Source organism: Pseudochaenichthys georgianus, chromosome 5, assembly GCF_902827115.2.
Source record: "Pseudochaenichthys georgianus chromosome 5, fPseGeo1.2, whole genome shotgun sequence".
Classification (NCBI taxonomy): domain Eukaryota; kingdom Metazoa; phylum Chordata; class Actinopteri; order Perciformes; family Channichthyidae; genus Pseudochaenichthys; species Pseudochaenichthys georgianus.
This window is the reverse complement of record NC_047507.1, coordinates 14,568,043-14,856,400: the sequence shown is the minus strand read 5'-3', so window position 1 is coordinate 14,856,400 and position 288,358 is coordinate 14,568,043. Positions and strand designations below refer to the sequence as shown.

Genomic DNA, 288,358 nt, shown 5'->3' with positions numbered 1-288,358 from the left:
GTGTTTGTTTCTCAGGTGGCGTGTTAGATTGGTCGTGTTGAACGTAGCTCTGTTCTTTCCACCACGCGGAACCTCCGCCTTGCAATCATTGCATCTGGCTGTTACACTGCCTTCGCTTTCAATTTTATAATACTTCCAAACTGCTAACATTTGCTCTGTCCCGACTCCCGAGTCACCAGCTGAACGTAGCCTCTCGTTAGCTTACTGCTACTATTAGACACTGCGCCCACTCTGTTGCCAGATTTCAGAGAAATAAGCAACCAGGTCTATGAAAACAAGCCCAAAAGAAGCAAGACATACATGATGTTGTGTAATTTTTAACCAAAACTAAGGCCTCAGGATGACTTTAAGATGTCAACATGGTCATTTTTGTTTTGTAACATGAAATAAAATAATAAAAATATTTTATAAAAAAAAAAAAATCCCGATCCCCGATTTTTCACGTGATCGGCTCCGATCCCCGATCACGTGATCAGATCGGGACATCTCTAACCGTCACGGTTCGGACGTCACGGTTCGGCACATGCAGTCACACGGCGAATACGCCTTTCTTTACGAGTGAGAAAAAAGTCTGTCACTCAGGGCAGTATTACACTATATATAATCCAGGGGGCGGTATTGCGCCTAAAAGCCAGCCGCCCGTAAATAACAAACGAATAACAAGAACAAAACACAACAAAACGAACACAATATATGAAGAAGAAAATTTAGTAGCCTAGCTATGGCGAGTTCACACAACACACAGGAGCTAGAAGACCCACATGCTTCTTTTAAGGACTGGCTTATCTATAGCTAGTTGAGTAGCACTTGAAATGTTTGGCTCTATGAAACCTGATGTTCTTATATGATTCTGTTTTCTTCAAGGTTGTGTCTTCCTGGTCGAATGTACTTATTGTAAGTCACTTTGGATAAAAGCGTCAGCTAAATGCAATGTAATGTAATGTAATGTTTTAAATCAGGTGTGTGGGAACATTTCGGGTTCCCTGTGGACTACAACAATGATGGGATCGGACGAGGACGGTGTGTCGGCGTTGTTCGACAGCGGTGCGGTATGCTAGTGGTAACACGTCAAACATGCTCAGTCACATCCGAGTCAGTCTCAGTCCCCAGCGAGAGGGTTTTCTCGACGGCAGGTGACATAGTTACCGCTAACAGATCTGCCCTCACTACTGACAACGTAGACAAACTCATCTTTTTGAAGAAAAACTTGAAAATAGAGTAAAGCTTGAGTACCTTTATTTAGGCATAATGGCCTCACACACTCACAAGTTAATTACACATGTTAGACATTGCTCCTAAAGGTACAGATTTTATTTTCTTATTATTTATTTTAATATGTTCAAGACATTCTTGTTAGTTGTACAGCTTATTTAACCATTTTGTTTGACATCAGCCAATATAAATAATTTGGCCATCTGAGTGTGTGTGTGTGTGTGTGTGTGTGTGTGTGTGTGTTTGTGTGTGTGTGTGTGTGTGTGTGTGTGTGTGTGTGTGTGTGTGTGTTACTGTTTGTTGTTTGTTTTTAACTGTGTAATACAGTTAATGATTCCAAATGTTAGAGTTCCTTATTTTCATACCAAAACTTGCACTACTGTTAAAAATAAATAACAGCAAAAAAAAAGTATGCATTTGGGACTTTATTTTGCTTTTCCTTGTTATACCGAACCGTGACCCCCAAACCGAGGTACGAACCGAATCGTGACTTCTGTGAACCGTTACACCCCTAGTGGCTGTGTTTGCATTTAAGTGTGTATTCTGTATGTGAAGTGTGTATGTCTAGTGAAGAGCAGTAAATAATTTACAGATGCTGTGAGCAGTCTTGGAGCGACAGAGAAGTCTCACAGCTGAATTCATTATTGAAGACAAAACTGGAAAGATGGAGAGGGACTGACATACATAACACAGAGAAAGGGAGAGAGGGAGGAAGGGTGTAAAAGGGAGCCGGCTGAGTGATAATAAAGGAAATCAGTTTAAACAAATGTACATCTGAAATAAATCTCCTCAGTCTAATTCAAGAAAGCAAATTAATAAAATATGAATGATTTTGAGTGTCTATTGCATTCTATCTTTCATCACCAACCCTTTATCCTTAAAACACACACATACACACTGCTATTAATGGTAGAAGAAGTACTCAGATATTTTAAAGGAATGATTAAAAGTGATACAACAGTGTAAAATACTCTACAAGTAAAAGTCCTTCACCCATGCTAAAATATTTGCCTGAAAACATACTTGAAGTACCAAAAGTAAATCAACTTATAAATCATAATTGGCTATTTCATAATACAGTAACATCAGCAGTACTAAGCTAAAGGCATACTTGTGTTTGGCGCGATTACATTACATTACATTACATGTTACATGTCACTTGTTAGACGCTTTTTTTATCCAAAGCGACTTACATACTCAATACTGTGGGCAATCCCCACAGGAGCAATTTGGGGTGAAGTGTCTTTCCCAGGGACCCAACATCATGCTGACTGCAGTGGGGTTTCAACCTGTGACCCCCTGATCCCAACACCAAGGATCTATCCACTGCGCCACACGCCTCCCAGCCTCCCACGCGATGACGTTGAGTAGTCTGATTTAGCCACTTGTTACCAATTGCGGTTTTTAAGACACAGAGTGGGGTGTTCACTGACGTATTATTGTTGAGGAACAGAGCGTCAAAATCTCTCAAAGAGGTCCTATTATTCTTTTTAGGATTTCCCCTTTCCTGTAATCAAAGCAGTTGACCAATTACAACAGAGCCGGCCAGCTCACCAATCAAAGCAAACTTGGCTCTGGTCTTTTTGGAAGAATGAGAAATATAAAGCACTTTTCCAACATTAAAGCATGTAAACCTGTCACAGTAGAAGCACAAAATACATATATGAAAGCTGAAAATGAGCATAATAGGTCCTCTTTAATCTTGTGTTAAACAGCGACCTGATTTCTATTATTTAACCAAAACGTCTGGAACAAATCCAAAAAAACACATTTGACTGGTTTTGTTTCCAGTTTGAGTGAGCATTTTATAAGACACTGAACCAACATGACAAAAGCAACATTCATTAAGCTAGGAGTAATATTCACCCTGCTCTACTGTATCTTATCAACATGCAGAGCAAACATACTGTACCTACGTAGGCAAGATTGTAAAAGCACTGAGGTGCATTAACTCAGCCCTCACACACACACACACACACACACACACACACACACACACACACACACACACACACACACACACACACACACACACACACACACACACACACACACACACACACACACACACACACACACACACACACACACACACACACACACACACACACACACACACACACACACACACACACACACACACACACACACACACACACACACACACACACACTTCAGCCTCACCCCATCATATTACTATGACAGATGAGAGGCAGGGCCATAAAGACAGATGGTCAAAGGTGCTCAGATACTGTATGACTCTAACAATATGTTCTGTCTCATGACATATATTACTCTCCTCCTCTCTGTTTCAGCAGGTTTCAGACCAGCACATGAACAGAACATCCAGCTGTTTTAAAGCAACCTCGTAACTAGTGGTGTTGGATACATTCATTAAAGATCTGCATGATCAAAATTAAGGTATTTAATACTTCTGTGGTTGTGACTTGATTTCAGAAAGTCCAGAACTAACGAGTTAGGTATGAAAGTGTATGATGTCAGATTTGATGTCCTTTTTTGTGCTAAAATGGTTAGTTAATAGCAGTGGCCTGTCGACATATTCGCTGTAGATTGCCAACTATTTTAATTGTTCAAGAAAAAAAAGTCTGATCAAATATGAGGAACTGTTTTTCTATTTTATATAAAACACATTCAAATCTAAAACTTTGACAATGACAATAATCATTCATTGCAGAGCTTGAATGGCTATGATAATGTGATAATGTAATCCTGACATACATCCTTCAACGGGTAGTATTTAAAGAAACAGAGCTGTAAGAGACACCGTGTGTTGCTTTTAGATAATCTTTCTCCGTGAGTTTGTGTCAGAGCAGTGGAGCTTCAGAGAGGCAGGTGATTTAAAGGTGAGTCTCTGAGAGGGGAGGGACGGGTGTTCTGAAAGTTATCGATAGGTTTGTTTTATGGGCTGGTTCGTTGTAAAATAGGTCATCAATTTTAAACACTCAGCACACATTTACACACCTTACGGCGTGTGTGAACTGGTTGAATTTGTGTTACATATGCAGCCAGCGTGGGTCAGAAGTGACTTAAAGGTCCCCTATTATACTGCTTTTCATCAATATATTATAGGTCTCAGATATATACAAACATGTCTCTGAAGTGTTTGGCTCGAAATACCAAACAGATCCGCATTGTAGCATCCCATAATCCCCTCTGTTTCAGCCCTGTTTCAAAAGTGCTGATTCCCTGTCTGTTACTTTAGATGAAAATAAGGAGCCTCTCCCCACGTCCCTCAGAGATATTTGGTTAAAAGAACACATTAGCCACGTTCACACCGGAGTACTTTTCCCCGTACTTTTCGCGTTTAGTTCCGTTAGTATACCCCTTATGTCGCGTTCACACCAAAAAGAGTACCGTGGAGCGCCGGGAACTTTTACCTCCATTTTTAGTGCCTGCTGAGAGATGGTACTTTCCTGGGGGAAAAAAGTGTCCCAGTTCTGATTGGCTGGGCGGATTGCAACCCACGCCCCGTACAACTCTGAAATGTTTTGTAGAGCCGCCATTTTATTATCCTCGCATTAGCATTATTAGCATTAGCATTCGCCCAGCGCACAAACGCAGATAACCTAACTTATGGCAACACAAAAGAAAACATGGGAGCGGTGGAGATGAGGAGGTGTCGGCGTTCTGGCAATTTACTCGTAGAAGCTGCTGGGAGTCCCAGCAGCTTCTACTGAAGCCAGTCCCCAACTCCGGGGACTTCCGGCCGAGGTCTTCGGGTCGCAGTATACACCGTGAAGTGGTTTGCGGCCTGCCAGTAAACCCAAAGCAGAAGAAGGCAAAGTGACGTCAGCGGCTCATTTGCGTAATCTTCCCTCAGGGAACTTATTCCGGTGTGAACGCGATCTGTACTAAGTGCCCTGGCGTAATAAGTGCCGGGGCACTAATGGCGCATTTCCACTGCAGCGGGTAGCCCCGTTTAAGCGTCCTTAACCGTCCTCAAGCGGCCAGGCCAGTTTTTGGTGACCTTTCCATATAGCCTAGCACCGGCTAGCGGGTACTTTTCCCTCTTTTTCCGGCCCCATAAAATCGTGGTTCTATCAGGCCAAGCCAGGGCTGAACTAGTGACGTCAACACTCTCGACTGCTGATTGGTCAGAGAGAATCGTCACAAGATCGCGCGCGAGATCATCCCTAGCGTCGCATATATATCTAGAAGCAAGCTTGCAGCATTTTTATAAACAGCATTTTGTAAACGGAGGAGCTACAAAAATGGCAACGTCGAAGAAAAGCACACCGTGGTCGACCGAGGAGGTGACGACGTTCCTTAATCTCATTGGGGATGATAAAATCCAGCGGGAGCTCGACGGAACAACGCGAAATGTCAAAGTGTTCCAGGATGTCTCTGCACAGATGTCCGAACGCGGATTTTCGAGGACTTTCCTGCAGTGTAGGGAAAAACTCAAAAAGATGAAGAGTGAATATCGCCAAGTAAAGGACAACAATAACACGAGTGGTGCGGGTAGGAAACAATGGAAGTGGTTCGACTTGTTGGACCAGATTTACGGCCATAGACCGGCCAACGTTGGGAGGGAGGGAGGCCTGGACTCTGCAACGGCTTTACTGGAGTCCCTGCAAGGTACGCTCACTTCTAACAAAGAAGTCTATTTTATCATTACATTAATGTTCGACAACCCATGCTTTTATGGAGCCCCGAAGAGCTACATAGCTAGCTAAGGCAGATAGCCTAGGCAGATAGCCTTAGCTAGAGCTATTGTTTGCTAACACCATATGTGCCATTGTTTACGTTCAGTTTTTCTTTTCTATAGTTGTTGTTGCTATTTAGTATTGTGCTGCAGTAGTTTGTGGAATTAACAAGTCATTTTGCTGTTCTAGATGATTACATTGGGACTCGTGAGGAGGAACATTCCCGAACAACGGTTGATGGCAGTGTTCCGTCCACATCGTCATTGAATCTAGAACGGACCCCAGCCGAAGAATCGACACCAAATCAACCACCAACACCGAGTGCCATCACGACACCACAGCGTGTGGTTCTAGGTAAGAAATAGAAATGGCAAAACGACTGGAATTGTGTTTTGTTTTTTTAAACCTTGGATCATCCATCGTCAGTAATTAAAATAAGCTATACCACTGTGTGGAAATGCTCTGTTATAAGTAAAGTCTTAGCTAGTAAGCAGCTAGTACAGTTGTGTGTGACATCCTATCGTATACATATATTTATATTCATTATCAACAGGCTGGACATAATGTAATTCACTTTCACAATCATTGTAAACATCTAGGGCCAGAACTTTCTTTAGTTCACCTTACTGTTGTTCTGTTTAAACATGTTATTCTTATATCCTTGTGTGACCTGTACCTTTCCAGTGTTTTTTCCTTATTGCTAATTATTATCTTATTGTCACCCAGGCAAGAGGAAACGAGGAGGAGAGGATCGGGCCCAGCAGGAACGGCACCATGACTGGGCAGCCGACGTGGCCCGTCTCCTCCGTGATACTTCAAATAATCTTAATAGTTTTGTACATATTATATATTTTTTATCTAGTTAATTTTTAAATGCAACATTTGTACTTTGTATTTATTTTCTTTAAAATGTTCATTTTATATTTATTTTTACAATTCCATGTATATTTATGCTGGCTGCAATACAGTTTTACATTTTTTATTTGTATTGTTTAATGGCATGCCTTTTTGATACAACATTCTTTTTGTATTTTTATACTGCCATCAATAAAGTACTTCTTTGACTTATCTTATCTCTTGTTGATAATGAATTGCACCCAACAGAAAAAAATCAGATTCACATAATCTTGATTTAGAGAAGATATAAACATACATGAATTTATAAATCAATAACAAACACCATTAGTTAGGAAAAAGCCCCTTAGTTTTAAGAGATTTAAAGCAAGAAATTGAGTTTGCTAGCTTGAGGTCCTCTTCTAAAACATTATTACATGTTTATTTTGTAATAGTATTAAGAATACATGATAAATACATAATACATGAAGAAATTGCTCAATTGTAATACCCTCGTTCTACTAGACTCAAACAACACATTCCTTATATATTTCAAAGACGAGAGAACAAAAGAAACCTATAACCCATTCAAGCAAGCTTTTAACATGTCTAGAAGAAAGATTGAGGTTATATTTTAATATATTATTTTATGTTGTGGATACTTTAGCCTCCATCCATGTTTACAATTGTCCACACTATTTTACACTTGCATTTATGAATATAGTTTTGCTGTGTTTTACACTTTAGTATTTATGTTTATAGTTAGCTTTGATATTCGCTTAATTTATTAGAAAGATTTTCTTTTCATGATCTGATATTTCCTCAAATGTTCTTATTATGGGGCAGTACTTACTGGTGCTGGAAATTCAAATATTTACTAAATATTCAATTCAGATAACATTTGTTTAAAACATTTGACAAACACATGTATATGAAAAAAAAAGGATTTATTTATGTTCAATACAATACAATACAATGCATATTTAGGTATTCTGGTAGCGCATCAAACCCTCTCTGATGTCAGTGCCCTCCTCCTCTGCACCTTGAGACACTGCTACCCCAGGCTCTGCTGCTGGTGCATTCCACCCATCATCATAGTCCTCTCCATGACTCTCGCAGACATTATGCAGAGCACAGCATGTCAGCACCATGGATTTCACAAGAAACAAGTAAACGATCGCTTCCACATCCTCCATTGTTGTGTGTGTTTTGTGAGTTGTGTCGCATTGAAGATGACGCCACTGCAGTTTTACCCAGCGTCGCTCCGCCCAAAAAGCCGGCCAAAAAGCCGATCGCCCCGCCTACACTGCGTTGCTACCCCAGGTCCTAAACTGTAATGGAAATGCGCCACGGCCTCGGACGGCCAGCGAGGCAACCCGAGGCCTGAGCGAGGACGCTTAGGGACGCTTAAACGGGGCTACCCCGCTGCAGTGGAAATGCGCCATAAGTGCCGGGGCACTAAGTCCCGGCACTAAGTACGACAAAGTACTTGGTGTGAACCATAGACTGGTGTGAACGCAGCTAATGGTGCTCTAGTGCGGCTTTCACACCAGCGCTTTTCAGTTTCTAGCTCCGAGCGGGAGCTTTTCTGGTTCAGCTCCGGTTTCCCTTTTCAGCTCCCGCTCTGTGCACACCGCCCACTGGCGCCCCAGAGCTGCCCTTGCTGCGTCATGACGTCACCGTTTACATCGCTGATTTGCCCCCCAACGGCAGCTCACAACAACAACAACAACAACTGCGTCGGGTCGATGATCGTGTTGCTTTTAATCACACGAAGCCAGAATAAATTGAATAACGACTTCTCCAACCTTATGCTTTGCTCCAGAGTGCCGTGGTTCATTGTTTATTAATGTGTTTCTGCAGCATTTACCGACCGCTGCAGTGCTGGCTGCTCTTCCACAGGAGTTTATTCTCCCGTTAGCTCCCGGTTAGCTCACACTGCAGCGGCCGCTCTAAAGTATTCACTGTCCGACTCACACAAGCAGCTGATGCATATCCCCAGTTCCCCTTAGCCTAAGTGAATGTGTGTCAGTCTGAATTGACACTGTTTGGTATCACAACGCTGTTATGAAAGTTTCTCTGGTATAAAACGGGTGATGTTAGCATAGCAACCGAAGCTAAACCGACTACTTGCATCCGATAGCTGCAATAATACAAAACAACACGTCTGCCTCTCTCCACAATGATCGATAACAGCGAACGGACGGTCAAAGTAAGGCACAAATAAACAGAATCACACGAAGCCTGGTTAGTGTTGCCTGACTTTATAAAGTGTGTTTATAGGCACTACTGCTTGTAGGCAGGCATGACAGTCGACCCATGTTCAGGGGAGGTGGGTTTAGTTTCCTGCACGCCTCGACGTAAGCGACGTCACCTCTTAGCTCCAAAGCTCTTGCCTCTGGACCGACAATTTTTTGGAGCTGGAAATGAAGCGGATTCCGGAGCTAAGAGCCGGCGCAGCTCCGGTGTGAACTGGAAAACCCAGCGCTTTTCAGGCTCTAGCTCCGAGCCGGAGCTGAAAAGGCGCTGGTGTGAAAGGGGCATAGGAGGAGATTCAGGTGATAAGGTGGGGGGTTAACTTGGTTGGTGATTGGCTAATGGTTACACAAGACAACACATCGTTATGACATCATAAAGTGGCAAAAATCTGATCAGCTCATTTTCAGACAGGTTTTTATATAAATGGATCAGGACAAAAAGTGAGCGAATATTTTTTTCCTGTAACTTCTCGAATCTCTTTACACAGAGGGGACACATGTTCATGTATAAAAGACATGAAAAAGTGGATTTTGCATAATAGAGGACCTTTAAGACTGACATTGGAGCATTGAAGGACTTTATACCAATTATACATTTAGTTAAAATATAGGGGTATACAGAATACATTTGTTTGCAGAGCAGCAGATGTGAAGTAAGTTATTTCTCCTAAAATTAATCCATCTGTTAATACTTGACAGCATGACAACTAAAGCTCCTTTTTCAGATTGCCGTAAAATGTGTCAACAAAACTTAAACCCTTGTTCTCTGTTGTTGCATCGTCCTACAAGAAACCCACTAACTCCATCCATTCAGTCCGATTGGAATCGAATGGAAAAGATGGTTTTGGAGCAAAAGCTCAAGCGTGGGTTGAAGGAGCGCAGCGCCAAACCTCAGCAGCGGCCGACCAGCACAGCTCAGTCTCAGAGGGGGAAGGAGTGGGAGAAAGGGGTGAGGCAGTAAATCAGGCAATGGGGAGTTTAGCCAAATCCAGTTTTGCTCAGAAAATATATTTTAAGTTCGAAGCTCAAAGGATTTTCTCCTCATTTAATCAGTTCTGAGATAACCCTTTACACACCTTGATGTACAGTGTGTCATTATTGTGACTTTAATTTGTTGCACTTTATTTCCTCTAACACACAATATACTATATTCCTGCCCCAAGGGTCTCACAATCCGATCAACACCAATTGACCGAGTTTGGTGGGTTTTTAAAGTAGCAATCTTGTAAGTATTCCTCCATTGTTCTCCATTATTAAGGTTTCACAGAGAGACAAATTATTCACAGGTTTTCTCGTCACGAAAACAAACAGACCCGGTGATTAAAAATGGGTACAGACAATGATCTTTTTCGCATTCAAATCAGAGCCGGCAGACAAAGGACGAATGGGCTGTAAGCTAACATTGGTTCAGCTTCATTCTCTGATTACTTAGGATCCAAATGAACAATGACTAAAATACTTTCTTTGGTTCAAAAGTACACTTCAAACATATAATATATTTACTGTTTGGACCCATGTGGCTTCATTTAAGCTCTATTTTTTTACAGACTAATGCAGGTCACTTTTGTAGCTCTTGGATGTTTTAATAATTGTGTCTACTCTGTGCATATGGCTCTGTCTGTATTTATGAATCTCTTTGGGCCTGTAAAAACGTATAGTGCACCTGCTTTTACTGTGACTCACTGGAAACTCTTGTACATCATAAGCAGAACGCAGACTTATTCTATGTTTTTCTACTGTGGTTCCTCAAAACTGTGTCCCTGCAGACCGCGTCTCATTTCTTTCCTAGAACTACGTCCAGTTCCCGCTGAGCTCATTGAGCGCTGACCACTATACAGTTACATGGACCATTTCAGTGATGGACACCAACATCTGATTATAACACAAGTTCTAATAACACGCTCTGGCAATAGATATTTTGGGATTTGTTTGACTTTGCAGTGATAGAGACACTATGTATGGCAGCGCAGCCTCCACCTGCAGCAACAGGGCAGAGCAGCAGCCAGTTGTGAGAGCATTCTCAAGCTCATAAATCTCATAAAGTTGGAATATGACACAATGTTTGAGGACAGAAAGAGCCAAGAGGAGCAGGAGAGCACAAAAACCTGCCACACTGAACTAGTAAAACTCTAAAACACACTCTCAGGCAAGCAGTGGCAGCAACCACAGCGCACCAGGAAAAACATATCCAGATGTTCTCCTCATAGAATCACCAACCCCCTCCTACACACACGGGCCACACATGGGCTACATATTACAGAGGCTTGAGCTCCAACTTCTTTTTTCTCCTCTTTCTTTTTCATGTATGCACACACACATCTGTACCGCTATACTTGTGAGGACATTAGGCCGTAACATTAACCATCAGAACTAAATTCATAAAGCAAACCTTAAGTAGGTTGCTTTGATGGAGAAGGGGCGTTGCTTTAGTTACCGGGTGAGACATGAAATACGATCCAGGAATTCCACTTCTAGTAACAGATCCATTAGTTTGAATGCTTATCAGATGTTTAAACAGTGTAGAGATTTAGATTTAGTCTCACCCTTAGATGGGACTTTGAATAGTTGTAGTCACATTTTTAGATATTTGTATTGTTTAAACTTTGAGTCCAGTTTAAATAGACAAAAAGGCATCACATTTGAGTCATTACTCAATGTTTTCTCTTCTGATATTTGTATTTAGTCATGGTCCTTTGCAGGTTTCCATGTAAACTGAACAAAAACTTAAAATTATTACAATTCATTGTCCAGTTATTTCCTCAATAAAGTTAATATATATAAATAAATACATTATCATTAAAGAATATCACTTCCCAATTATATAAAACAGAGATATGTAATACAATCTTACAGTATCGGTAAGAAGAGTTAGTGTTTTAAAATGAAAAATTACTTTTAAATATAGTTTGGGATTCACTTCTTGTGGATTGACTCATTCATTTATGGTTACAGCTATAACCCTAGACATGAAAAAACTCCCAAAATGTCCTCACTATCAAGATTTAAAACTGAACGTGGTCCCCACAAAGACACCCACCCACACCCACACACACACACACACACACACACACACACACACACACACACACACACACACACACACACACACACACACACACACACACACACACACACACACACACACACACACACACACACACACACACACACACACACACACACACACACACACACACACTTTCAGCCCCTCCTCTCTTCCACTAGAGCTCCTGGCAGGCCGTCTGGTTGAGGCCCATAGTAAAGGGAGCCGTTTTCTCTGGCTTGAGAGTGTGTGTGTGTGTGTGTGTGTGTGAGTGCGTGTGTATGTGCGCGTGTGTGTGTCCCCGGGCCCCAGACAGGAAGGAAGAGAGTGGGCCCGGCAGCACAGCTCCAGAATTCCGGTTTTGTTTTTCTTCTTTTTCCATCAGTGCGGAGCCTGAGTCGGGTCTTAAAGAAACAGTCATTAATATTTTCCTCTTAATGACGCCACACTGTTCTCTGAGAACTCCACAATAGGACTCTGAAAGAATCATTGCAATACTATGTAAACATATTACCAGTATGTAAAATAAAAATCTCAAATGAATGAAGAGGTCTTTTTTGGGTCAGATGAATCTGTATTTTGAGAAAACACAGTGTGCGTCCGAGCATGGGGTCAAGCTCATTTTCATAGAAGCGTCTAAAAATAAAAGTAGTGATCTAGCATCAGCGGTCAGGTTACCTAAATTACTCGGGGGGTGAAACATAAGGATTTGGGACTCAAGTAGGGCAGTCGTATTTAGCCGCTTCCCCCATGTTTTTGTAATAAATCATCGCTCAGAATCTGGCATAGAAAGGGTTGGGAAAAGGAGCGATGGATGACAGTTCACGGCTCATGATCTTAACATCTCTGCTGAGGACAATAAAGACTGAGAAGTCATGATTCATCGGGTAACAGCTCGGGCTCTGTGGGCCAATCAGAGCAGGAAACAGTCTCTTAAAAGTAACCGGGTGACATCATCGATTTGGCAACGATTATGAAAACAAACTCTCTTTCAGTCGTTACACAAACAGAGCTCAGGGTTGTGAAAGAGCAATCCTCTCATCAGCTAATTTCAAGTCAGAGGTACGGGTGCAAACATATTTATTAAGAAAGTAAACAATCAGTTACTTTCAGAGTATAAAAGTTTAAGACCCAGTGTATGTGGATGGAACAAGATGCTTATCTTTCACACTGAAGTGATAACAATTGGTTGCTATAAACTCTGAAATCTTTTAAACTACTGAAGTTATTTTATATTTAGTTTTATGATCAACAAATCAGAAAACCAAAGCCAACAATATGTTAGTACATCTCTCAATACTTTGCCACCCTCCTACCCTGTCTGAATCAATTCCTTGTTGCTTTTTAGTATTTTAACAGGACTTGTTGAAAATAAAATATAACATAAGAGACCATCTTTAATAACTGTACCAAACTTACCAATTTGGTAAGGTACTTTGTTGGCTCCGTGGTAAAGGTTAAGTTAGTTGATTTAAACCAGTGCTTCTACTAATGTCCAACAAACAGGTGAACAAACATGAAGCATCCATACACAGCACACTTTAAATAACTTTCAATTACTCTTTGTTCAATTTAAAAATGATTGTGCTGGTCTCAATACAACTCAAATACATATCATGCATTTTAGAGATGTTGGTTGAGGGAACTGAAGTATTTGTGTTTTCTACTGATGCCATTCTACATGAACTACACGCCACATACACAAATAGAGTTCAAGATGTCCACATGTGTAGTGCAAAGGCAAGTATGAAAGTCTCTTGCATGCATCTACACAGGACACAATTGTGTGCACACACATTGAAACACGCACACACACAGACGCTTGCACACTCACAAAGTGACTCGCAGCAGATCCTTTGTCAGCAGAAAGCGGACTGCTCTCTCAGCACTCTTGGAAAAGAACAACTTCTCTAATATTCAACTCCTTCACTTCAGATATCTCTTTGTAATATAACCAGGCGCAGCACATCAGCAGAGAGGCGCAGTGTGCATTGTTCAAGTGTACAAGATCGCACATTTTCACTGAGATGTAACAACTGGAGTGTTCGCTAGATGTCTTTCTGTGAGTAGTGTTTGTGTGACCCCCATTTCCCTCACACCACACTTCAACCTCTCTCTGGTGCCGCCATCTTTAGGCCTCCTCACGTCTCTGGAGATGTAGACCGATCTCCATCTGGTTCTCCAAACACTCCTTGAGCTTGTCCTCTGTCAGCGTCAGCCGCTGCTCCAAGATGGAAACCGTCTGGATGGAGTTACAAGACAAAGAAAGAAAATAAAGGGGGGAAGGAAGGAGACGGATGAGAGGGAAAGAGCATGTTAGAGAGGGCTGTATAGCATCAGCCTGACAGTAATAACTATATAATGGCGGTGTTTGTATGTGTGTGAAAGGCAGTTCTGTGTGTTTCTTTTTTTTCTTCTTTTTTTTTTTAATACTTTATTTTTAATTTGTAGACAATACAGAGGAAAAACAAACAAGTAACATACAACATACAGGTCACTGGGGTAATACATCATCAACATGTTCTCAGCAATTATTCTTGTGATATGGGAAGATCTCCCTCACAACGGGTTCACAACCAATCTGTGTGAAACATACAGTAGAAGCAGAGTTATGCACGAATTATAGACTATTGTACCAAAAGGAGTAAAGCAATATAAAATAAATATCTCAGGGTTATGTGACCCCCCTCTTCATGTGCAAAACCCATTTGGACCAGTAATTGTCACATGTTTCACTACAGAGTCTTAGAGAAAAAGTCAGCCTCTCCATGCGAAACAAGTCATTTACAATGTTTATCCATTCTCCCTTTGTTGGTGGATCTTTCACAAGCCATTTTTTGGTGATTGCCTTTTTGCTGGCTGTCAGTAATATTTTAAGAAGATACTTGTCCCGAACACTAAATTCCACTGGTATATTAGCTAAATAAATCCCCTCAAAACTGTTTGGAAACTCAAAGCCAAGAATTGAATTTATTTCCGTTATTATAGATAGCCAATAGGGTTTGATCACTGGACAGTTCCAGAATATGTGGAAATGATCAGCCATTATATTACTACACTGCCTCCAGCAGTGTCCGGATTCTGGTCTGTCATTCTGATGGTATTTTATTCTTGGAGTTAGAAAAAAATCGAATAATATTCTTCCATGAGAATTCTCTCCAAAGGTTCTGTGTGTTTCTGAGACAGATGTCGTGCGTGCAAGACAATCCAGCTGATTATCAGAGAGAGATCTGCTGCTTGAGCTGAAAACACCAGAGTTTCTGTGTCTGGCACGCACCCTCTCTTGTTCTAAGTCTCACACAGTTGCATAAACACACTTACGCACACAGAGAATACAAGAAGGTCGCTATCCGAATGAGGACGGGCATGTGTGGGTAGTGAGATCACAGTGCGACATACTTTCCCTCTCAGCATCCTCCAACAGTCACAGTGTTTGTTGTGTGTTTGTGTCGCCTGAGCCTGTTCATCAGACGAGCCTCCAGGTTTGATTTCATCATCTGAATGAACCGATTACTGAGGACACAGCTGGCTTTTCTATCCTTTATTGTATCTGAGATCCAGTAGCCACATTAAAGAAATAATGTAATCAGTCTTTCATTATCTAAAACAAATAGAAGGAATTAGAGGATTCCTGTCTGGACCCTGAGAGTATTCCTTAAAAGACAAGACCAGGACAACTGAGAATATACTACCATCTTATATGTGTGTTGGTCCCTTCATTAGTTAACCTAATTGCTTTAAAGCACAATATGTCATTTATTGCAAGCAGTGATTGTGTTTTGGGAGTGTTTCAGATCATGGGAGGGTGTCACCGCAGTCAGCTTCTCCCGGTTAAGATTCCTCTATTGTTCATCTCTCAAGAGGTTTAACCGGGCTTTTCCACAGAGGTTCCCCTCCAAAACATACAGACCGGGTGATTTAAACCAGTAAGCGTTAGAAATCACTGATGGTGTTCTCAGCTGGTTCCTCTCATCAATTGAGATCCTGATGTAAAACATGGGACGGGTGGCGCAGTGGTCTGTGCATCTGATCATCAGATCAAGGGGGGTGCTGGGGAACTCCAGTTCGAAACCCGCTCCTGCCGTCACTGCGTCAGGCCGTTGTGTCCTTGGGCAAGACACTTCACCCGGATTTGGTCCTGTGGGTATTGTCCACAGTACATGTATAATATCTTATAGTACTTGTAAAAGCGCCTCGATGACTTTGAGGCGTGAAGATGGACGGTGTGCAATGATCATCAGATCAAGGTGAAACCCGCTGCTGCGTCTGTAAAGCCGTTGTGTCCTTGGGCAAGACACTTCACCTGAACTTGCTCCTGTGGGTATTTTCCACAGTGACCATTGCATGTATAAAAAAAATATGTGTAATGTGTGTATCTGTAAAGCGCTTTGAGCACTGGAAAAGCGCTATAATCAATGTAAGGAATTATTATTATTATTAAAACAAATTAAAATACATTTCTCTAGGTTTGAAAAGGGTTAATATTTTGAATATTGTAATACAACCTCAATAATATAAGTCTAGCTGGTGTTTGACTTTTGAAATGTAACATATTACATCTTTAACAGGCTTGACTGTTGATAAGTAATGCAGGAATTAGATTTATGCAAATTCAAACACAAAAAGTGAAACAGATACAAAAGGGTGACAGTCATTTGAGTGAATCTTGTGGTCATAGTGGCCTCATTTTATCCGAATCTCTGACATATTGTTGCCTGGTGACAAACACAATACCAGCTAGTAAGCAGTTTTGGAAAGTAACGCTTGGCAACATAAATGTGGTTGTGGGGAGGAACAAAAATAAACCAGTCAACATGTTCACATGGACAGACTCTCTACATTTGGGCCAGCAAGTAAAATATATGTCAACATGTCTCAACCTGTCATTTAATGTCTCTTTGTGCCAGCGAGAGCAGTTTTTAAAATTGCTAGAAAGCAGCAACGAGATGAGTCATTTAATGAAAATATAACCAGCTGCAGGTTAGACATTGGAAAAAAAGATTTGGGTGACCTCAAAAGTGGTTTGCTTCCCGGTTTGTTTTATTGAGAAATAACCTGTTGCTGGGTTGATTCATCAGCAACTATACAGCGGTTACTCAAAGCTATCACTATATGAAACGCACCTTAAACCCAGGGCCAACATAACAGGTAGGATCTCTCTTTCATCACCATTTTATGCTCACTTTATACAATCAGGGTCATTCTCAATGACAGACAACATAGATGGTTGAAAAATAGTCACTGGATGTCTTAAAACTAGTTGATCATTTCTCGTTTTGTAATTTGCTGGGTGAACCGAAGTCATTAATACCAAGAACAACTAAACACAGTCCAATCATTTTAGTTTTATCTTATTGTGTGATGAAACTAAAAGAGTACATTAAAAACTGGTCTAGCATCGCCTCGGTGTGTCGAGCAGTTGTGTTTAACTCGCAAAGGTTTATGGGAAATGGTGTTTGTTAAAGACTGCTAAAACACAGAAATATAAAATAGACAGCAACAGTGCAATGGTAGCTGGAGCCACACATACTGTTGAGAAAATATATTTCTGAATTATTGGCATTATTACAAAAATCATCAGGGGTGGTAATAATTTGAATAACATTTTATATTTATGTAAGGGACACAGAAGTTCTTACCATTTAAAGACGAATAACTTATATTTTCATCTCAATATTGACCCTCCATTGTAAGTGTACTACAGTACATGTTGTTTTAGTAATCTTCCAACCCAAGACACCATGTGGAGCATGTTCCCTCTGGTTTTGGTAATTGGTTATTGAGGTCCTGCATTGACCCCACAGTGCCTGACACACACACACACACACACACACACACACACACACACACACACACACACACACACACACACACACACACCACACACACACACACACACACACACACACACACACACACACACACACCACACACACACACACACACACACACACACACACACACACACACACACACACACACACACACACACACACACACACACACACACACACACACACACACACACACACACACACACACACACACACACACAACTAAAGGCATACTGATGAAGTAATTTACATTGTTAAATCCCTCAGATAATCTCATACTCTGCACCCACCGATGGAAATAAATTCATCAATGTGTGGGTGCGTGGAGTTTCTTTTGGGTCATCAAAATAGATAACATCTCCTGCTATTTCATGCATCATGGGAGAGAGAAGGCTTGTATTTCCCCTTTCTCTCCCCCTCTCTGCCTGTCTCCGTTTTCTAGATCAATACCACCCTGTTTATCTTACCAACCTGATATGGCTACCCAGTCTCAGCCAACCAGCTATGGGTGTGTGTGTGATTCCGCATCGTGTCCCCAGGCAGCTGCAACATTATACGGGCATATAGTTTTCATCTGGAGTAGAAACCAAATCTTTATGCTCCTAAAAATAGAGCAAGCTGTTTTCTTTTCTCTCCAGAACACATTATACTCCCCATCGCCCTGAGCATTGCTGGCCTCTGTTACAAAGTCTCATAGCTTTGGTATGACCCACGCTGAAGTCTGATAGTCTGAAAGGCAAAGAAAGGCAAACTGGTGCTGGTGAAAGGTGGCAAAGTCAGGTCTTTTCTCTATATGTAGCTCACTGACGTGCTTAACATAATATACTACCACTAAAGTGAGTTATAGTCATAAAACAAGGAATTAAAAAGAATGGTTTAAGTGATATCATAAAAACACCATAACAAAACCTGGTAGCCAGAATTCGCCCACTGACCAACACTAATGATCTGAAGGTGTGTAAGCACAAGCACTGCTGCGGTGAAACAATAACCATATTTAAACACATTGTATTAGCAAAAAGCCAATACAAATCCATACAGTCATTAGTTAATAGCCTCGGCCTCTTGTTAACGAAGGCTCTTTATCTTAATGCTGCTATAGTATGCTAACATTGAATTATTGGAAAATGTATACTTAACCTCTCCTGAAAATGACCACTTGAAAGTGTAGTGCAGGCTTTTATGTTTTACAAGACATACTGTAAGAGCAGATTTTTTCTTCCTTTCATCATCGCACCACATTTCATAACATATGCGGTGTTGTCCCTGACTCTGGCTCAGCATGATGTGATGGAGTAGGTGGAAGTGAGTCTGAGCGGCTTTACTTTAGTGTTTTTGTTACCAAATAAGGATAGAAAATGAGCTTTTTCAACTACTGATTTTTAGACTTTAAGATGTAATAATGATTTATAAATAGTATCTATGATCAGAGTTCCTTGTTGGAATATTAAGTCACCATATTTCTCAGAATGATGGTGGCCTATCTTGGGAATTCTTTCTTTCTTACTTCTTAGTTCTCGTAAAACAGAACTATAAACATACAAACCAGAGACCGCCTCCAATCCTTAGTATTTCAAACACTGTGGTAAAAACGTTGTGGTTTCTAAAAGTCCACAACCTATAGTTAAACAGTTTTAATCTTTTCTGAGGAACAGGAACAAGTTGCTTTCACTTTATTCAAATTATTCATGCAGCTCCATTTATAGCTGGTGATACAGAAACACAGTCAATGGAGTGGTCCACATCTGTGTACATCTATTCTGACTCACACATAAGGTTAAGGTTGAGCAGAAACATGCAGAATGATGGAGAGCAGAGAGAAAGTACTGGACGTTTTAAAAGAGCAAGTGTTAATGAAAGACTTTCTGTTGCAGTTTTCCCCTTGAGCCATATCACAGAGGAAGTTCACCATATTCTCTCACCTACTGTCTAATGGTCTATGGAGGAAGAGAAGGCACCGCTGTGCTTTAATTGGTAAATAAAGTTGAGAGAGCAAATATTGATTCAATATTCTTCATAATTAAGAGGGAGAGTGTGAAAGAAGTGGATAGGTGTGGGTTATGCAGGCTCAGTGAGGGAGGACATGTAAGAGGAATGAATTATTATATATGGAGTGTGGACTGGTACTGGAGAGGGGCCAGTTCACCTCCTGGGCAACTGCCGAAGTGCCCTTGAGCAAGGCACCTAACCCCCAACTGCTCACTGGCGCTGGCTAGACTGGCTGCCTCCGCTCTGACCTCTCAACTGCATGTGCATGTGTGCATACAACTGTGTGTGTATTTGTATATGTATGTGCATGTTCTAAAAAGTGTGTACTGTATGACCTGTATAAAAGCGCATGTGTGTGTACGACAGAGTGGAAACTGAATTTCCCCCACGGGGGATTAATCCATCTTCTCTTATCAAACAGAGGAATAGGAATAAAGAGAGGGGTATTGGTGAGGGGGAGGGGGGCAGACAAGTGAAAAAACAGCTAACACAAGAAACTGTGGCTTTAGAAGCTTCAGCCTAACGTTGAATAATTCAACATGTTCCTTCACAGTCTCCTCTGTTATTAGAGTTAGAGCCGTAAAAGTGAAAAATAATGCTGGAGAAAATACTTAAAGAGGAACTGGAATATAACACACAAATAAATGATGTCCCTTTGTCAGCCTAATCTTCAGAGGAAGGCGGGGCAGTCATTTAAATCTCCATGTTGTCAAAGTTGAACAGATGATGTTGGACAAATATCTCTACTTTTCTTTCTACTCACGTATGAGGGCATTTTGGAGGTCAGCTGAAAGAAAGCTGGGTTGAGCTCGTGTGCATACTTTACATGACCTAATTATACATTACCTTACGTTTCTAGTGGTCTGTTTTTTTTTAACAACATGAAGTTAAAGGTCACATGTCATGGCCATTTCCACTGATCATAATTCCATTGTTGAGGTCTACTAGAATAGATTTATACTGTGCAATTTTCCAAACTCACATTGGTTTCGCATACAGCATCTCTGTAAAGTATGTGTATTCACTCTCTCCACTAAACGGCTCGTTGCAGCTCTTGCCCCCCCCCCCTCCCTGTGAGCCCAGTGTGCTCCGATTGGTCGGGACCAGTCGAGACGTTGTGAATCGCGCTAAGCTCCGTGGAGGTGTGATTTCCTTGTTTAGCGATTCACAGCGAAACACAGCCTAACTCATCCTGAGCACACACAAAGTCACAGCCGAAGTAAAAACAATAAGTGTGGCTTGATATTGAGTAAGAAAAAGGTTGATAAACGCTGTGAGAATGGGTCTGCAGAGAGAATTTCGCCGCGATCCCAACTGTCTGTTATCAGCCTGCAGCCAGGGAGGAGAAATCAGCAGAGCTGCATGCACTGAGTGTGTGAGGAAGTCCGTGGATTGGTCAATTTGGACCAATCAGCGGGGGCTTAACGTAATGGCTCCGCGGACGTAACGTAACGGCTCCACGGATTGGTCCATTTCGTTCCGGGGACGACATGACATCATGATGTCCCCGGAAGAATCAAATGGACAGTGACGTATCTCCAACGAGGCGTTTTGGGGAGGTATTTTCTGTTTTAGAGTTGTACTCCCTACATGGTGTACTTTGAGGGTTTTGACTCTGCACACCGTTTACATGCATAAAAACCTTCATAACACACAAGGGGACGGGCAATAACCGGAAAAGCATGACATGTCACCTTTAACATTACTGTGCTGTGTTTTGGAGAACTCCCTTTTTAAAAATCTCTTAACAAGCTGTGTATACAACAGCAGGTGAGGTGAAAGTCAGTGATCTGCCAATGTTACCATCTGTACGGTTAAAAAAGCGTGTCTGAACCTGCACCAGCTGTGACTTCTGCTGCATTTTAACCCAATTGTATGCAGGTTTTGATGTGATTCAGTTGAACATCCAATTCAGCTCCCAGGTAGAAAATTACATTTGCAAAATCTACCTTTTGATTAAATCTGACTCACCAAAACTGTATTTCAGTTCTGTTGAAACATTTGCAAAGACAATTGTTAAACATTTGAACCCATAATGCAGCATCACAATTGTGCAACTCAGGAAAACTCTACGGTTAACTAGTTGAGTTTAAAATGAAGGCTGAGTTTGAAAATAGGTGTGGTCTGAGTAAGGGCACCGGAAGTCTTTGCAGCCCCACAACTTTACTCTCCTGGCCTGATTTATTGCAGCTGTATTATTATGTTTCTTCCTGATTTTAGATTTTTCTTCCATATTGTTTTTGCCTCAATAGTTAAATTAGATTCAGTTCAACAGTACAATTAAAGGAAAACCATTAAAACACTAGTTAAAAACTGTATAAGGTCTGATAACAATGTCACGTTCAGGATTGACAAAAGCAAAGCCACAGGGGACGAGAAAAGCTTTTCAATGACAACCATAAGATCGTCAGATATGAGCATTTATATAATATATTAAGAGATCTTAATGATTTCCTACCATGTCCTAATGTAAAAAATAAGAATGAACCCAAACAATCAAAGAGCAGAAGGACAAAACCAGACACAGACGATCCATCTGGCATCTGGGTTTGGGTGAATAGGTCTTGAAAGGGAGAGGCTGCTGCCCACCCCCCCTGGGAGGGGTTAGCTAGCGGCTGGCTGCCCTGAGCCAAATCTAAATGCTCCAACATTCTGCACTGCAGATTGAAAGAAAGAAGAAAGAAAGACACACACAAGAAGCGTTCCTGCTTCTAAGCGTGGCCATTAACAATTTACACTCAGTCTCACACACACACACACACACACACACACACACACACACACACACACACACACACACACACACACACACACACACACACACACACACACACACACACACACACACACACACACACACACACACACACACACACACACACACACACACACACACACACACACACACACACACACACACACACACACACACACACACACACACACACACACACACACACACACACACACACACACACACACACACACACACAGCAAAGTATATGCAAAGTTAAATGAGTGAGGTGTTAAGACCACCTTGCAGTGAGGTGAGTTTGGTGCAGAGCAACCTCTGGCTGCAGCTTTAGGCTTAGCCAGGGAGCATAGTTGGTTAAATAGAAATCCAATAAAGGATGTATTGCTGTCCATTGCACTTAATGTTTTCAACACTGATTAATATAAGTTGCAAATTCAAAAGCTGCAGTCATTTCATTTCATATTCGACAGGTCAGCTAAAAGGAATGGGTTACAACAGGAGAGCCTACAACATGTTGCTGTACTGTTATTCTGCTTTCTCTGATATCCATATCTGATCTTTGGAGCTTCACAAATGCACAAAGCATAAACATAAATAAATTGACACGAAGCAGACCTTCAGATCTTAACTGGTTGCTGTTCTTTTCGTTTTTTGTTCAAGGATCTATTTTTTTGTTTTGCATGTTCTGTATTTTTCAGACAGTTTTTAGGATTAGTTATCTGGTTGACTAAAAATGGAACTTCACTTGATGTGCATACAGTTCAAATGAGATTATAAAAACAATAGTAATGTCGCTGCTGTCACAGATAGATTTGAGTAACTTCTGTACAGCAGTGTAGAGATAAAGTGCCAGTCTTACGCAGTAACAGCATGATAGATGGTGTTCTGTGTTTGTGTTCTGTAATCATATCTGGCCTGCAGGTTGATCAGGAGGAAGCTTTTGTTCTGAACAGAGTGAGGGGGCGGCACAGCCTCAGCACAGTGCTTGCTGCTTTTCATGAGAGATTAACAAATCTTCTGCTTACCTGAGTGAGAATATCTAGTTGACCGATGATGTGTTCCAGGGTGCTGGCCAGACCAGGAGGGACCCCCCCATCCGAGGCCTGGGACTGTGCTTGAACCTGGGGGGAATGCGGCGGTAAACCCGGGGTCTGTGTCTGGTGGGTGGAGGAAGAGCTGGAGCTGAGGGGTCCGAAGGTCTGTGAGCGAGTCGCTCTGCTCTGGCTGCGACTGCCGCTCTTTGTGTGGGAGTCCTGACCGTTTGCATGTTCTGAGGGGTCGCAGGCCTGGAAAATAAGAAGGGTAAAGGATTGTTGGAAACTCATAAGGTTTCTAATGTGCTTCACATAACATACTTAGGGGTGTCTCACTATATATAGGAATTTCAAGGTCACCTATTATGCAAAATCCACTTTTCATGTATTTTATACATAAACATGTGTGTAAAGAGATTCTGAAAGTTTCAGGAAAAAAGATTTGCTCACTTTTTGTCCTGATCCATTTCTATAAAAACCTGTCTGAAAATGAGCTGATGAGATTTTGGCCACTTCATGATGTCATAACGATTTTTTGGCTTGGGTAACCATTAGCCAATCACCAACCAAGGTAACCCCCCCCCCCCACTTATCACCTGAATCTCCTCCTAGAGCACTTTTGTGTTCATTTTAACCAAATATCTCGCAGAGGGGCGTGGGGAGTGGCTTCTTATTTTCATCTAAGTAACAGACACAGAATCAGCACTTTTGAAACAGGGCTGAAACTTCAGAGACATGTTTTGTATATATATCTGAGACTTATTATATATTGATGAAAAACAGTATAATACGGGACCTTTAAGATAACCTGAAATCAATCATGTCAATAAACTAGAGCCTTAACTGATTTCTGTTTCATTCACTTTGTCTCCCCTGTCCAAACGCCCCATACACAAATAACTGTAATTTATTTTCTACACAAAGAGACGCACAATCAACAAAAAAATGAATGAACCATTTTACTTCCTCATCTCTTTTGAGAATTGCACATGAGCAATACTCACAAGAGAATGGCTGTGTGTAGAGAAAAGATTATGAGTGTGTTTCAATTATCCTGAAAACAGGCGATGAGTTGGGTGGCGGTGTGGCACAAACAGATGTTTGCAATTGTATACTGTATATGAAATACACATATGAACTTGATAAAGATGCCTGGTTTTAAATAGATTTTGAACTAAAAGTTGATAAATGACAATTCATTTTCATCAAGTTTCAAAACCATTATATTTCACACTGAATGTAAAAGCAAAGTAAGAAATTAAAATGCATTCTGACAATGGAAAACAATCACGACTGACTTTGCTTGAAGAATTCTTTTCTGTAAATGAGCCTTTTACACAGACTCCAGAAGGTGTATGGACTCAACAGAGGAAAACTGTCGACTCTCTCTCACACACAGACGCACACTGCCAGTCTGTCTGTGTGGGTTGTGATTAATTCAATGAGACATAAACACATGAAGGTCAGTGATCACATCTCTCCATCACAATGTCTATGCTGCACACATCTATAAGATAATTCATATTTTGGTCTGTCTCCGCAGTCCTCTGTCTGGTGGTGTGTGTGTGTGTTTCTGTTTGAAAGAACGTCTCATCTCCATGAAAATGTTTTACTCATCATCCCCATGCAACATCGAGTCTATCCACACTCAGTTAAGCATGTTCAAAGCCGCAGAATCAAACTGTGCTGTTTCCTGAATGAAGCCATATATACTATGATCGGAGATGTCATTTGTCACCTGGATCTACACTTGTGTTACAGCCAGACTACGACCACGGATACATTAAAACGGACAGGGATTCTGTACAGTAATATTTATGGCCTGCCAGATATCACTTGATGGGATCTTTTTTATTGTTTGTATTAAAATGTGACTGCTTCAGCTCTAAAAAACAACACATTTCAATTATATATTTTAATAAATGTGATTTTCCTCGACTGATTACTAATTCAATCCCCTACATATCGCATAAAGATGACAAAGAACAAAACTAGAAGGTAGTATGGGAAAGACAGCTCTGCAAGAAATGTGAAAAGAGATCACATGGCCAGAATCAATAATAACTGCTGAGGGAGAAAATATCAGGAGAGGAACTCAATGACCTTCAGCATTTTGTTGGTTCAGTACCCAAAGTGATCTCAATACTTCACACTGTGAAGGCTACAGACGGGACTTTTATTGTGGCCAGCCTAAGGCACACCTGTGCAATAATCATGCTGTCTAATCAGCATCTTGATATGCCACACCTGTGAGGTGGGATGGATTATCTCGGCAAAGGAGAAGTGCTCACTCTCACAGATTTTTTCAGATTTGTGAACAATATTTGAGAGAAATGGTTATTTTGTGTATATAGAAAATGTTTTAGATCTTTGAGTTCATCTCATGAAAAATGGGAGCAAAAACAAAAGTGTTGCATTTATATTTTTGTTCAGTGTACTTCTCTTGTCTTTCAGTATGGTGGTGCTTTATTTCTCTGCTCTGATGTACTGTTGGTTGATGTACAGAGAGGGGGCCTTTCTCATTTCACTAATTTCCCCTCCTCGACTCCTATCCTCGTGTCTTAGTCCCGCCCACAGGAGATGCGAGCGGAGGAGCATATATATATATATATATATATATATATATGCAGTGGGGCAAAAAAGTATTTAGTCAGCCACCAAGTTCTCCCACTTAAAAAGATGAGGCCTGCAATTTTCATCCTAGGTATACCTCAACTATGAGAGACAAAATGAGAAAAAGAAAATCCAGAAAATCACATTGTCTGATTTTTAAATAATTTATTTGCAAATTATGGTGGAAAATAAATATTTGGTCAATAACAAAAGTTCATCTCAATACTTTGTTATATACCCTTTGTTGGCAATGACAGAGGTCAAAAGTTTTCTGTAAGTCTTCACAAGGTTTTCACACACTGTTGCTGGTATTTTGGCCCATTCCTCCATGCAGATCTCCTCTAGAGCAGTGATGTTTTGGGGCTGTCGCTGGGCAACATGGATTTTCAACTCCCTCCAAAGATTTTCTATGGGGTTGAGATCTGGAGACTGGCTAGGCCACTCCAGGCCCTTGAAATGCTTCTTACGAAGCCACTCCTTCGTTGCCCGGGCGGTGTGTTTGGGATCATTGTCATGCTGAAAGACCCAGCCATGTTTCATCTTCAATGCCCTTGCTGATGGAAGGAGGTTGTCACTCAAAATCTCACGATACATGGCCCAATTCATTCTTTCCTTTACACGGATCAGTCGTCCTGGTCCCTTTGCAGAAAAACAGCCCCAAAGCATGATGTTTCCACCCCCATGTTTCACAGTAGGTATGGTGTTCTTTGGATGCAACTCAGCATTCTTTCTCCTCCAAACACGTCTAGTTTTTGGTTTCATCTGACCATATGACATTCTCCCAATCCTCTTCTGGATCATCTAAATGCTCTCTAGCAAACTTCAGACGGGCCTGGACATGTACTGGCTTAAGCAGGGGGACACGTCTGGCACTGCAGGATTTGAGTCCCTGGCGGCGTAGTGTGTTACTGATGGTAGCCTTTGTTACTTTGGTCCCAGCTCTCTGCAGGTCATTGACTATAGGTCCCGCCGTGTGGTTCTGGGATTTTTGCTCACCGTTCTTGTGATCATTTTGACCCCACGGGGTGAGATCTTGCGTGGAGCCCCAGATCGAGGGAGATTATCAGTGGTCTTGTATGTCTTCCATTTTCTAATAATTGCTCCCACAGTTGATTTCTTCACACCAAGCTGCTTACCTATTGCAGATTCAGTCTTCCCAGCCTGGTGCAGGTCTACACTTTTGTTTCTGGTGTCCTTTGACAGCTCTTTGGTCTTGGCCATAGTGGAGTTTGGAGTGTGACTGTTTGAGGTTGTGGACAGGTGTCTTTTATACTGATAACGAGTTCAAAGAGGTGCCATTAATACAGCTAACGAGTGGAGGACAGAGGAGGCTCTTAAAGAAGAAGTTACAGGTCTGTGAGAGCCAGAAATCTTGTTTGTTTGTAGGTGACCAAATACTTATTTTACCGAGGAATTTACCAATTCATTCATTAAAAATCCTACAATGTGATTTCTTGGATTCTTTCCCCCCATTCTGTCTCTCATAGTTGAAGTGTACCAAGGATGAAAATTACAGGCCTCTCATCTTTTTAAGTGGGAGAACTTGCACAATTGGTGGCTGACTAAATACTTTTTTGCCCCACTGTATATACATACATACATACATAGGTATATATATACACACATTTATATAAATATATATACAATTTCAGAATCAAGCAAGTATGAGAGCACTCACAGCATGATAACGTAACACTATCAGAGACTGGATATGGAGGACCGTGGAGGACCCATCAGTGTATCCTCGATTATAGCTCCTCCAGAGAGCCTCCTCGACGCTCGATCCTCGGTCCTCGTTGTGCATTTAGAGAAATAAGATGTCCTTCAACATGGCGCGCCGAAAACCATTTCCGGGTCACTACCGGAGGACCGAGGATTCGAGGAGGGGAAATTAGTGAAATGATAAAGGCCCAGGGTGAGAGAGAGAGAGAGAGAGAGAGAGAGAGAGAGAGAGAGAGAGAGAGAGAGAGAGAGAGAGAGAGAGAGAGAGAAAGAGAGAAAGAGAGAAAGAGAGAAAGAGGCAGAGAAAGAGAGGGACAGGCAGACAATGGAGCAGTTCTGCTGAGCCTACAAGCTCCACCAAGACTGGATTAACTCTTGTTGAGAGTACGATTTATAGCTTTGTATTAAATCAGCTGCTTAAACACACACCAAGCGCTGGTCCCCAAATAAACACACACATGCTAGTACAGAAAATCAGAGGCAACAATTGGCGAAGACCTGTATACCATACAGATATAAACCTTTGGCCTCACACACGAACACAAACGCACGCACAGGATTTTTGTGAAAAAACCCACATTGGGTAAAAACATTGTTGGAAAATGGTGTTGATGAAAAAAGGTAAACATTTAATCCAAAACATTTTTCAAAAAACTAAATCTAGCACAACCCCACAACTATTACTGGTTTTTGCTATTTATTTCTGCATTCATACAAAGTGAATCACACAAATAACTTGTTAGCGAGTTATTTTCATTGCATTCAGGTCAGGATGATTATGCTTTTAGAATTAAATGTAAACTTGTCTATAAAGTCAACCCTTAATTAATCTTTGTACACACCGTCTACTGCAGTGTGACATGTGTACATAGTGAAGTTGATGCTTAAATAATATATTGTTCTGCAAACTCAACACGTCCTGTAGTGCTGTAGCCTTACGGGGGAAAACCCCGATACGCACAAGTGTACACACACGTGTGCTTGCATCGACAGCACACAGTAACACCCTCCTAATGAATCACCTGGAGTGGAAAAACCAACAGTGGAACAATTCCTGAGGACCAAATTAAATTGGAAGACTGACACAGCAAGCCATCAATACACCCTGCAAGCATTCTACTAAACCATTCATCACTCTACACGCTTGCATACACACATAAAATGTTACACGCCTTACATTTTTATGAGGATAGATCAGAACATTAAAGAGTGGTAATTAATTAAATAAGGGATGAATTTATATAACTGAATAATTGCACGTCAACAAATGAGTTCTTCAATATCTGGGCCGTGGCCACATAGGCTATCTGAGTTTAGTCATGTTAGCTTATAATAAAAGGCAGCCCTTGCAATTAAATGGGCTGTGTTGGTGTAAAGCATTTCTCAAACAATTAGTCAGCAAATCGATTATTGGATCAAAAGAAAAACAATCGCCAAATATTTTCTTAATCGCTTCATTGTCCTTTACATTCAAGAATGGTACAACAAGCTGTTTTCTAGCTCTTAACTAAATAACGTTAAGTTTTGGACCGGCACATTTTTTTTTAAGACAACGCCTTGGACTTTGAGGAATTGAGATTGACCTTTTTTTTTGTTGCATTTTTCTAACGATTTATATAGAAAATTATAAATTGGAAAAAGGTAGTTATTTACGGTCCAAATAGACCTTAATATATTGTTGTAGTTGGTTTGATATCCCAATTTCAAACCCAGGTGGTGAAAGGTAATAACAACAACAGATGGGTGTTAATGGTTTCCTTCCCACACCACAAGATGTACAAATTGTGTTTTTTGTAAATATGCTTTGAAATGGCTATTTCTGTTGGTAGATATTCTGCTCACTAGCCCGAGCTTTGTTTTGATTGAATGACTGGTCATGTACAAACTTCCTGCCTCACAGTCCATTACCATTGTTTGTTTGGTAATTATCTTGGTGTGTATGCGAGTGAGTTATATCATGCCATGTCAGTTTTTCTGTGTATTGTATATTTACATTTTGGAAAAACTATTTTGGAAAAATGAAGTAGGACTTTAGGTCCAAACAGAGTCAACACTTAATGCTGATGCGTCAAAATGTGTCAAAAACGGGCAGGGATTAAAAAATGGCATTTAAACTCTATAATGGCATCATTGGAGACATTTTAACGTGAGTAGCGGCAGAAAATACTGCAAGTAACAACAATTTGGACCCAGGAGTACAATGTGTGTTAACACCAGCTGTCCCCTTTGAACATGCATATGAGTTTAAATTGACTGTTTAAGGATAATGTCTGTGTCTACCTTAAATGTATGCCAATCATCCTTTCCTTTTAATTAATTCAAGCACAGCTGGCCATGATAGTCCTTGTTGTTCCACTATGTGAGAAGCTGATTTATTATACACCTATACTAATATATTAGTGCACCAACAGTGCATGCAGCCTGTTGCAGTTTCTCCTGCTAGATTATTGTTTTCAACTTTTACCTTTCTTATTTGATCTTACTTGTTATGTTTCCATTAGAAACTCGTGTTAGTAACTTAATCAGCTGTGCCCTCTCTGATTTTTCTTGTAGAGAGAGATTTTGTTTGTTTTTCAATACAATTCATCATGCTAGCCTCCCTAAGGCTTAATCACAAGTATACATTAAATAATAATAATAATATATAATATTTTTATAGCGCCTTTCAGGAAACCCAAGGTCGCTTTACAAGTCGGGTAGGGGGGGGGAAGTAGTGGAAAAATAAACCTATTAAACTAACTAGTGGGGAAAGCCTTAGTAAAAAGGTGCGTTTTGAGGGCTTTTTTGAAAATGTCCAGGGTTGGGGCGCTGCGGATTTCGGGGGGGAGAGAGTTCCAGAGGGTGGGGGATGCCACACTGAAGGCTCTGTCACCAAAAGTCCGCAACCTGGTGCGGGGGGTGGAGAGGAGATCCTGTCCAGATGATCTTAGCTTCCGGGATGGAGTGTGGTAGCGGAGAAGGTCAGACAGGTATTGGGGGGCGAGGGCATGGAGGGATTTGTAAGTCAGAAGAAGGAGTTTATAGGTGATACGGTGCTTGACTGGGAGCCAGTGGAGGTGGATCAGGGTGGGGGTAATGTGCTGCCAGGGCTTGGTGTGAGTGAGCACCCTGGCAGCCGAGTTCTGCACATACTGGAGCCTGTCCAGGGCTTTACTGGGAACCCCGAACAGGACTCCGTTGCAGTAATCCAACCGGGAGGAGACGAATGCATGAATGAGGGTTTCGGCCACGGAATCAGAGAGTGATGGTCGTAGACGGGAGATGTTCCTGAGGTGATAGACATTACAATTAAAAATGTCCCACTCTTTAAAACGTTACATTGAAGTGTACCATAATATAACCATAGGATGTAAACAATACAAGACGTTTCTCTCACTACTGAAATATAGATTCATTACAGTGGAACAAACATTTAATTTTAAACTGTGAGGGACAGTTTTGATGAATGATGCCTGTGATGTGACTAGGGTTGCAAAATTCCAGGAATTTTCAAAGATGGAAACTTTCCACGGGAATTAACGGGAATTTATGGGAATAAACTGGGAATTTTCAAAATTGAAGGTTGGCTCTTCATAGGGAACTTAAATATATTTGGGGAAAGTATATTTTAGCATAATCTTGACTAAAACAAACAGATGCCATTCAAGTACACTTGAATATCCATGCCATAGCACACTGCTTACTGCATGGCTATTGAGACCACACAAAGGTGAGAGTGGAAAAACTGGTTGGCATTCGGGCAAACCTAAGGCTCTTTGAGCCGGACACAGAGCCATCCTCAACAAGGCTGGACAGTGACACTGAAGAGGAAGACTCAGAGTGTGATATTGATGAGGCCCAGGAAGAGCCCGTTGACTGAAAGGGTTTAGCAAAAATGCAGAGGATTGCTTGAAGGAAGATTTGCATGTTTAATGGGACTTTTTGGAGGGAGAAGGGCTCTTTTCATTTAACATTTTGAATGGTACTTTGTGGGGATTTTTGGATGGGGGTGCATTTTTGTTCATTTTTTAATGAGTGGGGTTGGGGGGGATGAGTAAAATTTAACTCAACATTCCTGATTTCGTTCTTAAATGAAAAATAATAGTTCAATAAAATAATTAAAACTTGTTCTGTTCTACTTAAAAAAATGAAATGTTTTTTTGTTTAATTTTGCATCGAATATTTCCAAAATTCCCCAGCTTAACTTCACATGGAAACTTTCCGCCCCTTTGCAACCCTAGATGTGACTCAGCTTGGACCTATGCTTTACCTTGGCTAAAGCTAACAGAACAGACACGTTTTTCACCAATCCTTTTTTTATTAATGCTACTTTGTCAGCTTTTTACCCTCCACACATTTCTGTATGCTTCAAGTGAGTTTCTTATACAACCTCTGCTCTGCTTTCTCTCTGCTACGGTCTTGTTTGCCTCTTTCACCTTTCCCTCTCTGCTTGTCTTTAATGTAACAGGGATGAACAGGTGTCTGTTAATGGCCTTCGCATTTTCATTATTCCTGTGCGTACGCTTCACATCTTAGCCTTTTTTTCCCTCGATTGTGCTCATGCTGTCGGGCATGGTCAAATGCTCGCCCTGCTCTCCCGCTTCCTACCTTTCCCTCTCAATCTGGCTGATGTTCTCTCGCTCCACCAGACCATTAAGCTCTCTTTAACTCCACCAGCTATCTTGTCTTCAACACTCCCTTGTCACACCCCCTTCCTTTCCCTCTATCCCCTGCTGTCGAAATCTCCCAACTCCCACTGTCAAACAATACCACCTGTCTTTCTATACCAGCACCTAAAGATGACCACACAACCACACACTGTCTGAGAAAACTGCAGTTTTCATTGCAACTGTGTAAGGTTTTAAATAAATATCTGCATCCTCTATATTAGTCTTTAAGAAGAGTGCCAGTAAAGTTTGGTATGCTATGGCATATTTACAGCAGCCTATTGGCTACAGTAAATACAATAATGGTGAATGAGACAGAAGATCATACAGCTACTGCAGTCTGCACCCCCCCCCCCCCTGCTGAGCCGAGCTGTGTGTGTGTGCGTGCGTGTGTGTTTGTCACTGTTAAGGGGAGCCTACTGCGTGTGCAGCTCGTCTGTCTGCACACGTGAGTGGGAGAAAGACCTAGATGTGAAGCTAGAGACAGAAAAGGGGGTGGATGGGGGGATTAGGGCGGATGTGATCAGAGAGAGCTGATCTGCCTGTCAGCAATGGTTGACACACACACACACACACACACACACACACACACACACACACACACACACACACACACACACACACACACACACACACACACACACACACACACACACACACACACACACACACACACACACACACACACACACACACACACACACACACACACACACACACACACACACACACACACACACACACACACACACACACACACACACACACACACACACACACACACACACACACACACACCTATTCTCTCACACGAAACAGGGCAAATAACGATTTGCTCAGCTGTGTTGAGCACAGAGGCAGGCTGACTGTGAATGTTTAGGTAGAGAGATCTCGTTTTAAAGATGGCTTATTGTGTACTGGCATAGCACCCATCACTAGAAAATCTTCATGGCGTTTTTCATCCAAGTAAATTAAACGATCAGCATATCAAATTAGCTGTTTATGAAATCCTTGTGGATTTGATTCTGAGAGAATAGCAGCCATGGGTGGCCTTTGCTCCAGTATGAAGAAACACATTAGTCAATTTCTTCCGGGTGAAAAGAATAACAGCCTACGGCAGTTGTGGGTAATACTGGATGATAGGCATAGCAAGGAGGGATGGTTTTATTACATACGACCGAGACGATTTAAACACAGACCGGACTATTTTTCAGACTATTTTGAAAAGCTTAACTTGTGGTTTTATTGTAATATTATAAGCTTAATGGGTATCTCCATATTGAGTATAAGACTGATAATATTATTACCAGTTGTATTGTAACTGATACCAATAGGATTATGCAGGGACATCCAAACAAAAGAAAACATAATAAATAGCTTGCTTTGCAAACTTGCCGTAATGCTCACCTGTTTAATTAACTACATCACTTTCTAGCACAAGTCAACTTCATCTGGTTGTTTTTTTACATCTTACTTATAAGTCTGATGAAGTGTGGTTGTGCTCGCATCACAACATGAAAACAAATAGTTTCCTGAAGAATTAAGTGTGTAGCATTAATTATCTGAGAGGGAAGGGAGGAAGAGGTCCTATTAATCAAATATACTGTATATTCACACTAATAATTAATGAGTTACTTTTCCTTTATGAAAAGATAAGATAAGATGGTACTTTATTGATCCCAATTTGGGAAATTGTTTTTGTTGCAGCAGCATAAAAGACAAGGCATTTTACAATAAAACAAAACTACAAATAAACAAGAATAGAAAGAAAAGAAAATAGAAAATATACATGTTGAAATAGAAAATATACATGTAGATATTATATATACAAATACATTCAAAATTCAAAAATATGAATATGGAATACTCCTTAAGATGATACCATCTTAAGGAGTATTCTCTCAGTGCAGATGCTGTCAGCTGCTTATTCATGTTCTTACAAACACAGCGGACATATGTCTCTGTGATTATAGTCTCTGTGGTGTTGCTAGTGGCACAAAGCTGTGTCCTCCATCTTTCCTAAACACTGTTATTGTACCCGTAATAGCTATACATAAAAAACCCTCAGGTACTGACAAATACTTTATTGGGTAGGGTACAATATGAGTTTTATTGGTTTCTACTTCCATTAAAGCCTGCAATGCATGAGTGTTTAGTCTTAGGTAACCTATACTTAATCAATGTTTGACATAACTCATAAATAATGTTTGATACATTATGTAATATCATTCATTTTGGCAGGGTATACTTTCCATGGTCACTTTCTAATTATAGGATCTGCATTTAAAATTGTATTTTTTGTGTTTAAAGGCTGATAATATTCACATGTTGTGGTTCTCTTTAATTAGTTAGCAGTCTGGAGTTTGGATGTATGAACCGCAGTGGTGTTCCACAACCCCTTTCAAGGCTGCTTTAAAAAAAGAATATTCTGTTTACTATATCCTGCCTCTCTTAAAATAAGTCAATGCTCAACAGCACATTAGATGCACTTCTCTCATATAGAGTACCTCTCTCTGTTTTATACTCTTATTTTAAACTCCCTAAGCCTTTGAATACTCGTATTAACAGAGAAGGAAACAAACACATTAAGGCGAGCTGGGGACATGTTCCCTCTCTGCTTCCTCTCAGGCAACACGTGTCTGAGACTTGTGGCATTTTATGAGAAATGAAAGGGCCTGTATAAATAATAAATTACAAATGGATAAATTATACATGAAAAGGAGAATCTAGGAAGCTGGTACTTCCAGGTGCAGCTACTACTTTTACTTTAACCTTAACAACTGGCAGATGAAAAGATGATGAAGATGAAAGAAATGCCATTGCCAAGAACTAACTCCGGTTAAGATATTTTTTCTACACTGTGCATTCATATCTATGCGTCATTAATCTACTCAACCATTGAAATTATGTGAATGCACTTTGCGTCTCAAAGAAAGATCAACATGTACATTTTATTCTGTATGAAAAACCAAGGTGAACAATTTCTCTATGCTTCTATTCAATTTTACATTCACATATAAATGTCTTATGTTCTTCTTATTGTGTAGGAAGTTGTTTAGCTGACTAAAAAGGGCTTTTGAAGCTGTTACTTTTCAAAAGAATATCTTTCAATTCAGAGGTCACATTAAAGGTTATTTCATAAATGCGTATGAAATATATGATGATTTACTGTATAGTGTAATGAAATGCTGAATGAGTTTAAACATTTCCCAAATGTTTATATTGAAGATGTCTGGCACAAATGGGGAATAATTACAACAAAAACACAATAAACAACAATAAGAACAACACAATTACTGCATCTCTATTAGGCATAAATGATAACAAACTATATAGTTATTGCAAATGCAATTTGGCAAAAATTATGCCTCAATGAAATGATGTTAAGAATGTCTTATCAATTCATGTGTTTTAAGATGAATAGAGCCAAGATAAACAGGTGAAGCATTTTGCACCACCCTAAAAAGTGCTAAGGTTTAAAAGCTGTGCTTGAACTGTATTTGGTAAAAAAACAAACACATTTCCCAAATAAAGGGTTCAGTAGGATTTTACAAAAACAGTAAAAATGTATTTCAAGAATTGCATGCATCATCTCCCTCCCGATGATCCATCTACCCATTTTCTAGTCCTCCTGTGAGGCACGTCTGTAATAACAGCTGTCGAGTGGAAGAGCTATTAAAATCAATTTACAGTCCTGTATCACAGCAACGAGAGAGAACAGCACAATCAGACAGAGAGAGAAGATGAAAAAAGCCCCAAAGGGTCCATGGATGGCATAGAGAAGAGAGGTGTTTAAAGGACATTAAAAGCTATGCACTTACACTGCTCAAGTCAATGTTAAGGAGATGTTAGAAATAATCACGCTAATGGTACGTGTACTCGGGGGCATTGTTGTAAGCGAGGGGCCGCACTGCTTCACAGAGTTGTACATTTGATGGGCGAACGCTCTTAGTCATAGGCTGGTACTCTTAAGGCGTCACTGGCATGCAAAAATATTTTATCTATAATAATAAATAACACTTAACAACAATAATCTCGACACTCTTTGGCACAAGGTGCAGAGTTGCATCCCTTGTCTTTGTCACACTTGCCCCAGAAAGCCAATCAAATCAATCAGCAATGAAGAGTTACTAATGGGTCATACGTTTTAGTAGAACTGGTTAAATATCACAACAGGACTTTTTCTTCACCGGTTACATACATGCCTAATTATGAGTCTTATGCTATCCTAGATTTGTAAATATTAAAAGAATAAAAGCAAGGCAGCATCACAGTGGCTGAACCTAAACTTCGAGACAGCGAGAGAGACCGAGAGACCTTGGCTGTGTCCTTGTTGATGTAAGTAACACAGTAGCAGTCAAAGGGGTTGAAATCCAAACCTTACCCTGAGGTTGACTAGCCAGCCGGTGACACCCTGTCCCCTTTGTGTGTGTGTGTGTGTGTGTGTGTGTGTGTGTGTGTGTGTGTGTGTGTGTGTGTGTGTGTGTGTGTGTGTGTGTGTGTGTGTGTGTGTGTGACATCTGACAAGGTCTTTTAATATTTAAACATTGCTAATAGGGCGGCGTGTGGCGCAGTGGACTAGTGCGTTGGTGTTGCGATCAGTGGGTCACAGGTTCAAACCCCACTGTAGTCAGCATGTCGTTGTGTCCCTGGGCAAGACACTTCACCCCAAATTGCTCCTGTGGGGAGTGTCCACAGTATTGAGCATGTAAGTCGCTTTGGATAAAAGCGTCTAACAAGTAACATGTAATGTAAAAAAATGTAACGTAATAGCCAAACTCCTCTCACCTTTTGTTATTTCTAGGTCAAATGTTTTTGATTCAAACTTTATTTTGGGGTGTATGGACTATTCGGCTCATAATACACTTTTTCTGACTTTGTGCTGACCTTTTCTAGCAATAATGAAAATATTGGTTAGTTGCAGCCATGCTTTTAACCCATGTAGCGCACAGATTCAGGATTATTTCCTAATGGACCTGTGCATATTTCTTGTGTGTTGCTGCATCAACAACTATGCTCGGATGACACGTTCATAAAACCAAGCGCCTCTATTTTTTTAATGCAGATTGTATTAGTACCTCATACCATCTTAAAGATCAGAATGAAAACATAAATTAAATAAATAAGAATAATCTGTTTTTAGGTGATAAAACAGATGAGTATACCTTTATCAACACTGTCTCTTATATCTTTAGTGATTCACTGCATTCAACTTAATAGAGTTAATAGACTTAAATGGTTAGTTTTAGCAACAGCAGGACAGAAAGTGCAGGTTTATTTATCTGCTCGCACTGTTTGTGTTTATTAATAATACACCAGCTTTGTGTTCCGATAACTATCAACCACAATTTCTTTATGGACAGATTCACAAAGCAGTCAGAAAGGGTGTGGTCAGGTGGGATTAGAGACTCCTGCTGATGTTTTATTAAATTGGGAGGCTTCCGTCTGAACACTTTTAAAGTATAACCGACTTTGGCATTTATTGACTCATAATACTGTCCAAGTTTGTTGATTAAATTAAATAAAAACAGTATGAATCAGGCAGTGAATATATAAAATAAAAATGCTCAAATGAGATTGTATAGACTTAGAAAAACACATATAACCACAAGCCAAGTGAGGAGTAACATAGCATAACCTGCACTTTATGGAATTAGTCTCTTTGCAAACTTTCCTTTTAGTTTGTCGATGCCTCATTACAGCACTGACTTATTAACAGAAACTGCAGTATTCACAGTGTTTGAACACAGTTATACTTCCTTACTTCTTACTGCCGTTTTACAGGTTGATCATTTCTAATCGTCATTTCAAAACTCATCTGTAGTAATCAGATTAATCATCAGACTAATATTTCATTAATTCCAGCGGTCAGAAAAACAGAAAAAACGTCCTCAATATCAAAATGTAGATGTGGAAATAAGTGGGTATTTCTTGCCCTGCATGCGAGAGATGAATGTAGCTTCGGGCCACACTGCAGACTTCAAAGCAAAGATATGCAGCGAGGAAATAAGCCCGCCGCACTGGCAGCATAAAATATTGCGGGGGTATTTCTGCACGTGTTATGTTTATCTTTCAACCAGGCGCCACACATGCATGCAAATGTATGTGCAATAATTAGGATACCTTCACTTATGAGTGTATAAGATAAACTGAATGATTAAAGTTATTGTTTCCAGTCTACACCTTCATTATATGTATTATGATTGTTTTTTTTATAATTGTGTCGAACGAAATGTCTTTTAATGCCGAAAATGAGTCCATGTATACTGATCTCACCTGGCTGCGGTGCTCAGAGGGGGTGAGAGGGGGCTGAGCCGTGGAGCTGCCTACTGCCTGCAGGCTGGGAGCAGCTTTATGTTGCAGCCTGAAGTCATCGATGCCTTCAGCGCAGTCAAAGTTACTCTTCCACACCATTACCTGTAAGATGAATTCAAATCATTCAAAGTCACCAAACCAATAATCTAATTTACAAATAATGAAATGCACGACATACATACAGATTTGCTTTCTCTTTGTCAAAGTAAAAGGTAGAATTCAGACCTTTTGCAGTGAGGTTGAATGAGGTGCATAGTCAAAGTCAGTGTATTATCTACAGTAGTTGGCTAAGCTAACAGAATGTATGGCCAAGCAATGTACTGCTGTGGATCGGGGCAGCTGCAAAGCAAACAGTTTGAGTGTACACGAAATGTAGAATATTTTCACTGCAGTCGGACAGTAGTGTACAGACTTTGGTTAGTTCAGAATCATCAAAGTCATACAAAAACACTAACTAACCGATCGAGTAGACCAGGGGTGTCCAAACTTTTTTCCCAGAGGGCCACATACAGAAAAACATACAAAGGGCTGGGCCACTCACTAGAGGTGAGGTATACTGCCTCATAAGTTAAGTTATAAGTCAGCTAAATCAATCAAATGTAGGTAAATTATGCTTAATACTTGAATATGCTTTAAGAAAAACAACAGCCTACATCACAGCTCTCCATAGGGTTTACTTTATTTTGTTGGCAGCTCATTCCTTAAAACAGGAGCCTCAGATTGCTTATCATAAGAGGAAATAGGAAGGGTTTATTTCAAGCTTGTTATGAAAATAAGTTATTGGGCTTTTTTCTTATCAACTTAGATTTGATAGAAAATGTTTTCAACTTGAATTGACTGAATTAGTTTGAAGAGCGGGCTTCTTAACACATTCACACAGTGTAATATCTGTTTTCATATATATTTAAGAAGTACAATACAAGAAAAGCACAAGTTTCATTTTTGGGCCATACTCCATTATACTTTTTGAATTAGCTGAGGGCTGATTCAAAATGTCCTGCAGGCCGCTTTGGCCCCCGGGCCGTAGTTTGGACATCCCTGGAGTAGACCATCAATTCCTGTGCTCTGTATGATTACTTTTGGTCAATGTAATGGATGCTTTGAAGAGATCGTTAATAAGGGCTTCATTACCTCATCTTACAGCAACGTAAAGTAGAGAAAATATTCTAAAAAAGCCTTCACTTAAAGTAATATTGATCTTTTCTGTAGGTGGCTACATTTGGCTGCTGCCTCAGCACAGCAGTACGTTGCTTAGTGGCTTGCTTTCTGCTGTAGGTGATACACCGACTATGGATAGCACCTCATACAACAGCATTTTAAAACATCTGCAACCCCTAAACTCATTTTCATTCATTCTGTTTTCTAAATTGGCAATAAACCTTTTGGTAATTAATTGTATAAGGACAGCAAATAATAAGACCATTTATTAAACAAAAACTGGTTGATTTTGAAGGATCATCAAGAAAAGGTCATCACCTGCTCATCAGAACCTCCAGAGGAGAAATACTCTCCTGTCCTGGAGAAGGCCACACAGTTCACTGGACCCTGATGGAGGGGAAAGAGAAACAGACAAATATTATGATTTAAATAATACTGTCTGTGGGGTTTGTACTGTTGGTCCAGAAATACATTTAATAATGTTACCTTGGGCTTTGTAAAAACAATTTTTAATCACTTATAAATAAGAATACTTATAAACACTAGGCAGACACATTTAAATAAATCAATAATTAAAATAATAGTTCGTTGCAGCCTTTTAGAAATGAAACAATCCCTGTGAAAGTAGTGTAGTCTGTCTGTGTGATGCATTCGGACCATTCAATAAACTTCAAATCTTACATACATTACCTTTGAAGTTCGAACCTTATGATTGTATTTCTGCAGTTTACATATTGTCTGTCCAACATTTCATTAATATATCATTTTATCCTTTTAGATATTTGTGTAAAATTGTCTTAATTAGCGTATACATTTTTGAGAAATGGCCAAAAACATTCTTTGTGAGGTCAATGTGTCCTCTGACCTCCAAAATCTATTCAGTTCATCCTTGAGTAAAGTACAGATTGTGCCAAATTGGGAGTAATTCCTTTCAGGCATCCTGAGTTAGGGCTTTCACAGAAAGGGTACGGACAGACCAGACAACATGAACAACGTAATGCCACAAGCCAGATGGACACTTCGAAATACAGTTAGGTTAGAAGTTATTATAAAATGTACAATAAAGAGACGAGAACTGGAGAGGTGTTTTTGTGTATGTAGCTCATAGCATTTAGGAAACTTATGCCGACAACAAAAGCTGCTACTGCATGTGTGTGTGTGTGTGTGTGTGTGTGTGTGTGTGTGTGTGTGTGTGTGTGTGTGTGTGTGTGTGTGTGTGTGTGTGTGTGTGTGTGTGTGTGTGTGTGTGTGTGTGGGGCAGAGCAATCAATAACAGAAAGCTAAGACTCAGGTGAGGTGAGGTCACACCTGGTCAGAGCCAAAAAGGAACACCTGCAAGTGTCAGAACTGTTGCATGCTGTGTGTGTGTGTGTGTGTGTGTGTGTGTGTGTGTGTGTGTGTGTGTGTGTGTGTGTGTGTGTGTGTGTGTGTGTGTGTGTGTGTGTGTGTGTGTGTGTGTGTGTGTGTGTGTGTGTGTGTGTGTGTGTGTGTGTGTGTGTGTGTGTGTGAGTGAGTGAGTGTGCCTGTGTGCCTGGAGCGCAGACAGAATACAGCTTGAAAAACTCAAAGATCACACTCCTTTTTTCCATCCCACAATGCAGAACGGGGTTAACGATAAAAGTCTGAGCCCCCTGACTGTGATCAAAGAGAGAAAAAGGAGAGAACAAACTAGAGAAAGGAAAATAAACTGATGCTGGCCAGCAAAGAGGAGCTGTGTGTCCTGCGGCTGGCACCCAGACAGGCTGGTTTGGGTGAGGAATGGTTTCCCAGAAGCACCTGAGAGAAGCAGACAGTGTCACTATGGCAACACGACGGCCTGACAGACAGCATGTTCTGTCTCGACTCTGACTAACGCCTGCTGCCAGGCTGGCACTTGCCATGGCCAGACACGCACACACACACAGGCCGCGAACCTGACTGGCCTCCACATGCTGCTCTCCATAATTTCATGACTGACAAAAACAATGATAATCTTGCACTGGTTGACTTTTGTCGCTGTAATTTTTTTAAATATAAGTGTGAATCTGTTTCTCAGTCTGCGTCGTAATAAAACATGATGCGGTGGTCTTTTAAATGCTTTTAAATCATTAAACAGTCGACTTGAGTATGAATGTCTCCAGGTATGATTAAGTAAAGAGAAGGATAGGCATTCCATTGAAAAAGGACCAGAAGCATTAGTATCAGATTGAGTATTATCTAACACGCTAAAGTCACACATTAGGACATTGGAGAGAAAATAGGCTAAGTATATCACTATACATCTACAGGGGTGTATTGCAAGCTAGTTCTCAGGTTTTTTACCAAATAAGCCAGTCCTAAGAATTGGGGGGAAAAAAATGTCTTAAGATGTTTTTCAATTCAACCCGTATTATATAGAGAACTTACTTAAAGAATAACTCTCACTAAAGAGTGGGCCGTTTGTGTGCTTAACATTAGCTGTGAGTATAAAGTTAGCAGTAGCGTTATAGCTGTAAACGTGGCAGTGCAATGTGTGTGTACAGTTTATTTGTCAGACTAAACTGTAGACACACATTGCCTCAAGATAAGTTTCTCTGTCTTGCTTTCTACCTGCTGATATAAGTGTAAGGGGTTAGCCCTGAAGGTAGCAACTACTTTGGGTCAGGCTCACTCAGGGTTGGCTGGCCTTTAAAGTAGACCAGCTCTTCTTGTTTCAGTGTCCAGCTGCTCCTCCAAATATGCTCAGAACAGAAAGACAAATGAAGCTAAATCAGGCTGATTCTGTCCTGCCACAGGTAACCCCTGAGGCGAAGAAAACAACACATTTGTCAGATCCAAAAGGAAACATACTCCCTCAGTGCCTTCATGTGTTTCCATATACAGCACATGCACATAGCTGTACACACATACATCAACAAGCCGACACATAAACACACGTAAACCTACACACCCACACTCGAGCTAAGCGACTGGAGAGACAATTAACACCCTGAGCGCTCCCAGCACCAACAGATTGGCGACGTCACCACTGAGCCAAAAAAGAACAACAACAGAAACAAAGAAAGAGATTAGGAGAAGACAAATTTGGAGGTGTGAGGCGAGGAGGGGAAAGGGTGTTTTTTTATCTTGACGAAAGAGTCTTGGCAAGCAGTGGGTGACACAGACAAGACAAAGAAAGGAGAGGCATGCAAAGTCTACAGAGGGATGGGTAAACAGATGGACCACATGTGTCACTGGCAAGCCACCGATTCCCACAACTAGCCAGAAAGTCAGTCCATCAGCTGTTCAAACAAATAGATACAGTCAGTGAGCGACTGGTCCAGACTGTCGACATGGGAGTACAGAAGAGATGGGCGTTAATAGAGAAGTACAAGTAGTACTTGTACTTCATCGTTAGGATGATAACGATGGTGACGGTGCTTTCCAAATTAAAAGGTCTTGAAATCGACTAAATGTTATATATTCTCTTGAGTTGTCTAATTACATTGTCCTAAATGCTTCCAACTATTTTCACATGTAAAGTTACTTTTGATCAACGGTTGGTTTCATTTATTCAGCTTAAATGGCGTGGCATGCTTCAGTGTTGTGGAGTTAAGAAGCTTTCATAAATTGAACGTTTATTCATTTCAAGCCACACGTTTTGGTATACTTTTTAGATCTTGGACGTTTTTAACTGCATATTTGAACCAGATGAAGGAATATAGTCATAGGACTCATATTCTTCCGAGAAATAAGATGAGCAAACATTCTGGGCAGCAAAGACACGTCAAAGAAAGAAGAATTTTTAACCAGTGTTTTTTGTTTGGGTGCCTTTCTTTTGAAGAGGATGAGACCTCTGCTGATAATTAGGCTCTTAGTAAAACCCTCATGAACGATGAACAATGACTCGTCATAACCAGAAGAATTTGACTGCAATGGCGGCGAAGGTGGTGAAGACAACATCTCCCATGATTCCACGCAACTTCAAGACACCATCAAACTGTATTTTGTTATTGTTTTTGATAGATTGCTAGTGGCAGGATTTTACACATTGTTCGTTTAAGTCAGTTAAAAAGGAAAGGACCGAAACCAGATAGACAGAGGAAGAGAGGATGAGGAGGACAGGATCAAGCAGAACGGAGGCAGAAACACATTTCTGTTTCCTTCCAACAACCCTGAGATGAGTCATCATGAGTGGGCCGTCCGCTCGCCTGGCAAGTAATACAATATACCATGTACAAAAAAAGCCATAATACACTCACACGCATGTCATAATAAAAAATTGACAAAAGAGATGTCAAACACATACACATGCAGACGCCAACAGCAGACGGAAATGACCCATCATGATCCTGACTGGAAGGCCTGTAGGACATCTAAACGGTCTGTGTGTTTGTTTGTTTGTGTGTGTTTGTTTGTGTGTGTGTGTCTACCTGGTGTCCGTGCAGTGTGTACAGTAGCTTGCCCTCTACAAGGTCCAGTATCTTCATTGTGGAGTCACTGGATGCAGTGATGAGGAAATTACCAGCCGGATGGAAAGACAAGCTGTTCACCACACCGCTGTGAACTGGAAAACACATACAAACTCAATGACAGGACACCCATTTTGTTACTGTAATTCAAACTGAAGTGGAACCTTCTACAATTAAAGACAACAAATACCATCCCATTGTTGTTCATTTGGCTTTACTGTATTGTGTGGCTTTTAATGTTCAAATGTTCTGCCTGTAAAATAATGGAGTATTGAATGTATGATTAAATCATGATGACAGTAACAATGACTTGTCCATCCATACTATAACAAGGTATGTTTCTTTCCCTTTTCTCTCTAAAACTGCACCTCAGAGGAACATTGCTGTGATTTTAACACCTAAGGGGCATTGTTAGAGTTCAGTTTCTTGCTCAAGGACACTTCAGCTGGCCAGATGTTTGCTAACATTGTTGCCTGGATCCAATTTAAGTGCACTGGTGCTGTATATCACAACGCCTCAGTTGCTGTGTTACTTGAGAATGGCTTAACATCAGGTCTGCATTAGCATATTTGTCAGGTATAGAAGCCTGAAGCAACTGATCAAAACTTCCCCAGACCTGAAATCAATCCACCTTCTGGTAACTGGGTTCTTGAATGAGAAAAGACATTTGACTGGCAACGTGGTCCCTCTGCTGGCTACAAGATGCTATGACATAAGCTAAACTGACGCCTCTGGTCTCGCTGCAACAGGATGAAAAGCTGCACCAAACTATACTGAGAGCAGGAGGGTGATTTCTTTGGGTATGGCTAAGATTCATGAAGGGATAAAGAGCAAAGTATACACCAACATAAAATGAAAGCCATTAAAAAGCAAGGACAAACAATAGAAGGAGAAAGGAAAACTAAACATATTACCAATTACGAATAATTCCCATCGGTATAACAGTAACAACACCACATGTTAGCCACAATGTTATACTCTAGGCTGGTGTATTTGGTGATTTACTATAGCATGTAAAGTGAAGCACTGTGGAAAGGAGGAGGAATGAGAGGAGAGGGGAAGCTTTTATCTTCATGCCCCAGCTCCTCAGACACAGATGTGATTATCCATTATTAGATTTCACAACTCAAATCCATTTAAGAGAGCCGATGAGAACAATCACACTGAAAGGCAGACTGACAAAGAGGCATCAACATTCGGCTTATTGAATATGCAAGGTTCTTGATTACCACTTTAGTCGTGAGCTTTAAATCTTCATTTTTACTTGGTGTTATTTCAGTCGTTTGCTGTGTTTTTCACTGTGTTTAAAAGTGAGGCCTTACTTTTGCTGTATTGAGTCTGGGAGGGACTGGATGACAAGACGTTTACTGTTTGCCATATAAGACATATTTCTCTCAACACTGGGCTGTGAATTTACTGTGTTACTGATTCAAAATGTCGTCAAATCCTAAAAAAACGCCTGTGTTTAAATACGAAACAATTAGTACAATAGCTATCAAGCATCAACATATGCTTTACTGAGTGTCTTGACCCAAAAAATACATTAAATGCTTACATAAATGTGTGTCTTTGTTAGCTTGGCATTAAAGCTACAAATATGCAGTGATTGAAAGCAAATTATGGTTTACCGTAGCAATTTTAACGTGATCTGGTAATTACGTTATTATAAAATGTAACACTTCCTTCATATATATGTTGAGATGCCTTTACCTTGGTAGTGCTGGAGCATCTTATGGGATCTGATGTCCCAGACTTTGACAGAGTTGTCAGTACAGGCTGCAGCTATACACGTTCCACTGGGATGGAAGTCCACGTGATTTGCATAACTAGGGAGAAAGAAAAAACAGGACATTTAAGAAAATGATGTCTTTGGTCAAGAATTGACAGTACTTCAAATGTATTAATCCAACAGGTTAATTCAATTAATAAGGTTTTTGAAACACCCACCAGAGAAGATGTTCTGCTCTTTGTAAATGGTTAAACAATGTAAACGCACTATACAATAGAGGCTTTCAGCTGATGCTTTAAGAATTTTAAATGAATGAGTAGGTGTTCAGTGCCTTAGTGCAAAGAATTGAGAGAACAAATGGTAATGGGATGTGTCACATTTTTTGCTTAAAAATGTTAAATCAACCTAAACATTTCAAAATGTGACAATTATTTCTTCCGAACACATCAGAACATTTATTTCTCATATATCTTTTTTGGTCTCAATTGCTTACCCAGCATGTTCATAGAAAGAATGAATACACTCTCTACTGTTCTTGTCCCACAGCTTTATAGTCTTATCATCACTGGACGATACAATCAAACGATCGTCTGGAGAAAACCTGCAGAAATGTATTGAAAATGATCTTTTAGAAAGAAAGAAGTCAAACTGTGTGTGTATGTGTGTGTGTGTTCGTCGTACTTGGCACAGCGGACCCAGTTGATGTGCTGGTTGAGAGATAAGAGAAACTTTTGTCTGTGGACAGTCCACACTTTGATGGTCTTGTCGTCGGAGGCTGTGACCAGATTCTGCCCGTCAGCAGAAAAGTTTATACTGCGCACGGTGGCAGTGTGTGCCTTGAAAGCTGTTGACTCAGCCTTCCTGTGCACACACAAACACCAAGACAACTCTAAGTTAAAAAAGAAACTGTTAAAAACAAGTCAGTGTTGTAAAATGTGTGACTTCTTCTGTGTGTTGGCAGAATTAGGGGATTTAGTAAAACTGTGTCGTTTTGTTTTTCTTATGAATCAGCATCATTGTTCTTTGTGGTAGATCGCCAACGCTATACAAAATAATGAGATGATGGAAATGTACTTTAATAGAAAAGGTGGAATACTTCAAACTCACAGGCTGGGCACCCAAAGACGTACAGTCTTGTCTCTGGAGGCAGATGCCACCAGGTGGCCAGAGGGAGAAAACTGAACTGAAGTGACAGCATCTTTGTGTCCATCAAAACGATACGCTCTCATCTGGGGTTTCATGTTCCAGATCATCACACTTGAGTCCATAGAGCCTGTGGCTGGAAGAGGGAGAACAGGTGTGTAAACTGAACAACACATTTGGATGACGATGCAGGAAACATAGAGAAAGAGAAAGGAACCAGCAAACGGACAGCATATTCTCTGACCACAGACTGATAAACACACATGAACACATACAGTAATATTAAGTAGCAGTTACCAATTTGTTTCATGTTGCAGCTGAAGTCCACACTTGTAACATTGTCCCTGTGACCCTTGAAATGTCTCTCCAGAGTTGGGTCAGACTAAATGGGGAACAGAGAGACAGATTTAAGCAGCCACATATTAAAGATGCTGTGGACTTGTTTCAAAGTATTCTTAATAACATTAAACAGTAGTGGGGGGGAAAAAAATCACATAATCATAGATCAAGAGATAGGCGAACAGCTACGTCTACGCTTTTTTTATGGTTGGATAGAATCGGAGGGATGAAACCCTCTTTAATGATCACACATGCAGAGCACACAGCACACACTCAGAGCAGTGGGCAGCTATTGTACAGCGCCTGGGGAGCAATTGGAGTGGGGGGGAAGGGGGGTGTCCGGTGCCTTGCTCAAGGGCAACACGGCAGGGCCAAGGAGGTGAACTGGGACCTCTCCAAGTAGCAGTCCACACTCCATATTTAGGTCTGATCGGAGACTTGAACCGGCGACCCTACGGCTCACAGTCCAAGCCCTACTGACTGAGCCACTGACGGTTGTAATGATACTTCAAACTTTAGATAAAACCAACAAAATCAAGATACAGCTACATACATTATGTAGCAAAGGGCACATGACAGAGCAAAGTGTCTGTTCACACACACACAGGCATTTTCAACTTAAGACATCTTTAAAGGAGTAGCTGTTAGTATTACATTGAGTGATGGCTGAATACTATTAACTTCAGATTCAGGCTTCTGGTGTTGTGCATTCGGGCTTACTGTCACACTTACTGGGATACAGGATGGTATTAGTAACACCTGTTGTTTATACAGTAATATTAAATGTCAATGTATCTTATAAAATCAAATAATGATAATAAAAGCATTAATACATAATAATAGGCCTACATTAAGACACTATTTGTTTTTATTCTGGGAAATTGTGGTACAGCAGTTTAACTACAAAGTAGGAAAGAGTGCAAATGTAGAGAGGTTTACAGTTTTACAGTAATTAAAATGTCAAAACCTTATACAGTCTATGGTCAAAACACTTTTTTGAACTTTTTTTTTTAAACCAGTGCATTTTCTGCAATATTTACTACAATCGCTGGACGGTGCCGTTTAACTTTGTTGTAGTCTCTAAACCCAGTTTAATTCCAAAGAAACCAATAAATTAACACTCGTTTTGAGGCCTGGGCCCTGGACAGGCCCGGTTCTACGGGGGTGCATAAGGGTACATTGCACCCTCAGTTGAGTCGTTATGCACCCTCATTTGAAAAATGAAAAGTGAAAAAAAAGAAGTGAAAAATATTACATATATAATAATAATAATAATAATAGTAGTAATAATAAGAAGAAGAATTTAGTTGAAATAAAATAAATTGTAATTGTGGTTAAATAGCATTGTCTGCTGCATTTATTTGGTCAATTTAAACGGTAAGTAACGTTATTATGTCAGGTGTGCGTGACCTGTGCCACTGCGCGTTCGTCATCTGCAAGGTGCTTACACAGCAGTCAATGATGGACATCAGAAAATGGTTAAAACAACCAGCCCTTATCGCCAGCAGTAACACTGCATCTACTGCAGGTAGAACAGTTCAGATCATGGGACATTACGTTACCCGCCGCCACTGTCGTGGACAATAACGCCCGACTCGCCGGCTTTGCCCGCCTCGCCCACGGAGGCGGAGCAGCCGCAGCCGTCTTCGTTGCCCCAAACACCGCCACCCCTCAGCGGCCCGCAAGTGCCAGAGGACCTCGGGAAAACAGAGCCAGGTATATTTAAAAAAGTACCCAACTCGCCTGAAGGCTACTCATTTTGCAGCTCATGGATACAAAACAGAGATTGGCTGGAATATTCATGTAAGATGCCATCTTCTGCTATGCATGTAGACATTTCGGTTAAAGTAAGTCAGATACCTTTGTTAGGGAAATAATTGTCCTAGACTCCTAGATATGACGTGCATGACCAACCCTGACGTCTGTTATCTCCTTTAAGGAGATAGGCTGCTTTAGCCATAATGTTGTTGTTCCCATTCTATGACCGGGCAACCCGAGGTCACAGATGGTTTATTGTTGTGGGTCCACTGGGACACTTCATTCTCTGTGTTTGTGGAGTCCAAGGTGTGAAATCTTCGAGGCCACAAGTTTCAGACGCAAGTAACTCAGTGTTCCCAACTGTTTAGGCTATCTTCTCAAATATGTTGATTACTCTCTGCGAAACCAGTTAAATGGGCTAACGAGAGAGAGGCGCTCTAGAATTGACGTGGCAACTTTACCGTGAAGTCAGAACCTCTGGCTCTTGGACTTGTGATGTGAATTCTCCGGCCGAAGCTCCAAATAAACCATCAGTGTTTGACATCAAAGCTCCTGCTCTTGCTGTGTCTCCTTCATGAGTCGGTGACTCCCACTGCATTGCTACACAGAAGTTTCCTCTACAGCCTTCACCACAACAACTGGCGCCATGCTCTTATAGGCTACGTGATAAGGGAATGGGAAGGCATGAATCAAGCAAAGAGCACATAGATCCATAGATCTCTTTATTTTGCTCTCAAAGTGTACCAGATTGATGCTTTTAACTTCAATATGTAAAAAAAAAAAAAAAAAAATCTTCCCGGGGGTCCACTCGCCACTTATAAAAATAGCACTTTACCACTGCACCCTTTCTAATCTCAGATGCACCCTGAGTCATTTTGTTCTGGAACCGGGCCTGGCCCTGGAATAAAGTTGAATTTAGCCGTCAACGGGTTTTTTTCGCTGATTGTTTATGACGGATGAATATGAAACAATTTAGATGTATTGTTTCAATGCACAAATATTATCTTTTAATTTAAACGACAACAAAAAAGGAAACGCTTCAACGCGGCGTAAAGCCACATCTTGCTGCTCGCCGCGCAACCTGTCAGGCAGCAGTTTTCAAATGTGTACAATCGCAAACAATCTCCACCAATGATTTAAGCTATTTTCTGGTATTGTCTTTGAAAAACGCGCCCTACTTGAGCTATTCGTGGACTTTAGGTCTCTAAATGCGATTTAAAATACTGGACCTGTCTACAGTCTGACAAGAAGTGCTGCCTGAGAAACCTCACTATGGGTAAAATAAACCTCCCTTCCAGCAGGCTGAGTAACCAAGGAGACGGGGGCTGTGGTGCTAGTCGTTGCTATCCGGTAAGCTATCCGTTAAACTCAAGAGGAGGCTGTGGAGGATTCAGGGGGCCTCATGTTTTTGTGTACGGGGTCATTTGTAACATGGCAGAGCTGCACATCATAGGCCAAATCGTAGGAGCCAGTGGTTTCCCACAGAACAGCTTATTTTGTAAATGGGGAGTGCACACGGGAGGAGCATGGCGTCTTCTATCGGGGCTGAAGGAGGGTCAGACCCAAGTGGATATTCCCCAAACAGGAGACATGGCGTATTGGAGTCACCCTATCGATGTGCACTACGCGACTAAAGGACTCCAAGGCTGGCCGAAGCTTCACCTCCAGGTTTGGCACCAGGACTCTTTCGGACGCTGCCAGTTGTACGGTTACGGATACTGCCACGTCCCGTCCAGCCCCGGACATCACCGGATAAGCTGTGCGACCTGGAGGCCGCTCGGCTCCTGGCAAGAGCAGTTGTCCCAAATGTTCGTCGGCGGAGGACCGCAGCTCCGCAGCCCGGACCTGGTGTACAGCGGGGCGGACAGATACAGGCTGCACACCGAAGCCATGGGCAACGTGGAGCTGGAGCTCGGGATCATTATGAGACACTTTGACAAATATGGCGTCGAGAGTTAAACAAATGACTTTAAGAACTTGTGATGTTATATATTGCAAGCTGAGATCTTACACGTTTTTACTAACGTGTTGTACTTTTGTATCAATTGCATTTCTCGTTTAGCTGTTTAAGTAACCTTTTGTAAATAAAGATATACTATCGTATTAACGAAGGTCTTCTCTTGTTGTGATGTCCTTGTCAGACCCCTCTAGCCCAATGTCAACTGAGATTAGCAGGTGTAGTTATTGGATGGAGAATGAGAGTAAAGCAGCATTCAGTTATATCATGTTGATCTTCATCCTACAAATATTCACTAAACATTCCCTAAAAAGGTATTCAAAATGTTATATTGACATTTTCTGGACTAAAAGAGGAGAATACCCAGATCCCTCCACCCTACTAAACAATTGAATTCCCTTTTGTGATTATAATATGTGAATAGAATTTTCTAAATAAGGGTTACCTTGATGGACATTCTTAAGAAGACCTGCTCCACAAGTGGGTATTTTCTTTATCCCAATGCTACTCAACACATAAAGATTGATTTGTTAGGTTGTGGGCAAGCTATAAAGATACAAGCCAGGCATTAAACAGGGTGCCATTATAAGAACAACACTGCACTTTAGTCTTTCAAATTATCCATTTACTGACTTCCATATGTAATCTGATTTACTTTCAGACATATCAAATAAAGATCCCTACTCTAACTTAAAAACTCACAACTTTACTTGACATTTCCAGTCATAGGAAGTGACTAATTATGTTCTGTCAAGTCATATTTAAATACAAATGTAAAGTACTTGAGCTTCACTTGAATATTTCCATTTTCTGCTACTTTTGTATTCTTCTCTTGCTCAATTCAGAGGGAAATGCTTTACAATTATTGTTCTCTACTACAATCATGCAATATTGCACTAACAGTCCACTTGCATGCATCAGATGGATGACAATAAATGTTCGACACATTACATATGATTTGTTGGTTGGTATGGATAAGGATAAGCCTTCATTAGTCCACTTTTACCACTTGCAACAAGATATACACAGTAATGTAGTGCATCACTAATTATTCATTAATATAATTGTAATTCTTAAATTAGCTATTCTTTATCATGAGTACTTTTGTTATTCTTTAGGTGGATCCTACTTAGGCCTGATAAGTGGTGTAAAGTAACTGTGGATATACTCAAGTACTGTTCTTAAGTAACAGTACGTACACTGTTATTTAACAGTAACAATCTGTATAATGAGTACTTTTACTTTTGGTACTTAAGTATGTTTTGATGTCAATACTTTGTTTTACTTTTGTTGAGACTTTGAATGCAGGACTTTTACTTGTAACAGACTCTCTGATATGTCTACTTGTTCTGACATGATCTGAGTACGTCTTCCACCCCTGCACACAGGGCTATAGTAAATGATATTGAGAGTTCCCATATCATGTAGCAGTAAAGAAAGACAGTGAAACTACAAACAAGAAACCAACTTCAGCTAACGCAAACTTACCGGGGCAGAAGACATCTTTCCTGATATCGGAGACAAACAGCCGGTGAGAGCGACTGATATGACCGTAAACCGAGTTTGACTGAACGGTAATGATTGAATACGGTAAAATTAGACAAACGATGGTGTGTTTTTGGCCCACCGGTCGGCTAACGTTAGCTTAGCAACTTTATATTAGCCGGTAGTTCTTGACAACAACACAGTTCAGTTTACGCGCCGCGATTGGGCGCTGATTTCTTAAAGGGAAAGTTGTACCATTAATATTGTTTATGTGTACAACTTTAAAGTCGCAGCGATACAAAAAATTCAAGTATAACGGAATGAAGCGCTTCATAGTTGGTTGATCGAGTTTCAATTATTGATTTGAAATAAATCTAGTTAGATATTAGTGAAAACTTTCATTTTCAAGTGTAGTGACGCGTGGTTGTCGCCAGAGGTCAGCAGTGTAGCGTCAATGAGGAAACACAGACAGTTTTCAAACAAATTGATGCATTATATCTTTGAAAAACCTACAGTAATTATGTTGAATTTAAATAGAGGGAAGTTGTTCGTGAATAAGAACACAACATCAATGTATACAACACAAATACACACAAATAAATAAACGATATTGAGTCATTAACTTTTAAAGTAGTGACTAACCAAAGCAAGTTTGCTGACCAAAAAGATGTACACTCTTAAAACTACTGGGTTAAAAAATAACCCAATCATAACCCAGCTGCTGAGTCACTATAGGACAGAATACGCGCTGGGTTGTCTTAACCCAGGGGTCGGAAACCCGCGGCCCTTTAAGCCCTCTGCTCTGGCTCCCTTGAGCTTAGACAAAAATAAGAAGGAAATAAAATAAAAGTATTTGTAGGACTATTTATATTTTGTTGGATGGTTGAAAATGTTTCGTATGTTGTATTTTGAGGTGATACTGTGACACATAAATAAAAAACAAAACGGTTTTAATTAGGTCAACTAAAATATGCGTCACATCCTGCTCCGGTCCCGCGCGAGCGCCTTTTCTTGGAGGCGAATAACCTGACCCCCGGCTCGATGAGCGAACTATGGATAAATCAAAGAAAAGTACCGGAGGAACACAGGATTTAATTCTGCGTGGACAGAGTTGTGTGCTTTCACAGCAAACGATGCTGGTTTACCGGTATGTTTGATATGTAGAGAGAAGTTGTCAACGGTGGTGCAACCTTTATGAGGGAGAGGAAGACAGCTGACAGTCATAATTCAATCGGGTATGTAATTTATTTCAGAAAACACTTTTTGTTATATTCCATGGAATGCTCTTAACGTCCCGATAGCAATGTATATATTAAATGCTTTGATAATAAATACATACAAAAAGTAATCTCTGGAAGCCGTAGCGCTGTAAAAAGCACGACCAATCATCTGAGCCGGCCCGGCTAAAATAACTGGATGGCCTACCTGCCTGTCAGCCTTCCATCTGGGCACAAACTTATATCGTGCCCTCATTGGTCATGTGTGCGTTCGTGTGTGTTGGAGGAGGGACTCTGTAAGAAAGTCTGAAGGAAGAGGCATATTTTTTCCGGTTGTGTACTTTCAAATTCTAGCGCACTCGAGCTGGTTTCTCCATTCTTACTTTTAACTCTTTTTAGGGTGCAGATATATTTGTTTTATTTATTTCAAAGTGGGCCCATTTAATAATATTTGTTTCCCCTTCAAATGTGCAGAGGACTCCCCAAGTGCTGTGTTTAATTTATTTTAAAGTAGGCCTGTGTATTATTTGTAATTCTCCTTATAAAAGTTCTTTGTTTCTTATTAGAGGTTAACAGTTTTATATCATGTAATAAATAGCCTAATAAATGCAAAAAAAATGTAGTTTGTGTCTGATATAACAATACAAAACTATGAAATATGTTTTGCGGCTCCAGACAAAACATTTTTTGGAAAAAAGGAGCGAAATGGCTCTTTTGGTCAAAAAGGTTGCAGACCCCTGTCTTAACCCATGTGCTGGGCTGGATAATTTTACCCAAGCTAGTGATTGAAATGAACTATATCACTGGGTTAAATATAAACCATACATTGGGTTTTTCATTTGACCCAAGCTAGTGATTGAAATCAACTATATCACTGGGTTAAATATAAACCATACATTGGGTTGTTTATTTAACCCAAGCTAGTGATTGAAATTAACTATATTGTTGGGCTAAATAGAATATTATAATAATTTATAATAGTGTAATGAATTATCTCCAAACACACCGTATATAAATAAAAAATGCATTTATTGATAATTTGAAGAGCTTTGACAAATCGCCAACATTCCATTTCCACTATAAAAGAACAATGCATTTTAGCACAATACAAATTCAATATATTTAACTCTTAAATAAATAAATAAACACCTTAAAAACAGTGCTAGGGCCTTGAGAAATATCTGTGTGTATTTTAACCATCACTTATGAGTGAACACAATTTTCAGGAACAGTTCTGCGTATTAATTTAACACATGGACCATAAAGACCCAATACATATAAAAGTATAAAACAACATCTACGAACAGTCCTTCAACTTGAAGCTGAACAGTAACACATCTGTCAATGAACACAACAGAACACAGATAGATGTAAAGCAGCAGGGTGTAAACAGAGGAGAACTGTGTGTGTGTGTGTGTGTGTGTGTGTGTGTGTGTGTGTGTGTGTGTGTGTGTGTGTGTGTGTGTGTGTGTGTGTGTGTGTGTGTGTGTGTGTGTGTGTGTGTGTGTGTGTGTGTGTGTGTGTGTGTGTGTGTGTGTGTGTGTGTGTGTGTGTGTGTGTGTGTGTGTGTGTGTGTGTGTGTGTGTGTGTGTGTGTGTGTGTGTGTGTGTGTGTGTGTGTGTGTGTGTGTGTGTGTGTGTGTGTGTGTGTGTGTGTGTGTGTGTGTTTGTGTTTGGTAGGATTAAACTGCCAAAAGCTTTTTCAGGCTCAACACCCTGGGCTTCAAGTTCCCCTCATCCAGGCCCATCAACACTTTCTGGGTGAAGTTGAAAGTGTTGGCCAAGTCTTTTGGGTAGCTCAGATGCAGGGCAAAGGTCAGTGCAAAAAGCAGGATGAATGCGTCAGCCAGTGTGGGGAGTTTGATAACTCCGTTACCCTCAATGACAACAGCGATCCTCTCTGGGCAGAAGAGCGTGGTTGACCTGGCACTGATCATGAGAAGTCCGACTGTGATGTCCTCTGTGTCTGGATAATCAGACTGCTCCACCTGATGACAAGAACAGATAAACGTTACCCAAATTGCCTATCTCAGAAATGTGTTTTCTGAAAAATACATCAGTGACATATCACATCAAATAACCGTATGTTTGGTGCATAATGTGGGTTTAAGGAAACGCCTATTAGCATTGCACAACATAATGTTACAGCACCAGAAACGTCAGCCTCTAAAATCACCAATCAGTTGACATAAATGCTTTCAACAAAAAAACATTTATAACCTTCATAAGGGTAGGATTTATTTTATCACTGTATTAGACTGTTACTATTAGCTAGTTGTACCTAATAAACTGGCAACTGAATATATATTTACAGTATAATCTCTCCCTACTACACATACAAAACAATATGGGGAACACTAGAGATTATTTTGTATTGAACACTGATGCTGCAGTCTGCAGGAAAGAAAGCCCTCTCTTGATTGTGTATTTTATTAAATCACGTGAGCCCATTTTTTACACTGAAACCTAGAGCTTAAATTCAAATACATCCTTAAGTAGAAATCATATTCAACACTTCTGAAGTGTTGAAGTAAAGGGAGATTATATTCAACATGTCCATTGTGTACCTTACAATAATTACAATTCTTATGGCAATATTGGAACTAGAACCTGAATGGGATGTGAGCAACACAAGCTATAATGTTTGATTAACAACACCTGAGTGACAGAATCAAGCTTTGATGACACCAGGACAGTTCATAATTTTTCAAACTAAATCTATCATTTATTATAATTGTTTCACTATAAAAATTCAAATAATTGTCTTCCTGCGATAGAGCTCCTGAAACAATGTAACAAGATAAACTATATTTTTTGATGATCTGTCACATACATTCAAAACAGTTATTATGCTGATTTACATGCCACAGCCTCAGAAACGTGGAGTCATCTTCATGCAGATATGCAGGCAGAGCACGAAGGCTATGGACGTCACATTGATCCTTGAGTGCGAAAACATATCTTTGTTTTACTTTTGATGCTAAACAGCATAGCCACACAACAATTTATATCACAAGGGCTCTTCCATGACTGAGATTACCATTTTGAAGCAATTGAGGCGTTTGCGATCCCACCTGTATCTCATTAGCACAACAACAAGGTGCAATATTAACACTGCTGTTCCCTCCCCAAACACAAGTATCTTAATAATAAATCTAAATCTATCAGGCTGATCCCCCGTCCCCCAACACACACACACAGAAAATCCACTCTAGTATGATAATAAAACACCAAGAGGCGAGAGACAGCAAGCGCATTTCGTGGCATCTGCAGGCAGTGGCAAGTACTTCCGGCATATGCCACAGAGGCCGCTACTCTGTGGTAGCTGTGGCAAGTCCTTCCGGCATATGCCACAGATGCCACAACTTGCCGAGGCATCTGCCGTTGCTCAATGGGAGTTGCCACAAGATGCCAGAGTAAGAGAAGGTTTACTGTAGCTGCCACTCGCCTTCCGTGGCAAACGCTGCTATTTAAACCCGTATTTATCGTGTAAAATGTCGCTGTTTAGGCATGACTTTATCGAACTGATCTATACACAGGACTGATGTGCGATCTGTTTTTCAAAAAGATTATACATTATCATTTCTATTCAATTGTACTTGGAGCATGGTTTGCTAAAATAAACAAACGTGCTATATTTATGATGAAATATTGGCAAGTGAGGGTTGCAACGCCCTTGGCAATTGTCGCTTCTTGAGGTGAGTTTCCACTGCGTAGCCTATGACTAGTAAAGACAAATAAATATCTGTATTGACACAGCAACGTGTACACTGGTGTTATTAGACTTGTCTACAGACTTAGGGCGGCTGTAACTGATTGCAGTTACCACTGCTAGTGAGATACTAAGGTTTACTTTATAAATTAGGCAAAGGACTTATATTTGCCCCATGCCTTCAGCAGCAGCAGGTCATTCACTTTGATTTTATCCCGTTATGAAATGTCATCATTTCGACAATAAAGAAATGCTATAAACGTTATCTTGCACGTTTTATCGAACCATCTCCGTTTCTAACTTTCAATATATTTAAAAAGATATCTCTCTCTCATCTGCGTGCGGGGGGGGGGCCTCACAGACATGCTGCTGCGCTGTGCACACTTATTATACATCCATGTGGGCACACAGTTCTGCCGGTAATGAATATTAGGATACATTTTGTGAGGAAACTTTTCCACCAATAATTCCAATAAGTATTCAAAAATGTATTCACTTCAGGTTTACGAAAGTAACTGTATTCGGATTAGTTGTTTATCAAATGTAACGCGAGCTGAATACAGTTAGACTACTTGGTTTTTGTATTCTGATTACGTAACGCCGTTACATGTATTCCGTTACAACCCAACCCTGTGTACAGATCAGTAGTGTTACCAATGCCATATCAATCTCATTAGTATGCAGAAAAAGTGACAGGTCGCCCCGCCCCTTTTTGGCCGGAAGTCCCGCCTTATTTGACCGGAAGTCCCGCCTTTTTATTTTTATTTTGAAAACCGGAAGTCCCGCCTCGTTCGACCGGATGTCCCGCCCCCGCTTCCGGCGGATGTCCCGCTTCCGGTTTACAAAATTAAATTAAATTAAAATTAAAAAAATGAGAAAAATAAAATGCCGTTGTTTTCAATCAATTAATATGCCTAGGATATATGTCCCGCCTCCTAACCACTTCCTGTGTGGTTAATCCTGTATACAGTATCGAATGTAACTTACAAATACTTGCAAATAACATGAAATTAATCAAAAGTAAAAGCATCTAAAAACATATATTTAAACCTCTCTGTTTTTGCAAACAGGACATGAGAGGACATGAGGGGAGAAAACATATGGTGAAGGAGGGGGAACACACACACACACACACACACACACACACTTTCCCCGCCCCTCACCCCTCTCGCTTTAGGGCTGTCTAAATAAAAAGCCAGCGTCACTCTTAAATATTTTTCAAGTCGAGAGAAAATGGCCAAGAGACGTCTTGATATGAATTTAATCAGCGAGACACCGGTGACAACTTACAGCCATCCGTTGGGTGCTCCAAATCAAAGTAAAGCATATAAAAAAACAGATATTTTAAAAAGTCAGCCTTTTTGCTAAAGGATAAGGGAGGGGAAAACCCCAAACCCCCTATGGAGAAGCCATAAACCCCCTATGGAGACAAACATGTTGTAAACAGAGGGAGGTAGGTAATATACTTAAATATATAGAAAGTCAGAGAATATTTATCAGAGGATAACGCATATACATTTGTACAAGTCGACACGGGTGGATTTTGTAAGAAAACAGAGTTTTCGTACTCAGACCGCTGCAACAATTTCAAGCAGATCTCTGCGATATGCAGTCGCTGTCCGAATATAATGATGGCTTTAATTATTTGTTAACAGTCATAAATGTATTTAGAAAAACCTGTGCTCAAACATTAAAAAGCCAGCGTCACTCTTAAATATTTTTCAAGTCGAGAGAAAATGGCCAAAAGACGTCTTGATATGAGTTTAATCAGCGAGACACCGGTGACAACTTACAGACATCCGTTGGGTGCTCCAATCAAGAAACGAATACAGTTTGTATGCCAGGTTCAGACGCCTACAGATGAAGATATGCTTCAGTCTCCTCTGTCTTGAAGGCATTCTTAAGCACATAAATGTAACATTAGGCTATGCATAAAATAACCAAACGATTATTTCATTAACTAATTTGAACAGTAATTCACATCATCATATCATAACAAAATATGCCATATCAATCTCATTAGTATGCAGAAAAAGTGACAGGTCGCCCCGCCCCTTTTTGACCGGAAGTCCCGCCTTATTTGACCGGAAGTCCCGCCTTTTTTTATTTTGAAAACCGGAAGTCCCGCCTCGTTCGACCGGAAGTCCCGCCTCGTTCGACCGGATGTCCCGCCCCCGCTTCCGGTTTTCAAAATAAAATTAAAATTAAAAAAAAATGATAAAAATAAAATGCCGTTGTTTTCAATCAATTAATATGTCTAGGATATATATATCCCGCCTCCTAACCACTTCCTGTGTGGTTAATCCTGTATATAGTATCGAATGTAACTTACAAATACTTGCAAAATAACATGAAATTAATCAAAAGTAAAGCATCTAAAAAAACATATATTTAAACCTCTCTGTTTTTGCGAACAGGACATGACAGGACATGAGGGGAGAGAACATATGGTGGAGGAGGGGGGGGGAACACACACACACACACACACACACACACACACACACACACACACACACTTTCCCCGCCCCTCACTCTCTCCCTCTGTCTAAATAAAAAGCCAGCGTCACTCATTTTTCAAGTCGAGAGAAAATGGCCAAGAGACGTCTTGATATGAATTTAATCAGCGAGACACCGGTGACAACTTACAGCCATCCGTTGGGTGCTCCAAATCAAAGTAAAGCATATAAAAAAAAAACAGATATTTTTAAAAAGTCAACCTTTTTGCTAAAGGATAAGGGAGGGGAAAACCCCAAACCCCCTATGGAGAAGCCATAAACCCCCTATGGAGACAAACATGTTGTAAACAGAGGGAGGTAGGTAATATACTTAAATATATATAGAAAGTCAGAGAATATTTATCAGAGGATAACGCATATACATTTGTACAAGTCGACACGGGTGGATTTTGGTAAGAAAACAGAGTTTTCGTACTCAGACCGCTGCAACAATTTCAAGCAGATCTCTGCGATATGCAGTCGCTGTCCGAATATATTGATGGCTTTAATTATTTGTTAACAGTCATAAATGTATTTAGAAAAACCTGGCGTCACTCTTAAATATTTTTCAAGTCGAGAGAAAATGGCCAAGAGACGTCTTGATATGAGTTTAATCAGCGAGACACCGGTGACAACTTACAGACATCCGTTGGGTGCTCCAATCAAGAAACGAATACAGTTTGTATGCCGGGTTCAGACGCCTACAGCCGAAGATATGCTTCAGTCTCCTCTGTCTTGAAGGCATTCTTAAGCACATAAATGTAACATTAGGCAATGCATAAAATAACCAAACGATTATTTCATTAACTAATTTGAACAGTAATCCACATCATCATATCATAACAAAATAAGCTAAGGCAACTACTTGCATTCAGTGACTTGATTTTTTAAATGAAAACCAGGGATATCTTTTGTTTTGCGGTCCATATCTCATTAAAAATATCTAATGTTAGTAACTATTAAAGAAAGAATGGGGACAATTCTGTGTTAATGTAGTTTGACCATTGTAACTGCTGTGCAGACATACTGATAAAATAGGGCTTCTAACTAATTACCTTAAATAAAATCACTAATTAATTAAACCAGTTCAATACGCATTATTCTTATTCTTATCATTCTTTATGAGCGCAGTAACGGTAAGGTATCTAATTACTTATTTATCTAGTATTCCATCACATAATAACAGAGATGGTCAAACTGAAGTAGAGACATGGCAGAAATCCTACAATGAAGCAGGACAGTGAAGGGGAAGTCTCTTTTGAAGAGGGTTTTAATAGTTTAAAGATCTTAATGCCCCCTTGATCATATCTTTTTTTTTAAAAGACTGTTTCTCTAAAAGGCAGGTTTTGTGATTTTTAAGACTTTTTACAGACACTCGGCAGATTTGTGTGTAATTCTCTCACAAAGGAACAGTAAGTCTCTTACTTTTTTGATAGCGTTTTTTATGTATGACAACTTTACAACTGGTAGAAAGTTAAGTACTTTTTCTGAGCAGATTTTCTTTAAGACTGTGACTCTTAACACACCAACCCTCCGAGAGACAGACATACTCATCCCCTTTTCAACGTATTTTGTTTTTGTCTTTCTCGCTTTTTTTCCATTATATTTTTGGAAAAAACTACATAGTGATTGCTAGCAAAAATACAACATGCAACTAATACATTATACAATATTACGACTTTTGGCGATATTTTCAACACAATATACTTGTACCCTTTTTTTTTTTTTTTGTAGGACTTCAAGATATGTTGCATGTCATGCATAAACACGGTGTCATCTTTCTTGAAACTGACGTGCTGTCCGTTTTACAAACAAGTTATGTTTATGCTTCTTCATCCTCTGAATGTTCCTCCCCCGTCCCTCTTCACAATAACAATCAAGGTGGATCTGTGAAATGAAACACCTCTTCCCAAAGCGTGACTACCCTATTGAGGGCATGCGTCTAGGGCAGTAGGGTCTAAATCGATGGGCCAGATATACTAACATGCAGAACGTACGATATGTTTGAAAAAGACTAACCATTTATCCAGTTCAAGCTGTCTTTAAGATGTGACATCGCTCTCTGACTATTTCCCATAAAATCGTGACAAACTTTTACTTTTTAAAAAAAAAATCAAACCACAAATGTTTTAAGATTGTTACAAAATGTAAAAAATAAAAAAGGTCTGGAGACAAAATTAATTCAGGTGACTCTGGCTTTATTAGGACAACAAACATATAATACAAATAGGTTAGGGGTTAAATATAACCATCGTGGACTTAATAGTCTAACAAAATACTTTTATCTGAATACATTTGTTCTTTTTAAGAGCACTTTTTGAAATTATTTATTTATTATTTCAGTGGAACAATCCAGTGTTTGTTAACATTAACGCTTTCTTCTCTTTTTCTTGTGTTACTAAGATACTTTTAAACACACTTTGGTGTATGCAACACTTGTTCAGATAAACAAGGTTTTTTCTTTTCTGATAAACTTACATATTTTAGTTATTTTATGTTACCAAGATACTTTGAGATACACCCTGATGTACGCAACACTTAACAAAGGGTATAATATGAAGTAGCTGGTAAGGAAGGGGTTTTTCTTTAAGGGTGCAAAACTTTAGAACAGGGTAAAATATTCATTAATTTGTATTGAATTGAGTTTTCTTTTTTTGATTTTCAACATACTATATGACTTTTACATATTTCTGACGTACTATACTTTTTTGACTTTTTTCTGTAGAATCTTGACAAAACTATTACTTGTTCTTAAATGATGACCTATTGCTGGAGATGAGATGAGATGAAAAAGCTACAACGCTTAAAGAACTTTTTTCTAAAAACTCTCAATTCTACACTGACTCCCCCCACTCAACGCAATAAGTCCCACCCCACTCAGCAAATCATCTAAAACGAAGGACCCCACCAAGACGACCGTTGAAAACTAGCCATGGATCTGAGAAAAACCAAGTCTGATGTAGCCTACCCTTATTATCACCAGGATAATGGATATGGGCTTAATGACTGGATGGTACAAAGTAGGGGAGAGGATGTTCCCGAAGAAGAACTCTCCTCTATATGTAATAGTATTGTAAACGAAACATTTAAAGTGGTCCTGGAATCTTCATTTTTCAGAAACATTCTGTAACATTACCGAAGAAATTACACTTACTCTTTTTCTTGTGTTACCAAGATACTTTTAGATACAGTTTGGTGTCTGAAAACTGAAACTGGTTGAATATGAAGTACTTTATAAGGAATTCGGATTCTTTTAAAGGCAGATTTTGGCTTTTTTTCTCTTGCCAAGATACTTTTAGACACACTTTGAGGGATGCAAAACCTTAAAACTAGAAAATGAAGTACAGTCTGATTAGATTTTTTCTTAAAGACTGTTTCTCTAAAAGGTAAGTTTGTGATTTTAACAATTTTCCCCGACACTTGGCAGATTTGTGTGTAATTCTCTCACAAAGGAACTGTAAGATACACTTTTTATGTATGCAAAACCTTAAACTTTTTTTTTGAAAATAAAATACTTTGTCTGAATACATTTTCTTTAAAGGCACTTTTTTTTATTTGAACTCTATTTCAGTGGAAAAATACAGTTTTGTTGACATCAAGGCTTTTTTCTCTTTTCTTGTGTTACTAAGATACTTTTAGACACACTTCAAGGAGAGACTTGAAAATATCCTTACCGAGTTGTATGGAGAAGAAGAAGACTAATCCGGGGGATTTTTTATTTTTCGATACTTTGACTTTTCTTTAAAGTAAAATAAAAATGGGAAACTACTATGCAAAACGCTCTGTATATATTGATCATAATGTAGTCAATACCCTTTTAATAAGTGTGGTGATGGGGACGATTGAAAACAGAACGAGTAGTGACCAGAATGGCTGAAGTTTGTAAACTAGAAGACATTTTGGATATCGTTCGTTCTGGCAGTACTATTCCGGGTCATTGGGAAACCATTGTAAACGAAACATTTAAAGTGGTCCTGGAATCTTCATTTTCCGAAACATTCTGTAACATTATCTCAGAAATGAAACAAACATCAAAAGTGTATCATGTGCTCTCATTGTATGCTCTGTTTGTAGATGTAATGCATCTGTGTGTTGAAAACAGCATACACGTGAATATTTTGAAAGAAAGAATGAGAAAGAAAAAACCTTGTTTATCTGAACAAGTGTTGCATACACCAAAGTGTGTTTAAAAGTATCTTAGTAACACAAGAAAAAGAGAAGAAAGCGTTAATGTTAACAAACACTGGATTGTTCCACTGAAATAATAAATAAATAATTTCAAAAAGTGCTCTTAAAAAGAACAAATGTATTCAGATAAAAGTATTTTGTTAGACTATTAAGTCCACGATGGTTATATTTAACCCCTAACCCATTTGTGTTATATGTTTGTTGTCCTAATAAAGCCAGAGTCACCTGAATTAATTTTGTCTCCAGACCTTTTTTATTTTTTACATTTTGTAACAATCTTAAAACATTTGTGGTTTGACTCTTTTTAAAAAAGTTCTTTTTCATCTATCATTTTCAACCAAGCAGCAAGAGGTCAAATGTAAGAACAAGTAATAGTTTGTCACGATTTTATGGGAAATAGTCAGAGAGCGATGTCACATCTTAAAGACAGCTTGAACTGGATAAATGGTTAGTCTTTTTCAAACATATCGTACGTTCTGCATGTTAGTATATCTGGCCCATCGATTTAGACCCTACTGCCCTAGACGCATGCCCTCAATAGGGTAGTCACGCTTTGGGAAGAGGTGTTTCATTTCACAGATCCACCTTGATTGTTATTGTGAAGAGGGACAGGGGAGGAACATTCAGAGGATGAAGAAGCATAAACATAACTTGTTTGTAAAACGGACAGCACGTCAGTTTCAAGAAAGATGACACCGTGTTTATGCATGATATGCAACATATCTTGAAGTCCTACAAAAAAAAAGGGTACAAGTATATTGTGTTGAAAATATCGCCAAAAGTCGTAATATTGTATAATGTATTAGTTGCATGTTGTATTTTTGCTAGCAATCACTATGTAGTTTTTTCCAAAAATATAATGGAAAAAAAGCGAGAAAGACAAAAACAAAATACGTTGAAAAGGGGATGAGTATGTCTGTCTCTCGGGGGGTTGGTGTGTTAAGAGTCACAGTCTTAAAGAAAATCTGCTCAGAAAAAGTACTTAACTTTCTACCAGTTGTAAAGTTGTCATACATAAAAAACGCTATCAAAAAAGTAAGAGACTTACTGTTCCTTTGTGAGAGAATTACACACAAATCTGCCGAGTGTCTGTAAAAAGTCTTAAAAATCACAAAACCTGCCTTTTAGAGAAACAGTCTTTTAAAAAAAAGATATGATCAAGGGGGCATTAAGATCTTTAAACTATTAAAACCCTCTTCAAAAGAGACTTCCCCTTCACTGTCCTGCTTCATTGTAGGATTTCTGCCATGTCTCTACTTCAGTTTGACCATCTCTGTTATTATGTGATGGAATACTAGATAAATAAGTAATTAGATACCTTACCGTTACTGCGCTCATAAAGAATGATAAGAATAAGAATAATGCGTATTGAACTGGTTTCATTAATTAGTGATTTTATTTAAGGTAATTAGTTAGAAGCCCTATTTTATCAGTATGTCTGCACAGCAGTTACAATGGTCAAACTACATTAACACAGAATTGTCCCCATTCTTTCTTTAATAGTTACTAACATTAGATATTTTTAATGAGATATGGACCGCAAAACAAAAGATATCCCTGGTTTTCATTTAAAAAATCAAGTCACTGAATGCAAGTAGTTGCCTTAGCTTATTTTGTTATGATATGATGATGTGAATTACTGTTCAAATTAGTTAATGAAATAATCGTTTGGTTATTTTATGCATTGCCTAATGTTACATTTATGTGCTTAAGAATGCCTTCAAGACAGAGGAGACTGAAGCATATCTTCGGCTGTAGGCGTCTGAACCCGGCATACAAACTGTATTCGTTTCTTGATTGGAGCACCCAACGGATGTCTGTAAGTTGTCACCGGTGTCTCGCTGATTAAACTCATATCAAGACGTCTCTTGGCCATTTTCTCTCGACTTGAAAAATATTTAAGAGTGACGCCAGGTTTTTCTAAATACATTTATGACTGTTAACAAATAATTAAAGCCATCAATATATTCGGACAGCGACTGCATATCGCAGAGATCTGCTTGAAATTGTTGCAGCGGTCTGAGTACGAAAACTCTGTTTTCTTACCAAAATCCACCCGTGTCGACTTGTACAAATGTATATGCGTTATCCTCTGATAAATATTCTCTGACTTTCTATATATATTTAAGTATATTACCTACCTCCCTCTGTTTACAACATGTTTGTCTCCATAGGGGGTTTATGGCTTCTCCATAGGGGGTTTGGGGTTTTCCCCTCCCTTATCCTTTAGCAAAAAGGTTGACTTTTTAAAATATCTGTTTTTTATATGCTTTACTTTGATTTGGAGCACCCAACAGATGGCTGTAAGTTGTCACCGGTGTCTCGCTGATTAAATTCATATCAAGACATCTCTTGGCCATTTTCTCTCGACTTGAAAAATGAGTGACGCTGGCTTTTTATTTAGACAGAGGGAGAGGGTGAGGGGCGGGGAAAGTGTGTGTGTGTGTGTTCCCCCCCCTCCTCCACCATATGTTCTCTCCCCTCATGTCCTGTCATGTCCTGTTCGCAAAAACAGAGAGGTTTAAATATATGTTTTTTTAGATGCTTTACTTTTGATTAATTTCATGTTATTTTGCAAGTATTTGTAAGTTACATTCGATACTATATACAGGATTAACCACACAGGAAGTGGTTAGGAGGCGGGATATATATATCCTAGACATATTAATTGATTGAAAACAACGGCATTTTATTTTTATCATTTTTTTTAATTTTAATTTAATTTTAATTTTGAAAACCGGAAGCGGGGGCGGGACATCCGCCGGAAGCGGGGGCGGGACATCCGGTCGAACGAGGCGGGACTTCCGGTTTTCAAAAATAAAAAGGCGGGACTTCCGGTCAAATAAGGCGGGACTTCCGGCCAAAAAGGGGCGGGGCGACCTGTCACTTTTTCTGCATACTAATGAGATTGATATGGCATATTTTGTTATGATATGATGATGTGAATTACTGTTCAAATTAGTTAATGAAATAATCGTTTGGTTATTTTATGCATAGCCTAATGTTACATTTATGTGCTTAAGAATGCCTTCAAGACAGAGGAGACTGAAGCATATCTTCATCTGTAGGCGTCTGAACCTGGCATACAAACTGTATTCGTTTCTTGATTGGAGCACCCAACGGATGTCTGTAAGTTGTCACCGGTGTCTCGCTGATTAAACTCATATCAAGACGTCTCTTGGCCATTTTCTCTCGACTTGAAAAATATTTAAGAGTGACGCTGGCTTTTTAATGTTTGAGCACAGGTTTTTCTAAATACATTTATGACTGTTAACAAATAATTAAAGCCATCATTATATTCGGACAGCGACTGCATATCGCAGAGATCTGCTTGAAATTGTTGCAGCGGTCTGAGTACGAAAACTCTGTTTTCTTACAAAATCCACCCGTGTCGACTTGTACAAATGTATATGCGTTATCCTCTGATAAATATTCTCTGACTTTCTATATATTTAAGTATATTACCTACCTCCCTCTGTTTACAACATGTTTGTCTCCATAGGGGGTTTATGGCTTCTCCATAGGGGGTTTGGGGTTTTCCCCCTCCCTTATCCTTTAGCAAAAAGGCTGACTTTTTAAAATATCTGTTTTTTATATGCTTTACTTTGATTTGGAGCACCCAACGGATGGCTGTAAGTTGTCACCGGTGTCTCGCTGATTAAATTCATATCAAGACGTCTCTTGGCCATTTTCTCTCGACTTGAAAAATATTTAAGAGTGACGCTGGCTTTTTATTTAGACAGCCCTAAAGCGAGAGGGGTGAGGGGCGGGGAAAGTGTGTGTGTGTGTGTGTGTGTGTGTGTGTGTGTGTGTGTGTGTGTGTGTGTGTGTGTGTGTGTGTGTGTGTGTGTGTGTGTGTGTGTGTGTGTGTGTGTGTGTGTGTGTGTGTGTGTGTGTGTGTGTGTGTGTGTGTGTGTGTGTGTGTGTGTGTGTGTGTGTGTGTGTGTGTGTGTGTGTGTGTGTGTGTGTTCCCCCTCCTTCACCATATGTTTTCTCCCCTCATGTCCTGTTTGCAAAAACAGAGAGGTTTAAATATATGTTTTTAGATGCTTTTACTTTTGATTAATTTCATGTTATTTGCAAGTATTTGTAAGTTACATTCGATACTGTATACAGGATTAACCACACAGGAAGTGGTTAGGAGGCGGGACATATATCCTAGGCATATTAATTGATTGAAAACAACAGCATTTTATTTTTCTCATTTTTTTAATTTTAATTTAATTTAATTTTGTAAACCGGAAGCGGGGGCGGGACATCCGCCGGAAGCGGGGGCGGGACATCCGGTCGAACGAGGCGGGACTTCCGGTCGAACGAGGCGGGACTTCCGGTTTTCAAAAATAAAAAGGCGGGACTTCCGGTCAAATAAGGCGGGACTTCCGGTTTTCAAAAATAAAAAGGCGGGACTTCCGGTCAAATAAGGCGGGACTTCCGGCCAAAAAGGGGCGGGGCGACCTGTCACTTTTTCTGCATACTAATGAGATTGATATGGCATTGGTAACACTACTCAGATCATCAGTCCTGTGTACAGATAAGTTAGATAAAGTCATGCCAAAACAGCGACATTTTACACGATAAATACGGGTTTAAATAGCAGCATTTGCCACGGAAGGCGAGTGGCAGCTACCGTAAACGTTCTCTCTGGCATCTTGTGGCAACTCCCGTTGAGCAGCGGCAGATGCCTCGGCAAGTTGTGGCATCTGTGGCATATGCCGGAAGTACTTGCCACAGCTACCACAGAGTAGCGGCCTCTGTGGCATATGCCGGAAGGACTTGCCACTGCCTGCAGATGCCACGAAATGAGCCAGGCCCTACTGCAAGAGGCATTACCGACTCACCTGGAGGTCATAGGAGCCGAATAGCTGATCCAGAACTTCAAACACTTTGCCTTTGCGTGCCGCCTTCTTCCTGAACAAGCTCAACAGACCGGGTGGCATGCCGATCCAACTCCGCGTAAAAGTGGTTCTTCAGGTTGAGGTTTGTTATCCTGTGAAACTCTTTATAAATCTGCCAAAATATAAAATGACTATTTAATTCAGAGTACAATGTATGTGGACTGAAGGCAGCAGAGATAAACAGAAACATAACGTGCTAAATCTGAGTAAACATGTCAAAGTTATCAGTGACAAAGGCACACAAAATAATTATATAGTTGTAATAAATAAAATATGTTCACCTGTGACTCCATTTTCAAGGCAAGCCAGCGTTCCAGGATCTCTCCAACGGGTAGCTCATCATTGAAGATCTCATTGCGCCGCAGGGCAAAGGTAGTCTGCATTAACTTTTAAATCAAGGGAATAATAATGTTATAATGTTCAAGTAACTCTGCCCTTTTATCAAATAATAATAATAATAATAATTTCAATTTATATAGCGCCTTTCACGAAACCCAAGGACGCTTTACAATGGGAAGTAACAAAACAAAAGGTAATAATAATCATACAGAGCAATAGCAGGAAATAAGTGACTGTATATTAGTTGAGGCCAAAGGCCTGAGTGAACAGATGGTGTTTGAGGTGTTTTTTGAAGGTGTCCAGAGTGTCTGCATTCCTGATGTCAGAGGGCAGAGAATTCCAGAGGGTGGGGGCTGCGACACTGAAGGCTCTGTTGCCAAATGTTTTCAGCTTGGAGCGCTGGATGGAGAGCAGCCCTTTGTCAGAGGACCGCAGGTGACGAGAGGGGGTGTAGGGCTGAAGGAGGTCAGAGATGTATGGAGGGGCTAGGGAGTGGAGAGATTTGTAGGTTAGCAGGAGGAGTTTGTACTGGATGCGTGACTTGACCGGGAGCCAGTGAAGGTGGATGAGGGTAGGGGTGATGTGTTGCCAGGGCTTAGTGTGGGTGAGGAGCCTGGCTGCAGAGTTCTGGACGTACTGGAGCCTGTCAAAGACAGCAGCACAAAGTTTGCATATCCAAGCCATTGGAAAACGTAACAATATTCACAGGCACCAACACAAAGCTAACATAATTTCAGTGTTGCACACTATTATACAATATTACTATACAATATTCATTTAAATCAATTTACTGCCTTATCTATTTTTATTTTTTTTTAAATCCACCAATGTATATACTTATGTATGTGAATACAGAACTTTTAATCGTAGTAAAGTATTTTTTTAAGTGCTTAGTTACGTAACAAAATAATCTCAAACATCAGTATAGGTCCCTTGTTCTAAGTTTAGAGCCGGGGTGTCAAACTCAATTTCATCGCGGTCCACATTAACGGTTGCATTCAAAGGGCCGGTTGTAATTTAAGACTATATAAAAATACATTTATAAATATTTAATATATATAAAATAAAGTATTATAGTACATTATTGCCTCTGCATTGGATTATTTTCGGATAGGATAATAACTTCATAATTAACTACGTCTGAAAGAAGAAGTATAGGGAAAATAATTGCAAGGCTTTTCAGTGAGAATGTCTCAAAATGATTTAAAAAGAAAAGCCAAATTCTGGAAAAAAGAGGAAGTGACATTTTGAAATTCTGAGAGAAAGTAAAATTCAAAGAAAAAAAGGCATATTTTGAAGGAAAAAAAAGTAAAATTCTGAGAAAAAAGTCAAATTTGAGGTGCATTGTGGGACATGTATGGGCAATGTGCTTCTGTAAATCATCATGTAACCGTATAATAAACATATTATATTCTTTGCAAGCTCTTGTGGGGCCGCAGAAAATGAAGTCACAGGCCGGATTTGGCCCCGGGCCTTGAGTTTGACACCCCTGGTTTAGAGCTTTTGGGTTTCCATGACCTTGTCTGCTTTTCCTGTTTAGTAATCAAGCCTTTTGTATCAACTGTGCAATAGCATGCTGACACCATAGTTTACCTAACTGAAAAAAGGTCGAACCAGGCAATTTGACATAATAAATATGTATGTAATCTTGTTTGTTTTATAAGAAAAGCCTGGCAACAACAGAAGTCTAAACATGTCATAACCCCACTGTACGCAAACAAATACTAATTTGTAAATGTGGTATTAAAGGATAATTCACTCAATAAATAACCAACTCTGTTCAAATATTAAATGACAACACAAACCCTTTGTTTAATCAAATCCCCTGTGGGCTGTGTCAGCTCGACAATCTTTAATACCACAAACCGTTTCATAAATTCCCTTCCTGACCTCATATCACCAGCTGTAATTATGTTGTTTTCATAGTATTTGAACACTGTTGTGTCATGTTTCTGTTTTAAGATGAATTTACAAGAACATGCAAACAAGAAAACAGCTGTTTATCTACAAAGTTAGTAAAATTCTCAAAGCCATGCAACATTTGCTTATACATCAAAGATATTAAGCAAATGCTGATATTCAAACAAATATACAAAACCTGCTGAACTTGTTCGGATAAGGATGTTAATAGCATAATCCTATCCTTTCATAGAGATAATAACTTCCTTTTTACTAATTTTACAAACCATATCACATATTAGTAAAGCGTCACATTTCCTGTTTGTTGCAACCTCAAGATGGTAATTTGGTTCAAGCCAAAAGAAGAGTCAGGAATTCGACCAACATACTTATGTAATAAAAGCAGGGAGTAGTTTTGACAAATGTAAAAGCCTTTCTGGAAGAATTGCTTTAATCATTTCCCCTCCCTCTGCCATCCTCACATTGATTCTAAATACAGTAAAAACACCATCAACTCCTTCTAGTTTGTATGAGGCTGTTACGTTCCCTGGTAGATCTAGGGGTACCAAGGGAAGTAGCGACACAAAAGATAGCTGGACGAGAGAAAAAGGAGAGGAAACTGAATGCTGAAGGAGTTTAAGTGAGGTTTTAATAAGAACATAAGTGAGGCGGCTCACCAGCCAAATTACAACACAAGACTACAATAAACATCACACAACCAAGCTGGATCTCACACAGAGACAGGCTGCACACATGCAGCCAGACGAGAAGGAGAGAAAGAAGGGGCCTCACTGCCGTCCTCCTCCGGTCCGAAATGGAAGCCCTGATTGTCCATTAGGATCACCTGGGGAGAGGCTGCACCTGGGGACAGTCAGAGAGAGAGAGAGGAAAACACACACACATGACCACACACACTACGGCACGTAACAGAGGCACACCCAAGGGTTTATATTCTCTTAAATGGTATTAATAAATAAACTAAACACTGCACCCTTTGCACTGCCATGTAAATCAAGACACTGCAATGCAACCAATCAGGAATTTGATTATTTGATGGCACCACTTCATACTTAAAAAGATATGCAGAGATTACACCTCAGGAAACTCCCAGGTGAGCAAGAGCATTCTTAAAGTGGTGTACAATAATTTGGTGGAGAGCAACCTTTTATTTAATTTTTTTATTTAAAAGTTGAAAGTTTTTTACTTGAAACTTGAACATTTTGGCTTTAAACTTAAAAGTGTGTAGAAATGGAGCTGCAAATAAACTGTATTCGATTGTGTGGAGGAGACTTCTGAAGCAATTGGAAACAGGACTCAGAGAGACACGAGGAGAGCTGGATATTTGATGGCAAGCACTGATGGTTTATTTGGAGTTACGGCCGGAAAATTGACAAGACAGGTGATGTGTCACGAGTTTCTGTAGCTCGAGGTTTTAACTAGTTCGGAGTGTAATAATCAACATTCTTCATCAGTGAGACTAAACAATTATGGACCCTGAATCTAACTAGAGCTCTCGTCCATAGAAAATAATGTGCGCCAGGGAACCTACGTCCCTGAACAGTAAACTACCTCATGGCGGCATGTGCTCTGTCATAGACTGGCAACAACAATGCGCCCAAGCTGCCTCTCCTTAAGAGAAATAGCAGCAATACCCAAGGCCCTAAACCTATGCCATGGGAAAGGAGACAGTGAGAAGAGAAAATGACGAACTGTGTCAAAGGTTGAATACCTAAGCAAATGATTCCCTAACAGATTGTACTTGAGAAATGTAACTAGCCTTCTTGAAACTTTATTCCAGTAATGAGAGGAGGAGGAAGGAGGAAGAAAAACAGACACATTAACTGGAATACATTTTTCAAAATCACATACAGCTAATTGTGATTAGACTAACACACCTAGGTGTTTCCCACTCACACACACGCACACACACATAGGGAATCTCTCCTATGCTAAGAAGATGTTTCAGGAACACTTCAAGGTCATAAGGCTTTAAAACAAACTTTCAGGCCTTCTCGTAAATCGGAAACCTGTGTAAACGCGTCCTAAGTTCCTGTGCCCAGAGGTAATTGTTGCTGGGAACTAGTGCATACTTGCCTGCAAATAACAATGGGCTTGGTCAACAGACTCACCATTTCCTTTACAGAAAATGTTTATGGTGTTTTGTTCTTCTTGTATCTGTTGATGTCTTCAGGTCATTTAGGACGACTATATTAAAGCTCCAAAGGGCTATAATCTTATCTCTCTTACCCTCAACTTTCACCAGGAGCCATCTAGGACTGCCATAGTAAAGTCATTTTGTTTGTCAAAGTGCATAAAGAATACCTCAACATTTTTGAAGATACGCATGTGTAAATGATCAAATAATCAATATAATATTTACACATAAGTTTGTTTTGGAGACCATAGTGTGTGTCAATAATGTGACATGTAAGGGAAACCAAGTTTACAAATTACTGAAATGCACCGTGCTGTTATCATTTTTAAAATAAAGGCTGGTCTTTTTGTTAGAAGTGACCCTCTCACTACAAATACATATGTCAAAGTTAAAAGATCTTGATATATTGGGATGTAAAAAGTATGAATTCTCTCCTTTATTTGTGTTCCTCTCTGTTGCTGGATTTTGAAAGGTGACATCAACCCCAAAGGTAACCATTATTATAGATCTGTAAGGCTGAGGTTCCTGGTAATAGAAAGTGACTTCACAAAAACGTGTGAAACCATGTGTGTCATGTGATGACAGCATGTTCGTGTTGAGTATGTGACACTCTTTGACTCAAGTTTACTTATCAATACTAAACCAAAATTAAATTATACCTCCTTTGAAAGTCTCGTTTTTAGTCTTACGCATCCGACCTGGAAAACTTTGCAGCCAATCTTATTTGTTACAGTGTACCGTGCTGCATTTGATACTATCGACCATGATATCTTATTGCAAAGACTAGAGCACTTAGTTGGCAAACAGGGAACTGCTTTAGGCTGGTTTAGGTCCTATCTTTCTGAACGCTCTCAGTTTGTACGTGTCAACGATGAATCTTCCACGCAAACCAAAGTTAGCCATGGAGTGCCACAGGGCTCAGTGCTCGGACCTATTTTGTTCACATTATATATGCTTCCGTTAGGCAATATTATAAGGAATCATTCTGTACATTTTCATTGTTATGCGGATGGTACTCAACTATATTTATCAATCAAGCCTGATGAAATTAATCATCTAAATAAAATTCAAGACTGCCTCAAGGACTTAAAAACGTGGATGACCTTACACTTTTTTATGTTAAACACGACCAAAACTGAAGTTATTGTACTTGGCCCGAAGAATCTACGAAACTAATTATCTAAAGATATACTAATTATGGATGGCATTAATTTGGCCTCCAGTGAGACTGTAAGGAATCTTGGTGTTATATTTGATCAGGATTTATCCTTTAACGCCCACATAAAATCAATTTCAAGGACCGCCTACTTACATCTACGTAACATTGCAAAAATCAGGCATATCTTGCCTCAAAACGATGCAGAGAAACTAGTCCATACATTTGTTACTTCAAGGCTGGATTATTGTAACTCTTTATTATCAGGGTGTACCAAGAAGTCAGTCAAGTCAGCTGATTCAAAATGCTGCAGCTTGTGTACTAACCAGAGTTAGGAAAAGGGACCACATTACTCCTGTTCTGGCTGCCTTACACTGGCTCCCTATAGAACACAGGATAGAATTTAAAATTCTTCTTCTCGCCTACAAAGCCCTTAATGGGCAGGCGCCATCTTACTCATTATACCCTACTGTCCTACTAGGGCATTGCGTTCCAAGAATGCAGGGTTGTTGGTTGTTCCTAGAGTCTCTAAAAGTACAATGGGAGCCAGAGCCTTTTCTTATCAAGCTCCACATTTGTGGAATCAGCTTCCAGTTTGTGTTCGGGCGGCAGACACCCTATCCGTTTTTAAGAGTGCACTTAAGACCTTCCTTTTTGATAAAGCTTATAGTTAGGGCTGATTAGATTCAGCCCCTAGTTTTGCTGATATAGGCTTATTTTGTCGGGGGACATCTTACTTCTTCCTTCTCTCTGTCTATACCTGTGTACTCTCATGTTCCGTTTAACCCAGCTTCCCCAAATGTCTTTGTTTTTGGTGTCTATATACTGTACGCCGGGATCCGGAGTCTTGGATGATCCTGTTGCTGCGGTCCTGTGTCCTGGATCGAGAGCCCTGGATCTTGAGTCGTGGCTGTGGTCCTGGATCATAAGTCCTGGATGGATATCCTCGTGGATTCATCTTCCTATTATACACACATGCATTTCCAAACATTTGGACTACCTATGTATTATCTTTTCAATTTACACACGGCATCTATTGCATGTCTGTCCATCCTGGGAGAGGGATCCCTCCTCTGTTGCTCTCCCTGAGGTTTCTCCCATTTTTCCCTTTAAACTGTGGGTTTTCTCCGGAAGTTTTTCCTTGTACGGTGTGAGGGTCAAAGGACAGAGGGTGTCGTATTGTCATACTGATATTACATTACATTGCATTTAGCTGACGCTTTTATCCAAAGCAACTTACAATAAGTACATTCGACCAGGAAGATACTGTCACGATTCGTAGTTTTGTCTGTGTTGGTGTTTTTCTTGTCTTTGGGTTTCCTGTTTTATTGTGTAAAGTGTTCACCCCCGTTTCCTGCCTGTCTGCTTTCTGTCTGTTTCCCTCCCTGATTACCCGATTGTGTTCACCTGTTGTCCTTGTCTTTCTCCTCCCCTGCCCAGCTGTGTCTTGTTCTGTGATTACCCTTCTGTGTATTTAGTCTAGTCTTCCCCTGTGTTCCATGTCGGTTCATTGTTTCCCCTCCATGTTATTCCACGGTCTGTGTTCCCTGTGCTGCTTTGGATATTTTGGATTCTGCCTTGTTTTTGCCACAGCTTTATTATTTAATAAAGCTCGCTTTTCGTTATTCTGCATTTGAGTCCTACCTGCTTCACCCATTCGTAACAGAATGAACCGACCACATTTGGACTCAGCAGATTTTAATGTTTTGGCCCCACAGGCGGAATGTCTTGGGTACTCTCTGGAGTAATTTTTTTACACCTGGAAGAACGCCTCATCTAGACGGGGTAAAGAGGCTGCTTTGAAGGAGGCACGCCGGGAGGTTGCTCGCAAGCCCTGGCTCAGGAGCTTGTTGCCTGAGTGGCTACAAACCTTTTCAAGTAGCCCTGAGGAATTGGCACAAGCTTCTAACCCTTTCCTGGGATCCAACTACTGTCCTGTTGAAGGTCCACAGAGTCTCCAAAAAGCCTCTAGGAGACGCAGGGCCAGGATTCCAGCCCGTGCTCCAACAGCCATGATCCTGGCTTCAGTTCCGGTTTCCACAGCCATGGATCCATGCACCAGTACCGGCCCGCAGAGCTATGTTTCCTTGCTCGATTACCTGGCCCACACAGCCATGGTCCAGGCCTCTGTTCCGGTTCCAGCGGCTCCAGTTCCAACCTCAGACCTTTTCTCAGGAACCCGTCTGGCGTTTGGAGGTCCAAGGAGCCTCCAAAAGGTCTCTGGAAGATGCAAGGCCAGGATTCCAGCCCGTACTCCAGCGGCTCCGGCTCCAGTGCCGGTCCCAGCAGCCATGGTTCCGGCCCCAGTTCTGGCCCCAGCGGCCATGGTTCCGGCCCTGGTTCCGGCCTCAGCAACCATGGTTACAGCCCCAGTTCTGGCCCCAGCAGCCATGGTTCCGGCCCCAGTCCTGGTCCCAGCTGCCATAGTCCCTTCTCAAGTCCCTTCCCAAGTCCCTTTCCGAGTCCCTTCCCAAGTCCCTTCTCTAGTCCCTTCTCTAGTCCCTTCTCTAGTCCCTTCTCTAGTCCCATCTCCAGTTCCCTCTCTAGTCCCATCTCCAGTTCCCTCTCGAGTCCCCTCTCCAGTCCCCTCTCGAGTCACCTCTCGAGTTCCATCTCTAGTCCCTACTCAAGTCCCGCCTCTAGTCAATTCCCTAGTCCCATCTCTAGTCCCTCCTCTAGTCACTTCTCGAGTCCCCTCTCCAGTCCCCTCTCGAGTTCCCTCTCGAGGTCCCTCCTCTAGTCCCTCCTTTAGTCCCTGCTCTAGTCCCTCCTTTAGTCCCTCCTCGAGTCCCCTCTCTAGTTCCCCTCTCTAGTCCCTCCTCGAGTCCCCTCTCTAGTTCCCCTCTCAAGTCCCCTCTCGAGTTCCCTCCTCTAGTTCCTCCTCTAGTCCCTCCTCTTGTTCCTCCTCTAGTCTCTCCTCTAGTCTCCTCTGGAGTTCCGTCTCTAGTTCCCCTCTCGAGTCACGTCTCATGTCCCTACCCAATGTCCTGGTCTGTTGGAGGTTCCACTGGAGGTCCTGCCAACTCCATGTCCTGTCCCGTTGGAGGCCCCGTCGACTACTCCTCTGCCGGAGGTCCTACCAATCGTATGTCTGTCCCGTTGGAGGTCCCGCCGTCGACTCTCCTGCCGGGGGTCCTGCCAGCTTCTTGTCCTGTCTCGTTGGAGGTCCCGCCGTCTACTCTCCTGCTGGGGGTCCTGCCAATCCTATGTCCCGTGCCGTTGGAGGCCCCGCCGACTACTCTCCTGCCGGGGGTCCTGCCAACCCTTTGTCCCGTCCCGTTGGAGGTCCCGCCATCTGCTCTCCTGCCGGGGGTCCTGCCAGCTCCTTGTCCCATCTCGTTGGAGGTCCCACCGACTGCTCTCCTGCCGGGGGTCCTGCCAACCCTTTGTCCTGTGCCGTTGGAGGCCCCGCCGACTGCTCTTCTGCCGGGGGTCCTGCCAGCTCCTTGTCCTGTCCCGTTGGAGGTCCCGCCGACTACTCTCCTACCGGGGGTCCTGCCAACTACTCTTCTGCCGGGGGTCCTGCCAACCCTATGTCCTGTGCCGTTGGAGGTCCCGCCGACTGCTCTCCTGCCGGGGGTCCTGCCAATCCTATGTCCTGTTCCTCTGGGGGTCCCGCCGACAACTCTTCTGCCGGGGGTCCTGCCAACCCCTTGTCCTGTTCCGTTGGAGGCTCCACCATCACCTGTCTCACCGGGGGTCCTGCCAACTACTGGTCCTCTTCCGTGGGGGATCCTGCCGAAGCCTGTCCCACTGGCTCCGGTTCCTGTTCGGCCGACACCGGGTCCTGCCCGGCCTCCGGAGCTGTCTGGTCTTCGCCCTCGAGCCCGGCCCCCTGAGAGCCGCGGTCTTCTCCCTCGAGCCCGGCCCCCTGAGAGCCGCGGTCTTCTCCCTCGAGCCCGGCCCCCTGAGTGCCGCGGTCTTCGTCCTCGGGCCTGGCCCCCTGACTCTTCCTGCCGCTGCTTTTGCCCTCATGCACGGCCCCCTGAGTTTGCCCGCTGTGGCCTTCGCCCCTTTTTGAACTTTGCCTTGCCCCCAGGCCGTCCACCCGAGACCCCCTCCTTGGTCTCTGCCTTGCCCCCGGGCCTTCCGCCCGAGACCCCGTCCTTGGTCTCTGCCTTGCTCCCGGGCCTTCCGCCCGAGACCCCCTCCTTGGTCTCTGCCTTTCCCCCGGGCCGTCCGCCCGAGACCCGTCCTCCAGACCCCCTCCACCCACCCTTTCTTGGCCCTAGTTATGTGTCCTCCCTCCGGTCCCCCTCCACCCACCCTGCTGGACCTTTTTTTGGGACGTCTGGGATCCGTCCCTTGAGGGGGGGGTTCTGTCACGATTCTCATGTTATGTCACGTTTGTAGTTTTGTCTGTGTTGGTGTTTTTCTTGTCTTTGGGTTTCCTGTTTTATTGTGTAAAGTGTTCACCCCCGTTTCCTGCCTGTCTGCTTTCTGTCTGTTTCCCTCCCTGATTACCCGATTGTGTTCACCTGTTGTCCTTGTCTTTCTCCTCCCCTGCCCAGCTGTGTCTTGTTCTGTGATTACCCTTCTGTGTATTTAGTCTAGTCTTCCCCTGTGTTCCATGTCGGTTCATTGTTTCCCCTCCATGTTATTCCACGGTCTGTGTTCCCTGTGCTGCTTTGGATATTTTGGATTCTGCCTTGTTTTTGCCACAGCTTTATTATTTAATAAAGCTCGCTTTTCGTTATTCTGCATTTGAGTCCTACCTGCTTCACCCATTCGTAACAGATACAACCTTGAAGAAAACAGAATCATATAAGTACATCATGTTTCATAGAGCCAAACATTTCAAGTGCTACTCAACTGGCTATAGATAAGCCAGTCCTTTATTAGTATATAAGTGCTTTGTTAGCAGTTCTTTGTTAGTAATTCTATCGCTCGAAGTGGAGTCGAAAGAGATGAGTTTTCAGTCTGCGCCGGAAGATGTGCAAGCTATCTGCTGTCCTGATTTCAATGGGGAGCTCATTCCACCATTTTGGAGACAGGATAGCAAACCCACGTGTTTTTGCTGATGGGAACTTGGGTCCCCCTCGCAGTGCAGATGCAGCGAGCCGTTTGGCTGATGCAGAGTGAAGTGCACGCGCTGGGGTGTACATATACATACATATGTGTGATATTCTGTACAAACTGTGAAGTCCACTGAGTCAAATGTAACATTTGTGATGTTGGGCTATATAAACATTGATTGATTGATAAGTCTGACAAGATTTGCGTCCCATTCAAAGAGTTTTTACTGTTCCAGAATATGTATAATGTATAAATAAAAACCAGATATTCTTCATGATTGAAAGCTGTAATTGTTCACAAAATAGTTTCATAAGCATTTTGTGAACAGCATTCTGTAATGTTCATCTTTCTCTGTAAGTAACCTTTGCTCTTTCAATTCATTTCCAGCCTCAAAGAGGGATTTTTTTGTTCCATTGTGCCACAGCTCCAAGGCGTGAGTGTCAGGCATGGCTGCAATGAAACAAACCAAACTAGCGTTGGTTTATTTTTAAAGACAAAACTGAAAGAACTATTTAGCTCATGAATGAGGAAATGGGAAGTATCCAAAAAGGTGAAGATTGCGTACAAGGGTCGTTACATTGTCTTCAGTTACAACATTGTTTGCCTCAGTGGTTGTCAAACACAAAAGAAAAGGAACCTTTTAGTATAGAATATAAAGGTCCATGTTTCCTAATGACACACAGTAGACGACAGAAAGTGTTATGTAATATTTGCTCAGTATCTCGACCTTTGTAGATCTCTTTTTCTTGTTAATCCCTCATTAAAACATACTTTTATCATAAGCCTTTCCAGATTTTACTTGAGTTTTAATTTCCTTTTAACAGTTTTTTTTCTTTAAAAAGGGTATTCATCTCGTATTCATTAACCTTTCTGTACTACACGTAAAGATAACCATGACACATTTGAATTTCTTCATAGATGTTTTTTAACTGGACAACCAAGGTTAAAACACTTGTTTGAATTAATGTAACCGCTTCACACAGTCTCTGACATGTACTAATAAGGCTAATTTACAGTACGCAATAAAATAAAATGAGTTATATGTACAAATATGTGTGCGTTATCAAGAAGAAATAATTGTAAATATGACAGCCCATAGTGCTGACTCACCGTGTGTCAGGACGTTAATCAGGAACTTGCTGTTCTATTCAAGATGCTACAGACAACAACACCATTGATCTTTTCTCAGCTAAAGTATGAAAATGAAAAATTCTTGATTCTGACTTCTACTTTTTTCATTCGAAACCATTGATTGGGTGTTCATTTAGATGTAATTGTTGACTTTGATAGTACACTTAACTTATTTCTGGTCTGTGTTATTAAAGCTATTTGAGTAGTATCAAGTAGTATCCTTTATTTTCTGATTAATCTAGTTTTTTTTTAAAAATCCATTTGAAAAATATGAGTTTTGCCTCCAGCGGGGTCTCATTCCTGGAACTGAAGCTCATCAATGGAAGAAATATAAATGGCATAATTGCTGTGTCAATTATTAAGTTAGTTAAAAGGCTTAACCGTGGTCTTCCTGCTGCAGCGAGGAAGAATGTAGTCTTTGTGATGACTTCCATTGTATAAAGGAATGGAGGAAAACATTTGACATTGCACTGTGTATTGCACAACACTAATGACCTCTAAATCAAACAAATAAGGAAATGCAGTCCGTAATTACCACTTAGATAAATAGAATCACGTTAATAGGCAACAAAAACAAGCCTCTAACTGTTGAAACCTATAACCTTGTTTTTGAAGGTGAAGGTTCAGTGTCTTTGGATGATACCTGTTACTCTTTCACCTGCATGGCACGGAAACTAGTTGGCAGCATTGAGGAGAACTTGTGATGCCTTCTCACCCATAACGTTATCAAAGAGAGTTCTGTTTATCATAAATGACCATACTTTGCACTTCACAACATTTCTTTAAAGAAACAGGTTTTATTTAGTTATGAAATCCAAAGAATGATCGCATGACAATGCTCTCATGGGCCACTATAAGGTGTTTGTGTTGCGTGACAGATTTGTTTACTGAAGCTACTCTTTTATTATCCGGCTTTCTTTCTATATAAAAAAGAAGAATGGTGTTTTGCTTGGCCTGCATGGAGGAAAAGGAGCAGCTGACATCATCCAAATCTCTGTGGATATTATTCCTTTATCAGATTCTGGTCTCACACACAAGCTGCAACAACAGCCTCTCTCTCACTGAAAGCTATCAAACACACAGCACAGTGCTTTAGTACTTTATTACTGAAATAGCCACTTGCTCTTGGTTTACTAATTGTTTTGATCAATGGAATCTAACTGTCCCAACGATTACAATATAACTCCTTTTTGAAAAAGGTTAGTTTAGATTTAAGAGTGTCATAAAAGTGATAATGTGAATTTCATTTACTTTTTGGGGGATTTTCGAATATTACGTTATTTTTTCCACTTAACTCTTTTGTTCACCAAAAATAAATGAGGCAGGAAAGAGACATTGAACTTTGCCTAGGTGTAAATACTAGGAAGTTACCGATGATCTGACGCCACCACCTCTTGTGAAGATAGGAGTCACATTACTGTTACCTTTACACATCCTTGTTCCTTGTGTGGCTGCAGGCAGTGGGCATGGGCAAAGTCTGACTCCACTTTTACTAGAGTGAAGGTTGGTACAGGCAGCACATGTTTAAATAAATATGGAAGATAATAAAGACATCACTGCTACCATAGATACAATAACTGCGGAGGAAAATCCACTTTAAAAACAGAAACAACCTGGTTGGCAAGAAATTATCAAATAATAGAAGTTTAAAGCAAAGTTGTGTTATTTAATAAAGTCAATACAAGTCAAAAAGCATTTAACAGAGTTAATCTATTTCAGCTGAAAGGACAGAGTCTTGCACCAAGAAGTTCGGACAAGATCTGCCAACATACAACAGAAAATACAAACACTTTATACACTACAGAAGGAGGGAAGGGGAAGGTCCTCAGTAAGCAAATTTACATTACAAGAAGTGTTGACTGGACGGTTGAAACTTACATACATGTTCATTACAAACCAATGGTTGTAGAGACAGACTTTTGTCTGTTATTCAGAAGTGAAATTAGAGGCTAGATGTGAATTCAAACCATGGGAAATAAACAAAGAATGAAGTTACAGTAATACTTATGATTAAATTATACATTAATGATACATTTCTACAACAATAACAAGGACTCAACTTTGACCAACTTACCCAAGGTCACATTTCAAAGAAAGTCAGGAGAAACGTGACATAATGATCCCTATGATACTTTCAATAGGTAAAATAATAAATATATGGTCATTTTGAGAATAAGAGATGAGATTCAGTTCAAATACAGAGACAAACTAACTAGCTTTCCCTTTCAGTGTTGACCCTGATCTGTAATATGACCTTGTTGGTGTTTCTAACCAGGGACGGGGGGGAAGGCCATGAAGGGAAAGGAATGTCCAGCATGGTGATCCTGGACATCGGCCAGTCGGCCCTGTTTGTCCGTCAGCGTTCAGCAAGGCCAATGTGATACAATACTTCAAACACCTCATCATGCACTGCCTTCAATATTCAGTTACACCGGGTCACAGCCGGACCTGCAGAATAGTTGCTTTTGTTTATGGTGTCATTATTCCTTAATAAATATCAACAAGTATCCAGTAATGAACTATTCCTTTTGAAACTAATAATAGGACTCTTAAGTTAGTGCACAGCAGCTCGGCTGAAAATATTTGTAATTGTTTATTTGCCAACATAAAAGCATAAAATTGTAAATACACAAAGGTTTAATTAACAAATGCAAAAGGAATGGATATTTACTTTGGTTTGAATTAAGCTTTTTTAAATCAATGCATAAGTAATGTCACTATAACTAGCACAAACAGAGTTCTTTCCAGGGCGTTGAACAATGTAATTGTTGACCTGTTGTATAAAGTGTTACGAAATATTTTTTATTTAAAGTGAATGATTAAAAGAAAGCAGTATTTTTTTTATCCTGCTTCTGCAGATGGCTCCTAAAACAGAGTAATCATTATAACTTCCATATTGTTTGCAGCCTTTGAGCTCTGAAAAAGTATTGCACACATAATGCTGTCATCTAACAATCTGAGGAGTGAGAATGTGTGTGTGAGACAGATAATTGCTCCTCATTCATCCAACAAGGAAGTTAGGGTGGAGAAAGTGTGGCGGCCTATCAGCTGCCAGAGTTTTTTGCATGTCTGATTTCATGCTCAGCCAAATAGGAAATGTCTACAGTCATACAAAGAGTGACTGTAAATAAACAAAGCTTGTTAATGACGTTGCCTGTGTGTTGTACTCACGAGAGATGGCAGGTAGTTAGTAATTATTCCTTAAAAATGGTAAATCATACAAAGTATTTTTTAAATAAGATAAGAATGGATAGATTTGTTTGCGATTTTTTACTTGACTTGACTATACTAAACTACTTAATCAATAAATGAACCATATAAAGGCATGATTTCTTAAAAACAGAATAGCTGTAGCTGTCTAGATACTTTAAGTACATTGAGTAACACTGAAATAAAGCTATACATCTGGACAAGATAGGCACATGGAAATAACATTTCTATAAATAATCACGAAGAAACATGAAGGCTTCACTACGGTTCACTGGAGGATTGTATTTGCTGTGATGGTGCAATAACAGACATGTCTCTTGTGATCTTTCTTACTGAACAGAAGTAATTGTGCATGACCAGAGCAATAACTGCTTGTCCTTGATGATTAATGTCAATAAAATCACTCAGGGATCACTTCAACTTGAAACAGTGAATCAATCACATGGTCACATTCTTGGAGGCTCCAAGGACCTGCTTTCTTCTAAACACTGATGGCAGCTGCAAGATAATGGCGGTCTGGGCCAAAAGATAATTGTTTAAAAAAAAAAATTCATAAATAAGTCATGACCCTTTGGCTAGATTAATACTAAGTCAAGTGTCAAGGCAAAAATTAATCATGTATTTTTTATTTGTGATGACATTGTTTGTGACATGTACATTCTGATTGTTGAATACACTTATCCAAGTAAAGAAACATGTCTATCTTCTCTCTTTGAAAGCCAGTAGAACACAGAGGGATGATCATGTCTTGTTTCAAATAAAAATATTGTTGAAGGATGGAAATGCAATCCTAATAAGGAATGTATTGTTTTCAAAACCCAGCTGCAGGGGCGCTCCCTGAAAGCAAAGAGGAATGTTTAATACCTTGAAATGTAGTTATGTTTCAGCCACTCAGACACACCATGACAAAGTTACAGACAGACATTAATGAGAACAACACATTGCGTTGTGTCTTCATGTATGAGTGTTTGTGTGTGTGTGTGTTTGCTTCCTGTAGCTTCTGGTTGTTTAACCAGTGTTACCTTTTTATCTTTACACATTTCTCTGCTCTGTGTGTAATGAGGAAGTGACCTTTGGGAAAAAGCAATGCTGTCTGGTCGGTTTTTCAGTAGCCACACACAGGCCTGATCTCCTTTACTTCCTGTAAAAAATAGCAGTGATAGACACAGACTGCTTTTTAAAATGCCATTTGAATCTATTGCACTACCACTACATTATAAGCTTTACTTGATTTATTTTAGGTGAATTCTATTTTATTTTTTATTTTATTCTAGTTTTCCATACAGGATGGACTGTCACTTGAAGCAGCCACAATTTTAACCTGTGCCCACATTGTGGTCAATATCATCCAAGGTATTATGACTAAATCAAGTCTACCAATACGAGAAATGTTCACCTGTTGTTAAAACCCACTCTTAGAAAATCTCCTATTTACCACCCGTTTTGTCACATTTGGTAAAAATATTTGTTTGCTGAAAACAATACAATATAATGATATAATATGAAATAAAAGCTCTAAATGCCAAGCCTTTTAATTATTCCAGTTAGGTATGGAGATAAAACGCTTGACTGGAGAAAAGAGCTGATCATTGATCTCTTCCTGACCCCAGATAAACTCTAGATTTCGTGTAACAAATTATTTATGGAACCTAAGTACATTTCGAGATGTTCTTGAGTAGACAGTGAAGAAATACACCGACATGTAGCGTCTCTTTAGATCAGGGGTGTCAAACTCAAGGCCCGGGGGCCAAATCCGGCCCGTGACTTCATTTGATGTGGCCCACAAGAGCAAGCAAAGAATATAATATGTTTATTATACAGTTACATGATGATTTACAGAAGCACGTTGCCCATAAACTACATGTCCCACAATGCATCTCAAATGTGACTTTTTTCTCAGAATGACTTTTTTTCTTCAAAATATGCTTTTTTCCTTAGAATTTGCCTTTTTTTTCAAAATGTAATTTTTTTTTCCAAAATGTCACTTATTTTTTTTTATTTGGGCTTTTTTCCCAGAATATGGCTTTTGTTTTTAAATAATTTTGTGACATTCTCACTGAAGAGACTTGCAATTATTGGCCCTAGACTTCTGCTTTCAGACGTAGTTAATTATGAAGTTATTACCCTATCCGATAATCCTGCAATGCAGAGGCAATAATGTAATATAATACATTATTTTATATATATTAAATACTATGAAATTGAGTTTGACACCCCTGCTTTAGATAGTGTATGCTGTTAAAAGAAACATCTTGGATGGCATGTTGCTGCTGAAATTAAGGATTGTGTATTTGAATCAAAATAATCAAAAAGACTAATATTCCACATTTCAACACTTATGATACACATTTGGTTGCAGACAACACGTGTTTTGCATTTAACCGCTTTATTTGTTAAGCCCTTTTGATTTTAAAATGAACTACAAAACACTGTTTTCAAATCAAATACTAATTATTAATCTAACCCAATGTTTTATTAAAACAAAAATGCTCTTTCATACAAATTTCAGAGAGAAATAATAGATAATAATCATGTTTGTGCTTCTGAAGTGAGGACAAAGCGGACTAACATTGAGTTTATTGAGGAGTCAACTCAAATTAGGAAGTGTCTTTAATTACACAAAGCGGTGGTTACATAGATTCTTTGCAACCGCTCACTTCCATTTTAAAAAGTAGTCCAACCTTTTATAAAGCAACAGCAGCTTTCAACACCTGCACCCTTAGAAAAACAGTGAAATCCAAAATGAACTGTCTGCAGATTGTGATTAGAGCCATGTTTGCTCTATTTTATCAATCAGTTTTAAATTAAAGTTCAATCAGAGCTGATGATAAATGACCGAGCAGAATCATGCTGCGAACATGATCCCTCCATTGGGCTCTGGGGCTTATGTGGATCTGGGTCACCTGAAGTTTCACAGCATTATGTACTGTATGTCATGTCCAACTGTATTCACAGGGAGAATGGTCTAACAGTTTCACTTTGAGAGAAAGTACACATATTCACCTGATAAAATGTGCAATCTGTTGCACTTTAACAAAGATGCCTTTTTTACGAAAACAAAACCATACATTCAAAAACATTTTTGCAAAAAGGAAACACTTCCAAACTATGCAATTCCTTGTGCTCTGTCCTTTTAGTGCTAGTAAAACAAATTCATTTTATGTTCCTAAATAAAACATACAAAATGTATTCAATTTCAAATAAGGGCCTCTTGCATTCAAACCTAAGTCTGAAGCAGCCATACAAACATTCAAGTACCTTTTGAACAAACTAAGATTGTAAACCAGTTGAGTAACATGCAAACAATTTTTATGATTTGTTCCAGGTTTTATTGGCACCTCCTAGGACTACTTTGTCACATGCACAAGCAGGCTATCAGATATACATTGCATCGCTTCACACAAAGGCTTTCATGTTCTGAGCCGAACAAGCCATCGTGACCCCGATTTTCATAGCTTTATGGGAGCATTTTGTTCTACCTCTTAGCTTCAGAAGCATGGGATTAAAATGTCGGTTCACGTAATGAATATAATTTGCTCAGGTTGAACTAAACCAAAGGACAAACGAATAATAGAATACGTTTTCATAAGGTTTCTTAGTATTAGTACTGTTGCACCAAACAAAGAATGCAGAAGAAAAGTCTCAACTTTTTTTAGTGTATGTAAATGCATCCTTTTTTCTTTTTCACAATTCTCTATCAATTCAGCTGTATCAATGTAACGAAGAAAACCACACAAAACACAAGTTTTTTTTTCATCTCATATTTTATTTTGAGCATATAGAACATCTGACGTAGAATATTTTAAATAATATGTGTAGGAGGACTTATCAAAGATAATTAATACAATCTATGACAGTGATAGAGGAATGGGTGTTGAGTGTGTATGTGCCGTCTATAGCCAGTCGCTGTGAGTAGTGTTATGCGCAGGCTGAGATGGGATGGCTGAGGCCGCTGAAGTAAGACTTTTCACGATCGCTCATCACCTCGAAGTGCAGCGGCTGCTGGCAGAACGTGCACTCTGCTGAGGAGTGGGGCTTCAGACTCAGGCCCACATCCTTCCATGTGTGCACCAGCTTCTCTGTGGGGGGGAAACAGGAAATAGTGGGAGGTCAAGTTTTTGCTACTCAAAGAGAACTGCAGTGAGTCACAAGGTGTATACTGAAAACTAAAAAATATTAACAACTTGAGCTTCTTTAAACACATTATACATTTAAGATGATCTGGGAATAAGCACATCTCCGATTCAAAAGTTGTATGTCTAACAGGATGAATTTACATTTGAGATGTTCTTACCAACAAAGTATTTCATCATCTCAGGGGTGTGGTGAGGAGTCGGGGCGATACGCAGGAGCTCTTCTCCCCTGGCAACAGTGGGATAGTTGATGGCCTGCACGTAGATGTTGTGGCGACTCATCATGAGGTCACACACCTCTGAGTTCTTCTCTGCATCTGACACCTAAAAGTAAGAAAACACATGTATGATTAATGGAGCTTTCGGGAAGGTGCAACGAGGACATCCTTTATTTAATGAAGGGTGTCAACTTTCACGTCATTGGACAACAAATTCAATAATAAATTACCCGGACGGGGAGGATGTGACTGGGGCAGTGCACCATCGGCAGCCCCGAGTCCATCAGCATCCGCCGGAGCAGCTTGACGTTGCGCTGGTGTTTGCGTCTCAGCACGCGACCCTCTTCCCCTTTCAGGACCTGGATGGAGGTCCTGGCTCCGTGCAACAGCATCGGCGGCAGAGAGGTGGTGAAGATGAAACCAGCAGCGTAGGAACGCACGTGTCCACCAGAGCAGCTGTGCTCGCGATGTAGCCGCCCACGCACCCGAATGCCTTTCCTACAAGAGGCCATGACACATAGAGGGTTATTCTTCCATCATCCTTTGAACACATTCACATTATGCTCAGTGGTTTGTGCCACACAAACTAGATCCCTTTGAAATGGTCCCTGCTGGAGAAGGGGACTGGAGAGCTCTCAGTTAGAAATAATTGTCCCCTTAGGTTGACAGGAACACACAGAAAGAGATAATTCAATAAGAGTGCAACAAGAGCCCACACAGTCTCCTAGCAACAGCAGGGCTGCTCTGGCTTCTTTAAGCCCTCTGGCATATTAGTTGACACGGATGGGGCTTGATCCTGACAACAAAACACAGATTTCCACAAGCTAGGTGCAGCTGTTTTGATTCATAAACATATATAAGTGTAGCCTGATATATAAAAGGAAAATATAATGATACAACTATATATTCTTGTGAAGTGTGATTACAGGTTCATTTAAAAAGGCTTAGGAACATCTCAGCCTGGCCTCAAAGTCAGAAAGTTTGGCAGAACATCATTATCATTTTGTTTGAGTAGAGATAACATGCTGACCTAGTGTCCCTGAGATGATATCCATCTTGTGCATGACGCCATCCCGGTCTCCGATGCCGCCCCCCCTGGAGCCGTACAGGCCCACAGCGTGCACCTCGTCCACGAAGGTGATGGCTCCAAACTCATGGGACGCATCGCACATCTCCTCCAGCGAACACACAGCACCTGTGTTACAGAAAGAGGAGTTAAAAAAGGTAACGTTTAGCCAAAGAACAGGCAGAAAGTTTAGCTGTTATTGATTGCCTAACATTTTCATGACAATTAATAACAATTATAAAGCAAGGTTATAAAATTCTGTACAAATAGGTTAAATGGGAGCATCCTAAACTAACCATCCATGGAATGGACGGTCTCAAAGGCAACGATCTTCGGTTTAGTGGGGTCTCCCTTCTGTAGAAGCTCTCGAAGATGGGCGACGTCATTGTGGCGGAAAATGAACTTCTTAGCACCGCTGTTCTTGATACCCTGGATCATTGAGGCGTGGTTGCCCGCATCGGAGTAGATCTCACAACCTAAAATAGTTTTGAAGAAGGGGAAGTGAGAAGGAGAGTTATAGAGACTTATAGCATGCATATCACACAACTATTAATAATCAATTCAAAACGAAAATGAAAGGTAGATTTCTTTTAAACATTTGCATACCAGGTAGCATCTTGGCGAGGGTAAAGAGGGTGGAGTCATTGGCGACAAAGCAGGAGGTGAAGAGCAGCGCAGCGTCCTTATTGTGAAGGTCAGCCAGTTCACTTTCCAGTTCCACGTGGAATTTACTGGTCCCAGAGATGTTCCTGGTGCCTCCTGCCCCTGAACCATGCTTTCGTAAAGTATCCCTAAAAAAAGAGACGGATATTTAGGTCGGTTTTTAGAAGCTGGACAGCAAAAATTCCACACATTTGTGTTCCAGATAGAGGCTAAAGAGCGGTAAGACATCATTACATGGAACATTCTGAATAATTAAGCAAGGGAGCTTGAGGTAAGGTGTAACCGATTCACAGGTAAGAGAGCTGGGCGAGCTCAGACAGGCTGAAAGGAGAAGAAGAAAAACATCCTACCTCTGGGGCTCATGTGTGAACTATGAACAACTAACACTCTATACCCACACAAACAATGGACTGGACCACCTGTAGGTGTTAGGTTGTATTTAATTATTATGTGAGGTGTCTCGTCTGTTTTTTTCCCTTTACAAACTCTCTAAAAGCGCCAACAGGAGACGTGGACAGCCAAGAAAAATATTATTCTCATTACATGTAAACACAGGCAGACCCAAGGGACTGAGTTTTTCCGACACGCACAAACAAACATGTCCTCCAAAACTCACGTAATTGATTGCACAACCCGTGGGTGTCGACTCATGCCCAGGTAGTCGTTGCTGCACCAAACGGAAACCTCCTTCTTGTCGTCTAAAGAGTCAGTGAAGTTCTCAGCCATGGGGAACTCGTTGGCCAGACGATTCACGGTCTTGAACACACGGTATGTGTGGTCACTCTTCTTCTCTTCTATCTTCTTCTCGAAAAATTCATCATACTGGTAGCGGGACACTGCGACAGAACAAGAAGGCAAAGCTTGCTTAATGTGCCATGTTGCATTGTGACAGATGCCCAACGGATAAAAGTCTGAACACTCAAAACATAGTGAATTCAAAATCATTTATAAAACTACATTACGAGAGTGAAATTGTTGCAAGTACGATCCGTCTTTAGACTTACTACTGCCTGCCAAGTTCTCCTGCAGCAAGTGAGAGACACCTTTAGGTCTCTGTTTCAGGAGGGTCTTCATTAGATCTCCACTTCCCTTAATGGTACTGGTCAGGGATGGCTTCTTCAACTGGGCGGCGGACACTTCTGCAAAAGGTCAAATAAAGGAAATGGTATCAAATAACGAACAAAAGGATGGGCCCAATCAGTAAAATGTAATCAATTTCTACACAACTCTTACCTATCTGGACCGTGCGGACTTCCTGAACGTCCTCCTGGTACTCTATGCCGACATGGCGGACCACATTGCTGTTCTTCTGGCCCATCTCAGCCGCAAGGAAGGGGCACTTGGAGGCCGCCTGACCTGATGCTGGCATGGGGTGGCCACTTGGCAGCTTGGGCTCCTGTACCTGTTTGGGGCCTGCGAGCAGACAAAATAAGCTTTAGATTTATAACAACCTTTAAACAATATCACACACAGTATGTCAAAGTAAGTCATTATTTTAGCTGGTATTTCTCACAAAATATATATTTGTTAATGAATCTACTTTTTTTGGCACCCTCACCTTCAGTGGCAGACATGGCGTCCTCAGTCCTCTGGTGGGAGGAGGAGGAGGGGCAGAGGGCCCGTGCCATTGATGGAGCCATAGGTTTAGCGGCCAGCTCCATCATGATGGGGCATTTCTGGGCATACGACACCATAGACTTTTTGGGCTGCTGGAAGAAGGCCTGGGGCACACGAGCCAGGAAGGGGCAGCGACGCACGATCACATCCATGGTCAGCAGTGGTGATGATTGTCCAGAGATCTGTGGGAGACAGTTGAAACGTATCAGTGGCTAACAACAAAGGGCGTGGCTTTGACAAAGGCCAATTGAAACGGCTGTGGGCAGTTCAGATCCTTTTTTCTGTGTGCTGCTTAAGGCAGTGGTTTCCAACCCTTGGGTTTGCTTCTTCATTCTAAGGGTCAAATACTGCATCTTCTTTTTTTTTACAGTTGACCTATTTGTTGATTTCTAGGAAGTAAATTAAATAAAGACATTTTGGAAGTTTGAACATAGTATTTGCTGCATTGGAAAATATGCAGTTAAAGGGCTTATATGACAATTGCCATGTGTCCGCTATAACTATTAAATTATTGAGGGCAATTGAAAATTGTTGGAAGATGTTTGCGTACTTTGATAAACCGATAAAAGGTAAGCTGTCAAAGTCTTAAGAAACATCCAAGTCTGTGGACCTATTGGTTAAAGTGGTTATGTAATGTTTCAAGGTGAGTTATAAACCTTCAAGCTAAAAGTATAGGCTCTCATTACATGAATACCCAACATCTATTTCCACTGAAACCTAAAAATCCTATTCGTTTTTCTATCACTTTACAATAATATGTATTGACTGGATGAACTGATGAAGTCACTGCAACAGGTGACTGATCAAATTGGGGGGAAAACATGGAGGAAAAAATGGAAGTCTCATTGCGTAAAAGGTTAAAATTCCAGCTGTATTACGTCTATCCCTGTGTCATAAGCCTTCCCCCGGGTAAAGTGAGGTCTAAACATTCCTCAACAGAGTTATCGCTCCAACTTCTTTCCCACTTGAAGTTCAGGAAAAGGAAACGAGCCCTTATAAAACGTACACGTGAAGATCGAACTAATTTCACCAAAAAACAAGACTTTAAGCTATTAAGATATCGTCTCCGTGATACATTTTTGGGGGAAAAAAAACTCGACTTTCTCCAAAAGCTGTCCGCCAGGTTGCGTAACATGAAACCCGGATTCCTAGTGGTACTGTACCTGTATTCACAATCTTTTTTAAAACAGTGGCATTGACACAAGCATTTAGTTTACTTTATGTTATTAAAGAAAAATCACAATGTACGACTTAAGGACACATTTTTACTCAATTAATAATTCGCCCTTTAACGTGGTGTTTCCGTATTGACTCGCATAACATGTCATGGTTGTAACACATTAGGAGAGAAAGAGTCACGACCTGTCTGTCTCCAACGTTGAATAACGCTTTACTTACAAAAATGGTTATGGTTAAGGGTTATTTTCGGAAACAAAGCTATTGTAAAATAGACTAAGGCTAAATGCTTAACGGATTGCTTGTGATCTTTGCCGGTTGACCGGACTTAGCAATGTAGCTAACATTAGCCAAGAAGCTACAACCAGGAGATGAAGATGACCAAAATAAGAGACTTACCTCCTCAAAACTTCACGTTTAATTGCGTAGTCCTCTTCAAATGTCGTTAAATAAACAGGGTAACAGCAGCGGAGCCAATGTTGTGTTACACTCTAACAAAAATGACTTGTTTTGCAGAGAAGGTGAAGGAGGTGACTGCTTCGTTATCCTGCACTGAGGACGAACGATAGGACGAGGACGTGCAAGTTCTTATAAACAGCTTACGCCATGCCTCATATCGCGTGGAAGTCTCGCGAGATCTCATTCATTTACGTCAAAGGGCCATTCCAGTTTTCTGTTACTCAAGCATAAGGCAGGGCATTTTCTCTGTGGATGTTTGAAGGTTGTCTACAAATATACTTGATTTGTATTGGGTTTTGTTCCAAACATTGCATATAAATCAATGTTTACCCTGTATGGACATTAGTTACATATTCTAAGGACTGCAAATTCGCAAAGACATTCATGCATATGCTTACTTTATTATAATCAGTATCACCATTTATTGTCCAAGTAGCCTATTTATGATTATACTATACACATACACATACATAGAATTTACCTCCATTTGTTTTCTCTCTCTCAGTGTACACCGAAATAAACATATAAGGACAAAGGAATAGACAAGACTATTATGAAAATGTCTTTACACAGACAAGTGTATGTAAATACTGTATGTGAATGTATGTAGGCTGTATACATGTTTAGGAGTAGCAAACTGGGCTGCAAACAATTAAACTAGTAGTTTCAGTATTTTTCGCAGTAGCCTGCTGGTATTTTAAAACCATTCATATTTGTGTGTAATTCAACTAAATGATTTGCCTACATCTTTTATTGTAGCATAAATTATCTGCAACCATAGCAACAGATGTTTCCGTTATTGACCTTGAATTATTCCACTCAATGATTCTGGCTTCATTAAGTATTGTTTGCCGAACTTTAACACACTGTAGTGTTTTTGAATTGATGTGACATGATTTCTGACGTGGTTGGGTAGAGGGATTTTCTGTGCACAAGTGACCTCTGGTGTTGAAACCGAGTTATTGAACCTGAGCTTATTCTAAAATGTTGTTTTGCATGTATTGTGTTGTACTTTAAGTTGGGTTGATGAGACACTTGTAAACATATGTTTGCTCGTGTGATTTTGGCCGACAATTAAGGAATTCATATTAATTTCAAGCTTATTTTGTACTAAATATAACAACAATAGAAAACAAACAGATTTTTAAACTCTATACACCCGGTTACAAGCGTTGGGAAAGCTATATAAGTGAACAGCCTTGCAATCATTCCTTGCTTTATAAATGCTCAGTTTTTGTATTATTTTTTCATTCATATCATGATGACCAGAGGCATTTACATTACATTACATTACATGTCACTTGTTAGGACGCTTTTATCCAAATCGACTTAATAACATACTCAATACTCTGGAAAATCCCCAGAGGAGACATTTGGGGTGAAGTGTCTTGCCAAGGGACACAGCCTGTGCCCTCCTGTTCCGAAGACCAGCGCACACATGACTGAGCCACAACCTCCATTTATATATTGAATTGTTCATCCATTAATTTTCATCTGAATCTGTGAATGAAGTCTTTGGTCTGACAGACAGGGTGTGATCTCATGCAGATCTATTTAGGCTCTCTCTGGCACCATGGTAGCTAGAAAGTTGGACCTGCTTTATTTGATTTTCAGTAGGCCTAAAATATACCAGAACAGCTGATTTGGACTGAAACTGATGTGTTACATTAATGGATGGTATAGGCTTCAGAACACTGCTTATGTATGTGTTTTAATTCAGAGATATGAATGTTTACTGTTTTTCCCATTATCCTGTTGTCAGAAGTTAATATAGGCCTGAAGACACACATTTTGGTTACCGGTATATATTTGCAACATAAGCCTATCTTGGATCAATAGTTGAGTTTCTATGTGATCAAAAAGTCATATTCATGATCCACTATCCAGGATTATACAAGTAAAATAAAGTGGAGTATTTTTCCAAGCTTTTCCAAGGGATGGCACAGTCTCATTATTGTCAAAATCAAATCCCTGCTTACATATACAATTTCTCCTTATCATACTTAATATAGCCTTTGATCAGAGGTGGAAAATATACTCAATTCCTTTACTTAAACAAAGAAAAAATAATATGGTCTCAAAATACTCCAATAAAAGTACATCTAAGATAGGCCTATACAGAAGGGTGTCAGCTAAAGTATCAGAAGAAAAATAACATGAAGAATGTTTTTTTCACAGTAATCCATTGAATATATTATTGTCCTGTTTACATTACAAAGGAATACATGTGAGAGCAATTCAAATGTTTGTAATGGAACCAATTCAGGATAATTTCTAATAATATAGCATACTGTATTATCTAACACTACTGAATCATTTTATAAAAGCAAACCATGTGTTTTTGTATGTAAAGGAGTAACAGTAGCCTAACTTGATTGTTGCATTCATGTAGTGAAGTTAAAATAGAAAATGTACCTCTCAAATATATGGAGAAATAGTATAAAGTAGCACAAAGTGAAAATAGTAATGTCAAGTGACTTCAGTATGGTAATTGAATAAATGTAACCACAACACAGCCCTTGGAAAACCGCTCCCAGCACACCTAAGTTATGACGTAGTTTGTTACATCCCACCACCGTACTATACTTACAGTACCGTAAAGAGAAAATGCTCAATAAAAAAATGTCAAGTGTGTTAAAAGTGCAATCCTGACATATTTCATCCAGTCCAAAGTGGACTATGGGGAAAAAAAGCACAAAAGCTTCAAAACTGTACTGATAAAACAACTGAGAACATATTGTAAATCAAGGCAAATATTATTTGAACAAGCTCATGGTTTGAAATGGCAAACATTGAAAGGCAAAAGTATTATTAAAACCATGTACATCATCACCTTGGTCCCATCATATACTCTGGGAAGAGATTACTGTACACCATTTGTTTGATATTGTATAATATTTTTCGCTCCCTTCTCTTTTTTGAATAGAGGGTGCATAACATTCAACTGAGGGTGCAATGCAAGGAGGAGATTCAGGTGATAAGGTTGGGGGGGGGGGGGGGGGGTTACCTTGGTTGGTTATTGGCCAATGGTTACATGACCCCAACAATTGTTATGACATCATAAAGTGGCCAAAATCTGATCAGCTCATTTTCAGACAGGTTTTTATATAAATGGATCAGGGCAAAAAGTGAGTGAATATTTGTTCCTGAAACTTTCAGAATGCCTTTACACAGACAGAGGGGACACATGTTTCTGTATAAAAGACATGACAAAGTGGATTTTGCATAATAGGTGTCTGTTCAGTACAGAGTGGAATTAGTACTTTTAATCAAGTTAAAGAATCTGAATACTTTTTCCACAACTGGTAAAGTGTATAGAGCATGGATGTATAATAAGAACTGGATACAGCGTGGGAGGCGGGGCCTCATTCATTCCTATGAGAGTTGCTCATTAGCGCATGATGATAAAATGGCCCAACTTTTGAGAGAGTGAAACGTCACAGATTACCCGGCATGCCTGAGAAGTACCCATATGTGCGCTCATAGCGCATGCGCAACTTTAACCAACATGTTCGTTCACATCAAGTACGTCAATTTGCGTACACGTAACAGCACCGTGCGCTCATGACAGCATGGTAATGGCTTGTTATTATGCAGTTAGCAGCTAGCGGCTAGCTAGTAATTATGCTAATGTAAACATCAATCGTTATGTACTTCTATTATGCTGTAACAGGATCTAGTGATATCCAACAGAGCTTCATTTAGCATGAAAGACTTATTGCACTGTATATATATATATATATATAAGAAGCTACAGGAACGTTAATCTACGTCGGTAATATTAACTTTATTTAATACAACATTTACGGTACAATCAATCAATCAATCAATCAATCAATCAATGTTTATTTATATAGCCCAATATCACAAATGTTACATTTGTCTCAGTGGTCTTCACAGTGTGTACAGAATATCAGTACAGCTTTATTATTTAATAAAGCTCGCTTTTCGTTATTCTGCATTTGAGTCCTACCTGCTTCACCCATTCGTAACAGATACAACCTTGAAGAAAACAGAATCATATAAGTACATCATGTTTCATAGAGCCAAACATTTCAAGTGCTACTCAACTGGCTATAGATAAGCCAGTCCTTTAGTATATAAGTGCTTTGTTAGCAGTTCTTTGTTAGTAATTCTATCGCTCGAAGTGGAGTCGAAAGAGATGAGTTTTCAGTCTGCGCCGGAAGATGTGCAAGCTATCTGCTGTCCTGATTTCAATGGGGAGCTCATTCCACCATTTTGGAGACAGGATAGCAAACCCACGTGTTTTGCTGATGGGAACTTGGGTCCCCCTCGCAGTGCAGATGCAGCGAGCCGTTTGGCTGATGCAGAGTGAAGTGCACGCGCTGGGTGGGGTGTACATATACATACATATGTGTGATATTCTGTACAAACTGTGAAGTCCACTGAGTCAAATGTAACATTTGTGATGTTGGGCTATATAAACATTGATTGATTGATAAGTCTGACAAGATTTGCGTCCCATTCAAAGAGTTTTTACTGTTCCAGAATATGTATAATGTATAAATAAAAACCAGATATTCTTCATGATTGAAAGCTGTAATTGTTCACAAAATAGTTTCATAAGCATTTTGTGAACAGCATTCTGTAATGTTCATCTTTCTCTGTAAGTAACCTTTGCTCTTTCAATTCATTTCCAGCCTCAAAGAGGGATTTTTTTGTTCCATTGTGCCACAGCTCCAAGGCGTGAGTGTCAGGCATGGCTGCAATGAAACAAACCAAACTAGCGTTGGTTTATTTTTAAAGACAAAACTGAAAGAACTATTTAGCTCATGAATGAGGAAATGGGAAGTATCCAAAAAGGTGAAGATTGCGTACAAGGGTCGTTACATTGTCTTCAGTTACAACATTGTTTGCCTCAGTGGTTGTCAAACACAAAAGAAAAGGAACCTTTTAGTATAGAATATAAAGGTCCATGTTTCCTAATGACACACAGTAGACGACAGAAAGTGTTATGTAATATTTGCTCAGTATCTCGACCTTTGTAGATCTCTTTTTCTTGTTAATCCCTCATTAAAACATACTTTTATCATAAGCCTTTCCAGATTTTACTTGAGTTTTAATTTCCTTTTAACAGTTTTTTTTCTTTAAAAAGGGTATTCATCTCGTATTCATTAACCTTTCTGTACTACACGTAAAGATAACCATGACACATTTGAATTTCTTCATAGATGTTTTTTAACTGGACAACCAAGGTTAAAACACTTGTTTGAATTAATGTAACCGCTTCACACAGTCTCTGACATGTACTAATAAGGCTAATTTACAGTACGCAATAAAATAAAATGAGTTATATGTACAAATATGTGTGCGTTATCAAGAAGAAATAATTGTAAATATGACAGCCCATAGTGCTGACTCACCGTGTGTCAGGACGTTAATCAGGAACTTGCTGTTCTATTCAAGATGCTACAGACAACAACACCATTGATCTTTTCTCAGCTAAAGTATGAAAATGAAAAATTCTTGATTCTGACTTCTACTTTTTTCATTCGAAACCATTGATTGGGTGTTCATTTAGATGTAATTGTTGACTTTGATAGTACACTTAACTTATTTCTGGTCTGTGTTATTAAAGCTATTTGAGTAGTATCAAGTAGTATCCTTTATTTTCTGATTAATCTAGTTTTTTTTTAAAAATCCATTTGAAAAATATGAGTTTTGCCTCCAGCGGGGTCTCATTCCTGGAACTGAAGCTCATCAATGGAAGAAATATAAATGGCATAATTGCTGTGTCAATTATTAAGTTAGTTAAAAGGCTTAACCGTGGTCTTCCTGCTGCAGCGAGGAAGAATGTAGTCTTTGTGATGACTTCCATTGTATAAAGGAATGGAGGAAAACATTTGACATTGCACTGTGTATTGCACAACACTAATGACCTCTAAATCAAACAAATAAGGAAATGCAGTCCGTAATTACCACTTAGATAAATAGAATCACGTTAATAGGCAACAAAAACAAGCCTCTAACTGTTGAAACCTATAACCTTGTTTTTGAAGGTGAAGGTTCAGTGTTTGGATGATACCTGTTACTCTTTCACCTGCATGGCACGGAAACTAGTTGGCAGCATTGAGGAGAACTTGTGATGCCTTCTCACCCATAACGTTATCAAAGAGAGTTCTGTTTATCATAAATGACCATACTTTGCACTTCACAACATTTCTTTAAAGAAACAGGTTTTATTTAGTTATGAAATCCAAAGAATGATCGCATGACAATGCTCTCATGGGCCACTATAAGGTGTTTGTGTTGCGTGACAGATTTGTTTACTGAAGCTACTCTTTTATTATCCGGCTTTCTTTCTATATAAAAAAGAAGAATGGTGTTTTGCTTGGCCTGCATGGAGGAAAAGGAGCAGCTGACATCATCCAAATCTCTGTGGATATTATTCCTTTATCAGATTCTGGTCTCACACACAAGCTGCAACAACAGCCTCTCTCTCACTGAAAGCTATCAAACACACAGCACAGTGCTTTAGTACTTTATTACTGAAATAGCCACTTGCTCTTGGTTTACTAATTGTTTTGATCAATGGAATCTAACTGTCCCAACGATTACAATATAACTCCTTTTTGAAAAAGGTTAGTTTAGATTTAAGAGTGTCATAAAAGTGATAATGTGAATTTCATTTACTTTTTGGGGGATTTTCGAATATTACGTTATTTTTTCCACTTAACTCTTTTGTTCACCAAAAATAAATGAGGCAGGAAAGAGACATTGAACTTTGCCTAGGTGTAAATACTAGGAAGTTACCGATGATCTGACGCCACCACCTCTTGTGAAGATAGGAGTCACATTACTGTTACCTTTACACATCCTTGTTCCTTGTGTGGCTGCAGGCAGTGGGCATGGGCAAAGTCTGACTCCACTTTTACTAGAGTGAAGGTTGGTACAGGCAGCACATGTTTAAATAAATATGGAAGATAATAAAGACATCACTGCTACCATAGATACAATAACTGCGGAGGAAAATCCACTTTAAAAACAGAAACAACCTGGTTGGCAAGAAATTATCAAATAATAGAAGTTTAAAGCAAAGTTGTGTTATTTAATAAAGTCAATACAAGTCAAAAAGCATTTAACAGAGTTAATCTATTTCAGCTGAAAGGACAGAGTCTTGCACCAAGAAGTTCGGACAAGATCTGCCAACATACAACAGAAAATACAAACCACTTTATACACTACAGAAGGAGGGAAGGGGAAGGTCCTCAGTAAGCAAATTTACATTACAAGAAGTGTTGACTGGACGGTTGAAACTTACATACATGTTCATTACAAACCAATGGTTGTAGAGACAGACTTTTGTCTGTTATTCAGAAGTGAAATTAGAGGCTAGATGTGAATTCAAACCATGGGAAATAAACAAAGAATGAAGTTACAGTAATACTTATGATTAAATTATACATTAATGATACATTTCTACAACAATAACAAGGACTCAACTTTGACCAACTTACCCAAGGTCACATTTCAAAGAAAGTCAGGAGAAACGTGACATAATGATCCCTATGATACTTTCAATAGGTAAAATAATAAATATATGGTCATTTTGAGAATAAGAGATGAGATTCAGTTCAAATACAGAGACAAACTAACTAGCTTTCCCTTTCAGTGTTGACCCTGATCTGTAATATGACCTTGTTGGTGTTTCTAACCAGGGACGGGGGGGAAGGCCATGAAGGGAAAGGAATGTCCAGCATGGTGATCCTGGACATCGGCCAGTCGGCCCTGTTTGTCCGTCAGCGTTCAGCAAGGCCAATGTGATACAATACTTCAAACACCTCATCATGCACTGCCTTCAATATTCAGTTACACCGGGTCACAGCCGGACCTGCAGAATAGTTGCTTTTGTTATGGTGTCATTATTCCTTAATAAATATCAACAAGTATCCAGTAATGAACTATTCCTTTTGAAACTAATAATAGGACTCTTAAGTTAGTGCACAGCAGCTCGGCTGAAAATATTTGTAATTGTTTATTTGCCAACATAAAAGCATAAAATTGTAAATACACAAAGGTTTAATTAACAAATGCAAAGGAATGGATATTTACTTTGGTTTGAATTAAGCTTTTTTAAATCAATGCATAAGTAATGTCACTATAACTAGCACAAACAGAGTTCTTTCCAGGGCGTTGAACAATGTAATTGTTGACCTGTTGTATAAAGTGTTACGAAATATTTTTTATTTAAAGTGAATGATTAAAAGAAAGCAGTATTTTTTTTATCCTGCTTCTGCAGATGGCTCCTAAAACAGAGTAATCATTATAACTTCCATATTGTTTGCAGCCTTTGAGCTCTGAAAAAGTATTGCACACATAATGCTGTCATCTAACAATCTGAGGAGTGAGAATGTGTGTGTGAGACAGATAATTGCTCCTCATTCATCCAACAAGGAAGTTAGGGTGGAGAAAGTGTGGCGCCTATCAGCTGCCAGAGTTTTTTGCATGTCTGATTTCATGCTAGCCAAATAGGAAATGTCTACAGTCATACAAAGAGTGACTGTAAATAAACAAAGCTTGTTAATGACGTTGCCTGTGTGTGTACTCACGAGAGATGGCAGGTAGTTAGTAATTATTCCTTAAAAATGGTAAATCATACAAAGTATTTTTTTAAATAAGATAAGAATGGATAGATTTTGTTTGCGATTTTTTACTTGACTTGACTATACTAAACTACTTAATCAATAAATGAACCATATAAAGGCATGATTCTTAAAAACAGAATAGCTGTAGCTGTCTAGATACTTTAAGTACATGAGTAACACTGAAATAAAGCTATACATCTGGACAAGATAGGCACATGGAAATAACATTTCTATAAATAATCACGAAGAAACATGAAGGCTTCACTACGGTTCACTGGAGGATTGTATTTGCTGTGATGGTGCAATAACAGACATGTCTCTTGTGATCTTTCTTACTGAACAGAAGTAATTGTGCATGACCAGAGCAATAACTGCTTGTCCTTGATGATTAATGTCAATAAAATCACTCAGGGATCACTTCAACTTGAAACAGTGAATCAATCACATGGTCACATTCTTGGAGGCTCCAAGGACCTGCTTTCTTCTAACACTGATGGCAGCTGCAAGATAATGGCGGTCTGGGCCAAAAGATAATTGTTTATAAAAAAAAAATTCATAAATAAGTCATGACCCTTTGGCTAGATTAATACTAAGTCAAGTGTCAAGGCAAAAATTAATCATGTATTTTTTATTTGTGATGACATTGTTTGTGACATGTACATTCTGATTGTTGAATACACTTATCCAAGTAAAGAAACATGTCTATCTTCTCTCTTTGAAAGCCAGTAGAACACAGAGGGATGATCATGTCTTGTTTCAAATAAAAATATTGTTTGAAGGATGGAAATGCAATCCTAATAAGGAATGTATTGTTTTCAAAACCCAGCTGCAGGGGCGCTCCCTGAAAGCAAAGAGGAATGTTTAATACCTTGAAATGTAGTTATGTTTCAGCCACTCAGACACACCATGACAAAGTTACAGACAGACATTAATGAGAACAACACATTGCGTTGTGTCTTCATGTATGAGTGTTTGTGTGTGTGTGTGTTTGCTTCCTGTAGCTTCTGGTTGTTTAACCAGTGTTACCTTTTTATCTTTACACATTTCTCTGCTCTGTGTGTAATGAGGAAGTGACCTTTGGGAAAAAGCAATGCTGTCTGGTCGGTTTTTCAGTAGCCACACACAGGCCTGATCTCCTTTACTTCCTGTAAAAAATAGCAGTGATAGACACAGACTGCTTTTTAAAATGCCATTTGAATCTATTGCACTACCACTACATTATAAGCTTTACTTGATTTATTTTAGGTGAATTCTATTTTTATTTTTTATTTTATTCTAGTTTTCCATACAGGATGGACTGTCACTTGAAGCAGCCACAATTTTAACCTGTGCCCACATTGTGGTCAATATCATCCAAGGTATTATGACTAAATCAAGTCTACCAATACGAGAAATGTTCACCTGTTGTTAAAACCCACTCTTAGAAAATCTCCTATTTACCACCCGTTTTGTCACATTTGGTAAAAATATTTGTTTGCTGAAAACAATACAATATAATGATATAAATATGAAATAAAAGCTCTAAATGCCAAGCCTTTTAATTATTCCAGTTAGGTATGGAGATAAAACGCTTGACTGGAGAAAAGAGCTGATCATTGATCTCTTCCTGACCCCAGATAAACTCTAGATTTCGTGTAACAAATTATTTATGGAACCTAAGTACATTTCGAGATGTTCTTGAGTAGACAGTGAAGAATACACCGACATGTAGCGTCTCTTTAGATCAGGGGTGTCAAACTCAAGGCCCGGGGGCCAAATCCGGCCCGTGACTTCATTTGATGTGGCCCACAAGAGCAAGCAAAAGAATATAATATGTTTATTATACAGTTACATGATGATTTACAGAAGCACGTTGCCATAACTACATGTCCCACAATGCATCTCAAATGTGACTTTTTTCTCAGAATGACTTTTTTTCTTCAAATATGCTTTTTTCCTTAGAATTTGCCTTTTTTTTCAAAATGTAATTTTTTTTTCCAAAATGTCACTTATTTTTTTTTATTTGGGCTTTTTCCCAGAATATGGCTTTTGTTTTTAAATAATTTTGTGACATTCTCACTGAAGAGACTTGCAATTATTGGCCCTAGACTTCTGCTTTCAGACGTAGTTAATTATGAAGTTATTACCCTATCCGATAATCCTGCAATGCAGAGGCAATAATGTAATATAATACATTATTTTATATATATTAAATACTATGAAATTGAGTTTGACACCCCTGCTTTAGATAGTGTATGCTGTTAAAAGAAACATCTTGGATGGCATGTTGCTGCTGAAATTAAGGATTGTGTATTTGAATCAAAATAATCAAAAAGACTAATATTCCACATTTCAACACTTATGATACACATTTGGTTGCAGACAACACGTGTTTTGCATTTAACCGCTTTATTTGTTAAGCCCTTTTTGATTTTAAAATGAACTACAAAACACTGTTTTCAAATCAAATACTAATTATTAATCTAACCCAATGTTTTATTAAAACAAAAATGCTCTTTCATACAAATTTCAGAGAGAAATAATAGATAATAATCATGTTTGTGCTTCTGAAGTGAGGACAAAGCGGACTAACATTGAGTTTATTGAGGAGTCAACTCAAATTAGGAAGTGTCTTTAATTACACAAAGCGGTGGTTACATAGATTCTTTGCAACCGCTCACTTCCATTTTAAAAAGTAGTCCAACCTTTTATAAAGCAACAGCAGCTTTCAACACCTGCACCCTTAGAAAAACAGTGAAATCCAAAATGAACTGTCTGCAGATTGTGATTAGAGCCATGTTTGCTCTATTTTATCAATCAGTTTTAAATTAAAGTTCAATCAGAGCTGATGATAAATGACCGAGCAGAATCATGCTGCGAACATGATCCCTCCATTGGGCTCTGGGGCTTATGTGGATCTGGGTCACCTGAAGTTTCACAGCATTATGTACTGTATGTCATGTCCAACTGTATTCACAGGGAGAATGGTCTAACAGTTTCACTTTGAGAGAAAGTACACATATTCACCTGATAAAATGTGCAATCTGTTGCACTTTAACAAAGATGCCTTTTTTACGAAAACAAAACCATACATTCAAAAACATTTTTGCAAAAAGGAAACACTTCCAAACTATGCAATTCCTTGTGCTCTGTCCTTTTAGTGCTAGTAAAACAAATTCATTTTATGTTCCTAAATAAAACATACAAATGTATTCAATTTCAAATAAGGGCCTCTTGCATTCAAACCTAAGTCTGAAGCAGCCATACAAACATTCAAGTACCTTTTGAACAAACTAAGATTGTAAACCAGTTGAGTAACATGCAAACAATTTTTATGATTTGTTCCAGGTTTTATTGGCACCTCCTAGGACTACTTTTGTCACATGCACAAGCAGGCTATCAGATATACATTGCATCGCTTCACACAAAGGCTTTCATGTTCTGAGCCGAACAAGCCATCGTGACCCCGATTTTCATAGCTTTATGGGAGCATTTTGTTCTACCTCTTAGCTTCAGAAGCATGGGATTAAAATGTCGGTTCACGTAATGAATATAATTTGCTCAGGTTGAACTAAACCAAAGGACAAACGAATAATAGAATACGTTTTCATAAGGTTTCTTAGTATTAGTACTGTTGCACCAAACAAAGAATGCAGAAGAAAAGTCTCAACTTTTTTTAGTGTATGTAAATGCATCCTTTTTTCTTTTTCACAATTCTCTATCAATTCAGCTGTATCAATGTAACGAAGAAAAACCACACAAAACACAAGTTTTTTTTTCATCTCATATTTTATTTTGAGCATATAGAACATCTGACGTAGAATATTTTAAATAATATGTGTAGGAGGACTTATCAAAGATAATTAATACAATCTATGACAGTGATAGAGGAATGGGTGTTGAGTGTGTATGTGCCGTCTATAGCCAGTCGCTGTGAGTAGTGTTATGCGCAGGCTGAGATGGGATGGCTGAGGCCGCTGAAGTAAGACTTTTCACGATCGCTCATCACCTCGAAGTGCAGCGGCTGCTGGCAGAACGTGCACTCTGCTGAGGAGTGGGGCTTCAGACTCAGGCCCACATCCTTCCATGTGTGCACCAGCTTCTCTGTGGGGGGGGAAACAGGAAATAGTGGAGGTCAAGTTTTTGCTACTCAAAGAGAACTGCAGTGAGTCACAAGGTGTATACTGAAAACTAAAAAATATTAACAACTTGAGCTTCTTTAAACACATTATACATTTAAGATGATCTGGGAATAAGCACATCTCCGATTCAAAAGTTGTATGTCTAACAGGATGAATTTACATTTGAGATGTTCTTACCAACAAAGTATTTCATCATCTCAGGGGTGTGGTGAGGAGTCGGGGCGATACGCAGGAGCTCTTCTCCCCTGGCAACAGTGGGATAGTTGATGGCCTGCACGTAGATGTTGTGGCGACTCATCATGAGGTCACACACCTCTGAGTTCTTCTCTGCATCTGACACCTAAAAGTAAGAAAACACATGTATGATTAATGGAGCTTTCGGGAAGGTGCAACGAGGACATCCTTTATTTAATGAAGGGTGTCAACTTTCACGTCATTGGACAACAAATTCAATAATAAATTACCCGGACGGGGAGGATGTGACTGGGGCAGTGCACCATCGGCAGCCCCGAGTCCATCAGCATCCGCCGGAGCAGCTTGACGTTGCGCTGGTGTTTGCGTCTCAGCACGCGACCCTCTTCCCCTTTCAGGACCTGGATGGAGGTCCTGGCTCCGTGCAACAGCATCGGCGGCAGAGAGGTGGTGAAGATGAAACCAGCAGCGTAGGAACGCACCGTGTCCACCAGAGCAGCTGTGCTCGCGATGTAGCCGCCCACGCACCCGAATGCCTTTCCTACAAGAGGCCATGACACATAGAGGGTTATTCTTCCATCATCCTTTGAACACATTCACATTATGCTCAGTGGTTTGTGCCACACAAACTAGATCCCTTTGAAATGGTCCCTGCTGGAGAAGGGGACTGGAGAGCTCTCAGTTAGAAATAATTGTCCCCCTTAGGTTGACAGGAACACACAGAAAGAGATAATTCAATAAGAGTGCAACAAGAGCCCACACAGTCTCCTAGCAACAGCAGGGCTGCTCTGGCTTCTTTAAGCCCTCTGGCATATTAGTTGACACGGATGGGGCTTGATCCTGACAACAAAACACAGATTTCCACAAGCTAGGTGCAGCTGTTTTGATTCATAAACATATATAAGTGTAGCCTGATATATAAAAGGAAAATATAATGATACAACTATATATTCTTGTGAAGTGTGATTACAGGTTCATTTAAAAAGGCTTAGGAACATCTCAGCCTGGCCTCAAAGTCAGAAAGTTTGGCAGAACATCATTATCATTTTGTTTGAGTAGAGATAACATGCTGACCTAGTGTCCCTGAGATGATATCCATCTTGTGCATGACGCCATCCCGGTCTCCGATGCCGCCCCCCCTGGAGCCGTACAGGCCCACAGCGTGCACCTCGTCCACGAAGGTGATGGCTCCAAACTCATGGGACGCATCGCACATCTCCTCCAGCGAACACACAGCACCTGTGTTACAGAAAGAGGAGTTAAAAAAAGGTAACGTTTAGCCAAAGAACAGGCAGAAAGTTTAGCTGTTATTGATTGCCTAACATTTTCATGACAATTAATAACAATTATAAAGCAAGGTTATAAAATTCTGTACAAATAGGTTAAATGGGAGCATCCTAAACTAACCATCCATGGAATGGACGGTCTCAAAGGCAACGATCTTCGGTTTAGTGGGGTCTCCCTTCTGTAGAAGCTCTCGAAGATGGGCGACGTCATTGTGGCGGAAAATGAACTTCTTAGCACCGCTGTTCTTGATACCCTGGATCATTGAGGCGTGGTTGCCCGCATCGGAGTAGATCTCACAACCTAAAATAGTTTTGAAGAAGGGGAAGTGAGAAGGAGAGTTATAGAGACTTATAGCATGCATATCACACAACTATTAATAATCAATTCAAAACGAAAATGAAAGGTAGATTTCTTTTAAACATTTGCATACCAGGTAGCATCTTGGCGAGGGTAAAGAGGGTGGAGTCATTGGCGACAAAGCAGGAGGTGAAGAGCAGCGCAGCGTCCTTATTGTGAAGGTCAGCCAGTTCACTTTCCAGTTCCACGTGGAATTTACTGGTCCCAGAGATGTTCCTGGTGCCTCCTGCCCCTGAACCATGCTTTCGTAAAGTATCCCTAAAAAAAGAGACGGATATTTAGGTCGGTTTTTAGAAGCTGGACAGCAAAAATTCCACACATTTGTGTTCCAGATAGAGGCTAAAGAGCGGTAAGACATCATTACATGGAACATTCTGAATAATTAAGCAAGGGAGCTTGAGGTAAGGTGTAACCGATTCACAGGTAAGAGAGCTGGGCGAGCTCAGACAGGCTGAAAGGAGAAGAAGAAAAACATCCTACCTCTGGGGCTCATGTGTGAACTATGAACAACTAACACTCTATACCCACACAAACAATGGACTGGACCACCTGTAGGTGTTAGGTTGTATTTAATTATTATGTGAGGTGTCTCGTCTGTTTTTTTCCCTTTACAAACTCTCTAAAAAGCGCCAACAGGAGACGTGGACAGCCAAGAAAAATATTATTCTCATTACATGTAAACACAGGCAGACCCAAGGGACTGAGTTTTTCCGACACGCACAAACAAACATGTCCTCCAAAACTCACGTAATTGATTGCACAACCCGTGGGTGTCGACTCATGCCCAGGTAGTCGTTGCTGCACCAAACGGAAACCTCCTTCTTGTCGTCTAAAGAGTCAGTGAAGTTCTCAGCCATGGGGAACTCGTTGGCCAGACGATTCACGGTCTTGAACACACGGTATGTGTGGTCACTCTTCTTCTCTTCTATCTTCTTCTCGAAAAATTCATCATACTGGTAGCGGGACACTGCGACAGAACAAGAAGGCAAAGCTTGCTTAATGTGCCATGTTGCATTGTGACAGATGCCCAACGGATAAAAGTCTGAACACTCAAAACATAGTGAATTCAAAATCATTTATAAAACTACATTACGAGAGTGAAATTGTTGCAAGTACGATCCGTCTTTAGACTTACTACTGCCTGCCAAGTTCTCCTGCAGCAAGTGAGAGACACCTTTAGGTCTCTGTTTCAGGAGGGTCTTCATTAGATCTCCACTTCCCTTAATGGTACTGGTCAGGGATGGCTTCTTCAACTGGGCGGCGGACACTTCTGCAAAAAGGTCAAATAAAGGAAATGGTATCAAATAACGAACAAAAGGATGGGCCCAATCAGTAAAATGTAATCAATTTCTACACAACTCTTACCTATCTGGACCGTGCGGACTTCCTGAACGTCCTCCTGGTACTCTATGCCGACCTGGCGGACCACATTGCTGTTCTTCTGGCCCATCTCAGCCGCAAGGAAGGGGCACTTGGAGGCCGCCTGACCTGATGCTGGCATGGGGTGGCCACTTGGCAGCTTGGGCTCCTGTACCTGTTTGGGGCCTGCGAGCAGACAAAATAAGCTTTAGATTTATAACAACCTTTAAACAATATCACACACAGTATGTCAAAGTAAGTCATTATTTTAGCTGGTATTTCTCACAAAATATATATTTGTTAATGAATCTACTTTTTTTGGCACCCTCACCTTCAGTGGCAGACATGGCGTCCTCAGTCCTCTGGTGGGAGGAGGAGGAGGAGCAGAGGGCCCGTGCCATTGATGGAGCCATAGGTTTAGCGGCCAGCTCCATCATGATGGGGCATTTCTGGGCATACGACACCATAGACTTTTTGGGCTGCTGGAAGAAGGCCTGGGGCACACGAGCCAGGAAGGGGCAGCGACGCACGATCACATCCATGGTCAGCAGTGGTGATGATTGTCCAGAGATCTGTGGGAGACAGTTGAAACGTATCAGTGGCTAACAACAAAGGGCGTGGCTTTGACAAAGGCCAATTGAAACGGCTGTGGGCAGTTCAGATCCTTTTTTCTGTGTGCTGCACAACCTGTTTTACAGTTGTTGCTTAAGGCAGTGGTTTCCAACCCTTGGGTTTGCTTCTTCATTCTAAGGGTCAAATACTGCATCTTCTTTTTTTTTACAGTTGACCTATTTGTTGATTTCTAGGAAGTAAATTAAATAAAGACATTTTGGAAGTTTGAACATAGTATTTGCTGCATTGGAAAATATGCAGTTAAAGGGCTTATATGACAATTGCCATGTGTCCGCTATAACTATTAAATTATTGAGGGCAATTGAAAATTGTTGGAAGATGTTTGCGTACTTTGATAAACCGATAAAAGGTAAGCTGTCAAAGTCTTAAGAAACATCCAAGTCTGTGGACCTATTGGTTAAAGTGGTTATGTAATGTTTCAAGGTGAGTTATAAACCTTCAAGCTAAAAGTATAGGCTCTCATTACATGAATACCCAACATCTATTTCCACTGAAACCTAAAAATCCTATTCGTTTTTCTATCACTTTACAATAATATGTTATTGACTGGATGAACTGATGAAGTCACTGCAACAGGTGACTGATCAAATTGGGGGGAAAACATGGAGGAAAAAAATGGAAGTCTCATTGCGTAAAAGGTAAAATTCCAGCTGTATTACGTCTATCCCTGTGTCATAAGCCTTCCCCCGGGTAAAGTGAGGTCTAAACATTCCTCAACAGAGTTATCGCTCCAACTTCTTTCCCACTTGAAGTTCCAGGAAAAGGAAACGAGCCCTTATAAAAACGTACACGTGAAGTCGAACTAATTTCACCAAAAACAAGACTTTAAGCTATTAAGATATCGTCTCCGTGATACATTTTTTGGGGGAAAAAAAAATCGACTTTCTCCAAAAGCTGTCCGCCAGGTTGCGTAACATGAAACCCGGATTCCTAGTGGTACTGTACCTGTATTCACAATCTTTTTTAAAACAGTGGCATTGACACAAGCATTTAGTTTACTTTATGTTATTAAAGAAAAATCACAATGTACGACTTAAGGACACATTTTTACTCAATTAATAATTCGCCCTTTAAAGTGGTGTTCCGTATTGACTCGCATAACATGTCATGGTTGTAACACATTAGGAGAGAAAGAGTCACGACCTGTCTGTCTCCAACGTTGAATAACGCTTTACTTACAAAAATGGTTATGGTTAAGGGTTATTTTCGGAAACAAAGCTATTGTAAAATAGACTAAGGCTAAATGCTTAACGGATTGCTTGTGATCTTTGCCGGTTGACCGGACTTAGCAATGTAGCTAACATTAGCCAAGAAGCTACAACCAGGAGATGAAGATGACCAAAATAAGAGACTTACCTCCTCAAAACTTCACGTTTAATTGCGTAGTCCTCTTCAAATGTCGTTAAATAAACAGGGTAACAGCAGCGGAGCCAATGTTGTGTTACACTCTAACAAAAATGACTTGTTTTGCAGAGAAGGTGAAGGAGGTGACTGCTTCGTTATCCTGCACTGAGGACGAACGATAGGACGAGGACGTGCAAGTTCTTATAAACAGCTTACGCCATGCCTCATATCGCGTGGAAGTCTCGCGAGATCTCATTCATTTACGTCAAAGGGCCATTCCAGTTTTCTGTTACTCAAGCATAAGGCAGGGCATTTTCTCTGTGGATGTTTGAAGGTTGTCTACAAATATACTTGATTTGTATTGGGTTTTGTTCCAAACATTGCATATAAATCAATGTTTACCCTGTATGGACATTAGTTACATATTCTAAGGACTGCAAATTCGCAAAGACATTCATGCATATGCTTACTTTATTATAATCAGTATCACCATTTATTGTCCAAGTAGCCTATTTATGATTTATACACATACACATACATAGAATTTACCTCCATTTGTTTTCTCTCTCTCAGTGTACACCGAAATAAACATATAAGGACAAAGGAATAGACAAGACTATTATGAAAATGTCTTTACACAGACAAGTGTATGTAAATACTGTATGTGAATGTATGTAGGCTGTATACATGTTTAGGAGTAGCAAACTGGGCTGCAAACAATTAAACTAGTAGTTTCAGTATTTTTCGCAGTAGCCTGCTGGTATTTTAAAACCATTCATATTTGTGTGTAATTCAACTAAATGATTTGCCTACATCTTTTATTGTAGCATAAATTATCTGCAACCATAGCAACAGATGTTTCCGTTATTGACCTTGAATTATTCCACTCAATGATTCTGGCTTCATTAAGTATTGTTTGCCGAACTTTAACACACTGTAGTGTTTTTGAATTGATGTGACATGATTTCTGACGTGGTTGGGTAGAGGGATTTTCTGTGCACAAGTGACCTCTGGTGTTGAAACCGAGTTATTGAACCTGAGCTTATTCTAAAATGTTGTTTTGCATGATATTGTATGTTGTACTTTAAGTTGGGTTGATGAGACACTTGTAAACATATGTTTGCTCGTGTGATTTTGGCCGACAATTAAGGAATTCATATTAATTTCAAGCTTATTTTGTACTAAATATAACAACAATAGAAAACAAACAGATTTTTAAACTCTATACACCCGGTTACAAGCGTTGGGAAAGCTATATAAGTGAACAGCCTTGCAATCATTCCTTGCTTTATAAATGCTCAGTTTTTGTATTATTTTTTCATTCATATCATGATGACCAGAGGCATTTACATTACATTACATTACATGTCACTTGTTAGGACGCTTTTATCCAAATCGACTTAATAACATACTCAATACTCTGGAAAATCCCCAGAGGAGACATTTGGGGTGAAGTGTCTTGCCAAGGGACACAGCCTGTGCCCTCCTGTTCCGAAGACCAGCGCACACACTGACTGAGCCACAACCTCCATTTATATATTGAATTGTTCATCCATTAATTTTCATCTGAATCTGTGAATGAAGTCTTTGGTCTGACAGACAGGGTGTGATCTCATGCAGATCTATTTAGGCTCTCTCTGGCACCATGGTAGCTAGAAAGTTGGACCTGCTTTATTTGATTTTCAGTAGGCCTAAAAATATACCAGAACAGCTGATTTGGACTGAAACTGATGTGTTACATTAATGGATGGTATAGGCTTCAGAACACTGCTTATGTATGTGTTTTAATTCAGAGATATGAATGTTTACTGTTTTTCCCATTATCCTGTTGTCAGAAGTTAATATAGGCCTGAAGACACACATTTTGGTTACCGGTATATATTTGCAACATAAGCCTATCTTGGATCAATAGTTGAGTTTCTATGTGATCAAAAAGTCATATTCATGATCCACTATCCAGGATTATACAAGTAAAATAAAGTGGAGTATTTTTCCAAGCTTTTCCAAGGGATGGCACAGTCTCATTATTGTCAAAATCAAATCCCTGCTTACATATACAATTTCTCCTTATCATACTTAATATAGCCTTTGATCAGAGGTGGAAAATATACTCAATTCCTTTACTTAAACAAAGAAAAAATAATATGGTCTCAAAATACTCCAATAAAAGTACATCTAAGATAGGCCTATACAGAAGGGTGTCAGCTAAAGTATCAGAAGAAAAATAACATGAAGAATGTTTTTTTCACAGTAATCCATTGAATATATTATTGTCCTGTTTACATTACAAAGGAATACATGTGAGAGCAATTCAAATGTTTGTAATGGAACCAATTCAGGATAATTTCTAATAATATAGCATACTGTATTATCTAACACTACTGAATCATTTTATAAAAGCAAACCATGTGTTTTTGTATGTAAAGGAGTAACAGTAGCCTAACTTGATTGTTGCATTCATGTAGTGAAGTTAAAATAGAAAATGTACCTCTCAAATATATGGAGAAATAGTATAAAGTAGCACAAAGTGAAAATAGTAATGTCAAGTGACTTCAGTATGGTAATTGAATAAATGTAACCACAACACAGCCCTTGGAAAACCGCTCCCAGCACACCTAAGTTATGACGTAGTTTGTTACATCCCACCACCGTACTATACTTACAGTACCGTAAAGAGAAAATGCTCAATAAAAAAATGTCAAGTGTGTTAAAAGTGCAATCCTGACATATTTCATCCAGTCCAAAGTGGACTATGGGGAAAAAAAGCACAAAAGCTTCAAAACTGTACTGATAAAACAACTGAGAACATATTGTAAATCAAGGCAAATATTATTTGAACAAGCTCATGGTTTGAAATGGCAAACATTGAAAGGCAAAAGTATTATTAAAACCATGTACATCATCACCTTGGTCCCATCATATACTCTGGGAAGAGATTACTGTACACCATTTGTTTGATATTGTATAATATTTTTCGCTCCCTTCTCTTTTTTGAATAGAGGGTGCATAACATTCAACTGAGGGTGCAATGCAAGGAGGAGATTCAGGTGATAAGGTTGGGGGGGGGGGGGGGGGGGGTTACCTTGGTTGGTTATTGGCCAATGGTTACATGACCCCAACAATTGTTATGACATCATAAAGTGGCCAAAATCTGATCAGCTCATTTTCAGACAGGTTTTTATATAAATGGATCAGGGCAAAAAGTGAGTGAATATTTGTTCCTGAAACTTTCAGAATGCCTTTACACAGACAGAGGGGACACATGTTTCTGTATAAAAGACATGACAAAGTGGATTTTGCATAATAGGTGTCTGTTCAGTACAGAGTGGAATTAGTACTTTTAATCAAGTTAAAGAATCTGAATACTTTTTCCACAACTGGTAAAGTGTATAGAGCATGGATGTATAATAAGAACTGGATACAGCGTGGGAGGCGGGGCCTCATTCATTCCTATGAGAGTTGCTCATTAGCGCATGATGATAAAATGGCCCAACTTTTGAGAGAGTGAAACGTCACAGATTACCCGGCATGCCTGAGAAGTACCCATATGTGCGCTCATAGCGCATGCGCAACTTTAACCAACATGTTCGTTCACATCAAGTACGTCAATTTGCGTACACGTAACAGCACCGTGCGCTCATGACAGCATGGTAATGGCTTGTTATTATGCAGTTAGCAGCTAGCGGCTAGCTAGTAATTATGCTAATGTAAACATCAATCGTTATGTACTTCTATTATGCTGTAACAGGATCTAGTGATATCCAACAGAGCTTCATTTAGCATGAAAGACTTATTGCACTGTATATATATATATATATATATAAGAAGCTACAGGAACGTTAATCTACGTCGGTAATATTAACTTTATTTAATACAACATTTACGGTACAATCAATCAATCAATCAATCAATCAATCAATGTTTATTTATATAGCCCAATATCACAAATGTTACATTTGTCTCAGTGGTCTTCACAGTGTGTACAGAATATCAGTATGACAATACGACACCCTCTGTCCTTAGACCCTCACATCGCACAAGGAAAAACTTCCAAAGAAAACCCAGTTTAAAGGGAAAAATGGGAGAAACCTCAGGGAGAGCAACAGAGGAGGGATCCCTCTCCCAGGACGGACAGACGTGCAATAGATGCCGTGTGTAAATTGAAAAGATAATACATTTGCAACATAGGTAGTCCAAATGTTTGGAAATGCATGTGTGTATAATAGGAAGATGAATCCACGAGGATATCCATCCAGGACCTATGATCCAGGACCACAGCCACGACTCAAGATCCAGCGCTCGCGATCCAGGACACAGGACCGCAGGATCATCCATGACTCCGGATCCCAGCGTATATAGACACCAAAAAGAAAGACATTTGGGGAGGCTGGGTTAATCGGAACATGAGTGTACACGGGTATAGACAGAGAGAAGGAAGAAGTAAGATGTCCCCCGACAAACTAAGCCTATATCAGCAAAACTAGGGGCTGAATCTAATCAGCCCTAACTATAAGCTTTATCAAAAAGGAAGGTCTTAAGCGCACTCTTAAAAACGGATAGGGTGTCTGCCGCCCGAACACAAACTGGAAGCTGATTCCACAAATGTGGAGCTTGATAAGAAAAGGCTCTGGCTCCCATTGTACTTTTAAAGATTCTAGGAACAACCAACAACCCTGCATTCTTGGAACGCAATGCCCTAGTAGGACAGTAGGGTATAATGAGTTCTTTAAGGTAAGATGGCGCCTGCCCATTAAGGGCTTTGTAGGCGAGAAGAAGAATTTTAAATTCTATCCTGTGTTCTATAGGGAGCCAGTGTAAGGCAGCCAGAACAGGAGTAATGTGGTCCCTTTTCCTAACTCTGGTTAGTACACGAGCCGCAGCATTTTGAATCAGCTGAAGCGACTTGATTGACTTCTTAGTACTCCCTGATAATAGAGAGTTACAATAATCCAGCCTAGAAGTAACAAATGCATGGACTAGTTTCTCTGCATCGTTTTGAGGCAAGATATGCCTGATTTTTGCAATGTTACGTAGATGGAAGTAGGCGGTCCTTGAAATTGATTTTATGTGGGCGTTAAAGGATAAATCCTGATCAAATATAACACCAAGATTCCTTACAGTCTCACTGGAGGCCAAATTAATGCCATCCATAGTTAGTATGTCTTTAGATAATTTGTTTCGTAGATTCTTCGGGCCAAGTACAATAACTTCAGTTTTGGTCGTGTTTAACATCAAAAAGTTTAAGGTCATCCACGTTTTTAAGTCCTTAAGGCAGTCTTGAATTTTATTTAGATGATTAATTTCATCAGGCTTGATTGATAAATATAGTTGAGTATCATCCGCATAACAATGAAAGTTTACAGAATGATTCCTTATAATATTGCCTAACGGAAGCATATATAATGTGAACAAAATAGGTCCGAGCACTGAGCCCTGTGGCACTCCATGGCTAACTTTGGTTTGCGTGGAAGATTCATCGTTAACACGTACAAACTGAGAGCGTTCAGATAGATAGGACCTAAACCAGCCTAAAGCAGTTCCCTGTATGCCAACTAAGTGCTCTAGTCTTTGCAATAGGATATCATGGTCGATAGTATCAAATGCAGCACTAAGATCGAGCAAAACAAGAATAGAGACAAGTCCCTTGTCTGAGGCTATTAGAATATCATTTGTGACTTTAACCAGAGCTGTCTCTGTGCTATGATGTGTTCTAAAGCCAGACTGAAAATCTTCAAATAAATCATTGTTTTTTAAGTAATCACACAACTGTTTTGCGACCGCTTTCTCAAGAATTTTTGAGAGGAACGGAAGATTAGAAATAGGTCTATAGTTGGCTAAAACCTCTGGATCGAGGTTGTGCTTTTTAAGAAGCGGTTGTATCACTGCTACTTTGAATGATTGTGGAACATAGCCTGATAATAAAGACATATTCATAATATTTAATAAAGAAGTGCTAATTAATGGAAAAACTTCCTTCAACAGCTTAGTTGGAATTGGGTCTAACATGCACGTGGATGGTTTAGAAGAGAGAATCATTGAATGTAATTGTTCAAGGTTAATGGCTGAAAAGCATTCTAGTTTACTATCTAGTGTAATATTAGAACTTACGATTCCGGGAGCTGTTGATAACACTATACTGGTCAAAGGCAAGAGGTCATTAATTTTGTTTCTAAGAGTAACAATTTTATCGTTAAAAAAGCACATAAAATCATTACTACTGAGTGCTATGGGAATAGAAGGCTCAATCGAGCTGTGGCTCTCTGTCAGCCTGGCTACAGTGCTGAAAAGAAATCTTGCATTATTCTTATTCTCATCTATTAATGAAGAGTAGTAGGCTGCTCTCGCTTTACGCAGTGCTTTCTTATATTCATTGAGAGTATGCCAAATTAAACGAGATTCTTCAAGTTTAGTGGAACGCCATATCCTTTCAAGTTGTCTAGACTTTTGCTTTATTTTGCGGGTTTCGGCATTATGCCATGGAGCTAATCTATGTTGTTTTATTTTCTTCTTTTTCAAAGGAGCAACAGAGTCTAATTTTATTCGCAGCGCATCTATAGCACTATCAACAACATGATCAATTTGGGGTGGTGTACATTTTGTATAAGTTTCCTCCCCTACATGCAGACATGCTATCGAGTTAAGTATTGGTTGAATCTCTTCCTTAAATGTGGCTATAGCACTAACAGATAGGTTTCTGCTGCAAGAGCTTTTGACTAATGCTTTGTAGTCTAGTAACAGTACTTCAAAAGTTACTAAGAAATGGTCGGATAAAGCAGGATTATGCGGTTCGACTAATAGTTGCTCAATTTCAATACCATAAGTCAGAACAAGGTCGAGAGTGTGATTATAGCAGTGGGTTGGTTTATTTACACTCTGACAGAAACCAACAGAATCTAATATAGAGTTAAATGCAACAGTAAGGCTATTTTTATCATCGTCAACATGAATATTAAAGTCACCTACGATAATTACTTTGTCTGTTTTAAGAACCAAAGTTGATAAAAACTCAGAGAATTCTGATAAGAATTCTGAATAAGGACCTGGTGCACGATACACTGTAACAAATAAGATTGGCTGCAAAGTTTTCCAGGTCGGATGCGTAAGACTAAAAACGAGGCTTTCAAAAGAGGTATAATTACATTTTGGTTTAGTATTGATAAGTAAACTTGAGTCAAAGATTGCTGCAACTCCACCTCCTCGGCCCGTGCCTCGAGCAATATGAGTGTTGACATGGCTGGGTGGAGTGGCCTCATTTATGCTGACATATTCTTCATGTCTCAACCAAGTTTCAGTGAGACAGCATATATCAATATTATAATCTGATATTAAATCATTTACCAATATTGCTTTAGATGCTAGAGATCTTATGTTTAAGAGACCACATTTAATCTTCCTGTTTTGTTGCACTGTAGTAGTTGTTACATTTACTTTTATTAGGTTATTATGTATGACACCTCTATTAGGTTTTACCTTAAATTGTCCTTGGGCAGACACACACACCGCTAATATTGGGTATTTTATTGGGTTCGGGATTCCTATGGATGACTGCCTAGGAGAGAGCGCAGAGAAGCGTGTAAGACTGCGACTCTGCCTCCTGGTCTCAACTCCAGTTTGTCATGGATTACGTCCACAAAGCCCTGAAATGTTTGCCGAAATGAGATCTGCACCTTTCAAAGTAGGGTGAATGCCGTCTCTCTTAATCAGACCAGGTTTTCCCCAGAAGGCTGTCCAATTATTTACGAAGCCCACATTGTTTGCTGGGCACCACCAAGACAACCAGCGCTGAAATGATGACATGCGGCTATACATGTCATCATTGATCAGATTGGGGAGGGGACCAGAGAAGATTACGGTGTCCGACATTGTTTTAGCATAACTACACACCGACTCCACATTAAGTTTTGTGCATTCTGATTGGCGTAAACGAACATCATTACCACCGACGTGAATAACAATCCTACTGTATTTACGTTTATCTTTAGCCAGCAGTTTAAGATGCGCCTCAACGTCGCCCGCTCTGGCCCCCGGAATGCATGTGACTGTGGAGGCTTCGGTCTCTAAATTCACGTGTCTCATAATAGAGCTACCAATAACCAGAGTTGGCTTCTCAGCGGGTGTCTCGCTGAGTGGGGAATATCTGTTAGATACGTGAACGGGTTGGTGGGGACCTGCGGGTTTCGCGTTATGCCCCTTCTGAACAGTCACCCAGCCTCCCTGCTGCTCGGGAGTTGCCGGGGGACGGCTAAGAGGAGCTACATTTTGCCGGTCCGCACATGCTAACATGGGCTTTACTTTAGCTGAGTTACTTTCTAAGATGCGGAGCCGGGCTTCTATGGCTATGATTCCCGCCTCCAACCTAACAACTATACTACATTTAACACATGTATCCTTACCAGTAAGGGAGGCCGGGAAGTAACCAAACATGAGACAGGAAGAGCAGGAAATAGCACCAGAAGGTGGGGAAAGAGCCATGGCTAGCTATCAAGCTAAAGTAGCTACCGTTAGCAAACCCGAAAAGAGTGTAGGCAACTGTGGAGTTACAGTCGCTAAGAGAAGGAGAGTTGTGAGTGCTTAAGCTGTAGTAACGTGTGATTACAACGTCAGGCAGTTGCCGTGATCAAGAGTTTTAAAACGATCGATTAAGTTTAAGTTAATAAGCTATCAGCAACAGAACAGGCACACGGGATACCCGGAGATGACAACAACAACCGGAAGTTGCAACGTGCTCACCGCAATAGGTTCCTCCTTCCGCTCAGTCTCTTCCCTTTCGAAAGCTGGTTTACATTTGATGTACAAGATTTACATCATACAGCCAATGTAGTATACTATTTTACAAATGATGAATTACAGCAAACATGTGCAATATATCCATTATTACAGCTCCGTGGGCTGGCAGTAAGGCGATATGGGTCCGTTGTTATTGTGCCTCCATGGGTAAAGAGAAACTCATGTAGTGCTGAACACGTTACTTGAACGTGCCGGGCAGCGCGGTCCCGTGGGTTAGATGCGCGTTCATAATGCCGAGGGAAATAACTCTCAGAATAACGTTATTAGCACATTTGTACAACTTGAGGAACGAATGTTTTTAATAAGGGCTATACAAGTGTTCATACTGGGTTGTTTATTTAGTTTTAAAAAAATTATCCAACGAGTTACAGACCACTCTTTCCCCATGTAAGTCAATGGGAAAAAGTGTTTCCGGGCCTGGCAACCAAACGGATGTGCAGTACCGCCGTTTGGCCAGCACGAATATTTCCATCTGAGTCCGGCGCACTTCCTGGGGGCTTGGTATAGAGTGGCGAAGTCCCTAGAGGCTTCTCAATACTCAAATTTCCCCTCCTCGACTCCTCGACTCCTCGGTCCTCCGGTAGTGACCCGGAAATGAATTTCAGCGCGCCATTTTGAAGGACGTCTCATTTCTCTAAATGCACACCGAGGACCGAGGATCGAGCATCGAGGAGGCTCTCTGGAGGAGCTATAACCGAGGATACACTGATGGTTCCTCCACGGCTCCTCCGCGGATGCATTTCCGGGAACGGTGGAGGCGTGACGCACGGCCGGACTTATCTCAGCCAATGACAGCTCTGCATGCATCCCCTGGATATTATTTGAGAACCTGCTCTCATCGCAACGCGATGTTTACAGTGAGAACAGCTGTGAGGTCCTGCAGAAAGCAGAGCAGTGTGTAAAATATATATCACTCAGTATAACAGGCCTACTCTCTTTATTTGCTTTAGTTTAGTAGATATCTACAAAGAGTCCATATTTTTCTAAAACCATTTAGTGCTTCACATAATAAAATACACAACGGCTGTAGCCTGATTATGCTTTAGCAGCTGTAGGTGTGTGTGGTACAGTATGTAGGTGTGTGTTGTACAGTGTGTAGGTGTGTGTTGTACAGTGTGTGTTGTACAGTGTGTAGGTGCGTGTGTTGTACAGTGTGTTGTACAGTGTGTAGGTGCGTGTGTTGTACAGTGTGTAGGTGCGTGTGTTGTACAGTGTGTAGGTGCGTGTGTTGTACAGTGTGTAGGTGTGTGTGTTGTACAGTGTGTAGGTGTGTGTTGTACAGTGCGCAGATGCCGCGGACAGACGGGTCTCAGTTGGTTTGATGTCCTTACTTTTAATACTTGCAAATACAACTTTTGGCCCGTAATTTCAATTCCCCATTTCAGCGACCAGAGAGAGAGGGGGGGGGGGGGGCGTATATCCAGTCTCTGACTGTGTTACGTTATTATGAGAGTGCTCTCATACTTTAAATTGTATATATTTATATAAATATATTTGTGTGTGTGTGTCCGCATCTGTAGCCTGTTATTGTCTCATTATACCGCACTCTCAATGAATTCAAATAAAATATGTGGGGGAACAATGTTCAGCTGATCTAACAGAGATTATAAAATATGACAACCGCATAAAATAACCGCATACTAACCGACAACCGCATAAAATAAAATATGACAACCGCCCATATCCACCTCCCCCCTTCCGGGGGGAGGTGGATATGGGCGGGGTCTCTGCGGTGTGACGCGGCGGGGAGCAGACGATAGCTGCGACGGCAGATCACTCGGTTAATCGGAGGTCAAGCAGCTGGATCCGGGAAGCAGCGTTAGAGATGGCGACAGGCCTGCCCAGTGTTGTTGTGTTGGCGTTATGTGTGATTCTGGCCCCTTCTTGCTCCGGTTAGTATCAATTTGTTAACCCGAATCTATCGTTTTTTCTTCTTTGTCTCTGTAATTGTTTTTATACACTGACCGTTTTTTTCACCTAAGCTTGGTTGGCTAGAAATCGAGGCTTTACAAAAAACATATCGAGGGCGATGTCAGCAACGTTAGCCTCGCCACCGAGTCTGTTTAAGTTAAGTTACAACATTGTTCTCACATTGTAACTTTAGGTTGTTAACATTCAACATGTTAATGGAAAATCAACTGGTCCATCGGGTTTTCATGATTTAAAGGAAACGCCGACTAATTTGGGGGAAAAAACGGACTAAACTGTTTTTGCTGTTTCCCCAAACATAGTTATTTTTCCAATATAATATGATAATTTTAAGATAGGATTAATGTTCTGTCTTTCCATAGAAAAACACAAGCTATTGCAGTATTTATAAAACATGAACAGCTCTAGCTAAACAACCCCAATTTGTATAAACAAAGGTTGACGTATTCAGGTAGAATCAACTCCTCTTTATACTGATTTGTCAATAACTAAACATTATAACCTTAATTGAATATAGGATTTAATGCAATAGGTGGATAGATAAACAGAAAAAAAATAAAAAAATACAGACAGCAGTGAAGTGAAAGTGTGGCCACCAGAACGATGAGAGCTGTGAGAATGAAAGCATGTGAACAATGAGGTAATGCATGTTATTTAATGTAATTTTAAAAGTTTAAAAAAAGTCCGGATAATGACTACTATGGATATTATTAAATATCAATACACATATTAATTTGATTGTATCTGCAACTTAGTACTGTTCTTTTTCTTTTCTTGAGCAACCAAATCAAATACTCACAATGCTTAATATAGAAGAAGACAACATTTGACACGTTTGCCTAAAACATTTAGTCTATCCTAAAGACTTCCTGTAAAGTTTTCTGTCCATTATCAAATCGATAAATGGACTAAGTGTTTTAGTTTCATTAGGTTGTTCTAAACCACATCAAACCAATATGTTCTTGTTTTCCATGTGTGTCTTTCATCAAACTACTTTCATATTACTACTCATATTTGACCCATCTCTGGCAGGTCAGCACCATATAGCTTTGTCCTAAGGGGTAGCTAGCTAACCTTTCTGTTTGCTCTCTTGCAGCCGGGGACAATGACTGTCAGGCATCCAATCACCAATCCTTCCAAAAATGCAGAATAGGATTTTGCTGTGGAAGCTGCACAAACAGATACTGCTGTTTTGAAACTTTCCAAAAGCTGACTGAGGATGCACAAGATCACTGGTATTCTATGTTATTTTGTAATGGATTGTTAATTGCCTTGAACCAGTCTCTCTTTGTCATTTTTATAAAATGTGTCGTCACAGTTAGGAAACTATGCAAAACACAGTACAGCAACAGGAAGGATGTCGTGTCTTCTTGTGCACGACCACCGGCATGAAACTAATGTCCTTGCTTTTTGTCTTTTACAGTGAACTCTTTAACGATTCTTCCTCACCAATGCCCATGGTGCTTGGGATTGGGGGCTTCGTCACCATTTTGCTCATCTTCATCTGCTGCTGTGTGTGTCCCTGCTGCTGCCTGTACAAGATGTGCCGCAAGCCAAGCCGTAAGAGAGCTTCCCCTAATGATTTAATCTCTCTATTGTTGTTGGTGATGCTTTGTGGATAAAGACCTGGGGCGTCATTTATAAAGGGATATACGCTCAATAAATGGCGTACACCAGTTTCTACGCAATGTTTGCGATTTATAAAATACTAACTTGACGGGAAAATGTGCGGTCCTCCACGCAAACTCTGACCCATGCGTACGCACTAAGCACAAAAACGGGAGAGACGAGAAACTGCGACACCGTTGGCAGAAGGAAGAATGGAGAGAAATATGTGGAAATAATACCATAAATAAAATGTTACCTCTCATTTATCATATATGAAGAATTCATTTTCAAACATTGACTAAAGCCAATCTTAAAATGATTAAACAAACGCCTGTTTGTGACTCCTCAGTGCACACAAAAACATAACTTGGAGAAATAAATAAATACGGATATGTTATTTAAAACCACCTCCAATATGTTGTGCTAATGTTATGAAATGTTTTCTCATAAATGATGCGGTATGCAGGAGGACAGAATTCCGTCTAAACTGAGGCCGTTTTGCATTTCTATAGGTTGTAGATACGAGCATGGTTTTATATACTATCATGTTTAATCGTTTGCCAATACTTGATAAGTCGCTCGTAAAACACAGGAGGTATGGAAACTAAGAACACCATATGTGGTAAATTGTACAGCTAATATAACACAACACATTAGTTGTATTTCCTTTAACTGGTGGATATAGAGTTGCTGCGGGGAGGGGGGGTTGAGCTGCACAGGCTGCAGTGGAGACGCTGCGCACAGCTGATCGACAGCTGGGACACAAACCACCAAATACAAAAACATAATTCAGATCCAGTCGTCATGACTCCACTCCGGAGGGATTCCCCGATCATTTCTTAGAGTTTCTCATCAAGGGGGTGTCTCCTGTCCCCGGTACAAACACACTGCCTGAGGAAGGCTATGTGTATTTCTTTTGTCATGAACTTTTTTCGGACCATTTATTTATTTATGTTGGTGACGATCCGACCTCCATGCTGCTACTCTGGTTCAAACGGCATCCACCAAACAATATGATTTATCTCGACCTCCCCAAAATAACCAAAATCTGACACAGTGTGAGATATCTTTTTTAGCTGTTCTGTCGTCATTTCCTGCAATCTTCTTCATAAAGTCAGTCAGAATGAATGGGCGTTTCTTTGACTATTTATAGGCAAATATGGGCGTTACGTGAAGCCCGCAAAAGCTGCACCGCTGCTGTACGCACTTTCCTCGCCGGTACGCAATGTTTGGTGAATCGGAAAATGTCGGAACATTTCTGTACCTATTTTTTGGATTACGTAAGCAACCTTCCCACGTGAATCCTACGCACGGCGTTATAAATGAGGCCCCTGGCATGTGGTTTATTGGCCACAAGTTGACCGCCTACATATTTTTTTCATTTCTATATTAAGGAGTGCAGATTTAACAGACAATACAACCATTTTTCACATTTCCTGGTTTTGGTTTTCTTATTACAGGAAATTGCACTACTACCCCTCTTTTGTTACATATAAGGACACAAACAGAATCCCCCACCCTCATAAGAACTGGAAAGACTGCCTAAATCTTTACAAAAAACTATGTTTCAGGTGCACCAAGCATACTGTAGATGCAAACACTCTATGTAAGACTCTGATGCCTCGTTTATTTGGTTGTTTTCTCAATCGTCTCCATATTTAGTAACCATATCTTTAGCAACAGGGAACCGGCAGAAGGGCAGCATTTGAGGAAACTTTTTTTAACCTTTATTTCCATGTAGCAAAGTGTCATTCTTCTTAACTGTAGAAAGACATTACAACTAAAGTAACTACTATCTTACAAAAGGTCTTAGAAGCTTTTTGATGAATGATGAGGTAGCATGAGGTAATTACTGGTAGAAGGATTGGGCAATATGATATACTAGAAGACAATGTAGTTTTTGTTTTGCTTACTAGTTCACCAGCCAAATCTTAATAATTGTGCATGCTCTAACTACCTGACCAAAACAAAAACCGGTTGAACGCAACAGGACTTGAACAAGAAAACAGTCTTTAATCTAAAATGTATTTGTTTGCATGAATATGTCAACTTGGGCAGGTAAATTGTAAAGGGGCCCAATTGACTTCCTCAAACAGATCAAGGAAGTAGTTGTCAATTTGACTGAGGAAGAAAATCATTTTGATTTGCATTTTAAGGTGTTAAAGCAATATGTCCCTTCACTTTAACACATGAGCCCTGATCAACCAGTTTGAGTATTGTTAATTAGTTAGGTATTGTTTTATTCAAGTACCATGGTAAAGAGGTTGTTCATCTTGTGAGTAATGTGTTTACAGCATGTGGTTCTGTTGCTTCTGCAACATGTAGATGCATAGATTTCATGCACAGCTTCTTGACAGCTTTTTACTTTGCGGTAAATTAAATGTGTTATTTGTTTTGGGGGGATCTGCGTTAATGAAGAAGTCAGACTCTTGGTTTCCAGTGTGTTGGAGTATGTGTCTGCTTAGTTTTGAAAACTCAACATCAGGGGACTCATTTTAGGTCTGCTGGCCAACCCACCACATGACTTTCATTACTGCAGTGACAGAGTCTCACTAATAACATCGACATTGAGACGCAGAGAAGTCCCCGAATCACTAGGAAATGTTACACTAACAACAGTTGCAAAAGGGAACTTTATTTATTGAACTTCTCTCTATACAGAGCTGTGGGGTTCCTGGTTTTTATGTCTCTCATGCTGCATGCTGTGCAGGTTTTCACTTGGCTTTTTTGTGAGCTTCTGTGGTGAGCAATGTAACTTGCAGGATGATAACCCACCCGTATAGTCATCAGTGGTAATTGCTAGTTGGAGTTTGTGCTTTACCTAGATCTAACTTTAGTTTAATCACCAGAAAGATCATGCCCTTACTTCGTTTATGCTACTGTTGTATATGGCAGGGCCTGTTCATTTTTCCATGCTTCGAATAAGGGCATTAATCTGATGAATTAAGGTGCTTAAAAAGCGCGTTATTGGAAAATATTGTTTTAATCAAACTGTTGTTCAACGATTAGCCTTTGGATATTCAATATTTTTGTGATTGTCAACCAATTCATAAAAAGCAAAGTATGACCAAAACAAACGAAAAGTTGATTATACTAACAAGTAATGTCTGTGTAGCCAGAGCCTGATATATTATTCCTGTGTGATAAACAAACATGGGTGTGTCCACCCATTGCACAGGAACCTCTTCCTTAATTACCAGGAACATGTCTATACACTGTAGTTCATTATGAGTCAGTCCAACTTACACCAGTTATTTGACGATAACAAAAATACAGAATATTAACACCCTCATTTTTTTCGTTGGCGCTACCAATAACATTGGGTTACTCTGTAAGTACTTTGTATAGCTTTATTTACATCACCTGCATTAATGTAACCCTTTTCTTTAAATGTTTTCCATTCACATCAAGGGAAACAATGCTTGGTACAGGGAGTAATGTAAATATAAGCTGTGCTGTGAGTCTCTACGTTCACGTTCCAGACACAGAATTAGGGTCTGCATCTATGTTGTTTTTAAGCAGGAACTGTGTGCCTCTGAGCAGCGAAGACCGAGTGAAGCTCAACGAGTCTTTACATGCGAGTTTATCTTCAGCCTCTAAAGTCCTTTTCTCTCTTTATAGTGCTCCCACTTAGGGGCGGCAACAACAATTACTTTCATTTTCCATTATGGATGCTGTTGATTATCTTCTTGATTTATGTATTAGTTCTTTTTCTATAATGCTTAAGGAAATGGTGAAAAATGTCAATACATTTTGCTCGAAGCTTGTTTTGTCCTAAAAACTCAAAGCTTTGCAGTTTACGCCATAGAGGATTAAAGCAATTAGAAAATATCCACATTTAAGAAGCTGGAAATATACTTTTTTTTACCTAAAAATAATAATACAAAACAATCTATTCGCTGATAACTTGTGTATTAATTTTGGTATCTCTACTAAAACTGGACATCACGCATCATGTCCAGCCATTGACTTGCTCATCCAGAGGAATTCCTAAAAAATGCCCCAAAGTGGAGTAAGGCACCTTAGTACTGTTTGAGTTTGTGAAGCACATGCGCACACCGTCACATTCTTGCTCCTCCTGTCAGATTGGTCTTCACAGCCAGCTTGTTCAGCTTCTGCCATTCAGCATTTAAGCTCATGCAGAGAGAGTGCTAGGCTGAAACATGCAGACAGATATGTAGACTCCCTACTTGAGCTGTTGCATGTTGGGATCAGATCCAGGAATGTCAGAGCTCCACCTCTTATGACTCATTGTTTCCACGACAACCACAGTGGGGAAAACTCAAGACCATCCCACGTCATTTACAGGAAGTGGTCGTGATGACTCCCTCTGTGCCGGGGAAAAAAAACATGGTGGGGGAGTGACGGACACACACAAGCTCACACATGCATCTTTCTTCCAACAGAAATACAATCAAGAATATGAGCTAGGGTGGTTCATTGGTTTGGTTTCTGTTTGATATAGATTTATGGAAATCTTGTGATAAAACAATGTTAAGCTTCCTTGATTGAAAACGTAATTAGCACTGCACTTTATTGCCTTATGTTCCATTTTAGCTTCAGTTTATGAAAATACAAGATGTACTTAGGTACATTAACCTAAGAAACACACACACTCAAACTGCATACGGCCTCCACATCCTCCACCACAAGAATAGGACGCACAGTATGCTATCGAAAAGGCAACACCCAGGGAAAAGAAAGTCCAACAAACACATACAGCTGCTCATAAAGCTGAATTTGTGTAACGAGATAATCACTGTTGTGAACTCAGATGAACCTGTAAAGAACTTCATTTAACTTCTCTACTCTTCTGGTAGCTTTGAAAGTCAAAGGAAACTGTTTAGAGGTATGTTTGTGTGTAAATAAACATGTACCAAAACACATGTATTTGCTCCATTGGAAATTACACCCTTGGGTCCCTGTAGGAGACGGCCTGATTTAAGTCTCGCTGCATTTTTGTTGAACAAACTGATTATGAAATCTGAACTTCTCTTTTGTTTAGATATTGTAATACTTGGTTCTTTGTATTATTCTTTGTGGTAGTGGTCATGCTTTGACAATGACTGCTGGTTAACCATGTGACTGAGACTTATTTTAGGACTTTTGTATGCCAACGTTAGGTTTATGTCAGCCAACCAAAAACTAGCAGATAAGACAAGACTAACTTAAATTGGTATACATTAGTTTTAATTTAGCCTTCTTGCTCAGCAACTCCTCCCATCACTTCAACTGAGACTGTGATTAAACCCTTGCCTCAGCTTTCGTTATCTGTATTTATAATCTGTTTCTGTGTTGTTTTTGCTTACAGCTGTGATAGCTACCACCACACACACCACTGTGGTTAACACCGCTCCTCAGCAGTACCCCCAGCAGCCAACCTCAGCCGGACAGCCTCAGACCTACCAGGGGGGCCAGTACCAACCCTACAACCACGTCCCAGTGCAGCCCGGTTATGGTGCCCAGCCTGCGCTCCAAGGCTATGGACCACAGCCGGGGCCCCAAGGCTATGGACCACAGCCGGGGCCCCAAGGCTACGGAGCACAGCCGGGGCCCCAGGGTTACGGAGCACAGCCCGGGCCCCAGGGTTACGGAGCTCCAACCATGCCAACACCACCCTACCAAGGACAACCGTTCACAGCCGTACCACCACCATCATACTCGGAAGCCAGTGAGTGTGGATTTTTGTAATAACCTAGACAAAGAGTTACAGGGTGTGCCGCTGCCAAAATGAATATAGAGGAAACACTGTGATGAGTCTGACAGCCTGTTGTCAAACTTCCCTTTCTGTAACACCTTCCCAGTGTAATTGTCATCACCATTTTGTTACACAAAATAATGAAACCAAACTAAATGTATCCTTTTAAAAGGGATATGCAAAAGATGGACCAACGCACAATTTACTGTTTTAACCCAAAGTCTTATTCAACGACCTGGATGCATCTTTGAATTTACTCATCGAAGCTCCAGAAATGTTATCTTCCTCTGAATGGATTTTAGCATCTTGTGTCTATTTGTTTCATTAGTATAGTTGTCTGTGTACTTAATACTGAATTTAAAATGGGTACACTTTGTATTGTATCTGTAGGCAATGGCTGGAAATTAAGTTTAGTATAATCCAGTTTATTTTTATGTAGCACACACATATATAAAAAAAGACTGTAGACAAAGTTAGAACATTTGAGCAGGCGATGTTATACGCAAAACATCTTTGTGAGGATGCCTGTGCTAATAAATATCAAGTCATGCCAAAAAAGTTTCAAGAGTAAGACATAAAAGTTTACAATGAAATGCAAGACTAAGTAGTGTGTTTTTTTAAAACAACCAGCCCGCTACAGAAAAGTACCCATAAACACAGGATAATGACCCCTTTAATAAGACTGTAGTGTTGAAAAACACGCAAACCACGTGATGTATTTTGGGGCTTCAATGTAGCTGCAGTCGGAAGTGCGGGTGGGATAAATGCTGGGATAAAGTCGGGTCATGTCTACATGTTTTTGAATAGAAAGTTAAACGTTTTGGTTACTTTTGGTTGAAAGAGCATACGTTTAACTTTACTGTTGGAGCATTTGCAGCACTTTGTCCTCATGCCATGTTTTCTTTTTGTTTACAGTTGGTCCCAGCTACCCTCCCAACCCGATGCCTTACAGCCAGGCTGCGTTCTCCCCCGGCCAGCCGCCGTACCCTCTGCAGCCCCCCGGCCAGCCGCAGCCCACCGCTCCTCTCCCAAACAAGGACTTCCTGGCCCAGCCCGCCTACAACCCAGATTTCAATGGATAGTGGGCCCCAGTCATACTCTCTCAGCCACTTAAAACGTGCTGCAGCATTTTTCAAACTTGGCAGACCTGGAAATGTGCAATCTAAATGGGATAAAAAGATTGTTTTGTCTGTGTGTTTTGATTATAAAATATGTTATAGTTGTTCTGTAAAAAGGTTGCCAAGTGAAAATGTTGATGTTATCGGCTCCTGTTGCATGGACTTACAATATACAAGTGGCACAATTGTTGTTTTAAAAAGAAGAAGAAGAAGTTATTAGTGACTCAATCTTGGTAATTTTAGTAAAGTACAAATACAACCACTAAGTCTCTATCCTGGCCCGACCCCACAGAACCTGCCTGACCTCTTCATCCACCATCCACAGTGATGGTGGTCACAGCCATTATCTCATTGCTTTCTTACCTTTATTTTAGGCACAAGTCCTTTGAACTTTTTTTCCTTTACTTTATGATGCTTTAATGTGTTATTTGGGAACAAATCAGGTCAAACGTGTCACGCTTGTCACTAGAGGTGTCCTTGTGGAAAGTATACCTCCCATTGTTTATGGGGTAACGGGGCTTTTTAACTCTGCAGCAAAAGGGAATGCTCAAGTTGATTAAACAAAAAAAGCCTTGCTTATGTTTTCAGTTACAAGAGACACACAAATTGTTCTTTAATTTTTTTACTCAGGTTGTTTATCTTACAATATGTTTTTCTGAATTCAACTGCATCGGCAGCTTTGAATTAAATAACCAAATGAGCTCTGTCCCTTTTTTTAATTTTCTAAACATCAACAGAAATACAAATGTTATGCTTACAAAATGCAGGAAAGAAAACTGTGCCTTCTTAGCCACATTATGTTTGTATCACACTTAGTGTGCATGTCATTTACAACTGTTTCAAATACTATGTTTGAGTTATTCATGTTTGTTTGTCACATTGTTTTTGCCACATGCAACTTTTTAACTTTCTTAACTGAACTGTGTACTTTATGCATCTTTTAAAGGTCATACTTTTTTTATTCAGTATTGTGTTACTTGCCTTATCTTTTCAAAGACTGCACCAGCATAGAAGTAAGGGATAAATTAGTAGTCTTTTGTTTTATACAAAAACAAATATGCCTTTCTTGCTTTGCCTTCTAACTTCTGCTTTGTGAAATGACTTGAACTGTTATGCTAAAATTACCTTTTTTCTTGTGACCCAGCTGAACCTGGAGAGCATTTGGTCTTTTGAGCCACCATGACTTTTCTACTTCCTCTCTTTAGACTTTAGTCGTGGTCAAATAACTAGTACCAATAGTAATTCAATGTTTCATTGTCACAGGTACAGGTATCAGAACGACCATCAGTCACATCTATGCTGTGGCTCTTTTGGTTTTTACAAACTTACATATGAGACATGCCAGTCAATTATTGGTGCCTAATGTCCTTGTATATGTTTGCTATTTGCAAAACAGTTAGTCCATGAAGAATGAGCATATGTTACTTACATTGATCACACATTTGTCTGTGTATTACATTGTGGGCTTGCCTTTTGTGTGAAATCTTCCTTTATAAATGTGTCCTGCCTGTGATTTCAGTCAAGTGTTGATTCTTTAAGAGTACTTTAATATGGTTGTTTGTATTTGTATGTGGACTACATCCTTAGTGTTCATAATGAAAGACAAACCAGCAGAGATGTACACTGATTCCATCTGTTTTCCCCCTTGCAAGAATAATTTTCATTGATCCTACTCTGACATTATGTGTACATTACTTTTATGTGGTTTAAAACCCACCATTCCTGCAAAAATAAATTAAAAAATATATTTTTTCCGTTTTACCCCAACTTTGGTTATTACTTTTTTAGAATAGAAGAATAAACTATTTAATGATTACATATGAAAATACCAACCAACACTAAGACAATGAGCAATTGAGTTTAAGTAGTCCAAAATCACAACTTTATTCTAGAGTGACTTTACAATCTGTAAAATATGACCAAACTCTGTCTTTAGACCCTCACACCCTCAGAAGAACAAGACTGAGAAGCTTACATTATTAGCCCAGGCTAAAGCTGTTGGTAATATCTAGTTAGTTTTTCAGATATGTTTGAACTGGACCGTTTCAACCATAGATATGGTTTCAACTGTGACCAGATGATGGCGCTAAATGAAAAGTTAAAGAAGATCACCAGAGGGAAAACTACATTTGCATAAAGGTTTTGAATATAATTCAAATCTATCATGACTTAAAAAAAAAAGAAAAATAGCGTGAGATTACTTTTAATGTTTGTATTTATGAAAAAAAAAAGTATTGTATGTAGTAGGAAAGTACTAATGCATCTTCCAGAAGCTAAACCGGAAAATATTTCAAAATAAACGACGCGCTTGCGTAAAAGGAAAACAACAAAAAAGTGCATCGTGTACAACGCATATGTAGATATTATATAATAAACAAGAAGATTGTTTCCATGGGGTGTTCGTATAAAAGTACATTCCGAAAGAAATCAGAACATGTTTTCTCAACAATACATGTAAGATATTTTACATTGAAGAGATATAAAGTTTTACTTCCGGATCCACTGCCGTGACTTCCGTGTTGTTAACAAGCTACAACTGGTCGGCTACAAGGCCCGGTTTATTAACTTTAAAGTTTTTAAAACTGTCAGCAACCGACGGGATTATCGTGAATACGGCCGAGTGAGACCTTCAATTCAGTATTCAGGTCTGTATCTACTGTCTGTATGTTTTATTGAAACGGTTTCTCATAAAGAAAACAACCATGAAACATGGTGTAACTTGTTCGTTTTTTTCGTGTTGTTGTACCGTTAGATGAGATGCTTCAGCGTTGTTTTCACCCTCCGTTAATGTCTTGTTTACTTGGCTTTTATGTTAGCTTAAATTATATGTATAGCTCGGTTAAGGTAGTTTAGTCAAGAGTGTGACGATGCTAACAGCCTGTAGCTAACAGCCGTTCAGTTTGTGTTGGTGGTTAGCTAGAATCAGAATGCAGTTTATTGCTATGTAGCTTTTACACATTCAAGGGATTTGCTTTGGTGTATAGTGGTGCAAATATGCACAACATAAGGAAATAGGTTGTAAAGGAAGGTAACACATATAATGATCATAACAAATAAAACGTTTTAAAAAAACGATTAAACATTAAAAAGAAATAAAGTATTTACACCAAATATAAATAAACTGAATAAGCTAACAAACTTAGTAGGCTACAATGAATATATGACATACTCCAGTATATTATATTTTAAAGTGGAGGGCTGTGCAGATGTTCAGTGAGGTAGGTAGGGATATATAGAAATGTGCAAAATATATGAAGAGAGATGAACATGACAACAATTAACAAAACGATTGACAATAGGTGGAATAATGTAATGCATATCTTAGTTTTTGTTCAGTGTTACTTAATATGCTCAATATTTATTTATAGCAGTCTGTAGTAGCTATAGCTATTACTTACAGCTTGTCGGTTTTCCTCATAATTGATTTTACCTCATACTGTAGCTGTAATCAATGTTTGCAGTCTACCTAAACAAGCTGTGAAGAAAACAAACAAACATAAAATAATGAGCTATCTCAACATCCTAAATTAGGAGAACAAAAAACGGTTCATATTTTTCAGTCATTTAAAAGTAGGTCAGAAATAATGAATAATAAAAACACAAATGTAATCGACAAAGATCAGAGAGTTATTTATGTCATGTCAGTTCAAAGATTGCATGATTACATTCTTGACTTTTTGTTGACACTGATAAGAAAGCCTAGTTGATTTTGATAAACCGTAAATAACAAATGTTTGTACCGCTTAAATTTATCAATTGTTCTTCACACAACAAAAACCCTTAGAACAATATGTGTGAAGTGTTACACAATAAATAGCTGCAAGTTAATATATTTTAATTCATTTTAACTGGCTTTCTTAACGGTAAAGGTCAATGTGAGCTTTACAGCTCATATATCCAGTGTTAAACCTACATTTCTGCTCTTTTTTATTGTCTTATTTATGCATAAAAAAGCTGTTGGGCTAATGCCCCGGCCACACGATGACGAAAACGGCTAAACGCATAGGATTAACGCAAACGCAATCGCAAAAAAGCTTCCGTCCACACGCAATAGTCATCCGGATAGTGTCAGTCCACACGAGACAGCTCCGTTTAGCTCCAACCGCTGGAGAAGCTGCAGTACATATGCAGGAGCCTGTACGTGGCGCTGTAACTTCCTCCACAGAAGCAGCGAAGAAGCATGGTTGTCATGGTTGCCCTTCTGTTTATTCTCCGCGGTGCGGGCCGAGGGAACCGGGCAGAGTTTTTCGCCAGTCAATGTGTATTACAGTTTAAATATTCCGACAAAATTATAAAAGTGCCGGTCAAAGGTCTTTAAAACAAATGAATAACGACTCTATATAATATAATAATAAAATACACGGAGCCTCTCTTTTTCCTCCCTCTCTTTGGACAGCGCCAGTGTTTCATGCAGCAGCTGATCCAGTAATGAGTGACCCGGCCGACAGTAAAAGTAAACATATTTATAACTAGTTTAGGTAGGCTAGTTTGAGAGGTGTCTCCGTCCTGTCAGATCGCGTTTAGGTCCATATCGAGAGAAAGATAAATAATCTGAATTCAGTGTAGTTTACTTTGAGGCGGGGGTGAGCAGCAGAGGTGGAGAGAGGCGGGGCTATTGCCTCATCATTATCAGAAAATGCTCGTATAGGGCATACACATGGAGCCGTTTGACCCCCCCAGAGCGTTGCGTATGCCGTTCTATCCACCTTGGGACCCGTTATCGTTTCCGCAGTCGTTTAGTGCCGTATTCGGTCGTCCTCGTGTGGCCGAACGGTCTATATGACACTAAACAGTGACGCAAACGACCGTTTTCGTCCTCGTGTGGCAGGGGCATACGTTTCAAAGTTCAAGTTGGGAAATATGTTCCATTAAATGTCTTTTTTGTGTTTCAGATTCAATATCACACACAGGACACCCTGGATGGCCCAGGTGGTAACAGGTAACATCCATTGGGCCATATTGTGAAACATCAGTTTGCAATGGCCAGTCACTTCCGCAGCTACATCTGGGACCCCGTCCTCATTGTGAGTCAGATTGTGTTGATGCAGTGCATCTACTACAGCTTCCTGGGCCTGTGGCTAGCTGGAGTGGACAGTCTGGTGCACACCAATCGGTCCCTGGATCAGATCTTCAGCTATGGTGTAAGTAAACAGATCTCTACCAGCAGTAGGACACATGTTGACTCCTAAAATGTTACTAATATTTGCTCTGCTTTGGCAGCATCTTGGTTTTTCATCGATTCAGGGAAGGCTTTCAATGATGGCATTCTTCTTGAATTCTCTTACCTGGTGAGTCATTTCTTAAATCTTTTTTTGTAAGTCCAAAAACATTAGAGCTGTGACACCTTTTACTAAAATGCTGTTGTACAATGTTCTCATGATACAATGGCATAACAGATTTATGACACCTGCACCACTAAAGGATTTCCACCAGAAGGACTTTATGTGGCTAAAAATAGTTAACATTGAAATAAAAGATCATTTTTATAGATTTGGCAAGACTTTGACATTTACAAACTTGCAGAGGCTATTTGTACACTCACAAATCTTGTCTGAAACATAAATAAGCATGACTGATTACAATATTTGTCTCTGTCTAACCAATCCTGCAGCGCCCTTGGCCTGTGGTTCTTCATCCGTCGGGGGAAACAGTGCCTGGACTTCACAGTCACTGTGCACTTCTTCCATATGATTGGTTGCTGGATCTATAATGCACACCTTCCAGCAGCCCTGTCCTGGTGGCTCGTCAATATAGCCTGCATGGCGCTGATGGCTGTCCTCGGAGAGTACCTGTGCATGCGGACTGAGCTCAGGGCCATCCCAGTCAACACTGGACCCAAATCTAACCTGTGAACTTTTCTGGACACCACGCTTTGTGGACGTTTAACCCCTGAGGAACTTGCTCGGAAAAAGTTTTTCACAAATGGAGCACCTTCATCATCAAAATGTTGGATTGTCATCTCTTCAAGTGATTCACCAGATAAACTGATCTATTTATTCATGGCTGTCTGCATAATGTTGGACAGTATTAACTCTGTAGCATATTAAGATACATGTTTTATTGCTTATAAAAGCAGACATCGGTTTACACATTTCTCTGAACCTAATGACTCTACATTTTATTCTTAGTAATTCCTTTTTTTGTTTTCATTTTAAGTACATCAGCATGAGCATCTAATCTGCTAATTTTAAGATTTGCGATATTCCTTATTTTTTCCATTTCTGTGAACATTGTGAAATCTAACAAACTTAAACAAGGGACAAAAATGCAACTGAATAGCAACAACAGAAATGATCCTCTGCCTTTGTGTTGGTGTGATAACTTGCCTGTTTGATATACAAACTTGACCATCGTGTTCAAGGATACTGTGGTTTTAAAATTAAATAGTTCCAGTCAAATCTCACTGCAATTTAGAGATGAATGTGTGCAAAGTCACCTACAACAGCATGTATTATGTTTTCTTACAGCTGTATTTATAAGCAGGAACTGATACATTTCCCCATTCGAGTTATTTAAGGTGCTGCTGGATTGCTTTCTGTTTCCTCAGAGCTGCTAAAAACACAGGACACACTGCATTTATTTGCTAATAAACTGCATGGTTGGAGATATTGATAACATAATATTATTATCTGTCCGCTTATTCTAATTTGAACAAGTGATGCGCTTTTTGTTGCTTCCTGGGGCTAGGTAATGTAGCTGTTTTGTTGAGTTTAAGTTGAGCTTGACTTGGCCAAACGCTCTCTGGGAGGCAGTGGTGGAGTGGATATGTCTAAGGCTTTTATTGTGAAAGGGAAATCATGATCTGACCGCAGAAATAATTGCTTTCTAAAGGGAAGCTTCAGATAACCTTTGTAAATAAAGATGGGTGTGTTGTTTTTTTTACAGCCATAATCAACATTTACCTAATAATAATAAATTAAAGCAAGCATGCTGTATTTTGCCACTTTTTTAAAGTGAAATGTTAGGAAACCAGTGCTTTGTTCAAACAAATATACTTTTGTTTTTTCTAAATGGCTTATTTTTCACTTCCTGGATTAAGTTTGTACATTTAGTATTGCTCGATTTAGTCATCATTGTCAAGTCTGTAGAGCATGTTGCACAGTGGGTGCTGTTTGTGTCCGTCTCTTTACGTCATGATGTATTATGCAGACATAGTGCCCACTTCGGGGACAGTTTGTCAGCCACCACCAGCTGTGCTCTGACAGCAGACTGTCTGTTTGTGACGAGAAAATAACAGAAATGTGCAGCACGGGTGGTTTCTGGAACAGCTTTCTAATTCATCATTGGCTTTTAAAAACCTGTCCAAATGAACTGCCTTTTTCTTGAGATGTACAGGTTCTGTAACGCTTATATTTTTATTCTGTGTGGTGACTGAAAGGGTGGCCAAAGGCAGTGTCTGAAATTGGGTTTCTAAAGTGTAGAATTAAAAAAAAAAAGCTGCAGGGATTGATATTTTACAGTTGTATAATATTTAGACATTTGGGGAAATACACTTTTAAATGAGAAGATCAAATAACTTTTAGAAAAAGCTAGCCTCTTACACCCACTACCTCTTAAGCGTACTCATTAACACATTGTATCTTTTTCGATTTAAACCAAAGTGTTAAAAATGCTGTGGTGTTACCTGGGTCAAATTCTTTCTTTGATGGGTTTGGTAATAATATGCTTTTATGAAAGTCTTTTCTTAGGTTTTCTTGCAAATAAACTGTTTCTTAATGGTAGGCTAAGCTAATCAGCTGCTATATGTATTGCTCGGTATTCACACAATCACGAATGATATCAATCCTCATTTATTTTTTCCAGTGCAGTCCCACCATTTCTTCAGTTGCTGGAAGTTTTCAAGTGCAATGCTACCTTTGTATTTTCACACAGTTACATTCTTGTAATGTGTTTACATATCTTTCTGTTCTGGAAAGATATAAATACATGTAGAATTATGGTAAAGTACAATTACTTTTGTGTAGAAGCTGTTTAACAAAAGATCACCAGTCAGTATGGAAATATCATGTAAATCTAAGTCAGGAAACTGAAGGTGAAAAAATAATTGGCCATTCTGCTTTAGATGTCAGAGATAGGTCCTCTAATGAGGGGCACACCACAAGCGTGTCTTTAGATCTCTGAAAGGTTTCCACCCCGATCCATCCCTTTCCCCTCTTCTGGAAGTGTCCAGGTGGAGAGAAGCAGATGGGAGCTTGCTAACGAGTTGCAAAACACCGGTCCCGATCCTAATTACCAACACTTTGCTTCAGGGGGGGCTAAAAACAGAAACTCTAGTAAGTGAGTGGAACAGCAGCGAGGACTGGCTGCATCGATTAAAGGCTCCACTGTTTTACCACTTTCTTTATCTTTAGTTTCCACCGTTTTGCTTAACACACACCCACACTGTATGTTTTAAACACGGTGCTTTATTATTACAAACACATTACTTTGCCATATATTGCTTTATACAGTTGTAAATAGAGTGCTTTTCTATCAGTAAACTGAAAACAAAACATGGATGCTTGTTTTTACATTCAGAAGTTCTCTCCATGTTGGTATAATGCTAATGATAACAGTTGTTTTCATGCTTTCTGCACACAAAGGGATGAGAGTCCTCTTTTTACCGTGACCGTACATATTGCTCATGCTTTGAGGACTGTTTTTGTCATTCTCAGTACCAGACACACACAATGGTTGACATTATGCCATCACTCGTGAAACATGAAATAAATAGAAACGACTAGAACAAACATGCTGGAAGAGGTGGAGGTGGGTGGATTCAGGATCTGCAAAGATGCTATAACTGCATGCGCAGAGCAATACCACTGCACATGCAGTCCAAGGTATCATCAACAGACTGTTCATTATTATGAAGTCACTAAAAGTATCATGCATTTTGGATCAAAGGTATAAAATATTCAGGAAATCATCCATATTTTTAAAAAGGCCTATGAGGACCGTCAAGATTAAAAATAAATATGCAAATGGTGACACAGTTTTTGAAGAACAAACAAATAAAACGAATTGATACTTTCGCTCATTCATTTTCAGTGTGCTCAGAATCTATGATGAGCACTGCAATAAAACATCATATTTATGTGAGGTGATTTCAACCTGAACATTGATTTTGTAATATTACAATTTGTGATACATCACACAGCCTATTGGCTACCAGTGTTACATGAGTGGAGATCTTGCCATTTATTTTTGTTTCAAGCTGTAACAAAGATGCTTTTTTTCTGTCGAGAGTCAGTCGTTCTTGGCTGCTTCTCAAGTTTCAAATCATGCCAACGTTTCTCAAAGGAATATAGATTTAAAGCATTAAACAGATAACTTGAGCAGCACAGTTGGTAATGTATTTTGTTTGATATTGTAAATATGCAATTCATTAATCGATAAATCTGTAATTGAAATACAATTGATACAAAAGTGATTGTATAGATATCTTACAAAAATAAGCAATTGTTTTGCTGTTGCATAATATTCTACTCAATTGGTGAGTTTTTCAATTGAAATAAATGATGTGTTTTAGTACTCATAAATATGATTATTTAGGGAGTTTTCATAATATATCGATTCTTCCTTAACAATCTCTGCAATATATCCACCCATGTGTAGTCTGTATGCCATACTGTGTTTATGAAGTAGTTTAAAGTGATGTTCTGGTGGTGTTTAGTGTCAGGATGTTTTTGGTGTCTTTATAGCAGCCATGCAACATCAGCCACAATTGGGCCAAAGTGTTGGAGGGGTAAAGTGGCTTGATTGTCACAAGCACAAACATTTAGCACGCTTGGCAACAGAATAAAGGGGCTTTTCTCCTTTATCTGGATGGTGTTTATTCGCAGCTTTAGTGTAATAAAGTTGGAGTCCAGTCAGATTAATGTCTGGTTCCATCTTTTTCATGGTTTTTCATCCTGTTGTTTTAATGACTGATAGTGACATATGTATGGGGATATTGCTGTATTTTTTTTTTTTTGCTGAAATGCTGCTTTAAATGTTTTCTTGTTATGTGACAGGTAATTATTGTATGATGGATTGTTTTTATTTATACAAACTCACTGGGGATTAAAATCTAGCTCTTGTTTAAAGGAATAGTTCCACTTTTTCAGAAATACACTTAAATGTGCTTTTGTGTGACAATCGATACCACCTAGTTGTAGACTAAAGCTGCTATTATAGTTTTTATTGTTAAATCTGTACTAAGTTGTAAAAAGTTGTGGTTTTACAGGGATGTTTCAAACTATTTATTGGCCATGGGAAGTTAGAGGAGCTGCTTAGTGCTAAGCTAAACTAACTGGCTGATGGCACTAGCATACTTATATATTTAGAATACAGACATGAGGTAAGTATATCGGCTAAGTCCCAAAATGTTGAACTATCCCATACAACACAATATACAGGAAGAGGGTACAAAAACATGAACACCTTAATGAAAACCACAAATACTGCGTCCTTTACCTGTATGTCTCTCAACAGTCCACTCTTTGGTGCAATACATTTAAGTATAATTGTTCATAGTCTGCATTTTTATAATTCATATTGCATATAGTGTGTATTTACTTTGATGTTTTTTTTCTTACTTATTTTTACAAAATTGCTTCTGAGAGATATATGCAAAAATGTACCTGCACTGTCCTGTACCTGCAAAAAGTCAAACTATCCGTCAATTCTTATTTAATGTAATTTCATCTTATCTAATTTGATCTAAATTACTATAATATAGTCTTGAATGTAATATAACTAATAAACAAATGTTTTCTAATTGAATCCAGTGAAACCTAATCAAAACTAAACATTAGAACCGACAAGAACCAAACATGATAATAATAATAATAATAATAATACAAATAAATATACAATCTTCATTAAATTAGATTGCAAGGGTGTTCATGCTTTTGTGTCTACTTCTTGAATATCAGTAATCCAGAGCAACAGGTGTGTGACTGACCTGCTTACATTGTATCTGAAATCCTTTGAATACTCAAGTCTGTCTCGGTTGATAAATTGGCTTAAATGTAATTTTCTCAACTACTCAGTTTCTCGACATAAGGGGGGATCAAGCTGAAGTATTATTCATCCAAGCAAATATTGATGGCTCTGTGTGATAATAATCCTTATCCTCTTAAATCCTTGGCTTTAGTTTTGAACTCAAAGGACTGACCCAGGGGAATGTGAGGCCCTCACCCTCAATCCCCACCATCTATACAGGATACCAGTTGGGCCCGGCCATGATCATCGCACCCATCAGAGGCAGTGTGAGGGCTGCCAGAGGCGAGCTGATGCTGGGCGAGGAGCTGGGGCTGCACAGGTCGAACAGACTTCCCTGGAAGCGCATCTTGGTGGAGTCCTGCCTCAGAGTCTCCCAGATGGAGCTCACCTCTTCCTGACAGTCAGACAGCGCTGTGAGGGCACACGTGTGGAAAGCTTCCCAGTGGCTGTGGCAAACAAAAAGATCATCAGATCAACACTGGCGTCTGTCAAGTGTTTATCCCGGCTCCAGCATGCAGACCTGCACTGTCTGTCGTGGATTAATTCGCTTGCAAGTAATCTATCAGTCAGACGGCCACGATGGCTTCACGTAAATCAAACTAAGCTTTAATTACCATGGCAACTGCACCGAGAGTGAAACAATATCGCAGATGATATTGCAAGAGGGCAATTTCCGACAGAAGGCTTATGTGTAAATCTTTGTCTTCAATATACAGTGCTGGGGTTGTAGAGTGCGTGCAGTAACAATGATAAAAAACGTCCCCAGAATTTCATTACTACTGCAGCAAAGTCATAAATTATTTAGTATAGTGGCTCAGTGTCTCAGCACCATTTCTCTATTCTCCCTCTGAGATTGTGGCTTCTGCTCTTTTTCTCTCCAGCATTTTGTGAGACAGCTTCTTCAAACTGTGTCCGTCTATATTAATCCACTAAATCATGCCCTACCTCCAATAAATTGAACAGAAATAAAGTTTTGTGTTCAGGGCGGAAGATTAGTGGTTTTCACTTTTTATTCTAACACATCACTTTCAGCTTACAGTTTTGCCTTCTCTGGTTTAATGACTCCATCAGTTTAATTACAACACATACAGGGGATGTGCCATGTGTGCAAATGCTGCATGCTGTTCACACACTGCCTCACTAATGAAGTTATCATCACCTGCACACGGCTGCCACTCCCGTCTCGCTCGTCACGTTCTCCTGATAGTTATCCATGCTGTCTCCCAGCTCCAGGACACAATCAGAAAAGTCCTTATAAATGTTCTCACACTTAGCGTCAGCATCCAAGTCTCCTGACACCATCAGGGACAGAAATACTGCAAAACAGACACAGTGAATGGCTTTATTAGTTATTCATGATAATTCATTTATTGTTATTTCCTCATTCTGGTTCATTTTTCCCTACCATGTTCCCCACATTATTACAGCTAAGAATCATGCAACTTCTGCTACAATAACCACAATATTAATGTAATGTTTGTTTTAGTTGTTTCATGAGGCTATGCACAGGCTTTTCATTGCGTTTACTATGGGAATTGAAATTTTCAGGAATTTCCCTTCCTGTCATTTAGTATTCACTTTATACAAATGTCAGTGGGCGTTGGGCTGTGAAGCAGATGTTATCAGACAATAGTTTTCACCACTGCACCCCACACAGTGTTTTACTTTCACATGGGTGTGTAATGCTCTTTTTCTGATTTAATTGATATAAAACATGTCAATACAACATTATGCAAGAGGATTTACGCAAAGCAAGCAACACTTACAGACAAAATATTAAGTATAAATATAAAAGTAGCACTTGTGGGACATAAATCGTATTATTTTTGGATATTGCATGTCCATAGGTCTGCACAATAAAGAGACCCCACTATACCGTTGATGGGTGTACTACAACCTCCACGGTGCAGGTCTCACAACCCCCATGCAACACTGATGGAGATAAAAGATAAGACACATTTCTGATGTGTGAAGATAAAAAGAGGCAGTTTTTTGTTTTCCTACATCCAAAGTGACTCATAGTTTAAATAATACCCACGAAGCAGCTTGAGATATCTTACCCAGGGCAAACGCGAGTATCCCTCCGATCTTCGTCGACATAAAAAATCCCATATCATCCCATCTCAAGCCAAGCGGAGGGCGCGGGATGCTGCCGAGGCACTCGTGAAAAGCAATTTAAAAAAAGCGGAGCTCAGTCTCACGGAGCTGCTTATCCGCCCATCATTAACGTGTGTCGGTGTGTATCAGAGATGAAGCGGAGATAAACACTTGGTGTGAGCCTGTGTGTGTGTGTATAGTCTTTTTCTGCTCCGGCCGACTGCTGACGTTACCTGCCCCCCGGCGCGCGCTGAGCTCATCTTCTTCCCTCTAAGCACCGGACAGCTCTCACCTCCCCGAGGAGGAGGAACCTCCGTACAACCCTCCTGCAACACTCACGCAACACCGGCAGGACTCTCAGGATGCTCCTGCGTGTTGTTATCATCCACTTTCTCATAATTTGTATCTTATGTTATCTCAATGTAGGAGCTTCACCCTATTCCACTACAGATGCTTAATGCTGTATATTATAAAAGACTGCAGCTATAATATGTTATCAGTCCTGCATGTCCACAATGAAAGTATTGGGTGCATGCCATATTTTACAGTTGCATTGTCTCCTAATTATTTCCTGGGAATGACAATGTAATTTGGTAGGTCCAATATTACCGTAGTAAATAGTCCTGTGTTATTAAAATGATATAGATTGTCAATTGGGAAAAAATTGATGCCAGTATTCAACGTGTTCAATTGCAAAATGAAATAAAATTAGGATCTGAAAAATATTTAAAGAATCTAAAAAGTAATATGTGAGTGTCAACTGATTGGAGATAAAGTAGAATAGACTGATCTGTTCATTTAAACTCAAATACATATGTATTTATCATGTATGCATTTTCACTATTTTCTGAGGTTGTGTAGCCCAAACATTCATTCGATTGATAAATAATTGTAGTTGGAAACTAATTTCATTTTAAGTTTCCTTGAGTTACATTATCCACTGAAACTGAAGACTGCATAAACATAAGTAGCATAAACCACCAATTGTCATAGAATACAGATAACTGAATAGTAATTAGTAATATTATTGAAAATAATCATTATTTAAAAATACACTTTGTTCAACTTTTTATTGTTTTATTTTTTCCTCCAAAAGTAATGCAATCTAACAGACGGCATCACCAGCACATAGTAAAACAAGAAGAAAAAAAGGTAAACCAACCCGCAGAAACCTCCAGAGAACACTGTTTTAACATTGGTTGTAAATGCAGCTGCATTGCCCCACTGAAATGCAAACGTTTTTATTTTCAAAAACCCCAGGCTATATTTGTCTTGATGCTAAAGGCAGAAGTGAGGAAAACTTTTAGAATCAATTGCATCTACTGTTTTTCTTAGCATTAATGCTTGGCAGAACACTGCAGATAAGGCACAATGGTGTTTACGAGGAGGGGGATTCATCTCATTGAAATGCAGAAACAAATATCCAAATTAACCATTTTGACTGGACAACATTCATACAGGCAGTGTCAGATATTTGTAGCGTTTTTTAGTTTGTACCGCAATGCAAAAAGGTTAATGACTTATTGGTTCATCTTTCACACACACACCGATAAAAAAGTCCCTTTAAAAATTAGCTGTAGTTCAGTCCTGTTAGTGTCTAAATGGCCTTCCAGTCCGGGATGCTCTCCGGTCAAGGCTCCAGCAGAGCAGCAGGATGAGATCCAAACAAACATCTTTAGCACTTGGCTCAGACTGGAAATGTTGCTCCATTGTAAATGGGAATCGGGTTACTGTGGTGAGGAAATTAGCTTTGAAAGCCTGCTGGACTGATGATGACGGATGGAAACGGATGGTTTTATTGATCTGTACCAGCTGCCCTCTTGGTCCGTTTTCGTGGAGATGCTTTAGGGGAAGCCTTGTCTGTAACACAGGATGTGAAGATCAGATTTTATTCTCATGGCAATTAACAGTGATATGACCAAATGAATCACTTCTCTGTTTAAACTGTAATTATTTGTAACGGTTGGGGATAAAAAATGAACACACTCATGACATTGAGAGTCTCCTGAGGAATCCAGCTGATGTCCACGTCGCTCATCCCACCAGTGCCCTTCTCTATTTTCACTGGGACTCTCTTTTTCTGAAAAAGACAACATGAATAATTTTAAAACCATTGTTTCAACATCCACGTATCCCTTTTTGAGAAGGTTTTAGAGGGAGTTAGGGTGCATGCCACCGCTTGCTAATGTGCACTTTACTCCATTTGCTGCTGTAGATATGACAACACTTTATTACATTTGCATTGGTACACCAGTATGCCAAATAAAACAGCTGATTGAAGACTAACACATACCGTTCTCGTCTCCAGGACCTGGTACACCCCAAAGAGCGCCAGAGCCGCCAGTCCACCCATGAAGATGTACAAGAACATTCTGCAGAACAAAAACAAATGGTATTACATATGTTAAATCAATAAAAAGATTTCCAGTGTAGCATGGTGTTTTTCCATACCATGCTCTGAGAGCGGTGCAATGCTTGTGGATAACTGAAGATATAATTTACTGTACATACATAGACACTATGCAATGCAAGGTCAAATGTCCTGGTTATCTAGGTATAAAATCCTTTTTTTGTAATGCATTTTAGTTAAATACCTGTAGCCATCAAGCTAGTTGAAGATATGAAATTAATGTGTCCCTCTGTTTAATATTCTGCGGTTTGCTTATTAAAGAATGATGGCAAAAAAACAATATCCAAGTGCACATTGTTATCAAGACCAGTCTAACAAAATCTGCCCTCTAGAGCCCTTTAAAATAACCTTTAACTAATCTAGTATCTGAAATGAAGATTTGATTGGTTTTGAGATTTTAGGATGGAAAACATTTTGTATTTCTTTAATAATTCACTGGTGACAGTTTCTGCATCTTGCACCAGCAGCACAATTCTGACAACTAATCTCTTTGTGCCAATTTCACACCTCCTTTTTTACAGGTTCCTACATGCGCTGCAATAGTCTGTGAAGATTGTAATTGTGAAGCTTTAGAGAGCTGTATCTAGCCTGAAAGGATGATTCAAATAAGAAACAATGGGGTAAAATATTTAGATTTACACATGATTTACATCAAACTGAGAAGCAGAAATCCTTTTAATTCATCCATTACTGATGCAATCATTTTGTTGCCACCCTATTGTTTGCGAAGTCCCTTTCATTTCTGCAGTGAAATAGTATGGAAAAGCTTTATTTATTTACCTGTTACCTGTCTTGTTTTAAAACATGTGTCATAATGGATCCAATGTCTTTTAACTGCAAACCAAATCTACCTACAAGAACAACTAAAATAATCTGAACCTGATTTATATTTTCCTAGTAAGTGTGCAGGGTTAGAGATCAGTAAAAGAGAGCCTCACGTTTCTCCGTCAATTCCCTCTTCCAGCTCAGTGATGGTGACAGTCTGGTTGTAGATGGCCGCCTGGAACGTGTTGCCCTGAAGAAATGTAAAAAAAAATACTAGTAAGCAAAGAATCAAAGCAAATAGATACCTTGGAATAACTTTATGGATTTTTTTAGAAGAGCGACTCTTTAAAAATCTGAATGTCATTATGACAAAACAACAGTCAAAGCTCAGCAGCAGGCAGAACATAATGACAGTGAGGAGCCACCAGTCACCCTAATTATGTAAAAATGGAAACAAATATACGAATATGAAGACAAACTGCTTTGCTGATATTGTTTTCGTCAGGTATGCGCTTTCATTAGTCATTCAAAATGTAAGTCGGGCTGTGAGAATACTTCCTCCCATCACTCTACTTCTGTTCTCAAAGCAACCTTAACAGACCTCAAGCACCACCACTAATAATAAATGCTATTTATAAATAAATAATGAAAATCCTTTTTACCTCAGTGTCTAGATAGTTGAGGAGGATAACAAGACCAAAAGGACGGCCCGCCATGGGCTGTGCTGGGATGAAGGAGTACTCGAAGGAGGCCTGAGCCTGGGGCGGCACCACGGTGCTCAGAGGCAACGCTGTGAACTACACAAAACATTTAGCGTTAAAACACATGCAGAAGATAACTAGATCGGATTAGATATACTTTAATGATCCTGAAATGGGAAATAGTTTTGTCATTAAAAACAAATGTGAATTTTTATTCTGAATGTTAAAAAATAAATCATGAAATCCATGCAGGGCCGGAAAGTCATATTGAATAATATCAATATCTTTCAATATTATGAGTACTTTGTACCTGCATTAAACTGGCAGTGTACATAATTGTTATAGTGTTTTTTTATATTGTAATTTCTATATTTTCATGGTCTTAACTTAGCAGAATTATGCCTGTATTCTATGTTTCTTTTACCACATACAGATATGTATTCTAACCTGATTTATATTTTAACATACTCTTATACACCTACATTCCAAAACCGTTGAAACGCATAGGCATTGAGTGATTTAGAACACGTCAACAGAGAATTGCATTCTTAAAGTATTTTTTATCGGATTTGTATTAAAGGTGGAGCACATGTGTGTGTAATAATATTTATTTATGTACTTCAGATCAAACTTACGTTCTGGATGTAAAACTGGAAGTCTTGTGGGTAACGGAATGAAGCCTCTAACGACTGAACGGTGAAATCCTGACTGCCCTTGTTGGTGAAACCCACCAGCAACCTTACAATTTCATTGGCAGGGAACTCTAAATGAATGAAAACAACAAATAAATATAATGTTAAAAACACGAATACAGATAAAGTACGACTTATTAGATGTCATAACAAAGATGCAAAATGTCTTCGTCTCTTGAAAGAATAGCTTGAATGATGATGGTTAAATTAAAGCCTACCTTCTCCAGTCACGAAGAGGATGGTGGTGTCGGCATCAGGGTGAGACCCTATCTGTTTATTCGCTCCGTCATCAGAGTCCTCTTCCTCTGCTTCCTGAGGAGGAACATCACATGACATTGTTACTTGATCGTCTGCATGTCAATCCAATGGCTTGCCTTGTTGCTGTATGATTAAAACATACCGATGGTTGGATCTGATCTTCCTCAACGAGCACCTCTTCCTCATCTTCCTCCTCATCTACTGCAGTTTCTGTGTCCTCAGCAAGGTCCTCAGCGAGGTCCTCAGCAAGGTCCTCCGCAAGGTCCTCAGCAAGGTCCTCCGCAAGGTCCTCAGCAAGGTCCTCCGCAAGGTCCTCAGCAGAGTCCGAGTCTGCAGAGACATGGCCTGCAGGGGAGAAGACAAAAAGATATTGATTATATAATATACTGTCAAGGATGTTGATTATTGTTTTCCTGTTCTGTGTATTTCCCGCTACCACTTTTATAACAGTCTTTGGTGAGCATAATGAACAATAAACTACCTTATTATATCATAAAATAATTTACTACGGTTTTACTTATCATATCACTTTTTTTGTGTGTATAGCTTGTACAAATGCCTATAGATCTCCCAAGTAACCACCAAATAAATCACAATATATCAGTAATAAGGCATTTTTGTCGATTTCACACCGTTCTTATTGATAGGTTATAGGGTTACAAAAGCGAGTGAATCAATATGATTTTCTCTTCTGTAATAACTTGTGTTGGTGGAAAAGATGGAATATTTGGCACTAGTTGGACCATTCACCAAAACAACCAATGAATTACATGTTTTCAAAAGTGACATTTTGCTAAATTTAAGCGATTTCTACAATATTTCAAAGTAAAATGAAAGGATGATGTGTACATGATGTTGTACCACATTGTAACATTTTTATTATTGCCATATTTCCCTGTCTGTGGACAAACTGGCCACTTTGTTGCCAGTTGAAAAAATGAAAAATACCAGGACAATAAAAAGCCCCCACTTTAATGTAAGTGTTTGGGAGAAGCAATGTAAGAGAAACTTAGAAACACAAACTTGTATACAGTAAGTCACCATCTTATCTATGGTGACGTGTCCCAGCGGGACGGAGCGTTAACTGTTGCTGCATCAACAACGACTTTTAGACTTTGTCTAAAATCACCTCTAAAGAGCACAAAGTGTAATGCAACTTCACTTTTAATGGCTGACGTTACTTTTTCTAAAGCTTCGACGCCAGCAGCTGTTACGAGACGATCCTTTTTAGAGCAAAAGAGACGAGCTACAACTCTCTTATAATCATGAATAAACTTATAAGTCAAAGCTCCATACATTGAAGGTAGGAAAGCGGCGGTGAGGACATATAGCTCCTGGTGGAAGGCTGTGTGACTATGCCACGTCAATATGTGAGGCTATCTAACAACTTTTGTAACTGTTAACCGTAGTGAAGCGAAGATATACACTTCCTGCTTTAAACGAGAAATGTGACTTACCGATGGACATTAATCCACAGGGGAAGGCCAGGAGGAAGACCAGCAGCATTTTTGACCCGAAATTAAACATTTTTGCAGAGTTGTAGGCTGAAGTTAGTAACACATCAGCGTTCAGGAGAGGAGAGGATAGCTGCGGGGAAGAGGCGGGACAAGGGGAGCGAAGACCCGCCTGCTGTGGGGAGGAGGGAGGGCTCACTACCAGAGCTTCAGTGGGTTGGTTGGTTGGTTGGTTGAGTATGTGTTTTAAAGTTTTGTGAATTACCTTTTTTACAATACAGTTGATATCACAAGTCTCCTGGGGATTTGTACCACAATATAGACAATGAGCTAGACAAATACATTGGATAAAGGTTAATAGAGCAAACATTAGAATGTACACAAGGTTATAATCGGCTATTATAGTAACAGGTTTGCCTAATTGAATGGTTTTATTATTAAATGCTTATTTTTTTAAAATAGGTTTTTATATGAGTTGGAATATTTATTTTCAATCTATTGATGTATGACTCTTCAACATTACATGTTATGAATGCATAATGTGGCTATTAATGTGGAAGAATACCCATTACCCACTGGAAATAATAATTGCTGAAGAGATTAAGTAATCATGTTGTTACAGTGAAATATCTTTGCAAAAAGTGTTTAAAGATCTGAAAATCACACTAAGTAAAAATTGTTCCAACATATAATTACAGAAAATCGGCTTGAAGGTTGTGTTTTACTCATGGAGAATGTTACATTACATGTCATAAAACATGTAATATCTCGCTCACATTTTTTACTTTCATTTCATACATTGTGCACAGTGTGTAAACATTGTGTTCTCCAGATGGTGTCACCATTTTTTGATCATCTATATACCATTCATTTATTATTAGGTAAATGTGACAGGTATTCCTGCAAATATACGGATAGGCTTTGATAAAACTTAAAAAGTCACTGTGTATAGAACCTTAATGTCCTTGCACTACAATTGTTGTACAATAATGATTCTAATTCAGAAATAAAGAATCAGTCTCTGATGTTCCCAGGTTGTGTGAACTTCGTGTCAGGTACTGACTGAAATCATGGGGAAGAAAGACAATGTAGGATGTGGATAAAGCAATGAACCTCAAGATGTCACTGTAGCTGAATTGCACCAAAAGCAGACTTTATACTGAAACCTAAAAAGAAAACATCCTTGAAACTGTTACTCTCATCTTTCAAAATGTCATACAACGATGTTATGAGCAGAGCTCAGGGAGTTACAATGCAGAACAAGCTGTTACCAAAATGAGCAGTTTTTTTAAACCCATCATGTTAAACCATTGAGTTATTATGTGCACATCTTCCTCTGGTAAAACCTAAAACTCCCAGATCCTCTACAGATCGATCTCTTTAAATAACTGTGCATCATGATGTGAAGGAGGACATGACTTGACCTATAGGAGCCCACACGCCGCACAGGAAGCCACTCATCCAGTGGTGGTGGGTGGGATGTGTTAAAACAGACCTGAGAAGCAGCTGGAGGACGTGTCAGGTCCGAGCTGCCACTTCACTGAAAGAATATTCATCGCAAATTATTAAAAAATAAGGTGTGCAGTGTGCTTGTAAGAACATTTTACTATGAGAAAACTACAGTGAAGTAATCAAAATAGCAGAGGCTAGACCGTTATCTTCCTTGGCTTTATATTCAAATGATTAGATTAGCCGGCCAGCTAACCAATCAGAGCAGACTGGGCTCAGGTATCAGGCAGTAGAGAGAAATAAAGCACTTTTTGAACAGCATGTAAACATGTCACAGTAGAAGCACAAAATACAAATATGAACCTGAAAATGAGCATAATGGAGATCCTTTAACTGTGGTCCATGTAAACAATATTTCTTAAATATGTTTAAACCAGGATAGGACTTCAATCCAGGATACTAGTTTACAGGTTTTGAATAGATCTATACTCCATGGGGACATCTACCTCCATATTGTTTTACAAAGGCTAATATATTGGCCTGCTGCAGCCCATGTTTAGCAGGTCAACCTAAAAGAGGTTTACTTCCGTTTCATGAAGGTAACCATAATAAAAGTTAAACAAATCAACATTATCTCACTCTTGTGCTGCATTTGAAGGCGATAACATCATTTATTCCTTCACACATGGCTTGTCTCAGTGATTGTAATTAGTTTATTTTTGTCCTAGCTGCTCACAGTCTAAATTTAAGAGCAGCACACTAAAAAAACAATGTAATGGCAACGCTAAACTGCAGTAGTGTTGGGTAGTTATTTTGAAAGGTAATCATTTCTCTATGGCCCATGGGTTACTGGTATTGAGACACAGATTTTCTATGGCAGTGTGAATCTTTAGAAACTCTGCATTTGCTGTCTTTTGGCCGGTCACTGGCCTGTCTATAGCCCAGCACAAAAATAGTTAATGCATCATTTTATTTGACATATGTATATCCTGTTTAATTGAAGATGGAGGGTTAAAGGGCAATTAACCCAATAAACTGTGTTTCTTACTAAATAATACATATTAAGTTTAATGGTCAACTTTTAACTTTGACATTGCATACAAGGAATTTCCCCCTTGACATTTCAGTAAAAATAGGTTGATTCAATAATATTCATTCCAGTCTCTCTCTGTGTTACCTTGATGTTATTCTCAATCTAAAAACAGTTTGTGGTTTTCTGCAGAAGCAAACATCCTGCAACGTGTTAACAAAAAAAAAAGAACCTTCTCGAGCGACATCACACCCAGAGGATAAACATGCAACAGATGCTGTAGTCTTTTTCACATTTATAATAGAGTAGGAGAGACAAACATCGTGAGCGAATTGTTCCTGATTAAAGCTTCAATGCCATGGCTGGTTCCAATTGCACATTTGAACCTGGTAAGTCTTGATCGAAGCTTTAGAAAGGATCATCTAAATTTGAATGACGATGAGGTTGATGTGAGATAGAAGTATAGGTATGACTGTGTCCACATGATATATTTAGATTTTGGAGACTTGAGCAATCATCTTTATTTTTTAGTTTATTGCCAGGAAATAATAAGTACACATGTTGATTATACTTGGACAACTTAACTTACATTTAAATTGACGGCTTTTACTTGTGACATATATTTACATGGTATTAGCAGTAAAGTCTCACCTGACCAAAGTGGTCTCATGTAGTGGACATTTCTTATGTTACCTTATATGCTAATACCAAATGCTTCTAAAAGCATTGTCTAACACTACTGTACCATTTCTTCATATGTGCTGTTTTCTCTGCATACTCTAGAGAGTCATTAATCTCAAGTGCTTCAAGGCCTTCATGTCCTACTCCTCTTCACATAAGTTTGAACTTCCATATGCTGATAACCGTTATACTTTCGACAGCTACACATAAAACTGTCTGCCAGCCCTATCTTGTATATATAAGCTTTGCTATTTTGTGACTATTGCACACACTCCTGCAGACTACTCTGTTCTCTGTGAGACATGTACCTTTGAAGCTTCAAATAAATAACCAGAAGACAACGCTGCCTGCTTTCACCAGTTTATTATTGATTACTCTCATTGTACATCTTTACAGTATTGACGAGTTTAAAATATCCACAACACTCATTACTCCTTTCAGAAACTCTCTAAATTACCTGCAACTAAGTGAAGGTGGTTAGTGAAACACAGTCAACAGCCTGTTTAAATAAACTAGAAACAAATGTGGATTTAAAAAAAACACTTAAACTGAAGCAAATGATAGGCACCCAAATAGGAATAATGCTCTCCTTCCAGGATGCTTTGCTTGAGATTTTAAATACTTATTTAATTTATATATTCTGTACATTAATTGTTTACATTTAAGGATGTTTTGATTAGTTTGATTTCAGTTGTGTTATTTTTGGCTATAGACTGACATGGTGAGTCTTTGTTTGTTTGTTTGTCAAAAATAACTATAAGGTACTGCAGGGAAGCATGCATGTAGATTTAGAGGTTTTATGCAGGGCAGAAAAGTTACATTTGAGAAAATAAGTGCATTAACATTTTCACCAATTTCTTCATTTCTCATATAACGGTCTTTATCAGAGAGAGACTTTTGTGATGGAAAAAGTGATTGCAAGAGGCAAATTATTTTGAATGGGAATCTTATTATAAATGTTGTGGGGAGGATGAAGAAAGTGTAGTGACAAGATATGCAAGATATGTTCAGTGAAATGTTAATCTTGGGTATGTTGGACCAAAACAAAGCGTTGCAAATGTTTTTTCGAAGTAGGAAACGCATCCAGTGTGTTTTTCTCAGCATGTCTTCTTGCAAAATAAACCTGCATTGTGCAAGCACACGTTCACATGTGCAAGCGTCTCGGTACAAACCACATCTTCCGCAGCAGGCGACTGAGCAGATACATGCAATGAATGCACACAGGTGGTGTAAATCTGTTGCTCAAGGGAACCACTTCTGTGTTATCAAATCTTTTTTAGTTACCATTGCACTCCATGTGACAAACCCAGCCATATGACTCAGGGAGGGATTTGTGAACAAGAAGATGCACTGTGCTCAATTTGCAACATGGTACCTGCCCTTATAATGAGAATGGGGATCGGCTTTGACATGGATTGTGTCTTTGATTCTTTTTTTTTTGTATACTGACTTTAAGATTGGACACATATTTCACAGCATTATCAAGATGTTGTGTTCCTTTAAAAGTATGTTGTACTGTCATGTCTTTGGTGTGTTATTGTTATCATTATGATCCTTCAACTGTCTTTGTGATGGAAATGTGGCCTGAAAATAAACTTTCCTTGGCACCCCCACCCCGTTGTCATGTCTGCACTGCAGAGGTTATCTCAAGTAATTTGGTTTCCTCACACAATTGAAATGTGGTAAGTATATGGAAACTTGGGGCCTCTAGAGATTGGTCTTACAGTTAAACTTTAAAAATAAATATTTGGACATCCACATTTTAGATTCTGGATTTTTCAAATAACTTTTTGGTGGAGAAACAAATCCATCATCAATTATATAAAAAAGAAGAAGATTATATTCATTAGGAGTGTGTATTCAGTTATTTGTATTCATCCATAATAAATATCATTCATTTTCTCAGTTTCTCTAGACTGGAGCTGCGTGCCGTTTCCTTATAAGCTGCTGTTTTGGGTTATCAGCGCGATGCTGGTCCTATCAATAACTTTGAATATTTTTAGCTGGGTGTCAAAATGTTGCTCAGGTACAGTCATTTCATTATTTGCTAGTTCATAATCCAAAGAGAGCAAATGTATTTTCTGTATCTGATGGTGAGTGTCTTTTTTTTATACTGCGATAGGAAAAGGATTATGTAAACAAAGGACAAGAAGAAGGTTTGTACTATATATATTAAAGTAAAGGCTACATCATATCCTCTATAACGGTCTGCATTGTCAGTTGTCATTGCCAAAAGTGAAAATATATAGGCCTATATATTTAAATATCCCTTTACTTTGTCCAAATTAAGACTGAGCTCAAGACAGATGGAAGATAATCCTATTTATGGAAACATTGGCCTCATCACAACAAGTAAGTGCATTTCACATGTGTCTATTTCCATACAACACCTTCAACTGAGTCCTATTACAGTGTGATGTTGTTTTCAACAGGCACAGCTTTGTTCACAGGAGTTGATCCGACCTCACAGGTAGAGTGTTTGAATTTTAATTATTTAGGTAGAAGTCTTTGAAAAATGTGTACAGATGATTGTCATTTGCAAAACTATAAACCTAGGAATATAATGATTTGGTGAAGACATAATATAACTGTGTTTTGCTTCTCCCTCCAGTCCAGTACTCAGGACTGCTATGCTAACCTGACCCTGAAGCCTCCCAGGCCGCAGTCGGGCCGCAGCTCTCCACAGATACAGTACTCAGATGTAGTTCATTTAGAGCAGCCCTCAGAGTCAGAGAAGGAAGATGAAGGCAACCCTGACTTTGTTTCCAACGTGTCTGATCTGTATGCCTCTGTGCAAAACCAACGCACCAAAACCGTCAACCCTGCAGACAGCGGAGAAGATTACGCCAACCATCTCTGAGACGCCATCAATGCTCTTTGTGAAGGCTGACCCCCACCACTGGAGGGCACTGTTTGTTGTCTGTCATTACATCAAATATGACCTTTTTCCAAGAAATGTTTTAATCCATTTTCTGGACTTGCCTTGCTCCAGTGTTGATGAAGCATTTTATTGTACATTTCCTATTAGGCTACATTCTTTCTAAGCTACATAAACATGATTGTTTACCAGTATGCATATGACAAACATGGATTATTAAAACATGTTTAAATGATTAAAATACTTTGATTTGAATAATAATGTTCCCCATATTTTTTCTCCACCAAAAGTAGCAGCCTTATGTTTTAGGTTTCCTCTTCAAAACAGTTGTGATGTCACCAAATCATGCTCATGTGCGACTGAGATGTAATGTGAGCACGTGGAAACTTTCCCCCTTCATGGGATGAATGTAAAATAAAACACAAAATCAATCTGCACGGTGAAGCTCAGACAACCAACTGCAGTTACCAAGATCTGCAGAGTATTTAGCTGACCCTCTGATTACTGAGGAAGTGTTAGACTGCAAATGTCAGCTCTTTGTCCTTTTGTTATCCTTCGTGAATCCTTAAGGTTACTTCAGGTAACTTTTTTTGATAAGATGATTAATGTTTTAACCACTCAGATCCAAGTCAACAACAAGAGTGACTTCAACTCGCACCTTACTTATTGCTTTTTTAACACATATTGTTCATTCAATAAGGCCTAAAAACTGTTATTGGGAAAAACTATTATCTTAGTCTGTACTTTGTATTTGACATCATAAATCTTATTTATGCTGACAGTGAAATCAGTTAAGGAAGCATAATAATCTTCTTATGATTATTATTGATACATTGTGTTCCAGAAAATGAGGGAACTCACATAAGTAAGGGTTAGCATTTCATCGTCTACTTCCTTTTGGCATTACTATGTGAAGTTTCAAAAATAACTGCACAATCTAATTCAGAATCATAACCGTAATCATTGATTTGACACCGGTCATGCATTAAAGACACTGGACACCACATTATGACTCCTGATTTTACAATTACACAGTTATGTTCCCATATCTTTTTCTTTACTTTCTCTATAAAATAACAGTGAAATATTACGTGATATATCCTCTTGAAAAAGTGATGTGTGTGCTCATTTAGTATGCCCAATTATTACTTATCAGCAGTAAATACATGTTCCATAAAAATGACTTTCACGTAAAGATAATGAGGGTCAACTTCAAAGTATATCAGCTCTCTGGGACTTATGAACTTTAAATATAATGCATTTTACGTAGAAATTAGATAGAACTTGGCTTAGCCAATGCCCATGACTAGATAAGGAATATTAGATCAGTTAACATAAGATCCAGTGCAAGCTTTTTAACTAATGACATTACTTTTTTTAAGGACATTATGACGTGTTTGTGAACAGAAACACATGATTTACTTTAGTGAGGTGCAATATAAAAAGCTAAAGTGTCCCACTAATCTATTGATACACTAAGTAGAAAGTAAAATACTTAATTGCTTACAGAGTAAATCAATAACCTTTGTGATGAAGGAAACAGAAGAGTTCAAGAGCCTGGCTTTATCACTGGAAAGGTTGGCTGGAGGCCTGTCATTATCAGGAGTTTGTGTGTTGGCCATGTAATAATATACTCTATTAGTAGTGGCAGTGAGTTAATAAACCAACATACGTTTGATGATACTCCTTTGAATGCACAATAAAAATATAATAAAACTGATATGAAACTAAGAAATGTATCTTATCTAAATGAAAGAGCTTACACACAAACAATAAGGAAAACAGATAAAAAGGAAGATATCTCTTTTAGCAAATGAACCCTTACAGGATTATTATCTGACTATGCTTGTTGTCATGGTGTACAGTTTATGGACTTCTCAATCGGGTCTATAAATTGAAAAGCAGTATCAGATATTAATTTGAAATGTTGCAATATCAAATGTCATTCATAATTTCACGTTTTATACTTTTCTTCTGCTCCCATTTCTGTTACAAAGGCTATTCAATATATCTTATAATATATCTTTCAAGCACTCAACAACATACACATCATTGACTTCCTAAAATCGTTTATTTGAAAGGAAATAGAAAACATAAATTGAAATTATATCAGATTTCTTTCCTGGTAATAACTGTTTTTACCCGTATTTTACACGTTTAATTGCCTTTTGCAATTTCATGAAAAAAAAGAAAAGAAACTTTCCTTACAACAGTAAACAGCCTAAGAATTGTGAAAGTGACACATTTCAACATTCTCACATTGTGACACATTTAAAAAAAATGCAATGATTTAGACTGACTTTGAGACTTCTTTGGTGTCAATAGAGCTCAACATTTGTGACTTGTCATCATAGCTTATGAGGGCCTGGTGTCCCCTGTCAAAGTCAGACGGCACGTCAAAGAAGAGATCATCATCAAAGCAGTCCTTGTCGGAAGGGGAAGCCATGAAGGGCAGCTTTATGACCATACCAGTGAGCAGCCCACCGACAGCAGATGCTGCGATGGTGGCGAAAATAGCTGCCACCTGGTAGAGGGCTTGTTCCTGCGCAGTACGTCCCAAGCCCGGCTTCAGCCCGGGAATCAGCTTCTGCAGCTCCAGGAGCTTTGGGTCTCCCGCCAGTGGAGCACGATGGGAAAATATCTGGTACATGCTGGGCCCGTAGATTTCCTCTGTAGCGAGGAGGATGCCACAGATCCCTGCTGTGGATGAAATGAGGCCAGTGAGTCCGTGCAGGTTGTGAATGCCACACTGGTCTTGGATCCTCATGTGTCGAGCCATAAAGGGGGTCAGGTACCTGTATCCAAAGAAACAGGCGGTGCAGCCCATGATGCCCAGGACGTATGCGGCTACAGGGGAAATCATCATGTCCACAGAAGCCCCAACAGTCACACCCCCTGCCAGAGTCACATTCTGAATGTCCGCCATTGTGAGCTTGCCTCTCTTGTTGAACACTGCAGAGAGAGCAAAGGCAGTGATAGTGGAGGAGCTCAGACCTATAAAAGTGTGGAGTATTGCTCTGTGTTGATCATCACCCTTCAGGGTCAGAGCAGAGTTAAATGAAGGCCAGAACACCCAGAGGAACAAGGTCCCCATCACAGAGAGGATGTCCGATTGATAACTGGTGATCTCTTTTGAATGTCCCTTATTCAGGCTTGGGCGGTACAGCACAAATGTCACGCCTAGACCAAAGTAGCAGGCAAACAGGTGAATAAGTATAGAGCCGCCTGCGTCATTGATCCTTATGTACTTCAATACAGCCCACTCTACCACAGAAAACATAGGGATTTCCAGCAGAGCCATAACCAGCAGCTGAACAGGACTTGTTTTTCCAATAACGGCTCCGAAAGAGATGAGCACAACGGCACAGGCAAACTCTGCATTCAGCAGGTTGATAACCCCCAGGTGAATTTTACCATCATAGTAAAACTGGAAAAAACCTTGTATCACGATCGCCCACTGGATTGCGAATGTAGCTGTAAGAAAATTGAAGATCATTCCACTGAAGCCGTAAAATCGGAAGAAGGCGAGCAGACAGCCGAAGCCTACAAAGATCATTACTTGTACGTCAGCAAAGTAGGGATAGTCTCGATACAAAGAGTTCTCCATTGGGTTAGTCTCATTGTTCTGCAGCCTTGCATTGGCATTGTCATCATACGTTACAAAAAGAGAAAAAAGAATGATCATAACAACCTCAAACACCAGAACTAGCACCGGCAGGCGCACTCTTAAACTTGTAGATGAATTCATGATGATGCAGTAGTTGCTGCTCCAACTGCAGAAACATCCCCTTTATACCTCTTCTTAATCAGATAACAGCGTTGCCATAACCCAGTGATTAATAACAGGTCACTGTAACACTGTCTAAAGGTGAAGGATGATTTTTAAGAACACGATAAGTAAAGACAATGTAAACGATTAACAAGGGTGCTATAAAACAAATGCTTGAATTGATTTGATAACACAATAAAAATTAAGGCTGCATTCTGACACTCATCACTGTGCCATGTGGTAATGGTTTAATTTCAGTTTTATTCACAATTACCTTAAGTTTTCTCATGTTCATTTATTTAGCAATTTGAAAATACAGTAAAAACAATTGCATAGCTTAACTGATACATTTACACCATCGACCATGCAGATCATTACTTTATTTTTTGGGTTCACGTAATGACAGCTGATCTAAGATTAAAACTCACCAACAACATAATGAAACTAGAGAATGCAATTCCTGAATAAATTGCTAGTGGGAATGCTTTATGCTGAAAAGCTGACGCTGAATTGCTATGCTGAAATGTAATGGACTATGGTGATTTGATGTATATCTGAATGCACCTGCCAATTGCCTGGTCAAGTTAGATGCTGCGTATCACAGTGCACTAAGATTTGTGACAAACTGTAAAGCATTAACCCATCACTGTAACTGTGAGGGATTAATTTTGTCTTTACTCTTAAGTGTCAAAGAATAATTCTCCGTACTCCTAAGATATTTGACCTTTCGGCCAGTTGACGTTTTACGACCAAGCCGAAGTCTGTTATCTGTCTTAAGGAATGGGAACGGTCAGCTGTATGGGGGTTATTCCCTATCTTTATTCAAGAGCGTGGTATTTAAATTTGAGAGCATACTTTATGTATTTATTTCCCTCAAACCCTGTCCTCGCACTCAAATAGTGCCTGCTTGCACTTAGATTTGCTCTGATTCTGCTCAAACTGTACGCTTGCACTCAGATATATTGCTGCTTACAGATTTGTTCTGCTCTCAGATTTATTCTGTGCGCCCTCAAACTTTTGTGCAACAATCCTGTCAAAATCCCTCAACCAATAGGAGGCCAGCTGTCCTTGCGGGTGCGTTCGCTTTACTTATTACAGCGTCCCGTAAGGGCGGTTACTCTTTGGTTTATAAACTCCCGCCCTCCACGGCTTTATAACATAGCATACTGCACTTAGCAGATAGTTGGAATGATGTACCAGCATTCCCACTAAATTAAAGGTGAACTTTAACCTCAGTTCACATTTGTTCTTTGTATTTATTAACAAGTCAGAACAAGTCAGACGGCTGCTGCACAAAAGTCTATTTGGAGTTGCCGATAGCGTAGTTTAAAAAATATATATTTAAGATAGATAAATACGAATAAGTTAAATATGTGTGTTTGTTGGTGTAATACCTATTTCGGCCATAATAAGTGCACCACCACCCCATAGTCTAATTTACCTTGAAGATAGCATAATGTTTTTAGCTCTATCTCCAAAACATGGGGAAGACACATACTGAACAAAATAAAAGAAAGAAAAACTGAAACTTCTTCATCAGGCAAAACTCTTCCCCTTGTTTCACCACAGCTTTTCACAAAGACATTTAGAAAGAATATTCTGGCGTGTTTTTAACTCAAAAATACAGGATGAAACATTTTGGAATGACTTGATATCAAATGGATGGATCACATGAATTATTGTCTCTCTCTTACCTCTCTGGGCTTCTGTAGAGAGTTTATAGCTTGTGCATTTTGGTTCGGTATCACCCTTATGATACATAAATCTCGGTCCAGTGTGCGTTTAACCTTCTCCCTCCGGATCAGTAAAGGCAGCAAACAAAACAGAGAAGAAGACGAAGACGAAGAAGAAGACGACGAAGAAGACGAAGAAGAAAACAGAAGGAAAGGCAGGCTCCCATGATGCATTGCACTGCCAACGTATGCAAACCAGGAACATGGCTACCGGTGCTTAACAGCAGCAATCCATCGTTCCAAAACACTTATGAGGGTCTGACACAGTCTGTCACAGTGTCATATTTGCCGGTTCTCCGTCAGAGAGGAAAAGCCTTCGTAGAGTTTCCAGCTGAGGCTCAGAAAACACCGCTGTTCATCATCACAGACAGGTAACGGTCAGTTGCCTCGGTCCACAGCTAACGTTAGCATCGTCGCTAGTTTCCATATCAATCTATTAAAATGTAGCCTTTTGGTGTGATGTCATCATGACCAGGAATAAGACACCGTAACAGTGTTGTTATATTGTAGTTGTATGTTGTTAATATACACGAAGATTAACATCTCTAGTGTTTGCTAACGTAACGAGTATAGGAGCCTTGACACGACTGCAGTTATGTATGGAAATCTCTTATAGTATCATATCCAGAGGTGGAAGAAGTACTCCGATCTTGCACTAAAGTAAAAGGAGAAATACCAGAGTCTATGAATACTCTGTTGGACGCAAAAACCCTTCATTGCAAATATTACTCAAGTAAACGTACACAAGTATTAGCATCAAAATACCTAAAGTACCAACACAAAAAGTACTTGTTATGCAGATAAATTTTCTAGTAATATATATGTTTTTGATAATATGTATCACAATTTATTTTGTATGCTGCAGGATAGCAAGTGCATTTATTCCAGGTGTAACTAAAGTCTTATTTATAACCTCTAAATTGTAGTAGAGTAGAAGTACAAAGTGGAAAAAGATACGTACTAGTATCTGAAAATTGCACTTAATTACAGTACTTGAGTACATTTACTTTGTTACTTTACACCACTGGAGGCAAGTAACATTTCCTCTTAATGTTTTTCTCAAAGCGAGGCTGGTTGGAGAAATGTAATCCTACCAGTCGACTGTTTTATTTGCTAAATATTCTTCACCTGAATGTCTACATAGATTTGTAAAGAGTGCCTCACTGTGAACACATTACACCTGTATGAGATCATACATTTCATGTCCAACCTAATACAGTTGTGGTTTATACTACTGTTCCTGATTTTTCTTTTTATAGTAACAACAGTATCTTTAAACCTCGGTAGTACTGACTAACTTAGTTAGTAAAAGAATAAGGCGATCCTAATACCATTGTAGATTAAATATGTTTGGGTCATATTGGGTTTAGCAAAAACTGAGGGGAAAACCTTCCCCAACTCAATAACTTTCACTTGAAACATACCCATCGTATAAATGATAAGGCTGGCGTTATCTGCTGGTATTGTGATTAAAGTTACATAACAAATACCAATACCCCCAGTGCGTGTTCTCTAACCCTTTCTGACCTTATTGCTCTGGCTGTGGCTCTAAGTCCCAGGCCCATGCATTCTTACATAATATGTACATCTTTAAAATAAATATATTTTTGCTTCAAGAATTTACAGCAGAAGTACATTTTATGTATGATCTGCCTATATAAACCACAGTGCCAATTGTCTTTGCATGGAAGGGACGGCATACAGATGAACGTTGTGGCTCCCTGATGTGTTTTCATATTCTCTGGATGACTAAACACAGGTTTATAACACAAAGGAAACAATATATCATGCTTTGGCTCCTTATTTTTCTAAGTAGGACCCATTTATTGTTGGTCTTTGTCTTTTCATGAAATATTTTTGACATTACATAGCATCAGACTGTGTAGGATTTAAAGCAGTGAATGTGAAACTATCACAATCACGGCTGTCTGAATGTTCTGGTAATTGCTTTATTAATCATCAACTTTGTGTGTCCCAGTGCCACGGACAATAGAACACGTTGTGAAATTGATCTGAAATGTACAGCAATGTCTTTGTGGTGTACAAAAACAACATCTTGAATTAAAGCACAAGTGCTAATATATAATCATATATGACTTTCCTTTCATCCACATTAGTGACATGCGTTATCTGTGACCTCTAAAAGTTGCAGTAATACTCTGATGAATATTGAGATTACTTTCTGTATCATTCTGGGAAGGTCTTCTTGCAGCCTTTGCCCTATCTCTTGGCTGCAGCCTTCGAGCTGCTTTCATGCACCTGCCAGGCGAGGCGCAGTACACCTCAATCTAGCCTGCTGTCTTTGGAGCTGGGCCATGTTTATTTTAGATGACACCATCAAAGAAGTTTCCCTCACTACTTTGAAACAGAGATTTAAAGTTCAAATTCAGAAATGACAACCGACCTCATTAAATAATAGAAAATGTAACACTTATATTAAAGGAGAATTTTCTGTTGAGGAGACAATAAAAAACAAATCTGTGATCTCAGTATTTGAAATAGTGCTCTGGTGTTGATACGGTTGTTTTAAAATTATAGGCAATTATTAGATTGTTACCTTAAAATTGTGTTTAGGAGTATTCATTTACAGGAGTATTTAGTGTCTTTTGATCAAGCTTAAACAAATGTTCCAAAGATCCTTTATCTTTCTCTTTCAGTGAGGTTCAACATGGCGAGTCCAAGGACCAGACGAGTTCTGAAGGAAGTGAGAACCCAAGAAGAGAATAATGTAAGTTCAATCAGGAGAGACGTGATGTATGAAATACATGTTTATTACCGGGACACATAATATGAAGGAATAGTGATTGACAGATTATAACAAGTGAATGAAATGATGTTTGGCGATTAGGCCCCGGTTTGCAGGATGATCATTCAGGAGGGGAAAAAAACGCTCCGATTAACCCCCCCCGGGGTCTAGACACTGGTGGTGGTGGTGGTGATAAGTAGTTCGGTCCGGTCTGAAGGGAGAAGGTTTTAGCTTGGCCCTGTATGAGGAGACAGGAGGTGGAGGAGGGTTGGGCGTTGACACCTGAAATGACAACTGACAGAGAGGGAAGAGCAGATTTAAAGGGGTTAGCGGGTGCGATGATAGGTTGTGAGAAATGGTGGGAAATGATTGGCTAGCTGGGGAGTAACGCCCCCGATCACTTATTGAAAGAGGAGAGAGTATTGAAATGACGTGTAACAGCCAGAGGATATTGGTCTTCCTTATTGAACTTGCGCTGAGCTTCATTTAGTTACTCATGTGGCTAGTTTTCATTTCTTATTCAGAATAGTTTCACCTCTCTGGCATCTTATAATTCAGGTAGCAGGTGTTTGGGAGTCTTGCAAAGAAGCACCTTTCCACGATCAACGTTCTCCGCTCTCATCCATGTTCAGATAATCAATCAATCAATCAACCAATCAATCAATCAATCAATCAATCAATCAATCAATCAATCAATCAATCAATCAATCAATCAATCAATGTTTATTTATATAGCCCAATATCACAAATGTTACATTTGTCTCAGTGGTCTTCAGTGTGTACAGAATATCAGTATGACAATACGACACCCTCTGTCCTTAGACCCTCACATCGTACAAGGAAAAACTTCCGAAGAAAACCCACAGTTTAAAGGGAAAATGGGAGAAACCTCAGGGAGAGCAACAGAGGAGGGATCCCTCTCCCAGGACGGACAGACGTGCAATAGATGCCGTGTGTAAATTGAAAAGATAATACATTTGCAACATAGGTAGTCCAAATGTTTGGAAATGCATGTGTGTATAATAGGAAGATGAATCCACGAGGATATCCATCCAGGACCGATGATCCAGGACCGCAGCCACGACTCGCGATCCAGGGCTCGCGATCCAGGACACAGGACCGCAGGATGATCCATGACTCCGGATCCCGGCGTATATAGACACCAAAAAGAAAGAAATTTGGGGAAGCTGGGTTAATCGGAACATGAGAGTACACAGGTACAGACAGAGAGAAGGAAGAAGTAAGATGTCCCCCGACAAACTATATCAGCAAAACTAGGGGCTGAATCTAATCAGCCCTAACTATAAGATTTATCAAAAAGGAAGGTCTTAAGCGCACTCTTAAAAACGGATAGGGTGTCTGCCGCCCGAACACAAACTGGAAGCTGATTCCACAAATGTGGAGCTTGATAAGAAAAGGCTCTGGCTCCCATTGTACTTTTAGAGACTCTAGGAACAACCAACAACCCTGCATTCTTGGAACGCAATGCCCTAGTAGGACAGTAGGGTATAATGAGTTCTTTAAGGTAAGATGGCGCCTGCCCATTAAGGGCTTTGTAGGCGAGAAGAAGAATTTTAAATTCTATCCTGTGTTCTATAGGGAGCCAGTGTAAGGCAGCCAGAACAGGAGTAATGTGGTCCCTTTTCCTAACTCTGGTTATTACACGAGCTGCAGCATTTTGAATCAGCTGAAGCGACTTGACTGACTTCTTGGTACTCCCTGATAATAAAGAGTTACAATAATCCAGCCTAGAAGTAACAAATGCATGGACTAGTTTCTCTGCATCGTTTTGAGGCAAGATATGACTGATTTTTGCAATGTTACGTAGATGGAAGTAGGCGGTCCTTGAAATTGATTTTATGTGGGCGTTAAAGGATAAATCCTGATCAAATATAACACCAAGATTCCTTACAGTCTCACTGGAGGCCAAATTAATGCCATCCATAGTTAGTATATCTTTAGATAATTTGTTTCGTAGATTCTTCGGGCCAAGTACAATAACTTCAGTTTTGGTCGTGTTTAACATCAAAAAGTTTAAGGTCATCCACGTTTTTAAGTCCTTAAGGCAGTCTTGAATTTTATTTAGATGATTAATTTCATCAGGCTTGATTGATAAATATAGTTGAGTATCATCCGCATAACAATGAAAGTTTGCCTAATGGAAGCATATATAATGTGAACAAAATAGGTCCGAGCACTGAGCCCTGTGGCACTCCATGGCTAACTTTGGTTTGCGTGGAAGATTCATCGTTAACACGTACAAACTGAGAGCGTTCAGAAAGATAGGATCTAAACCAGCCTAAAGCAGTTCCCTGTATGCCAACTAAGTGCTCTAGTCTTTGCAATAGGATATCATGGTCGATAGTATCAAATGCAGCACTGAGATCGAGCAAAACAAGAATAGAGACAAGTCCCCTGTCTGAGGCTATTGGAATGTCATTTGTGACTTTAACCAGAGCTGTCTCTGTGCTATGATGTGTTCTAAAGCCAGACTGAAAATCTTCAAATAAATCATTGTTTTTTAAGTAATCACACAACTGTTTTGCGACTGCTTTCTCAAGAATCTTTGAGAGGAACGGAAGATTAGAAATAGGTCTATAGTTGGCTAAAACCTCTGGATCGAGGTTGTGCTTTTTAAGAAGCGGTTTTATCACTGCTACTTTGAATGATTGTGGAACATAGCCTGATAATAAAGACATATTCATAATATTTAATAAAGAAGTGCTAATTAATGGAAAAACTTCCTTCAACAGCTTAGTTGGAATTGGGTCTAACATGCACGTTGATGGTTTAGAAGAGAGAATCATTGAATTGAATTGTTCAAGGTTTATGGCCGAAAAGCATTCTAGTTTACTATCTAGTGTAATAGTAGAACTTAAGTTTCCGGGAGCTGTTGATAACACTATACTGGTCAAAGGCAAGAGGTCATTCATTTTGTTTCTAAGAGTAACAATTTTATCGTTAAAAAAGCACATAAAATCATTACTACTGAGAGCTATGGGAATAGAAGGCTCAATCGAGCTGTGGCTCTCTGTCAGCCTGGCTACAGTGCTGAAAAGAAATCTTGCATTATTCTTATTCTCATCTATTAATGAAGAGTAGTAGGCTGCTCTCGCTTTACGCAGTGCTTTCTTATATTCATTGAGAGTAATATGCCAAATTAAACGAGATTCTTCAAGTTTAGTGGAACGCCATATCCTTTCAAGTTGTCTCGACTTTTGCTTTATTTTGCGGGTTTCGGCATTATGCCATGGAGCTAATCTATGTTGTTTTATTTTCTTCTTTTTCAAAGGAGCAACAGAGTCTAATTTTATTCGCAGTGCATCTATAGCACTATCAACAACATGATCAATTTGGGGTGGTGTACATTTTGTATAAGTTTCCTCCCCTACATGCAGACATGCTATCGAGTTAAGTATTGGTGGAATCTCTTCCTTAAATGTGGCTATAGCACTAACAGATAGGTTTCTGCTGCAAGAGCTTTTGACTAATGCTTTGTAGTCTCGTAATAGTACTTCAAAAGTTAGAAATGGTCGGATAAAGCAGGATTATGCGGTTCGACTAATAGTTGCTCAATTTCAATACCATAAGTCAGAACAAGGTCGAGAGTGTGATTATAGCAGTGGGTTGGTTTATTTACACTCTGACAGAAACTAACATAATCTAATATAGAGTTAAATGCAACAGTCAGGCTATTTAAATGCTCATTTTAGACGGGAGTTTCACTGCCAGTGAACATCTTGTTGGCCTGCATCTCGGGCAATAACACCAGACAAATACGTCTACTAAACCTAAAAATAAACTATATAAATAAGTAAACATATTTTTGTTCTGTTCTGTTTAACTGACAAAGAAAAAAAACATTTCTTTTATTTTTATTTATTTTGTATTTAGCCTCAAGGCCTGGACATTCTATACAATAAAATGGTTACTGTGGGATTACTGTTATCATTTTATAATGGGTTATTTAACTGACAAAGTCGGGAACATGCACAGCAGTTTTAACAGCTTGTAACCAAATGATTAGCATAAATAGGTTATATACATGCCCTGAAACAGATCAAGTGTGATTCCTACAAATATTTCATTATAGTTGTCATTATATTAGTAGTTTATCTTGAACCAAAATGCAAAGATCAGATATCTGATATCATATCATCCTGTGGTTGGATCATTTGCTTTAACACCAGTTTGCTTGGCAGACAAGGACCCATGTTTTCTTTTAAATGTAGGCTCAGGCAACATTATCTTTTGTGAATGCATTTTTTTAGTTTTTTCTGAGCAGATGTTAAAATTCATTCACTGTGCTTTGTTTTTTTTCAGCTATGTTATGAGTGTGGGGGTTTTAACCCTCAATGGGTTAGTGTGACTTATGGGATCTGGATTTGTCTTGAGTGCTCTGGCAAGCACAGGGGCCTGGGAGTACATCTGAGGTAAGACAAGTGATTTGTATTATGGTTTTGATAATAGTGGAGTTCTTGCTAGGTCTGATAATGATCTCTTCTGTCTTATCTGCAGTTTCGTGCGCTCTGTCACCATGGACAAGTGGAAAGATATTGAGCTTGAGAAGATGAAAGTGGGAGGAAATGGGGAATTCCGCAAATTTCTCGAGCTCCAAGATGATTATGATCCCACCTGGAATTTACAGGAGAAATACAACAGCAAACCTGCTGCACTCTTTAGAGACAAGGTGAGGTGTGCACCACTTCGACCAGTTCCACAGAGTTTAACCAACACATTTTTCTCAACGCTGATGGTAGACTAGCATCGCCACCAGTTCTTTTTTTATTATCTATTTGTTTGATATGTTCACTGTGTACACCAACTGGAGGATGCTTGCTCTTTACCAAGCACACCAGAAAAGTGAACAAAGCATTTTTAAGTGACCAAATTAAGAGGTCTCATTAACTGACACACTGTGAAAGGGTTACATTACTAAAAGTTAAACACATTGGTATTGACCTCGATCACGGTCATCTGTATTATTCTAAATGGGACCATCATTTACAAAATGAACCTCATAGTATATGTACACGATTCAAAACGAGCTATTGAGACCATAAACTCTCATTGACTGAAGATGTGCAAACTGAGGAATGGCCCCCTGCTGGCTATAAGAAAGAATGCAAGTGTAAAGCACTTCAGTGTTTTTACGTATCACGTTCAGACCCTGAGGTTGCTTGTTTGTAGGAACTTGATTTTAAATGTACACACTCTGTATGACAGGTTGCAACCATAGCAGAGGGTAAGGAGTGGTCCATTGAGACGTCCTCGGCCAGAAACTGGACATCTCCTCAACCCAATGCCGGCCTTTCATCCTCTCATCGGTAAGAGTGATGGATTTTTTCTTTTACACGCTCTCACTACAGGACAGGTTTTAAAGCAGTGATTTTATGTTTCACACAGCTCTGGAGGACCGGGACAAAGCTCAGCGAAACCCGGCGACAAAGCTTTTGAAGACTGGCTGAGTGATGATGTTAACTCATATCAGAGGTGAGAGCCTTCACTTCATTATTACATTACATTGCATTTAGCTGACGCTTTTATCCAAAGCGACGTACAATAAGTGCGTTCGACCAACAAAATACAAACTTGAAGAAAACAGAATCATATAAGTACATCAGGTTTCATCGAGCAAAAACATTTCAAGTGCTACTCAACTGGCTTTAGATAAGCCAGTCCTTTATTAGTATATAAGTGCTTTGTTAATAGTTCTATCGCTCGAAGTGGAGTCGAAAGAGGTGAGTTTTCAGTCTGCGCCGGAAGGTGTGTAAGCTATCTGCTGTCCTGATGTCAATAGGCGCATTCACACTGCGGTACTTTTCCCACAAAGGTTCATGCGAACTCTTTAGTTCGCATGAACTAAGTACAGATCACGTTCACACCGGAAAAAGTCCCTGGGGGTGGATTAGGCAAATGAAGCCGCTGACGTCACTTCTTCTTCTGCTTTGGGTTTACTGGCAGGCCGCAAACCACTTCACGGCGTATACTGCCGCCCGAAGTCCCCGGAGTTGGGGACTGGCTTCAGTAGAAGCTGCTGGGACTCCCAGCAGCTTCTACTGAAGCCTTCCGAGTAAATCGCCAGAACGCCGACACCTCCTCATCTCCACCGCTCCCATGTTTTATTTTGTGTTGCCATAAGTTAGTCTCTCTGCGTTTCTGCGCTGGGCTAATGCTAATAATGCTAATGCGAGGATAATAAAATGGCGGCTTCACAAAACTTTTTGGGAGTTTTACGGGGCGTGGTTTGCAATCCGCCCAGCCAATCAGAAATGTTCTCACAAAAGAGCCACTCGAAAGTCCCTGCTCTCTAGCAGGGACTTTTGAGGGGGTAAAAAGGTTCGCATGAACAAATTTTAGTACCGGCTCTTTTTGGTGTGAACGCGATCATGAACTAAGTTCGCATGAACCTTTGTGTACCGCAGTGTGAATGCGCCTAATGGGGAGCTCATTCCACCATTTTGGAGCCAGGATAGCAAACCCACGTGTTTTTGCTGATGGGAACTTGGGTCCCCTTCGCAGCGAAGGTGCAGCGAGCCGTTTGGTTGATGCAGAGCGGAGTGCACGCGCTGGGGTGTACAGTTTAACCATGTCCTGTATGTAGGAAGGGCCAGATCCATTCGCAGCATGGTACGCAAGTACCATTGTCTTGAAGTGGATTCTAGCAGTTACCGGAAGCCAGCGGAGGAGTGGCGTGGTGTGGGAGAATTTAGGAAGGTTGAAGACCAGACGAGCCGCTGCATTCTGGATGAGCTGCAGAGGTCGGATGGCACATGCAGGTAGACCAGCCAGGAGGGAGTTGCAGTAGTCTAGGCGTGAGCTGACGAGAGCCTGGACCAGAACCTGCGTGGCTTTCTGGGTCAGCTGGGGACGTATCTTCCTGATGTTGTAAAGCGTGTACCTGCAGCAGCGGGTTGTAGCAGCGATGTTTGCTGTGAAGGACAGGTTGTTATTTAGGATCACACCCAGATTCCTTGCAGTCTGAGTCGGGGAAACAACAGAAGTGCCGATGTTGATTGTTAGGTCAAGAGTGGGACAATCTTTTCCCGGAAGGAAAAGCAGTTCAGTCTCGTCAAGGTTGAGCTTGAGATGATGAGCAGACATCCACTGAGAGATGTCAGCTAGACAAGCAGAGATGCGTGCGACGACCTGGGTCTCTGAGCGGGGAAAGGACAGAATTAATTGGGTGTCGTCAGCGTAGCAGTGGTATGATAAACCATGCGGGCTAATGACAGATCCGAGCGAATTTGTGTACAAGGAGAAGAGGAGGTGACCAAGAACAGAGCCCTGAGAGACCCCTGTAGTTAATTGACAAGGGTCGGATTCCGACCCTCTCCAAGTAACCCTGTAGGTGCGGTCTTTGAGGTATGAGGTGATGAGGGAAAGTGCAGAGCCTGAAACTCCAAGTTCTTGGAGAGTGCGAAGGAGGATCTGATGATTCACCATGTCGAATGCAGCAGACAGGTCCAAAAGGATGATGACAGAGGAGAGGGATGCTGCTTTGGCAGTGTGCAGTTCCTCAGTGACAGCAAGGAGGGCAGTTTCTGTGGAGTGGCCTGCCTTGAAACCAGACTGGTGCGGATCCAGAAGGTTGTTCTGATGGAGATAACAGGAGAGTTGTTTAAAGACAGCGCGTTCAAGTGTTTTAGACAGGAACGGGAGGAGAGAGACAGGCCTGTAGTTCATAACATCAGACGGGTTGAGAGTGGGTTTCTTTAGGAGAGGGTCTACTCTTGCCTCCTTGAGACTGTTTGGAAAGTGACCAGAAGTTAGAGAAGTGTTGATGAAGTGGGTGAGAAACGGTAGAATATCAGGAGCGATAGTCTGAAGGAGGTTTGAAGGGATAGGGTCCAGAGGACAGGTGGTAGGGCGGGCAGAGGTAATGAGGGTAAGAACCTCACTTGGAGAGAGAGGGGGAAAGGAGGTCAGTGTGTGGGTGAACGGAGGGTCTGGTGACCCAGCGGTGAGTAGAGGTGAGTCAGAAAAAGAAGAGCGAATATCAACCTTTTTTTCCAAGTGGTTAACAAAGTCGCTTGACAGAAGGGAGGAGGGGGAAGGGGCTTTGGGGGGGGTCCAGGAGGGAGGAGAAGATGGAAAAGTTGATTGGGATTGGAATAGGAAGATTGGATCTTATCTTGAAAGAAAGTGCTTTTTGCCTGAGAGATCGAAGCAGAGAAAGAGGAGAGCCTGATAGGTTAGGAGGTCATCATGGTGTTTGGATTTCCACCGTTTCCGCTCTGCTGCCCGAAGGACGGTTCTATTAGCACGCAGTGCGTCATTTAGCCAGGGAGCAGGAGGAGACTGACGAGCCTGCCGAGATGTGAGAGGACAGAGAGAGTCCAGAGAGGAAGAGAGAGTAGAGAGGAGAGTTTCTGCAGCAGAGTTTGGAGGCAGGAGTTGGAACGAGTCAGAGGAAGGGAGGGCTGAGAGCACCGATGAGGCAAAGGTAGAGGGGGAGAGGGAATGAAGGTTACAGCGGACGGGTGCAGGATGAGAAGAGATTAGTTCGTTATGTTTGGAAAGGGGTAGAGAGAATGAAATGAAGAAGTAATCGGATGTGTGGAGCGGGTTTACAGAGAGGTTAGAAGTAGTGCAGTTCCTTGAGAATATGAGATCAAGGACATTGCCAGCTTTATGAGTTGGTGGGGACGGAGACAGTGAGAAAGCAAAGGCGGTTAACAGAGATGTTAGTTCGTCTATCTTCCCTGTCTGGAGGTTGAAGTCTCCGAGAAGTACAGCGGGAGGGCCAGTTTCAGGGATGAGTGAGAGGAGATTATCTAATTCCTCCAAGAAGTCTCCTAAGGCGCCTGGTGGACGGTAGAGAACAACAATGGTTAATTGTATAGGATGGGTTACTGTGACGGCATGGAATTCAAAGGTGGAAGGAGTGAAGTTAGGTAGCTTGAAGAGGGAAAAGCTCCATTTGGGAGAGAGCAGGAAACCAGTGCCACCTCCTCTGCCAGTGGGTCTGGGTGTATGGGAGAAGGAATATGCTGTGGAGAGAGCTGCTGGGGTGGATGTGTTGGATGGAGTAATCCACGTCTCAGTGAAAGCAAGGAAATCCAGGGTCTGCAGGGAAGTGTAGCCAGAGATGAAGTCAGCCTGAGGAACAGCTGACTGGCAGTTCCACAGGCCGCCTGAAACTAGATGTTGGATGTCAGTGGAGCATGTGGGATAGACGAGAGCAGGCCGGTTGTATCGATTACGAGATACACGGGGCCAGTGATAATTGCGAGAAGACACATGAACAGGAATGGAGAAAATACACATGATTATAGCATGAGGGGCTAAACAATTAAATAAAACACCAGCGATACTTCGCTCAATCAAAATAGGATTTGCCTCCCTCGTGACTCCAGCAGGACTCTATTGTCTTTGTCAGTCTTCGTCTGTCTGACGCTGACGCTCCAGGAAAGTGCTACCTAAAAATGGACACCTGATTGCTGAGTTCTCACAGCTGTGGTGCCACACCCCTTTAATTAGTTAACTCTCTGCAGCTGGTGGCCCTCAAAAGGAAATCTAGACTGGCTCCCTCCTGAGTTGCTATTGTGTCTTTTCAGTGGCCCAATGGTTTTACAATTACATTAAACCCTAAGTTATAAAGTTATGAGTTTAACCCTTAATACAGTTACACCTACTCAATAAAGCTCTTAGTATTCTACAAATGTTTAAATCAAAGTTAACCCTAGCAGTCAGTTAGTTCAGTTTTAAGGTTTCAGTCAAATTACTTGTCCCAAGTTTCTGCCTGACGGTTTTGAGATTTAAAATCACAATTTCAGTCAGATCAACTACAGAGCATTTATACAGAGTACACACACTGAAACAGAGAAGTCTAAAGACAGAATGTTACTCACACAATTCTAGAAGTCACCAGTTGTTATCCTGTTAAAATCGAGTTGCACACTATTATAATGTTGTTTGATTTCAATTATCTGTTTTTTAAATATATATTCGTATTCCTCTCAGCGGAGGGGGCTACAGTGGCAACCAAGAGAATCGGTATGTTGGCTTTGGCAACACCGTGACCCCAGAGAAGAAGGAGGATGACTTCATCAACAATGCCATGACTTCTATTTATTCAGTGAGTCATGCTGTATATCTTTTGTCAGATTTTTCCTGCCTTGTATTTTTCCCTCTATGGAAATGTGTTTATTCTTTTGCAGGGTTGGAGCAGTTTCGCTGTTGGAGCTAGCAAGATTGCTACTATCGCTAAAGATAATGTGAGTAGAGTCAAGCAATAAATACTGTTTTGTTTTTATGCTGTAATGAATTGATGTCAGAATAAATCAATTCACATATCTGTCTTTTCCCCCTCTTACAGACATCTAAACTGGCAAACCAAGCAACCTTAAAGGTAAGATGAATAAAAGCATGGGTTACCTGTTACCAGTACTGCTAATAAAGTTTTCCTCTGACCTTTTCTCTCTGTTTTGAGTAATATCTTTAGCTTTTGTAAATCTCTAACCCTATAATGTACATTTTAAACCTGCAATAACTGTGTTACTACTTCAATATCTCTTTGCCTTCTCTGGATGTAGTTAAAGGGCTATAAACAGGGTTCGTACGGTCATTGAAAACCTGGAAAAGTCATGGAAATTCAAAATGCAAATTCCAGGCCCTGGAAAAGTTATGGAAAACGATGTTTTTCCCAAAGTTTTGGAAAAGTCATGGAAATGTAACTAAAGTTGCGTCAAATATAATTTACATTTTATCTAATCACTCAGATCTTGTACTTGAGTAAAAGTAGAAGTACTCAGGTCTTGTACTTGAGTAAAAGTAGAAGTACTCAGGTCTTGTACTTGAGTAAAAGTAGAAGTACTCAGATCTTGTACTTGAGTAAAAGTAGAAGTACTCTGATCTTGTAGTAAAAGTAGAAGTACTCAGATCTTGTACTTGAGTAAAAGTAGAAGTACCAGAGTGTATGAATACTCTGTTACAGTAAAAGTCCTGCATTCAAAATGTTACTCAAGTAAAAGTACAAAAGTATTATCATCAAAATATAGTGAAAGTAGCGACAGTAAAAGTAGTCGTTGTGCAGATTGGTCCATTTCAGAATAATATATATGATATGTTTTATAATGATTGATCATGAAAGTGTTCTCAAAGCTGGTAAAGGTGCAGCTAGTTTAAATGACTTTGTATTCTGCAGGGTAGCTGGTGGATTTACTCCAGGTGGAACTAAAGTCTGATTTAACACTTGATTATATTTCACATCATTCATCCACATCTGTGAAGTAACTAAAGGTATTAAATACATGTAGTGGAGGAAAAGTACACCATGTACCTCTGAACTGTAGAGGAGTAGAAGTACACCATGTAACTCTGAACTGTAGTGGAGTAGAAGTACACCATGTACCTCTGAACTGTAGAGGAGTAGAAGTACACCATGTACCTCTGAACTGTAGTGGAGTAGAAGTACACCATGTACCTCTGAACTGTAGAGGAGTAGAAGTACACCATGTACCTCTGAACAGGGTTTCCGTTAGCCGGTAATTACCGGTTTTTAGCTGGTACAATTTATTAAAAAACGGTAAATTCCATGTACAAACCACAGACTGTCTATGTCATGGCGAATACAGTCGCTGCTTTATTTATGTCTGTATGATGTTGTTGTGTGGACGGAGCAGCTACAGGTTAGTTTAGCCTGATGAATCCGATTCAGAAAACACGCATTTTAAAAGCTTTTCGCCTGCCGTCTTGTCTGCAGACTTGTCAAAGCGTTAATTCATTGTTTTTACTAACTGTTATCAGTATGTAGTTACTTCGGCATCACTTTGAAACGTGTATTACAATTAATTACGGTCAAATATGTTCATTTTGTTGTAGGATTTACTTACATGGAGATACACCCCGTCCCCTCTCCAGCGCCTCTTGTTTGAATGACAGCATTGACAGGAGCAAACACAGCTGACAGCCGCGGTGAAACTCGAGCGATTAGAGCGATGCGAATATTGGGTGGTCTACCATAGTATTTACATGGAGATAAGCCCCTTAAAAACCATGAGTTAATAAAGCATTAATTCTGTATTTACTCCTGTCATTCAAACAAGACGCTGGAAAGGGGGCGGGCCGTATCTCCATGTAAATCCTATCGGAATCGGATCCATCAGGCTAAACTAACCTGTAGCAGCTCTGTCCACACTCACAACAACATCATACAGACATAAATAAAGCAGCGACTGTATTCACCATGACATAGACAGTCTGTGGTTTGTACATGTTTAACTTTTGTCCAGTTTCTGAACAGATATGAGGAGCTGTGAGCTCTGAGTGTGTGCTAACAGCTAACGGCTGATGTGTTGGGCTAATCACGAAGCGTCATTTATTGACTGGCAGCAAAAACAACCAATCACAGCAGTGCTTCTCTGGCTGGCTCTGTCCAATCACAAACAAGAAGTGTTCTCCCTAAAGGAATACCCTTTCCGTCCAATGTGAAATGCTGTGGTGTTTTCTGAAATGCTGTGGTGTTTTCTGAAATGCTGTGGCGTTTTCTGAAATGCTGTGGCGTTTTCTGAAATACTGCGGCGTTTTGTGAAATGCTGTAGTGTTTTGTGAAATGCTGTGGTGTTTTGTGAAATGCTGTGGTGTTTTGTGAAATGCTGTGGTGTTTTGTGAAATGCTGTGGTGTTTTCTGAAATGCTGTGGTGTCTTGCACTTCAGGGCCACCGTAATATCTGCTCATAGTCCGGTAATAACCTGCTAACGGAAACTCTGCTACACAACTCTTATTATTATTATTATTGAAACATGACCGGTAAGTTTCAAATTTGTCCGGTAAAATAAATTCTGCCCGGACATTTGACCGGCGAGAAAAAATCCTAGCGGAAACCCTGCCTCTGAACTGTAGAGGAGTAGAAGTACAAAGTAGCAAAACATTGAAATACTTAAATAAAGTACAAGTATCTCAAAATTGCACCCTTTATAGTACTTGTTGAGTTTATGAACTTAGTTACTTTACACCAGTGGCTATAAAGATAGAAAGACTCAGCCTTGCACAGAGGCATGACAATACATTTTCAAAATGCTCAACAGTGCTGCCAGAATTATAAACTGACTGCTACACAATTAAAATAAATGCTTTTATATATTTCTATTAGATGTGACTCTTTGGCGTTTCTGTTATTATTGACACTGCTGCTTTCAGGGGGTCAGGGGTCTGGTCCTTGCCACCTTTTTCATACCTGATGACTTTGCCTCCCTGACTACAGTTGCTTTAGCGTGTAGAAGCTAGTAAGCCTACTATTTTATTTGTTTTGATAGGCACAACATGTTTCATATGCAGATCTTATTTTCCTGTTCCATGTTCAAATTTTTTTTTGGTCATGGAAAATGAGGTAAAGGTCATTGAGAAGTCATTGAAAATCACTGGTGAAAAAGTGTATGAACCCTGTATAAAGCACCCCCAGAACCGGTAAAGCAGATAATAGGTGCATGGCGCTTATTCCGCATCATGTTTTTTTTCAGCAAACACATTACCCACTTTCTTTAATTTTGTTAGTTTGTCAGTGTTGATTGAATATTTTGCAAAATTATGATTTTGACATGCTTCTGCTTGAATATACTGTGTTTTTCTTGGTGCCTGTACTTTGAGTTAATGGATAACCTGTGAAAGACAGAGGGATAGTGATTGCCTTTACCCCTAATATGGATATGTTTTTTCCATAAACTCTTTTGGTAGTGGCTATTCAATTCATGCATGAGTTTTGTGTTGACTGCTTATGTGCCTTAGAGGTGTAATGGTATGTAAATACAATTACGGTTGGTATTTATTACAATGAATGCATTGCAACATTTGGCAGGGTTAAAAGGGGATGGTAGCTCTACTTTTCTATATTTTTCGTATACATAAAGAAACAAGAATAACCAACATAACATATGTTTTATATAACCTTTATGCAGCATGTTGCTCTGCAGAACTTAGGAGGTCGAGTAAACAACAGAGATTTTGGTAGTTACAATTTAAAGCTTTGAGTGTTTCACCAGACTACACAGAAAAGATATGCGCTCTACACTGATGATGCATATTCCTTTGAACCATTACACCCTCTAGTGCTTGTTCAGTGTCATGTTGAATGGGAATGATCAGTCACTTCATGCTACTGCAGAACAAGCAGCTCAGTGTCTTGCTCTACTGTGAATGTTAAACTCTGTTTCATTCAAGTGCATTTTCCTCTCTGACTTCCAACTAGGCTACAGAGTTAGGACAGACATTAAATGAGAATGTTATCAAACCCACACAAGAAAAGGTAACATTGATGTTAGAAGTTGTTGATTTGGTGGTGGGCTTTAGTGCTTTAGAGACAAAACGGCTTCAGATGTGAATGTGCTATTTTCTACACTGCTTGTCTGTGCCAGTTTATCTGCTTTGTGCCAGCTGAAATTAAAAGACAAAAACTGCAGTTTAAAAATAACACTCTTTTTATTTCTCCAAGTTAGTGATTCATTAATGGGATTTGCAGAAAGCTGTGAACTGTGTATATGGGAACGGATGTGAGTCAATGTGGATTTTTCCACACAGTGACTGGACCACGCTCAAAAGTAAATTAAACCCTTTTTTTATGAGCCAAAGTCTTTGTCATTTCAAGGCAGTCGGTTTTTGGGATTTGAAGTATTGCAAGGTTAATTTACTGAATATATTATAACCACTAATGTGTTTTTTGATGATCAGAAACATGAGCCTTTACACTAAACATGCAAATTGGTTTTACAAAGATGTTAACCAAATGTAATTTCCATTTCACCAGGAAAGGCTACCAAATGAAACAAATCTTAATTTGATATACATTTTGCACTTGAAGTCGAGCTTGGCCGAAGTCTTGCTCCAAGGCTTTTACAATTATTCTTCTATAAAGTTTGGTACACATTAAAAGACACAATCTGGAGCTCTTCAATTGACAATCAATTGCTTACTGGCTTTGCAAAATGTCCTGTTGCATCACAATACTGTACTGAATATGTCTCACTCCCTGAGGATCATGGTGAGTTATATCCAAAATACTTCTCTAACCCAGTCAAGAGAGCAGCTCCTGGATCAGTCTTTTAATATGATATTAGTTTTGTTAAGCTTTAAGAAAACAAAATCCAGGAAGTGGGTTTCTATCTTGGTTTAATTGATGAAAAGTGGGATAGCCATTGACGGAGGTTGAGTTTTAAACTAAATGTTTTTGTCTTCTAATGTACAGTTGGCATTAATGGTTTGAGGTATCAATAGTCTGCTCCTCTGTAAGAATGCTTTTAGTCTCTGGTTTCAGTTGCTTAACTTTGGCCTTATTTCCTCTTGGGAAGAATCACTTGTTGTTGGACTCAAACTAAATGTTGTTTTCTCATATTGATTATTAACAAAACCAATCCTTTTTTCACAATGGAAAACCAAACTGCTGCTAGCTACATGTACCTTAGACAAACATGTATGAATGGACATTTTTGACATTATAAGTTTTTAATAAACATTTGACTCATTCAGGTAAAAGATGGCAAATTGCTAGATGAAATGACACTCGGCATCACCGGGCTGGCAAACAAGGTAGGGGGGGCAGACCTCTGCCACGCCGTACAGACGCAAAACCAGTCTCTTGATTCAGGAACAGCAGCTTTAATCCAACAGTTAAAATACTTGGGGGTCTTAGGGCAGATAACCAAAAACTGCAGAGGTCCTAGCCCTCCAAGGAGACTGGTTTTGCTATGATGATGAATATTTCTAACTCACTGTTACCTCTTGTTTTTCTTGCTGCCATTTTTAATTCGGTGGTGAGTACTTTGTGGTCAACTAATCCAATGTAAAGTGTTAGAAATATCTATTTTCAGTTTATTATTACCACCTCAAACTGTTGTTACAAAAACTAGAAATGTTTATGTATTTGTGCTAATTAGTTTCCTTTTTATTATCACTTCTATGATTGCTAGTTTTTACTTTTGTATTACATTTTTGTTAAGATGTTTTTCTTTTTAACACAATCTGTAAAAACACTTCAAGTAACAACTGCGTCAAAGTATTATTAGCTTAACTGTTTCTGTTCTTTAGGTCCAGGGAGCTGGTTCCAAATTGACTAATCTCTTCGTGGGAAAAACGGAGGATGGGTAATGACAACAACTTGATACAATTCTAAATCTCCCACATCCAACATGTTTTGTACTGCGTGACTTGATGCAAAGCAACATTAAACATGTTTTGCTTGTCTTCAGGTCTACTGGAGAGAGCTACCAGAACATGGATGCCACTGAGGGATATCAGGGCAGTTCTACCCAGCCTGTCGCAAAGGACTTCTGGGAAACCTTTGGAAGCAGCAACTCCTTAAAGGCCAAGAAATCCCCCAGCAATGACAGCTGGACCAACGTAGATAATTCTGCAAAGAAGAGCTCTGACAGTTGGGACAATTGGGGCTCAGAGGGAGCGTCCAACAACAAACACAGCACAGAGGAGAGCTGGGAAGCCTGGGACAACAACTGGGAGAACGCAGAGGGTAAGACGAAGAAGAGTCCCACAAAACCTGCCGAGGAGACCTGGGATAATGCAGACTGGTAGTGACCTCACAAACGTACATCTCCCCTCCTTCAACCCCACTCTGGTATTTTCCCAGTTTCCCCCTCTCTGTTCATCTCACCGGCACCTTTAGGGAAAAAGCAGAGTAAATGTACCTGTAAATCCATTCAAAAATATATTTATTATAAACCCAGGAAACAATTAATGAGGCCCGGGGCGACGTTGAGCTCATCATGAGAGTAAGATTCTTAAAAAAATACAACTTTACAGACCTATAGTCATGTATTGTAAAGTACCGTCCACAAAAGGAATTACAAATAAATCAGTCTACATATGATCATCATTTTCTGCCTGGACTCCCTAAAGATATGACTTCCTATCCCCCTGGTGAATAATCCAGTGTTCATAGTGTATGGATTCACCAGATAAAGAAACAGTGCGTGGCAGAGAAAATCCTTGTAAATGTAAATCCTTGTAAATACAGTATGATTGACTAAACACTCATGGCATGATTTTATGGTTGTTTAATCAAATGTGATGTCTTCTACCCCTGGACCGTTTGCACATTTGTTGTGCATTATTGAATTAACGGCGATATAATAAATAAAAGTAACGAATAACCAATTTGATCTCTAAGCCAATCCGAGTGGATATGTAAAATGAAAATGTTATCTAATTTGTAATGACCTGGAGCTTAATTACCATTTTTATTATAAACACTTCTGGGGTTAAAATGTGCAAATAGTCGATGGGTTTGAAAGCAGAGGGCTGCTGATACGTTATCATGTTATTGAGACCAGAATATAGACAAGATGCCCAAAAGTTGAATTTGTTGGGTCCTACACAAATAGAGTTTATAAATAATTGCCCCTTTCCAATTGTAAGATGGTTAAGTTTATTTTGGTTAAAACATGAATTGTGTCACATTGGTGTCAGACTTAAAACTGTTCTTGCTCAATATGGATGTTTGAAGTATAACATAAATAACCTGCTTCAACTAATGTTGGTAAGCCGATACAAATTGTGATTTTACTTTCTTGCTGTCTGTTATTAACAACAATTCATTGCAAAATACTATTTTAAGCACATCCGCAACATCATTGTAGGTTGTTTTTTGTTATGCAACTCCTCCAGAGATATTTATTAAGTAGTACTGTAATTTATACCACAACATTGAGCAAGTAATCACATGTTCTTTTTTTGACCATGAAGCTGGCTGATGCTATTTAAATAAAAACGTTCAAATTAATGTTCACACAGTCGGGACAGACCTATTAAAAATCCAGCTGATGCACAGTGAATAATGTCTCATAATGAAACCCATTTGTTGGACATTTTAATAAATCATTTTTCGAAATGTTTTCAAGATGTGAAAAAAAATTCAGAACAATTTGGGTTTAAAGACTATATATACAGTTTATTGTAGATAATAACATGCAAAAGTCTCTCATTGCAGGTTAATATTCTGTATTGACCGTATGGGAGTGTGTAGGTTGTGTTTAAATAACAGGACGGAGACTGTGTTAACGTTACCTGCATGGTGTTGCCTGTGAGCCTGTGACTTGTGACCTCAGCTGAACCGACTGCTCTTTGTAAATGTCATCTCATATGAAGCAACTCTGTGTGATCAGTTATCTGCATCTGTTGTAATGCAGCTCCTTGGTTATTATGTATCGTGAGGATTTGTTGTCTCCACACTTGTACTAACATCTCAATTCTGGAGTAATGTTAATGAAGCTCATTACACGCTTGATGTCATTGCTCTTCTTCTGATGAATTCATTTAGTCCCTGAAATGGCAGCTGCACACACACATTGTTCATAGTAGATGCAAGTGGGAATGTAATCGGTGTGAAACTTGGTATTTAACAAGTCTCTGGTGTCAAACGAGCTGTCGAGGTTTAGAACTTGGACAGCTTTGCAGAACCCACTTCCCTATGTGGCCTTTAATCCCGTATAACATAAGGTGTTGCAACTTTATTACATAGTCTAATTTGCCTGTATGTGTAATAACCTAACCTAGTCTTTATAATGATGCAAACCACTAAATAGTGTCATCTATTCTCATTTAAATACACTTCTACCAATGCCATCTGCAGAGCTGGTCTATATTTGTCAATTTGATAGACATTTTACAACTACAGATGATATCACTGTATGTAATCAACGGACAGTAATTAGTTATGAACTGCTCATAAAGTGCAATAAAGCTGCTGGATTGTTTTATTATTAGGGCGTTATAAGATATTGCTGTTACTCTATAGGAGAAACCTATTGGGCCTCATGATTCGTAGAAATAATATATAATTAACACCGGTTTTAACGGGTGAATGATTATTCCTGGAACGTTTTCCATGCCCATTTCCTACCTCTAAGACGTCTTCAGTTTACAGCCGAGTTTAGTAAAGTGAACATGCTTTGTTTCTAAACTTTTTAGCATTGTGTTGATGTACATCTTATCGCTTTGCTGTGGTTCATTTTGTCGTGTGTGTTGAGGCAAAGCTTCACAGGTCGGTCTACATGTTGGTGTGTTCTCAGTGACATGTTGTGATGTTAAAAAAAAAAAAAAAAAAGATCACTTCAGCAACATTTGTGCCGCTGAACCTTCATGTATGGTCGTGTGTTTAAAAACCTTGAACAGCTGTGATTGCTTCATGTTGATACTGATGCCAGTTTTCTTGTGTGTCTGATGCAGTGAGGTGTACGTGTCAGAAAATGACCATCAAATATGTATTATTACCCTCAGCCTTTCCTAAACCATTGAGCTTTATTTCAGTTATTTTCTTGTTTTTCATTTTAATAATACAATGGCATGACAACACATAAACTGCCAGGACATGGATGAAAGACCTTGTGCTGTGATATCTCAAGCTTTCAAAAATGGACATATTTGAACAGCCACTTGTCTGAAATCTGTAACAGAGCTTATAGTTCTGAAGTACCATCATTATTTTATTGGTGATTGTTTGGGTTATTGGTACACTTGATCTACAGATAAACTGCAGAATGTGTTATTGACTGTAATGCATCCAGATGGTGTTGATAAAAGGTGATGTTAATTCAATTCAAGCTCATTCTAAACTTAACTTTCCAGAGCAGCAGTTTGACTCAGCTTCTGTTCATTTTTGGTTGGGTATGTCCATGTTTGTTGATGAAACTATCATGTCAGAAATACTATTTTTGATGTCATGCATGAGTTGTAACGTGGAGCTAAATACATTCAGCTGTTGTTTGATTTTCAAAAGTGGTTTCCTCAGTGAATTTACGTGCAGTCGTCTGCTGGCCCCTTCGAGTTTCACCAGCAGCCATCCCATGAAGTGAGCCACTGTTACCTATTCAGTTGAGGCTGTGGATATTATTCCTGTACACATGTTTTCTGTGTTCAATAAAGATGTATTGTGCCGTGAATGCCATCATCCGTCTGTGTGGTGCAGATTCTAATCTTTTGCTGTCTTGATACACAACATGGTCATGTCATGTGGGTTAAACATGAAGTAAGTACGTTTACATGAGTAACACAAATCTGCCCTTGTTTTTCAGAATTAATGACAACGGACAGTTTTACTTGCATGAAATAAAGCATTTGAGCAGATTTCTTTCTCTTTGTCATGTCAATATTTTGATCTGTACGATCTACAGGCAAGGGAAAGAGAAATGAACGGGCATATCTCGCAAAGGCTCTGAAATTCAATATGCATCTCGAGGAGGTTTTTGTGTTATGCTCCTGTAATAACAGAGGTTTTCATTTGTGTAACTATTATTTAAGCAAAACTAACCAGGCCATAATCTATAAGAACATGGACCTCATACTTTACACACCTTTTTGTATTGATTCTCTCAGCTATAGGTTGTCTTGGTTTGTGTTTGGATGGTACAACCAATTGTACAAATGTGATAGCATAAGAGAAAAAGGAAAACTTATATCATACATTAATAGCCATGTTCTTTGTGTAGTGAGATGTCTAATTGAGACTGGCACACATAACCCTGTCAAAGAGTAATAAGTCAAATATAGCCTACAGATTGATGTGATGTATTATCATCGCTGTATATCGGTCTTGTTTGGGGGAAGATGTCAGTTTGAGTGTGCATTATTGATCAGATGAAGAAGGGCTGCCTCATTAGCAGACGGTGACATTTACATTGTGTCCCGCCTACAAGGCGTGGAATAGTGTCTCGTTTCCAAAAGTGTTTCTCTGTAGAGAGAGGGAAAGAGATAGAGATAGTGAGCATCATCGGTGGCCTGATGATACTGAGCATCGACAATAGCAACCAGGCTTGCGTTAAAATCATAAAGCCGTTTCAAAGTACATCCTGAGAGCTTCAGGATAGCCGCCGGGAGACATCATGACTGCAATGGAGGGGCAGGCAGAGACTGGCTGGGTGACTGAATAACACTGGTCGCCTTCTGAGGAATAACGCTGCTACTGACCGTTAAAGCGAGTGAGTATCGTTGTTTAATGTTACTTTCTCACAGATATTATCAAGAGGCAGTGCTGTCTTGTGTTAGTCCCTGTCTGATACACCGACACTAGGACGGGCAGTGATTGATTTCGATAAACATCACAAGGTTGCTGCCGTTTCTGCATCAGCTCCCTGTGGTTACCATAGTTCCAGCCTAGGCTGATCGATCACATCTAATCAGGCCTTAAACCTTTTTATTATGAGTTTATGATGCATGAAGCATTTATTGACTGTATTGACGGTGACTGCAAACACCTGGGAGAAGATAGCCAAAAGAAGGTCCATCTCCTTACATGCAAGTGGGTGACTGTTGTCACGTTGCATGCAAATGGACTGTACATTTGTCTAGATGCAATCATGGTTTTCTATAGAAAGGGGAATAAAGGAAAACTGTAGTTTTTCTCCACTCGGAAAACTCCTCATATAATAAGCATCGTTTAACCAAAGGGGGCGCCACTTTGCATATTCTACTGACGCTAGCTAACTAGCTATCGTAAAAGTTGGGAGCTTCACAGCCTGCATGTGTTCATCTTTTATTTGAAGCAACGCAGACAGAAGCCCCTAACCACATTATAAGAATAGTAAAATGGCGCCAGAAACATCCGGGTCGCGGTGAAAGTGGCTGGTGGGAGACAGAAAAAGTTGTCTTTTCTCAGACACACTGTGGGGTCTCTTTTCAGACCCTTCGCTGTTGCTATGCTACCACCGCAGCACACATGCAGCCAGATCACTTGCTGAAGTGGTCTCCGTTAAAGCCTCCCAGTAAAGAACACCAGTACCCAGTCATATACCAGTTATTACCAGTCACATTTCAAGGAAACAACAGTGTCACGGATAGAAAACAGTTGCCATCAGCAAGCAGCTGCACTGAGCCACCAAAACAGGGGCAGACTTTACAATAAGTCAACTGCCTGGTGCCCCCCAACTAAAAGGTATGATATGTAAAATAACCAAGCACTTACAAAATATGCAACTCAACGTAGGCCTACTGTTCTACTTTTACTTAAAATGACAGCATTGCATTACAACTTTTACCTGTCAGAAATGTAACTGACTATGATGAAGTTTAAGATTGTACTCCTAAAGTACTGTATTTACAATTTAATGGGATCTTCGTAATACATTAATCCATTATGCATTATATTAGAGTTGAAAGCTCAACTTTGAACACAAATGCAGGACTTGTGTTGTGTGGAGTTGAAAGTGTTGCTTATCATAGTTATTGGATTTATTTCAGACATAAAGGTTTTGAGCTTTTCTTCTAACAATGCCAAGCCCAACATTCCCAATTTGAGAAACAAGGAATGTCGCCTTGCCTTTGGTCCCTAAATCTTTTAATCCGACCCTGACAAAAAAAAAATATCATCCCAGGAAAAGCAATAATAACAGGTGTGTCAGTTCAAGTGCTTTTTGCAAGCTGGCTCACTTCCACTCGGACAAGTAGGCCTACTTTTGCACATTTGCCTCAAGGGGCAATACAATCTGTACAGGCTTCAACACCGTCTGTCCTGAATTAGACCCTTGATTTTTGAGTTAGACCTTTCCAAAAAAGAAATTAGCGAGAGATCTTTCTCCCAGGATAGGTGTGCAATATTACATGTGTCACAGAAAAGGCCAATAAAGTAAAAATTACAGTATGGAAAGATTGTAAGCATAACAATTGAGAATTTGAATCAGGGCGGATGTTAAGCAATTTGGGATCACAACCTCCTCTCCACCATGGAGACTTGGAAATATCCAGATCCAAAACATCTGGAATGGGGGGAGAGAGAGTGAGCAGTCCCAGGACAGCCGAGATAGTCTCAAAATGTGTAAGAACAGAAATCTTTTTGATTGGGTTCAAACACAAAAATGACATTTCAGAATCTGAGGTTCAATATCCATATTTTGTAACTTTAACTGTGGCACTTAGATTGTATCTAATATGTCTATACTTCTAAAGAAGAAAAATCACAAACCTTAAATGGTGAGCAGCTACTAACAGACAACCTTTTTTGGGTGTGTTTGGTTACATTGCATAAATAAATCTAGTGTTTATTGTTACTGATAAAGCAGTGGAAAGAGTGCTATTTTGATACATACTTGTTCCATGATATGTAGGAAACGAACTGTTTTGATAAACTGTAGACTATTTGTTGCTCAATGTCCTGCAGACACGCTTAAGGCTGGACACATTCTTTTTTAAAAGCAAAGTATAGACATATTTTACAGTCTTTGTTTTAGTCAAATAAAACTGCAAACTGAATGCAGGAGATAGGAAAGAGTTGTGTGTAAGTCAAACAACTTTTGACCGGCCCTGTCACTGCAGGGAAAGGAGTCAGGACTACAGGCAATTTACTCACCATATACAGCTAAAGTTCACAAACCAATGTAGCAAGTGGTGAACACATCCACACCAACATTTCAGAGACCAGTGTTGCTCAACATGTGATATTAATGTCATCTGACAGCACAGATGTGGCAGGAGGCAGTCAGAGCAGGAGCCTCAATCCTGTGGAACAAATCAAGTCAAAGGTGTTGCAACTGGAGTGAGAGCGTTCATGTGCAAGCTGTGTGAACTAAAAAAAAACGTAAAGAAGTAACACTAATATTTAGCTATCAGCAGCCTTATTTAGGTCAATACTCAATTCCCCAAGAGTTACAATTGTATCGGAATGAGTTGCAAGGTCTGTGATAAATGGCTTTTCATAGTTGACTCAAATGGTTTTAGAGAGCATTTAAACAACTTTGTATTTCAAATTTGTTGAGCACCCAAAGCTTCATGGGAATGCAAACTAAGGTGTGGAAATATTATTTCATGGTAACATTTAATTTAAGCAAGTTAATACGAAAGAAAACCCCACAACATATGACATCTTGAATTATCTACTTGATGTTAATTGCATTTCACTACATGTTAATGTTGGCAACCTAAACAATCAAATTGAAGCTGCATTGTCAATTATTCCACAACTCACTAATAGAGGAAACACATGGTTAATCCCTTCTTGTAATGTTTTTGGCAAAATGTATCATTACTCGTAAAAAAAACATGCTGCAGAACTTGTGGAAAACATGTTTTTATTACAAGAACTTTTCAGAAAGTTATGAGATCACACATTTATGTGATGTGTTGGTTAGTTTGCTTGAAGATGCGGAGGCAGTGCAGTCTCTCATCAGATGGCTGGCTGGAATCTGAAATTAATTTGCAGTTTTCCCTCTGTATTATTGCATTATGCAGTATCCAACTTCATTTGTTGTTGTTGATGTTCATCACATCACCCGATACTCTTCTCTTAGTTTGTGACAAATTATGTGTAGAATATGCAATGATCATGTGGTGTAACGTTTTTTAAATGAAAGGATTCGGGCATGCTTATAATTAATCTTACATTTTTTATTCCAACTTTGAGATTTCTTCATCATGAGAAATGACAGCTGCAGTGCAATGATTCAGAGACAACTGAACTGAGTGTGTTTTCCAAAAATAAAAAACTTGTGTATGAGAGCAAAATATGATATCTTTTTACAAATGATCAAATAACACCAGTCAGATGTCAGAGCCATTGTTGACGTAAATTAAACGTATTTATAGAGTCAGACAGACTGAGAAACACTGTGCTGCAGTGCTAGAAATGTACTAGCATGGTAAAATGTTGTTGACTCTTCATGTCTCTTTCTGTTGCCAAAGACCAGATGCTGTGGGTTTCCTTTACCTCATACCACCACCCTTGAATTAAAGAGCAAATAAAGAAACAAGTTGAACAAGCGTCAGTGCACCAGTCAAATTAAGCGTGACGTAATGTGGATAAATACACAGGGACTGTTTTTTGGTAAATATGTGTGCTTTTGCAGTGATTCTAATCAAACTGTTTTAAGAACTGCATTTCAAACCGGAGAGACGTGTTTACACGTCATATGAATGAAATGATTGCCATGATAATACAAAAGGAGAATGGAATGGTGTTTGGCGATTAGGCCCCGGTTTGCAGGATAATCATTCAGGAGGGAAAGAACCGCTCCGATGAAATCCCCGGGGTCTAGACACTGGTGGTGGTGATAAGTAGGTGGGACCGGTCTGAAGAAGGAAGTTTAGCTTTGTCCTGGAGGAGACGGGAGGCGAGAGGGGTGGAGGCGGGTTGCGTGTAGTCACCTGAAATGACAACTGACAGGGAGGAAGAGCAGGTATTTAAGGAATTTAGCCTGTGCAGCAATTGGCTGCTGAGGGGTGACGCCCTCGTATTTAATGAGGGGGGAAGGGAGAAATAGAGTGACATGTAAGTGACTCGTGTTAGGTCTTCCTTATTGAACTTGCGCTAAAGCTTTCATTTGTACAAAAGAGTTTGCAATAAAGTGTAATTTGAGAGCAGATGTTAAGCAAAACAGTACATGTATTCCATTTTGTTTTAAGCTGAAGCTATCTGCACAGCTTTTGGAGCATGCTGTTCCTATGATTTATTTGTGAGTTTATTTATTCATTGCTCAAATGCAAATGTGAAGACACTGTAATAAATCTGTGGAACCTGTTTCTTCAAGGCCGGTGATTACAAATAGTGATATTATCTTTGACAAACATCTAGAGCTTGAACGGTACTTGGATTTCTACTCGGGCTTAAAGCCGTGCCTGTTTCAATATACAGGATTAAATATATAGGAGTTTAAAAGCCTGATAACAATATACCTTAAAAAATACTGTTTTGATTAGAACTGAGCGAGATATTTATAAATGACCTCAGACATATCATTGGCCTTCATTTCTGCAGTTTCTTTACTTAGCAGCCAACAAATATGTATCTGCGATAAGCTAACATTGGGCAGCATTATAGAGGGTAAACTATAGGTCCATTAAAAAGCTGTGTTGCATATTAGGTTTGTCTTTTTTTGTTTCCCCACTACAGAAACCCATTTTGATTCCTTTAAACTTTGCAATTGGAAGACAACTGACATTTGATGAAGAAATATTTTTACACAACTGGGGTAAACTTCTATTCAGCATCTTTGTTTGATTTGTAATGTTCATTGGAAATAATAACAACAACTTGTCAAAGGCAGGAAGCACGGCAAAGCCAGAGTCCAGTAGGCAGAAAACTAGACACATTCAGTGTGTGTATGTGTGTGGGTGGTTCTGTAAAACAGTCATGCTTATTGATCCGTTTACTGACAGATTCAGTTCAGAAAGAAATGCATGGATGGAGCAAACTGAGCATTTGGGTTTTAAGAAAAAGTTTTTCACTGACATGACTGCTGTGTGGGTTTTTGTGTTCATAGAGGAGCTGACTCAGCGGTTTATACAGCAAAGTTGTGAGAGTGGTTGACCCCCTCAACGCTTCTCCATTAGGTGATGTATAACCTTCATTTCGTGTCATTTGAAGTTAATCAATCATCAGACTGAAATCCAAAATGTATTTTTAGATTTTTATTTGGCTGGGGTCCAAACATATTGACATAGTGTGAATAAAGTAATAAAAGCAATGATTTCTAAAAAATTTAAATAAAACGTATATTCCATTTGAATTGGTGAGGTGTCAAACATGATTTATTATTTATCATTTTAATGGCACTAATGTCACATCAAAATGTATTTCTGTGTTCAAGTGAAGTACACAGGTCATAACAATTTTTCCCAACTGGTGTTGAATACTGTCCAACAGGAGAAGTTGTGTTAGGGATAAAACTAATGATTTTTTTCCCATGTAGAGTACTGCAAAAATACATCATGCCGCCCCCAGTCGACATCGTGAAGGTGGCTATTGAATGGCCTGGTGCGAATGCTCAGCTAATAGAGATGGACCAGGTGTGTATCTGCTAAAAACGTGACATCATGACAAATCTCCAATCTGCCTCTAATGACTCAATTAAACCTTCAGAACAATAATTATTGACGGATATTGTTCTTGATTTGTTTTGAATGTGAAAGGCATGAGTAATGCTGAGTTTTCTTCCTGTTTGCAGAAAAGAGCTTTGTCCTCAATAATACGGGAAGTTTGTGATGGGTAAGCCGAACTCCCACACATTTCCATATTATCCTGATATTTTGTATTGTCTCTGACTCTCTGTTTGATAACTAAATTACAAAATCAGGCACATGTAAAGTTGTGTCATACTTCAGTGGGTCACACACAGACATACGATCTGACCGTTTATACCTTACTTAAATACCCATTATTAATTTATGTTATATGTATCATCATGTCTGCGTGTGTCTCAACATGTGGTTTTGTGCTTCACTGTTGTCTTTAGATATTTTATCTGCTCTTTTGTCGTGTACTTTAGTTTTTAAACTTACCCATCCACCTTTTTTGCTGTATCTACCCACTGCCTCCTTTTTTCATTTCAAACTGGAAATTCTTTGCACATAACTGTTACTGTTACACCCACTGAATAATTCTCCTCCACAGTATTTTAGTTTTGCCACTTGTGTAAATACAAATGCAGGATCTGAATTTTGTTTGTGCATTCACGTTTATTTAAAATCCTACTACTTCTTTTAGTTTCCATATGACTTTTCCTTCCTAACGTTTTCTTTCTGTCCTCGTCCTCAGCTGGTCTTTATCTGGCTCAGAGCAGTTTGCTCTGCGTTATGCTGATGGCCCTCAGCTTTATATCACGGAGCAGGTGAGCTTAAACGTTTTCCTCCAAGGCTTGTGTTAATGGCATTTCAAATCAGTGTTGAACGTTTGGAAATATTGTTCCTTGATTATCTTTCAGAGCCGTAGTGAAATCAAGAACGGGACGATCCTTCGATTAGCTATCTCACCTGTGAGTCTGCTTTATTTTATTCCCGCTCAGTTGTGTCTGTACTAGTTTTGAAATTGTAATTTACTTCACATAAGCTAGTGAGCTATTTTTGCAATGAGAGTGTATTTTAGCCCCCATCAAGTATCTCATTCTTCTTTTGTAAAGACTTGAAAAGAACATCAGCAAACTCTTCTTGTGTGCAGGCAAACTTGTTGTGCTTTGCAATGTCGGTGCTCCATAACCTGCTGTCAGCACATGATGTGGGAGAGCACTGCTTTTTAGAGAAAGAAAGAGGTTGATGTGATTTGCCATGGTTGACACCAGCCTCCAAGCCTTCACAATAATAATGTATGATAATATATTCCGCCTAATCCCACCCTTTCTCCCAAATGCACTGTGGGAGCAGCTCACGCCTCCACCACCAAAACACACAACTAAGTGCTGCCGATGCACTTTGCACTAAGCTGTTTTTTAAGGAATAATTCAGATTCATTACAAGTTTTGTTGCCTGACTTTTTAGCCCAACATTGCCCTTTCATAATCTGAGAAAATATTTATTTATCAATGCTCTGTGCCTAGATTCCCATCAATGAACCCTTAAACGATATCAGGTTACATGTATATCACACAGCCTTCATCAATCTTGTTGATATGAGTAGTCACATTTAATTAATTTAACCAACATTTTTTCTTGAAGTGCAAAAAGGCTGAGAGAAGTTACCTCTGGCACGCAGTGTTGGATTACAAAGAAATAGTCGGTCTCTAAAAAATTACTAACTGTAATATTTTAACATGTATTATAGCTACTTTAGAATGCACTGATGCAAATCCTTAAGATCATAATTCAGAATGAATGAATGTGAGGGTGAGGTAAACTTATAAAATGGATGTTTTCTGTGTTGGTCAGGCTCGTGCCGCCCGCCAGCTCCTGGAGAGGATCCAGTCTCACGGTATTGACGCTCGGCTGGAGGCTCTGAAGGAGCTTGCCAAGCTGTCCGCAGACCCAACCTTTGCAGCAGAGTTCATCAACATGGAGGGCATAGGGACTCTGGCACGTCTTGTTGAGAGTGGCACCCAGTGAGATCAATATTTTCCTTTTACAATAATGAAAAGTGGTTTCATGGTTTTTCTCTCCCCATGTCTCTATAAATGCATAATAAAAGCATTTTCTTTATATTTATTGTTCAACAAAACAAAACGCTCAAACAGTTCAGTCTGTAGTTGTCTTTGTTCTTAGTCAAAATGTAATGAAGAAATATGATATTTTAAATATATCATAGCATGTTTTTGTCTTGCAAAATGTTCTGCTTCAGTCCATATATTGATTCATCATATATGGATATATTTAATCATATATATCCAGAGCTTACAGTGTGGACTGTAAAAAAGGTAATCAATGAGTTTGACAAAAAAAGGTAATGGTTTATAATCCCAGACTCCACCTTTTAATAGGTGTATGTCTTATTATCATTTACAGAAAATATCTGGTAACATTTTTTTTTTAAATTAGTTTATAAAACCTACTGCATCAAGAAGATGATGATGAGAAAGTCTCACACATCCACTGAGACATGGTCAGGTGATGTGGGCCACTAACTGTTCTCTGCTTCCTGCAGCTTTGGTGAGATGCTGGCCTTCACTCTCACTGCCTTCCTGGAGCTCATGGACCATGGCATTGTGTCCTGGGACCTTATCTCCCTCTCCTTCATCAAACAGGTACCTCCTCCTCACCTCCTCCTCCTCCTCCTCCTCCTCCTCCTCCTCCTCCTCCTCCTCCTCCTCCTCCTCCTCCTCCTCCTCCTCCTCCTCCTGTATCCAAAATATTGGTTTCACAGAGTGCCCACTGCATACATCCACACTTTTTTATTCATACCATTTTATTTAATTACCTAACCAACCTTTCTCCCTACATGCCGGAAATGAGTGGGTGCTGTTGCTTAGCAACTCCACATTTTTCCGAGCTTCATCAGTGTGTGCAGTGTGTGACTAGACTTCCTCTGAAAACTTTGTGGCCTTGACCGTCACTCAGGGAAACTTTCTAAACTCTTGATTTCATTTTTTCTCACAGATAAATGTACGTTTTCATAAGCAGAGGAAGCTTTTGTTGAATTGCCTCAGAGGTCAGTGTTGTTTCTCCTCCATTCCTTTTCAGATTGCAGGCTACGTGAACCAGCCAATGGTGGACGTGTCCATCCTGCAGCGCTCTCTGGCCATCTTGGAGAGCATGGTCCTCAACAGCCACAGCCTCTACCATCGGGTGGCACAGGAGATCACCGTGGGACAGCTCATCGGGCACCTGCAAGTGTGAGCACACACACACGCACAGGGGCGTCCCGCACTCTGATATGGGGGGTTGTTGTGTGATGTATTAGTTGGGGTTAACTTAGGTAGTAAAGTCTTAGAATGTTGCTGTGATATTTGGCTCGTGCCACTTTTTAAAGGGTGAGTTCAGGATGCTTAGATGACCCCTATCAAACACCATGTTTGCAGTTATTCTATATTTTTCTTATTGTCAACAAATATTATGAATAAAACACAAACTAACAATGTGTTAGTCTGTCTCCCGTTGGGTCCTATTGAAGATGTAAACATTAAAAAAACAAGCCCTTTTTTATGTACGATACTGAAGAAAAGTAGTGCACTTGTTAGGCGCTACTTTTTGCAGCGGACACATTTCGTGCTCTAGTTATTATGTACAGCGGCAGGAGGATGTATGTAGGAATGCTAAAAATAACATAAAATACCCATCTTTATCACATGTAATTATAACACTGTGGCCCTGTGTCTCTATTTAGACTAACAAACAATTATTCTAACCTGTTGGTGTGAAAGAGTGGCTTCTAAATATCCTGCACCCATCCCGAGTAATGGTAGTGATAAAAGTAAAATGAATTGTTATGCAGAATAGTTGTTAGTTTAAACTGTTGACTCCTGTGGAGCCCGATGCTTCTAACGGGTTGTTACGATGCTTGATATTCATTCAGGTCAAACCAGGAGATCCAAACCTACGCCATCGCGCTCATCAACGCTCTCTTCCTGAAGGCACCAGAGGACAGACGGCAGGTCAGTACACAGTGTACTTTATTAGAGAAAAGACAGAATACGCATAATAGATAGACATAGCTAGAATACTAATGATGTTCTGTGCTCACATTACGCTCTAAATAAAGACACCCGTACATAATGGACTGACATTTATTCATAATACCCGCATGTTAGGAAGCTGCAGATATTGCCTCACCCTTAGTGCTAATATATGCAGCAGCAGGTTGGTTACTAAAGCTAATCTCACGAATTAGATGTCTGTTTGCCAGCTGTCATGATTATATCCGACAGTCACTGCTGTAATGACACACTCACTCAAAATAGGACTCGTTCTCCTTTGAAGTTTGCACTTTTGTTATGCTGCAGTTATTTCAGGATAGCTCAGCACGGAGACCAACTGAAGGATGACTGTGCCAAATAGACAAAGAGTTGGATAGGATCCGAGCAGAATGCAGTGATTAAGTATTCATTTGCTAAATTCAGTGAAATGGGCTTTTTTTAAATATTAAACTCAAGGATTGGAATCAATGCCAGACAGATTTACACTAGGGTTAAGAAAATCCACTGGGATGATTAATTAAACCTGGCATTGTTCGCAAGATTTAACAAATGTAACATGAAGAATTATCCATATAACCAAAAATATACCAAGATATAAGTTTAAGTTCTGTTTTTTTTTTTTTTTAAATGACAGAAACATCTCAAACAGATGCTTTCTAATTCTGAAAGATCTTTGTAGCGAGCAAAATGTACAAAGATGAAAGGAGCGAGTGCTGCTTTGGATGTGTGTCCAGTATGCTACTCATAACTGTCGTCATGTGTCCTTTGTCTCCGCTCTGTGATAACCTCTGACCCAGCTCACACACTAGCATACAGCTGTGTCTCATCCTGTCTCATGCATTGTCATTAGTGCTGCACGTCTTTCTTTACATTTCAGTTCTCCATGTTTAATTTGTATTTGTAAGACCATTTTTACAATAGAAACTTCAAAGCCTTGTTTTATTATTAAGCTCTTCTATACTAAATCAACAATGAAATTGGAGAGGATTAAAACAAATGTAGTATATTGATAATTGACATCCTTCAGCACAATTAATTTCACTTAAATATAACAATATAAAGTAATGTAACTTTAAGTGTCATACAAATATAATTTGAAAACCATTCATTTGCATCTATCTACTAACATATGATTTCATTTTCCGTTTCCCAGAATGATTTTCCAACAACACAATTACAGAAGTTCTATTTCCGTTGGCATGATCTCTCTTAGCTGTGTTTCTATCACAAACTCAACTCTTTGCCCTTTGCATTTCAGAATTCAGTATCCGACCAAATGCAACAGTTTTAGTGTATTACAAATAGAGCTAAATACGTGCAGGAAAAGGAGGAAAAGATACAACAGAGATGACAAATGCCTTCAATGCAAATGTTTGACAAATAGCTATGTAAATGCTGCTCATGTTGGCTTTCTTTTTGTTGATCATTTATTCCAAACACTTTGATCAAACATTGTTGTGGTAATCACTCGCCAAGTTAAGAAAATGTTAAGATTTCACTGATTTGTGCTTAAGAAAAACCTCCATTGACTGACTGTTAAGCTTGTGTTTGTTGACGAAGGGTTAGACATTGTGAGAAGAGGAGGGGGAGTATTCCCCTAAATGTTATTGAGTGCTCTAATTTCCTTTCAATTTATTTGCCATATGACGCACAGTATGTTCGGACAGTTGTCCTTGAACGTGCATTCACCTCCAGCTGCCTTGTTGACCACTGGAGGGCGACTGAGTCACTTATTTAATACAGCAAAGGGACACAAAGTGCATACTGTCGAACTGCCAACTAACAAGATTAAAAATAAATACATCGATAAATAGAGTGGAGCTACTTTTGAAAAATTAAATAGATGTTTTTTTTATCACATCTTTGCATATTTTATAGTTTTTCAAATGAAAGAGACTTGCAGCATTCCCTTTTTGCATAATTGAACATTAACACTAGAGCAAATCCTCGGCAGATTCAGGTTGCAAGACTAAGACTAAGACTAAGGGAGCTACCAGGACACAACAGTGAATTTCATGCAAAAATAGTGTTTTAAAGCTCCACTGCTTCTCTGTGTTATCATTTCACAGCTCCTAGGTTTTGGAAATGTCTTATAAAACAGTCTAATCAACCAATTAACATATGGTGGTCTTATACTGCATGCCGGACATGTGGAGTTTTTTAAACAGCTACATGTTGTGTCTACCGGACGTTCCTATTATGCTGTTTTATGTTCTTATTTCGTTGCATGCTGTGCCGGTGATTTTTCTCTGTATCTCATTGTCTGTTGGTGCGCTCTTTGTTTCCATCACTGTTACACCCACGTCCCTCCTCCCTCCCTTCAACCTGTAGGAGGAGTATACTAACCCGCTGGAGCAGCCCCTCACTGTGAGTACACATCCCTCAGCATCTCATACCCTCCTCTCCACACCTCAGCCCTTCTCCTCCTCCGCTCTGCATTTCTTTCTGTGTCACGGACAGCTTGCTGCAGCTGCAGGCAGACTGTGTTGACAGATTGAAAATGTTGTTCAGAATGTGTGAAGGGCAGATGGTTGAAGCCAGGGAAGGAAATGTAGCTTTTGAGTGATGCTGCATTTCAGTAGTTTGACATTTCAATTCACTGTAGGTCAACTTGAGTGAAGTTGCTGCTGTGTGCACTGCTTTACCGTGTAATGAAGCTACTTCCCTCATTTGGCCTGTGTGTCGAAATAATGCATCTCTTTACCTTTTAGGAAATGGCAAGCACTTTGGCTCAGAAACACCTGCGATCCATCATCCTCAATGTGAGTATGAAGTCTGAAATGGAATTCTGAATGTCTTTCTGGCTATAACAGCTGCACATCAGAGTTAATGCCCGGCTCTACGGGCTATAAAGCTTTTCGACGGCTTTGAAATATCCAGGTGTGAACACAGGATTCGAGCAGTTTCCAGAAATTGTGTTTGAAACTAGTGGCTATAAAAAAAACTTCACCAAAAATCTCTTCAACCTTCTTTTGACTATCCAATGCTGGGATTTGGTAGTCAGTGTGGAGCTATAAGTTTCACCCCAAGGACCCCCAGTTCAGAAAGTGGAAACTCACTTTAAGTTACTTTAGTCACTTACACAGCTGTGACAGAAAACCAGCAAATGCGATATGCCATGAAATATGTGAAGTGGCAGAAAATGAAAATGATTTATTTTGGCACCCGTTCTTCTGGAAGTGCCTGCATGTGGTTGCACACATCAGTGAGGAAGACCCGTTGGAGTGTTGCTGTGTGTTTTATAAAGCCAGATTATTTTCTTTGTCATTATGCATTATTCACAGAGCGTAATAAGTCTATAAAGAAGATTAGAATGATCAGCTTTCTTCCTATCTTGAGGAAGCAACAACCTTTGGTTTCTCTCCAGTGGAGGCGAACAGTATATTAGGCTGATAGATTAGTTTGGTGTTGTGTGTTGTTTCAGAAGTTTGTACACAACTTGTAGCCAAAACAGAGGCTTTACTCTCTAAAGAAATTAGAGGCTTTACTCTTTCCTTATCGCCAATCTTTCTTTTCTCAGCATGTGATCAGAGGAAATCGACCAATCAAAGCAGAAATGGCACACCAGCTGTATGTGCTGCAGGTATTGACCTTCAACCTCTTGGAAGAACGGATGATGACCAAAATGGATCCCAATGACCAGGTAAAAAAAATGAATGTTCTGTTTGACATGTCAATGGCTTATATATTCCTATAATGCCTTAGTTTAACAAACATAATAAGGAAATTCAAACCAATTCCTTTTAGATGTAATGAAAGATCTATGGTTTCAATAACATCGTTATTGAACAATGATCAAATGGCGAATTTCTTTATTTTTGCTGCTATCTTCTTTAAAATGTCCCTTTTTTATGCTGATAACGTGTTTTCTTCGCTGGGGTTCAGGCCCAGAGAGACATCATTTTCGAGCTGCGTAGGATTGCTTTCGATGGAGAAAATGACCCCACTGGTACAGAAAAGAGAAAGGCCATGTACACCAAGGACTATAAGATGCTGGGGTTCACTGTGAGTCTCCACTACATCAGTGTCCTCTGTAGTACCTGTAAAACCAGCTCTATAAATATATAATAATAATAAATATAATTTAGATTTTGCTGTCTCATGGCTCATGTTATTTCTGTTTCAAATGCAGAACCATGTGAATCCAGCCATGGACTTCACCCAGACTCCTCCGGGAATGCTGGCTTTGGATAACATGCTGTACCTCGCCAAGGTTCACCAGGACACGTACATCAGGGTTAGTGTTGGCCTTTATATGACTTTGCACATCTCACAAAGGTGGTGAAGTCAGCCAAACCCAACATGTCTTCTCACCCATGACAGATTGTGCTGGAGAACAGCAGCCGCGAGGACAAACACGAATGTCCCTTCGGCCGGTGTGCCATCGAACTCACTCGAATGTTGTGCGAGATTCTCCAGGTTGGAGAATTGCGTAAGTAGATCTCTCTCTGAAAGAGTTGGAGCTGTTGTACTTTTAATAATCTACAATCTTAAAAAGTATCAGCAGTTGTTACTCCAGTCCAGGACATTGTGTGTGAAAGAAGAGAAAGTCTGTTTGTACTAATTACATTTCCTGTCTTCTACTGTAATTAATATTTTCTTTTGTGTAGCTAATGAGGGATGTAACGACTACCACCCCATGTTCTTCACTCATGACCGGGCAGGGAGGAATTCTTTCTGTGTCTGACATCCAGCTGCTGAATAAAACCTGGAAGGAGATGCGAGCCACAGCTGAGGACTTCAATAAGGTCTGAGATTTAAGCATATATTTAAATATTTACACTCCCAACTTGATTGTGTACTTGCCTCCCATCTTAGGCCTCAATCGTCATATTTTATGATGTCATGACCTTGTTATTGTGGTTATATAAATGTTTTTTTATGGTGCTCTTAGAATGCCAAATTAATAGAGGTGCCCTTTGAGTGTCAATTGGTACACATTTTGTATTGACAGCAGCGAACATTTTGTTTTTGAAAAGCTAAATATGTATTGAAGTAAAACATTTATTGTGATAGAATTGAAATCTGAAGCTTTAGCAGCTGCTGTATTCCTCCACTGTGTGTGGGTGAGCAGCCCACTGAGGCAGAGAGCTGGAGGTCTTTTGTTTAGATAACATATTGGACTACTATATTCCAAAGGCTGTCTATTTGGATTCAAAGTATTTTGTAAAGCTGATAACAGACATGTATTTGAAGGGCATGCAACTCAATGGTTCAGAACACCTGCTGGGACTATCTGATATATATCTCTAACATCTATGCCTTTTGATGGGGAAATATGTGTGGCGGCAATATCCGTTTCAGAATGCAAATTAAGGTTTCCTTTCAAGGGCAACTAAATAATTATAATAATAATAATGCATGTATTTTGTAAGCGCTTTTACAGGTGCTCAAAGTCGTTTTACAGAGGTAGTAAACAAAGGACAACAAATAAATATCGGAAAAGTCACATTAAAACCGAGCAATAAAACAACAATCAAACATTAAAAGCCAGATTGAAGAGGTGAGTTTTTGTAAGTTTTTTGAAGGTGATAAGGTCAGTGCAGTCTCTGATGAGTTGTGGGAGTGAGTTCCAGAGGGAGCTTATACAATATTCACTGTTCTCTAAAAACTAATTCAGATATATCTAATAACATTAGACTTTCCAACCGATTAAACATACATTGCCTCATTATCTAGGAAAGCTGATGTGTTTTTTGTCACTTTTCCTTATGCATTTGTATATGTGTGTGTGTTTTAACCGTGAGCAGGTGATGCAGGTGGTTCGTGAGCAGATCACCAGGGCTCTGGCGATGAAGCCGTCCTCTTTAGACCAGCTGAAGAACAAGCTGCGAGGCCTCAACTATTCAGAGATCCTGCGTCTGCGGCAGTCAGAGAGAATGAGTCAGGACGACTTCCAGTCTCCTCCCATCATGTGAGTTTGTAGATAATATAAAATACAGTGAATATAACAGGGTTGTACGCATTTGTGTGTGTTTTTCCATATTGCTCATGCTGTGTTTGTCCTCCAGTGAGCTGCGGGAGAGAATACAGCCCGAGATCTTAGAGCTCATCAAGCAGCAGCGACTCAACCGCCTGTGTGAGGGGAGCTGTTTCCGGAAGCTGGGGAACCGCCGAAGGCAAGGTACCTACAGCATCAATACCATCACTTTGCTGTTTCTTTAGCTGAAGGTTCACTGATGTATGTTGATTATCGGCTAAGCATTGTGTCCCCTGCCTCTTTTGCAGAGAAGTTTTGGTTCTGCAGACTCTCACTCAATCACAAAGTGCTGCATTATGGAGACCTCGATGAGTCACCTCAGGGTGAAGTGCCTTTTGAGCTACTCAGTGACAAGAGTAAGATTTATTTGTGGCTCCATCTCCCAACTCATAAACTTTTCATTACACACACAATGCCACACTCACTAGCAGTGCACACTGGCTGACCGTATTCACTTAGCTTATTATTAAGTTGTTTTCTTTTATATTCATCTCAGTCCCCGTCTCTGACATCAAGTCTGTGGTGACTGGGAAGGACTGCCCTCATATGAAAGAAAAAAGTGCTCTCAAACAAAACAAGGTAATGTGATTTTAATTAGTTTTTGTTGTTGTTCTATTCACATGGCTGTTTCTCTTTTCTTTGCTGTCAATGAGCGTGTTGTTTGTCCCTTTTCCTTCTCTCAGGAGGTGCTGGAGTTAGCCTTCTCTGTCCTCTATGATCCTGATGAGACACTCAATTTTGTGGCACCCAACAAGTATGAGGTAAGCTAAGAAGATGTGACGGTTAAATTATAAATAATTATTCTTAGCTCTAAGCACCATTTTAGTGTCCTTCAGCTCATTGTTTTGGTCAGACACAACTTTATTTTGTTTCACTCTGACAGGCTTACATCCACTTATGTTACAGCTGTAGCTAGAAGCTATTTTCAACAGTTTGCCACCTGCCTCACAGCAAAAGCCGAAAGACACAGTTAGCACTTTAGCTAGCTTAGAGCATTTAGCAGCTGAAGACAATTATCTGTATCAAGAGTTGGGCGGGGCCCCAAACCAGAGCTAAACAAGTATAATAAGAACCATGCAAATTCAACTTTACTCGTGTATGATATCTGCATTAACCAAGACTTCTAATCGACTAACTAACCCCTAACTTGAAGTTTCTGTGAGTCTCACTGTTCTAATCCTCTCTGTGTTGTTGGTGTGTGTGTGTGTGTGTGTGTGTGTGTGTGTTGTGTGTGTGTGTGTGTGTGTGTGTGTGTGTGGTGTGTGGTGTGTGTGAGTGTGTGTGTGTGTGTGTGTGTGTGTGTGTGTGTGTGATGTGTGTGTGTGTGTGTGTGTGTGTGTGATGTGTGTGTGTGTGTGTGTGATGTTTTCTGGAGCAGTACTGCATCTGGACCGAGCGGCCTGTGTGCGCTGCTGGGCAGGGAGATGGGCAGCGATCTGACGCGCAGTGACCTGGATACTCTCATAAGCATGGAGATGAAGCTCCGCCTCCTCGACCTTGAGAACATCACAATCCCAGAAGCCCCGCCCCCCGTGCCCAAGGAGCCGAGCTCGTATAACTTCACCTATAACTACAGCTGAGATGTGGTGTGGTGTTGTGTGTGTGGGTGTGTGTGTGTGTGGTGTGTGTGTGTGTGTGTGTGTGTGTGTGTGTGTGTGTGTGTGTGTGTGTGTGTTGTGTGTGTTGTGTGTGCAGTGAATGTGTGTGTTTGTCAAGGATGAGTATTCTTTGATGAGTTAAGCTGCCGTGGAAAAATTACTTATTTTTACTTTCAGAACCCTGGAGCTTTTCTCCTCCTGTGTTTGTGATGCTGTATGGTTTTGACAATAGGAGATGTTTATAGCTTCACAGGGAGTTTAGAGGTCATGGTCCACTACAGAGCCGCGGGTCAGGATTCAATGAGTGTTTCTCTTTTATCTGTGCCGTTTCCAGGCAACGTTTACCCATTTCTTGCCATTTAAACTTCTAAACTTGTCTGTAAAGTCGAGGAATACTTTGCCTGATGGGGGACATAAATGAAAGCTGTACAAAACTGCTATTTAGTCTTTGTTCAAGTATTTATTCTCATTCTGTGTTGTCTCCATGGCAACATAAAATGAATTAGCTACCTAACCAGTTAGGATTCTTTGTTCTCTTTGATTCGGTCTGTCCCTTCTGACAGACTTAGAGTGAAATGTGACACAAAGTAGAGTGAGTGGGCCGAGAGTTTGCACAAGTGATATTCAGCTGGTGTCGTGATCAAGGTCGCTTCAGTAGGAGGGATCGTTGATGTCAGGGGGGATCGAACATAACTCCCTAATCAGTACACCATCCACCACCCCTTCGAGGTCTCATAAATGTTTAATATCTGACGATCAGTTCAGTGTTTCAATAGAAAGGTTCGGAAATTCAGTAATAAAGAGAGCAGGAAACATAAAGCGTCAACTTGTGTAAGGCAGAAGCAGATGAGCTCTAATCTCAGTGTGTCTCTCATACTGGGACATGAATTCATGAATTTTCTTTTTTTGTTTTATCTATAATAGCAATTTTTATTTCTATTATAAAGTCAAAGAAAAACCAGCAGATACCAATATTCGAGAAGCTAGGACCAGTAAATGTAGGTGTTCTTTCTCTTTCTTAGAGGAATCTTTCGTAAACAATGAAGTGTTTGTCGTTTTTGCAGAATTAAGGCCTGTCCAGCAACTTGTCAATTATTACTCTACATGTTTTCAGACGCACTAAAGTGGTGCTGTCAGCTTATATATTTTCTTGACATTCATGCTGCTTTAAATCACTTCTCTCCTTAGACTACAAACCTTTTATAGTTTGTAAAACAGTGAGAAGAAGTGGGTAAATGTATCTCATTGAGAAGCTGTTCTGCCGTTAAAAGTGTACATTTGTGTGTACACATATTTGAGATTTAGTGGTAATTGTTTATGTTGAGAGATATTTCGTGAGTGTGATGCTGGGCTAAAGCTCCCACATCCAACACATTATAAAACATGAATTACCTTTTTTTGTTCATAGTCACTGCATTGCCTTATCACTCAAAGTCGTTATATATATTTAGTAACATTAGCATTTATAAGGTAGTACATGAATTATACTTTAATGTGTGTTGAAAACATTGTTGTTATTATGACTTCCCCTGAGAAGCATTCATACATGGCGTATAAACAGTTAATCAATGTTTGATAACAGCAGTTCACTTGAAATAATATGTAATCATTTTTTTTAATAGTTACATTTTTTTTACTGTTTTAGCTTACATTTTTTTTATCTTACAGTGTGTTTAACATAATTTAGGAACTCTTAATATTAACTTTTTACATTAAGAGCAAGATTAAAACTATTTCTAGATGTAATTAAAACCACTGTACATATGAATATGTATGATTACGACGAAATGTTCTGCTGTGTTATCAAACATAATTAACTGTTAATACAACTGTAAATGCCTTATATGAAGAGTAACAGTTGTTAACAAATACATTATTAAACACAGATATTAGCAGTTTTCTTTTTTGAAGAACAAATTAAATTCAAATGTGTTTGACGCCCCTCTTAAAGGTCACCTATTATGCGAAATCCACTTTTTCATGTCTTTTATACATACATTTGTGTCCACTCTGAGTTGAGATTGAGGAAAACATATTCGCTCTCTTTTAGTCCTGATCCATTTATATAAAAACCTGTCTGAAAATGAGCTGCTATAATAATGCTCCCCCCATTATCACCTGAATCTCCTCCTAAAGCACCAATGTGTTATTTGTAACCAAATATCTCGCAGAGGTGCGTGGGGAGCATTAGTTCATTTTCATTTAAAGCTACAGATACAGAATCAGCACTTTTGAAACAGGGCTGAGACAGAGGGGTTATGGCATGCTACAACTCATGCTCTGTTTGGTATTTCAGCCAAACACTTCAGAGGCATGTTTTGTTCATATCTGAGACCTATAATGTGGTTGTTGAAAAAGAGTATAATAGGGGACCTTTAAAACTTCTATTATCAGCCGTTTAAGGCTTGAATTGTATTGTTTTATTCATACTGCATAAAGGAATGGGGAGGAGGTCAGAAACAGCTGAGTGTCATGTGCGTGAGAATCGGGAACATCTAGTTCAGCTCATGTAACATATGACCAGAACGTAGTTGTGCTCTGTACAGTAAAGTGATATACATTATAGTGCTATTGTTTGATGTTGTTTTACCAGAGCGTCATTGTTTTGTGTATTTTATTCATGTCACTGTCAACTATCAAATGTACTAATCACTACTGTCACTTGTTAATGCAGAATAGATTTATATTTTTGTAAATGATTGTACAATCTTAACAGCTGTGAAGGGAAAGGGTATCCAGCTAACAGCATTTTCCCTTCTGTACGGTACATTCAACACGCTCATCACTGTGGAAGGGCATCTCACACTGGAAAGAGCTTTTGATCTTCACAATTTTTAAAGTCACAACCACGTTTTCATACTACAAGCACCTCATATTCTTAGGAATGACACCCACTCCAGCACCTAATGATGATGTCAGTGTTAATGTATCTTATAATGCTTATGGAATAATGAAAATTGCCGTTACTGTTGATGTTTGTGAAAAGGAATATATTTGAAATCAGCTTTTTTTCGGAAAATGTTTTTGCTGTCTGATTTTTAACTGATGTTGAATGTTAGAAAGGTACCCTGTGGAGATTTCAGACCATGAGTTGTTCTGGGGATCTATTTTTCTTGATTGAATTTCAAGAAATACAGCAATGTGCCAGTAAAGGACGTAGTGTTGAGCAAGCTATTAAAACAGTACTGGAGTTAAAATACTTAAAATAAAATAAAATCGACCTTGCAAAAGTATTGTGAACTGTTGTATTTGTATGACCTTGGCTATACATATGTTTGTTTGTTTACTAGAAAACTCCACAGGGCCTCCTTTTTACTGCCTAAAAAAGGTTATTTATAATTCAGCAAGTCATTTAACTACTGCTAAAATATATCAATACATTCCGAATGTAAGTGAAGGATTGTTGCATTGGATGTACTAACAGTATGACTTGAAGTTTACGCATCTGGTACTCTTTTACATGACTTGCTAAGCTATTTATTTACACTTGCTAGTGATAGTAAAGAATGACGTGTTGTTAGATAAGAAATAACAACATAAAATCTAAATATGGTATACATATAAATCATTGATGTATTGTGTTGCCTTATTAAAGAAAATATATTATGTTTTCTGTGAATAAATACAGAGCCTAACTGCTGTTGACAATTTGTTTTTATTATATAGGGATTATGAAGCTTAAAAACAAATTCACCAACAATTACATCCATTTCACACCTTTGATCCACAAAAGCTCTAATTAGGCCATCATTGTAATCGTTGGTTAAAAGGATATCAAACCTACAGCACAATATAATATACAACACCATTTTGTAAATCAAGTCCAGCTGAATTTATATATGCGTCTTAGTTAGAGAAATCAATGTTTTATTTTAGATCGATATTCCATGTATTCCTCGGGAAAGAAGCATTGTTTGTGAGTACACAAAATGAGAATTTCATACAGAAAAACCCTCTAACTGTGAGATTTTTACTTGAGTTGATTTACTCCTGCATCTCTTTAGTTATAATTGTTCAGTTGCAGATCTTGTCCAGCAGGGACACACTGTGTCTTGTGTTTACTGTATAGGTGTCAGATATCCTGAGATATTGTCATACTCCTACAGTGGAGTAATGCCAGCTGCATACAGATAAGCAAGGAGTAGATGCTGCAGGTGAATCCCTAATATGCTTTTAATTGTATGTATAGTGTTTAAGGTCTCTCATCTGTCATGCTATATTCAAACCATGTTAGAGACAAGAATAACTTAAATAGACAGTACAATTGTGTAAATTAAAAAGATTTTATTGTATAATAGCTCAAAATAGAGTTTAACACAACCACTTTTAGACCACTTAAATGCTGAAAGAAGATACGGGGAGTTCGGGAGGAAGTCAGGATGAGTTTACTGTATGATGTAATCCACATGACAACCCAGTTTAAGGTAGCGAAAGCTAAGAAAAAAAGGATGTTTATGTCAATTAGGGATTTCTTTCAGTTTATGTCTCAAGACAGTTTCATCTGCTCGGAGAGAGAATGGTTGAGTCTGTGGACATGTAGACAGGAAACAAGATGGACGCTCTGGAGATTTGGACTGCTCACCTCTGCAAATATCCGTCACTGGCTTATATAATGTCATCTTTCATTTCAGTCCATCGACAGCTCAGAGTCATTTGTTCCTCCTTAGATCCCTCACTGTGCTGCAGCAGTCTTAATGTCCACTTGTATTTCCCTGGTTAGGGTTTGGGCATTTACAATACAACTTTACACAGAAATAATGTCAATATATATTTTATATGGTATATAAAATAAATACAAATCTCTTTCTATATCAATTAATCAATTCATGACTCCTCTCTTTAAGCTGCGATTTACAAGGTACTATTTGACATTATCTATGTGTGTGTGTGTGTGTGTGTGTGGTGTGTGTGTGTGTGTGTGTGTGTGTGTGTGTGTGTGTGTGTGTGTGAGAGTATATCAGTGTTTTTGTCTGTATTTGATAAGCACAAACATAACTATCCCAGCAGTCATGATGCAACAGCAGTTCCTCACTCTGATTCGGCTAATGTGCAGTGCTTCCGTCTGTATGATTGATGATCAGAACTTTAGGACTTTTGACTTCCTTGAGGATGGTACTGTTGTGCTTTCCTGCCCCCTCGCCAGGCTCATTGTCCCCTCCCTGGCCTGCCAGCAGCAGCAGTATGAGTGCGAGGAGCAGTAGTGTGACTGCGGTGGAGGTCAGCTCTGGGCTTAGCTGCAGGCTGGGCTGAGGCTCTGGGACATCCTTCGTCCTGAAAGAAACACACTGAGACTTTCTGCTCTCTCTTGATCTCCTGCTGGCACGCTTTGCACCCTCACTGATCCCTAAACGCAGACACACTCTGTAAAATTTCTCCGCCTGAAGGTGGGTTAGGTTGAAGCTCTGTGTGCCAGCCAGGATGCGTGTGGTGTATGTAGGCGTGTGTGCGTTTGAGGATATGGCTTGCCAGGATAGACGAGTTGAAGGAAGGTTTCGCCCACTCTGCCAGGACAGGATGGCATAGTGTTGTCCGACATCTCTCACTTCCAACCTGGCATCCACTCTAAACTGATATCCCTTCATTTTAGCAGCATTCCCCCTCTTTCTTTTCTTTACCCTTCCATGCACACCCACAGTAACAGTGTGTGTGTCTGCTCCCAGTGCATTCTCAGCTACACAGGTATACAAGCCTGCCTCGCTTTGGGTGACCTTGTTTATTTCCAGAGTTCCCTCAGGCAGCAGCCGGTAGTGTTGAGAGGGATTGCAGGCAGTATTATCCTGAGGCTGACCAGGAGAAAAGCTGGATGTGTTGTTGAACCCCTCAGAGGCGGTCAGGCTGTGGCAGGGAGCAGGAATTGGTAAACCCTTGGAGGCCTGGCTCGGTGCATGACCAAGTCTCAGTCCAGAGGGCATCACCCAGTACAGTTCAGGTTGTGGATCTGCAAGAGCTCTGCAGTGCAACACGAGTTTTCCTCCTTCTCTTACCCCAATGTAGGAAGGGAGAGAGTTGGTAGGGATCATGGGGAGGCACGAGGCCGACATCTCCCTGGAGGACACCTCTCTCACCCTGCGAGATCTCAGCTCTGGGGGCTCAGAGCACAGCGTGGCCAGCGGTTGGATGAAACGCACCATCCGAGGTGAATGTTTCTCTGTCTGTGTGTCTTCAATGTGAGTGTGAGAGGCGTCCTCAGCGGCCCAGTGAAACAGGCAGTCGCATCGCAGTGGGTTGGAGTGTAAGCTGACCTCCTGAAGACTCGGCAGGGAGAGCATGATGTGCTGGTGAAGTGCGCTCAGGGAGTTGGAGTTGAGCATTAGACTCTCAAGCCTGCTCAGCCGGAGAAACGCCTGCGGATGAATGAAGGACAGTCGTGGGTTGTTGGTGATCTCCAGTTTGGTGAGCTCTGGAAGATTCTCCAGGGCGGCTCTTTCAATGGACACCAGCTCCTCCATGTTGTTCAAGCCGAGCTCTTTCAGATCTGTCATGTCTCGGAAGTCTCCTGTCTCAACGAGTTTAATGCGGTTCTTGTTGAGGTCAAGGAACTTCAGTCCTGGCACTTTTGTTAGGGCCTGAGTGGGGACCTTTGTCAGCAGGTTGTCATAGAAGGAGAGGCTCTCTAGGCCCTCCAACCCTTCCAGTGCGTTTTCAGCCAATCCTCTCAGACCCATACCACCAAGTACAAGACTTCGGAGGGATTTCAGGGCCAGGAAGCCTCTTTCTGGAAGTGCCTCCACAGGGTTTCCACCAAGCATGAGAACTTCTAAGTTGGGCAAAGCCCTGAACCAGCGAGGGTCAACAGTGGTGAGCCTGTTGTTGTTGAGATGTAGACGACGTAGGGAGGTGAGACCAGTGAAGGCTCCAGGTGCTATCACGTGTAAGTTGTTGTGGCTGAGGAACAGTTCCTGCAATGCTGTCAGAGAGGAGAAGGAGGCCTCAGGGAGGTGACTGAGATGGTTTTCCTCCATGTGTAGAGATAGTAGAGAGGACAGGGAGGTGTTCTGACTTATTGTCCTGACATGGCTGAAACGGTTCTGGGAAAGGTCGAGGTCGGTGAGATTGGTCAGTCCATGCAGCACCGCGGTGTCGAGCTCCGACAGAAGGTTACTCTGCAGGTGCAGGGTGTGTGTGTTCGGGGGTAGGGGTAAGGGGAGCTTGGTCAAGAGCAGATCGTTGCAGTCCACAGTGGGAGCTTCATGGTAGACAGAGTCAGGGGAGAACCACGGCTTGATCTGACACACACACCGCACCGGGCAGGAGACGTGCCATGGTAATGCGTGAGGTAGCGAGCCCACAGCAATGGGGACACACACACCAACAAACACAAACAGGAGACAGTGCAAATGTAGAAACACTAAAGTCGGCCTCATAATCCTCGCCGGTCACAGCAGCTGATTCAGACAAAGTGAGAAAGAGTGTTTTATGGGGATGTGAGACGAGTCATTTGGACCAATGGATGTGAAGTTGTGCAATCAACAGTTTTAAGGTGTGTCTGCAAAAAGGGCCAGATGGTTCATTGTCACTATTCATAAATTGTGAACAGATAGCAATTATATTGTTAACAGCCTTCAACAGCGGCCACAACACAACTAAAACAACTGAAGTGTTTATGTTCCTATTTGTAGTCAAGGACCCATGCGAGTGTTTTAATTTTGATTTCAGCAGTAGAGCATATGGGGCTGCACAATGGCTGAAGCTCGAAGACGGCCTTCGTTTTCACATTATCGATCTCACATCATGGCCACGGGTGGAGGACTTCCAGCGTAGTGGCTCGCTGTTTTATCAGAAACACAAGAAGAGAAAGAAAGTGATTAAGAGAGAGAAAGACATAAATCTGCTTGATACAGTCTGATAAACCTCATCAGGTCCCACTCCAAACAAATTGGTGTGCAATGAATGTCTCAGCTATGAAGGTTACATAGAGTTTGCAAGGATGTACTTTGCAAAATGCTTCAGACAAGGGAGCAAGGGAGAGGTTAATAAGAAGAGATGGATAAGCAAGAAGACAAAAGGTTAAAAACAAAACAGAAGGTTATCTTGGTTTCAGAAAGGACCTTTGGCTGTGAATGCTTTAGCACATTTAGAAAAAAACGCGAATATGGAAAAATGAAAAAAAGTAGGAAGATCCCTGAGGAGGAGATAGAGAGATAAACCACTCTGCTGTCAACTCCAATGTTTCTAACAGCCTACAGGAGAAAAAGGTAAACATGTGCGAGTGATGAAATAATGTTGCACTTAAATATTTCGTGTCAGTGTTTTACATTCAGTGTTCAGTGTTAGAACAAAGCAAAATATTATTTATTAGGTAACAGTTGAAAAGACCCCAAGGATATTTTATATTATCGGCCTTCTACACTTAAGGCTGTTATGAACGTAGCTGCTGCTGTAACAACTACACACTCACAGACACACTCACCCACACACACATGGAGAGACACCATGAGCACAAGTTACATCAGTGTTTACATTTAGCGCATTTGGCAGGCTCTCAAATCTAGAGCACGGTACAAAACCATCACATGAACAGATCATTGACTTGTTAGAGTAAAAGCTATCAACCTGTGCTCAACAGAATACTGTTATTTATCTGGAATTGTCTATCTAACTCATGAATGTAAGTCCAATTTTCATTCACCATTTAGATCGGAGCTCCACCACCACCACCACCACCACCACCACCACCACCACCACCACCACCACCACAGAAAAAGGTCTGTGTTTCATCTGTTCAATAACTGCTGCCAACTGGGTGCAGTTAGGCGCTATGCTGATAAGAGTGGGGAAGGTTACGGGTTATCTAACCAAACCCAAACAATGAGCTAAACAAGCCTCTGAGGAGAACTGCAAATATCCACCGCTAACATTGTAAATATGCTGAACTTACAGAAATGTGTGAATAGTTAGACATTCTATATATACATTTACTATACCTTAGTATTGTGAATATATCCGTCCTGATCAAAAACACTTTAGTCAATCCAAGTCTAAATGAATGCAGTTGTGTAATTGACACATCTGAGAGAGAGGCTTTAAGTTTGAGAAGAGACACTCTTTCATTATTAATAGATGCAGTATACTTAGTAGTCATTTAACTTTACCTGTCAGTCAAGTAGACATTGGGAGTCATGATATTTCAGATCTCTTCCAAACAATTATTTAACTGTCAGTCATGTTGTATGCAATACTGGTTTCCTGCATGACAAACAGACTCACACACACGCACACAGACACAGAGAGAAGGATTCATAGTTGCCATGGAAACACATCTCCTATCCTCGCTCAGTCTCAGTGTTTTGAGATTTACTTTGAATTTTATTTTGGTTTGTAGTAGTTGATAAGAATGGGGAAACCTGCTGCATACATTTCTTATGCTGCATATCCTCTTTGTCAATCATAAAATTTGTCAAATTTCTGTGACCAAGTTCTGAGTTGTCAATGAATGAATGTATAACCTTTTTCCAACACAAGCAGAGTATTTCTATCATGGCAGCTGGTGTGATGAAATCATTACTAACAGGAAGTTCTTCACATCTCCACAGGCTGTACCTTCTGTTAGCTGATGAGGAGAAAGTCTGGAGAGATGCTTGCCAATAACTAACATTACATTTATTGAGAAACGTGATAAGCATTCAGAAACCTTGTAGTTTAGGGGGACATTTTGGGTTTTAAGTGCACCACGTTATCCAAGCTCTGATCGGTACAAGTCAAAAACACTGGAGCAGTTCTATCCTCCCAGGGCTCCTCTTACCTTTCTGTCAGCCATTCACTTTCATCTCCACTCTCTCATCTTTTCAAATGAAACCTGCTCAATAATGGATTCATCATTTAATTATGATGTCCTCCTTTTTTGTTATTTACTCCCAAAAGATGTGTTCTTCTTTTGCAGGAATCTATAACTCTTTGTAGACGTGTGTTTACAAAAGACTTGTGCTGCATTGTAATATAAACTATTCAGGAGCAATACCCCAGCAATGAGGATGAGTAATAACAATTAAGAGAGAGAACTGCACTGACCTTAATCCAAAATCTGAAGTGACTCTCCAGTCGACTGAGGAAGTAGAAGTTTTTCTAACACAGTTGCAGGACCTACTGTATAATGAATACATATTGGTCTAACATGAAATAGTGAATGAATATAATTATGCTTTGTGTAATTGTAACTCTTTCTTTCCTATACAATTTATTTGTTGCTTTACAGTGTAAGAAATTACCCTATATTTCAAAATATAAATTTGTTCACAAGCCCAACATTGGGAATCAAAGTATTGAATGCTATGCTGCCAATACTATGATTTATATACCACCACAGTTTTAGCACAACATGTTGTACGGTTGCTTCTAACAAAACAGGGACACTATCAGCACAAACAAAAACATCTATTCAAGTCCAGCTGTAGCTCTTATGCATATGTGGTTTTGTGCATCTTTTTGTGCATCCAAAGAAAAGATGCCGTTCTGCTCCACATGCTTTACTGCTTTTTTTGGATTGTTTGACCTGCTTATGTTATTGGATATTAGATAATTATATTCTTGGCCAATTTTTTTGTCTTTTAAACCGGGCATTATTCTCTTGTACATAAATCATGGATCTGTTTCCCTCTCTCAAACACCAAATTACCTATTCACATTTTTTTTAGACTTACTGTATCTACTGTATAATGTACCCGAGTTGGCTATGAAACTTATTACTTTTGACATGTGTGACCACCTCATATCGCTTGACACATATGTTTACAGACTTCAACACTTAACATTTGCTACAAGCAAGAGGAAAACAAGTTAATATGACTAAGCAGTACTAGATTTATCTAATTAGACGGTGGTCTATATACTCTTATGGTTTACTACCAGTTTTGAACGTTTTGAGAACCTTAATGGGATGTAAAGCAACAGGATTGTTATTTCAGACCAGTCACATCAATGGTACTGCAAATGTCAAACATGCCTCTCCTCAGCTGCCTTTGACTTTGAAAGAGAGAAGCAGAGAGTGGAGGAAAAACTTTTAAGACGTACATTTTCGTCATTGAATAATGTTTAATTGTGCTGGCCAGCTACGACACAGAGAGACACTGCAACAGGGTGGAAAGGAGAGAGAGGGAGCAGGAGAGAGGGAAAGCAATAGAGGTGCGGGGTGTAGATTATAATAATAATACCAAATATTGTAAAACTAAAAGACACATATTGCCCTGCAGTTGAATCAGTTCCATCCTGCATGCAGACTATAAACAAATGTAAGATGTTTAAGAGAAAAAGAGCCCGGACACACACACACACACACACACACACACACACACACACCACACACACACACACACACACACACACACACACACACACACACACACACACACACAACACACACACACACACACACACACACACACACACACACACACACACACACACACACACACACACACACACACACACAACACACACCACACACACACCACACACACACACACACACACACACACACACACACACACACACACACACACACACACACACACACACACACACACAACACACACACACACACACACACACACACACACACACACACACCTGCTAACACATCACCTTTGAATCATACTGCTGTGTCTGTGCTGCAATGACTGGCTTGTTTAGGGGTTCTTACCGCAACTGAAGCACCGACTACATCTCTCTGTCATTTCTTCATTTGCTTTCTTTGCAACTGCTTCACATTCCTCTTCTCCCTCACGTTGGTGGATCTCTTCAGATTCCTGATATATCGCTTCGCTAGCTCTCCTCTCTCCGTCACTGGAGATGAAGAGTAAATTGGCTCAGACTGAATCTCTCCCGCTCTCTCCCTCCAGTTAAAATGGAGATGAGGTGTGTTCTGCAGCAGAGCTTCTGTCCCTCTCATCTCTCCTCCTCTCTTTCTATTGCCTGCCTTACTCTCTCCCTCTTATTCTTTCCCTGTTTCACAAAGCTATTTGCGATAGTTACAGAGTGTGATTGTTCTGGATGGAACGTTTTCTTTGGGTCCTGCTTGCAATTTTCTTTGCAGATTAAAGACTGGCTCACAATGCTAAGATATAGATAGTTACATTGTCATAGAGGTTTGTGTTGCAGTACCTCTAATGTTGATTGTCTCTTAATTCAACAATAGTGTGGTACTTTTTCAGAGCAAGCTGTATCTCATCTCGCCACTTTGACAGGTAAAGATGTGTTGAGCCATTTCAATGTGGTATTTTCACAGGATTGTTAAAAATATACAGTGTATACATATACACATTGCTTAGCATTTCAGATTTTAATTGTGTATTTTGTGAGTTCAAATGTGTTTGTTAACTTAGACAACTTCAAGATTCAGACGCTTTTATTAAGCCTTATTCCAATTTCACTTGTAAAACCTATATTTTTAAAACAATACAATACAGATAAAGGAGAAACTGAATACGTATTTCATCCCATTTAATCAGACTAGCAATCAACAATATTCAAAGAAGAGAACTACAAAAGAAGCTTACTGGTACTGTTGGTGTACATTTATTTGTAGTGGTTTCTCTCAGTTTTCTGATTCCAACGCTCACATTTTTGTCCTGATGTCCCTCACACAGCGCCTGCAATGCCACACTGGCATGTGGTGGTAATTTATGTATAGGAAAAATTGAATTTAGTCTGGTATCTATGCATATGTTAAATGGAACCCAGACTTTCTGCAGAAAGCGGTTACACTACATTTTCAATAACTCCTCCGTAGCTTTGTAAAGGAAGAACGTATAAGTCATTACTTTGACTTTGTATTGAAAATGACAAAGACAATACAGTGTGACAGTCCTAGAATGGAGATACAATCTACTCTGCAGATTGCTCCAGCCTGCAGTAATACAGCAGTCATTTGATATATTATACATTCAACATGGTAAGAATTCCCCTTGGGAAATAAATGAGCAGTATAAGACTATACGCTTTATATAAAAAGTGTAAAAGACAGGTGGAGGCTGAAGTGGAGGAAAAACAGCACCTGCTGTTAAAGCAGAGAATACCGGGCAAATGTTTCATGAAAGTGGTAAATATGACTTGAAAACTTAAAGCACATTACATTTAATGCAGTGAAATGCGATGATGGTTAATGTGGGCAGCGGATGTTGGTTTCACATTGGTCCCAAAATCAGTTTAGTTCAGCGTCGTGCTACCTGCCAGCAGTTCTCTACACAGAATCTGAGTCTGACTCTTTTTTAAAGCTGCTAAAGGGTTTTTATAGGTATCAAATTACTACATGATATTTAAAAAGTGTTACATGTGACCTATCTCTTTACGTTCCCCCAGCATCTTCTAGCGCTTTTCAACAGTTTCACACTAACAGATCATCAGCGTTGTTTCCAACCACAGAAGAAAGCTGAGTCCAGCAAAAAAGTTCTTAACACCAAGTGTTTGCTGCCTGCCAGCACCAACTGCAGACAGAGTTAGTGACTGACTGGTAAACACCTAATAAACAGTTTTTACCTGGATGCATAAATAGACATCTGTTGGCTAAAAAGTTTCAAATTCAGTTTGCAGCCTGTTTTGCTGCCCCCAAGTGGCAAAAAAAAAATCAGGTCTGTCATCTGCTTCAAGTGGTTGTGGAAGAATTATTAGAACCCAAATCAACCACATTATCTAAGATAACACTTAGCTGATGGTCTTTCAGCATAGCCCTACTCCTTAAGTTGTAGAAAAAAGAAAGATACTCAATCTTGATGCACGCAACATATTCTACCTGTAGTCACAAAAACGGTATGATCAGAGGGCACATGTCTTCCTTTATTGCCATCATCATAAAGATATATTTGTCCATTCATGGATCTGATATACATGTCACATCTCGGGATCACCAGATATGCATCTATAAAGATATTATGTATTGTGGGGGAAATGTGATCTTGCCACTCTAACTGTATAGCTTTTAGCAGCAATTACAAGTGTTATGGATTCATCCTTACCAGAAGGTATCTATGATATGCAAGAAAAATCCAAAATGTTCATGAATATTTCATCATTTTATTACTTCTACCAGCCCGTTTGCCCAACTCTACTTTATTGATTGCAGCAAAGCATTCAAAAAGGGTTTAAAGTGTTAAAATACAAAATGCAATACAGGTTTATTTGATGTGTCTTTAAAACGATTAAATATTTAGTAAGTCTGAGGAGACATGAGATCCAGGGTCTTTACTGGGTCAAACGATACTGGCAGCTGCAAGAATCTGGCATTACGACATGCATTTTTAATTGAGGCACTTAGAGAACTTTTAAAATTAGGTGCTTGTGAAGAGACTCTAGAGAAACACAGCCTCTGGGCAGAAATAAAAAATATATACACCAGTGGTGATGTTGAATCACACAGAATGTAAGCATATCATCCACAGTATGAAAACAAAAGTGATTTGTTATAAATATACAGTAAGTGCCTGTGAGACCATGTTTGTGTGCTCATTTTTACTTGAGACAATTGTAAAATCAAGTCTAACTGCAGTGAATCCCTCTTTCTCTGTGAAGTCATCTCAAACTTGCATTGAAAGTAGTTTTGATACTTTAGCAACCATCAAATAGTGGAATTAAAGTATATATTTTGCGATCATTGAATACTTTGGAACTCTGTTGATTCTTGTTTTATTGTATTCAATGCTTCGTTTTTAAGATCATTGACGTTTGCTCTTGGAAAAAAAATTCAAACACACACTGTTTATGTTTTGACTGTAGAACATATTCACAGAGAGTAGCGGTGCAGAGGATATGTGTGTTTTCGTGTAGGCGTGTGGTAGCTGCAAGGCTAAAATAGTGGATACAGAGCAGCTACTGCAGAATATACTGTGAGACAAAAAAGCTAAACAAATAGAGAATGAACTAAAAAAAACAGAGTAGTAAGTGAACAAAAAATGAATAATTTTTGCAGCTGGTGGTTTTACATTATTATGTATAAACGTGTATTTATGTGTGTATTTATGTGTATGTGTTTGTGTGTGTGAGAAACAGTTTGACTTGGCTCTCTAATGGCTTTCCTCTTCATTTGCTTGATTCATTCAGGAGCCACTACACAAAAGCACACACACCCACATGCCCGGCTGACTGAAAGGCAGCGAGGATAAGTGGTAGCTGGCTGAAAGGAAGGGAGAGAGAGGAGGTCGCCATAGCAACACTGGGGGGTTGTCGCTTTTATTGGAGAAAAAAAAATCAGCTCTGCCTTATCCTCCTATCTCACTCTCCTCACTCTCTCAATTCTCCTTTCTATATATCACCTTTCTCTTTCTCTGTGAGTTCATTTCATTTTTCGCAAGCTGATTTCAGCAAACATCTATTGGAGACGTGAACATTCAAGTCACATCTGCTGTTAAATTATTTTTCTGAAAGTAGTTTCATTTTTGCAATTTGGGGAGTGATATAATATAGTTTATTATAATGCTGCACCTAGAAATGACTTTCATCAATGATTAAAGTCCAGGATGGTGTATTTAAATGACTTGGCCAGTCAACAACCTAAAGAGGTTCAGTTAAATATGATATGAAGCAGAGAAAAGCAGGAAATGTCCATATTTTAGGGACTGAAAACAGAAATGTTTCTGACATTTTGTATGAAAGATTACTCCAGTATCACATTATTTGTTATTTTTTATGATTAATTAACCAAATGTTTTTTTGAAGTGTAAATCTGTACAGAAAAAATCCCTTCGGGTATGTCTCATATTAAAATAAGATGAGCTTATTTTTTACTTATGAGGTCCTCCAGGCAAGGACAAATTGGATAGAAGTCCAATGACAACAGCAACGTTTAATTCATGATGTCCTCTGTCAACCAAAATTATAAGAATGTATCTATCGCAAAGGGCCTTGAAAACATGACTTGAACAAAAAGTGGTCTTATCTTGCCCCATCTAAGAGGTATGGGGTTGATCCAAGTCAAGGGTAAATTGAGCCATCTAGGGGTGATTTGACAAATGTTTAGTTCAAACCTGAGTTGTTTGGTACAGGAGTGTTGTTTATGTCTGCTAATTCAAAAGTCAGTTCAAAGCATTTATTTAGAGTAAGGCCATGGATCTGGTCAGCTAGTTTTTTGATATGGTCTGCATGCTCCTTATTTCTCCTGTGTGAAGACCCTTTTTTTCTCTGCTGTTCCACTGCACCCTACTGTTTTCACTTCCTTTCCTCCTTCCTTGTTATGTATACGCAGGGTTGGCATGTCAATATTTCTGTCTTTTTCCACTGCTCTGATGGATCTTCCAGCCTTGCCATCAGTGGCTGCTCTCTCCATCTCCTCAGTCTTTCTCTTTTACGTTCTTGGCATGTTAGCCTTTTCTACAATGTTTAAAACATAAAAAACACATCAGTTGTGTGAAACTAAATTGAAATACCATATACTAAAAAGACTTAACTTAACTTCAGCGCCTCATGGGGGGTTAAGTTGAACTTCTGGCTCAATTACCCCACAACACTTTGTGGAAAATAACTGTCTAGCTCAGTCATTTATGCTAATCTTTAGCTAAATGATTCACATGGTTTTACACCTTGCAACATACTTTTAGACCTGGATTCATTTGCATTGACACAAATGGGGCGAAGCCTGCGAGCTAGTTCAGGCAGTCAACTCGAGCACTTATGCTGCATTCATACATAACGCCAATTGCCCCTCTACAACCAACCAAACAGAGTCTCCTTAATAGGCCGCTCTATTTAACCTGCCAGATATCTCTCTATGCTTTTCTTACTGCTGCTTTGCTGCAGCTACTCTACGTCGATGTTGCTTGCCTGCCCCACCAGGCTTTGGGGGTTAGTTATTTAATCATCACTCATCGTGCTATGTATGTCTGTGAAGTGATGAGACCCGAGCCTAGACGCCAAACTCAACTATGCTGCTTCTAATAGACATGTGAGTTGTCTGACTGAACTGTAATTATACCTGACAAGTTAAAATGTACTTTGACAAGCAAAACATGGTTTATTGTGAACAAAAAAACATTTGCCACTTTACCATGTGCTTCTAAATGTCACACCAACATATAATTGATGGGTCCTTCCTGAATCTATGGTCACATGACAACAAATGTACACAGTGCACTAGATAAAAGGGGTGGGTCAATTTACCCACTGGCTCGTCTTACCTCACCCTCCCCTCGCCACAATGCAAATACAGAGACTGACAGTGCTCTGAAGTCATGTAAATGGGTTCAGCTGTCAGTGACTCAAGGACCCTAAATCTCATTCACTGACAAATTTGCAAATGTAATCTTTGTTCCCAGTTCACCTGAACAAAAGTAGGCAAATCTGTCACGTTTAGGAATGTGTGTGTGTGTGTGTGTGTGTGACTCATACATCAGATAAAAAACTTGCACGCATGCACTCACCGTGAGGTACACACATCTGCCATGCCATGCATGATAGCACACAATGGCATGATATGTTGTGAAAATGTTGGTGTGCTAATCATTCATGGCGCAGTATCCCTTCCTGTCACAGCATGCACTATGAATTCTGTTTGCATGTGGTACAGAAGTACAGACAGACACACTTCCCACATGACAACCGCTAAACTTGTATGTGAGTTTGTGAGAGTGTGTGCACTTAGAAACACGTCAGATAAGGAAAATATTATTGAGAATTTGCTGCCATGGTGACAAGCCGAGCTGTATCTCAACACAAGTGGTTGTTGAGTCGCCTGTGAGGGGGGGAGGTAGAGGAGCGAGGGAAAGAGCAGAGGGACAGAGAAAGGGAACTGAACACTGAGTGCTACTACAGGTTGCACGGTATTTACATTTTGATCATGTTCTTTTACAACGAGTGCAAAGGGACATCACACATAGGCCTACAGTGAAATGCTTTTTGACATAATTGTGGCCATAAAGAGAAAACAAATGGAGCCTGTTTATATCTTAAATATACATCTCTGAGGAAGTTCACACAGGTTCCAGGTGTTTCTAATTGAACAAATTATTAAACCTTCTCGTCTGCAGGGACAGACCTGCGCACAGACATGAATGTGCCATTATTCTGTAGTTTGTCGTTTTACAAACGCAGATGGGTCAGTGGCCTCTTCCTGTTTTCCAAAGACAACGTGATTAACCACGATTAATCATAATTTCAATGTGTCACATTTCAATGAACTAGCGCAGTGTGTGTGTGTGCGTGTGTGTGTGTGTGTGTGTGTGTGTGTGTGTGTGTGTGTGTGTGTGTGTGTGTGTGTGTGTGTGGTTGCGTGGGAAATGGCAACAGGTCTGTGTTTATCAGCCAGTTCTCTTTGCATGGTTGCCATGGTAATATAGTTTGGTTTGTTGTTCAGCAAGTGCAATGTATCTCTGTGAAAAAAAAATCAGTTGTGTTATAGATTATGACCCGTCCTGCTTGCAGCACATGAAGTACATGCACATTTTGACCTTTTTGGAGAGAGGATGATCCAAGAATAAATAGTCTCTCAACCTTGACCATTTTATACAAAATGGACCGCAGTGGACTCCGCACAGCTTGTTGACTCTCTCTGGTGGAGAGATTTGGAAGTGTGTCCGACGCCCTGGTCTTATAATTACACAGCAATCATACACACGTACCTTGTTTAAGTCTGTTTTATCATCATCATTTCTGAATATTGTCCAAACATTAACTTACATACTTAATCTCTCCAATGCATTCAATCTTAGGGGACATTTTTAAGTTCCAATATATGAAAACTGAAATCATACAAAATGTGTAACAAAAACATACTTTTTTAACAACCAGGGGCCTATACTGCGAACCTGGTTCAACCTAACCTGGATATGTTTGAGTTAGCCGGTTGGCTTAATCCAAAACATACGCGCTCTCGCTAAACTGTACTACGACGCTGGTTATCAAGTGGATCGCTCAAGCCAGCCGTGTCCTATCTAGTTAGGTGCGCGTTCACATGAAAGGGGTGGTATTTGGAGCATTCGACCAATCACAAACATGGAGAAGCGCACTGACAGCGCAGCGTCATACTTCCTGAATGAAAAGTGAACTTTAATACTAGTCAAAAATGAAGAAGTTAAACTTTAAACATCCATGACTTAAACACTTTATCCAGGATCAAAGCCTCAGAGCTGCACCTGCAAGGTGAACACAGCTGGAACAGAAAAAGTGTTTGAATGCGTACATTAACAGGTTTATGATATCACTGCCCCGTCTAAAACACGATCTGACTTCAATTACATTTGTCTCGAGTGTTTCGTCAATTTATGTGTTGCTTAAAATAATACTTCTGCATACAGTAGGCTATGTGACACTGTGAGTGTTGCACGGCCAGATACGGCTCAGCTGACTCAGATAAGGAGATATGATACATTATGAAGTGATATGCCGCGGACTGTACTTAATGTATTCTGATCCGGTTACTTATGTTGTGGCCGATATGTAAGTAAGCTTTCTTAACGCTAATGTTATAATAGTCAGATTGCTCTGAAGATGGAGGTGATATTCTATTAATGTTCACGTTCACACAGTCGGTGATTTTTGCCGGCCGTCTTTCCTGCGACGGCAGTTTTTCTGTATTTCCTTTCTCCTGTAATATGACTTGATCGCTTTAAACTCCGCACACTGAGCTCTGATTGGTCAGCAGGCGGTGCTTTCACTGAGTTGAGCTCTTAGCCTGCAACCTAACCTGGTCCCGACCAGGTTAGCTGCTTAGCATATATTACCATGGAGATCTAGCCTGCTAAAAAGAGAACCAGCTTCGTAGGACCGGAAAGCCGGAGTGTTCCCTGAATTTAGCCGGCTAAGCGAAAATCCTGCTTCGCAGTATACCCCCCTGATCTCACCAGAATGCGTGACTCCACCACGACTCCTTAACACCACAATGCGTGGTGGAGTCACGAACTTTGTTACATTTACGTGTCGGCACCACACAAACAACCCCAATGTAAAGTGAATGAGGCTCCTTTGTCATGTTGCACACACGCATTTCTACAACGTCTCGCAGTGAGCTTTTATTCTACACAACGTTTTTTTAAATCTACTTTATAGCTTGTAGTAACTCACGGGAGGCTTCTTTTATTTTATTTGTATTCATAATAAAAAAAAAATTCCGTCAGAATGTAAAAATTACATTAGTTACGAATTTGTGTTCTCAAAAAACAGTGCATTGTGTGTAATGCAACTGTGATTTTTATTAAATTAGTTAGTTTTTAAGGAAGGCCAGAGCTTCAGCTGTGTCAAATAGATTGTTCCCTTTAGTTAACGTTATTTAAAAGATAATGATCATGTCCCCTGTATTGTATTACGAGCGTCCATTCCCATTGGATAACGGAGAATTTTACACCCGGAAGTAAGTATTCTCCTTACTGTCGATTGATTTTACAGTGATATCTGCACTACTCATCGACTAAAAAACACCAGATTATCCTTGTTAATTACACAACATTGATTGGTTTGAATTGTGCACAATGCTTTTTGGATGGCAGAAGACACTACACTACCCAGAATCCTCAGCTATCGTTTGGGACTACACCATGTGCTTAGCTTGACAAACCCCGTGATCAGTCCTCAACCTCTTTGATTGGTGGCCCTCCAACTGCATTCCATATGAAAAAAAAAAAGGTTTCGTAAAAGAGAAAATCATACTTTATTCAGCAGTGCTTGCTTTACTCTTTGAAAGTCATCACATGAATGCATTGTAATAAATGGTTTGGCTGCATTAAATATTACACATCTGTCGTAGTTCTTTATTTATCTACAGAGATCGGGCTCAGAATAGACCGGAAACTATTCTTTTACCGTTCTGTTTTAATTTCACAATAAAGTTAGTAGTCATATTTTGTTTTGATATTATTTTTTTTTATTAACTACTAGACCACTGGGTCATGTTAAGACCATCTTTTCTGTGTTGCTATGGATTTTTTTCCATCGCTTTTGTGTTACAAATATCAAAACAATAACAAAATAATATTCGTTGTAAACTAAACCGGAAACAGCAGTATATTTTATTTTGTTAACACTGTAAACTTTACAGCTTTTTAACCCAAACCACCTACTGGCTAAAGCACGTTATTGCACGTTTAGAGTAATTGCAATGCAGGAAGATTGTGTTGCTTTTTAATGACTGTTTAAAATGCCTTTTTCTTAATGTCTTTCATTTTTGTAAAGCACTTTTGAATGTGTTATATTTTATGAAAACATTTAAATATTAAGAGTACATACAAAATAGTGGGAAAGTAGAAGGTCAATGATATAAATATAGAATAGAAAATATCAAGAAGATACTCAAATGATATCTAGAATAAAACAGTTTAGTGCCTGATAGGAGGATGTGCTAACTAATAAGGCTTTATTTAAACATTAAAGAATACTTTAGGTTAAGGTCTTCTTTTAAATAGGAAAAAAGCTTTGGGGGTATCTATCTACAGATAAATATTAAGCCTGACAAAGTCTAAATTGCATGGTTTGTTTTGGAACTTGACAATCAACTTTCCTGCAATGTTAACTATGTTGAAGCACTTATTTTAACTGATAATTAATGTGTATAATATCAGTTAAAATAAGTGCTTATGTATGTAGATAGTATAAGAAATGTGCAGAATACGACAGTGTAATGGTGGAAGTATACACACATATTGATAGATGTCTTGTAATGCACTGTTGAGGAACCTGTGACCTAAGTTTTTCATTCATTGCATAACTACACCGTAGTTGTGTATATGATATGTCAATAAACCTTAGAAAATCTTGAAATCTTGAAAGGGATGTGCAAAATAGCAATTATATACAGTCTTTAATTAACTATTAGAGAATAACGAATAATGAATATGCTTTAAACAGATCTGCAGATAAATATGTAGTCTTCTCAAGCACCAACTATCAAATATCTCGCCTGATTGTTGGCACTTGACAATCACCTTCACTGAATTTCACTCAGGTGTAACTAAAGTCTGATTTAAGGGTTGTTTATATTTCACATCATTAATCCAAATCTGTAAAGTAACTAAAATAAATGTAGTGGAGTAAAAATACCAGGTTAACCTTAAAGAAAGCCCTCAGGATTATAAAAGACCCCCATCACCCCAGCCACAAACTGTTCTGTCTGCTGCCGTCTGGCAGGCGGTACCGCAGCATCCGGACTAAAACCACCAGACACAGAGAGAGCTTCATCCCACAGGCCATAAGACTATTAAACACCTGAACTTAGAAACACCATCCATAACATTCATCTGGCTGCTACTTAGAAATTATTTATCTAATATATCATATTCCAATCACTTGTAGACTCTTATTGCACTATTTCACTATTTTTCTGTGTAGGCCTATCTGTTTTATTGCGTAGCACTGTTGGAGGAGCCTGTGACCTTTTGAATAGTGTGCCGTCGATGGGTTTCATTCCATTTCAAAGTCCTTTTTGACGCTCTGTGTAAACTTCGCACACTGCCACTCCAACATCCAATCACAGAGGTTGAGGACTGATCACGGGGTTTGTCAAGCTAAGCACATGGTGTAGTCCCAAACGATAGCTGAGGATTATGGGTAGTGTACTGTCTTCGGCCATCCTAAAACTCCGAAAAAACATTTGTTTCTCCGAATCGATGGGGGAAAATACAAAAGCATTGCACACAATTCAAACCAATCAATGTTGTGTAATTAACAAGGATAATCTGGTGTTTTTTAGTCGATGAGTAGTGCAGATATCACTGTAAAATCAATCGACAGTAAGGAGAATACTTACTTCCGGGTGTACAATTCTCCGTTATCCAATGGACGCTCGTAATACAATAGAGGTGACATGATCATTATCTTTTAAATAACGTTAACTAAAGGGAACAATCTATTTGACACGGCTGAAGCTCTGGCCTTCCTTAAAAACTAATTCATTTAATAAAAATCACAGTTGTATTACACACAATGCAGTTTTTTGAGAACAAAAATTCGTAACTAATGTAATTTTTACATTCTGACGGAATTTTTTTTTTATTATGAATACAAATAAAATAAAAGAAGCCTCTCGTGAGTTACTACAAGCTATAAAGTAGATTTAAAAAAACGTTTTATAGAATAAAAGCTCACTGCTGGACGTTGTAGAAATGCGTGTGTGCACCACGACAAAGGAGCCTCATTCACTTTACATTGGGGTTGTTTGCGTGGTGCCGACACGTAAATGTAACAAAGTTCGTGACTCCACCACGCATTGTGGTGTTAAGGAGTCGTGGTGGAGTCACGCATTCTGGTGAGATCAGGTTGGTGAAAGCACGCACAGCACGATAGGGAGTAGTACCCATAGAGTCCAGTAGAGGGCGGAGCCTGTGTGAAATATAACCAGTCAAAAGTGATGAGTCTGAAGTTCAGTATTTTCTGAAGATTCCACTAGTTCCACAGCATGATACTTGGCTACTTGGATACTTGGCTGTTCATTCCATGTAGACTTGGGTTATGTTCTGCAGAAAAAAAAAGTTATGTTCTACAGAAAAGCTGATAGTCAAGAAAAGATGGGATTTGTTTGTTTTTCTTTTCCTTTTATGTTTATTTTCATGGCTCTGTTGTTTAAGTTATCTTGTTAAGCTTTTTTTGGTTTTTCCTGTGTGGGCATGTGCGGGAGGAGGGAGGGAGGGGGGAGTCTAGTGAGTGTACTTTGATCAGGGCCGCCCCTGGCCAACTTGGGGCCCCAAGCAACATTGTGAGATGAGGCCCCCCCCCTACCGACAGGAGTAAAACAAATGTTTTTGGAAACAAAGTAGGCTACTTTGCAAATATAATTCCTGTTTATTATTATTATCAACACAGTTACTTTTTTATACAGTGAGGTAAATGGTAAATGTGCATGTATGTCGTTCAGTATGCGTACAAGTGAATACGTCTGCATTTCCTGCCAAATACTAGCCTCAAAAAGATTACAATATAATTAATGCAAATAAACTACTTCTACTACTACTAATAATCATAATCAATTCAATAATATAAATACTATATTATTGTATTGTAATATTGTTGTAATAGTCAAGACAAAACATGCTTATTACAAAAACTGATATTTCTTAAATCTGTATTCAAATGTAGTTCCCTCTGTCAATTCAATTCAATTCAAAACTTTTACTTATCCAGGTAAAATCCCATTGAGATCAATGATCTCTTTTTCAAGGGAGACCTGCAGAAAATGTGTCAGCAATGTATCAACAACTACACACACATTTCTATCAGTATTTCTCTGTGTTGTGGTTGACATGATGATGACTGTTAGGAGTTAAGGGGAGAGGCTGAGCATCACCATGAAATGTGCAAATTGACATACAAATGAATAAAAGGGGGAAAAATGCTCCATGTTTTTTAGGCTGTAAACTTTAACTGTTATGTAAGCCAACTAGACAGACAGTTTATCTCTCTTCCTCCTGTACATTAGCAGATAAAAGGCATAACATACTTAAATGAATGTTAAATATAAAATGCTGGAAATAACTGCATCTCCATTAGCCTATATGCTCTGCAGAGACTGCCTTCTTCATGTCGTGAATTGCAGCTGATGTTTTAATATGGCAATTGTCAATTTGACTTATACAACATTCGCAAGTTGTAAATTTGACTCATACAATAACCCACCTTCGAGTGATGCTCTAGTTTCTTCATGTTTTGTTTTTTTCCCCTCTTGCTTGCGCTGGACTGAAACTATTTTTTCACCGACATCTCTTCATCTGCACTAGTGGCCGTATCAAAGCCGTGATTGGTCAGATGTTGATTCATTGCAACGGTGTCGGGTTACAGACGTGCTCCCCTTGTCACCTCTCTCACTCTTGCGGGGGGGGGGGGGGGGGGGGGTGGGGGTGGGTGTGGTTTGGGGGGTGTGGGTGCGGAGAACTGCACACAGCAGCTGAGGCCCTCTGAGCGGGGCCCCCTGCACAAGGCGGGGCCCCATGCAGCCTGCGTGATTGGCCTGTAGGGAGGGGCGGCCCTAACTGTGATATTACAATGTAAATTAAATGGCAGTTGAAGTGGCCAGTTCTTTTTGTTTTTTTAAAACTTTATTTACATTTTTTGGAAAGTTTGTTACTGTAGTTTAACAAAAAGTTTAACTTTGATGTGACAGCAGAATGTATTTGCTGTGTCCCCTTTCATTTCCCATGGTAATATGACTAATATGTTTATTTATTATTTGTGGGGCAATTTAAAAGTTTTTTCCTCAAGGTTTAAATATCATGTGTTGAAATACACAACTGCAGTTCAAAATAAAAAAGTTACTTGCCTATCATTTTTGGACTGTATATCTGGAGAAACTTAATTTATAAAAGGTTGTCAACTCAAAAACTTGTATACCGAATGAGGGTAATTAAATACATACAACTTAAAATTCCTTTTAAATAATGTGGTAAAACTAATCGGAACAACTTAATTTTTTGAGTAATCAACTTAAAAAATGGTGTTTATGCCACCAATTATTAAGTAAGTGGTCATTAAAAACACCTCTGATTGTGGAGGAAAAGCCTTCTCCCCTAACTCAAATAACTGTTGGTTTAAGACAATTTCATTAGAAGTTGTCATAACTCAATAAACATTGATGCAAACTGTTGCGTTGATTTTCTTTGTTGAGCCAAAGCATTTGCTTTTAGAGTGCAGACATAAGACCAGCTAAGCTCTTCTGACCTTAGCTGTCATGTGGGCATAGTAATGCTGCCCATTATGGACAAGCAATTTTCACCCATTTATTAATTATACGTCTTAAATGTGATAACACCAATGTGTTTCCCATTCCCTAAACCTCCAGGGATGTACACAGTTTAATACTGGCAACTTCTAATTATGGGGGGGGGTTTGTCAAGCAAAGCGGATGGTGTAGTCCCAAACGATAGCTGAGGATTATGGGTAGTGTAGTGTCTTCGGCCATCCTAAACTCCGAAAAACTATTTGTTTCTCCGAATCGAAGGGGAAAAACACATTACATTACATTGCATTTAGCTGATGCTTTTATCCAAAGCGACTTCCAATAAGTGCGTTCGACCAACAAGATACAAACTTGAAGAAAACAGAATCATATAAGTACTAGGGGTGAAACGGTTCACAGAATTCACGGTTCGGTACGTACCTCGGATTGGGGGTCACTGTCGGTACGGGTTCGGTAAAAAGCAAAAGCAAAAAAAAGTCCCAAATGCATAATTCCAGGTTTGTTGTTATTTATTTGTGAACAGTAGTGCAAGTTTCAGTTTAAAAATAAGGAACTCTAACATTTTGAATAATTAACTGTATTACACTGTTAAAAACAAACCACAAAAAGCAAAAGCATTGTACAAAATTTAAACCAATCAATGTTGTAATTAACAAGGATAAACTGATGTTTTTTAGTTGATGTGTACTGCAGATATCACTGTAAAATAATTTGACAGTGAGGGGAATACTTCCGGTTTTATTATGATCCTACACATACACTGGACATCGATTCTAAATGTACAATATACTTCTAATCAAAAAGCATTTTAATGGCCAAACTATTCTACAATTTAGGATTTTCCAGAGAGGGTTATTTGTGAATATACCAAATGCCATGCCTTATGTCACAACTACAATACAATTACCAAACTGCTATGATACTTTCAAGGACGGGAAAGGTCTCTTTGCACTGCAGTATGACGGACAGCGCAGGTGACAGACTAACATTGCTGGACATAGTAATAGCTGATACTAAATATTGTTTGAGAGTGATGTAGCAGAGTTAACGTAAGGACAACTAAGTAAATATCAGTATCAAACAGTTCATGTAGATAGAAAATTGTGCAACCCACATTTTGCTGTCAAATAACTATTAACTTAATTTATAATTATTATAAATATTCATAAACCAGTAATGTTCTCACTATACTGAAGACCTTTGTAGACATAGCACATGAACTTGAATAGTAAACTAAAAAACTGAAATGTAATCTGCCATTGGAGTCTTTTTTGTCGACTACAATAACCTTGGAAATCTTATTTAATCGGATTATATCATTATCTCAAGAAACCTGAAGGTTATCAGTGCCTCCCGTTTTTTCCAGTGCAACACTGGTCTTGATCAAACAAATAAATGAGTTTGATTTTTGAGTTTTCCTGACTTGACAAAACATATCATACATAGATTGCAAATACTGTAGATATGGGGAGGAAACCAGGAGTATAAAAGAATCCGGAGATCCTTAGTTTCTTTCACAAAGGCAACATGGGCAAGCTACTTATCTGCGTTGGTAAGCTCATAGCAACTTTTCATACTTTGCTACTTGTGCATTGTGATTAATTTGCATTTGTACCTGAACCTGCTCCTTACCCTTCTATAATTATGTTTAATCTGTTTCAGGACTGGCTCTCCTGCTGCACGTGCAGCTAGGTAATTATAGACTTGATCCACTCAGTGTTGGTGTGATATTTCTAGATGCATTCACTGTAAAAAGGTTTCATGGTAAGAGCACATTTTTCCTATGTTTCAGGATCATCCTACATCCTTTCCTGTTATTTCACTAACTGGGGACAGTATCGTCCTGGAGCAGGTAAGTATTTCCCCGCCAACATCGACCCATGTCTCTGTGACCACCTCGTCTATGCTTTCGCTGGAATGGACGGCAATGCGATCAAGACCTACGAGTGGGACGATGTGAAACTCTACGGACAGTTCCAGAACCTGAAGAACCAGTTAGTACACACACACATCCTAAATACTGTGTGACTCCAGGCCGAATCGACACACATTAATAGACATAGGCATGTATGTAGAGACTAAATGTTTTTGCTGCTTGCAGGAACAGCAACCTGAAGACTCTGCTGGCCATCGGAGGGTGGAACTTTGGCACTGCAAAGTAAGTGGAAATTAATTATTTTATTAATTATTATTCTTGCCAATAGAAACGTGTAGCGCATGTAGAACCACTCTGACTTTCTTCCTGTCTACAGGTTCACAGCTATGGTTTCCTCTGCTGCCAATCGTCAGACTTTCATCACCAGCGTGATCACGTTCCTGCGTCAGTACGAGTTTGATGGTCTGGATATTGACTGGGAGTACCCTGGCTCTCGTGGATCCCCGGCTGCAGACAAGGAGCGCTACACCGTACTGGTCCAGGTCAGTCCTATTGCTATAAATTCCTGTCTTTAGACAAATTCAGCTTGTAGGTAGCCACCATTACCGCTGTTATAGTGTATAAACGGATTGCAATTATAAAAGGCTTTGGCCAAGAAATCTGTCCCAGATATGTTATTTTATTTTTCTAATTGGGTAATATGTTGAAATATAATCATCAAATGCCATTACAATTGAGGTTATAATCTACAAATACATATCCTTCCTTGAAAATGCAATTATTCAGCAACTGTAACTGTTTCTCCTTCACTGCTTGTTGCCCATCTTCAGGAGCTGCTGAGCGCCTTTGAGGCTGAGGGCAAGAAGACCAACCGTCCCCGTCTGATGGTGACTGCTGCTGTGTCCGCTGGAAAGGGAACCATCGAATCTGGATACCAGATTGCCGAGATTGGATCGTAAGTACACAAGCATTCACATGCAAACATTACAATTATTCTATTGAAGACAGCAATAACTGAACATTTAAACCCCATGTCTGGTTTGCCAGTGTGCTGGACTACTTCCATGTCATGACCTACGACTTCCACGGTTCTTGGGAGCACAATGTTGGAGAGAACAGCCCTCTGTTCAAGGGCCCCTCTGATCAGGGATCCATGATCTACTTCAATATGGTGAGTGAGGGCTCCTGCTGTAAGTCAATCCAAATGAAATAGCAGAACAGATTATCACACTGACCTGTCTCTCATGTGTAGGACTATGCCATGAACTACTGGAAGAGCAATGGTGCCCCAGCTGAAAAGCTGCTGGTTGGTTTCCCCACCTACGGCCACACCTTCCGCCTGGCTGGCTCCGACACCGCTGTGGGAGCTCCCGCTAGTGGACCCGGACCTGCTGGACCTTTCACCCGTCAGGCTGGCTTCTGGGCCTACTATGAGGTTTGAACTTATTTTTCTATGCTTGATTATTTCAAGACAGGAACACATACTGTACATCTGCTCACTGATATCACAGAGAGTCGCAAGTAGCTATTGCCTAAGATCCCAGGATGTGTTTTTATTACATGTGCCAAGTGCTAGCACTGTTTTAGACACTAAAGCTTTTATGTGCGCAGCTCCTCTAGCTTGGAAATACATATTCATCTGCAAAACATTTTGAAAATGAGCATTTTGGTTCCCCTGCATCATTTTAAAGCACAGCTGGATGAAATTATATGTGATACTCCTGGTACCTGTCATTGTGTATAGGTTTGTAAATTGTACCCCTGTCATTATGTTGTATGTGTCCTTTTGTTCTATTTCGTCCCTACTGACCGCCAGATGCAGTGCTTTAGCACTGGATATGTCCATCGCGCGCATGCGCAGCTCGAGTACCAATAACAACAAAGTCACCTGTGACCCACGTGACACCGGCTACATCAGCCGGTGTCGACAGAGGATCTGTTCCTTTTCATCTTCTCGCTGCGCGAGAGTACCTTGGCTACATTTTTTGTAGCCTACAGCGTTCGTTCGTTTGGAACATTTGTCAAGGATTCTCTGCAAACAGCTGGCTGCGTGTAGCTTCGCGACTCATCCAGTCGGGGCCGCGGGATTACCCGTCCTCCAGGAGCTTTGGCTGGCTGCGCAGAGACTTCGTTCGGACAGGTTGGTGTCGGCTTGGTTGGCGATGGCAGTGTTTCTACTCCCTCTCCCAGCCTAGTTGTCCTGATTTCTGTCTATTTGATTTGGGCTTGAGTCTTTTGGTGACGGAGGTGTTTTCGCTCCCTCTCCCAGGAGTATTGCTGTGCTTTTGTACTGTTTTGGCCGCGGCGTTGGGCCAAACTTCATTAGCATTGAGCTAAACTTCATTAGCATTGAGCTAAACTTCATTAGCATTGAGCTGTACTTGTTGGCTAGTTAGCAGTAGCGGCTGCAGCCACTCGGCTGATGCCGGGTTAAGCACCGGAGTTTCCCGTGCTGTATTTTTTTCTTTAGCTACAGCTGGCATTCGCCTTTAATTTAACCAGTGAAGGCAGTGTTCTCGCCCCCGCTCCTGGTAGACGCTAAAACTGCCTTGTTTATCCCGTTAAACAGGTAGCTGGTGAAGGCTGTGTTCCCACACCCGCTCCCGGTTACGCTGCATCTGGCGTTCGTCTTCAATTTAACCAGTGAAGGCAGTGTTCTCGCCCCCGCTCCTGTTAGGCGCTAAACGGCCTGGTTTTTTTCTGTTAAGCAGGTAGCTGGTGAAGGCTGTGTTCCCGCACCCGCTCCCGGTTACGCTGCATCTGGCATTCGTCTGTAAATTAACCAGTGAAGGCAGTGTTCTCGCCCCCGCTCCTGGTAGACGCTAAACTGCCTTGTGTTTTCGGTTTAAGCAGGTAGCTGGTGAAGGCTGTGTTCCCGCACCCGCTCCCAGCCTCTCTGCATCTGGCTACCTACAGAATGGCTCATTCATGTAGCGCCTGTATGGCTTCTCTCGAGCCCGAGGACGGCCACGACCGTTGCCCCTCTTGCCTCGGCCTCGAGCATCTAAGGGAAGCTCTCACGGTAGGGGCCTGCATGAACTGTAGCTGCATGCCCCGGGCACTCAGAGTGGCTAGAATCACTGAGGTGGAACGTCTGGCGGCAGCCAACGGACACCTCTCTTGGTCACATCCTCCCCCAGATCAGTTCGACCGTCCCTGGTGACTTGAGGGAGCGATGGCCATGGGTGCACCCCCCAATAGGAGGACTAGGAACAGGCTGTCCTCTAAAGTGGATCAGCTAGCTACCGACATGGACACGATGAAGTCGCTCCTCGTGGCCCTTCAGCCAGGGCCCGGTATAGGGGCTGCTAGCGTGCCGCCATCGCCTCCCTGATTCTGGCTCCTGACGAGGCTTTAAGGCCTGAGGTCAGGTGCCCTCAGCCTCAGTGCAGGGTCACGGATGGGCTGCTCTGTAGGGCCTACGACGCAGCGGCACGCATGGGTCGTATCGGGAACTCCCTCTCCCATCTAATGCTGGCCGTCTCCGCCTCGCTGCAGCAGGCTCCGGCCGAGCCTTCTTTGCTGGGCCTCAGTGATGCATCACTGCAGGCCTTTGCCCTAATGACTAGGGAATTGGGACGAGTTATGTCTTTTCTGGTACAGACTCGTCGCCAGGTTTGGCTGGCCCAGTCACCACTAACGGAGACATGTAGGAGAGTCCTCCGTAGCGTGCCAGTCGAGCCAGGGGAGCTGTTTGGGTCAGCTGCCCTGGAGACACTGGAGCGCGCTGCCCAAGTGAGGCAGACCAGGCAGAAGCTCTCGGGTCTTCGCAGACCCGCGGCCACTCCCGGCAGGCCCAGGGGCCGCTCTAGCAGCCGCACTCAGCCACCGGCTTACTGGGGTGGTCGGCAGAGTTCCCAGCGGCCCACTCAACCGGCCAATGACTTTCGTGCCCCAGGTCGCCTGGCTTCCAGGCGGCCTCGCACTTCAGAGCCTTACCGGCGCCCCCCAAGGGGCTCCAGGGGCCGGGGGGATAGGCCCTGAAGTCCCGGGGCCGGTCGTCGGCTGTTTTTCCCAGCAGCAGCTCAGCTACTGGGATGCCTGTATTTCCGACCCTTGGGTGGTTTCCACACTAACCCAGGGCTACGAATTGCAGTTCCGACGCCGGCCCCTAGCCTTCGGCCGGGTCAGAATGACAGTTGTCAAGGACCCGGCGAAGGCCTTAGCTCTAGCCCAAGAGTTGTCCGTCTTCTTGGCCAAAGGCGCAATCGAGCCAGTGGACCCCCTGCGGCAGGGCGGGGGGTTCTACTCGGCGTACTTTCTTGTGAGCAAGAAAGTCGGCGGATTCCGTCCAGTTCTGGACCTCAGAGGAATCAACAGATTCCTGAGGGTACTACCCTTCCATATGCTAACCACAGCAGACACCCTTCGTGTTGTCACACAGGGGGAGTGGTTCACAACCGTGGACTTGAGGGACGCCTACTTCCACGTGCCAATTGCATCCCATCACCGGAAGTTCTTGAGGTTCGCCTTTCAGGGCCGACATTATTAGTTCCGGGTGCTTCCCTTTGGTCTCTCCCTCTCCCCAAGGGTGTTCACCAGGGTTGTTGAGGCAGCGCTCGCTCCCCTGCAGGCACAGGGCATGAAGGTCCTGCCATACCTGGACGACTGGCTGGTTTGCGCGCCGTCCCGGGCCCAAGGGGCCCAGGATACGGCGCGCCTCTCATCCCACGTAGCCCGGTTGGGCCTGACAGTGAACACCGGGAAGAGTTTCCTGGACCCTTCCCAGCAGGTCACTTATCTGGGGATGGTCCTAGATTCGGTCACCATGAGGGCCTACTTGACACCTCGTCGTGTGGACGACATTTCCCACCATCTTCGCATCTTCAGACTGGGCAAGAGGGTGCCTTACATACAGTTCCTCCGGCTCTTAGGCAGACTGACAGCTGCCGCAGCCGTTGTGCCCTTGGGCCTGTTATCACTGCGCCCCATGCAGATGTGGCTGAACAGCTGTCACTTGGACGCCAAGTGGCACAGGCACAAGAGAGTCAGGGTGTCTCAGCGGTGCCTCCACTCTATGTCCCGCTGGAGGGACAGGGCCTATCTTCTGATGGGTGTGCCCATGGGCACCATCCCATCCCGCCGGGAGACTGTCACTGTGGATGCGTGTCTCTCGGGGTGGGGTGCGGTGTGGCAGGGCAGGACCATGCAGGGTCAGTGGTCTGCCCAGGAAGGTGCACGCCATATCAATGTGCTGGAGCTTCGGGCGGTGTTGCTCGCACTCATGCACTTTTTACCCCAACTGGCGGGCAGGCATGTGCTCGTTCGTTCGGACAACATGTCCGCAATTGCCCAAATCAACCACCAGGGGGGCACCAGGTCCGCACAGCTGCTCCGCGTTTCGCAGAGCCTCTTGCCTTGGGCGCTCCCCCGCCTCACCAGTCTGCGGGCAGTTTTTCTGCCAGGGGACCTGAATCAGGTCGCAGATTTCCTCTCACGGCGCAAGCCTCCACCGGGGTAGTGGAGGCTTCACCCGGAGGTGGTGGAGATAATTTGGAGCCTCTTCGGCAGGGCCGAGGTGGACCTCTTTGCCTCGGAAGAGTCGAGGCACTGCCCCCTCTGGTTCTCCTGGACGGAGGTGACCAGCCCATTGGGTCAGGATGCCCTGGCGCACGACTGGCCGGACACTCTCCTGTATGCCTTCCCGCCGTTGCCTCTGATACTTCAGACGCTTCAGAGGGTCCTTACTCAGGGGCACAGGCTCCTTCTAGTCGCCCCCCACTGGCCGGGGAGAGTCTGGTTCCCACTGCTACGCAGTCTCTGCTGCAGCCCACCGTGGCGTCTCCCCGACAGGAAGGACCTTCTGTCACAGCTCAAGGGTCAGATTTGGCATCCCGATCCTCGCCGCCTTCAGCTCTGGGTTTGGCCTCTGCAGGGCCCAACCCACTGTTGAGCGGTGTCACGGCATCTGTCAGGGAAACTATCCTGAATGCCAGAGCTCCATCCACTCGGGCACAGTATGAGTGCAAATGGAGGCTCTTCTCCCACTGGTGTGTGAGTAAGGCTGAGAATCCGGGACATTGCTCCGTGGCCACCATTTTAGAGTTTCTGCAGTCCCTTCTGGATAGTGGACGTTCTCACTCCACTTTGAAGGTGTATATGGCTGCTATCTCTGCCCGACATGTCGGAGTCGATGGCGCCACAGTGGGGCGCCACAGGTTGGTGTCCCTCTTTCTAAGAGGGGCTCTACGGCAGCGCCCCCCTAGCACCCCAAGGGCCCCGGCTTGGGACCTGCCCCTAGTGTTGGATGCCCTATCATCTCCTCCCTTCGAACCCCTGGCCCAGGTCGGGCTTAAATGGCTGTCCCTGAAGGCAGCATTTCTGCTTGCCATAACCTCAGGGAAGCGAGTCGGAGAGCTTCATGCCCTCTCCGTAAGTAGTACATGCCTGAGGTGGAACTCCGATGGCTCGGGTGTCACCCTCTGGCCGAATGTGGCGTTCCTGCCCAAGGTGCTTCCACTAGCCCACTCCAATCGGCCTATCCAGCTGGCACGCTTTAACATTCCACAGGAGAGTGGCACACCTGAGTTGCTGTGCCCTGTGCGTGCCCTGAGGGCGTATATTGATGCTACGGCCTGTATACGACAGTCAGAGCAGCTCTTCGTTTGCCATGGCGGCACTAGGAAGGGTCGTGCTCTCTCGAAACAGCGGCTGTCCCACTGGGTGGTGGATACCATCACATATGCCTATGGGGCCAGTGGCCGCCCCCCGCCATCAGGGGCCAGATGCCACTCTACAAGAAGCGTCTCAACATCGTGGGCTGCCCTAAGAGGGGTGCCCCTGGAGACCATCTGCGCCGCGGCGTCATGGGCATCTTCTGGCACATTCTCCAGGTTCTACCGGGTCAATGTCGCCACTCCTCACCCCCTGGGGGTGGTCTTGTGGCCAAGCTCCGCTGCATCCAACTAGGTGAGTAAGTGCTTGGATTCTTCATGACATGGTTGGTATAGGTAATCCAGTGCTAAAGCACCGCCTCTGGCGGTCAGTAGGGACAAAATAGAACGATAGTTACGGCTGTAACTACGGTACTATGAGTCCCGGATGACCGCCAGAGTTTCCTGTCACTCAGAATTCTTGTGTGCTCGCGAGAAGATTCTGGGAACAGATCCTCTGTCGACACCGGCTGATGTAGCCGGTGTCACGTGGGTCACAGGTGACTTTGTTGTTATTGGTACTCGAGCTGCGCATGCGCGCGATGGACATATCCAGTGCTAAAGCACCGCCTCTGGCGGTCATCCGGGACTCACAGAACCGTAGTTACAGCCGTAACTATCGTTTTCTGTTGTAATTCTGTTACATGTGTAACCAATGTGCGGCAGGTCTCTTTTTTACCTGGATAAATACAGGCTAAAAACAAACAAACAATATTGTGTTTTCTAGATGCCTAACTTTAAACCACCCTCTCCCATCAGATCTGCACTTTCCTGAAGCAAGGAGCCACTCTGGCTTGGGACAGCATCCAGGAGGTGCCATATGCCTTCAAACAGGGAACTTGGGTTGGATATGACAATGTTAAGAGCTTCCAGGCTAAGGTATGAGGTTGTATTTTTCACGATTTAAATTCCTGTCACAAGCCTTTTTGTTAAGGTTATTTAACATTTGGTTATACCTGTCATCCGCTTTATAGATTCAGTGGTTGAAGCAGAGCGGTTTTGGTGGAGCCATGGTGTGGAGTTTGGATCTGGATGACTTCAGTGGCACTTTCTGCGGCGAGGGAAAATACCCCCTGATCAACACCATCAAGAGCGGACTGGGAACTGGAGCTTGTATGCATACAAAACACACCTTGATAAAAAGCCTTTTTTGGTTGTTTACATACTTTTAATTATTGTATTTCTCTCCCCAGCCTGCACATCTCGTACTGAGCCCCTGGCTCCAGTCCATCCAGCCCATCCCACCAATGTTCCAGTCCATCCCTCCGCTGTTCCTGTCCATCCCACCGCTGTTGTGCCTGGCGGTGGTGGCAGCAGCAGTGGTGGCAGCAGCACTAGCTTTTGCGCTGGAAAGTCTAACGGACTCTACCCTAACCCAACCAACAAGAACCACTTCTATGAGTGCAGCCATGGAAAAACCTACGACCAGCACTGTGCTACAAACCTGGTCTTCGACACCAGCTGCAACTGCTGCAACTGGGCTTAAACTACCCATGGTTGAACTTCAAACTGGTTGTTTTAGTAGCTGGGTCAACTATCATGTAACATAAAACCACCCACATGAGGCCAATTCAAGAAGATCTCTGTAACACCTGTTACTGATGTAACCAAAAATAAAAATCACATTTAAAGCAACTTTAGATATCTGAATCTTTTGTGTGTGTCCTGTTCGTTTTTAATCAGTCAATTCATTACATCAAAAATCACAGAATGAAAATAAATGTATTGATGCAGAATAACTGTGATCATCAAGCATGAGCAACAGAAATGTTTCTTCCAACATGATGCAACAATCTATTAACTGCAACATTGCACAGAGCAGAACAGCAAGAACATGGAGTGTGTGTATAATAAGTCAAGACGAACATGACTGTAAAATAACAGTGACAGCACCAGCAGCTTCCTTCAGTACATTACAACAATTCCGCAACATTTGTTAGTGAACATACATAATTCCCATGCCAATGTGATGACAAATTAAGACATTCTGTAGAGGCAGGAACATTCCGGGTCTAACATTCACATTTGCTTATTGTTTATTATTTTCTGAGTAGTGTTCTCCAGATGAATGTCAAGATAAGGATGCCATTCCTCAGAGGGAGCACACAAAGACTTCAGACACTGTGGGAAGAATGGCACAATAAGGAGAAAAGAAGAAAAAAAGTACATCTCATTAAAATCCCTGCTTTAAATGCTTCCTGTATAGACAACATGCACACCTTGCAGGAGTTTCCTACAGCGACAGCAGGGACCCAGAGAAGCATGAACGCATTCATGCACCATCCAAGATCCAAACCCCAGTCTGGAAACTGGACATTTCCATATGATGGGGGCACATAGGCTATGAAAGACCAGACCAAGATTACCTAAACATAAAGGTATTGGTAAATACAACATCCAATCCTTTTCATTAAAGGCATCCTGAGCCTATAGCCCGAAATGGATGAGTAAATGCCCACATTTCAGATTTAATGTCAACTGACAGAAATAGCAACTATTAAGATAAGAGATAAGATAAGAGATAAGATCTTTCATTTGTCATTGTACAAGTACAACAACATTTAAATGTGAACTCAAGGTGCCAATGCGCAACAACAAGACAATATAAAAACAAGGAATGGGACTTAAATGTACATGTACATGTACATAAATAAATAATAAATTAAATTGCACGATTCCCCTCGTATTGCACGGAAGACATGATAACTTAAATATTAGCAGCGTTAAGTGCACATATGGCCCTGGGAAAGAAACTAAACTTGAGTATGTTTGTCCGGGAAGACATGGTACAGAAGCGCCCGTCTGAGCGCAGCCGTACAAAGTCCTCGTTACCCGGGTGGTGTGGGTCCTTGAGGATCTTGACTGCCTTCTTAAGGCAACGAGAGCCTTCACCTTTCTGATTTTATTAAATCAGAAAGGTGGAATTACTGCAGTATAACATGTAAAAAATAAAATGAAAACTAAGATGTTGTACTCATAACAAGGATGCATGGACTGATGAAGAACCAACATGCATGCTCTCCACCAAAGCCACACACACACACACACACACACACACACACACACACACACACACACACACACACACACACACACACACACACACACACACACACACACACACACACACACACACACACACACACGCCCGCCCGCACGCACGCACGCACGCACGCCCGCACGCACGCACGCACGCACGCACGCACGCACGCACGCACGCACGCACACACACACACACACACACACACACACACACACACACACACACACACACACACACAGTTAGCAAGGATAATATATCTGACAGAATTCATATATCCACTGCCAGTAGATCTGGTGTACCCTTGTGACACATGGCAGGCCCAAGAGGAAGACAGTGACACATGTCCCAATAGTCAATGAGGTACGTTTGGATTTGAAGTTTTCACGGAAAGCATCCGACAGGCAGGTGGTGAGCACCTCTAAAAGACAAGAAGAGAGGTGAGAATTCATGAGCCAATTAAACAGTTACAGTGATTTGTTGATATGACATAGATACAGTGTGTAGAAAAAGGCGCTTTGGGTACGAGGTATGATAGCAAAGCCACTGGTAAATGACAATCTCACCTAAACATCTACACTGAGAGTCCAGGCCAACTATGATGAACATAAAAAAAACTAAGATGGACCAAAGAGGGAAGTTTAGCCAAGGTGTCTGGAAATACAATGAATGCCAGGCCAAATCCTGTACAACAATAGAGCACTTTCAGAAAAGAACATCATAGCAGATTTTTGACATCTTGTCTCAATCAGTCAGTTATATGAAAGATGCCGACCTTCCTTCACCACTGCTGCAACAGGCTTTCCGTAGATGTGGGCCATATGACCCAAAATTGAGAAAATGTCAAAGCCTGCAAATACACTCGTAGCTGTAACAGAAAATTACAATAGTCACTCCAAATTTAGAGACAGCTTACAGAATTTCTCACACTGTATATCAAAGGTGCCACTCAAGGCGTTTTATACACCTTAAATCTTGCTACAGAAAATGGAAGCTGTAGATGACTCTCTCCGAGGACTCAATGGTCCAACTGTAAACTGACATAGTGTACTATGCACAGCACTATACATGGTATTGTTATGTCTTAAATAAACTCTGACAATATCCTTCAGCTTTGAAATAGTGCTTCAAATGTATTTTCCTACCATGGTTTAAGAGGGTTACAACAACTGAGTCCAAGAACATGTTGTTGTGGAAGTTGCTATAAGAAGCAAGAGTCACAATTCCACCCATACCAATTGAAAGGGAAAAAAAGTCTGAGTTGCTGCATCCTTCCAGACCTGAAACACACCAACATGACTTAAGAGAGTGATATAAGACATCCTTTGTAGGACAACTCAACTCTTCTTAGCCATGCTACCGGCATGACTGAAGGAATGGCAATATTTGCAGACAGAAATATTTCAACAAAAATTGGGCAGATTGCCTTAAAAAAGTGTACAGACATGCATGTTTCCCAGATGATGGGGTTAGGGTAAGGTTTGGGTTAGGCTTGAACTTTGTATCTAGCACCAATCTAATCTGTGGTATTAGAGAAAAGTATTTGATCACAAAACAAGTTTTCATCTAGCACCATCATCAGTTCACAATGTATATTTTCCAATATTCACCATCAAACCTAATGACATTGCCATAACCCTTAGCTTTTTGTTGAGAGCTAATTAGTGCATTTCAGTATGTAAAAGTGCTAACCTAAGATAATTAACATTCAAACATTATACTGTACCTGCTGAACATCAGTATGTTAGCATTGTCACGTATGCACCTACCTGTGCTTCTGTCAGTTTAGTCAAATTGTTTTGGGAACCAATGTAGAACTCTATCCCGTCTCTGGCTCCCTCTAGTGTCGCACCTCTGATCAGCAAGATCAACACATGGGGAAACGTAGCTGGAAAATAAACTACCTGGATAGACAAAAGACATGATTTCATATTCTGAACGTGTGATCTCATGATATAGTTATGCAACTGCCTTTATTTATAAGATATTTAAAAGTGCAAAGTTAACCATGGCATGTACATTGTTGTTTTGTATGTACGGGGTGAGTGGATATTCAGATAATGTGGATAAGGACTTGGGGTGGATGTTGTCTTACTTTGCCAGATGACTTGATGCCTCTGATGAGCACTGCAGCACTGTTTCATCCATGCCGCTGGATCTCTGCAGGGCCACACGGCCGAGGAGGAGAGACATCTGAGCATTCAGCCACAGCATTTATGATAAGTGGGCGAATTTGTGTTTGTAGTGTGTAATCCTTACTCCTAGTACTGCTCACTTGGGCTCTGCATGGGAACTGTGATTGTGTCAGATGAAGGACAGGTGGTGTTCTCCTGAGTCCAGTTGGTCACTAAAACGCCACTTACATTACAGTACACTAGAGAAGTAAAAGAAAAAAGACCAAATAAGTGAGAATTTACAAGCATTACTTAAGCTTTGGTCTGAGGTGTAAAGTGCACAAGAACAAGGTCATTTCAACATAAACGCAGGTTTGATCCTCAACTCCTTAAAATATGGAAATAATAAAAGCACCTATAGGCGTGGTGCTGCAGTTACTGTCAGGCAGACTGAGGCAGTTGGACCACGGCAGAGGAAACTGGAAGGAGGCGAACATGTAGTACAGGCTGTAGACGATGATGAGGTTGCAGTAAATTGACATAAACATGGTTACTAAAATCACGGAAAGGCCAACACCTGGAGAAGATAACAGACTATAATGCTGGACTATACACTTTAATAAGTTATTTGGAAAGATGTTTTACTTCTTATCCCCACTGAGCACCTACAACAATCATTATTTTCTTTTAGGCAGAAGAAGACCGAAAAGCCACTATTGAAAATCTTCTTTTTCATTATTATTACATTATTAAAACAAATAACTGAAGGTTGCAGTCTTTAACATATCTACTGTTAGGCTTACCCTGCATTATCGACACTGCTCTCCAACTGTTAACTGGATCCCTGGCTGCAGAACTGACCAATTGCATTTTCCAAGAAGAAAAGAGAAATTACACATAAAACCAACATCAGGAAATAGGGAATGAGAAAGGCACCTGCTCACAGGCATGACAGCATGTTTTAGTGATGATGACAGTACTTACAACACTGGCATCATTTTTGTTGTTGTAAATAATTACCGCCCCCTTGTTTATAGGTTAAATATGGAAATCTCCAGATATTTCCCAGGCCAACAGCGAAGCCTATCATGGAGAGCATGTACTCTGTTGGTCCAGTTTCCACGCTCAGGATTCTCATCACCTTCATCTATACGAGAGTCCTGCTCAAAGCACAATAGACTGTATATATAAAGGGTGGAACCAGTGGAGTATGTACTTAGTAGTGAAGGAGAGAGAAGCTTCCGGTATGTCCCCATTCAGAAGTCGATGCTACAGCTGTTGAGCCGGAAAGAGATCCAGGATTTGATCTTGCATGACAGAGAAGCTCAAAGTAATGCTGAAACTCAGTACAGGTAATTTTCTGATGGCATTTATTTTTAAAACAATTATTATTACAATAAACAGTTATTTTCTGGAGAAGATCCTACCATTGCTATCATTGTCTTTGTTGATGACTTTGAGATATGCAATCCTCTGGGCACATCTAGGAAATAACACAAAGTCACAGCTGTGTACTGGGTGTTAGCTGATGTTCCTGCACTGCTCAGATCTTCTCTGACCTACATCTTCTTAGCAATTCTCTGCAGGGCTGAGGATGTAACAATATTTGGTTACGGTACTGTACTTCTTCTTCGAGTCCGTAGCAATCTCAGATGTCGTTCTGCCAGTATCGGGCACAGGCCACAGCTGATGGGGTAGGTTCTGCCAGGTCTTCTGGACTGCACCGGGGGGCATCGGCACATTCCAGTAGGTGGGACATTGTCTGCACTGATCCACGGCTGCACGTGTCTTCTGTGGTGTAGTTCCACACTTTCATCAGTGTTTTGCACCTCCCCTGTTCCACACGCAGTCTATTAAGTGACTTCCAGGTTGTCCAGCCAAGGTCGTGGCCACTAGCGAGGCATTCTGTTGGTGTGATTCCTCTGTCCAGCCATTCAAGAGTTCGTGTGTCATTTCCTTGCCATTCATCTTCCCAGATGTTGGTCCTTGCTGCTTGTTTGGTTGTCTGGAGGGGCATGACTGTCTGCACAAAACTGGCTCTGGATCGGAGCCTGCGTGGGGGTGCTACGTGGCCATGCAAGGGGTGTCTGATGTCTGTCTCCTGTGTTCTCCGTTCATCTTGAGCGATACCTAGTCGTCTGATGTGCGGGGGAGAGATGCCGGCTAGCGCATAGAGGCACGGGACAAGTGTTGTCTTAACGCATCCCGTGATGATGTGGCAGGTGTCATTCAAGGCTGTGTCGACCAGTTTGGTGTGACGTGATCGGCTCCAGCTTGAGCAGGCATACTCTGCTGTAGAGAAACACAGGGCCATGGCAGTTGCACGGATTGTTGGTGGATCTGCGCCCCACTTGTAGTTCACTAGTTTGCGCCGGATGTTGTTGCGGGGTGTTGACCTTGGCTTTGGTGTTCTCCAGGTGTTTCTTGAAGGAGAGTGTCCTATCCAGTGTAACACCAAGATACATGGGATGCGTATGGTTGGACAGTTTGTGGCCATCCCAGGTGATGCTCAGTTCTTTTTTAGCGTCTCGGTTCCTCAGGTGGAAGCTGCATTGTTGGGTTTTTGATGGGTTGGGTTTCAGGTGGTTGTTATTGTAGTAGCTTGACATTTCTTCTTCTGGAGGTCTACTTGTTGGGTGGTGATGAAGAGGTCATCTGCGTAGATGAAACGCTGGCATTCTGGGGGTAATGGCTGGTCGTTTGTGTATATGTTGAACAGGAGGGGGGCCATTCTTTTAGGCTTTCCACTTGCTCCTCTGGTCATTTAACTGGACGTAGACCCAGCTAGCGGGGAACGTTCTCACAACTTTGGCTAACATTACCAACAGGTTCTAATAAGGTTATAAAGAAACGTTTTAATCTGATGTTCAAAGAACCTTTTTAGGATGTTTATTTTTTCAAATAATGTTCCTATAAGGTTTAAGGTTAACTAAGGCATAACGTTTTAACTGCAACATTCAGAGGATATTTTGAGAATGTTATTGAGGCCTGAGATGACAGAAAGTTTTTTTTATAAAATGTTCCTTTAATGTGATATGTTAACAAAGGTGGAACGTTTTGCCTGCAAAATTCTAAGGATGTGTTTTGGACGTTGTAGGGGTAACACCTTAAAGATGTTCTTTATAAAACGTTCCCTCAATGTTGCATGATAATAAATGAAGAACATTCTCCAAGCAACATTCTGAAAATGTTTTCAGGATGTTATTGAGGCCTGAGATGACAAAGTGTTTAATAAAATGTTCCTTTAATGTGATATGTTGACAAAGGTGGAACGTTTTGCCTCCAACATTCTAAGGATGTGTTTTGGATGTTGTTGGGTAACTAATTAAAGATGTTCTTTATAAAACATTCCCTCAATGTTACTTTGCCCCTTTATGTGAGGTCGGCCCAGACCCTGGGGGGTTTTAAATCAACACTTAAAACTCACTTTTTCTCTCTGGCTTTTGTTTAATTATTTATCTATTCATTTATTTATTTAGTTATTTATTTATTCATTTTGTTCTTTATTTTAATATTTATAACATAACATAGGATTTCATAAAGTATTTTTAAAATAGTTTATACATTATTCGAATATAGGAATAGTAGATAGGATTACTTAAAATATAGTACCTTATTTCATCTTTTTTCCCTTTAGACCCTTGCGGTTTATTCTTAAAAACCCTTACCCTTACCCACCCCCCATTTTCCCTATGCTGGTCTATGGCCTTGTAGAGGGTAACGGGGTACAGAGTCGCTTAGATAAGCGGGGGAGTGCATCTGACGAAGAGATAGGTTGTTGTGCTCCCTATCTCTGTTTCTTATCTGTATCTAATAGAACTGTTCGGGTCTTGATAGATTGAGTGGAGAAGTTCATGAGATCTTTCTAGAGGGTTATCAAGAATAACTTTTATCCAATGACCTTTTCCCTCTCTGTCTGTGTCTGTGTATTCTCTTGTTCCGATAAACCCAGCCAAATCTTTTTTTCTTGTTTTGTATAGATATCTACGCCGGGATCTGGAGTCGAGGCTGATCCTCTTGCTGTAGTCCTGTGTCTTGGATCCTCTATCCTGAGTTCTGGATTAAGTCGTGGACTTCGGGTCGTGGCTGAACCTGTCTCTGCGGTCCTGCCTTGGGTCTCGTCATGCTGCTTCCCTGATGGCTTCCACAAGATTGTAGCTGACATCCTCGTGGATTCATCTTCTTATTACAGACACATGCATTTCCTAACATTCGGTCTATATGCTGTAAAATGTATTATCTCTTGGATTTACAAACGGCATCTATTGCACGTCTGTCCGTCCTGGGAGAGGCATCCCTCCTCTGTTGCTCTCCCTGAGGTTTCTCCCATTTTTCCCCTTAAACTGTGGGTTTTCTCCGGAAGTTTTTCCTTGTACGATGTGAGGGTCTAAGGACAGAGGGTGTCGTTTTTCTCATACTGATATTCTGAACAATCTGTGCTGTTGTATTTGCTGTAAAGTGTCTCTACTGTAGGCTATTTTTATTATATGTACAGCACTTTGGCTCGACCAAAAATCGTTTATAAATGTGTTATATAAATAAAACTTGATTTGACTTGATGATAACCAAAGAAGAACATTTTGAAAGCAACATTTGGATAATGTTTTCAGGAGATTATTCTTTTTTTATAAAAACGTTCCTGTGATGCGAAATATTAACACAGTCATGGTCAACGTCAGATTTATTTGTCGTGCGCTTTAAAAAAACAAACTTGTTGCATTTGTTTGAAAATGATGTTTAAAAAAAATCTGATGTCACCACATTTTCATTTTTTTTTAAAAAACAAGCACGTAATTCATGATATTGCATGTTTGCGTAGGCATGTCTGAGTTCCCAGCTAGACATTTTTGGTTCTAAAAACATTCCGAGAATGTTACCATTCATTGTTCTAGGAATGGTTTCATCGAGAAGTTTCATTTTGGTTCCTAGAATGTACTTCTGAAAGGTAGGATAACGTTCTCTAAAAACATTCTTAAAATGTTTGGTGATAACATTGTTCGAACATTATACCCCAAGTGTTTTTGTTGTTTATGCACATATCTATATTGTCATATGGATCGAATAACACAACCAAAGACAGACATATAGAAGAACGGACCGACTATCACTGCCCGTCCCTTAAACCCGTTAGTGTTTTTATGTGTTTGTTTCTACTGTGTGTCTCTCTCTCTCCCAGCCCCCTGCCTGCTGGTCTGCTCTACACGGCTGGGAGCAATCTCCAATCAACCACACCTGCAACCTGCTCATCAGCCACACTATGCACTCATTCCCTGCCGGATTGTTGCTGTGAACGGATTGTTGCGTGCCGCTCTAGCTTTTTGCCAGCATATTCTTTGACAACTTTGCCTGCTTTTGCCTCACACTCATTTGTATGTCTCTCCCAGGAGGAATCCATGGCCTTCCACACTCCCAAGACTAGCCAGGCCTCTCCCACCCTGTAACAACTGTTTCCCACTGCTGCCATAACCAACCTCCACTCCCAGCTCCCCTTTTCTAATAAAGAAATATTACTTTCACCAGCTGATTCCGAGTCATCCTTGTACATGTGTTAATAGTCAAATTCCAATAGTTAAGTAAACTATCAAAATCATCCTAATGACCACAGTGGTCAGTCCAGTTACCCAGGAATTTTGAGTTGAACAATTACAGGAATATTATGACTTTATGTTCTAATAATGTAAAAATATTTTAGTAAATTGTTACCACAGAACATTTGCATAATGTTTTAAACATAAAGCATGTTATCCTTCTCTAAAATAATAACATTCTGGCAACATAAAAAAATCTAACTTGCTGCTGAAAACGTTTTAAGAACAGTAGGGCATAATGTTCTGACAATGTTATCAAAAACATTTTAGGAAGGTTATCACCAAACATTTTAAGAATGTTTTTAGAGAACGTTATCCTACCTTTCAGAAGAACGTTCTGGGAACCAAAAGAAAACTTCCCGCTTAAAACATTCCTAGAACAATGACTGTAACATCCTCAGAATGTTTTTAGAACCAAACATTTCTAGCTGGGGAAGCGCCTGTTGTTGAGGAGGCTTTTGATGACTTGACACAGATTCAGGTCAACAGTCATGTCCAGTAGTTTCCTGACCATTGTTGGACAGTGTCATAGGCAGCAGAAAGATCTATGAATGCTGCTCCAGTTATTTGTTTTCCTTCAAACCCATCCTCAATGTGTTGGGTGAGGTTTAGTAGCTGTCCAGCACAGTAGCGGCCAGGACGGAAACCAGCTTGGTCTTTAGTCAGCTTGGTGTCTATGAGTGGCATGAGGCGTTGGAGTAGCAGCCTCTCGTAGAGCTTGTAAGTGATACAGAGGAGGGAAATGGGTCGGTAGCTCTTTGGGGATGATGGGTCTTTGCCGGGTTTGGGGATTGCAACCACTTTGGCCTTTCTCCAGACAGGAGGTATGGTTTTGTTGTGCCATACATGTGTTCAGCATCTCCAGGAGCCAGGTCTTTGCGTTTTGTCCCAGGTGCTGTATCATTTCTGCCAGTATGTCCTCAATCCCTGCTGCTTTTCCGGGTTTCAGCTTACCCATTGCAGTTTTGAGTTCTTCTATGTCGAAGGGTTTGGTGAGAGGGCTGGCTGGTTGTGGTTGGTCTGATACCACTGTGCGATGGTGTTCTCCTGTGGGTTGGCGGCGGTGTTGGTTACGGCCGTTGGCCACCAGCTGAAACCGAGTTTGCTGTGACCGTTGTGATTATGGGTGGTGTGGTCTTCGCCAAGACGGCGGATTGTAGCCCATGCCTTCCTGCTGTTATTTGTCATATTGGTGTTCTCTATCATTTCCTTCCAGACTTTCCTTCGTTCTTCCCCAACTTCACTGATCAGGGTCTCTCCAAGTTCCATGGTGGTAGAGGAGAAAGGGTCCTTATTATATTCCTCATAGTAGGCTTTCAGCAGGTCGCTGGATGTTTCTGATAGCCCAGGAATATACTGTGTCTGGCATCCCCTGGGTATGTGACGTCTGGCTGACCTTTTTAACAAGTCTGTGAAGTTGGAGTAGTTATTGGGAAATGGTGGTATGTTAGATATGGAATGCTCTATCTCCTGTTGGAATGACAACCAGTTGGCTTTCTGTAGGTTGAACCTCCTGCGGAATGGGACGGTGGTTGCTTGGAGAGCGGATCTAACGGTGATGGCAATTGGCCGGTGCTGGGTATGGGGGATAGGGTCCAGGACTTCCTTCTCAGTTCTGGATGCGATGTCACTGCTTACACAAGCGAGGTCTGGGTTGTATCCTCGTTTCCATCTGGCGCTGTGGAAGGATTTGTGTAGTTTAGCGTTATGGATTAGGGTCAGGTGCTTGGACTCATGCCAGGTCTCAACTTCATCTCCATCTTGGTTGTTGTTCTCATAGCCCCATGATGTACTGTGGGCATTGAAGTCGCCGATGCTGATATGGAATCTCCTCTTGCATCTTTCTGGTAGTTCTGTGTACAGAAAAGGGATTGTGGGTGCTTTGTAGACTGATGTGACAGAGATATTTGGGAGGGCAACTGTGATGGTTTCCATGTTTCCTTCCGTAGTGTGGGTCCAGACTTCCTCAATCTTGAGGTTTGGTCTGCTGAAAATAGCTGATCCATACTGTCTGTTTCGGGTCTCAGCGGCCAGTTTCATTCCAGGGATGGTAGGTCGGTGTTGTGCAGGGCCGCTGTGGGTTTCCTGCATGCAGAGTATGTCAAAACGATTGGCCATCGTTGCCAGTATCTCTGCCTTGCATCCGGAGAAACCTTTGATGTTGATTGAGACGATTGACAGTGCGGGTCCAGAGAGGGGCAGGTATCTGTGACGCTGTCGAGATCCGGCAGGCATCTTCATCAATTTGATTGCGTAGGTAAGTATACAGAGATTGGCCTACAGGCAGTATCAGATTATATCCTCTTGGATGTATATCTCATTCAACCAGCATTTCCCAGGCTGCACCACGGGGAGGTTTCTGTAAGTTGCAGCCCGGTACTGTACTGGAGCCACTGCTCAAGGATCTTGTGAGCTTGGAAGAGGAGGGCCTGTATGTCCCAGCATTAGGCAACAGAAATCAAAGGAACAGTGTTAGTGTTGTGGCAGATAATCTTGGGGCCCATTCTCTTGGGGGATTTGTGGAAAGCTTCTCCAGTTATTATGTTTGCAGATTTTGTCTGGGTGAGAAGTCACTGTTGCAGGTGGAAGAAGTGAGAACAAGGGCATTTTAACCCAGAACTATAGAACAGCATGAAATGCATGTCCAGACTGTACAGGAGAATACTGCATGGTTCATGTCTGTTGAGTCAAGAGGCGGTGTGCACTTACAGAGAATCTGAAGTATTTCAGTGTTTTGACAGGTCATCCACCTGATGTGTTGAGTTCATCAAGAGTAAATACTTCACTCTTGATGAACTCAACACATGCATCAAAACATTTCCCTACAAATGGTCGGACAAAACTGATGCTCCACAACAGGTCCCTCTGAATTTTGCAGCAAGGAAAAGTGTTGGAGGGAACGCCCATGAAAACTGGTCATTGCTGCGATTCCTGCCCCTCATAATTGGATAAAACATCCCTGAGGGTGAACCAGCATGGGAAGTACTTCTAGTGCTCAAAGAGATAGTTGAGCTTGCAGTAAGTCAAAAACTAATCCCCAAACATCATTCCCTGGAACATTATCAGCTGATCAGGGCCTATGGTCCACTAGTGTTACTGTGGACTATGAGGTTTGAAGCCAAACACAGCTGTTTTAAGCGGGTTGTCAGGCAAACTTACAGCTTTCGAAATATTCTGCTGTCACTTTCCATGAAGCATCAGCTGTTGGTTGCATATAACCATCATGATCCCAGTGTTGTGAAACCTGTCTCACAGGCCACACAACTGTCTACTGTAGATGTTACTGTGCCAAGAGAAGATATCCAGGAAGAATTTCGAGCAAAATTCCCTGAGGAGACACGTACTGTATCCAGATAGCCAACAATGTATGTTACAGTGGCACAAAGTATGCAATTGGAATGATTTTGGCTAATGGCTCAACAGGTGGTCTGATCCAAATAGTTGTTGTCAAGGGCACTCTTGTATTCATTGTGAAATGCTTGAGTGCTTGGTCAGTTGAGCATCTCAGGAGCTATGTCCTTGAGAAAACATGAACTGTGAAAGTGCTAGAGCCTGCAGAGCTGTCCGACATATTCCCTTTAACACCTTACGTGTTTGGTGGAAAAAGCATTGTAACCCTCAAACGCTACATTTATGTTGCATAGATTGCATTACAGGGCCGATGCAGCCCCTTTTAAACATGTAGCCCCTCCCACTAGGCATACACTTTTACATTAGGAAATACAAGTAGTCTGTTTTCTTACTAAATAAAGCATTACAGTTTCTTAAATCTGAAGCAATATAAAACGAGAATTTTCTCTATTAACCTTAACATTTCCCCTTGAACATAAAAGGTCATTTGTAAACACAAATTAACATTTCCAACAAAACAGATAATAATGCATCTCACGTGATCATAAAAATGCACGAGAACACATTATTTAACCTAGTGAAATGCCTACGCTACGGCGCTGGTGAAATGAGACACCTCTGCCAATACAAATCACAGCTGAGGAGACGGTGGCGAATCTGCCCCACACTTCAACATGTAAGTTACTTTAATATTTGTGAATGTATGCTTGAATGAAAATAGAATGGCCAAGTGTGCACCCATGGTCGCGCTACTGAAACGGGTAGGAAAAGAGTGATGATAGTGATGTTTGATTACAACTTAGCGAGTACACAGGGAGCAGGGAATGTGTGGTGGATGTGTATGTGTGTGTGTGTGTGTGTGTGTGTGTGTGTGTGTGTGTGTGTGTGTGTGTGTGTGTGTGTGTGTGTGTGTGTGTGTGTGTGTGTGTGTGTGTGTGTGTGTGTGTGTGCGCGCGCTGCTCGCAGTCAGTGATAAAGCCACTCTGTCACAGTCTGGTACTGTGCAAAGCTTATACAACTCAGGGGGAAAAACAATATTGTATTTGTACTGACTTTTGTAGTCATGGTACTTAGTGAAACATTTCAAACATTTTATGTATTACAGATTGATTAATGTCGCAACCAGCCGAGTGATACTTTCAGACCATGCTGTCCAGAAACTCATATTACCATCTGGGATCCCTGGAACAGTCTAAGAACTTAATTCAGTTGTTCGAGATACATTTGAGATTTCGAGGGATTTCTGTTTGCATTACAAGGATGCTGATTTTGGTAATGAGTTTTTCTCGTTGCTTTCGACAAATGACATCTCAGATAAGGACACTATCAAGGTTGTGTATATCCAGGAACCCTCTACAGTAACTTTGACCTTAACAGATAGACTCCATCTCGAGCATCGTTGATTGTTCTATTCAGCCTTCTGATGATGCTTGCTCATCTGTGTCCTCCCATGACGCATTGCCTGTATCTCCAGGACCTATGACGGAAAGCCTAGACCAGCGGTCAAAGGGTTGGCCCTCGGAGTTTGCAATCCCCCGTTACTCTTCCAGTACAGAGATTCTGCTTCAGTCAGGCAACGAAAATGTCAGTTGTTCTGGGACTCTTTTTGGAACCAAAGATGTCATCTCAATACTTCCAGACATTCTTGGAAAATTAGCTGAGGTCATTTATGAGTACACTGCTTATCCTTCAAGTGCACAGCTAAGTCAAGTAGCAGAGGCCCTGATAAAAAAACAACCCTGACTTAAAGAACCAGGATCTTACAATGGATTTTATGGATGGGTCCAGCGGTTAAAATATAAAATGAACAACTTCAGATCGAAACTTCGAGGTCTTGGCTGTCCAGAAGTTCTGGTGAACTCACTCAAGAGGAAACCAGCAGAGGACCGGAGTCCTGCTAAAAATGTCAAAAAGGCTGAAGTTAATGACCTACCACCTCATCCTTAAGGTGAAACCAGTGGAATGCACTGGGCACAGTGTAAAAACACTGTGCCCATGCATCGCTTTAGCGGTAATAATGGCTCTGAATTCACTAAGAGTGACAATTTAAAAAGTATGCAATCACCTAATTAATTATCTCTTATACACTAACCTATCATTTCATTTGCTTCAAAAGGACACAAAAGAGTTTGAGGCCGGCCTTGATGGACAATCACCATTATCAGTGGCCGATCCACCCAAGGATCTGACCATAAGATGCCAACCGTCGTGGCCGAGGGAACCAACGTTGTTGAGGGATAGGATATCCCAAGGTGCTGTGCTTTGCTAATGGGCATAATATATGCTCTGAATCTGAGCTATCGCAAGGAACTTAAAGGGGACCTATCATAAAAAAATGCACTTTTGTACGTCTTTTATAGATGAATATGTGTCCCCGGTGTGTCAGGGAACTCACCAAGTGTCAGAAAACACAACCCTCTCTCTTTTTCTCCATACCCAAATCTCTAAAAATGGGGCTGATTATTATTTGAATTTTTCTGACGTCAGAAAAGGGGTGCTCCGCCTATATGGGCAACTCTCCACCTATCAGAGGAATAAGAGACCGCTCGAAAGCGCTGGAGACGCTGTAGTACATATACCAGGCCTGTAAGTGGCGCTGTAGTCTGCCACAAAAGCAGAATCAGCCCTCGCAAAAACAGGGCTGGAAAAGAGCAAATAAGAGTGAAATGAGGCATGGCTAAAATGCATGATCTGTTTGGTATTTTTTTTAAAAGACTTCACAGACATGTTTTATATTGGTATGGCCCTACAATATATGTTTCAAATATAGCATGATAGGTCCACTTTAAATATACTTTTAAAGTGTTTCAGAAGCTGTTCCTTGAACTTGATGGACTGAAAACAGGGGGTTACGTATTGTAACCCTAGTCATATAAGCACAGGCGGAGTTTTTTTTTTCTAACTAATGGACAATTTTCGATTTAAACCTCGATTATTTTTAGTTTTTTTCTAAACAAACCAGACAAAGGCAAAATGTAAATACATATTTTCTTTATTAACACAATACAAATAAATGAGATTACCAAGTAGTCTAGACCTATGTGAACAAATCAGTTGTTCAAGAATAAAAAAAATAAAATAAAAACAGCACCACGGCACTTGGTTGTCATTAATGTGCAAAGATTTTTTTTAAATCAAACTGAAAAAAAAATCTCTTGTAGGCCATCCCTGAAAAAACTTGTAAAATGAAATACAACAAATAATAAATAATGATAATGAAATGAATAATCAAAAAATACCCTCAAACAAAATAACATCCCTTTAACTTTCTAGGAAGTTGTCTTTCCACAGACCTTACACAGAACAGTTGTTTGTTCTATGTATGACCGCTTGTACCCGAACCACTTCCATACAACTGAAGTAGCACCTTTTTTAGGAATGAGTTCTTCATCTGTGTTCCTGGACATTTTTATGGTACATCTGTCGGTGAAGCGGTGAATGTGATTGTAGTAGGCTATGTGACTACCCGATCTGCAGCTCTGCACATGTGCACAGTGTTATAAATTAAAATCAATGTTTTTGATGGCATAAAGTACCTTAAACATACCGTCAGTTTAAATGCTGTTTTATACTGAAAAACCAGAAGTTCTCGTGCGCAGTTGTTAAGCTTTTATTCTGAAAATCCTTCATCTCCGGTTAGCATTTAGCATGTGGCTAATATACCATTTACTATAGAGGTGAATTTAGTAGCGATATGACACGGAGTGTTGCACACCGAAACATACTGATTTCAACACTACAACTACTGTATAGACGTCGAGATATTATTATTGCTGAATATTAAATGAAGGTACAGTTTATTTGAATACGTTTGTTTACAGACGTGGGTAGCATGAGACAACAACCGGAACTACCAGAAATGAAACCAGCCGTGAAGTTTTTCCTGTCTTGAGTATTGATTACAGCGTTCAAAACCATATTAAATGAAAAGTCATGAAAGAGATAAGGAGGAGAAAAGGCGTGTTTAGTTATATATGTAATGTACAATGTCTGAGTCCTCTGTTATGCTCAACAACGAACACAGCATAACAACAGCAGATCGGATCGGGTAGTCACAGGCAATGTGGCTGAGTTTTGTGCGCATTCTGGAAAGTGAGAGAGTAAGCTACTACGGAGTCCCTTAAAGCAAAACAAATCTGCGGAGTCTAGAAATGTTTTAAAATCGCGATTTTTCGGTTCAGCCATTTCACAAACCGTAGGAAAGTAAAAATGCAAATTAATCGTGAAAACCGAAAAAATCGCCCAGCCCTAGGTACTACTCTCTATCATGCTGTGCGTGCTTTCACCTACTGAGTTTACGTAAACGTAGCCGGCCAATCGGGATGAGCCTACCTGAATGCGCGCGCAGGCCCACAGTATATAAAGGCGGCTACACCCGCCGCCCACTATCCTATACACTCTTCAGCGAGCGGACTAGGAAAGACAGGGCCCCCAGGTATAGGCCTGTGCTTATATGACTAGGGTTACAATACGTAACCCCCTGTTATATTTCACACAGGCTCCGCCCTCTACTGGACTCTATGGGTACAGTGGGCGGAGCCCCGATGTATACACGCCCTGTCATCCAACAACATCGACCAACCACACCGTCCCTGACCGGCTTTTGGCTAACATCCATTGCATCCCCACTTCCTCCTATCCGGTTGTAACCGTAGAGAAGTTGGGGCCGCAATTTGGATAAGGCACACTCACACCCGCTTACCTCGTGTAGAGTGTGCATGGAAAAGATCTGTGCGGAGACTCCGTCTGGAGCCTACCGCGCACCATGTTCCCCAGGTCCCTCAGGAGCATGGGAAAACATAAGTGCACCACGTCCCCCACACTCACACACGCTCCGTGTAGAGTGGGCATGGACAATAGTGAGGAAGGCTCTCCCAGCCTGCCTCCAGCCCTGTATGGGGCTGATTGCGCACCATGTCTCCCGAGTCCCTCAGGAGCATGGGAAAACACAAGTGCTTTATGTCCAGGGGCGGGGGGTCAGACACCTGCTGACCCACAGCCACCCCCCCTCTCACCAGTCATGCGTTGCCTCGGCAAGCACAGACGACGAGAAGGAGCCAGACAAGTCCAGGAGATAACATTTTATGAAGGAGCCTGGCGTAGACCAAGACGCCGACGTGCATATATCTTCTACACTCACGCTGCTGAATAAGGCTGTTTGACACAGCCCGTGTAGAATGCACACGGACCCCAGTGGGGAGGGCTCTCCCCGCCCGTCCATAGGCATGTGTAATGCACCCGCATAGCCATCCTGTTAGGCGCTTCTTGGAGAGAGCTTTTCCAGCCACACCATCCCCAAAGCACACAAACAGCTGTTCAGTGCGTCTAATGGCAGCCGTGCGCTCTACATAACATGCTAGCGCACCCACTGGGCAGAGGAGGTGCAATTTTGCCTCCCTGGCCTCAATATGGGGTGGAAGATTAAAGCCACCTAACTGAATAGCCCTTGACCTGAACGAACTCCTTAGGCTCTTAGGAGTAAAGGAGGGGTTCAGTCTGAGTGTCGCCCCGGATCAAAAGGCAGCTTGGGTGCACCGACAGAGCAGTCAGCTCGGACACTCTTTTGACCGAAGTTAAGGCAAGTAGCAATGCTGTCTTCCATGACAGTGCTTTCAGGGAGGAGAGCTCCAGGGGCTCAAATGGTTCTGTGACCAGAGCCTCGAGCACCAACGGCAGGTCCCACTGTGGGGCGGAGGCGTGCACTGGGCGCTGCCTCCTGACCCCCTGCAAAAACCGTGACATAAGCGACTGACTGAAGGCTGACCTGCCTCCAAATCCCTCATGGCAGGACAAAATGGCTGCTGCATACACCTTAATTAATACACGGCGCTAGGCGGCAATCTGGGGCCACTAGGATGACTGACAGCTGCTTCCGCCTCACCCTATCCAGAAGGGGGGGGATAAGGTGCAGCGGTGGAAAGGCGTAAAGCAGCTTCCTTGGCCATGGCTCGTGTGCAAATGCGTCCACCCCCAAGGGCGGATTGTCCCACCGGGCCAGGGAGAACCACAAGGCACAGTGGCTGTTGCGCCGATGGGCGAACAGGTCCACCTCTGCTCTCCCGAACTGAGCCCAGAACTGCTTCACCACCTCCGGGTGAAGCCTCCACTCGTCTGGCAGGGGTACGCCTCTTGACATGAGGTCGGCCCCCCCGTTCTCCCGCGGAATGGGATGTGCAGGGCCCTTAGAAACAACACAATCTGTGCACAACCACAGGTTCTCTGCCGCGGTCAACAAGGCTATTGAGCGGACTCCGCCTTGCCTGTTGATGTACGCCACTGTGGTGCGGTTGTCGCTCCTCACTAGCACGTGTTTAACCTGTATTAAGGGTTTGAAGTGCTGTAGGACCAGCATCATTGCTTGCAGCTCCAGGAGGTTGCTGTGCCGAGCCTCTGTCAGAGGCCAGCAACCACCTACAGCTCTCTCTAGGCACGTCCCCACCCATCCTGTCACTGAAGCATCTGTAAAGACTGTGATATCGGAGGTCTCTTGCCTCAGTGGAGCTCCCCTCCGCAGATTCTCTGGGGACCCCCAGAATCGGAGGTTGCTCTCTACTGAGGGGGGGGATGATCACCAGACGTCGTTCGTGTCTTGAGATTTAAACGAAGGCCGGTAAGCCACCTCTGTATGCGACGTGCATGCGGAAGTCCGAGTGGCACTACGGAGTGAGCAGCCGTCATGAGACCCAACGTCTGCATGATGATCAAAGCTGTCACCGTCACCCCCTGACACAGACTGCAGACTGCCCGCAGCAGGGATGCCTGTCTGCTTTCTGTGAGGGTGGCACGTAGCCTGCCTGCATCGAGCATCACCCCCAGATATTCTACCTGCTGGTGAGGTATGGGGGAGCTCTTCTTCCAATTGACCGCAACTCTTTTTCAACCCAACTTGGTTAGGTGTAGGAAAGGGATGTCCCGATCACCTTTTTTTGCTCCCGATCCGATCATTTGATTTTGACTTGATTAGATTGGTCGTGTTGAACGTAGCTCTGTTCTTTCCACCACGCGGAACCTCTGCCTTGCAAACATTGCATCTGGCTGTTACATTGCCTTCGCTTTCAATTTTATAATACTTCCAAACTCCTGACATTTTCTCTGTCCCGACTCCCGAGTCACCAGCTGAACGTAGCCTCTCGTTAGCTTACTGCTACTATTAGACACTGCGCCCACTCTGTTGCCAGATTTCAGAGGAATAAGCAACCAGGTCTATGAAAACAAGCCCAAAGAAAGCACCACATACATGATGTTGTGTAATTTTAAACCAAAACTAAGTCCTCAGGATGACTTTAAGACGTGAACATGGTCATTTTTGTTTTGTAACATTAAATAATAATAAAAAAAATAATAAAAAAAAAAAAAAAATCCCGATCCCCGATTCTTTTCTCCCGATCCCCGATTTTTTGAAAATCACGTGATCGGCTCCGATCCCCGATCACGTGATCGGATCGGTACATCGATACATCTCTAGTGTAGGATCATCTGTGGAAGCCGTAGTACTGTAAAAAGTACAACCAATCATCTGAGCCAGCCCGGCAAAAATAACTGGATGGCCTACCTGCCTGTCAGCCTTCCATCGGGGCACAAACTTATCTCGTGCCCTCATTGGTCATGTGCGCGTTCGTGTGTGTTGGAGGAGGAGGGGCTCTGTAAGGAAGTGGCAGATTTTTTCCGGCTGTGTATTTTCAAATTCTAGAGCACTCGAGCTGGTTTCTCCAAAATTACCTACCCCACCTTTAAATGCATCAATCTGGTGCATTTTGAGGGGGAAATAAAGAGACTACACCCATATGAAACAGAACTGTATACATTTAAATAATCATACAATCATAAAAACATGGCCATAACCAATAACATACCATATATCCAATATGAAAAAACATTGAAATGTGTTTATTTATTTGTTTTTGGTTCATTTATAGTTGTGAGTGTGTCTGTCTGTGCTCTTGAACCAGCCTCTCCTGTATCCCTCCTCTCCCCCTGCTCCACTTTGAGGCAGCAGCAAAGACTAGTTTTAGCTTTCAACAAGTTTTAATAGTTTATCTTGCCTTTTTTCACCTAGTTAACGTTTTTTATTATTAATGCATATTGTACTAATCACTCCCCCCTCAAATGGAAATATGTGTTTACATAAATGGTGACCAAACCGTTTGAGACCCACTGAGATAACTTAGACTAAGTTAACTATCTAAACACTCAGAGAGTCCTTTACCTCACCTGTGCTGTAGTTAACAGCAGAGGACTCTCTCTCCACCTTGTTGTTGAAACAGCTCCTTATATCCGTTAGCGCAGCTAGCTAGCACCAGATGCTAACAACAATACACGTAACCGGTGCGCGCGCTTTATCTCACTCGCTTGCGCCCGAGTTTGAATGACACACAGAGACGAATCGAGGGCATTAGTGTATGATCTGTATGAAAGTGGCCATGTCGGCAGGCCACATCATGTAGACAGCCAGTCACCCTCTGTGAGGCAGAGTCAGACCCACTTTTGCGCAGCGTTGCGTTCACAATACATACATTAAAAAAAGAAATTCCTCAGGTCAGCAGGCCACTTAGCAGGCCAGGCCATCGGGAAACCTCCCGGTCCTCCCGATGGCCAGTCCGGGCCTGCTAGCAAGGGTGGTACTACATGCATACATATAGTATCTTATATCATCTTCCCATTATACACACATGCATTTCCAAACATTTGGACTACCTATGTTGCAAATGTATTATCTTTTCAATTTACACACGGCATCTATTGCACGTCTGTCCGTCCTGGGAGAGGGATCCCTCCTCTGTTGCTCTCCCTGAAGTTTCTCCCATGTTCCCTTTAAACTGTGGGTTTTCTTCGGAAGTTTTTCCTTGTACGATGTGAGGGTCGTATTGTCATACTGATATGTATGGATGAATTCCCCCATCCAATCTCTTCACATTGGTCAAAACTTGTTCCTCTGCTGACGAGTCCGAACTGAAATACGCCACCATGTTTCCGTGTGTTGACAAAGTGAACGCATGGATGACGTCACGACCATCACGTGACTACTGAAAATAGCAAACATGGCGGCGGCCAGACGGAATATACAGGTCTTGATAAAAAAGAGCTATAAAATCATTATTTACCGGGGAATATCGCTGATTTCTTCAGGGTATGGTTTAAACATAACGTTTCACTAAATACTGAAGTTTTGATTAATTATCTAATGAGTGGACCATTCCTTTAACATATGGAACTTCTTGCATGCAATGTGCTGGTGCAGGCATTGAAGATCCAGAATTGGCCTGAATTCTCCTGTCTTCTTGGGAACCAGGAAGTACAGGGAATAGTGCCCCTTCTCTCTGACTTGAGAGTGCACATGCCGAGAGGAAACCTATCTCCTCCTGGGATGACAGATTTGCCTCTCTCATACTGCTGCAAAACTGGAGTGAATAACCCAGTCTCAGTGTCCTGTCCGTCCGCTCTGTTAATACACCACTGGTTTTCCATTCCCCATAACATTGTGTTAGGGGATGTGCAATCAGCTGCGGAGCCGCAGCTATGAGGCTGTGGTACTCTCTGGTGGCCCACTCCGCCGTCAAACCCTCCATAAAAAGAAGTTTGACCCATGGGGGGCTGACACAGAAAGGGCCGTTTTTCTATAATGCAGTTTCCACTCAGAGAACAAAACAGCCGATTTTTCACTGAGGTCCCTGAACACACCACGGCACGCTCCCGTGAGAGCCCACGCTCCGCCATAATGCTGTTTTCTCTCAGAAAGAGGCATTAATCTGAGCTTCTTCCATGAACGCACCACGGCCCGCTCTCGGGAGGGCGGGGTCTTCATAATGCCGTCTCTTTGAAACGGACATTATGGGGAAATGTGGAATGTGGAGAGAGATGACTCTTACTCTGGGATAAATGCACTCGTTTTTACTGAATGCATTTTACACACACATATCACTCAAGAACTAGAGTTACACGACGTAACCACTGTTCTTCTGCGGAGGTCCCTGAACGCACCACGGCCACTCTCACGGGAGCCGTGCCTCATAATGGGTGTCCAATTAACATCGTATGAAAACGGCCATGCCGATCTCAACGAGACATTATGGGAAAATGTGGAATTGTGGAGAGAGATGACTCTTACTCTGGGATAAATGCCATAGTTTTTACTAAATGCATTTTTCTCACACACACACACACACACACACACACACACACACACACACACACACACACACACACACACACACACACACACACACACACACACACACACACACACACACACACACACACACACACACACACATCACTCTAGGGCGAGGGTTACAATACGTAACCCACCGTTCATGCAAGAGGGCCTCTTTTCGACTTCCTGTTGAACGGAAACCTATCTCCTCCCAGGATGATAGATTTGACTCTCTATTGCCCCTGAATGGACGAGGGACGCTGCAAAGCTGGAGTGAGTAACCCAGTCTCAGTGTCCTGCCCCTCTACTCTGTCAGTACACAGCTTTTGTGGGGCTTCCATTCCCCACAAAACTGTGTTCAGGGGACATGCCAGCAGCTGTGAAGCCCAAGCTAAGAAGCTGTAGTATTCTCTGGTGGCCTACTCCGCTGCCAAAACTTTCCATAAGAAGGGAGTTTTGGCATGGGGGCTGACACAGAAAAGGGCCGATTTTCTACTGAGGTCCTTGAACGCACCGCGACACGCTCCCGTGGGGCCGTGGCTCTGTCCTAATGCCGTCTCTTTATGGTGAGAAGTGGAAATGTGGAGAGAGATGACTCTTACTCTGGGATAAATGCAATCGTTTCCACTGAATGCATTTCTCTCCATGGACCGGACCCGGAAGTGCCCGACAACGGCAAACGGAGCCATCCGCCCCAATTGAATGGCGACGTGAATGGCACCGCCTCGGCCATATCCTGGTCCCCCAAACACTCTAAGCAGAGGTGGTGGAGACCGGCGCCCGCGATCAAACCAGGGCAGGTGCATGGCCGAGCTTCCAGTAATGGTGAGTCAATTTTTCCTTCTAATCTTCTAATCTTCGTTCGTTTAACTCTTCGGTTGTCAGCTCGTCTGAAGAGAAAAAGGATAGTGGGCGGCGGGTGTAGCCGCCTTTATATACTGTGGGCTAGTGCTGGGGGGAAACGATTATTTTGAAAACGATTAATCGGGCGATTATTTGATCGATTAGTCGACTAATCTAACGATTATTTTTCTGTTGTTCAATTCATAAAAAACGTAATGTAAAAAAAACGTAATGTAACATTTTTTTTTTCACGATACTGTGTCTCAGGGGATCTTAATATTTAAGAACCTATTAATGTGTTATACCAGATTAACGGAAATAATCTCAGCTAATTGACAATACAAACCATGTTTACCAAAACAAAACACAAGTCTCATAAGAAGCATCTAAATGACCCCTGAGCGAAAAATGCTAACGGACATTGGCACAGAACTCAAGATAAAAGTACCCTTATTACTTATCGTAGCTGCACATACAATAGAGAACCGCAGTGACGCGTCCTAAAACCCGGATGTAAACTTCTTCCGGTTCCTTCGTCAAAAACGCAATGCAATTTCTCCATAGGATTTTGGAAAATAGCTCGAAATAAGGTCTGTGGTTGACACACATTTAAGAGAGAGATCACGTTTTGTTCAGCCGGATAATATCCACATGTCTCCCCTACTTTTATAATTTTTGAATCATAAATCTAGTCGCCAAAAGCGAAATGCTAACGTTATGCTATAAACGAACTACAAGCCAGTACAGCAGCAGGGTCGCACGACTTCAACGTCACGCCAACTTAAGATCGTTTCAACTGACTTGCACTGAAACTGCACTTTGAACACTTTAAATATATTAACATTTTAAACTGTATACCCCATTTATCTAGGTCCTTTTTGTTTTGTTTTATGTATACCACGTTTATCTAGGCCCTTTTTGTTTTGTTTTATGTATACATGTCACACTGTGGGAAACGATATTTCTGGATGTATAACACATGTAGAATTTTTTTACAATAAAGCTGACTTTGACTTCCGCGGGCTTGCATATTTTAACAAAGCTTTCCTTTTTAGCCACACTGAATTTAACTAGAAGTCATGGCTGTGTCAATTACCAGTCTGATATCGTTTTACAAAGATGACAAGAAGATTGGAGATAGAGGAGAGAACCACTACAAGTCAGGACACGTAAAACAGTGCAGCCTAGATGAAGGTGTGCTTACCGGTGTTGTCAGGGCTAGCATGAGGGGCAAGGTTTATAGAGTGTCGGTGAGTAGTTATAGCAAGAGTACCGTTAACCTAGAGTTCATTTATTCACATTAATTCCCATCAACAAATCCATTTTATGTGTCACATGAAATCTTTATAAGGCAAGGCAAGTTTATTTATATAGCACTTTTCAACACATGGCAATTCAAAGTGCTTTACAAAAAAATGAAAGACATTAAGAAATGGCATTTAAAACCAGTCATTAAAAAGAAAAGCTAATAAAATAAACATTAAAAGAAAAAATACATGGATAAAAGTTACAGTGCAGTTTAAGATATGAATAGTTCAATTAAAAGCAGCGGCAAAAAGAAAAGTCTTCAGTCTGGATTTAAAAGTAGTGAGAGTTGCAGCGGACCTGCAGGTTTCTGGGAGTTTGTTCCAGATATTTGGAGCATAATAACTGAATGCTGCTTTACCATGTTTAGTTCTGACTCTGGGGACAGAAAGCTGACCAGTCCCTGAAGACCTGAGAGATCTGGATGGTTCATCATTTAGCAGGAGGTCAGAAATGTAATTTGGGCCTAAACCATTCAGTGCTTTATAAACCAGCAGCAGTATTTTGAAATCTATTCTTTGACACACAGGAAGCCAGTGTAAAGACTTCAGAACAGGAGTGATGTGATCCACTTTCTTAGTGTTAGTGAGGACTCGAGCAGCGGCGTTCTGAATCAGCTGCAGCTTTTTAATAGATGTTTTAGTGAGACCTGTGAAGACACCATTGCAGTAGTCGAGTCTACTGAAGATAAAAGCATGGACAAGTTTTTCCAGATCCTACTGTGACATTAGTCTTTTAATCCTAGATATGTTCTTTAGGTGATAGTAAGCTTATTTAGTAACTGTTTTAATGTGACTGTTGAAACTCAGGTCAGAGTCCATGACTACACCTAGATTTCTGGCTTTATCTGTTGTTTTGAACATTGCAGACTGAAGCTCAACGCTAACTTTTATACGTTCTGCCTTGGCTCCAAAGACCATAACCTCAGTTTTATCTTTGTTTAATTGGAGAAAGTTCTGACACATCCAGTCATTGATGTGTTCAATGCACTTACTCAGTGTTTGAATTGGAGCATAGTCTTCTGGTGAAATGGTTACGTAAATGTGTGTGTCATCTGCATAGCTATGGTAACTTATTTTGTTGTTCTTCATTATCTGAGCCAGTGGTAGCATGTAGATGTTAAAGAGAAGAGGCCCCAAGATTACAAATATTACACACCAGAAAACACAGAAATATCCATGAAATAAACATACAGTAGGCTATAAACAATTAAAGGGATAATTGGGAAGGCATTACAAATGTAAATATATTTTAAATAATAAAACAATCCCACCACCACAGGTATCTACAAGAGAAGAGGGAATTCTCTCCACAAAATGTGAATGCCCATGTGGAGAATGGCTGCATTAGCCATCTTTGCCATCCACAATTTCAGCTGCACTGACACCCCCTGTCAGTGGAAGAAGCCAAAGGCAGCTAAACGTACGCATTCAGTGGAGGAGCTATTTCCTCCAACCAATAACTCATTCAACCTGCTGACAAGAGAGCCCACCTCCGAAGATCGTGACTGGCTGAGGGACAGACTCGGGGGCAGGTTCTCAGGAATGTCTTGGCTTCTCTCCCCCGAGCCAGAAGAGGAACACTACAGCTTGGAAACACTTACTGTTCCTGAAATTCTCAAATCTGTTGGGCATCAGGGACCTGAGGCAATTGTGGCAAGCATGGCATTGTTTGAGGAGCAACAGAGGGCAATTCAGGTGGCTACCACTGGTCAGCGAACCAACCCAAACTGGCATTTGTTCAGGAAAGGAAGGTTGACTGCCAGCAACTTTGGAGCTGTCCTGAGGTCAAAGCGTGTGACTGCTTCCCTTATTGCCAGGGTGCTAGGGCAACAACAGGCCCTTGATGGTGTTTTGTCTGTACAGTGGGGGACTATGAATGAATGTGAGGGTGTCAGGGCATTCACCACTGCAACCCAGATGCAGGTCCATGAGTCAGGTTTGTGGCTCTCCCAATCAGGAGTGTTGGGGGCATCTCCAGATGGTCTGGTAGGGTCTCCCGCTGTGCTGGAGGTAAAGTGTCCCTACGGAGCCAGGGAAATGACAATTAGTGAAGCATTGCAAATCAAGGGCTTCTGTGTCAGTAAGGAGGGAGAAACATTCAGCCTGCGTGAGGAGCATCCTTACTGGCACCAAGTGCAAGATCAGCTTCACCTCACTGCAAGAAAGAAGAAGAAATTAAGAAATTGTGAATCGTTTTTAATTTACATTTACTCACCTTTGCAATGTTGTGGTTGTTAGAGTGTTTCCTGTCAGCTCGTCTGTTGGGAAGATATAACATATTAGTTTCATGGAAGTCACACCGTCACATATAAGAGCATTAAGACATACAGTGCATAGGCTAAAACAAAACATCTAAAGATATAACCTTGCACTTTGTCTCGTGAACATTTTCACTATTTTGACATTTTTATAGATGAAAATTGAACTAAAGAAATAAATGGTAGATGAATCCATATTGAAAATAGTTGTCAGCTGCTACACTAATTATAATAGTTATATTTCTTAATTAATTAAGATAAGATATTACTGTATTGATCCCAATTTGGGAAATATTTGTGTTGCAGCAGCATAACAAGAAAAACAAAATATAAGTTATTATATATACAAAAGTATGTGAGGGATGGAATATTAAATTGAATATAAATGTAAAATGTACATGTGATTTTACGTCCAAGAGAAGCTATGGAGCAGAGAGTTCTCTGCCAGCCAGAGGTGATTTGTTATTAGTTCAATATGTCAAACTGATTTCCCTGAATACAATCTTTAGTTACATGGTGAAACGTTATGCTGCTTGTACTAATTAGACTTATCATATAAGCCACACAGGTTTTAATAGGATGTATTCATTATCTTTACTTATGTTGCGGTCTTTTCAGAAGCGCCATCTCTAAAACAGCGATACAGTCACTACCCATCATTTACATTTCACCGTGACATGGACAAAAATGTAACGTCAGCTTACCTCATGGCATGAATCCAGACTATCCTTTGGAAAACATTGGCCGGGAAATGATAGAACGAGCACCTTTCATGCAAAGACCTGTGGCTGCAACCCGGAGCAAAGCAACAAATCATTGCGTAGCTAACTAGTAGCGCTAGCTTTAGCTGACGTTAGCTAACGAAACGAACTGCCGAGTAAAATTGGAAAACACTGGTAATTAATTATTCTATAATTTGTAAAACTACGGTGTTATAAACGACAATTTCAAAAATACAGATTCTAATGGTCAGATATAGATATACAGATAGTGATACTAAAGATAGGTACTTGCGTTCAAGCAGAACACAGGGGAAAACAAATTTAGCGGGAGTGTTTACGTGTGTAGGCGTAATGACGTACAACGGCCTCGACAATTTCTGTAGTCCTATTCAGCCACTCGGTAACAACCATCGTTTTGCAGACACGTAAACTCTTCAAAAATCACCAGTGGGGTCACTGCTGATGTATCTACTGTCGTAGAACAAAACGTGATTTATCTCTTAAATGTGTGTCAACCACAGACCTTATTTCGAGCTATTTTCCAAAACCCTATGGAGAAAATGCATTGCTTTTTTGACGAAGGAACCGGAAGTGCTAAAAATGCTAACTTACTTCCGGGTTTTACGACGCGTCACTGCGGTTCTCTATATATCCGATTAAAGCTGAGGTTCCACAGATTATGTAGGTATATAGTATCATCACTGAGTGATCCGGACTCGCGACAGGGGAAGCACATACAGTCATCACTACCTATGTTGCAAATGTATTATCTTTTCAATTTACACACGGCATCTATTGCACGTCTGTCCGTCCTGGGAGAGGGATCCCTCCTCTGTTGCTCTCCCTGAGGTTTCTCCCATCTTTCCCTTTTAAACTGGGTTTTCTTTGGAAGTTTTTCCTTGTACGATGTGAGGGTCTAAGGACAGAGGGTGTCGTATTGTCATACTGATATTCTGTACAAACTGTGAAGACCACTGAGACAGATGTAACATTTGTGATATTGGGCTATATAAATAAACATTGATTGATTGATTGATCACAACACGTACCTTTACAGAGCTTCTAGGGAGATCGTCTCACCACCGTAGCTGTCAATCTGATCAAAAGACGTGTTCAATGGCATTAAAATGAGAAAAACGCGGCTGAATCGGTTACTCCATAGGTTTTTAACGTCTATGTATAAAAAAATGATTGAATTTATAATCCATAATTCCATTTTAATGTAAAAATCGGAGAGAAAATGCTAGCTGCTAATGGTAGCCACCACAGATAGAACTGCTTGTTGCTGTGGGTGACCCACGTGTGTGTAGCGACCATAGCGTAGCGACGCATCGACCCGGAAATATGTCGTCGACGATATTTTGAAGTCGACGTTGTCGACGCGTCGCTACAGCACTACTGTGGGCCTGCGCGCGCATTCAGGTAGGCTCGCCCCGATTGGCCGGCTACGTTTACGTAAACTCAGTAGGTGAAAGCACGCACCGCACGATAGAGAGTAGTACCCATAGAGTCCAGTAGAGGGCGGAGCCTGTGTGAAATATAACCAGTCAAAAGTGATGAATCTCAAGTACAGTATTTTCTGAAGATTCCACTAGTTCCACAGCATGATACTTGGCTACTTGGATACTACTTGGATACTTGGCTGTTCATTCCATGTAGACTTGGGTTATGTTCTGCAGGAAAAAAAAGTTATGTTCTACAGAAAAAGTTATGTTCTACAGAAAAGCTGATGGTCAAGAAAAGATGGGATTTGTTTGTTTTTCTTTTCCTTTTTATGTTTCTTTTCATGGCTCTGTTGTTTAAGTTATCTTGATAAGCTTTTTTTGGTTTTTCCTGTGTGGCCATGTGCGGGAGGAGGGAGGGAGGGGGGAGTCTAGTGAGTGTACTGTGATATTACAATGTAAATTAAATGGCAGTTGAAGTGGCCAGTTTTTTTTGTTTTTTTAAACCTTTATTTACATTTTTTGGAAAGTTTGTTCCTGTAGTTTAACAAAAAGTTTAACTTTGATGTGACAGCAGAATGTATTTGCTGTGTCCCCTTTCATTTCCCATGGTAATATGACTAATGTGTTTATTTATTATTTGTGGGGCAATTTAAAAGTTTTTTCCTCAATGTTTAAATATCATGTGTTGAAATACACAACTGCAGTTCAAAATAAAAAAGTTACTTGCCTATCATTTTTGTACTGTATATCTGGAGAAACTTAATTTATAAAAGGTTGTCAACTCAAAAACTTGTATCCCGAATGAGGGTAATTAAATACATACAACTTAAAATTCCTTTTAAATAATGTGGTAACAACTAATCGGAACAACTTGATTTTTTGAGTGATCAACTTAAAAAATTTATGCTACCAATTATTAAGTAAGTGGTCATTAAAAACACCTCTGATTGTGGAGGAAAAGCCTTCTCCCCTAACTCAAATAACTGTTGGTTTAAGACAATTTCATTAGAAGTTGTCATAACTCAATAAACATTGATGCAAACTGTTGCGTTGATTTTCTTTGTTGAGCCAAAGCATTTGCTTTTAGAGTGCAGACATAAGACCAGCTAAGCTCTTCTGACCTTAGCTGTCATGTGGGTATATTAATGCTGCCCATTATGGACACAAGCAATTTTCACCCATTTATTAATTATACGTTTTAAATGTGATAACACCAATGTGTTTCCCATTCCTAAACCTCCAGGGATGTACACAGTTTAATACTGGCAACTTCTAATTATGGGGGGGGGGTGTCAAGCAAAGCGGATGGTGTAGTCCCAAACGATAGCTGAGGATTATGGGTAGTGTAGTGTCTTCGGCCATCCTAAACTCCGAAAAACTATTTGTTTCTCCGAATCAAAGGGGAAAAACACATTACATTACATTGCATTTAGCTGATGCTTTTATCCAAAGCGACTTCCAATAAGTGCGTTCGACCAACAAGATACAAACTTGAAGATAACAGAATCATATAAGTACTAGGGGTGAAACGGTTCACAGAATTCACGGTTCGGTACGTACCTCGGATTGGGGGTCACAGTTCGGTACGGGTTCGGTAACAATAAAAAGCAAAAAAAAGTCCCAAATGCATAATTCCAGGTTTGTTGTTATTTATTTGTGAACAGTAGTGCACGTTTCAGTTTAAAAATAAGGAACTCTAACATTTTGAATAATTAACTGTATTACACTGTTAAAAACAAACCACAAAAAGCAAAAGCATTGTACACAATTTAAACCAATCAATGTTGTAATTAACAAGGATAAACTGATGTTTTTTAGTTGATGTGTACTGCAGATATCACTGTAAAATAATTTGACAGTGAGGGGAATACTTCCGGTTTTATTATGATCCTACACATATACTGGACATCGATTCTAAATGTACAATATACTTCTAATCAAAAAGCATTTTAATGGCCAAACTATTCTACAATTTAGGATTTTCCAGAGAGGGTTATTTGTGAATATACCAAATGCCATGCCTTATGTCACAACGACAATACAATTACCAAACTGCTATGATACTTTCAAGGACGGGAAAGGTCTCTTTGCACTGCAGTATGACGGACAGCGCAGGTCACAGACTAACATTGCTGGACATAGTAATAGCTGATACTAAATATTGTTTGAGAGTGATGTAGCAGAGTTAACGTAAGGACAACTAAGTAAATATCAGTATCAAACAGTTCATGTAGATAGAAAATTGTGCAACCCACATTTTGCTGACAAATAACTATTAACTTAATTTATAATTATTATAAATATTCATAAACCAGTAATGTTCTCACTATACTGAAGACCTTTGTAGACATAGCACATGAACTTGAATAGTAAACTAAAAAACTGAAATGTAATCTGCCATTGGAGTCTTTTTTGTCGACTACAATAACCTTGGAAATCTTATTTAATCGGATTATATCATTATCTCAAGAAACCTGAAGGTTATCAGTGCCTCCCGTTTTTTCCAGTGCAACACTGGTCTTGATCAAACAAATAAATGAGTTTGACTTTTGAGTTTTCCTGACTTGACAAAACATATCAAACATAGATTGCAAATACTGTAGATATGGGGAGGAAACCAGGAGTATAAAAGAGTCCGGAGATCCTTAGTTTCTTTCACAAAGGCAACATGGGCAAGCTACTTATCTGCGTTGGTAAGCTCATAGCGACTTTTCATACTTTGCTACTTGTGCATTGTGATTAATTTGCATTTGTACCTGAACCTGCTCCTTACCCTTCTATAATTATGTTTAATCTGTTTCAGGACTGGCTCTCCTGCTGCACGTGCAGCTAGGTAATTATAGACTTGATCCACTCAGTGTTGGTGTGATATGTCTAGATGCATTCACTGTAAAAAGGTTTCATGGTAAGATCACATTTTTCCTATGTTTCAGGATCATCCTACATCCTTTCCTGTTATTTCACTAACTGGGGACAGTATCGTCCTGGAGCAGGTAAGTATTTCCCCGCCAACATCGACCCATGTCTCTGTGACCACCTCGTCTATGCTTTCGCTGGAATGGACGGCAATGCGATCAAGACCTACGAGTGGGACGATGTGAAACTCTACGGACAGTTCCAGAACCTGAAGAACCAGTTAGTACACACACACATCCTAAATACTGTGTGACTCCAGGCCGAATCGACACACATTAATAGACATAGGCATGTATGTAGAGACTAAATGTTTTTGCTGCTTGCAGGAACAGCAACCTGAAGACTCTGCTGGCCATCGGAGGGTGGAACTTTGGCACTGCGAAGTAAGTGGAAATTAATTATTTTATTCATTATTATTCTTGCCAATAGAAACGTGTAGCGCATGTAGAACCACTCTGACTTTCTTCCTGTCTACAGGTTCACAGCTATGGTTTCCTCTGCTGCCAATCGTCAGACTTTCATCACCAGCGTGATCACGTTCCTGCGTCAGTACGAGTTTGATGGTCTGGATATTGACTGGGAGTACCCTGGCTCTCGTGGATCCCCCGCTGCAGACAAGGAGCGCTACACCGTACTGGTCCAGGTCAGTCCTATTGCTATAAATTCCTGTCTTTAGACAAATTCAGCTTGTAGGTAGCCACCATTACCGCTGTTATAGTGTATAAACGGATTGCAATTATAAAAGGCTTTGGCCAAGAAATCTGTCCAAGATATTTTATTTTATTTTTCTAATCGGGTAATATGTTGAAATATCATCCTCAAATGCCATTACAATTGAGGTTATAATCTACAAATACATATCCTTCCTTCAAAATGCAATTATTCAGCAACTGTAACTGTTTCTCCTTCACTGCTTGTTGCCCATCTTCAGGAGCTGCTGAGCGCCTTTGAGGCTGAGGGCAAGAAGACCAACCGTCCCCGTCTGATGGTGACTGCTGCTGTGTCCGCTGGAAAGGGAACCATCGAATCTGGATACCAGATTGCCGAGATTGGATCGTAAGTACACAAGCATTCACATGCAAACATTACAATTATTCTATTGAAGACAGCAATAACTGAACATTTAAACCCCATGTCTGGTTTGCCAGTGTGCTGGACTACTTCCATGTCATGACCTACGACTTCCACGGTTCTTGGGAGCACAATGTTGGAGAGAACAGCCCTCTGTTCAAGGGCCCCTCTGATCAGGGATCCATGATCTACTTCAATATGGTGAGTGAGGGCTCCTGCTGTAAGTCAATCCAAATGAAATAGCAGAACAGATTATCACACTGGCCTGTCTCTCATGTGTAGGACTATGCCATGAACTACTGGAAGAGCAATGGTGCCCCAGCTGAAAAGCTGCTGGTTGGTTTCCCCACCTACGGCCACACCTTCCGCCTGGCTGGCTCCGACACCGCTGTGGGAGCTCCCGCTAGTGGACCCGGACCTGCTGGACCTTTCACCCGTCAGGCTGGCTTCTGGGCCTACTATGAGGTTTGAACTTATTTTTCTATGCTTGATTATTTCAAGACAGGAACACATACTGTACATCTGCTCACTGATATCACAGAGAGTCGCAAGTAGCTATTGCCTAAGATCCCAGGATGTGTTTTTATTACATGTGCCAAGTGCTAGGACTGTTTTAGGCACTAAAGGCCCTGACACACCAAGCAGTCACCAGAGGACTAGCCGACGCTGAAGTCGGCTGTTGCCTGGCCGTGTTCTCCTGCGTTTTGGCCATGTGTCGCACGGGAACACACCGCACCGACTTCAGTGCGTGAGTGGCAATAACTCTCCTTACCAGCAGGCGGCGGTAGTGTGTATTCGTCATGAAGAGGCAACAACCGGAAGACAGAGAAGAAGAAGAGTATCTTTTCTCCGTAATATCATACAGAGCTAGCCTCTCCTGGATCAAGGTCATGAGCAGGTCTTCGTTTGCATCATTCCAGATCGCCATGATGAGATGAAAATGAATAGCAGTCTGTGTGTGCCTTCTTAAATCGTTTGTTTACGTCCCTCACTTCCGCTTCGCTTCTCATGCACTGATTCACTAGCTGAACAGCCAATCAGAGTGATTATTTGGTCTGGCAGTCCAAATAAGGCGTGTCACGGTCGACGGTGCGGGACACACCAACCTGACTACGGCGCCGCGAATGCCCGACAGCCTCTGACAGCCTCTGACTCCCAAAATCGGGTTGGTGTGTCAGGGCCTTAAAGCCTTTATGTGCGCAGCTCCTCTAGCTTGGAAATACATATTCATCTGCAAAACATTTTGAAAATGAGCATTTTGGTTCCCCTGCATCATTTTAAAGCACAGCTGGATGAAATTATATTTGATACTCCTGGTACCTGTCATTGTGTATAGGTTTGTAAATTGTACCCCTGTCATTATGTTGTATGTGTCCTTTTGTTTTCTGTTGTAATTCTGTTACATGTGTAACCAATGTGCGGCAGGTCTCTTTTTTACCTGGATAAATACAGGCTAAAAACAAACAAACAATATTGTGTTTTCTAGATGCCTAACTTTAAACCACCCTCTCCCATCAGATCTGCACTTTCCTGAAGCAAGGAGCCACTCTGGCTTGGGACAGCATCCAGGAGGTGCCATATGCCTTCAAACAGGGAACTTGGGTTGGATATGACAATGTTAAGAGCTTCCAGGCTAAGGTATGAGGTTGTATTTTTCACGATTTAAATTCCTGTCACAAGCCTTTTTGTTAAGGTTATTTAACATTTGGTTATACCTGTCATCCGCTTTATAGATTCAGTGGTTGAAGCAGAGCGGTTTTGGTGGAGCCATGGTGTGGAGTTTGGATCTGGATGACTTCAGTGGCACTTTCTGCGGCGAGGGAAAATACCCCCTGATCAACACCATCAAGAGCGGACTGGGAACTGGAGCTTGTATGCATACAAAACACACCTTGATAAAAAACCTTTTTTGGTTGTTTACATACTTTTAATTATTGTATTTCTCTCCCCAGCCTGCACATCTCGTACTGAGCCCCTGGCTCCAGTCCATCCAGCCCATCCCACCAATGTTCCAGTCCATCCCTCCGCTGTTGTGCCTGGCGGTGGTGGCAGCAGCAGTGGTGGCAGCAGCACTAGCTTTTGCGCTGGAAAGTCTAACGGACTCTACCCTAACCCAACCAACAAGAACCACTTCTATGAGTGCAGCCAGGGAATAACCTACGACCAGCACTGTGCTACAAGCCTGGTCTTCGACACCAGCTGCAAGTGCTGCAACTGGGCTTAAACTACCCATGGTTGAACTTCAAACTGGTTGTTTTAGTAGCTGGGTCAACTATCATGTAACATAAATGTAATGTATTAATGTAATGTAATGTAATAAAACCACCCACATGAGGCCAATTCAAGATGATCTCTGTAACACCTGTTACTGATGTAACCAAAAATAAAAATCACATTTAAAGCAACTTTAGATATCTGAATCTTTTGTGTGTGTCCTGTTCGTTTTTAGTCAGTCAATTCATTACATCAAAAATCACAGAATGAAAATAAATGTATTGATGCAGAATAACTGTGATCATCAAGCATGAGCAACAGAAATGTTTCTTCCAACATGATGCAACAATCTATTAACTGCAACATTGCACAGAGCAGAACAGCAAGAACATGGAGTGTGTGTATAATAAGTCAAGACGAACATGACTGTAAAATAACAGTGACAGCACTAGCAGCTTCCTTCAGTACATTACAACAATTCCGCAACATTTGTTAGTGAACATACATAATTCCCATGCCAATGTGATGACAAATTAAGACATTCTGTAGAGGCAGGAACATTCCGGGTCTAACATTCACATTTGCTTATTGTTTATTATTTTCTGAGTAGTGTTCTCCAGATGAATGTCAAGATAAGGATGCCATTCCTCAGAGGGAGCACACAAAGACTTCAGACACTGTGGGAAGAATGGCACAATAAGGAGAAAAGAAGAAAAAAAGTACATCTCATTAAAATCCCTGCTTTAAATGCTTCCTGTATAGACAACATGCACACCTTGCAGGGGTTTCTTACAGCGACAGCAGGGACCCAGAGAAGCATGAACGCATTCATGCACCATCCAAGATCCAAACCCCAGTCTGGAAACTGGACATTTCCATATGATGGGGGCACATAGGCTATGAAAGACCAGACCAAGATTACCTAAACATAAAGGTATTGGTAAATACAACATCCAATCCTTTTCGTTAAAGGCATCCTGAGCCTATAGCCCGAAATCGATGAGTAAATGCCCACATTTCAGATTTAATATCAACTGACAGAAATAGCAACTATTAAGATAAGAGATAAGATAAGAGATAAGATCTTTAATTTGTCATTGTACAAGTACAACAACATTTAAATGTGAACTCAAGGTGCCAATGCGCAACAACAAGACAATATAAAAACAAGGAATGGGACTTAAATAGACATGATAGGGAATATGTACATAAATAAATAATAAATTAAATTGCACGATTCCCCTCGTATTGCACGGAAGACATGATAACTTAAATATTAGCAGCGTTAAGTGCACATATGGCCCTGGGAAAGAAACTAAACTTGAGTATGTTTGTCCGGGAAGACATGGTACAGAAGCAGAAAAATGGTAACAAGGATGCATGGACTGATGAAGAACCAACATGCATGCTCTCCACCAAAGCCACACACACACACACACACACACACACACACACACACACACACACACACACACACACACACACACACACACACACACACACACACACACACACACACACACACACACACACACACACACACACACACACACACACACACACACACACACACACACACACACACACGCACGCACGCACGCACGCACGCACACACACACACACACACACACACACACACACACACACACACACACAGTTAGCAAGGATAATATATCTGACAGAATTCATATATCCACTGCCAGTAGATCTGGTGTATCCTTGTGACACATGGCAGGCCCAAGAGGAAGACAGTGACACATGTCCCAATAGTCAATGAGGTACGTTTGGATTTGAAGTTTTCACGGAAAGCATCCGACAGGCAGGTGGTGAGCACCTCTAAAAGACAAGAAGAGAGGTGAGAATTCATGAGCCAATTAAACAGTTACAGTGATTTGTTGATATGACATAGATACAGTGTGTAGAAAAAGGGGCTTTGGGTACGAGGTATGATAGCAAAGCCACTGGTAAATGACAATCTCACATGTCCCCTAATGTCCCAATCTCACATTGGGACATTATCCTTGCTAACTAACTAAACATGTAAACTGAGAGTCCAGGCCAACTATGATGAACATAAAAAAAAACAAGATGGACCAAAGAGGGAAGTTTAGCCAAGGTGTCTGGAAATACAATGAATGCCAGGCCAAATCCTGTACAACAATAGAGCACTTTCAGAAAAGAACATCATAGCAGATTTTTGACATCTTGTCTCAATCAGTCAGTTATATGAAAGATGCCGACCTTCCTTCACCACTGCTGCAACAGGCTTTCCGTAGATGTGGGCCATATGACCCAAAATTGAGAAAATGTCAAAGCCTGCAAATACACTCGTAGCTGTAACAGAAAATTACAATAGTCACTCCAAATTTAGAGACAGCTTACAGAATTTCTCACACTGTATATCAAAGGTGCCACTCAAGGCGTTTTATACACCTTAAATCTTGCTACAGAAAATGGAAGCTGTAGATGACTCTCTCAGAGGACTCAATGGTCCAACTGTAAACTGACATAGTGTACTATGCACAGCACTATACATGGTATTGTTATGTCTTAAATAAACTCTGACAATATCCTTCAGCTTTGAAATAGTGCTTCAAATGTATTTTCCTACCATGGTTTAAGAGGGTTACAACAACTGAGTCCAAGAACATGTTGTTGTGGAAGTTGCTATAAGAAGCAAGAGTCACAATTCCACCCATACCAATTGAAAGGGAAAAAAAGTCTGAGTTGCTGCATCCTTCCAGACCTGAAACACACCAACATGACTTAAGAGAGTGATATAAGACATCCTTTGTAGGACAACTCAACTCTTCTTAGCCATGCTACCGGCATGACTGAAGGAATGGCAATATTTGCAGACAGAAATATTTCAACACAAATTGGGCAGATTGCCTTAAAAAAGTGTACAGACATGCATGTTTCCCAGATGATGGGGTTAGGGTAAGGTTTGGGTTAGGCTTGAACTTTGTATCTAGCACCAATCTAATCTGTGGTATTACAAAAAAGTATTTGATCACAAAACAAGTTTTCATCTAGCACCATCATCAGTTCACAATGTATATTTTCCAATATTCACCATCAAACCTAATGACATTGCCATAACCCTTAGCTTTTTGTTGAGAGCTAATTAGTGCATTTCAGTATGTAAAAGTGCTAACCTAAGATAATTAACATTCAACCATTATACTGTACCTGCTGAACATCAGTATGTTAGCATTGTCACGTATGCACCTACCTGTGCTTCTGTCAGTTTAGTCAAATTGTTTTGGGAACCAACTCTATCCCGTCTCTGGCTCCCTCTAGTGTCGCACCTCTGATCAGCAAGATCAACACATGGGGAAACGTAGCTGTAAAATAAACTACCTGGATAGACAAAATACATGATTTCATATTCTGAACGTGTGATCTCATGATATAGTTATGCAACTGCCTTTATTTATAAGATATTTAAAAGTGCAAAGTTAACCATTGCATGTACATTGTTGTTTTGTATGTACGGGGTGAGTGGATATTCAGATAATGTGGATAAGGACTTGGGGTGGATGTTGTCTTACTTTGCCAGATGACTTGATGCCTCTGATGAGCACTGCAGCACTGTTTCATCCAGGCCGCTGGATCTCTGCAGGACCACACGGCCGAGGAGGAGAGACATCTGAGCATTCAGCCACAGCATTTATGATAAGTGGGCGAATTTGTGTTTGTAGTGTGTAATCCTTACTCCTAGTACTGCTCACTTGGGCTCTGCATGGGAACTGTGATTGTGTCAGATGAAGGACAGGTAGTGTTCTCCTGAGTCCAGTTGGTCACTAAAACGCCACTTACATTACAGTACACTAGAGAAGTAAAAGAAAAAAGACCAAATAAGTGAGAATTTACAAGCATTACTTAAGCTTTGGTCTGAGGTGTAAAGTGCACAAGAACAAGTTCATTTCAACATAAACGCAGGTTTGATCCTCAACTCCTTAAAATATGGAAATAATAAAAGCACCTATAGGCGTGGTGCTGCAGTTACTGTCAGGCAGACTGAGGCAGTTGGACCACGGCAGAGGAAACTGGAAGGAGGCGAACATGTAGTACAGGCTGTAGACGATGATGAGGTTGTAGTAAATTGACATAAACATGGTTACTAAAATCACGGAAAGGCCAACACCTGGAGAAGATAACAGACTATAATGCTGGACTATACACTTTAATAAGTTATTTGGAAAGATGTTTTACTTCTTATCCCCACTGAGCACCTACAACAATCATTATTTTCTTTTAGGCAGAAGAAGACCGAAAAGCCACTATTGAAAATCTTCTTTTTCATTATTATTACATTATTAAAACAAATAACTGAAGGTTGCAGTCTTTAACATATCTACTGTTAGGCTTACCCTGCATTATCGGCACTGCTCTCCAACTGTTAACTGGACCCTGGCTGCAGAACTGACCAATTGCATTTTCCAAGAAGAAAAGAGAAATTACACATAAAACCAACATCAGGAAATAGGGAATGAGAAAGGCACCTGCTCACAGGCATGACAGCATGTTTTAGTGATGATGACAGTACTTACAACACTGGCATCATTTTTGTTGTTGTAAATAATTACCGCCCCCTTGTTTATAGGTTAAATATGGAAATCTCCAGATATTTCCCAGGCCAACAGCGAAGCCTATCATGGAGAGCATGTACTCTGTTGGTCCAGTTTCCACGCTCAGGATTCTCATCACCTTCATCCATACGAGAGTCCCGCTCAAAGCACAATATTACAAAATATATATATTGTTTTTATGCTACAGTATATATTAACTTAATATTAAAAATAAGATATACAATGCCATCATAAACACACATATCGGACCCCTAATTTCAGACGTATGGACTTGTTTTCTCAGGGAAGCATACATTATGGGGTTAATACCAACATTAACAAAGACTCAGTTCCAATAATATAAAGTAAATAAAAACACCTATACTTCTTGTAGAAATGTATGCTGGTATAAAGGCCAATAACTGGTATGCAAACATCATGGAATATAGGACTATACAGTCATTACAATCTCCCTGACCCTGAGTCATACTTATACTTTTATACCAAAACATGCTGGATGATAAAATATAAACGGAACTTGCACTGCAACTCTATAGAGATGTGTCCTACTTGACCAGTGCAAAATGACACTCCTGCATTGATTCATCAGTTCATAAAGTCACATTGCATGGAAGCTATTGAAAAGTGATGAAACTTTTCAATAAAGAGATTTTTTCATTAAGAATATGCACTAAAATCCAATAAAAAAGAGGTGTTCCACACATGTCCAATATGGTATTACAAGTTAGCATTGCTGGGGAGTAATTACTGTAGGTCATATGGCATGGAAGCTATTGTAAAAACTAAAATGTAATTTGTTTCCTTAGTTAATTTGCAACAGTTATGCTAGATATGTATTCATTTGTTAAAAGTCCTACCTGGTCAGTGGTCAGTAAGAATAGCAGGGTCCTTGGAAATGTTGGAGCAATATTTCCACATTTTCATCTGCTTTTGATGGTTTCAAGTCACAGCGACCAACATGAATTCCTGCCAATGGTTTCTGCTTTTTACGCAGGTAAACCTGTCTACACTGTAGGGAGGCTGTGACTTAGTGGGTTTATTTATATTAGTACGCTGATCATCAAATCAGAGGATAGCAAGTTTGAATCCCACTGCAGTCAGCATGTTGTTGTGTCCCTGGGCAAGACACTTCACCCCAAATTGCTCCTGTGGGGATTGCCCACAGTATTGAGTATGTAAGTCGCTTTGGATAAAAGCGTCTAACAAGTGACATGTAATGTAATGTAATGAGACCTGTTAAGTCAAAAATAAATTATCACTCCAACAGCCATCTTACCTCCGATTTTAAAGAAACAGCTCACCCTTTAGAAATTCTATACTGCTCAATATTCAACTTCTTATATACAGTAGCTTGGATGCATTGTAAATCCCTTTAAATGCCCACTGTATTGAGTGTATGTAAGTCGCTTTGGGTAAAAGCATAACAAGTGACATGTGATGTAATAAATATTCTACATTAACTTTAGTTAAAGTAAGCCAATGTTTTTTTTGCACTTCTAAGTAATATATTAGGCTATGAATACACACATTTACCATCCAGTAACATGTAAACCATGATTGTCTCTTCTCTCTTACCATCACTGCAGTAACTCATATGACAAATAAGCTTGTTGAATGACAGCTGCTCGGTTTGTTAAGTTGCATCAGTCAGCCGCATCATTTCTAAAACACACACACACACACACACACACACACACACACACACACACACACACACACACACACACACACACACACACACACACGCGCGCGCGCGCGCGCACACACACACACACACACACACACACACACACACACACACACACACACACACACACACACACACACACACACACACACACACACACACACACACACACACACACACACACACACACATAGGCGTAGTCATTTTGTCACCAGACTGAGCTCCATGTATGTTCTCTACACCCCACGGTGTGCTCTAATTGCTTCATTAAGGACCCTAGGCTTAATCAAATACTATTTTTACTGGTGACACATGCTGAGAAGTGAAGTTGTTAATATTAGCTGTTTTATGAAATACTGGATGTCTCTCTCTCTCGGTTTCCCTCTCACATGCACATTAGATATCGGGATCATCTGGTTTTACAGATTAACTGAAACTGCTCATGAGCAGCAAATAATGATGTTTATGCTCCATTTGTTAATGCATTGGCCTATAGTAGAAGGCCAAATTCCAGTCTACTCTCGCTGTCCAGAGTATAAGCACTTCAAGAACACCCCAAGCCGTGTCTCCATTCAATTGGAGGCTAAACCTTCCCTAAATGATCAGTCCCTTAAACTACTAACACTGATGGTCCCTAAATGTCTCACACATACTGCTACAATACATATTGTCCATCAACTCCTGTAGAAAAGGCAATGATTTCATACACAACAAATACATTTACTGATCAGATAGCTCATAAGAAGGTAGCACTATCAAAGCACTAACTATGTTTTGAATTCTGTCAGAACGAGAGGCTGGTAGAAACTGTGGCAGGAACTAATGTGCGAGGCACGTAGCTAATGTTACTTACAACTAAAGTGCTGGTTTAACAACAACTTGTCTGACAAGTTGCATCCTCATTGCGAATTAGTGTCTCAAGCTCAACATATGCTGCTTCTAAACCTGTGTCTCGTGCTGTGTGCCTCGGGCTTCAGCCGGCTGGATGTATAAGCAGGATGTATGCATTTTTTCACATTTACAATATATGTAGAGTCTATGGTTTGCATGGTAGCAGTAGTTCTTTAAAGGTTATGGTTAGTAAATCCACAGATTCTTTATGAGGTAAGTATGATTTAGATTGTGGTTGTTTGTTCGCGCCTTTTGTCATAAACGTTGTGTTTGCACTTACTTGTATGTACATAATAAATGCACATTATTCGTTGTAATATCGGTAAACTCTAAGAAAATTGGAGTAACCTACATTTCAATTATGTAATGGTAGCATTTTAGCCCAGCATTGTTACATCTTGATTTTCTGTAGCCTACTAAGCTATTTGTTATTGTAGGTCGCATCAACATTCATGAGAACCTGCTATAAACATCCAGCCCTATATATCTCCTGTGCTGTGTGTTATTGTTATAGGTGCATAGATTGCATAGACGTTGAAGCAGCTTGACCTCATAGATGAAGAAAAACATTTTTATTTAAGAATATTGGAGGTGACATTTTTTTTTTAGTTACCTGACGTGGCAAGAGAGGCACGACAGTCTTTACGAACAAAACATTATACATCTTGATTGAATGCCCCATTGAGCAATAATATTGTTTTATACATTGAATCATATTATTTATTTTAACATGAAAGCATGTTTTTTTCTTTTTTAGTTAGCTTTCAGCTGTTTTACACTTGGTGCCTTTGGTCATTGGTCACTTTCTAATGGCTCTGCTCCATTTACAGTGAACACATGACCTCACATAAGCGTGATGCATGCTACCTGCTCCAGAAATCAAATCTGTGAATCATTTGTCACTCTCTGCCTCCTTGAGTTCATAAATCACTTAATTAACTCTAACTTACATAATAAAGTGTTCACAGATTACACGTATGCACAAAAAGAAAGACTCTGACACACAAACCACACATCAGAGCCATGAGCTCGAGATTACATTCACATTTGCTTCTGGTTCGGTTTTATGGCTCATCCTGAGGCGGATGCGTTGCTCGGAGTAGCGCTCTCCTCGATGGATGTCCAGGTAGGGATGCCACTCGTCAGCTGGAGAGCACAATGACTTCAGACGCTGTGGAAACACGTTAGCATCATTTCAACCTTTCATGTAAAAAATATCTCATGCTGTGCAAAATGCCATGCTTTGGACATTTTGCAAAAGGCATCATTGGTATCTTTGTCCGATTTTTCGGCATTCTTTTCCGGTTAGCACACATACACACCTTCCAAGGGCTTCCCTCTGCTTTCATCAGTTTATATACAGCGACGATAGGAACCAAGAGGAGGATAAATACAGTCATGCACCAGCCCACAGCCAAACCCCACTCTGGGAACTGGACTCCACTATAGGAGGGTGACTCGAGTGACACCAAGGACCAGATCAGGATCACCTATAGACAACAAAGGCAGCTGGTTTCAAACATTACACCAGATCAGAATGTAATTGATTTACTGTTTGTTTGTGAGAAGGTCAAATCAAAGTTTCTATTCAGACATGAGGAAGTTTTATTTATTTAATTATTTACAAATAAACAGAGAGTAATGTGAGACCTTTTTCCATTTCTCTAGATAGCTTTTAAGGCCTGAGTCAAGCAGATGCTTCCAGAAATACGGTTAATCAAATATTATTGCATCAGCTGCATGTTGTACTCACCACTATAAGGCAGGGGGTAATGAAGAACCAACATGCTCTCCACCACAGCCAGAAAAGGAAACTCTTCTTTCCAATCATCATTTCAATGTCTTTAATGAAACGATTTCCCCCTGTAATGAATGAGAAGAAGACAAACCTGTACACAGCTGGAATCTCTGTCACCTTTATGTGCACATACCTCCAATTGTCACATTTACCATAGATGTAGCAGACACCAATGATCTCCAAGAGAGCCAAAACTAGCAGCACCCAGCCAGCAACAAACCCATCGATTAGGGTCACCCAGTATATTCCTGCCTATCACACACACACACACACACACACACACACACACACACACACACACACACACACACACACACACACACACACACACACACACACACACACACACACACACACACACACACACACACACACACACACACACACACACACACACACACACACACACACACACACACACACACACACACACACACACACACACACACACACACACACACACACACACACACACACACACACACACACACACACACAGGTGAGTAGGTCAACTAGATGTCGTAAGACAGCTCTAAAATAAAATGACACTCAGACTTACCCTTGTGACACATGGCAGGCCCAGCAGGTAGAGAACAGAAGATATCGCTACGGTCAATAATGCTCTTTTGGACTTGAAGATTTGAGGAAAGGCATCAAGCAGGCAGGTTGTGATCACCTCTAAAATAAAGAACATTTTATTGAGAATGCATCAGTGTATTGCAGTAGCAGTCGTCTAATGTTAAGCAAGTTTAAATGATAACTAAATAGCCCACCTATTCCTGCAAACTGAGAGTCCAGACCAACAGTCAAAAGCATGAAGAAGAACAAAATTGACCACAGAGGGGAAATGGGAAGCTTAGACAAAGCATCTGGATATGCAATAAATGCCAGTCCAAATTCTGCACGGACACAAAGAAACAAAACATCAGGGGCCACTTAAATGTTTTCCATTAGTGTTGTATTAATTGTCGTTGAAGCATTGTGCTTGTCTGACCTGCCTTGACCACTTTTTCAATAGGCACTTGTTGGAAGTGAGCCATGTGACCCAAGATTGAAAATATGGCAAAGCCTGCAAGCACACTGGTACCTAGGAAAAGATGAAAATAGATCAATAAATACAATATTTTCTAACCTTTTTATAGATAAACACTACTATAGCAGGGCTCCCACCAGCATTAGTAAGTGTCACAACAAATGCATCTTTGAACATATTGTTGTGGAAGGTGTTATAGGAGGCAAGAGTCATGACTCCACCCCAGCCAATCGAGAGAGAGTAGAAGGTCTGAGTTGCTGCATCTTTCCAGACCTAAAAAAGACATACTTTAATCAAAAGAAGTAGATATCTGTAGTTAAAAGCAGTGAAAATGGTCAAAGTTGGGTTCTTACCTGTGCTTCTGTCAATTTAGTCAAATTGGATTGGGAACCAATGTAGAACTCTATCCCATCTCTGGCTCCCTCTAGTGTCACACCTCTGATCAGCAGGATCAGAATCACCACGTAAGGAAACGTGGCTGTGAAATAAACCACCTGGAGAGAAGCATACAGTAAAAATTGTAAATAAGTAATTTATTACGTAACATTTTCTTGCAATGCCACTAGGGGTTTCATGTATAACTTGTTAAACCTATTACTTGTCATGTTGCAATTAGCATAACCTTTTTGTCTCTGTCAGTAGCATGCACTCACACTTGTAATCTCAAAATAAGTTTATCTAATGGATGCATGCAAATATGTAAACAAATATGAATAGTTTGACATTTTGGATAATAATATATATTATGTAGAGAGTTAAGAAGAGAAGAGTGAAACCATCTGCGTTTGAAATGTGTAGCTTTAGCCAGCAGCTGCTTAGCTTAGCATTTAAAGGCTGGAAAATAGGGATATAGCTAGTCTGGCTCTTTCCTAAATTCGAGAAATCCAGCTACCTTTAAATTCACTAATTAACAACTTTTGCTTGCATTGCAGTAAAACCCTGAAAGGACATTAGACAGTTTGATATATGCACTGGCCCTGATGTTGGTCTGTGGATAAGGTATTGGTATTAGGTAGATGTTGTTGTCTTACTTTGCCAGATGACTTGATGCCTCTGATGAGTGCTGCAGCAACAATCAAGGAGCTCAGCAGCAGACAGAGAGCCAAATGCCAAACTACTGGTCCTGTTTCATCCAGGCCGCTGGATCTCTGCAGGGCCACACGGCTGAGGAGGAGAGACTGTTCAGCCACAGCATTTATGATAAGTGTGTGAATTTGTGTTTGTTGCAAAAATGTGTAATCCTTACTCCCAGTACTGCTCACTTGGGCTCTGCATGGGAACTGTGATTGTGTCAGATGAAAGACAGGTGGTGTTCTCCTGAGTCAAGTTGGTCACTAAAACACCACTTACATTGCAGTACACTAGAAAAGTAAAAAAACAAAAGATCAAAGTGAGCATTTACAAGCATTACTTAACCTTTGATCTGAAATGTAGATTGCTCAAGAAAAAAAAAACTTTAATATAGTTTGTATTTTCAATCTTACGTCTATCATACTGTCATTATTATTGTTTCGATTCCTTGACTCATCCATTTTTTGTAAGTACCTTGAGGCGTGGTGCTGCAGTTACTGTCAGGCAGACTGAGGCAGCTGGACCACGGCAGAGGAAACTGGAAGGAGGCGAACATGTAGTACAGGCTGTAGGCGATGATGACGTTGTAGTAAATTGATACTATTAGAGTCACCATAACCATGCCAACGCCAACACCTGGAGCGCAAAAGAGAGAGAGGAGGATATATCAAATGGATCAAATCAATGACTATTTTAAATTGTGAAAAGTTAACAATAAATACATTGCATGATTATCAATGAATTAAGCACAAATAAATGAAGGCATACAAGTCAAAAGTTGGGGGGAACAATTCCAACAGCAAACAAAGATCACGACTTTTCTTGCTAACTCATTAGGCGTGTGGTGCAGTGGGTTGTGCGTTGGTGTTCGGATCGGGGGGTTGCATGTTCAAATCCCACTGCAGTCAGCATGTCGTTGTGCCCACATTATTGAGTATGTAAGTTGCTTTGGATAAAAGCGTCTAACTAGTAATGTAATCAGGCAGCACCATAGATCTGATAGCCCTAAGGTATCAGCTTTATTCCAAAGTAAATTATCTTTTCTTGAGAGCTGTAGAAAAGCCTTGGTTTTTCAATACATTCCTGAACGCTTTTGTATTCCTGAACGCTTTTGTATTTTTCCAATTGTGTGGGGAAATACAGTTTTGTTGTATGCTCAGTAAGGCCTTGTGTCCCCATACTTAGCATCTTTTTCTGAACGCCAGCGTCTTTTTATATTGTTTTTAATGAGGAGAAATCAAATGCCTTCACCTGTTTTAACAATTATACATGCACTTGACCAGTACGTTTTCTTGTTAGACTTTAATGCAGCTCGTACCCTTTTGGTCTGAACAAATTGAATTAATTGACCTTAAAGGGTTTACGTCTTAAAACCAAACAACCAAAAACTCCTCTGAGATCAAAAGTCATTAAAAACAAAAGACAAATGATTGTCCACAGTTGACCATTAGCCTCATAAAACTCCTCATGCTTGACATCTTTACATTCAGATTCACCTGATTGATCTTTAACTCTAATGGTCGTCTTACCCTGCAGGATAGGTACTGATCTCCATATGTTGATTGGACCTTGGCTGCAAAACTGCCCGAAGGCACTTTCCAGGAAGAACAGAGGAATCCCAGTCACCACCAACATCACAAAGTAGGGGATAAGAAAGGCACCTGCCCAAAGTGAGGGATTGGAAACAATGTCAATAGTAGTGATTGACAGTAGTGATTGACATCACACAGCAAGTACTTACCCCCTCCATTCTTGTAGACCAAATACGGAAATCTCCAGATATTTCCAAGTCCAACAGCATAGCCGATCGTAGAGAGCATGTACTCCCTCTTGCTGGCCCAGTTCCCACGCTCAGTATTTTCATCCCCATTATCCACATGTGGATCCTGATCATTGAAAAGTTTCCAGTGGTAGAATTTGTAAGAAGTAACATATATAAAATACAACTGCAGTCAGTGAATGTTCATTTAAGGGTGATGAAATACACAGTTCTGCAACGCTTCATGATTATATTTAACAAAAATAAATAGGACACAAAGACATAGTTCATCACTGCAGCAGATTTCACTTTGATCATATTTACTTATGTAGTAAGTAATTTATTAATGTATAAACAATGAAATACATTATTCTTTTCAATCAATTATTTTATTCATTTAAGTCTTTCATGCAGAAATTGGTTACATTATCAGTTTAAGACAATTCCACTTTAGTAGTCAATTAAATAAACCCATTATATATTTACTGATATCTTGTTTAACCTTCTGTTGCAACAGGTCATACAAAATCTACATGTAAAAACCGGTATGTATTTTTTAAAATTTAAATACCAAATGAAACAAAAAATCTAAAATGTAAATTTTTAGAAATACAGGAGAGTAACCTGTACCCAAGACCTATTTTGTGGTAAATGGTAAGAGTCTGACCTTACCTGGTTGACAACAGCAGGATTTCTGAATATTAAATTCTTGAAACTGTTCCATCTGTATTCCCTCATGTCCTCCTTTCACCTTAAAGGTCTGTATACAACATTAAAATCCCTCAGGTAGGTCTGTTTTAAAGTCACCCCTCCCCCATTGGACAGACAAAGGAGTGATGTTTTCCAACCAATCACCTGCCTACCATCCATCCCCTCACAACATTGCTGAGCTGGTTTGTGCAATAATTCTTATCAAGCTTGACACAAGATGTTATGCACATTAGTAGTTTCCTTCATGATAACATTAGTGACTCACCTACCCTTACTATAAGTGTGATAACTGGTTGATTTCTGTATCATACTAGTATTTCTTCTACATTCAGGGTTCGTACGGGTGCTTGAAATCCTTGAAAATGCTTGAAATTTGACGTGGTGTTTTCAAGGTTGGGAAAGTGCTTGAATTTTGGGAATGGTGCTTGAAATTGAGATAAAGTGCTTGAAAATGTAAATGCTTTACTTTTACAAAAAATTGCTGTCTGACTGAATAGTTCGCTTTTTAGATTAAAAGAAAAGAATTGCTTCGCTTCTACATGAAACAGCTCCGCTGCACCTTCCCGCGCTATGCGCACGACCTGCAAGTGTTTGTGTTACGTGTGACCTGGGCATTCTGATGAGAGATAGATGACTGTGTGCCAGGAGGTTGCCGTTTCAACGAGCGTTGGCTAGCAGAAGACAAATACAAGCCATGGCTAAGACGAGGGTCAAGCCCACGAGTAGCCTCCTGCAAAGTTTGCAACAAATAACGATGGGAGAGTCTGCGCTGACGAGCAACATGAAAGGTACGCCGTAGAAGAGCATTTTAGGTTAGGCTAACGTTGCATGTTACGTTTGTTTAAGCTAACGTTAGCGAGCTGAATAGCAAACTCGATTGAGGGATAATAATAATTGCAGGGGACAATCATTTCAGAGGAGCGTACCTATGTTATGTGCGTTACAGTCGCCATCGTGTGGTGTTCAGCACTCACGGCATTTCGTGTTATAGTCATGAAATGTAATCTATTGATTCGACACAGAGCGATTTTGAAAGCA

At 40.5% G+C, this 288,358-nt stretch overlaps 15 protein-coding genes and 2 pseudogenes across 24 annotated transcripts; 7 read left to right on the top strand and 10 right to left on the bottom strand.

Annotated features, from left to right (window-relative positions):
- Positions 1–12,171: 12,171 nt before the first annotated feature.
- On the bottom strand, positions 12,172–53,167 carry poc1a (POC1 centriolar protein A). Of its 5 annotated transcripts, none has more exons than XM_034083997.2 (11): positions 52,904–53,167; positions 47,659–47,743; positions 47,326–47,497; positions 46,900–47,079; positions 46,712–46,819; positions 46,200–46,315; positions 44,451–44,584; positions 40,399–40,467; positions 38,884–39,024; positions 23,618–23,878; positions 12,172–14,256 (listed from the first exon to the last, which is right to left on the bottom strand). In XM_034083997.2, exons 1-11 carry the CDS (start codon positions 52,916–52,918, stop codon positions 14,146–14,148), a joined length of 1,392 nt encoding a protein of 463 aa, XP_033939888.1. In that variant the 5' UTR covers positions 52,919–53,167; the 3' UTR covers positions 12,172–14,145. The 5 variants fall into 5 exon arrangements, with proteins under 5 accessions (XP_033939888.1, XP_033939889.1, XP_033939886.2 ...); XM_034083998.2 differs by lacking the exon at positions 52,904–53,167 and adding an exon at positions 51,861–51,883; XM_034083995.2 differs by lacking the exon at positions 52,904–53,167 and adding an exon at positions 49,444–49,550.
- b9d2 (B9 domain containing 2) lies at positions 50,644–51,565 on the top strand. The gene has a single exon (XM_034084001.2). The coding sequence runs from the start codon at positions 50,731–50,733 to the stop codon at positions 51,415–51,417; it is 687 nt and encodes a 228-aa protein (XP_033939892.1). The 5' UTR covers positions 50,644–50,730; the 3' UTR covers positions 51,418–51,565.
- Positions 53,168–88,057: 34,890 nt separating the features above from the next.
- On the bottom strand, positions 88,058–93,765 carry LOC117446960 (5-aminolevulinate synthase, non-specific, mitochondrial-like). The gene is given in 12 exon segments (XM_034083495.2): positions 88,058–88,391; positions 88,607–88,769; positions 88,894–89,102; positions 89,105–89,161; positions 89,694–89,858; positions 90,026–90,205; positions 90,336–90,520; positions 91,009–91,228; positions 91,397–91,531; positions 91,626–91,805; positions 91,951–92,191; positions 93,585–93,765. Coding segments are annotated over 11 exon segments (1,866 nt in total). The 5' UTR covers positions 92,162–92,191; positions 93,585–93,765; the 3' UTR covers positions 88,058–88,230.
- Positions 93,766–105,999: 12,234 nt separating this feature from the next.
- On the bottom strand, positions 106,000–111,736 carry LOC117446775 (5-aminolevulinate synthase, non-specific, mitochondrial-like). Its single transcript, XM_034083187.2, has 11 exons — positions 111,556–111,736; positions 109,898–110,138; positions 109,573–109,752; positions 109,343–109,477; positions 108,955–109,174; positions 108,281–108,465; positions 107,971–108,150; positions 107,638–107,802; positions 106,836–107,104; positions 106,549–106,711; positions 106,000–106,333 (listed from the first exon to the last, which is right to left on the bottom strand). Exons 2-11 carry the CDS (start codon positions 110,106–110,108, stop codon positions 106,173–106,175), a joined length of 1,869 nt encoding a protein of 622 aa, XP_033939078.1. The 5' UTR covers positions 110,109–110,138; positions 111,556–111,736; the 3' UTR covers positions 106,000–106,172.
- A 10,328-nt stretch (positions 111,737–122,064) lies between these two features.
- On the top strand, positions 122,065–132,196 carry LOC117446802 (protein shisa-5-like). Its single transcript, XM_034083230.2, has 5 exons — positions 122,065–122,222; positions 123,356–123,494; positions 123,683–123,819; positions 129,179–129,538; positions 130,481–132,196. The coding sequence occupies exons 1-5, from the start codon at positions 122,156–122,158 to the stop codon at positions 130,645–130,647; spliced, it is 870 nt and encodes a 289-aa protein (XP_033939121.1). The 5' UTR covers positions 122,065–122,155; the 3' UTR covers positions 130,648–132,196.
- Positions 132,197–133,193: 997 nt separating this feature from the next.
- Positions 133,194–137,303, top strand: sys1 (SYS1 golgi trafficking protein). The gene is made up of 4 exons (XM_034082340.2): positions 133,194–133,328; positions 135,576–135,824; positions 135,904–135,971; positions 136,295–137,303. The coding sequence occupies exons 2-4, from the start codon at positions 135,663–135,665 to the stop codon at positions 136,533–136,535; spliced, it is 471 nt and encodes a 156-aa protein (XP_033938231.1). The 5' UTR covers positions 133,194–133,328; positions 135,576–135,662; the 3' UTR covers positions 136,536–137,303.
- A 1,769-nt stretch (positions 137,304–139,072) lies between these two features.
- On the bottom strand, positions 139,073–144,724 carry LOC117446260 (neuritin-like). The gene is made up of 3 exons (XM_034082341.2): positions 143,712–144,724; positions 142,811–142,967; positions 139,073–142,097 (listed from the first exon to the last, which is right to left on the bottom strand). Exons 1-3 carry the CDS (start codon positions 143,761–143,763, stop codon positions 141,863–141,865), a joined length of 444 nt encoding a protein of 147 aa, XP_033938232.1. The 5' UTR covers positions 143,764–144,724; the 3' UTR covers positions 139,073–141,862.
- Positions 144,725–144,803: 79 nt separating this feature from the next.
- On the bottom strand, positions 144,804–150,176 carry LOC117446258 (translocon-associated protein subunit alpha-like). The gene is made up of 9 exons (XM_034082339.2): positions 150,032–150,176; positions 148,717–148,919; positions 148,535–148,628; positions 148,260–148,387; positions 147,586–147,720; positions 147,097–147,173; positions 146,042–146,120; positions 145,735–145,828; positions 144,804–145,608 (listed from the first exon to the last, which is right to left on the bottom strand). The coding sequence occupies exons 1-9, from the start codon at positions 150,099–150,101 to the stop codon at positions 145,544–145,546; spliced, it is 945 nt and encodes a 314-aa protein (XP_033938230.1). The 5' UTR covers positions 150,102–150,176; the 3' UTR covers positions 144,804–145,543.
- A 7,955-nt stretch (positions 150,177–158,131) lies between these two features.
- rh50 (Rh50-like protein) lies at positions 158,132–160,046 on the bottom strand. Of its 3 annotated transcripts, none has more exons than XM_034082234.2 (2): positions 158,862–160,046; positions 158,405–158,766 (listed from the first exon to the last, which is right to left on the bottom strand). In XM_034082234.2, the coding sequence occupies exons 1-2, from the start codon at positions 159,812–159,814 to the stop codon at positions 158,481–158,483; spliced, it is 1,239 nt and encodes a 412-aa protein (XP_033938125.1). In that variant the 5' UTR covers positions 159,815–160,046; the 3' UTR covers positions 158,405–158,480. The 3 variants fall into 3 exon arrangements, with proteins under 3 accessions (XP_033938124.1, XP_033938125.1, XP_033938127.1); XM_034082236.2 differs by having other exon boundaries at positions 158,405–158,763; XM_034082233.2 differs by having other exon boundaries at positions 158,132–160,046.
- A 1,561-nt stretch (positions 160,047–161,607) lies between these two features.
- arfgap1 (ADP-ribosylation factor GTPase activating protein 1) lies at positions 161,608–184,391 on the top strand. 3 transcript variants are annotated; one of them, XM_034082237.2, is made up of 13 exons: positions 161,608–161,939; positions 164,226–164,296; positions 168,638–168,747; positions 168,833–169,004; positions 169,541–169,641; positions 169,721–169,807; positions 174,281–174,395; positions 174,478–174,534; positions 174,636–174,668; positions 178,504–178,560; positions 179,778–179,837; positions 180,336–180,391; positions 180,497–184,391. In XM_034082237.2, the coding sequence occupies exons 2-13, from the start codon at positions 164,237–164,239 to the stop codon at positions 180,834–180,836; spliced, it is 1,248 nt and encodes a 415-aa protein (XP_033938128.1). In that variant the 5' UTR covers positions 161,608–161,939; positions 164,226–164,236; the 3' UTR covers positions 180,837–184,391. The 3 variants fall into 3 exon arrangements, with proteins under 3 accessions (XP_033938128.1, XP_033938129.1, XP_033938130.1); XM_034082238.2 differs by lacking the exon at positions 178,504–178,560; XM_034082239.2 differs by lacking the exons at positions 178,504–178,560; positions 179,778–179,837 and having other exon boundaries at positions 161,609–161,939; positions 180,342–180,391.
- Positions 184,392–184,982: 591 nt separating this feature from the next.
- elmo2 (engulfment and cell motility 2) lies at positions 184,983–202,639 on the top strand. Its single transcript, XM_034082579.2, is given in 25 exon segments — positions 184,983–185,236; positions 190,505–190,574; positions 190,934–191,030; positions 191,189–191,229; positions 191,779–191,851; positions 191,945–191,995; positions 192,882–193,051; positions 193,591–193,690; positions 194,127–194,278; positions 194,959–195,037; positions 197,411–197,446; positions 197,791–197,841; positions 198,600–198,722; positions 198,965–199,084; positions 199,212–199,316; positions 199,403–199,511; positions 199,690–199,763; positions 199,765–199,827; positions 200,830–200,993; positions 201,091–201,203; positions 201,308–201,415; positions 201,556–201,638; positions 201,743–201,820; positions 202,438–202,455; positions 202,457–202,639. Coding segments are annotated over 23 exon segments (2,172 nt in total). The 5' UTR covers positions 184,983–185,236; positions 190,505–190,574; positions 190,934–190,952.
- A 4,926-nt stretch (positions 202,640–207,565) lies between these two features.
- Positions 207,566–214,527, bottom strand: LOC117446426 (leucine-rich repeat neuronal protein 2-like). The gene is made up of 2 exons (XM_034082578.2): positions 214,293–214,527; positions 207,566–210,425 (listed from the first exon to the last, which is right to left on the bottom strand). Exon 2 carries the CDS (start codon positions 210,019–210,021, stop codon positions 207,700–207,702), a length of 2,322 nt encoding a protein of 773 aa, XP_033938469.1. The 5' UTR covers positions 210,022–210,425; positions 214,293–214,527; the 3' UTR covers positions 207,566–207,699.
- Positions 214,528–229,746: 15,219 nt separating this feature from the next.
- Positions 229,747–238,263, top strand: LOC117447183 (acidic mammalian chitinase-like). The gene is made up of 11 exons (XM_034083856.1): positions 229,747–229,779; positions 229,890–229,919; positions 230,020–230,221; positions 230,329–230,385; positions 230,480–230,645; positions 230,934–231,058; positions 231,151–231,274; positions 231,356–231,538; positions 237,516–237,635; positions 237,731–237,869; positions 237,950–238,263. The coding sequence occupies exons 1-11, from the start codon at positions 229,755–229,757 to the stop codon at positions 238,240–238,242; spliced, it is 1,464 nt and encodes a 487-aa protein (XP_033939747.1). The 5' UTR covers positions 229,747–229,754; the 3' UTR covers positions 238,243–238,263.
- A 585-nt stretch (positions 238,264–238,848) lies between these two features.
- Positions 238,849–243,349, bottom strand: LOC117446147 (sodium- and chloride-dependent neutral and basic amino acid transporter B(0+)-like; annotated as a pseudogene).
- Positions 243,350–261,661: 18,312 nt separating this feature from the next.
- On the top strand, positions 261,662–273,933 carry LOC117447184 (acidic mammalian chitinase-like). Of its 2 annotated transcripts, none has more exons than XM_034083858.2 (11): positions 261,662–261,824; positions 270,378–270,407; positions 270,508–270,709; positions 270,817–270,873; positions 270,968–271,133; positions 271,422–271,546; positions 271,639–271,762; positions 271,844–272,026; positions 273,080–273,199; positions 273,295–273,433; positions 273,514–273,933. In XM_034083858.2, the coding sequence occupies exons 3-11, from the start codon at positions 270,633–270,635 to the stop codon at positions 273,783–273,785; spliced, it is 1,263 nt and encodes a 420-aa protein (XP_033939749.1). In that variant the 5' UTR covers positions 261,662–261,824; positions 270,378–270,407; positions 270,508–270,632; the 3' UTR covers positions 273,786–273,933. The 2 variants fall into 2 exon arrangements, with proteins under 2 accessions (XP_033939749.1, XP_033939748.1); XM_034083857.1 differs by lacking the exon at positions 261,662–261,824 and adding an exon at positions 270,235–270,267.
- A 490-nt stretch (positions 273,934–274,423) lies between these two features.
- Positions 274,424–280,284, bottom strand: LOC117446145 (sodium- and chloride-dependent neutral and basic amino acid transporter B(0+)-like; annotated as a pseudogene).
- Positions 280,285–281,572: 1,288 nt separating this feature from the next.
- On the bottom strand, positions 281,573–287,367 carry LOC117447120 (sodium- and chloride-dependent neutral and basic amino acid transporter B(0+)-like). The gene is made up of 15 exons (XM_034083744.2): positions 287,282–287,367; positions 286,592–286,736; positions 286,380–286,511; positions 285,325–285,486; positions 285,026–285,140; positions 284,811–284,943; positions 284,133–284,273; positions 283,917–284,052; positions 283,741–283,833; positions 283,520–283,645; positions 283,306–283,424; positions 282,899–282,998; positions 282,702–282,811; positions 282,271–282,438; positions 281,573–282,119 (listed from the first exon to the last, which is right to left on the bottom strand). The coding sequence occupies exons 1-15, from the start codon at positions 287,345–287,347 to the stop codon at positions 281,964–281,966; spliced, it is 1,902 nt and encodes a 633-aa protein (XP_033939635.1). The 5' UTR covers positions 287,348–287,367; the 3' UTR covers positions 281,573–281,963.
- Between the last annotated feature and the right edge of the window lie 991 nt (positions 287,368–288,358).

Bases quoted from the DNA above. Each gene is read 5' to 3' on its own strand.
- poc1a (XM_034083995.2), bottom strand. From the start codon at position 49,515: ATGGCATCTTACATGAATATTCCAGCCAATCTCTGTTTTGTATCCATG. The intron at 47,080-47,325 runs GTGAGTTTGAAG...GTGTGTGCACAG, and splicing joins CGTCTTTGGGTGCCCAGCCT to GAAGGCTGAGTCAACAGCTT. The intron at 23,879-38,883 runs GTGAGATCAGTA...CTTATTTTCCAG, and splicing joins CCTCTGAGCACCGCAGCCAG to GCCTGCGACCCCTCAGAACA.
- b9d2 (XM_034084001.2), top strand. From the start codon at position 50,731: ATGGGTAAAATAAACCTCCCTTCCAGCAGGCTGAGTAACCAAGGAGAC.
- LOC117446775 (XM_034083187.2), bottom strand. From the start codon at position 110,108: ATGGATGTGATCGTGCGTCGCTGCCCCTTCCTGGCTCGTGTGCCCCAG. The intron at 108,151-108,280 runs GTATGCAAATGT...AAACTATTTTAG, and splicing joins CCTCGCCAAGATGCTACCTG to GTTGTGAGATCTACTCCGAT. The intron at 107,803-107,970 runs GTTAGTTTAGGA...TCTGTAACACAG, and splicing joins GACCGTCCATTCCATGGATG to GTGCTGTGTGTTCGCTGGAG.
- LOC117446802 (XM_034083230.2), top strand. From the start codon at position 122,156: ATGGCGACAGGCCTGCCCAGTGTTGTTGTGTTGGCGTTATGTGTGATT. The intron at 122,223-123,355 runs GTTAGTATCAAT...GCTCTCTTGCAG, and splicing joins TCTGGCCCCTTCTTGCTCCG to CCGGGGACAATGACTGTCAG. The intron at 123,495-123,682 runs GTATTCTATGTT...TGTCTTTTACAG, and splicing joins GAGGATGCACAAGATCACTG to TGAACTCTTTAACGATTCTT.
- sys1 (XM_034082340.2), top strand. From the start codon at position 135,663: ATGGCCAGTCACTTCCGCAGCTACATCTGGGACCCCGTCCTCATTGTG. The intron at 135,825-135,903 runs GTAAGTAAACAG...CTGCTTTGGCAG, and splicing joins ATCAGATCTTCAGCTATGGT to CATCTTGGTTTTTCATCGAT. The intron at 135,972-136,294 runs GTGAGTCATTTC...CCAATCCTGCAG, and splicing joins TTCTTGAATTCTCTTACCTG to CGCCCTTGGCCTGTGGTTCT.
- LOC117446260 (XM_034082341.2), bottom strand. From the start codon at position 143,763: ATGGGATTTTTTATGTCGACGAAGATCGGAGGGATACTCGCGTTTGCC. The intron at 142,968-143,711 runs GTAAGATATCTC...TCTGTTTTGCAG, and splicing joins GATACTCGCGTTTGCCCTGG to TATTTCTGTCCCTGATGGTG. The intron at 142,098-142,810 runs GTGATGATAACT...TGTTTGCCACAG, and splicing joins GGAGTGGCAGCCGTGTGCAG to CCACTGGGAAGCTTTCCACA.
- LOC117446258 (XM_034082339.2), bottom strand. From the start codon at position 150,101: ATGTTTAATTTCGGGTCAAAAATGCTGCTGGTCTTCCTCCTGGCCTTC. The intron at 148,920-150,031 runs GTAAGTCACATT...TCTCCCCTGCAG, and splicing joins CTGTGGATTAATGTCCATCG to GCCATGTCTCTGCAGACTCG. The intron at 147,721-148,259 runs GTAAGTTTGATC...TGTTTTGTGTAG, and splicing joins TCCAGTTTTACATCCAGAAC to TTCACAGCGTTGCCTCTGAG.
- rh50 (XM_034082233.2), bottom strand. From the start codon at position 159,814: ATGAATTCATCTACAAGTTTAAGAGTGCGCCTGCCGGTGCTAGTTCTG.
- arfgap1 (XM_034082237.2), top strand. From the start codon at position 164,237: ATGGCGAGTCCAAGGACCAGACGAGTTCTGAAGGAAGTGAGAACCCAA. The intron at 169,642-169,720 runs GTAAGAGTGATG...TGTTTCACACAG, and splicing joins GGCCTTTCATCCTCTCATCG to CTCTGGAGGACCGGGACAAA. The intron at 180,392-180,496 runs GTAATGACAACA...GCTTGTCTTCAG, and splicing joins GTGGGAAAAACGGAGGATGG to GTCTACTGGAGAGAGCTACC.
- LOC117446426 (XM_034082578.2), bottom strand. From the start codon at position 210,021: ATGAGGCCGACTTTAGTGTTTCTACATTTGCACTGTCTCCTGTTTGTG.
- LOC117447183 (XM_034083856.1), top strand. From the start codon at position 229,755: ATGGGCAAGCTACTTATCTGCGTTG. The intron at 231,275-231,355 runs GTGAGTGAGGGC...TCTCATGTGTAG, and splicing joins CCATGATCTACTTCAATATG to GACTATGCCATGAACTACTG. The intron at 237,636-237,730 runs GTATGAGGTTGT...TCCGCTTTATAG, and splicing joins TTAAGAGCTTCCAGGCTAAG to ATTCAGTGGTTGAAGCAGAG.
- LOC117447184 (XM_034083857.1), top strand. From the start codon at position 270,243: ATGGGCAAGCTACTTATCTGCGTTG. The intron at 270,874-270,967 runs GTAAGTGGAAAT...TCCTGTCTACAG, and splicing joins TGGAACTTTGGCACTGCGAA to GTTCACAGCTATGGTTTCCT. The intron at 273,434-273,513 runs GTATGCATACAA...TTCTCTCCCCAG, and splicing joins CGGACTGGGAACTGGAGCTT to CCTGCACATCTCGTACTGAG.
- LOC117447120 (XM_034083744.2), bottom strand. From the start codon at position 287,347: ATGAGGGAATACAGATGGAACAGTTTCAAGAATTTAATATTCAGAAAT. The intron at 283,646-283,740 runs GTCAGACAAGCA...GTGTCCGTGCAG, and splicing joins TGAAAAAGTGGTCAAGGCAG to AATTTGGACTGGCATTTATT. The intron at 282,999-283,305 runs GTAAGTCTGAGT...TGTGTGTGATAG, and splicing joins GCCTGCCATGTGTCACAAGG to GCAGGAATATACTGGGTGAC.